This window comes from Somniosus microcephalus, chromosome 21, assembly GCF_052327205.1.
Source record: "Somniosus microcephalus isolate GS21.2 chromosome 21, FLI_Smic_1.0, whole genome shotgun sequence".
Classification (NCBI taxonomy): Eukaryota; Metazoa; Chordata; class Chondrichthyes; order Squaliformes; family Somniosidae; genus Somniosus; species Somniosus microcephalus.
Genome location: NC_141007.1, coordinates 53,856,438 through 54,088,825, shown reverse-complemented (window position 1 = coordinate 54,088,825; position 232,388 = coordinate 53,856,438). Strand labels below are relative to the sequence as shown.

The following is a 232,388-nucleotide window of genomic DNA, read 5'->3' as shown; positions in this document are numbered from 1 at the left end:
GGGGTGGCTAGTGAGATGGGGATGTGATACTGTAGATAGAGAGGGATAGGTGGAGGTGCAAGGTAAGTTGGAGTGAGTAAGGGTGTGCAGGAGTAGGGTAGGGAAGGCAGAGTGATGAGGATGTGATGAGTAGCACAGCAGGATGAGGTTGAGTGTGGCTTTGCAGTAACGTTTCATGATCTACTGAGATCATTGAAAGGCTTGTGCCACTGCAGCCTGGTCCTCCTGATGACATCCCTGCTTGTGTCCTCCTGTGCAACCAGGCTACATTGGTCTCCTGGGGAGGTGTCTTCCATTCATTGGAAGGGAAGAGAACCTCCCTGCCAGCTGTGTCTCCCTCCATAAGCATATGTAGGGAGTCATGGGAGAGCTTGGGTGCAGCCGTGCACCTTTGTGCAGTGATTGTCAGTGTTTGCAGCACCTCAATGCTGTAGAACACTGACAGCACAACTGTCAATTTGGACATGGCCCCTTTAAGGAAACCGGTTGATGACGTGTCAACAAATGATGTCATCAGACCTGCTTCCTTTTAATTGGCCGGGAACCTCGCAGGGTGGGCTTAACAAGCCCAATCAATGTAAAATCACTTGGCGAGTGTGGGCTGCAGTAGGCAGTGGGCTGGGACCACAACACCGACCCCGGCCGCCCCAGACCCGTCTCAGTCTTCGAAATCACGGCCATAGATTACATCAAGGTTACAAAACAGAAACAGGCCTATTGGCACAAACCAGTGACATTTACCCTCCATGGGAGCAAATAATTCTAACCACATCTACCCACCATCAGACTGATTTCTACTGCTCCCACCAGGCGGGAACGGGGCAGAAGTATTCCCGTATCACTTCAATGTCTTTTCCTTCATTCATCTATTCAATTTAATCTTGAATGATTAAGGACAGTCAAAGTGGTTTTGTGAAAGGGAGGTCATGTCTAACAAATCTAACAGAGTTCTTTGATAGAGTCATGGAGGCGTTGGATAGAAGAGACAAATTCATATAACCTACATGGATTTTCAGAAGACATTTAATAAGGTTCTGCATGATAGATTCCTAGCTGAAATTAAAATACACGATGACCGATTTTCATTTTGGTCAGGCACTGGGTGGACGGACCTGATGTCCTTAGTGAGAAGCCTGAGCCATTTTAATGGTCGGACCACATTTTAATATGTACAGCGAGCCTCAAGCACTGAACCATTCAGTTCCTATGCAGAGCTGAGCTGGAAGTAACAACTTAAAGGAGCAGAGGCATCGTGGGATGGGGTTGGGAAGATTTTTGTGGGTCCAGAAGTATTTTTGTTCCTCCTTGTCTCATAATAATCTTTTTAAAAACACACGTTTGCTGTTTTTCTGAGTGGCCGAGTACCAATGGGTGGAACGTGCACGGTGCCCCCTCTGCCCATTGGTGTCTTAAAATTGCATCGGGGTCCTACTGGCATCACAGGATCCTAATTTGAATACTGTAATGAGGCTCCTTTCTGAAACAGGCGGGCGCTTGGGGCTGCCCTTATGAAGACCCCAAACGAAATGGTGGCTGGCAGATTAGGAGCGGGAATGATTCAGCAAGTTCAGCCCCATGATTTTCAGAACACTTCTGCCCTGTTCCCACCTGGTGGGAGCAGTAAAAAATCAGTCCGATGGAATTGGACATCACCTCATGACTGGATAGGAACTTGGTTAGGTGATAGAGAGCAGATATAAAAAGGACATTCACTTATTGACCAAGAGTATACTATTCTCCGGCGATTGGTGGCATGCCCCAACTTTTTACCCAATATATAAATTAGGTGGGTTCAGGGATAAGGGGCATATATTCAAATTTACAGATGATACTCGCTAAGTGGTGCAGGGGCTGATAATGGAACTGCATTCTGAGCCTTACAGTGCATTGTAAAATGAGCAGAAAATTGCCAAAGGACATAGATAGATTAAGTAAGTAGATAGTAGTCTGGCAGATGCATTTTAATGTAACAAAGTTAGAGTACACTTTGGATGTAAGAATAGCAGATGGGAATACAGTCTAAATAGGGACGCAACTGGGGGACCTAGGGGTTTAGGTACATAAGTCATTAAAAGCTAGCTCACAGGTGCAAAAAGCAATCACTAAAGCTAACAGCTTAATGGGCTTCATCACAAGAGACATAAAATATGAAAGCAAGGAAAGCTTACTGCTGTTATACAAAGCACTGATCAGAACTCATTTTGAACGTTAGGTGTCCACCTCAGGAAGGATATACTGGCCTTGGAAGGAGTTAAGCCAACAACCTACCAGGATGATTCAAGTATTTGAACTAATGAAGGGACTTGGCAAGGTGAGACAAAACGGAAGCATTCTATATTATTTATTGGATTCTTTCTTGCTGACCAAAGCACACACTGTCGACTGTTTCTGCTTGCTGCAGAGAATATACATTATGGTGTGGTATGCCAAAGACCTTATTATGCATATGTAGATTATTCCTGTGGGACAATGGATAGTTAAATATGCCAATGTATGTTGAGTCCGGAGCCATTTGTATCAATTCTGTTCAGCAGTTTCCTTGCTATCTGGACACATGTTAATTTCTTGTAATCACAGGTTGATCAAAGGGTTGGAACGGATCAATAGGTTTCTCAGAAAGGGGGTCATCCATTCAATTCAAATATCCTATGCAATTGACATCCTGTGGATCTTTTAAACTAATAGGTTTAATTGACAGCTACAGCAGAGGTGAAAACTGAGTCAGATCCATGAGGTGACAGGGCTACAATTCTCTGTAGTCCCAGTGACAGACAGTTCTGTAGCCAGGAGGTTCCAACTGTCTCCACCTATATTTAGCCCACCAGTCAGTCTGAAGCTAGTCGTGCCAGGTTTAATCAGAATGCTCCATGGTAATGATCAGCCATGTAAGAAGTAAGCAACTGCATTTTAAGGATCCATTTTACGTTGAGGGTTTGCACAGGAGAAGAATCTTTGTTGTTTTGACATTTCAAGGAGCAGTTCGTTATTACTGTAAATATACTGGCTCCGACAATCCATGGGGTAATGCAACTCAGCATAATTACTGAGAGGAATCCGCCCTTGGCCTCCGCTGCTGACTCCAACAAAGTTCATGGAGTATGGGGGAATTTCCCATGATTTATATGCCTTTGCTGCGCTAAGGGCTCATCTACCACAACCAAAGAAGCCAAAAAGTCCAGCCAAAGAGTCTTGTATTGGGATGGGAGGGGGTGGGGGGGGGGGGGAGCAGGTTGGGTCAATACCCCAGAATAAGCATATAGGTGCTCCCATGGGCCCCTTACAAAGGGGACCTCTTTAAAAAGTAAAAAAATAAAGACAGATCTTCAATGTTCCATGACCTTGGCCTCATGGGCCAAATTACAAACTCATGTTTCTATGTTCCATGTCATTGAAACAGGGCCTCATGTTACAAACCTAATATATCTTAAAATAAATTTTCATTGTCTATAGCAATTAAGTTTTTTTATTACATTTTATGATTGAAAAGGACAGTAGTCTGAAGTATCACAATCATCAGTGTAAACCCCATTACGACAGAACAACAGGGGCCTTCATTGCAATGTATGATCTATATATAAGGATTACATTTTTACTGAAAAAGGAGCAAAACCATGGGAAATCAAAAAGGTTATGTTCAAGATTTTAACTTCACTGTCATTTTGCTGTTTTAACTTCCAAGGCTGTCATTTGGGATTAAATAAAATGTTCCAGAAAACCCACCAAAATCTGCTAGCTTTTAACTTTGGCTCATGACTAAATAATAAAAATAGTACAATTCGATTTATGTTAAAATTCCACAATGAATGGGTTTTTGGCACAGCCACAATCTCAGGACCTTAGCTTAGTCAGAAAGCTGTTGGGATTTCAGCAGGATAACAGACAGTGAAATAAAACAAAAAAGTGGATTATGCCATCAAGCTTTGCTATTTAAAGCCTGCTTCAGAATTATAATTTCTTAGAATAATAATCAAATTGTATGTTATTAGTGAGCTAAAAAGGAAAAGGGTGATTGCAAAAAATCTGAAATAAAAACAGTAAGTTCCAGAAGTCAACAACTGAAGGAGAAAGACAAGCCAACATTTTAGGTGCATTGTAAGCACTTTCTGCTTTTACTTGTGTCATTGGTATTCATTAATTGATTAAAAAGTACATTCATGTTTTTCTTTAGTGCTGCACTTTATGAATAAAGTGTCTTGACTGTGACCATAGTAAACTATCCCTCCTCATCCTTCTTGACTTGTCTGCAGCCTTTGACACGGTTGACCACACCATCCTCCTCCTACGCCTCTCCTCCGTCGTCCAGCTGGGTGGGACTGCCCTTGCCCAGTCGTAGCCAGAGAATCACTTGCAATGGCTTCTCTTCCCACTCCCGTACCGTTATCTCTGGAGTCCCCAAGCCCCTATCCTTGGCCCCCTCCTATTTCTCATCTGCAGGCTGCCCCTCGCCGACATCATCCGAAAACACATGAGGTTCCACATGTACGCTGATGATACCCAGCTCTACCTCACCACCACCTCTCTAGACTCCTCCACTGTCTCTGATTTGTCATACTGGGCTTGTCCGACATCTAGTACTGGATGAGCATAAATTTCCTCCAACTAAATATTGGGAAGACTGAAACCATTGTCTTTGGTCCCCGCCACATCTCTGTTCCCTAGCCATCGGCTCCATTCCTCTTCCTGGCAAATGTCTGAGGCTGAGCCAAACCATTTGCAACCTTGGTGTCATATTTGACTGCGAGATGAGTTCTGACCACATATCCGCTCCATCACCAAGACCGCCTACTTCCACCTCCGTAACATCGCCTGACTCCATCCCGCCTCAGCTCATCTGCTGCTGAAACCCTCATCCATGCCTTTGTTACCTCTAGACTTGACTATTCCAAAACTCTCCTGGCTAGCTTCCCATCCTCCACCCTACTTAAACTTCAGCTCATCCGAAACTCTGCTGCCCGTATCCTAACCCGCACCAAGTTCCGTTCACCTATTACCTCTCTGCTCGCTGACCTACAATGGCTCCCGGTCTGGCAACACCTCAATTTTAAAATCCTCATTCCTTGTTTTCAAATCCCTCCCTGGTCTCATCCCTCCCTATCTCCGTAACTTCCTCCAGCTCTACAACCCTTTGAGATCTCTGCGCTCCTCCAATTCTGGCCTCTTGCACTTCGCTGATTTGAATCGCTCCACCATTGGTGGCCGTGCCTTCAGCTGCTTAGGCCCTAAGCTCCGGAATTCCCTCCCTAAACATCGCTGCCTCTCTACCTCACTTTCCTCCTTTAAGACACTCCTTAAAACCTACCTCTTTGACCAAGCTTTTGGTCACCTGCCCTAATATCTCCTTTTGTAGCTCAGTATCAAATTTTGTTTAATAATGAAGTGCCTTGGGATGTTTTACTACGTTAAAGGTGCTACAAATCCAAGTTGTTGTTGAGGTACAGTACTTTGCTCCTTGACGAGGGAAAGGGACCATGTCTGTGTAGCAAACCAGTTGTGTTAAGTACAACATGTTAGGTCGGAATACAGCTGCAATTTTTTTAATGAAGGGAGCGGGCAAAGAGTTGAAATAACAGATTCTTTTTTGGTAGAGATAAGAATTAATTATAGGATATTACCAATCTGCTTTCATTTTAATGTCCTGATAAATGCAGCACATAATTCTGCTGCGTGGAGACCTGTTCCACTAATGTGCCGCTATGTCGCAGAAAGACATTCTACATCTGTGAACGAATGAAGGCAACAATGTTTTAAACACTTCCAAAGTTAAAAGGAACAGGTTACTCATCAGATTGCAGCTCCCCAGTGATTTGATTCTGGTACATTATGTGGTGCGATCTCTTCGTGGTTGACTAAAATAAATTATTTTTCTTGCAGCTCGAAGTGAGAGTTGTGTATCCTTTTTCTTTGGTGAAATGCAGCCCTTCTTATGACAAACACGTGGCTGAAACACATGAGGATTATGTGCCAGTCAGAATAAGTGACGTCTGGCCTCTCTGCCTGGAACTGGGGAAACATCAAACATCCAAGGTCCTTTCTTGGAAGCTCATTCAGTTCAAACTACTCCTCCCCCCCACCCCACCCCACTCCTGCCCAGGCATCGCAATCTCCCCCTTCCCACTGAGACCATCCCCACATGACACGGCCACTAGTACGCACCCTCCCCTGTGCCCAGGTCAAACTAGTCCCGAGAATTCAAGACAAGCCAAACCCCTTGACTCATATTGCTCCCAGTACAAGCAGTTATGTCAAGAAACCTGAATGTATCAGTGCACTCCTCCCACGAGTGCTGTACAATCAAAATGTCAATTTTCTTCATAAAATATAAATGTGAGTGGATGTTTCTGAAAATTCAATAAAAAATACAAATGCTTCATACCCTGGGAAGAGGGAAACTGTAGGTTAACAAACTAGCTGAAAAGACATTTATTGTTTTCATTCATGAGGGCAAGCTTTGCTTTAAAGATTCCAAAAAATGGTGACTTTCCATTTTACAGCATGCCGTGCTAAATAGTGAAATGCTTACCGGAGCACTATTTTGTATTTTAGAATAACAAAATGCTTTGGAAAATGTACAAATTTAGAAAGCTTTTTAAAAAAAATTGACATAAAGAGCAAATTTTCACTGTAGTGATAAAGATTATTTGAATAATAGTGACCTCCTTGGATCATAATCCTTAAGTTGGCCGTACAGTTTTTACATTCAGTCCCAGGTTGCCCATTTTCCATTTCCCAACCATTATGTCACTGCAGCCCAGTGTCCTTCTATTATCTTATCAATTTAACAGCTTACTAAATGAAATTCTTTTATAATGTTTGAACAGACAGGCCGGAATGAACGCCAAGTACTTTAGATTTAGCAGTTCCAGCATCATCTATTTTTTTGCTCTGTTGCAGGCAAGCAAACAAACAAGGATGGAGAATCCAGTAAGCACAGCAGCAGTTCAGGTCCTGGCTGCTTTATTAGTTGTGGATTTAGTAATACTAAATAGGGCTTCAGACAGGTTAATTAAAAAGCAACTTTAAAATAAACAGAACTTTGAAATCATTCATTGTGGGATCTTCGTCTATTCATCTTACGAAGGTCCTGCAGCTGTGTCCTTTATTTGATCAGCAACATAGGGGGGAATAGAAGCCTGTTCAGTATTGTTTTTCGTGTTACTTTATATAGAGGCTTGTTTCACAATCCCGGAGAAAATGGTTGCGGGATCATTGTGAGCAAGATCGCACGCACACAACTGGCATGACAAGCTGACCTTGCAGGATGCAGTGAGATCAGCTTACGTTTTAATAATTTACGTGCTTCCACCAGGGATAAAAATGTTGGAACCTTTTTGCAAAGCTCAAGAATGAAAGTTACAATTTTCTGACTTTGCGAAAGTTGTATGGGGAGCGGGGCCGGGGTGTGTGGAAACTGAGGGTGGTGTCAATTGGGCAGACACCACAGTAGGGAGACATGAAATAGAGTCTAGGAGCATAGGAACAGGAGTAGGCCATTTCCTTTGTCTGAAATCCCGCCTGCCCTCCCTTGTAGATGACCCTGGGGACTGAATCTAGGGTGTGGTGGTATTGTTCAGTGCACTTCTGTGCTTGCCCATAAATTTACCGCCCAATGAGTTTCAGTTGTATCAGTGGGGCTTCAGTAGTTATTATATTCAGGTGGGTGAGGTGTGTACCCCTTGCATGGTACCAAAGCTCCGGGAAGGCGGCGAACACCTCGAGTCTCTTCGCCGGGAGCAAGCGGAAGCCAAGCGCAGGCAGCGCAAGGAGTGCACGTCAACCCAAGCACCCCACCCACCCGTCCCTTCAACCACCGTCTGCCCCACCTGTGACAGAGACTGTAGGTCCCGCATTGGACTCATCAGTCACCTGAGAACTCATTTTTAATGTGGAAGCAAGTCATCCTCGGTTCCGAGGGGCTGCCTAAGAAGAAGAGAAGGCCAGAGCTATGTAGGGGATGTTGCTGATGCACTGGCCAGTCACTGTAAGAAGACTAAGATTTTTTTTTAAATCACCTAGTTTAGCCTAAGCGAATACATGATTTTCTCTGAGCTCTTATTTCCTAAATACCTCAACCCACATTGACTCCTTTGTTACCTCAGCAAGATATATCATCTGCCTGCAGTTAGAAAGGAGCCCAGGAATGTATTCATGTTCAGGTCCACGTGGAGCGCACTGAGGAGACCCTGGAGGGAATTTGTTATGTCTGCGTTGATTGTGTGCTTGGTGAAATTCTCAGTGTCGTGTGGCACCTTATGCCCCTAGGGCTGGAGCTTTGATCTGGACTAGTTTTTAAATATACACTTACATGTATATCAAATTACATATACACTAACTTACACACACACAAACTTACAAATACATTATAGTAAATATTGCCTTCAAAAATACCAATAATGTGCACCAACAAATCAATTAAGATGATTAGCTTTTTTTAAATTTAAATATCAGGATTGTTACAGTTCACAAAAGAGTAAAAGATTTTCCTGTGTTTATTTTAAAAGCCCACAGCCTGTTTAAATCTATCTTGAAACTTTTGGCCTTATTATCTTCCAACCATTAAAAAAAAATAATTGGCAACTGCACAACAGATGTTTTAAGCATTTCATTTCTACATGGGAGAGCTGTGGTAGGTAATGGTGGCCTTGGGGATGAAAATGCTGGCATCCCCGTGAAGGATTGTGGTGACGTTCTTGGAATAAAGAACGATGAGCTCAGGAAAGGTGACAGTTGTGTTGATGAGATAACAAATAATTTGAGGACAGGACTGCAGATGCCGATTTATGTTGCTTCTCATTTTATCATGCTTCTCAGACCCCCAGTATGGAGTGACACACATGACATGAGTCTAAAGGGGAAAGTGAGAATTAGGATTTTCTGTCAACACTGGTGTTCAAAAATAACACAGTAACATCTTTTAATAAATATTTACATTTTTTAGGAATTTACAGTCGTAAATTGTTACAGGAAACAACCATGCTCCAAGAAAGGCAACGAATCGTCCTATTGATTAATGGAGACAAACATTGCTGTTATGATCTTTAATGATGTGAATATTTTACATACTGAGGCACATTGAATTCTGCAGAATGACAAATTTCTATTACTGTAACCATTTCTGACACCACCACATAAAAGAATTAAGGTACAAGATATACAGTGGCCTGCCACATGATATGACAAATACCCTTCTTAGTGAGGCTGACCGGCTAACTCGTGTGACAAAGTCATGGTATGGTTATACTTAGCCTCATGATTGGAGATACTTATTATAACTCGGCCCCTATCACATATATATTTTATCCACACTTTTTGTTTGTGCCTTTTTTCCCCCTCCCACATGGCAGCTGTCTCTCACTCTGCCAGTGCAATTCACACTTCATCTAGAGCCATCTTTTGTTTCTTAACCTGTCCCATTACCATCTCCTCTTGCCTTGAATATCTCTTAATGCCTCTTTTCTTCTCCTGCCTTCCATCCTATCACAGACCTTCCCTTTTGTTCTTTCATCCCCTCCCCCCTTTCCCAGCCCCTAAACTTGCTTTAAAATCTGTTCCTTTTCCTGCTTGTTTCCAGTTCTGACGAAAGGTCTTAGACCTGAGATGTTAACTCTGTTTCTCTCTCCACGGATGCTGCCTGGCCTGCTGAGTTTCCCCAGTCTTTTCTGTTGTTATATCATATTATATGTTTGACTGCAATACATTCTACTTATAATTATTGTACAGCTTCACTAGACAAAGATCTTTTTTATAGTTTATCTGTGTGTATTCTAGAAAATTGGGAAAAGCTGATTAGTGAGGGCACTTTGTCATTGTGTTAAAGTACTTATTGAGTTTCTAACCACTCACCATTTTCCTGGGCTTTTCAGAAATTATTACCTGGGTCTCGGAAAGGCCTACCTTTGTAAGCAGAATATTGTAAAAAATAAAAAAAATTATACCATTTTTATGAAGACTGGGGCTTGTTTAGGAATTAAATCAATTAGAGTCAACACCGATTAAGCATTTTTATCTCAAGTCATTTCTACAGAAAGCTTTATCAAGTCTAAAAAACATTGAAATGTTTGATCCAGAGGTTCCCAAACTTTTTTTTTGCTGAATCCCCTTCACAGGATCCATGTCCCATGTACTCCCCCCTCTTTTGAAGAATAAGCGGATTGAACTTCTGGGAATGTAAAATGGGTGGTAACGGATCGGCTACCCGCTAAACGCTCGGGCGGGGTGTATAACGGACAACCGATCCGCTATTAACTGTTTTGCGCCCCCACCAAAGTTTAAAGTTCCATCCAGTATTTTTGCATTGAACAAGAGGATTTAATTTCCTCGGCTAACATAACATATACAGTAATAATGGTACCAGTGTCAAACTGGGGCCTGGTGAATGACCAGAAGATCAGTCAAGTCTCGGTTTGTGGGAAGACAATTATGGCACAATAAAATGGGCATTATTGGTGAAAATAACCCCATTCTGCAATAAAAATCATCAAGGCTTGGCTTAGAATTTAGGCCCTAGATTTAACTGTATCCGACACATTCACTAAGGTTAATTATTATCTTGCTCTGTGTGATATCTTGAGACACAGCATATATACACAACAGCATAACATGGCTTCTGGTAAGAACTGTACTGCATGTGGCTTTATTATTATATACAACAGTGGCTCTATTACACTGTGCACATTGAAACTTCACACTCGAGTCATACCGAGCACAAAGGAAGATGGATGTGGCTGTTGGAGGCCAATCATTTCAGCCCCAGGACATTGCTGCAGGAGTTCCTCAGGGCAGTGTCCTGGTACCATCTTCAGCTGCTTCATCAATGACCTTCCCTCCATCATAAGGTCAGAAGTGGGGATGTTCGCTGATGATTGCACATTGTTCGGTTCCATTCACAACTCCTCAGAAAATGAAGCAGTCTGTGCCTGCATGCAGCAAGACCTGGACAATATTCAGGCTTGGGCTGATAAGTGTCAAGTAACATTCACTCCACACAAGTGCCAAGCAACGACCAATTCCAACAAAAGAAAGTCTAACCACCTCCCTATAACATTCAATGGCATTATTGTCGAATCCCCCACCATCAGCATCCTGGGGGTCACCATTGACTGAAAACTTAACTGGACCAGCCACATAAATACTGTGGCTACAAGAGCAGGTCAGAGGCTAGGTATTCTGCAGCAAGTGACTCACCTCATGACTCACCAAAGCCTTTCCACCATCTACAAGGCACAAGTCAGGAGTGTGATGGAATACTCTCCACTTGCCTGGATGAGTGTAGCTCCAACAACACTCAAGAAGCTCGGCATCATCCAGGACAAAGCAGCCTGCTTGATTGGCACCCCATCCACCACCTTAAACATTCACTCCCTCCACCACCAGCACACCGTGGCTGCAGTGTGTACCATCTACAAGATGCACTGCAGCAACTCGCCAAGGCTGCTTTGACAGCACCTCCCAAACCCGTGACCTCTTCCACCTAGAAGGACAAGGGCAGCAGGCGCATGGGAACACCACCACCTCCAAGTTCCCCTCCAAGTCACACACCATCCTGACTTGGAAATATATCAACGTTTCTTCATTGTCATTGGGTCAAAATCTTGGAACTCCCTACCTAACAGCACTGTGGAAGTACCATCACCACACGGACTGCAGCGGTTCAAGAAGGCAGCTCACCACCACCTTGTCAAGGGCAACTAGGGATGGGCAATAAATGCTGGCCTTGCCAGCGATGCCCACATCCCGCGAATGAATAAAACAACCAGACCTTTCTTTTGCCGGTGCCTTGATTTATGACTTCTATCCCAGCCTTACTGCTGTCATCCTCTCCAGCAGGAGAGGTTTGTCCATTTGGCTCCTGGTTGTATGATCCCACAATCTCTCGATTGAGCCCAGCTCGCTTCCAGCTTGTCCCTGGTGACTGGTGCGATTGGAACACGAACCTTAATGACTGCACGTGGCTCCCACTGACATAGGGTAGCCAACCCTCCAGGATTGTCCTGGAGTCTCCAGGAATTAACGACTAATCTCCAGGACACTGCTGCGCACAATGGGAGAAAAATTATTAAAAACAATTGTGACTTTTTTATCATTTTCTTTGAACACTTTTGTATATTTGCTGTAAAGATATTGGAAATGGGAGGAAAAGTCTAGGGGGGGGAAATTGGGTTGCTTTGCGTCTCCCGTTAGCGCCCTAAGAGGGCTAACCGGTAGCGCCCTGCGGCACTGCGCCACCGCCAATGACGTCATCGGTGTGCACAGCGCCCCGCTCATGCCCCAGCTGCGATCTTCGGGAGCGCCCCCTGATTTACTGCCGAACGTTATGTCCGACAGGGTCAGGGGGCCTATCTGTTGCCTGGGAGGTGCAATTTAAAGGCGAGGTGCGGGGCGGCCATTTTTGTTGCTGGCCCCCTGCCAGCACCTGCCTGCGCTCCCATCCCCGGCCTCCTAACCCGCTCCCCCCTCCCCCGCGGAGTGCCGGCTGCGCTCCACGAGCCCCACTTCTCTTGAGTGCCGGTCTCTTTTGCCGGCACTCCTTTAAGAAGGGGAGGAAGGCCTGCAATACCGCGGCACGTAGCACCGCGATATTGACTCGCAGCGCCACAAGAGGGATGCAGTGCGCTTCCAGTAGTGCCCAGCTTCCCTCTTGGGGCACAACCACTCAAGTTCTGGCGCAGGGGCGCTAATTTTTCCTGGCGCTACTGATGTTAGCGCCCCAATTTTTAGCCCCAAGAATCTTCCAACCTGGTAACGAATGTCAGAATTTTCCAGGGGCGGGGCGTCAGTGAGCGGGATTGGTGGCGGGTTGGGTGGGAAAGTGTTTTTTTTCCACAGCGGGTCATGACCCCGCTGTCAACCCGCCGCCACGAGCCTTTCCCAATGTCAGGCCTGTCAGCGCTGAGCAGACCCGACAGGCAGCGGCGGGGGACCCAATTAATCTCATTAACATCTAGTTGACAGATCATTAACAGGCTTTTTTAACTTACCTTTTTACTTTAACTTCATGGCCACAGGAACCACGCTATTCGGGGACCACGGCTATCAACCTGAGGCAGGAGTTCAGTGGCCATTACTCCGGCTGATTACTTAACAGCTTCAAATGTACAGTAAAAGCTCCCACCTGACAGATCATCACTTTCCTCAGCCACATGCTGTTTCTCAGTCCATTTCCAACACAGATTCTGCAGGCTTTCCGTTCTCCATCCAGTATCACCTCATTGGAAAAACTCTCTCACCACTGACAGAATGCTTCTACTTCACCTGCTATCTACTCCATCAACATGGGTGCCCTTTATACTGTCTCATCTTGGTCCTCAGAATCTGACCATGATCAGCCCCAACACCAGCAGCACCTACAAGAACACCAGCCTTCTCCGCAATCACCTGATGCTGCACAGGACAGAGGGCATCAGCACCTGACCAAATTGCTGCCCGGGAGGCCAGGGATGGCCTCATCATGGCCAGATTTACTTCACTTGGTGCTGTACACCCTAGTTGCCACATGATGCGCCAGGTTGGCACCACCCCACAACAACACCATAAAGCATCCCTACAATGCCCAAGCCATTCCTTTCACACTCATCACCATTGCGGGGGGTATCGTTATGTGTTACCATTCACTGCAACTCACTAAACTACTTCCAATGGTGCACACAAATCTGTCCAAGACTGGAAATTGTTGAAAATAAAGATTTCAATGTTTGACAGCACATTAATAGAAACTTTACATAAACATTGGATAAAACTCCCAAGTGGCTACCCTTGTGTGTTGTTAGTTGGTATGATTGCACTAGGATGAGGGTGAGTGTGAGGAGTGACTAGTGAGATGGGGAAGTGATAATGTAGATAGAGAGGGATGGGCAGAGGTGCAAGGTAAGTTGGTGTGAGTAAGGATGTGCAGGAGTAGGGTGGGGAAGACAGAGTGATGGTGATGTGATGAGAGGCACAGCAGGATGAAGTTGAGTGTGCCTTTGTACTAACATTTCATGATCTACTGAGAGCATTGAAACGTTTGCGCTACTGCACCCAGGTCTTCCTGACCACAGGGCTTGTGCCCTCCTCTGCAATGTGCAACCAGGCTGTCTACATCTCTTGGGAGGTCTCTTCTGCCCATCGGAAGGGAAGAGAACCTCCCTGCATGCTGTGACTCCCTCCATAAGCATATGGAGGGAGTCATGGGAGAGCCTGGGTGCAGCCATGCACCTCGTGCAGTGCTTGTCAGTGTTTGCAGCACCTCAATGATGTAGAACACTGACAGCACAAATGTCAAGATAAACTTGGACATGGTCCCTTTAAGGAAACCAGCTGATGACGCACCATGAATGACATCACCAGACCCGATTCCTCTAATTGGCCCGGGAAACGTGCTGGGCAGGCTTAACAAGCCCTATCACTGGAAAGTCATTTCACAGAGCGGGACAGAGCCTGCAGCGGGGCCTTGACCCGCCACGGTAAGTAAAATTGCGGCCGAAGAGTCTGTTCGCTTTCCAATTGGCATGGGAAGACGGTGAGCCATGAGGATGGATGTGTCGGGCGACCAAGCACGGGAGTGTGGGGTGGGGCGGTTGGGAGCGGGTGGTCATCTAATGAAAACTCCAGGAATACATTGAACCAGAGTTGGACCCTACATTGGCAGCGTGCCCCCAGCTGCAAGAAAACAGCAACAAGGTTCACCCTTCACTGTGGGTACAGCTGTTTATTAAATGCACCCAATTTACATTTGTTCAGACCTGGTGTCCTCCTCGTGCCCCTCGATTACCTCGTCACGCCCCACAGTTTGGGAACCTCTGGTCTGATTATGTGACAGTTCCGTTTCAATTAGTACAACAATATCAAGCTTGGTGCAAAATAATTTTATCTCATGCTGAAGCAGGAACTCACGTAACAAAACTTGCAATAATCACATATGTTCCAGTCATGATCTGGAGAAACTGCATTTTAGTCTATTATTCTTTTTAAAAATGAGAGGAATATTCATGAATTTATTGACAATTGAACAGCTAAAATAAAAAAAAGCAAACATCTAAAAGTTGCAAATCTGACATAAAAGCAGCATCTGTGGAGAGAACAGAGTTGTTCACTTTGGCGGGGGGAGGGCTGGTAACTTCAGAAAACCCAGCCGTCGGCACCTGTCGGTGCGATGAGTCCTCCCGAGTCACCGGTGGCGCTGGGCTGGGAGGACCGTTGGTCGGAGGAGGGTCCATCTACCGTCGGCTCACTCCTCGTCAGTCGGGACTTCCTGGAGACGGGAGGTGGCAGGTTGGGGGAAGGGCGGAAAGTGGAGAAATTCGGGCGCATTAGAATAAACGGAAACTTTCTGGCGGCGGGTTAAAAGAAAGAGAGGGGAAAAGCCTCGCGGAATAAGAGGCGGAGGTGGGGGATCGCCGCAGAGGCGTCACCGAGTTGAGTCCTTTGCTCCTTGGGATAATAAGTTGGGGCAACATTTTTTCTTATTATTGAGTGCTTTTTTTTTGGAGGGGGGAGAGGCGGAGGAAGCAGGTCAGGATTGGAGCGGAGAGGAGAGGTGGGCCTGGAGCAGTCGGTGTGAGGGAGCCCGGGCTGTTTGTAAACACAAGCCCAGAGTTGAGGGGAAAGCCGACTTGGCTCCTGAGTTTGCACTGAGGATTCGCCACGTCACGGAAAGTGCCGCCGGCTCTTGGTGTCCCCAGCCGCTCCACTACCCATTGATTCTGCTTTTTCTTATTTGAATTTATTTTACATTGTTTTCCCCTTTCCTGCAGCCTTCTCACTTTTTTTCTAATGCAAGCAACTTTGATTTTCTTTCCCAGTTAATTTTGGTTTACCGCACATTTCATTTTGTGCTGTTGATTTTTTAATGATTCTTTTGATTTTCTTAACTGCATTTAGGGTTAGGGTCGCCTGCTAGCAACATTCCCTTTCAGTTATCTAGCTTTCTCCACCTTGCTTGACAGTAAATTTATTTATATATACAATAGGCTTGCGCTGTAGGACCACTTGTTACATTGCCGATTCTGTCCTAGGTGAGGTTTTTTTTGTGTCGGATACCATTATTTGCCTTGCATACCAGGAGATTTTTCTTTTTAAGTCACGACAGAATTTTTGAAAGTTGCAGTAACAAATTGAAACTAGCACAGTTAGTTTTCTGTTCCGAAATTGCAAACTGGAATTTAGAAAAACAATGTTTCACATTTAGTTTTCCAATATGGACAAGACTTGATAGGCAACTATTTCCCTTTTGACATTTACTGACGCTCATTACTGTTGATTCTGTCAACATCGGGAAAGAAGTAATCCACAGCGAGTCAGATCTTTTTCCAATTCTGAGATTCTGTGATACATTTTCCCAAAAAACTGATCAAACATGACTGCTTCAAACTGGGGCTTCATCATGAACGTAGTGAACAGTATTGTGGGAGTCAGTGTGCTCACCATGCCGTTCTGCTTTAAACAGGTGAGTGAAGATGTGCCAGGTTGCAAGTGTATCAGTTACTCTACTGCAGCATGTTATACCTTGAAGATCTTTTTACCAGTGTGAAAGTGCATCAGCTTTATTTTTTTAACTAAATATGGTGACAAATACATTTCAGCTTGCCTCACCGGTGGCATGTTGTGCCTTGAAAGGCAATGGTTTCAAGTCCCACTCCTGGGAGTTAAGCACATCTTCTACATTGATACTTCAGTGCAATACTGACTGAGTGATGCATTGTCGAGGGTACTGCGATTTGTTTGACTAAAGCCCCACCTGCCTGTTCAAGTGGGCGTAAAAGAATCTATGGCACTATCCAGACAAGAGCAGGGAATTCTTGTGTCCTGGCCAATATTTATTCCTCAACCATCACCACCAAAGCAGACTAACGGGTCCTTTATCTCATTTGCTGTTTGTGGGACCTTGCTGTGTGCAAATTGGTTGTTGCGTTTACTTCCAAAACCACTTCAAAAGTAATTGATTGGTTGTGAAGTGTTTTGCAATATTCTGAGGACATGAAAAGTGTTCTGTAAATACAAGTACATTCTTTCTAACTATCTTCCACTTTGCTCTTTGTCCCAGAATATGATCACTAATACTTGTGTGTGTGTGTGTGTGTGTGTGTGTATATAGTAACCACAAATAACTACTGTTGCTGGCACAAAGTTATGCACAGTAAAAACAGTTGTGCTGTGTATTCTTAAAAGTGAAAAACACACATGATCTTCTCTAGGAAGCTATCAAAATATGTTATAACAAAGGCGTTTCATACAGTTGATAGCTAATGAAGGACTCCCTGATTACGTTGTGATATATGAAATTATTCTAATAAATATTGATATTCACTTACGATAAGTGTGAAAGTTGGCTTGTTTTCAGTTGTGTAGAATATGTAATTAATGGTACCAGTTTGCAAAGCTAACAAGAAAACTTGTTGTTTCATGATTTATAATACTGTAACTTTATTACTAAAACATTTGTTGAATCTGTGGAATTGTTGAAATTACGCAATTGAAGTCCTAGTTCTTTCATTACGGATGGATCTCTTTATATTATGAAAGTAGGTAGTTTCTGCTTGTGAAAACAATATGGTTCTAATGACCAGAGATTTATGTCCCAGTGCTCACTGAACCTTGCGTTTCAACTGGGCCAAGTGGGAAGACCTGTGGATTAAAAAGTTGCCAGTCTATCCATTGTGCAGTGTGGTAAGAGGGTCACTCTGAATTAACATTACTCAGGCCTGCCCTTGCCTACTTCTTTGTGCCCAACTTAATAGCATTCTCATAAAACTGTGAGCTAATTGCCTGCTTGTTCTCATATCCAAGGATAGTAAGTGACCCCGGCATGAGGGGGAAGGGATGCATTTCAAAAATTAGTTAACTTTTTTTTATATTCGAGAATTATACCTGCAGTATTTTTGTTAAATATGTGTATATCCTGTAACAATTTAATGCACTCTACTTGGGTGTTATTACAAGGCAGCAAATGAATTGGGAGAATTAAGTAGTCAAAAACTGCAAGAGCAAAGGGTGAAGGTGAGATTGAGGGTGTGAATAAGTTCTATACTTAACTTGTCAAGTCACAGTGGAGCAGCAATCAGCAAAGCAAATAGAATTTGTGAATGTTATTAAATCAGCCGAGTTTAAGTCCGAGCATGTTTTGAAACTGTATAGCACTCCGATCAGACTGTAAGTTGAGTACTTTGCCCAGTTTTGGTAGCTGTACGACAAGCTCTGGAGGCAGTGCAGAGAAGGGCCACAAACCTAATCTCTTGTCAGGATTGGGGCAAGAGGAAAAATTGGAGCATTTTGGGCTCTTCAGCTTTGAAAGGAGGCAAGGGAGATGGAACTCTTAAAAGGGTATAAGATAGTAAACAGTATAGAAAAGGCAGACACACCAATAGGGCAAGGGGTTACTGGGTCAAACTGCACTGATGACATTCTTCTTCAGAGTGATCAACAAACAAATGGTCTTCTGGGTAAGAAAGTCAAGGCAAAAACCTTGGAGCACTTGAAAGACAATTCAGATACTGGAGGCGTAGGTTGTTCTACCTGGATCAACTGAGATGTGCTAAAAAGCCTTCCTCGTTCATATTTATCTCATGATCTTGAGCAGTTTAACGGTCTATTTAATTCACTTGGTAGCACTCTTTACTCTGAGTCAGATGGCTGTGGGTTCAAGCTCCACTCCACGATTTGATGACAAAATCTAGGCAAACAGTTCAGTGTAGTGCTGAGGGAGTGCAGCATTGTAGGAAGTGCTATCCTTCAAATGAGCTGTTTAACTGAGGCAAACCTCTGCCTGTTTCAGTGGTTCACTTGACTGTTAAAAGATCTCATGGCACTATTTGAAGAAGAGCAGGAAGTTCTCTGGTGTCCTGGCTGATATCCTCTCCTCCGCCAGCACCACATTCATTGGTTATTTCTCATTGCTTTTTGTGGGAGATTGCTGTGCACAAAAAAAGGGTCCCGTGTTCACATACGTAACACAGTGACTGCACTTCAAAGCAATTCATTGTGTGTGAAGTGCTTTGGGACATTTGAGAGGCACGATAAGGTGTTCTATAAATGCAAGTTCCTTCTTTACCTTAACCAGGAGATTAGCTTACAGCCTTACAAACACTCCTTGCTATCTGTAATAAAATTGAAAGTGTAGAGACTCGAAACAGCTTATCAAGGAAGGAATCTGAGGGTTCAATAGTTATAAATGGCTTCTTTCTCACATTTTGACATCATCTGAATCCCTGAATTAGATTGGAACCTTGAAGCTACCCCCTGGTATCATATTGTTTATCATAGATGCAGCTTCAATTTGATGCTTTATCTCCCCTTTTGTGCTGCCAGTGTGGCTGCAAGCTGTCAGTGTCCTGTGTGTCTTCATATGTGATGGCTATAATCACAGAGTGCATTAAAGATGTGATCCCACCAGCACAGATTTATCAAGAAATAATCCAAAGTTAATAATCAGAGAAATTCTGTGTGTAGTACGTATTGTTTTGAGAATAAAGGCTCTCTGGGAATATAATCAAGGCGTTCTAATAACATAAACTGCTCTCTCAGTTTATATGCTCAGATCATGTTACAGTCCACTATCTCACACAACCATCTTTTATATTCTTAATGGATACAGGTTTGTTGTCATTAGGGCTGTATCTTACCTGACAGCATTTTTTGTTTGTTACCACTGGTATATTGCAGACATTGTTGCTGTTGTCTTGCCATCTGGCTTCAGCTCACATGACAAAAAGAGGGCATTTTACTGAAAAATAATCCATGTTCTCGTGTCCCAAAAAAAGACAGTTCTACTGAAACGTGTCATAATAACATATTTTCTATTTTGTTATACATCGTCTATTTCAAAAGCAGCAATCTGATGCTCGATATTCAAAGGGATTGCATTTTGATTGTCCATAATCCTTTCTACCTACAGTTTCCGGTCGACTTTTAGCCCCATGTGCGGCACACATTTTCCCTATACAGACCATTTTAGTGACTGTTTTCAAGATATCTCCATTATAATTGTGGATAAGCAGAAAGGTCATTCGCACCAATGGTGACTTTTGTTTGTGTCCAGCTGGGTAAAGTTATATTGGTGTCAAAAATTGCTTGACGCATCATCGTGGCTTTTACAATTTTACTAGAGGGAGGGAGGGGAGTGGGGTGCAGGGTCATGACCATCCCCCGATTACTTGAGGCCAGCCGATCTTGTACGTCAGGACTCGGCCAAAACTGACTGCAAATAATTTTCCCCGCTTTTAAATTCCCGATTGCCGCACTGGAAGACGCCAGCATGGCTGTGCCGTGCCAAGTTGGCCGAATCTGGACTTCAACCTCCCTCACAACCCCCATCCTTTGACCTTAGCTTCTCCCCAGAATTTTCACAAATCTAAAAGCCAGCACGATGCTTAGTATAATTCACTTGCATTTGTAGCTGTGTAAGAACATTTGCAGGGGCTGATTTTTCCTGCACGCCTCCCACTTGCCCTTCCCAGCCAGGCCCAGGAGTGCAAACATAATTCAGTCCATTAACAAGGCCATGGGGCACCCTTGGCATAGGCCAGCAGCCTGGCTGTGCCAGGCCTGTAAAGCTCGGGCAGGAAATCTAGTGCAGATGCAGATCTGAGAGGCCTGCAGCTATGTTCCTGGGTGTTGGCCTTGAGGTATTGTGGTTGCTGCTGTAGAGTGCAAGACTTGGAAAATCCAGTGACTAAGTTCAAAAGCAAGTTAAAAATGTGGGCTGCTCTTTAGCTTGTTGGACTTACTCAGACTCGAGGGACTGTGTGACAGCTCCTGGGGCAAGCCCAACCCAGTATTTTGGGCTGCCCCTGCGCCTTGGTGTCCCATGGCTGCAGGTTCAGGGGGGGAAAAAACAGGTGGTCAGGAATGCCCTCTTCAGAATCTCTACGTTAGATCTGTGCCCATTGGAGGATTGTGCCGTGCACCAGCTTGCCAGGGAATCCCTGGCAAACATGGAGCTACATAAAGGGGTGGAGATGTGGTGTAACTTGTCTTCACTTTTTTTTTCACATTTGCACCCAAGGAATGGACATTCTCTGGGGGTAAAGGTCATGAATATCAGCCCCTTAGACTTTAAAGCTGCATTCATTTTTATTGTAGTAAATAAGGAATGACCAAAATAACTTAAATGGATTGTACAATTATCTTGATTTAAATGCATTTTTTTCAGGAGTTAAAATCAAAGTCTTGGTGAATTGAATTCAGTCATTTTTAATTCTCACATTCTAGTCTGAGGCTTATAATAGCTCCGTCAAATACTGATTCTGTTGGTTGACATTGTTTGGGTCTGGTTCAGAATTATTTCCGAACAAGGCGCACACCAGATAGTTTCACGACTGAATTATTGATGGGTACTTTAAAATTACTAATGCACATACTGTAGGATCAATTCTTTTGTGGTCCATAACCTTGCTGGTGCTTCTTCCAGATTACAATGGATATCTTATTTCCTGATTTTTTTTTTTTTTTTTTTACCCTGCAGTGTGGAATTGCATTGGGTATTGTCCTGCTCCTCTTCTGTTCCTGGATGACTCACCAGTCCTGTATGTTCCTGGTGAAAGCAGCGAATACCAGCAAGCGCAGGACATATCCGGGCCTTGGTAAGAAACTTTGCATTAGTGCAAATAAGAGATTTGGTTTTTAAATCTAGAAATTAAACCTTTGCATCACTGTACCACATGTACTAAAATACAGCAACTTCAAATACTGCTTCCTCTCCTGTATGTTGCCCAAGTGGTCATTTATCACCTGTGTGCCCAGAAACTGAGAACCAGCCGCCCATTTTACTACAAGCAGTATCATAGCTGAGCCCAATCTTATCTTCAGCTGATGCCCATTCACATGAACTTCAGGGATCACCGATACTGAACCACACTGAGATCAGCTGACTCAGTACAGGTTAATAACTGTGGGGGCAGGGCGGTAAGAAAGCTTCTGCAATTATTTCCATTTTACATTTCTATTCTGATAACCTTTTGAAAGTTAAGAAAACAGGAAACCTAACGCCTCGGGCTGTATTGTGCCTTTTACTAACCTGTTAATGAGTTCAAGTATTAGAATAGCCCCTCATTTGAATTCAACTGCTAGAAGATGTTATGTTTGTTCCTGATGGACGTTGGGTTGTTTGTGGTCCAAACTGTTGCACAGTACGCACCTCTATTGCATCATCCTTAATATTCCCTGCTCTAGTCCTATTTTTCCCTCTTCATTAACTATAAGCTCTCATCCCTGGTACGTTCTTCACAAAGGAGGACACAATTAACCTCCAAGAGATGCCGGGGAACATAGGGTCTGATGAAAGGGTGGAACTGAAAGAAATCAGTATTTGTAGGGAAATGGTGTTTGGGAAATTGATGGGACTGAAGGCCGATAAATCCCCAGGGCCTGATAATCTACATCCTAGGGTACTTAAGGAAGTGACCCTAGAAATAGTAGATGCATTGCTGATCATCTTCCAACATTCGATGGATTCTGGAACAGTACCCATGGATTGGAGGGTAGCTAATGTTACCCCACTATTCAAAAAAAGTGGTAGAGAGAAAACGGGGAATTGCAGACTGGTAAGCCTGACATCGGTAGTGGGGAAAATGCTAGAGTCCATTATAAAAGATGTAATAGCAGAGCACTTGGAAAACAGTGACAGGATCGAACAAAGTCAACATGGATTCACAAAAGGTAAATCATGCTTGACTAATCTGGAATTTTTTGAGGATGTAACTGGTAAAATAGATAAGGGAGAACCAGTGGATGTAGTGTATCTGGACTTTCAGAAGGCCTTCGATAAGGTCCCGCATAAGAGATTAGCGTGTAAAGTTAAGGCACATGGGATTGGGGACAAAGTATTGACTTGGATAGAGAACTGGTTGGCAGACAGAAAGCAAAGAGTTGGAATAAACGGGTCTTTTTCAGAATGGCAGGCAGTGACTAGTGGGGTACCGCAGGGATCGGTGCTAGGACCCCAGCTATTCACAATATATATAAATGATCTGGACAAGGGAACTAGATGTAATGTCTCCAGATTTGCAGACGACACAAAGCTGGGTGGGCGTGTGTGCTGTGAGGAGGATGTCGAGAAACTCCAGGATGATTTGGACAGGTTGGGTGATTGGGCAGAAGCATGGCAGTTGCAATATAACGTGGATAAATGTGAGGTTATCCACTTTGGTGGCAAAAACAGGAAGGCAGATTATTATCTAAATGGCAATAGATTGGGAGAAGGGGAAGTGCAACGAGACCTGGGTGTCCTTGTGCACCAGTCGCTGAAGGTAAGCATACAGGTGCAGCAGGCGGTTAAGGCGGCAAATGGTATGTTGGCCTTCGTAGCGAGAGGGTTTGAGTACAGGAACAAGGATGTCTTGCTGCAGTTGTACAGGGCCTTGGTGAGACCACACCTTGAGTATTGTGTGCAGTTTTGGTCACCTTATCTGAGGAAGGATGTTCTTGCCATGGAAGGAGTTCAGCGAAGATTTACCAGGCTGATACCTGGGATGGCAGGAATGACGTATGAGGAGAGATTGGGTCGATTGGACTTGTACTCGCTGGAGTTTAGAAGAATGAGAGGTGATCTCATTGAAACTTATAAAATTCTGACAGGACTGGACAGACTAGATGCAGGAAGGATGTTCCTGATGGTCAGGGAGTCCAGAACCAGGGGACACAGTCTAAGGATAAAGGGTAGGCCATTTAGGACAGAAATGAGGAGGAACTCTCTACCACAGAAGGCGGTGGAGGCCAGTTCATTAAATATATTCAAGAAGGAGTTGGATATATTTCTTAAGGCTAAAGGGATCAAGGGGTATGGGGAGAAAGCAGGGACCGGGCACTGAATTTGGATGATCAGCCATGATCGCATTGAATGGCGGAGCAGGCTCGAGGGGCCGAATGACCTACTCCTGCTCCTATCTTCTATGTTTCTATTTCTTGTTGCAACATAGATTTGTTTTCTCCACAGCTCCATATTCTTGCTATAATGAAGTGACCAAACTACATAGAATCACAGCTTGCATTTATTGGGCACTTTTAACACAATAAAATGTCCCAAGGCATTTCACATAGGAGAGTGCAGGGATGGAATTGAGGAGTTAGGAGAAATGAAAGAAGGCATGGTCAAAATTTTTTTGAAGAAGCTTTTAAAGGCAGGAAGAGAAGTAGCGAGGGAGCTTTGGAGAGGTGACCATGGAGCTGGGTGGAGACGATGTATTCAAGGACTTTGAAGAGGAAATGTGGTTTAGATATGGGATGGCCGTTGGAAAGGATGAAGAGTTGAATAATTGTTTGTGACAAAGGGGTGATGACAACTGTTTTGATCGGAGTGGGAAACAGTGCCTGTGTAAAGAGAGCCACTTACGATGGTGAGCACTGGGACAAGGAAAGGCCAGGAGTTGGAAAGGTGGGGTGGGGTGGGAAGTTGAGAGTGGGAGTTGGGTCTCGGGTAAGGACCGAGGAGCGGAAAATGGGGGAGAAGTTACAGAACAATTATCGTGTTGGTGCTGGGGTTAGCTGGTGATCAGAGATGGCCTCTTCAAAGATCAGAACCGCAGGGGTGGCAAAGCCATGGCAGGGTTGAGGACGTGATCTTGGAGAGTTTATGCGCAGGTTGAGATTAAGTGAGGGCGATAAGCAAAGCTAGAGAAGATGGGATGGGGGAAGTTCAGGTGAAATGACCATGGATGAGAAGTTGCTGCTTGCAGAGGTTAATGGAGGAGAATAGGAAATAGTTCTTGAAGAAATCACAATGGGGCTTGGGAAAACAGTAGTAAATGAGGACTTTAAAGGAACGGCAGGTGGGTGGAAATTGAATGCACTCCACTGTAACGTAGCCAATGGCTTGTACAGATTTTTCATCAGGTCATGTATATAAAACCCAAAATCCTGTTTGCCATTTTTATGACTTTTTCCACCTGCAACCATACTTCTAAAGATCAGTGTATATTCTTTAAGGGAAGGTAATTCCATAGGGCCATATCATCACGAATAGATATTTACCCATAGAGTTCTTCATATTGTAATAATTTCCTTTCAACTAACCACTTAGATTCTCTGTTGTTACACTCCATTGAGAATTTTACCATTTAGGTTATATTGCTGGTGATATTTGTGATGTTGACTGAACTGTCTGCTGTTGGCTTGTTCCTGATACTGCACCTTTTAATATAAAAATCATGCCACAGTAGGTGGCATCTCTTGCTAAGCATTGAGAGGACGTTAGAATTTTCAGCACAAAGTGTGGCCGATAGCCCGAGTTTCTCTCCTTCCCTGCTGTTTTTTTTGAAGTAGTAACTTCTGAATTCATGAATTGACCATTATGTCAGTCTGTTCCCGATGTAACCGGAAGTGTCATTGCAGCTGAATACAATATGTGAGAGTACTTTGCCAACATATTAAGTGTCCTGATATCATAAAGAAGCTATCACTCTTTTGTGTTACTGTACTCAAGGTGGCTGACTTGGCAATGAATTTTTACTGCAATTCTGCTGACTTGTGTCTAATACCTCATTCCAAATCATAATGGGTATTTCAATGTTTTGGAATTTATTAAAGCACTGTTCTTTGAAGGGAATTCCATGGGGAAGTACCATCGCTTATAGATATTTGTCCATAGAGTTCTTCATCTTGGTCTTGGAATAATAATTTTAAGTAAACACTTTATATAAAAAAAAAAAAAAAATTACTTGCGACCAGGAGCAACTATTATGGGTAAGTACCTGTTAGCGATTATGCATCCTTGTGGAATTACCTTCTCCCATTAAATGGTATTTAGTGCTTCAGTGTCTCATACCAAAATTTGACAATTTTAGAAAGCTGATGCTGACTCTAATACAAAATGTCGCAAAGCTTGATCCTGCACTTCAGGGATTTGTATATGTTTTAAAATTCTTTCACTTCTTCAGTCCTAATTACTCTTTGCGCATTTTATTCTGAAAAGTAATGAAAAATAAATTTAAATCTAATCCACATGCTTGGTACTGTTGTGCTTTCTAATCCGTTGCTTTTTAATTTTTAGCTTTCCATGCCTACGGAAAGGCAGGCAAAATGCTGGTTGAAACCAGGTAAGTTGAAATGTCACAATTCAAGATTATTTTTTAAACAGTGATACTCTTTCATTAAGCATACTTGCACCACAGTTAAAAGTTGTCAAAAATAAAATCTAGATAACATGTCATGCCACACTTTCCCAGCAGGAGTTGAATTTAACACTGAACCAAAGAGATGATCGTCACACCAGCCCTCTGCCTGCACTAATTTTCTCTTTAAATAAGGCCTGTTATTATTCCAGATCAGAACTGAGAACATCGCAAATATGGCTTATGTCATTGTGGGGCTCAAACCTATGATTACTGAAAACCTTGTAATTCTGAAATATTTGGACTATGCAGTTCATGATAGAGAAAAGGGACAAGGGGGTACAGATTTTTGCTATGGCCCTACCCCTCTGTATGTAAATGCTGATCAGTTCTTCTTGGTAAACTGTAACGTGGGGGACCTAATGCCATTGTGAGTTAGCTCACTGGCCTTTAACCTCTGGGATCTGGGTTAAAATTAAATTAAAGATTGATAGGATAAAAGACTTTCTGTTCAACAGCATGGATCCTATGTGAAATGAGTGAAGCCAGGCGCAGCCTTGTTCTTTGTGGGTATGGGCCCCCAACTCTAAGTAGGCATTACATTCAGGCCCTAAATTGGCACACTAATTTCAGAGATTATAAGGACTGTTGGCGTGGAAACTGTCACATTGGTTTGGTGCGGGGGGGGCTGTTGAGATTGGGGCTACTACAGCAAAGCATTGTGGAAGACTGGAGGGAGCTTTACTGCATTTAACTGTGCAGTAACTAACAAGGGAATGCTTGCTTTGACACTGCATGCCTGAATTGGGAAACTTCCATTTCCCACAGCTAACCTAATTTAAGACATCATTATTTTAATAAAAACTTGAACCTGCTTTCATCAGATTTTAAACATAGTTCATGAGTATTTTTCTCTCATTTGGTCAGACCTCTGGATCTTTTTCAAAAATGGGCATAGTTCAAACTGGCATTTTGCCCTGTAAGAAAGCGATGCCAGCTGAATGTCTGTCTTAAAATCACTTCTCACAGATCTTGAGCAGACTTTGTTGTATTTTCCTTCAATAAATGGACATATTCTATATGTCCTCATGGATGCTTGTATAAAAAATGTATTCTCCATAACTTGACAGCCTCCTGTTTGGAATGTCATCAAACTTGTTGAGTAATTTATTGTCATCATTCTGTGTGCTACTTTAAAAATGGACATACTGGAAACTTTCAGAACATTGGACCACTTCTTTCTAGTTCATTTTTGAAACCGTGTGTAATAACCAATAAATTACTGTAGATCTAGTTTGCTTTTTTGTAAGATGCTTAGTAAAAGATTAGTTTGTTCACTATTCTGGCTGAGGTCTTCAATAATCTTATTGTTTACAATCCTTCGTTTTAAGGACAGTTTAAGCTTTTTCCAGGATGTTCCCATTACGTTCCGGACTTCTTGAACTGATGTTTGACAGGAACTTAGGAAGATCCTCAAGTAGAATGCATGTAAAGAAGGTGGAGTCCTGTGGAATTAGTGTGCAGATTTTGGGTTGGATATGGAACTGGATGCATTCTCATAGACAGTAGTTATGAATGGTAGTGGTTCAGCATGCAAACTATTCAGTGATATTGAGGGGGGTAAGGATCTTAGATGAGGAAAATTGATTATAGCCCGAACTAGATGCGATTGGGGGAATGGGCTTGTATCTGGCATTTGTTTTTTAATATGGATAAAAGCAGAGTAATGCACTTGGAAACTCCAAGCATGTGTACATCATGCAGGGTATCATGCTCAAGACTGTTGAGTGGCAGAAGGACCTTGATGCTACAATGCATGAGTCATTGAAGCCCCATGACCAACGCCACAAGGCTATAGCAAAAGCAAATAGTGTTGGGATGTATTGTCAGGGCAATTAAATATAAAACAAGAAATATTATTCTTTCTCAGTTAAATGTCTTGGACAGGCTACATCTTGAAAGCTGTGTCCAATTTTGGTCCCTTCATGTTGTGATATATAGGCTCTGAAAAAGGTTCAGAGAAGAACCAGTAGATTGATTCCTAGTTAAGGTCTTTCAGTTGCCACGATTAAGTCTAGAGAGGCTCGAGCTCTTTATTCTAGAATAGCATAGACTTTGAAGAAATTCAATTAAAGTCTTCAAAATAATGAAAGGTTTATGCTCCGTCCAAGTGGATAGTCTATTTGAGCTAAATAGGTTAGGGAGGATCAGAGGATTTAAGTGTAAGTTACATAAGCATAGAATTAGGTTAGATGCTAGGAGGTACTTTGTGCAGAGAGATGCCAACCTCTGGAACAAGTGGTTAGAACGTGCAGTAAGTCCGGACTCTCTGGAAGCATTCAAAGCGGAGCTGGATCGGTTCAACAACAAACTTCTGTAGAGCCTTTAATGTAGAAAAACGTCCCAAGGCGCTTCACAAAAGCACAATCAGACAAAAATTGACATATTAGGAGTGGTGACTAAAAGCTTGATCAGAGTTAGGTTTCAAGTAGGGTCTTAAAGAAGGAGAGCGAGAGATTTAGGGAAGCGATTAGAGCCTAGATGGCTGAAGGCATAGCCGCCAATGATGTGGCGAAGGGAGTCCGGGATGCTCAAGATGTCAGAGTTGGAGGAACGCAGAGTTCCCGAAGGGTTGTAGGGCTGGAGGAAGTTCGAGATAGAGAGGGGCGACGTCATGAACATGAGGATGAGCATTTTAAATTGGAAGCTTTGGCGGACTGGAAGCCAATGTAGGTCAGGAGTGGTGAGTGAGCAGGACTTGGTGAAGGTTACGATGTGGGCAGCAGTGTTTTGGATGAACTCAAATTTATGGAGGGTGAAGGATGGGAGACTGGCCAGGAGAGCGTTGGAATAGTTCCTGAGAGTGGCTAACATAACTACATATAGAAGGTAGGTTGGTTATTACGGGATGTACTACCCAGTCACTGGTCTCCTGGAACTTGTTTAATTGCCATCGGGGGTTGGAGGGAATTTCCCAGAGTATTTTTCCTATGTTGGTCTATTTTTTTTTTACCTTTCCTGGTGAAGTACTGTGTAGAAGGTGCACCATGCCAATATAGGGCAGGCTTGATGGACAAGTTGGTCTGTACTACTTTTTCATACATTTGTATTAAAACCTGGAAGAAGTGTAAGCTGCCTGCTTTGCTAACAGCAGCAACCTGCATCTTATGCAGCATCTTTAAACTTAAAAATTGTCCCTAGGTGCTCCACAGAGGGGAAAGGAAAAAATAAATAAATGGAATAAAGAAATAGAATACAAAAGCGCATAGGATCTAACGAGCTCTGATCTTGGACTGATAAGGGTTAACACTTGTATCCTATTAGAACTCTGATCACATTACTCCAGAGGTCGTTTACAATTTAAACTGTAATATTTCAGTCTTGACATCTAATCCATGCAGCCGAATAATTGTAGAGCACTGTTCTTCACTAATTATAGACTTCCTTTCTTCAGTAATTAGGGTGTAATTGACTCAGGCTGAAAGGACAGGTCTCTACTGCTTGGCATCTTTTTTGCATCTTCAGTTGAAATGCAGCATTGTGAAATCTTCGAGGCTTCCAGAAAAGCTTAGTGTTTCAAATTGTGTTTTATAACTGCGTGTTAGGCTGCTGTTACACTGCCACATTTCCATTGATGCAAAGCAATATAACTTGAAAGTTAGATTGATGACTTGACATCTTAGTGTATTTTGCCCCGATAGATGAAATCGCCTCCAGTGGGTGACTTTACACTCCTCTGGCTTTGCACTGGTGTAATATAACCTGCTTCTAAAAAGGTCCAGACAGTCTAGAATGTTTCTGAACTGAAGCAGAGTCTTTTTGATGATGTAAGAGTGTGGCTGCTCTCACCTGCACCCTCAGAAGCTGATTTTCTTCTAGTTAGAGAACAAAGTTTTTCACGTGTGCAAATGGACATACACAGAGCTTGCACACGAGACCCAATGGTGGGCAGGCTGCAGTATAACTTTGGCCTGTAGGTCTGCATTGCAGTAGAGAGAAAGGATCTTGGCTCAGAAGATCAGGAAGTAGAATCAGTATGGGTGGAGATAAGGAATAACAAGGGGCAGAAAACACTGGTGGGAGTAGTATATAGGCTCCCTAACAGTAGCTATACCGTTAGACAGAATATTAATCAAGAAATAGTAGGAGCTTGCAACAAAGGTAATGCAATAATCGTGGGAACTTTTAATCTTCATATAGACTGGACAAATCAAATTGGCAAAGGTAGCCTGGAGGACGAGTTCATGGAATGCATTCGGGACAGTTTCCTACAACAAAACATCATGGAACCAACTAGGGAACAGGCTATTTTAGATCTTGTATTGTGTAAGAGACAGGGTTTATTAGCAATCTCATAGTAAAGGATCCTCTGGGGCAGAGTGATCATAATATGATAGAATTTCACGTTACTTTTGAAAGTGACTTGCCTAAGTCCAAAACTACAGTCTTAAACTTAAAGCCAATTACATAGGTATGAGGGGTGAGTTGGCTAAGGTAGATTGGAAAAATAGATTAAAAGGTATGGCGGTAGATAAGCAGTGGCTAGCATTTAAAGAAATATTTCATAATTCTCAACAAAAATACATTCCATTGAGAAAGAAAAACTCCACGGGAAAAGTGATCCAACCATGGCTAACTAAAGAAGTTAAGGATAGCATTAGATTGAAAGAAGAAGCTTGTATAAATGTTGCGAAGAATAGTAGTAAACCTGAGAATTGGGAGAGTTTCAGAAACCAGCAAAGGATGACCAAAAAATTGATAAGGGGAAAAAATAGAATGAGAGAAAACTAGCAAGAAATATAAAAGCAGATTGTAAGAGCTTCTACAAGTATGTAAAAGGTAAGAGTGTAGCAAAAGTAAACGTTGGTTCCTTAGAGGCTGAGACAGGAGAAATTATTATGGGGAATAAGGAAATGGCAGAAATGTTAAACAAATATTTTGTATCTGTCTTCACAGTAGATGACACAAAAAGCATATCAAAAATGGTGGGGAATCAAGGGTCTAATGAGGGTGAGGAACTTAACATAATTAATATAAGTAGAGAAAAAGTACTTGAGCAACTAATGGGACTAAAAGCTGACAAATCCCCTGGACCTGACGGCCTACATCCTAGGGTTCTAAAATAGGTGGCTGAAGAGATGGTGGATGCATTGATTTTGATCTTCCAAAATTCCCTAGATTCTGGAATGGTCCCAGCAGATTGGAAGGTCGCAAATGTAACACCGCTATTCAGGAAAGGAGGGAGAGAGAAAACAGGGAACTACAGGCCAGTTAGCCTGATATCAGTCGTCGGGGAAAATGCTGGAATCCATTGCTAAGGAAGTGGTATCAGGGCACTTAGAAAATCATAACGTGATTAGGCAGAGTCAACATGGTTTTATGAAAGGGAAATCGTGTTTGACAAATTTATTAGAGTTTTTTGAGGATGTAACTAGCAGTGTAGATAAAGGGGAACCAGTGGATGTAGTATGTTTGGATATCTAAAAAGCATTCGATAAGGTGCCACATAAAAGGCTATTACACAAGATTAGGGCTCATGGGGTTGAGGGTAATATAGTAGCATGGATAGAGGATTGGTTAATGGACAAAAAACAGAGTAGGGATAAATGGATCTTTTTCAGGTTGGCTGGCTGTAACTAGTGGGGTGCCACAAAGGATCAGTGTTGGGGCCTCAGTTATTTACAATCTATATTAATGACCTGGATGAAGGGATTGAGTGTAATGTATCCAAGCTTGCTGACGATACAAAGCTAGGTGGGACAGTAAGCTGTGAGGAGAACACAGAGTCTGCAAAGAGATATAGATAGACGATGTGAGTGGGCAGTAAGGTGACAGATGGAGTATAATGTAGGGAAATGTGAGGTTATTCACTTTGGTAAGAAGAATAGAAAAACAGAATATTTTTTAAATGGTGAGAAACTTTCAAATGTTGGTGCTCAGAGAGATTTGGGTGTCCTTATGCAAGAAACAGAAAGCTAGCATGCGGGTATAGCAAGCAATAAGGAAGGCAAATGGCATGTTGGCCTTTATTGCAAGGGGGTTGGAGTATAAGAGTAACAAAGTCTTGCTACAATTGTACAAGGCCTTGGTGAGACCACACCTGGAGTATTGTGCACAGTTTTGGTCTCTTTATCTAAGGAAGGATATACTTGCCTTGGAGGCGGTGCAACGAAGGTTCACTAGATTGATTCCTGGGATGAGAGGGCTGTCCTATAATGAGAGATTGTGTAGATTGGGCCTATACTCTCTGGAGTTTAGAAGAATGAGAGGTGATCTCATTGAAACATACAAGATTCTGAGGGGGATTGACAGGGTAGATGCTGAGAGGTTGTTTTCCCCCTGGCTGGAGTGTCTAGAACTAGGGGGCATAGTCTCAGGATAAGGGGTAGGCCATTTAAGACCGAGATGAGGAGGAATTTCTTCACTCAGATGGTTGTGAATCTTTGGAATTATCTGCCCCAGAGGGCTGTGAATGCTGAGTCTTTGAGTATATTCAAGGCTGAGATATAGATTTTTGAATTCTTGGGGAATCAAGGAGATATGGAGATCGGGCGGGAAAGTGGAGTTGAGGTCAATGATCAGCCATAATCTTATTGAATGGCAGAGCAGGCTCGAGGGGGCGTATGGCCTACTTCTCCTAATTCTTATGTTCCAATCTACATCATAAATTTAGACTACTGATTAATCACTGATAGTGTTTCTATGTAATTAGTATCTGTGTATTTCAGGATAATTTTTCCTTTTACAATAAGATTTGCCAGCTTACTTCCCAAAAAGGGCAGTGGTGAGGCTCGGGCAGTGGGTGAAAGTGACACAACAGATCGGACTGTACTATCTTACTCAACTTATGATTGCTGAAGACTCCAGACCATTCAGTATTCATGTGGATGTTCTTGAGGCTATTATATGGTATAAGGTCTGCTGTATGAATTTTCTATGTTGCAGCATCTGCAACTAAAATGCTGCCTAGCCAGTTTTGAATTCCCTGGCAGATGCACTATTATAACCACATGATTCGAGGGTACACCAGAGGTATACGAAAATTGCTGTATCATTTGTGGAGAGACTACTTTTGATTCAAATTGATGCCCTCAGCGGTGACATGATTGACCCTGTACTGTAAAGAAATTATTTCAGATCTCAAATTAATCATTAATCATTAAACATGAATTAATCAGCATACAAAGATGAGTTAAAATGTTAATTATAAAATCGTAACTCCCTGGTTGTGACCAATAACTGCTACCGAAATGTAAGTAGCCACCGAAATGCTGGTATAAATATTTTTATTTAGTCATTTTATCTTTGGCACTTTTCCTCTTTCTTTCTCTTCTCAATTCTGTTTTTTTTTTAGCTTGGCCTCATTCTCTTCACGGTCCTGGCCTGTTTTTTCTTGCCCACTGTTGCTTTTTCAGCAGCCTCACCTAGCCATATTTAACCCGCAATATCCATTAACCTTCCTACAGCTGTATCTTGTTCCCGTGAAACGTACTGTTTTGCACAAGAAAGCAGCATCACAAAAGATGGAACAATTTTATTAAATTATACCTCACTCCCATGATGTACGATGGAACTTGCTGAAAGCCAAACACTAGTCATTTGGATCCCTGTGGCTTATTTAATGGTAAAATGATGAGTCCTGTCAAGCACTTTCTATTTGTTCCATATATGTGTGTGTATTTTTCTTTGCATGTTGTTTAGGATCAGCCGTACTTGGCTGATAGGACATATAAAACAGCTGGGAAGGATTTAAACTAGGGAAGCAGGGGTGATGGAATAACTGTATGGAGTCATGTGGATATAGCAAGGAGGGCAAGAAATTAACTAAGATGTATTTACATGAATGTCAGGACCACTAGAAATAAAATGGCTCAGTTAAAGTGGTGGTAAATAGAGAGCTTATATAGATAATGTAGGAATTACTAAAACTTAACTGAAGGAAGGGAATGTGTGGGGAACAAATCCTCATCCTCTTCCTTGAGCTAAATTTCAAGGTGCTTTGGGAAGGATAGAGAAGGAAGTAAAGGGGTGAGGTGGCAGTGTTTATCGGGGAAGAATTATACATTATTGGAAGGAATGAAGTGGGAATTGGCATGGAGTGTCTGGATGGATCTGAAAGATAGAAAGTAGTGGTAGGAATATGTTACAGGCTACCACAGAATACTACTGAGGTGGACGTAGTACTCTGGGAGGTCATAAAAATGTTAATGGTGAGACCTCGGATGTAATGATAGGTTTTAATTTTCCCGACTGACATTGGGACAATCTGTATCCATGAAGGAGTTTATTGAAGTACTTGAAGAAGCTTCGCAAATAGCAGGTGATGGAACCCACAAGGAAGAAGGCAAAAGTGAATGTGCTCCTTTCTTCCTGCTAATCTTAAGACTGAAATAAGGACAGATTGTATAATAAAAACAATTAAGAAACTGGATTTCAGGAGAGCCGACTTTAGCAATGAAAGGCTGTATGAAAGGGAAGCTTAATAGAAGAACAGAAGCAGGCTGTTCAGTCTCTTAAGCCATCCATCCAATTAGATCATGGCTGATCTATATCCATTCACCCGCCTTTATTCTATATCCCTTGATACCCTTACCTAACAAAAATCTGTCGATCTCAGTCAGCGATACAATGGACGTGGGGCCTGTCAGTGATGCAGTGAACGTGGGCCCGTCAGTAATACAATGGACGTGGGGCCTGTCGGCGAGGCAGCGGACGTGGGGCCTGTCGGCGAGGCAGCGGACGTGGGGCCCGTCAGCGAGGCAGCGGACGTGGGGCCCGTCGGCGAGGCAATGGACGTGGGGCCCGTCGGCGAGGCAATGGACATGGGGCCCGTCGGCGAGGCAGTGGACGTGGGGCCCGTCTGTTCAGTATCCATTCTGTGTCCTTCTCATTGTTTGGTATTCAGAGTTGTATGTGAGGGATGCTTTAAGAACTGATGAATGGGAAGGTCTCTTTTTTAAAAGGGAAGTACGTGTCATGTGTGATGCGAGTCTTCCTACTCCTCTATGGGGAGTGACAGGGAAATTTTTTAAAGATTTAGTGTGGCTTGAAGTTAAGGCTTGTGTTTTAGGGTTTTGTGGCTTAACCTGAATTTTGAATTCATCTTTTAAAGGTAATTATGGGGTAGAAACTGAAAATCAGTAGGGTTAATTGTATACACGATCGATTGTATAGAAAAGATCCATCTCATTCTCCAACAAAGCCGAAGAAAAACACATTGCATTAGAGCAGAAGTACAATGGGATGGACCTGGCTTGCCATGGACTTTGTTTGTTGTTGGGATTATATGGAGGAGTTTTGTGACCGAGAGTAAGAGGGACAAACCTAAATAAAACAGAAGTATTTAGAAATTACTATTGTAATATTAGTGGATGAGCATTTGTGTATATATATTCGATCTGTCTGTATTAATGGAGACATTAACCTATTTAAAGTGGCATAGAAGAACAGATAAAGGATCATATTAAGCATTCATCTGCTTCTCTTCTGGAAGAGGTGACTCACGCTGTTGTATGGTTTGGGATTTTGTTGTGCGCTCTAATGAAACCTGTAGTCCTTTGATTACAAACATTTTGTTTTACACGTGTCCTGAAAAGCACTTTGTTCTTTGCAGTTGGTACTGGCAATCCTGAAATAACGACCTTGATGGTGGGTTTTGGCAGGCTATTCAGCAATGGGTGTATCGCAGCTGAATATAATCCAGTTCTCATCTGATGTCTGCACACGTGCACTTTCCTCCAAATGTTTCCGGATAGTGATCAGGAGAAGGAGCTAGTTGACATTTTTTCCCCCTGTATTTTGCCATTCTTCAGCTGAATGTATTGAGGCTTACTGAAGGTCCCTGCTGCCATTCCAGCTGAAATCCTCTAATGCACTGCAGATCAGAGATCAAACCTGTGATATCCCTGGTCTGTATGCTTTCATATAGGTGGTGCATCTATCTACTGAGCTACTACTGCAGTTTGCGGGGTGGGGTGAATTTTTATTGCAGAGTTATTAATTACGATTTGCTCTGTTTACTTTATCTAGCTTGATTGGCTTGATGTTGGGGACGTGCATTGCTTTTTACGTTGTTATCGCTGATTTAGGATCTAATTTCTTCGCTCAGTTGCTTGGACTTCAGGTAAGTGGGCTTTGCATATGGCGTACATTGACCAAAAAGGTTTAGTTTCAAGAGTAGCACACAAATGCACTGAGGCAATTGTACCTAATCAAGTAAATTATAGAACACTTTTAGTGATCCACTAGTTTCACTCAAACAGTGACTAATAGGAGCACTATCAATCTCGGGTAGAAACAAACTCCACTAGTTGGCTGAATAATATATGTAGTCTGTGATATGCAGAATTTAAAAGCAGTAAAATTTGATCTGTACTGCATCTCTATATTTTATTGCCATTTTGTTATCAACTCTTAAGTTGCTGCACTATAATTAAAGGATGCTAAACTCATGCATGCAAATGAGCCACCAGATTCCTTTGTGGCAGTATTTCCATTTTGGGGTTCAAGAGTCCAACAAAAGCTGAGCTTCACTCTTGAGTGCTTGTGAAGTCATTTGAGCCCCTCAACAGAATGACAGCTTTGTAGCCCACTCCTTGATTTCTATTGTATATTAACGTTCCTTTGAATTTTGTGACTGTAATAGTCTTCAGTGATGACCTTACAATGGCCTCTCATAGTCTTCAGTTATTATACTTTTGATGCTGCCTGTAACTGACATTATTATGTGCTTCCTTTAGCAAAACTGATGAATTATTTTTGTATAAAAAAAGACAGTGAAGAATAAAAAATTGCAATGTAATCTTGGGTTTCAAGTGACAACCATAAACCATTCAAAATTCACGTTGCTTGGTACTGACCTTATTTGAGCTCCCTGATTAAATTACAATATTATTACTCCAATGATTTATATTTTTGTGTATATTGCTTTTTTTTTACATCTTGTGATCTATTTACTAATGGGCTATACCTCGTTGTAAGAAATTCACTTGTGCTGTAACCTGTTGGTATGATGGGATTCTAACTTTTTTTTAGTTCTTTTTACCGCCATTTTTTGTTTTAGGTAACACAGGGATTCCGTGTGTTCTTGCTGTTTGCAGTCTCTGTATTTATAGTGCTGCCACTGAGTTTGCAGAGGAACATGATGGCCTCTATCCAGTCCTTCAGTGCCATGGCTTTAATATTCTACACTCTCTTCATGTTTGTAGTAAGTACCCTAATTTATGTTCAGCTGTCTAATTCTCCAAAGTCTTTTCATTTCTCACTTATCTCTGGTTGTAGCAATTCACTGAGCAGGTTTTCAACATAGCTGTAAATAGATCTTCCGATTAAGTCTCGTAGTAATTGGAGCTTCGAACTGTCAAAGGTAATGGCTGTGTACAGTTGATTCCTCGAAATAAAACCTATAAATATGTTGTATAAAGTGGGATAAGATTGAATTTGAAATTAATAAATGCATTTGTGTATTTAAAAATAGATTGCACATGTCTGCATACCAGTGCCATATAAGATTTTATTCTCAGAATAGTGCGCTGAACATTTATGCTGTTTTAATACCACTGTCTTTTCATTAAAGACCCAGTAAGAGTTAAGGGTTAACACACATTGGAAAGTAAAATTGGAACCAAATTGGTAACTATTAGCAAAGTACAGGAAACTTTCTGGTATCCGGCACTGATGGGACCGAGCTGGTGCCGGTCGATCAACATTGCCGGAAAAACGAGCGCTAATGTTAAAACATACGGAGCTTCTGAGCTCCGTCTGAAGCAACAAACCCTGTTGCTTAGCAACAGCTTCAGAACAGTCAGCGCAGCTTGCAAGCGTCTCTGTAGCTAAGCAACAGCTTTAGCTAGACGCTTGCAGAGCCAGGACTGGAGGGAAAAAAAGCAACGAAAAGTAAAAAAACTTAGCTGAACCGACTCCTGAATTTTGCCGGTGGATAGAGTATTCCAGATATTTAACCTCCGGTTAAAGGAAAGTTTCCTGTATAAGGTTGTCTTGATTATGATATTACTGTTGTGTTTGCAGAATAATCAACAACAAGTCAAAAAATAATAATTTTTGCAAGAACAAATTTAATGTCATGTAAAATTTAAGCTTTGCTCTTTTTAAAATCACTATTAAACTTTGGAAAAACAGATTGCAATGGAAAGGATTACTTAAATATTTCTGTAAGTAGCTGATGCGCTATCAATTACTCATAAAAGACTGAGAGTTAGAAGAGTAACTAAAGGCTTTTATTAACAACAGAATGGAGGTCTGCCTCGAGTGGTCAACCGGTCCAGGGTACAAAGGGCTGGGGAGCAGTCACCTTTATACTAGGACCTGTGGGAGGAGTCAGCCGAGGCATGTCCAGGCATGTACACAGTGGAATACAAACAGGACAAACGGGAATACAAACAGTGGTTTACCACATTAGCTAAAAATGATTTTTAAAAATCACTTAATTTATCCAAAGTTGCTCTATAGCCACTTAATCTCTCCCAAAAAGATGTTAGAAATTTGTAGCAAGGTTTAAATGAAACAAAAAGTAGAAAATGCTGGAAACACACAGCATCTATAAAAGAGAAAAGACAGCTTTGTGTTTTGGGTATGAGATTCTTCCTACTTTGTTTCAGATTTGCAGTTTTCTCTTTTTAATTTTGCTCCAGTTAATAGCATGCACAAAGCATGTAAATAAAACAGTGGCTTTAAATTTAGTTCAGTAAATATTTAATTTTAATATCTCAAAGTGCTGGAGCAGCATATTCGATTTAGTAACCACAAAACTTGTTGGATAATGTAGCTTTAAAGTGAATGTGTGTGAAACAATCTCCCTTTACAGCTGTAGTGTTGAAATGTGTAGATTCTGGAATAGAGACCGAGTTGAGGAACATGTGTTATGGTGGTTGCCACTGTGGAACCTTTGTGATGCTATACTATTAGACATAGTAATAGTGTTACATTGTAATAAACTTGGCCTTTATTGCAAGGGGGTTGAGTATAAGAGTAAGGAAGTCTTGCTACAATTGCACAGGGCCTTGGTGAGACCATACCTGGAGTACTGTGCACAGTTTTGGTATCCTTATCTAAGGAAGGATATACAGGAAACTTTTTTTTTATACGGGACCGGCGTGGTGCCGGTTGATCAAAATGTCCGGATTACAGAGAGGTATACTTACCAAGGTACGAGAGCCCCGTACACGGCCACAGGTGCAGGAGCCCAGGTTACACAGCACTTGTAGGAGTCCCTGTTACACGGCCACAGATCCAGGAGTCCCTGTTACATGGCCACAGGTGCAGGAACCCCGGTTACACGGTCACAGATCCAGGAACCCCGGTTACACGACCACTAATATATAGTAAAACTTACCTGAACCTACTCCTGAATTTTGCCGGTTAAGAGAGATTTCCGGATATTTAGGTGCTGGTAAAAAGAGAGTTTCCTGTACTTGCCTTGGAGGCGGTGCAACAAAGGTTCACTAGATTGATTCCTGGGATGAGAGGGCTGTCCTATGGTGAGAGATTGTGTAGAATGGGCCTATATTCTCTGGAGTTTAGAAGAATGAGAGGTGATCTCATTGAAACTTATAAAATTCTGACAGGACTGGACAGACTAGATGCAGGAAGGATGTTCCCGATGGTCGGGGAGTCCTGAACCAGGGGTCACAGTCTAAGGATAAGGGGTAAGCCATTTAGGACAGAAATGAGGAGGAATTTCTTCACCCAGAGAGTGGTGAACCTGTGGAATTCTCTACCACAGAAGGCAGTAGAGGCCAATACATTAAATATATTCAAGAAGGAGTTGGATATATTTCTTAAGGCTAAAGGGATCAAGGGGTATGGGGAGAAAGCAGGGATCGGGTACTGAATTTGGATGATCAGCCATGATCGCATTGAATGGCGGAGCAGGCTCGAGGGGCCGAATGGCCTACTCCTGCTCCTATCTTCTATGTTTCTATGAAACATACAAGATTCTGAAGGGGATTGACAGGGTAGATGCTGAGAGGTTGTTTCCCCTGGCTGGAGTGTCTAGAACTAGACAGTCTCAGGATAAGGGGTAGGCCATTTAAAACTGAGATGAGAAATTTTTTCACTCAAGAGGGTTGTGAATCTTTGGAATTCTCTGCCCCAGAGGGCTGTGAATGCTGAGTCTTTGAGTATATTCAAGGCTAAGATAGATAGATTTTTGGACTCTAGGGAAATCGAGGGATGCGGGAAAGTGGAGTTGCGGTCGACGATCAGCCATGATGTTATTGAATGGCGGAGCAGGCTCGAGGGGCCGTATGGCCTACTGCTGCTCTTATTTCGTATGTTCTTATAAGATGATCCTTCTCTTTTACTCCCATACCATTATTATCTGTGGGTGGTTATTTTGTATGATATTTAGCAGACAAGATCATGAGCTGCTTCAGTGTCCAATCTGGAACTGGTCATTTGTTGGAAGTTTCTCTGAAGTACAATGTTTACTGTTCTTTATTTTCAGTTTTTTAAAAATGCTGCAAATATTTCAATTTTAGAAGCAAAAATAAATGTACGTTTCTACACTAACTTTGGCTATGTAGCTTTTGAATGTATTTGTAAATCTGTTACTTTTTGAACAGGAAAAACAACTTGCCTGATAAATCATTTTAGGGGAATAATGAGTTTTTAAACCCCTTATTTATTTCAATTCCCTATTGAGCACGAAGCTTCATTTAGGTTAAGGTCATGCTAGAGGCTGTGATACAAGCAGGATGCAGCTGAGGAACAAGAGAGGTTAAGAAGTTGAGGGACACCAGTGAGGCAGGTCCAGAAGGAGTGACTAAACGCATTGAGAGTTCCAATGGAGGATGGGATGGCTGGCCATCACACAGGCAATAAGTAGATGTAAATTAAAAATATGATTTTGTGTAACTTTCCTTTTGATGCATTGGAAAGGTCCAACACTCTCAAACATACTGAAAGGGAGTACTATTTGAATAAGGCCAGCATACCATTAGAAAGGCAAATGGTTTGCTGTCCTTCATTACAAGAGGATTTGAGTACAGGAGTAAAGAAGTCTTACTCCAATTATATAGGGCCTTGGTGAGACCACACCTGGAGTACTGTGCACAATATAGGTCGCCTTACCTAAGGAAGGACATACTTGCCATAGAGGGAGTGCAACGAAGGTTCACAAGATTGATTCCTGGGATGGCGGGACTATCGTATGAGGAGAGATTGAGTAAACTAGGCCTGTTATTCTCTTGAATTCAGAAGAATGAGAGGGGATCTAATTGAAGCATACAAAATTATTACAGGGCTTGATAGGGTGGATGCTGGGAGAATGTTTCCCTTGGCTGGGGAGTCTAGAACCAGGGGCCACAGCCTCAGGATAAAGGGTAGGCCATTCAGGACTGAGATGAGAAGAAATTTCTGCACACACAGGGTGGTGAATCTTTGGAATTCTCTACCCAGAGGGCTGTGGAGACTCAGTCATTGGGTATATTCAAAACAGAAGCCGATAGATTTCTGACTAGTAAGGTCATCAAGGGATATGGCGATAGGGCCGGTGAATGGAGTTGAGGCAGAAGATCAGCCATGATCTCATTGAATGGTGGAGCAGGCTCGAAGGGCCAAATGACCTACTCCTGCTCCTATTTCTTATGTTCTTATTAAGGTGGTGTGATCCCAATCTGCACCATTCTTGCCCACCATCGAATGAGACAGTAAAGGAAAAGAGGGCAAGATTGAAAAGGAATACGTAATCTTGTAGAAGAAGGTGACAACTTACATGCTCATGTAAACTCTACAATTATGACCATCATTGCCAATCTCTGATCCACTGCCACTTGTTGCTGACGTTGGTTTGCTTTGCTGCTGACTTGCATGGATCATGGAGCTTCATCTACAAGGTCACTTCAAAGTAATGACAGAACTCTGGTGGAACAAACCATGTCCTTGCCATCTGATTCATCTAGATTAGTACAGTACACCAAGAAGGATCATTATTAGCCTCAGTGATTTGCAAGATCATAATTTATGGGCATCTGCATGGTGCAAACTGTAAAATGATTTCCTGAAAAATAACTGACCATGTAAGAGGGTTGCTACATTAATATTTAGAGTATAGATTCATTTAAAAAACATTAAAAACTGATTCGCACATCTGCTTCCCAATCGCTAACCCTGTGGATTACAAACAATTAAATTTAGAAAGTAAAAATCAATAACCTATGTTGTCCTTCGTTAACTGCAACAAGAAGAATAAAAGTTCTTTTTAAAAACAAAAATATAAGGTGGAAGCGGAACCATAGACGAGTAAATACAGCATTTTCAGGTATTCTGAATGCTGTAATTCCTTTGATATAAATGTTCATGAATGTAAAACTATCATTTTCAAGATGCAGTAGTAATATAATCTTTGTTTTGCTGAAGGAATTGGATTTGTGAATGGAAAGCCAAAAATGCTATATTTACTCTTTAGGGTGCCTTAAGGGTAATAACAATATACATTACCCAATTTAAAAAAAAAAAAAAAAAAATCCCCATCTCCTCATTTTCCTCTCCTCAAATTAGCCACTTATCTCTATAGTGTCTTTGTCAGTTGGGAGAGTGGGGTGTCTAGCCTGAGGACATCTCCAGAGCCCTGTGAAAGCTGCTAATTGGTGAATCTGCCAGCAAGTGCCCTGCGTGGTGCCGGCTGGAATTCTCCAGGCTAGTTTTTCCTCACTTGTGGTACCCCATACAACTTAGCCAAGACGACGAATCTCTGCTGCAGGGGAAGCTTGCGTGAGCATATCAATCAGTGCTGGATTTCAGACCAGGGTCTGCCTGCAAGTTAAGATATCTGCATTCTGCCTTTAAATTGTACCTGCTGTTGATCGCAGATGGCTAAGATATTCATATATGTGAATTTTGTATGATGAGAAAATAGCTGAATGACTATAGATATTTCTATTAGGGAATTATATTGGAAACTAGAGAAAGAAAGGTTTCTAAAATATTTCTGTAAAATTTAAAATATTTTCTTCGTCCGTTATCATTGCAAATTTGAGTATAAACAGAATAAGATCTCTCCGTTGTGGCAGAGGCCACAAAGGGACAACAACACAATGTGTACCCAATGCTGTTATATGTACCTAACACAATTCACCTTGTATAGCAATGCTGTGGTATGTACATGCTGGGTTGGGTTATTGGTGCAGGGCTCCTTTAAGAGTGTCGGGCCCTTTAAGAGTGTCGGGTTACGTGATGACTCATCAGCCCCTGCTTGTAACCCTGCACGGGGCTGAGGTTTTGCAGTCCATGTGGAGATGTGATAAAAGCAGGACACGTTTTGTCCTTTACCAAAAGAAAGTCTCAGCCTGTTGATTTCTGTCGATCCCAACACCGTCATGTTTTCTGTTCTGCCAGTTATTACAGCTGGCTGTATTGTCACTGTTCCATTCAGATCTTCCCACATAATGTTTTCTATGATGCCTGTCAATTCTGGCCTGTGTTGAGGGGTGGCTTTTGAAGTTAAAATACAACATACGGCCTCGTCCTCCAAAATCGCTGTATCGATCAGCAGTACACTCGATGCCTTCCAGTAATCAGTGACCACCTTGTGGATTTGGAGCCAGTCTCATTATAATGCATCAAATTATGATGCCCACAATGAGAAATGGAATACAGTTATGATATAAACATGTCCAACTAATAATTATTTGGGTTACGACTGCGTAAGGTCATAAGTGTTTTGTGTTTGTTTTATGGTTGTTTATTAGTTCGCAGCTTCAATGAATTTTCTTGGACGGACAATTTTTTTGAATTTTGAACTACATGATTAAAACCGTAGAATGCAATAAAGTAATTAACCGACTTTATAGTGCTCTGGTCAGACCATATTTTCAGTAATATGTCCAGTTCTGATCACCAAGACACAAAGGTTGGAGGCCGTGCAGAGACGAGCCATTAGGTTGATACTTATTCTAAAGTTCTGGGTTAGGAAATACTAGAAACTTTAAGTTTTTAGCCTCGAAAGGAGGCATCTGAGTGGTGATCTTATTGAGGTATATAAGATTGTAAACAGTATGGAAAAGATGCATCCATTACATTACTTTAAATTACATTTCAAGAGTATAATAAGTGGCCTTGGGTTCAAACTGTTGAAAGACAAATGTAGGATATGGTGAGAAAGCAGGGACAGGGTACTGAATTTGGATGATCAGCCATGATCACATTGAATGGCAGAGCAAGCTCGAGGGGCCGAATGGCCTACTCCTCCTATTTTTCTATGTAGGAACGATATCGGGAAGGTCTTCACATCAAAGATCAATCTGTGGAATGGGCTCCCAGATACATTAGTGGAGGTGAAAACCTTGGAATCATTCCAGAACATTAGACACTACAATGGTCTTCATGGCCTTTCTAGATGGATGAACTAAGATGGGCCAAATAGCCTTCCTCATTTGTAATTTTCTGGTAATCTTGTGATCATGGCGTTTATCACATGATTGGGTTTTGTTCTCAAGGCAAACACTTAGAATGGTGTGTTTATTGACTGTTAATCTTGGCGTTCTCCCTCACCACAGATTGTGCTGTCTTCCTTCAAACATGGCCTCTTTAGTGGCCAGTGGCTGAAACGAGTTAGTTACGTTCGCTGGGATGGCATCTTCCGGTGTATCCCTATCTATGGCATGTCTTTTGCCTGCCAGTCGTAAGTACTTTGGTTTCTCTTTCTAACAAATGCTTTGTGCTATTTTTTTTTGTTGCAGTAAGGGCATTTCATCCTTAAAGCTTACTTTGACCAGTTAATTTTTTGTGTTTCTGTTGGTGGAGGGAAGAATGTTGACCATGATACAGGAGAACTCCCTGCTCTTCATCAAATAGGACTAGAATTTCCACCTATCGATAAGAATGGGTGGACAATCTAGCCCAAAGTGTCGTGGGAACTTTACCACCCACCTGAAACGTGCATTTGTTCAATTGCTAGTCACACCAGTGCTATCTATCTTGTGATTTCAATTATGATTGTATAACATTGTGTTTCAGATGAATTTTAAGTGTTTTTCTCTTTCAGAAGTTACCTATCAATTTTTGGTTTTATATCATGGAGAGGGGTTGGGCTATGTATGTTTTTTTTTGTCTAGACAACTTAAATCCACAGTTGCAAACTTTGTTGCACTTCTGAATAAAACCTAGTTACTGGAGAATAAAGCTTCAATTTCCTGAAATGATTTTGCTGTATTTTCAAGATTGTGATTAAAAACAATCCAGATTGAGAAGACTGTTCAGACCATTGAAGCTTATCCCTCCAGTAAGTTTAACTTGTCCAGTTTAGCATCCAACTGCATTTTGAATTCCCCGAAGGCTTTTGTCTTTATTACATTGCCAGGCAGATTATTCAAACATTTGTTGTCCATTGGGCAAAGAAGTTCTTCCTAATATTTGTTTGAATGTTTCATTTCACTAATTTAAATTAAGTCTTTTTTTGTCAAACTTGCCTGACTTTGAAATAATATTCTATATTTACAATATGCTATTTTATATAAGTTGACTTTCTTCCCAAACTCTCGAGATTGAGCTCATCTTTTCCCATAGCTCAGCCCCTTTAGGGAACATTCTTGTTGCTCTTTTCTGCACCCTTATCAAGGCATGCGTGCCCTTTTTGTGGTGTAGTGACTGAAATTAAACACGGTACATAGTGTCGTTAGACCAGTGTATTGTTAAACATCAGTATAACCTCTGTAGACTCGCTGCCTACATAATTTGTGCGGTTCACTATAGTCTAGACATCCAAGTTATTTTTAATTTTGAGTTATTTTTCAGCTGATTTATTGTGCTATATAGAAATCCACCTGTGATATTCTTCAGCGATTTGCCTTGGTTTTTGGCTTGTAAGAACGTTAACTACGATGCTATACCAAGGTTTAAGAAAGACGAGAAGTATTAGTGGATTATTTATGGCTGTTTCTTGTTTTGCGCATTAGAGATATTACAGATTTCATTGTTTTGAGGGGAAGAATATGTTGCTCAGATTTACAGGTGAATTTTCACAATTTCCTCATAGCCAAGTGCTGCCCACATATGACAGTTTGGATGAACCATCTGTTAAACGAATGAGCACGATCTTCACATCGGCCCTGAATGTGGTTAATATGTTTTACATGACTGTAAGTCTCTGGTGGTTTATACTGCATGTAACTAGATGACTATGCAATAGCTTGTGAAAATTAATAGAAACAACTTGTATTAGGAATGAATTGCAGAACCTGTTATGTATTACAACAGTTCAGATTCATAAATGATGTGAGCAGTGGCAATGCTAGACTGTTAAAATTAGAAAAAAAGTTGTTGAATTAAATTTTAGTTATTCAGAACTTAGACAAGAGTGTGTCTAAATGTAGTGTTTCACTGGTATGACTAGAACAATGTGTTCAATAGATTTTCCTGATAAATATCACAGACCAAAAACTGAATAAAGATAACAATTTATTTAAGGTTTATTTAATGTCCTAGCACTTTAGATCTAATCATGTAAACTGTTCTTTCCACTTTGTACTTTCAATAGGTGAAATGATTAAAGGGCAATTTGGAAAAAAATAACTTATTCTTGTAGATATGGCCAGCCTAATGCATGAGTCTTCTTGATGATTAACTTTTTGTTTTTGAAGAAAATAAATTCTGATAGTTATATCATTAGTTTTGCTAGGGGAAAAAAAAAGCTTTTATTGCATCTTGGGAATGCGCTAAATTGGAAATTGGTACAGAATCGTAGGTTATAGCAGATTAATTACACGTACATACAGTCAGGCCAATTTGTGGCGTGCAAGTACAATCTCCGAACCAACAGACATCTACATGTGCATCTAATTTGTTCCCTAGCAATTTTTTAAACAATTTTTAAAATTTAGCATATAGTTTTTTTTAATGTGTATGTGAGCAGGTATCTGTTTTTAAAAAAAAAAAAGTAAATGTAGAATGATCCAATGGTCATATGACAGAATCACAAAAGCACAGAGAAATATTTTAAACATGCATAGTACGAGCTATATAAATATATTTAATTGCAACTTAAACCTAACCAAAAAAAACTTTGAAATTCTACACGGACTGAGATTATCTTGATATTTTCATATAACTGCTGTGTCACTAAAGCCTTGAGCAGCATTGTTGTTTTTCTTCATTCCTTTGAATTTTGAAGGCAACTTATATTTTTCAGTTCAGTAATAGTATATATAATGCATTTTCATAGTCATCCTTTACAATATTCAGTGCTGAAAATAAACAGCTGTTTTTGATGTTATACAAAAGAAAATTTGCAATTTTAAAAAGCCAGTGTGAATTAGTACTTCTAAGACGACAACATTTTACACTGCGTTGTTCAGATTGCAAACTTGTAAATGTGCATAATGATGGACATTAAATTTAATCGCCAAATATTAAGGTTAAAATAGCAGAGTTGTCAAGCCTATAATCTTATTATCCTACAGGTTGGTTCTTTTGGTTATATCAGTTACACTGATAACATTGCTGGGAATGTTATGATGAACTTTCCCTCCAACTTGGTCACAGAGATGATTCGTGTAGGGTTTATGATGTCCGTTGCTGTGGGGTTCCCCATGATGATTCTTCCTTGCAGACAAGCTCTGAACACCTTCCTCTTTGAGCAGTTGCAGGTAAATACACAGTATAAATGCAGCATGTTTGAAAAATGAGTTATTTGTACATAACACAAATGTGGGCTGTATGTATGTTTTTAAGCTACTTTTAGCCCACTGTTTCACATTGCAGTCTGCTCAAGTTTACTCCATAGCATTGGTGCTTTGGGCTACACCATTTAAGCTTATTTTTCGGTTTGTTCATAGCATTTAAAGAAATATTTCATAATTCTCAACAAAAATACATTCCACTGAGAAACAAAAACACCATGGGAAAAGTGATCCAACCGTGGCTAAAGAAGTTAAGGATAGCATTAGATTGAAAGAAGAAGCTTATAATGTTGCAAAGAATAATAGTAAGCCTGAGAGGATTGGGAGAGTTTCAGAAACCAGCAAAGGTTGACCAAAAAATTGATAAAAAGGGAAAAAATAGAATATTAGAGAAAACTAGCAAGAAATATAAAAGCAGATTGTAAGAGACAGGAGAAATTATTATGGGGAATAAGGAAATGGCTGAAACGTTAAACAAATATTTTGTATCTGTCTTCACAGTAAATGACACAAAAAGCTTACCAAAAATGGTGGGGAACCAAGGGTCTAATGAGGGTGAGGAACGTAACGTAATTAATATAAGTAGAGGAAAAAGTACTAGAGAAACTAATGGGACTAAAAGCCGACAAATCCGCTGGACTTGACGGCCTACATCCTAGGGTTCTAAAGGAGGTGGCTGAAGAGATGGTGGATGCATTAGTTTTGATCTTCCAAAATTCCCTAGATTCTAGAATGGCCCCAGTGGATTGGAAGGTCGCAAATGTAACACCGCTATTCAAGAAAGGAGGGAGAGAAAAAACAGGGAACTACAGGCCAGTTAGCCTGACATCAGTCGTCGGGAAATTGCTGGAATAAGGGCACTTAGAAAATTATAACATGATTAGGCAGAGTCAACGTGGTTTTATGAAAGGGAAAACGTGTTTAACAAATTTATTAGTTTTTTGTGGATGTAACTAGCAGGGTAGATAAAGCGGAACCAGTGGATGTAGTATATTTGGATTTCCAAAAGGCATTTGATAAGGTGCCACATAAAAGGTTATTACACAAGGTTGGGGTAATATAGTAGCATGGATAGAGGATTGGTTAACGGACAGAAAACAGAGAGTAGGGATAAATGGATTTGTTTCAGGTTGGCAGGCTGTAACTAGTGGGGTGCCGCAAGGATCAGTGTTGGGGCCTCAGTTATTTACAATTTCTATTAATGACCTAGATGAAGGGACCGAGTGTAATGTATCCAAGTTTGCTGACGATACAAAGCTAGGTGGGACAGTAAGCTGTGAGGAGAACACAAAGGGCTCGATTTTCCAAGACCCGAAGAGGCGGGTTTGGAGGCGGGAGTGGTGGGAAAATTGCAGAATTGGGGGGGGACAGGAACCCATCCCGCCTCCGTGCCAATGTCCCAGGAGGCGGGTACCTGACCTGTGCTGGGAGCTGCCTCCCTGAGGCGGGAAGGGGATTAGTGCCAATTAACTGCCTGTTAACAAGTAGTTAACGGGCAGTTTTTTGCCTAATCCCTATTTTTAGCCCTGAAGTGTGGGCTGTCCGACGGCTCTGACCCACGCCAAGTTAACGAGGCGGACCGTCGGTCTGCAACAATTAATGATCCCTGGCTAGCCAAGTGGATTGTCACATTATTCCACTAATTGGTATGAAGGCAGAATTTGGCCAAAAAATTAAACCTATATTAACCTATTAAAGCAGAAGTATTCTCCATGGGGAAGTGTTTAAAACATAATATTTTCCACATGTATACTAATATTTCTTTTTTTTTAAATGCCTATGTGTTGAACAAAAAATTACCAGCAGTGTGTCACACCATCCTATGGACTCAATCTTGTCACAGATGAGATCCTTTGCATATGTTAAGCTGATGTCAACCACAGACTCAGTCAGCAAGTATAATTCAGTCGCATCAACATTCTTGTTTCTAGATGCCAATCTAATAGGGCAACTATGAAAAAAATACTTTAGCGTTCAGTAGTTGGTGCAGGATAATGGTAGAATATTGCAGATGCGCTAACGATAATCTTCCAAAGCTCTCTAGATTCAGGAACCGTCCCTTTCGATTAGAAAATTGTGCATGTCACTCCGCTTTCCAAGAATGGTGAGAGAGGAAAACCAGGGAATTATAGGGCTTGATTTTAATAGCCCAGAGACGGCAGGCTTGGAGGCGGGTAGGCAAATCGGGGGGAAAAAAACGGCTTCAAACTACCAAGCCGCCTCCATCCCACCCCCATGCGATTTTCCTGAGTGTCGGATCAGCCGCTCCCAAACTAACCTGACTGGAACCGGTGGGACAGGTAGTTAAGGTAGTTAATAGCCTGTTAACTGCCTTGCTAATCCTATTTTTATAGTACAGGTAGACTATCCTTTATCCGAAAACCTTGGGACCAGCTGTGTTTCGGTTTTCGGAATTTTTTGGATTTCAGAAGGTTTTGACAATAAACACTGTTGCTTAGCAACAGCTTCAGAGACGCTTCCAAGGCAGGGCCCGAGTGTTTACAAGCTGTTGCTAAGCAACAGTGTTTATTGTCAAAACCTTCTGAAATCCAAAAAATTCCGAAAACCGAAACACAGCTGGTCCCAAGGTTTTCGGCTTGTAAACACTCGGGCCCTGCCTTGGAAGCGTCTCTGAAGCTGTTGCTAAGCTACAGAGACTTTCCGCAGCCTGACTGTTTTTAAAAAAAAAAAAAAAAATTAAAAAAATGCTAGGGGAAGAAAAAAAACCTAACAAAATGGCTGCTGATTTCTGCCGTTAGATCGAGGTTTCCGGCTCCCCCTGCTCCGTATCTGAATTCCTTGACTTAGCGGGGGTCTGGGGCTTGACTGCCGCCGCCAGCTGTGGGAAAGCCGGATATCGGCTGACTCCTACACTAAGCTGGCCCGCAAATCAGGTTGGGGGCGGTGGGGAGGAAGAAAAGACTATCAGACGGGCCGCTGCAGCTATCGGACGGGCCGTTGTATTGTTGGGTTCACTCTCCCGGTACCTCCTTCACACTGCCTGGCTCGGCCTGCAATCTCCTACCCAGGAGGGAACTCTGTGACCCTCTGTCCTGCTCACAGGGAAAGGCAGAGCTCCCGGACCACTCCTGTCATGTTTGGCGCCACTCGGGTCATGTCGTGCGCACGACTTACGCTCCACGAAAAAACTTTCGGTTTTTAGAGGTTTTCTGTTTTCGGAAGTGCAGATAAAGGATAGTCTACCTGTATGTGATTTTCCATTTTCGTGCTTCTGGCTCCTGTTTCCTGACTTGTCAGAAACAGGCCAGCTGCAAGGAGACGAGTTGATGGAGGACATGATTTGTAGTCATTGGTGCAGCACTTTAAAGGGCTCCTGTAACATGGCTGACATTCAAATGCAACAACTTTGTTGTTGGAGGTTTGGGATAAGATTTTGCAAACCTACTGACCTTGTGACTTCAAGCTGACAGCCATCTGCACTGTGACCTGATTGGAATAATTTCAGCCCACTTCGACTGTGCGCTTGCAAGCTTCTTGCCTCAAATGAAGTCTATAGCAACGGGATGGGAACCATTTACATCCTCTCATCCTGGTCATCAGATTCGGAGGAAGAGCAGCCGCGGCAGCATCACAACCAGCCACAACAGGAGTGCCAACCTCCCCCTCACCCACCTGATGATGCACAGAGCAGAGGGCCTCGGCACAGGGCTGCACCTCACTGCAGGAGATACCCCCCAACACGGGCAGGAGATACCCCCCAACACAGGGTTTACAGGCAGAGGATCAGCTTCCTCAGCATGACTGAGCAGCAGTGCCAAAGGAGGCTGAGACGTTCGAGAGAGGTAGTCCCTGACATCTGCGCAATGCTGCACCAACACCTGGAGCCCAGAGGAGCGTGTGGACACTTCTTACCAGTTGCTGTCAAAAGTCACCACCTCACTCAACTTCTTTGCTTCGGGCTCCTTCCAGGGATCAGCTGCAGACATCAATGGCATCTCCCAGTCGGCCGCACACACCTGCCTCACGCAGGTCACTGATGCCCTCTTTGCAAAGGCCCACAATTACATCCACTTCTCCACGGATGGCCCAAGTGTGACGGCGCGTGCGGTTGGCTTTGCCAATATGGCAGGCTTGCCAATGGTGCAGGGCGTCATAGACTGCACACATGTAGCCATTAGGACCCCTATCGCAACCCAGCTGTTTTTGTCAACCGCAAGGGATTCCATTCCCTGAATGTCCAGCTGGTGTGTAACCACAGGAAGATCATCCTGCATGTTTGCGTAAAGTACCCTGGCAGTTGCCATGACTCCTTCATCCTGCGCCAGTCTACTGTGCCTCAGCTCTTCCATCTGCCAAATCAACTTTCCGGATGGCTTCTTGGCGACAGGGGCTATTCCCTGGAAAAAGTGGCTTATGACATCGATGAACAGGCCATCAAACGATACTGAGGAGCGGTACAATGTGAGCCACATATCCATCAGCAGCATCATCGAGCAAACCATCGGCTTGCTCAAAATGCGCTTCCGATGCCTAGACAGATCTGGAGGAGCCTTGCAGTATGCACCAGCCAGGGTGTCCAGAATTGTCGTGGTCTGCTGTGCCCTGCACAACATCGCACAGCAGCGCGGCTTCGTGTTACCGGATGAACAAGTGGCTCAGCACACAGCCTCCTCGGAGGAAGAGGACAACGAGGAGGAGGATGGGGAGCAACGCCTTGTGGGGCCGGATGTGGCCAATCCAGCAGCAGGCGACCACATTGCTGGCCTTCAGGCAAGGGATGCACTCATCCATGCCAGATTCGCAAAAGTTTACGCTTCAGCCACAGGTGGTTGGCACATGGAGATGAATATAAGACTGGCATTCTCAAAAACCACAGGCATCATCTGTCCAATAAACGGTGGTTTGCACTCAGTGTCACCACCAACATTCTACATGGAAATCACCCTGAGCCCTCACTCTTGAACTTCCATTTCCCAGAACGCAGAGGCCACATTTTAGGTGATCTCAGCAGATCATTAAACCTTTTTCAACACTGAACCCATGTGCGTCTGCACACAGACCTCGAACTCACCTCCTCAGCAACTTGCAGCCAAGCTGCCTTGGTTTGCTGAGGAGGCCTCCTTCTTCCGTTTCCAGGGAAGAGGACCTCCTGACATCCTCTAACTCCCTCCACAAGAGCATGGAGGGAGCCCTCATTGAACCTGGGTGCAGCCTTAGTTATTGGGGCTGCCATTCCTGCTGCAGCCAGCACCTTTAAGCGAAAAAAGCATTAATATTACTAAGCCAATGATTGGAACACATCTGGCATATTTTTCATTTCTTAATCACATACTAAATTGATATATAAAAAAATTATAAATGTGTTTCTGGAATAATATGACCAGCAATTTCATTCAATAAATTGTGTTCAGACCAGCTGCTGTCAACTCCCCTTTCTAGATAATAGAGCACCAAGCCATCCCATTTACATTTTTTGCAAAGGGGACATGGCCCCTTTAAATTTTTACTCAAACGACACGTCATCAGACGTGAGAATCTGACATGCTCCAAGCAATTGACTGGAGGGACCCGCATGTCGGCCGTAACGAGGCTAATCGAGCAAAAACGTAACCGCTGGGCAGCGGCATCCAGGAGCGGGTCCGAAAGCTGCCGAGCAGCGGGCCCGCCCTCAACCCGCCTCCATTAATAAAATCGAGGCTAACTGGTCTATGGCCGAACGTCTGTTGTGGGGAAATTGCTAGAGTCTATAATTAAGGATAGGGTGACTGAACACCTCGAACATTTTCAGTTGATCAGAGAGAGCCAGCAGGGATTTGTGAAAGGGAGGTCTTGCCTGACAAACCTGACTGAATTTTTTGAGGAGGTAACTAAAGTAGTGGACAGGGGAATGTCTATGGATGTTACTTACATGGACTTCCAGAAGGCATTTGATAAAGTCCCACGTAAAAGATTGTTATCTAAGGTAGAAGCCCATGGACTTGAGGGCAAATTATTGACCTGGTTAGGAAATTGGCTGAGCGACAGGAGACAGAGAGTAGGGATAATGGGTAAGTACTCAAATTGGCAGGATGTGACTAGTGGTGTCCCGCAGGGATCGGTGTTGGGGCCTCAACTATTCACAATATTTATTAACGACTTAGATGATGGCATAGAAAGTCATATATCCAAATTTGCCAATGACACAAAGATAGGCGGCATTGTAGGCAGTGTAGATGAAAGCATAAAATTACAAAGGGGCCATTGATGGATTAAGGGAATGGGCAAAACTGTGGCAAATGGATTTCAATATGAGGTCATCCACTTTGGACCTAAAAAAGGGTAGAACAGAGTACTTTCTAAATGGTAAAAAACTAGAAACAGTGGATGTTGAAAGAGACTTGGGGGGTCCATGTACATAGATCATTAAAATGTCATGGACAGGTACAGAAAATAATCAAAAAGGCTAATGGAATGCTGGCCTTTATATCTAGAGGACTAGAATACAAGGGGGTAGAAGTTCTGCTGCAGCTATACAAAACCCTGGTTAGACCACACCTGGAGTACTGTGAGCAGTTCTGGGCACCATACCTTAGGAAGGATATATTGGCTTTGGAGTGCAGTGTAGGTTTACCAGAATGATACTCGGACTTCAAGGGTTAAGTTACGAGGAGAGATTACACAAGTTAGGGTTGTATTCCCTAGAATTTAGAAGGTTAAGGGGTGATCTGATTGAAATTTTCAGGATACAGGAAACTTTGTGCTATCCGGCACCCACGGGACCGAGCTACTGCCGTTGCCTCAAAACTTCCGGATAGACCAGCGTCAATGTTATCAGATAGGAGCTTTTCATCTCCGTATCTGACCACAAACACTGTTGCTCAGCAACAGCTTGTAAACACTCGGCCCAGTAGCTTGGAAGCGTCTCTGAAGCTGTTGCTAAGCTACAAAGACGCTTTCCAGAGCCTGCCTGTGAAAAGAATGCTCGGAAAAGAAAAAAAACCGAACCAAAACGGCTGCTGATTTCTGCCATTAGATCGAAGTTGCTGGACATTCAACCTCCGGATAGCACAAAGTTTCCTGTATTAAGGGGAACAGATAGGGTAGATAGAGAGAAACCATTTCCACTAGTTGGGGATTCTAGGACTAGGGGGCATAGTCTAAAAATTAGAACCAGACCTTTTCAGGAGTGAAATTAGGAAACACTTCTACACAAAGGGTGGTAGAAGTTTGGAAAGCTCTTCCACAAACAGCAATTGATGCTAGATCAATTAATTTTAAATCGGAGATTGAAAGCTTTTTGTTAACCAGAGGTGTTAAGGGCTATGGGCCAAATGCAGGTATATGGAGTTAGATCACAGATCAGCCATGATCTCATTGAATGGCGGAACAGGCTCGAAGGGCTGAATGGCCCACTGCTGTTCCTATGTTCCTAACATAATTTTCTTGCCAATCAGAAGTATTTTATTAATTAAGTGGAAAGAGGAGGTAATTTGCAATCTAAATACAGTAATGAGTTTTGAACTGCAAAGTGGAATTCTCATAATTCTATATCCACTTGGTAGCTATATTGTCATGATTCTCTAACTGCTGAATTTTTGTTTTGAAGCGTATAGACTAATCCACCAGCCTTTTTCCCCCCATTTGATTGCAGCAGAAAGATGGTACTTTTGCTGCAGGAGGATATATGCCACCTTTGCGGTTTAAGCTCATTACAGCTGGTATAGTGTTTGGCACCATGTTGGGTGGAATTCTGATTCCGAATGGTAAGATGTCTTCACTACAGCTCTACGTTTATTGAGTTTTACTTTGTTATTTGTGTGTGTAAAAAATATTGGCCCAGAAATTTGGGTCAGGGACTTCCCGCGGGTACAAGCCCCCGACCTGCACTTACCTTGCGCGCCGGCAGTTGAGCTCTGGGCTCCCGTGGAATTCCGCTCCGGGGCCTGGCCCAGCTACCGGCGCGCTGTGCTTGCGTGTCCCAGGGGCGCAGTTAGTGCGATGCGTCCCCTGGGATCACGTGAGCCGTGGACAGCCAATCAGAGGAGGGAAAAGCCCATTCATAACATTGACAGGAAGACCTGTCTAAACTTATGAATATACGGGCCCCAAATTAACAGTAAACCTTCAAATAAATTTTTTTTTAAATCGCACTTTTTAAATAAACTATAAATTACATTAAATAACTATTTTAAACAATAATTTAAATTTTTGAAAAAAATAATTTTATAAAAAAACGGGGCTAAAAATAAACTTATCTTGCTTTAAAGTATTTACAAATAATAAACCTGTGGAAAAAATGTTTAAATTTTAATTAATTGACCACTTACCTTTTTAAAATGCAGGCCTTGCGCCTGGTTTTTACATTTCTAAAATCTAAAGACTTACCCTCACGGAAAAACCTGTATTAAAAAAAAAACGTAAGTTCAAAGCGCACGCGCAGACTCCCGCGCGCATTTGACCTCTGAACCCCTTTGTTCAGAGGAACGGAAGTGCCGGTTTCCAGTGCATGCAAGAAACCGGCATTTCCATCGGGTCCATGCGTGAGTACCCCGTGCGTACTCACGCGTTGGGACCCGAATTTCTGGACCAATGTGCTTTAAAGAAGAAAAACCTAAGCTCTGATCACAGCTGGCACTTTCCCAGCCACCCCCCCTCCCCCCACTTTCCTGACAACTTGATAATGAAGAAAAATATTTAAAATAGCTGGCAAAGTAGTTTCAGTAGTTCCATCAGCAATGACTTCATTCCAGATATTGCTGCCAGACGATGGTAATTTTGCACCACCAGGATGCAGTAATGTGCAACTTTGTCTTTCACATTGTTTTGTTCTATAGTTACACATTTTGTGAGGGCTGAATGTTGCTGTATGGATTCTAGAAAGCATATGAATCATAAATCCGTATCGTCAGTTGAGTCTGATGCAGACATCTTTTCCAAGAGATTGCAAAGTGCTTAGCAGCAGGACTTGCAGCCTTTTTTAGGTGTTGTGGGTAAAGTTTCCTCATTTTAAGCTTTCGGTTTAAGGTGCCTTGATTTTGGTTGCTAATGAACCTTAAACTACGAGCTAGTGCCTAAAATTCTTGTTCATTTAACTTTCCAATGGTCGAAGTGTGCCCTTGGGCAAAATTATTTTAGATGGCTACTCCGACAAACTTATTACACTATGCATGGTGATACATGGTCAGTACTGATAGCTGATTTACAGCTGTATATATTGTGCCCTGTTAATAATATTAACAATTAAAACCTTTCTTTCCCCATTTTAAGCATAAATTTCAAAATGAGTGCAGTGATGTCCTATAGCCAGGTTGACTTCAGTAAAGTGAATGTGAAATAATACTGTTTGCAATAGTTTAAGTTCCTTGACATGGTTTGTCAACTACCTGTTCTCATGAACAGGTGACACTTCTCTATTAAAAGATTGCTAATGTAATTGAAAACAGTACCACAGCTCCTTCCTTACTGACATTGATGCACAGTTCTCCTATGTTCTTTATGTATCACTGTCTGATGGCTGAGGAACTTGTAAGATTGAGTAAGTATAGGAATCTGCCAGTCTCTAGCTCTGAGCTGACTGTGTAGGCAGACTTGTGATGGACAGGTGCGATGACAAAACTTACGTTTAAAGTGATGGTCATCCTACTGAGTGTGTGGCCAGTAAAATTTCCACCAAGGACTGGACCTAAATTTTGCTGCCCAGCACGATGCACTTTAGTGATTTCTGAGCAACTCTAACAAGAGAAAGCTGGATAAACTGATGGCACAAACTCTGGTGCCAAATGTTGATTGTGACCGATATTTGGCTTAATGACGATGGAGTTAGTGGAGAAACTGCAGGGTGTTTCTATGATCACATGTTCAATTAGTTACTGAAAGGACAACTGCATTAAAAATTAGAGACAGTTTTATGCTGGCTCTTAGTTTTGTATTTTTATTTATACCCTGATTTTGGACTCAATATTTATGCATAATTGTTTTCTGAACCTGACGCTCATTTGACTTCAAAACTAGTGTGATGCATCAGTTATTCATGTTTTGCGTACCCAATAATGGCATTGTTTTAAAGAGTTTTCCACTAGTTATTACCCTGAACAAAAATGTCTTGAAGATAACCCTTGCAGCAAACATTGCATGCAATTTTTCCAATGCTTCACATGTGCAAGCAGCCAGCTACCTCCATACTGAATACGCTAAGTGCCTTGTGACCACATCACAGTCCAGCAGATTTGTGTCATGTCGCATCCAGTAGTCTTGCTTGAGGGCATGTCCCCACAGCATAAAGCTATTATGTTGTCTCAGACTTTAATAAAAAGTTAAAAGAGAAGGATAGCTTTGGGAGTACTTTTTCAGTATAAAGTACTTTCACCCCCCCCCCCCCCCTTTCTTCTGCCCAATTTATCAAATATGATAAATCTTAAAAATATATAGTATGTATTGTAGAAGATATATTTCACTCACACCACAAAGCTGCTTTAATAACATAAGTTAAGGACACATCAGGGCCATAGTTGCTACGTTGGCAAACATCAGTACTACGGGTTTGAGTACACAGCCCCTTCCATAAGGTGATTCCTGGGTTTGTTGATGCAGCTGCTTCCTGATTCCTCTATAAACCTACGTGTCTGAGAGAAAAGGAGATCCAAAATGACAGTTCTCCAAATGGGTAGTGGAGATGGTTGGAGGATTGCATTTTATACCGAAATTAACCTTTTTTCCCCTCCTGCCATTTATCTCCTTGTTTGAAAATCGATCAATCTGCGGTCTAAACAAAATAAAATAAGGGGATTGCTAGTTTATGAAAAAAAAACTTCTATAGAAGGAATTCTGCTCCAGACATAACTTGGTGGCTATTTTTCAGTTATGAGATACTGACCCAATCAGATTTATCTTGCTGAAAGCTGTACACACTCCCGCATAGCATCAATGAATGATTGCTGTAATCCTGGCATATCTGTACATAAAGATTTCTGGAGTATTACAGTACTCGACACTAACTTCTACATCCACAGTAAACTTGTATAAAGGAGCATCAAATCCATCTCCCCACTTGAGTGGTGTGCTTATAATGAGAATATGCACACACTTTTGCTCCATCATCTTCAGCCCAGCGGCACGTGGTCACATTATGATGATGACTACCCTTCAATCTGGGGTTCTCTGCACCATGCAATGAAAGAAATCCCACCATCTCATACTACAGTTCAAATGATAGAGTATCTATCTATAATACTTAAAAGTCTTACATCTAACACATGTCCGGAACATCGTACCTCAAAAAGTCATGCTTTTATAGTGTAAAAAAAAATGGTGATTGGCTTAAATGTCTCATTGCCTAAATGCAAGACTTTTTTTTTAAAGTTCAATTTACGAGGCAATCAGCACTGAGCAATGACCACAAAATGAAGCAATCCAGTTCAATTAATTCTATCACACTGTTTGTGATTGGCATTTTCCTGCTTCGCTCAGATTCGTGTAGACCGTGTATATTGTAGAAATACCTGTTTTTAAAAAAAAAAAAAGAAAAAAGTTTCCCCTGCACGGGCCTGGGATTTATTTGGCTTTGGCCACTTTGTGTGTGTGTTGATTCTAAATTCATTGTGGGACTTAAAAATTTAAACAACTAAGAACTAATAAATCTAACCACAATCCATGTTAGATTTACAAAAAAGTGTGAGCAGCAGAAAAAATTCAGTCAAAAATAATACTACTTTTTTCCCCCAACATTTTACAGAGTCATTAAGTAAAAATTCTGAGCTAATGGTATGATTTGAGAGGAGCTTTTTGTGTGTGTGTGTGTGTGTGTTACTTAGTGTCCTTTTGTTTGTACTGGGGTAGGAAGGGAATATTTGAGGTACTTTGACACTGAGCATGGGTATTGTGACCAGAGTCAGGGAATAACCACTTGTTCAAGTTGCTGGCCATTTAGCAATCGGGGTTGGGGGGGGGGGGAGAAGCCCTCTCGTACAGTGCTACACTATTCAATTCAATTCAAATCGCTTTATTGGCATGACAAGGTACATCTTATGTTGCCAAAGCATCGAAAAACATTTATGGTTGAACACACAAACGCAGGTCTATCCATACAGTGTATAAACAGATATATCCCTGAGTGTATAAATATACATTCATATAATTTGTATATACTCTTTTCTTAGATTTAGTGGTTGTCCCTCTGTTTATGGCAAGCTGTAACATAGTGTGCTGCTAAGGTTACACAATTTCTCTGTTCCCCTAGTAGGTATGGGAGTTTTTGGTCGTCATTCAAATTTCTGAATTCAGGGCATACTTTTGTGAATTTTGGGTAGAAATTCTCCCTTATGCCCTGATATTTTCTACAAGCTGTGAGGAAGTGCATCTCTGTCTCCACCACTCCCTGACTGCAGTGAGAACATATCCTGTCCTCTCTTGGTAGCCGGGTCTGCCTGTGTCTGCCTTTTTCGATGGCCAGGCTATGTTCACTAAGTCTGTACATTGTCACGGTTTTTCTCAGTTTGCTATCCTTTACCATGGTCAGGTAATCAGCCATGTTGTATTGTCTGTTTAGGGCCAAGTCGCAATTGAGTTTGTTTTGGGTTTTTGTTGTTTCTGCCCAATATGACAGATATTTTTCCTTTTGCTTAGTGACGATTGTGTTGGGTCGAATTCTCTGTGTTACGATGTCACTGTCCTGGGGCTGGTTATTGTTAGTAGTAACTTCACTGAGTCCCAGGACTAGTTGACTGAGGGTCAACTAACAGCAGCTTCAGCAAGAACCAGAAAAAACACTGCGAAGTAAGGGAAATGGAAAAACTTCTAGAATTATGCAATTAGCTAGAAAAAGAAGGAAGGTTTTGGGGAAGGAGGGAAGAACAAAAAACATTTGCAATTAAATAAAATCCTAAAAGAACCAGAGGGGAGATGAGGAGAACTTTTTTTACACAGCAAATTGTAGTGATTTGGAATGCAGTGCCTGAAAGGGTGGTGGAAGCAGATTCCAACAGGGAATTGGATATCTACTTGAAAAGGAAAAACATGCAGGGCTATGGTGGAGTGAGACTAATTGCATAGCTCGTTTAAAGAGCCGGCACTGGCATGATGGGCCGGATGGTCACCTTCTGTGCTGTAAGGTTCTATGATTCTAAAATCCACTGTGGGACATAAAGCAATAAATGTAAACAACTGAGAATAAGACATTTTTGGGAGAGCAGGAAAAGAACGAACTTCCATTAATATGGAGCCTTTCATGTCCTCGGGACATCCCAAAGTGCTTCACAGCCAATTATGAAGTGTAGTCACTGTTGTAATGCAAGGAAACACAACAACCAATTTACTCTCAGCAAGGTCTCACAAACAGCAATATGAGATGACCAGCTAATCCATTTGTGATGTTGGTTCGGAGGGTGAATGTTGGCCAGGACCCTGGGGGAACTCCGCTGCTCCTTAAATGGGCTCTTTTATGTCCACCTGGCCAAGCAGACAGTCGGTTTAATGTCTCATTTGATAGATGGCACCTCCGACAGTGCAGCACTTCTTCAATACTGCACTGAAGTGTCAGCCTAGATTACATGCTCCTCTCTGGACAGGGGCTTGAACCCACACATTTCTAATTAAGACATGAGCGTGCCACTGAGCCAAGGCTGATGAGAACAAAGTTACTTGCACATTAAGCAACATTTGTAAAGTAGTAGGAAAATGATGTTGCAAAAATATTTCTCTCGGTATCGGAGGTGTAATATTTTTACCTTGTCCTGTTCTGTCATGAATATCTGCCATATTCAGGCTGCATTAAACCTTAGAAGCCACACCCCAGGCCCACTGATGGAAGAGACCTGTATAACTCACTCATGATGTTGCTTGTGAGTTATACAGCCTCCCTCACTTGCAGAATAAACATTGTATTGGACAACTTCCGTATATCCCATAACTTCTGAATATACAACCGCAAACTTCTGGCCATGAGTTCAAAGCTGTGATTCAATCACTTCACGGCACTGACAGTCACAAACTGCTGAGCCATTGTTCTTGTGGTTTATGATGCTGTTAGAACTATTTGTTACAGACTTCGACAACAACTTGCATTTATATAGTGTCTTTAATGTTTTTAAAAAAAAAAAAAAAAAAAAATTCCCAAGGCATTTCGCAGAGGTGTAGGGAAAAAATGGACGCCGAGCCAAAGAAAGATGCTTCCTTTCCTTGTTACAATAAAGTTACATAACAAACTTGTTAAAATGAGACAAAAAGTAGCTGCAAAACATTATGGAATTGAATGGAAAAGCTCAATCAGCAGAGAATGTGTTAAAAGGTCGGCAGTTTGTAACACAATCTTGTGGTTTTTTTAATACATCATATCCTCTTGATTATTACAGCCTGGGGGTTGTATTGATCATTCATTGGTCCAGCTATTTTCTTCGAATTTAGGAGCTGCTGAATTGTTGCCTGGCAATTCACTCCATGGTACTCATTATTCTGTGTTTGTTACTGGGAAGTCTATGAACAGACAAAAGATGAAGGACCGGAGCAGACCAGCTGGCCCATCCAGCCTGCCCTATACAGACATGATGCCCAAACCATCATCATTTACAACACCCACCAGTGAGAGGCAGAAAACGGGTACAAAACCCAAGGCAAATTTAGGGAGTAAAAAATCTGTCCAATTCCTTTCTGTCCGCCTTAAGCAATCATAACTAGTCCAGTGGAGCACATCGACCTTGATTTATACTGATTATTCCACCTAGCTATTGTACATCGTGATCTCTACACCAGCCAGGAACTGGTCCAGTTCTATTTTGAAGGTATGCAGTGAAACCACACGAGCTGGCAGCCAGTTCCATAGGTCCACTGTCCTCTGGGAAAAGAAGGATCTCCTGACATCTAACCTAGATTTACCCTTATGTAACTTAAATGCACGAGCCTGGTGCTTCCTGACCTATCTCATTGAAGCCATGGTGTGGAGATGCCGGTGTTGGACTGGGGTGGACAAATGTAAGAAGTCACACAACACCAGGTTATAGTCCAACAGTTTTATTTGAAATCACAAGCTTTCGGCGCGCTGCTCCTTCGTCAGGTGAAGTGGAGAGATGCCTAAAGACGCAGCTTATATAGTCAGAGAATAATGCCAGATGATTACAGGTAATCTTTCTAACTGCCATTTATCACACCTCGGCAGAGAGATAATCACAGCAATCAAAGGTGTGAATGGTGTCCAAACAGGTCAGTCAGGAAAACATTACATCAAAGAACAATGAGGTGGGGTCACAAGGGGTCAAATGTTGCAGATGCTGGGGTCTATGAAAAACAAAAAACAGGCCAAAAAACTTTTTTTTTTGCTGGAAATCACAGCAGGTCCGGCCGCATCTGTGTAGAGAGAACAAGCCAACAACGACTCGAGTCTGGGTGACCCTATGTCAGGTGGGGTTACATGTAGCGTGACATGAACCCAAGATCCCGGTTGAGGCCGTCCTCGTGAGTGCGGAACTTGGCTATCCGTTTCTGCTTGATGATTTTGCGTTGTCGTGTGTCTCGAAGGCCGCCTTGGAGAATGCTTGCCCGAAGATCGGAGGCTGAATGTCCTTGACTGCTGAAGTGTTCCCCAACTGGGAGGGAACACTCCTGCCTGGCGATTGTTACGCGGTGTCCGTTCATCCGTTGTCGCAGTGTCTGCATGGTCTCGCCGATGTACCATGCTCCGGGGCATCCTTTCCTGCAACGTATGAGGTAGACAACGTTGGCAGAGTCACATGAGAATGTACCATGTACCTGGTGGGTGGTGTCCTCACGTGTGATGATGGTATCTGTGATGATGATCTGGCGTGTCTTGCAGAGGTTGCCGTGGCAGGGTTGTGTGGTGTCGTGGTCGCTGTTCTCCTGAAAGCTGGGTAATTTGCTGCGAACGATGGCCTGTTTGAGGTTAGGCGGCTGTTTGAAGGCGATTAGTGGAGGCGTGGGGATGGCCTTAGCGAGGTGTTCGTCGTCATCGATGACATGTTGAAGGCTGCGAAGAACATGTTGTAGTTTCTCCACTCCGGTGAAGTACTGGGACGAGGAAGGGTACTCTGTTGGTTGTGTCCCGTGTTTGTCTTCTGAGGAGGTCTATGTGATTTTTTGCTGTGGCCCGTCGGAACTGTTGATCGACGAGTCGAGCGTCATATCCCGTTCTTATGAGGGCGTCTTTCAGCGTCTAAGTGTCCATCACGTTCCTCCTCGTCTGAGCAGATCCTGTGTATTCGCAGGGCTTGTCCATAGGGGATGGCATCTTTAACGTGGTTAGGGTGGAAGCTGGAGAAGTGGAGCATCCTGAGGTTGTCCGTGGGCTTGCGGTAGAGTGAAGTGCTGAGGTGTCCGTCTTTGATGGAGATTCGTGTGTCCAAGAATGAAACCGATTCTGAGGAGTAGTCCATGGTGAGTTTGATGGTGGGATGGAACTTGTTGATGTTATCGTGTAGTCTTTTCAGTGATTCTTCGCCGTGGGTCCATAGGAAGAAAATGTCGTCTATGTATCTGGTGTATAGCGTTGGTTGGAGGTCCTGTGCAGCGAAGAAGTCTTGCTCGAACTTGTGCATGAAGATGTTGGCGTATTGGGGTGTGAATTTGGTCCCCATGGCTGTTCCGTGTGTTTGGGTAAAGAACTGGTTCACAGATCACAGAAACCCCACAGTGCAGATAGAGGCCATTTCGGCCCATCGAGCCTGCACCGACACATATACCACCTGATCCCCGTAACCCCACGTATTTAATCCCCCTAACACTAAGGGTCAATTTATCATAGCCAATCAACCTAACCCGCACATCTTTGGACTGTGGGAGGAAACCGGAGCACCCGGAGGAAACCCACGCAAACACGGGGAGAATGTGCAAACTCCACACAGTCACCCGAGGCCGGATTCGAACCCGGGTCCCTGGCGCTGTGAGGCAACAGTGCTAACCACTATGCCACCGTGCTGCCTGTCGAAGGTGAAGACATTGTGGTCAAGGATGAAGCGGATGAGTTGTAGGATGGCGTCTGGAGATTGGCTGTTGTTGGTGTTGAGTACTGAGGCTGTCGCAGCGATGCTGTCATCGTGGGGGATACTGGTGTAGAGTGCCGAGACGTCCATCGTGGCGAGGAGTGTTCCTGGTTCAACTGGTCCGTGGGTGCTGAGTTTCTGCAAGAAGTCTGTAGTGTCGCGACAGAAGCTGGGGGTTCCCTGTACGATGGGTTTCAGGATGCCCTCGACGTATCCAGAGAGGTTCTCCTCACAGGGTTCCGTTGCCTGATACGATAGGGCGTCTGGGTGTGTTGGCTTTGTGTATCTTTGGGAGGCAGTAGAAGTCTCCCACACGGGGAGTACGTGGGATGAGAGCGCGTAGGATGCTTTGAAGGTCTGGATCGAAGGTCTTGATCAGCCTGTTGAGTTGGCGGGCAGTTAGAAAGATTACCTGTAATCATCTGGCATTCTCTGACTATAAGCTGTGTCTTTATGCATCTCTCCACTTCACCTGACGAAGGAGCAGCGCTCCGAAAGCTTGTGATTTCAAATAAAACTGTTGGACTATAACCTGGTGTTGTGACTTCTTACATTTATCTCATTGAAATAATGGCCCTGAAATTGCGGTCGAAGTCGTACCTCCAGAGTACACCTCTGACCAGTAAAACATTTCCGCACCTACCTGCTGTTCTCCAAGCTGTGGAGAGTTCCCATCTTGGGCCGCCATGCGAACGGCAGCGGAAAGACCCACTGATCCCAGGGACGCAGGCGGTTCAGAAGCGTCCCTGGGATCATGTGGGCCTGGTCCTCCAATGAGAAAGGAGGATTCCATTGCAGTCATTGAAAGAAAGACTTGCATTTATATAGCGCCTTTCAAGACCACTGGACATCTTAAAGCGCTTTACAACCAATGAAGTACTTTTGAAGTGGAGTTGTAATGTGGGAAATGCAGCAGCCAATTTGCACACAGCAAGGTCCCACAAACAGCAATGTGATAATGACCGGATAATCTGTTTTTGTTATGTTGGTTGAGGGATAAGTATTGGCCAGGACTATCCTCTTCGAAATAGTGTCACGGGATCTTTTACGTCCACCTGAGAGAGCAGACGGGGCCTCGGATAAACATCTCATCCAAAAGACGGCACCTCCGACAGTGCAGCACTGCACTGGAATGTCAGCCTAGCTTTGTGTTCAAGTCCCTGGAGTGGGACTTGAACCCACAACCGCCTGACTCGGGTGAGTGTGCTACCCACTGAGCCACAGCTGACACATTTTGGAACAGAATCCCCTAATGATATGCAATGGAATTCCCAAATAATTAAACAATCTAGACAATTCCAGTAAATATAAATGTTCTGAATTTCAATTTTATTCATAACTCCCTTCATTGCACCAAATACAATAAAAATTTAATTTTTTGAAAAATAATTTTAAATATTTTAATCCGGTCTAATATTTGCATAAACTAATTTTAATTCTGCATCATTTTAATGTTTAAACCTTTAATTTAAGATTCATAATACCTCCTATGCTGATGAAAGCAGGCCCTACGCCTGCTTTTACCAGCGGTAAGAGTTTTATGGGCAATTGCTGGGCCGCACGGTGGCATAGTGGTTAGCACTGTTGCCTCACAGCGCCAGAGACCCGGGTTCGAATCCGGCCTCGGGCGCCTGTCTGTGTGGAGTTTGCATATTCTCCCCGTGTTTGCGTGGGTTTTCTCCGGGTGCTCCGGTTTCCTCCCACAGTCCAAAGATGTGCGGGTTAGGTTGATTGGCTATGATAAATTGACCCTTAGTGTTAGGGGGATTAAATACGTGGGGTTACAGGGATAGGGTGGGATATGTGTTGGTGTAGGGGTTACGGGGATCGGGTGGGATATGTGTCGGTGCAGGCTCGATGGGCCGAAATGGCCTCTATCTGCACTGTGGGGTTTCTGTGATTCTGTGAAATAGCCCAACTCTGCGCCAGCGAAACTGATTTTACTTTCAGTTCGTATGATCTGTGATGGCGTACCTTGACAGATCGCAAGTTCCGGGTTTCGCGCATGTGCAATGCGGGGCTTTTCGGAAGGATTACGACGGCGTACGCTATCCTGTGGAAGACACCGTAATTTCAGGGCCAATCTATTCATATGAACACCAGTCTTCAATAATTCAGATACCTCTATTAGTGCCCCCAGCTCTTCCCCCCCCCCCCCCCCCCCACCCCCCTTCCCAGAGTCAATGCTTCGCTAAAGTAAATAGACCCAGCATTTTAAGTCTATCTGGGTAACCATGGTATTTTAAGCCAATAAGTGCAACTTTTCCCCTGCCTAAAGACTAGGAGAAACAAACATTTTAATCTCTCTTCTGGACAGGAGATGTTCCAATTCATGCCCATCAAAAAGCAGATGGCTGGAAACCTGCTATTATGGGTCTCATTGCCATGAAAAGAACAGTTTGCAGTGATTGCTTGTGACACTAATTTCTTGCGTCTGTTTGCTAAGAATGTAGTCTCATTGCTTAAAGAGCTTCCCCAGGATGATCATAACACTCTAGTTAGTCCCAAAGAATCACTGTGGTGCATTCATTTTTCACAGTGACTCACTGCAAAGTGCCCCAAAACCCTTAGAAATGATTCAGTGTGATGCTCTTATTTCTCCGAATTCACTGCAATATACCAATTTCTCATCGTACTGATGTTTTGGTTTCCACAGTTACTCCCATTTTTTTGCTTCTCAAATTCACTCCGCAGTTTACCACAGCAGTCGTGACATTCTTTCTCCGAAGGGCCCCTGTGATCTGCCTGTGTTGCCATAATGCTTTTGTCACTATTAACTTGATGCGATGCTGTCCTTTCTTGCAGCATCTACCCTGCAATGCCTGTGACTTAATGTAACAGCCTTGTTTTCTTGCAGAAATCCATCATGATACTAGTTTTTGCAACAGTACTTTTGTTTCTCCCAGAGGCTTGGTGCAATAATATAGATTCTCCCATCAACTTGCTGATCTTTTCTCTTGCTGCAGCTCTTATTTCTCAGTGATTTTCCATACCATTCTTATTCCTTGTAGAGATTTGCTGTGACAGTTGTTTCTCACAGGGATTCATTGCAGTGCATGAGATGCTCTTGTTTCACACGATGACCCATAAACATTGACTGTGACCTCAATAAATTCAAGACTTCATTAGGTTTTACCCAAACCTATAGGTGACTTCTTGGGAATTTAATTTGTCAAGTTCATGGCAGGAATTTTCAGTTTTTGTGAGCGTGTTTAGCAATGTAACCTAAATGTTACAGTAAATTTGCATTACTGCAAAATTGACCATTAAAAAATAGTGGAAATAGTAGGAATGGATTTTGTACTTGTAAAAGTATTACTAAGCACATTTTGTGCTCAGTCTCTGTTTTAGAGCGGTAATATGAGATGTCTATGTACTTACGATTTCTGCAACCTCTCAACAGCTTTGGGAGGGTTTTAAATTTTCATTTGTTTTGAGTTCATTACACTTTGTTGCAGATGCAGAATAATCTAAAAAAAAAATGAAAGAATGACAGTCATTTCCTGTTTGGTTTTTTTTCCTGACCTTTTGGGAGGAGCAGAGCATTGTGCCAATCTATAGATAAACTGGAAACCGTGATTTATAAGCACTTGCTAGTGTAAAAGAAATAGTTACCTAATGACCTTGGGAAGTGTCGTAGAAGAATTGCCTACATTTTTGTGGCTACTTACAGCAATTGATATTTGTGGATTTTAAGGGGCAGGACAGAATGCATCCATTGCCACCTCAGCAAAATGGTACATTGGCCCGGAATTTACGGTGAGTAATGACAGCGAACTATCAGCATTTGCCATCATTAGCCCTCTGAAACTGACCGCAACTTCAGGATGAAGCGCATGCGCATCAAACGTGTAAATCCTAAAGTTGTGGTCAGTCATTCACTGCTCTGACACTGGCTGCGCTGTGGACCAATATTCCCTCTTTTTTTGGTCATTCACATGCGTAAAACTTTATATTGAAAAATCCATTCCCGGGCTGCATGGGACTGGCAGAGAGTTGCGCGGCCGCATATCTTATAGGGAACGTTGCTGTGGACCCACCTCACCCCACCCTCTAGCCTCTTCTCCCCCCCCCCCGCCCCCCACCCCCCAGCAGGCAATCGGTGAAACTGAGGAAAACGTGGACTTTTCCACGGTAATATCGCTGTTAAATACCCCATTAAATGTTAAGCCATTTTGGAATTGGTGTAACTGGGGTTTTAACAGCGTATTTACTGGTAAACAAACATTCTGCCCCATTAAAAACTAATTTTTATATTTGTCGAGTGTCCAATGTCTCCATTATGATAACATTACAATTTTCTAAAAACTTAATTTAAAAAAAAAAAAAAAAAAAAAATTTGTTCTTGATATTTCAGCTTCTACCTTATCACCATGTAAAAGTCCCAATTTTTATTTCACTCACTAACATTTTTAAGAATTCTGGATAAAAGCAGCAGCTCATTTCCTGGTTTCTGGTCTGAGAATTCTTCAGTGTGATTGGCTGCTCAGGCAGCTTGTTGACGTCCCTGCAGCATCGCCATAGGGACCCCCTATTCACAGCGCTGCAATCAATTGAATGTCAAAAAAGGCAAACTTCTCACCACAGAGAGATCTCTATGGGCAGCTTTCTTTGGGGCCAGCACCGAGTGCCTTTTTGCCGCTGAAATTGCGGGCCAATGTGTATTACATAGTGCAATGCTGTTGTCCTTATAAAAATGAGTATTCCCTGACTTATACACAATGCTAGATCTGCTAATTTATTTTAAATAAGTTATATGGCCAAACTGAGAACCTCTTGCAAATTGTTGCAGCAATGCACAGAATTAGGACAGGTATACCTTATATTACCTGCCCGTGAGTAATTTTTAATGACATGTTTCCCAGCTCTGTTTAGCTGTTTTGTGGCATTAATATTGAATTTAAGTTTTATGTTCACACGGATAGGGCAAAATATTGAAGAAGCAGAAACATATACCTGTACCTGAATTAATCACAGTGCTGGCAGCTGCCTGCTGCGATGGTTTACAATCTGCACAACAGCAACAACTTGTATTTATATAGCACCTTTAACATAGTAAAACGTCCCAAGGCGCTTCACAGGAGTGTTAACAGACAAAAAATTGACACCAAGCTACATAAGAAATTAGGGCAGGTGACCAAAAGCTTGGTCAAAGAAGTAGATTTTAAGGAGCGTCTTAAAGGAGGAAAGCGAGGTAGAAAGGCGGAGAGGGTTAGGGAGTGAGTTCAAGAGCTTGGGCCTAGGCAACAGAAGGCACGGCCACCAATGGTTGAGCGATTTATAATCAGGGATGCTCAAGAGGGCAGAATTTGAGGAGCGCAGATATCTCGGGAGTGGGGTGGGGGGGGTGGGGCGTTGTGGGGCTGGAGGGATTTAGAGATAGGGAGGGGGCGCGGCCATGGAGGGATTTGAAAGCAAGGATGAGCATTTTAAAATCGAGGCGTTGCTTAACCGGGAGGCAGTGGTGGTCAGTGAGCACAGGGATGATGGGTGAACGGGACTTGGTGCGAGTTAGGTCACGGGCAGCGAGTTTAGGAAGAGCTCAAGTTTATGGAGGGTAGAATGTGGGAGGCCAACCAGGAGTGCGTTGGAATAGTCAAGTCTAGAGGTAGCAAAAGCATGGATGAATGTTTCAACAGCAGATGAGCTGAGGCAAGGGCGGAGATGGGCACTGTTACGGAGGTGGAAATAGGCGGTCTTAGTTATGCCACGGATATGTGGTCGGAAGCTCAATTCAAGGTCAACTATGATACCCTCAGACAGATGCTAGGGAGAGGATGGAGTTGGTGGCTGGGGAATGGAGTTTGTGGCGGGGACTGAAGATGATGGCTTCTGTCTTTCCAATATTTAATTGGAGAAAATTTCTGCTCATCCAGTACTGGATGTCGAACAAGCAATGTGTCAATTTTTAGAGGGTTTGAAACAGTGGGTTTGAATTCAACCATTACCCTTTGGAGTCCCAAAGATTAATCCTTGTCCCCACTTTTGCATGCTGCCCCTTGGTGGCATTATCTGCAGACATGAGATCAGCTTCCACACGTACTTCTATGGCACCTAGCTCTACCTCTCCACCATCTCTCTCAACCCTTCACTGTCTCTGCTATCAGATTGCTTGTCTGACAACCAGCCTTGGATAAAACCGCAATTTCCTCCAGTTAATAATTCGGAAGACGGAAGCCATCATTTTCGTCTCCTGTCACAAACTCTGTACAGGAAACTTTGTGTTATCCGGAGGCGAACCGTCCAGCAAGCTGGAGCCACCGGCAAAAATCAGGAGCCGTTTTTTATTCTTTTCGTTTCTTTGCTTTTTTTGAACCGTCAAGCTCTGCAAGGTCTGTAGCTAAGCAACAGCTTCAGCTAGAGACGCTTGCCGACTGTTAGAGGCTGTTGCTAAGCAACAGGGTTTGTTGATTCATACGGAGATGAAAATCTCCGTATGTTTCAACATTAGCTCTGGAGTGTCCGGCAGTTTTGAGGGAACGGCAGCAGCTCGGTCCCGTCGGTGCTGGATAGCACAAAGTTTCCTGTATACAGTATTTGCCAATGACTGCATACCCCTCCCCAGCCATTGTCTCAGACTGAAACAGACTGTTTGCAAGCTCTGCGTCCTATTCAACTGCGAGCTGACGTTCCAACCCCATAACCTCTCCATCACAAAAATGTACCATTTCCACTTCTGTAACATAGCCTGCCTCTGCCCCTACTTCAGCCTGTCTGCTGTTGAAACCCTCACCCATGCCTTTGTCACATCCAGACTTGACTATTCCAACGTTCTCTGGGCTGACCTCCTATCTTCCACCCTCCTGTAAACGTCAGCTTAACCAAATCCTGTTCTAACCAAGTCCTGCTCACCCATCACCCTGTCTTCACTGACCGATGCCTCCAATTTTTAAATTATCATCCCTGTGCTCATATCCCTTCATGTCCTCCCCCTTTCCTGTCTCCAGCCCTAAAACAGTAGTAGTAATCGTCACCGTCTGATGAAACTGTTTTCTCTCTCTGCTGACCATAAGGGTCCTACGTGAAATCAACTTGGGACAGTCTCTTGTCAGCTCCTGCTCGACACAATTCAGCACAGATCGACACTCATGCTGAAGAATGTTGTGAGGATGGATGGTATGGGAATTAGGTGTGTCACCTTTGTCTGAGTGGCGCTCTTCGAAAGTTGGGTTTTAAGGCACAAATTGGGTCAGTGTAGAAAGGGGTGCAATCTACATCTGGCTGTGCCGTACCTCACCACAGAATGCTTCAATGCTGACACGAACACTGAAAGTCCCATTACACCACTTCTCTTGATGAGGACAAAACTCTATCCAGCTTGAAGAAAAAAAAATACAGTTGCGAAAAGTTGCAATTCTGATGCCCCAACTCCAGATGACTAGCTTTTATAAACAAAATACACATAACTTGCAGAAGACAGAAATTGTATAATCAATATTCCTACAACTGAAGGAAGTTTTCTTTTGTGGGAGTGGAAGACTTCGATCTTTTTCATCACATCAAGTTGCATTGTAAAATATAATTATTTGATATGCCTACCTCAAATGTAGCACATTTACCCTACTGCATTTGGATTCATTTCTGTGGCCGCATAAGAGTTATTGTTATGCAGCTCTTCCTTAATGATATATACTTGGTGACATTTCCTGTTGTGCATGTGAAAGACAGTGGAAGTATATTGTATGAGTTATATTGATGGAGGGAATGGTTGGTGGAAGATGAATAACAATTTCAGGAAAGCCATTTAGTGGTATTGAATGCTCGGATTCATATTAACTTTCTGCCAGTTAAAGATGTCATTAGCAACAAACTAAGTAATTGATCGATTGCCTCATTCTTGGGCAAGCTGATATTAACATGGTAGAGTACTATGCAGATAACGGTGATATACTTCCCACTTGAAAGAACATTACTGATTTTGTCACTTTTGTTTAGCTTATTAGCAGGGCAATTTGCATGTATCAGTAGAAAGGAGAGAAGAACTAGGATTTGTGGGCTATGTGTGTGCTGGATCTTGCACAACAATATGCTCGCAGCTCAGGATATCAATTATTAATTTCAGTAATAGAATACAAAAGGGCAAGCCATATTTGTTATTGCAGTTGTACATTAGACCAAAAAGGATGATCCATTTTTATCTTCTAACACTTATTATCCCTTCTTTGTCAGTGGAAACGATCCTTGGATTGACTGGTGCCACCATGGGCAGTCTCATCTGCTTTATTTGCCCAGCACTTATCTACAGGAAAATCCAGAAGAATGGTTTCTCTTCACAGGTTAGTTTCCTAATCCATGAAAGAAATGGGAAGCCATTTTACTTCTGCCCTCTATCTTCCAATTAGAAAGATAACTGCTCCTGCCTCACTTTCAGATTCAGTTTTGTAAATCCCTACTTTCATTTCTTATGGTGGGTTGATGGAGGGGGGGGGGGGGCGGTCGTGTTAAAAACCCTAATACTATACTAGAGAGTATTGAGAGTTTTGCTGTACATTTATGCTGTTAAGTTTTCATTTTGACAGCTACTTTACTTGAGTTCTTTTGTGGAATATCATTCAAAAATGGGGTACATATACATTTATTTATTATACACCAGAACCTATCCCTTTCAAAATTCTGTAATTTGGGCAGTGCTAGAAAATTCAACTAAAGTACCTCACTTGCATTGTGAATAATACCAGAATGTTTTGCTCCATGTCTGAAATCCCACCCAGTTGACTCCCCATGCCTCCAGACTTCCATTCTTTGAGGCAGCAAGCAGTATTTCACTTCCTTTTTCAACTGTTCCTACAAAAGGTGCACTTTAAAATTTATATTTAGAATCCATTACCTCCAGTTCAAGTTAGTTTCTGGCAAGTAAAGGATTTTCATCATTGACTAGAAACCCAGTATTGTATACAGTAAATCACTAACTTCCCAATCTGATGAGGAAAATTTTGTTGCAGGATTGAGTCTGGGTACGATCTTTCTCAGTGGGGCAGCTAAGTCACTTTTTCATCCTATTCACTTAAGTGGAGAGTTCTGCAGTAGTGCAGCGTTCCCTTGTGGCAAAAGGGAAACGGAAGGTTTGTCCCTCCACTGCAAAAGTGCCCTACTGTTGGGTGATTGTGTAATAGCATTTCAACAGCCCATCGTTTGCCCTACTCTACCAGCTTGGCTGAAAGAGGCTATGTGAGGCTGAGCTACCTTTGCAGTGGGAGACGGGGAACACCTAGAGATAGAAGCAGTTTTAAATAGAAAAAGTGCCGTGCAATTTTATTATCAGTAGAGCTATGTAAATCCTATGTTAGTTGCCAAAGGCAATTCTATTCAAGAGGACAAAATGGCAGTGAAAGAAAACTGGTATTTTTATTCCATTTGCAATAACTTGAATTACATCAGTGTCACACTAGATTTGTACGTACATAATTTTTCTGGTTTAATTGTCCTTGGGCAAATGCAACCAGAAATTCTCTCTAAGCAGCTGTTTTGGTTGTCCTAAATGACACAGCTGCAGTGTGACGAGGACCGAATGTCACTTGCAGCTTTTAAAAATACATGCATGCATGCATTTTATCATGTGACAAAAAATATATATAGTCTTGTAACATTTAAATTGTCAAATGGAGTTGGAGAAAGAGAATGAACCACAGAAAGTTAATTTACTTTATAATTACCAAAATGTTTCTCCCCCCACCCCCTACCTTTTTGGGGTAGGGTTTGCAGTACTTAAAATTTAAGCTCAGTACTCTTGTAGATGCAGCAAACTATACAAGTGGAAATGATCAGATCAGCTGACTGCAACAGAAGTTGATGTGCAGTATCCAGTAACATTCTCCAGTTGTCCTCGACTGCTGGAAACCTTGCCCGATGGTGCTCATAGTTACTGTTGCAACTTTGCTTATTTTCTTTGTAAATCATGTCCTTCTCCACCTTTTTACTCTTGCATTTCTTTTGCATATGTAATATGGTATTGCAATGTATGTTTTACTTAACATGTTGCAAGGACTTGCTTAGTTTCTTATGGAATCAAAGTCACATGATATTTTGTTACCCTTTATTTTAATTCAGCCAAAACCTATTTAAAGATGTTGAAGGACTTGCTTTCATGATGGTTGTAGTGCAGCCTCACCAACCAACGAATAATAAAGGCACATTGTATTTTTTTAAAAATACCATATTAGTGTGTTGCTGTGGGAACACGTTTTATAAATGGAACAAAATAAGAAAAGGCTGTCTTTGATTTGGTCACTTAAACTTTGTAAGAACATAAGAAATAGGAGCTGGAGTAGGCCATTCGGCCCCTCGAGCCTGCTCTGCCATTCAACAAGATCATGGCTGATCATCTTCCTCATCTCCACTTTCCTGCACTATCCCCACATCCCTTGATCCCCATAATATTCAAAAATCTATCAATCTCTGTCTTGAATATACTCACCGACTGAGCCTCCATAGCCCTCTGGGGTAGAGAATACCAAAGATTCACCACCCTCTGAGTGAAGAAATGTCTCCTCATCTCAGTCCTAAATGGCCGACCCCTTATTCTGAGACTGTGACCCCTAGTTCTAGACTCCCCAGCCAGGGAAACATCCTCCCTGCATCTACCCTGTCAAGCCCTGTAAAAATTTTGTATGTTTCAATGAGATCACCTCTCATTCTTCTAAACCTCATAGGACAATCCCCCCATCCCAGGAACCAGTCTGGTGAACCTTTGTTGCACTCCCTCTATATGGCAAGTATATCCTTCCTTAGGTAAGGAGACCAAAACTGTACACAATACTCCAGATGTGGTCTCACCAGGGCCCTATATAATTGCAGTAAGATGTCTTTACTCAAATCCTCTTGTAATAAAGGCCAACAAACCATTTGCTTTCCTAATTGCTTGCTGTACCTGCATGTTAACTTTCTGTGATTCGTGTACAAGGACACCCAGGTCCCTCTGAACATCAACATTTTCCAATCTTTCTCCATTTTAAAAATACTCTGCTTTTCTATTTTTCCTACCAAAGTGGATAACTTCACATTTCTCCACATTATATTCCATTTACCATGCTCTTGCCCACTCACTTAGCCTGTCTAAATCCCCTTGAAGTCTCCTTGCATCCTCCTCACAACTTACATTCCCACCCAGCTTTGTATTATCAGCAAACTTGGATATATTACATTTGGTTTAAATTTATTTAGATTGTAAAGTTTCTAGTAAGCCAATTGGCTATGTTTCTTTAGTGGCTGGATCCTTGCTTAACACATTAGAAGTTTACATTAAAGACAATTTTTTGTTTTTCTAAGAATAGAATGATTTAACTGTCTTTGGTCAACAGGTTTGCAATGACAGATAACGCTGGAGAGTAGGACAGTCCACACAACTTGGGGCATTAGTCAGGAATTCCTTCTTGTAAACTAGCCAATTCCTGTATCCAAGGTGACGAGATGCAAATTCATTAAGGACTCTACTGTACCACTGTTTCTGAAATGATGCAGTCTTTCTAGAAGTGGACAGATTTGTATTCCACTGCCACCTTGGACTGGCTTCAACATATACTATTGCAAGCTCTTCAATCTGTTAACCGTGGGTCCCCAAATTGTTAGTAAGCTTATCCAGTGATTTAAATGAGGCAACAAACAAGGAAAGTCTAGGTTTAATCCTCAATCTGTGCGGAGTTAACTGATTTCAGGTAGGACAGAGGTCGCATTGCTACAGTTGGTGACAGTCCCCTTAGTTCAGAGAGGAGGAAGACTTGCCAGGTTTTCCGATCGGGATCCAGCGATCTCTGCTAGAAGTGTGCTTGTGGGGAAAGGAGTGGGTTTGGTTGTGATGTTCACACATTCAAATAGTTTGTCAACATCACTGCCAAGGTTCACACATCAACAGTGAGCACTTGGCAGTGTACCAGAGGTTGACCGGCACTTGTGGAACCACAGTGCAGCAAGGAGAGGAGGAGAGAAAATTGGAAGGAGAAGTAGGGAATACAGAAAGAAGGAACTTGCATTGAATGCATGTCCTCGAGAGTGTTTTATTTTTGAAGTGCAGTCACTGTTATGTAGGAAAACGTGATAGCTAACTTGCACACAGCAAGGTCCCACAAACAGCAAATAATGAATAAATTAATGTTTTTGGTGGTGTTGGTTGAGGGATAAAGTTTGGCCTGGACCCTGAGAGAATCTCCTGCTACTATTTAAATAATGCCATGGCGTCTTTTATATCCACCTGAACTGCCAGATGGCGTCTCGGTTTACTATGCATACAGTAGCCTAGAGGTCATGATGCTGGATTAGCAGCCCAGAGATCGTGAGTTGAAATTCAAGCCTATCAAGTTATGAAATTGAATTTGTGGACTAGCACCAGAAAGCTGCTGGATTGTTGTAAAAGCTCAACTGGCTCACTACTGTCATTCATGGCGGGAACTTGCCGCCCTGCTTGGTGTGGCGTACGCATGACTCCAGTCCCACACTCTGTGCTTAACTCTTAATGCTCTCGGGGAAACCAGGAATAAACAATAAATACTCCCTTGCTAATGTCACCCATATCCCAAGAACAAACATTTCAAAAAATAGTCTAATTCAAAAGACGGCACCTCAGAAAATGCAGCCTTCCCTTGGTACTGCACTGAAGTGTCAGTCCAAATTATGTGCTTACTTCCTGGAGTTGGCCTAAATTCAAAATCTAAATTGAAAGAGAGTGAGACCAACTGAACCAAGCTAAAAATTTAATACATGATAGGATGAATAAAATAACTTATTGGGGATAATTGTTTATTTCTCTGCTCACAAGAACAACTTGTATTTATATAGCGCCTTTAACGTAGTAAAACGTCCCATGGCGTTGCACAGGAGTATTTTAAGACAAAAAAATATTGACACATTGATCTACACAACGATAAATTAGGGCAGGTGACCAAAAGCTTGGTTAAAGAGAGAGGTTTTAAGGAGCATCTTAAAGGATGAAAGAGAGTTAGAGAGGCGGAGAGGTTTAGGCAGGAAATTCCAGAGCTTTTAGGGCCTAGGCAACAGAAGGCACGGCCACCAATGGTTGAGTGATTATAATCTGAGATCCTCGAGGGCAGAATTAGAGGAGCGCAGATATCTGGTGGTGGGGGGGGTGCGAACAGGACTCACAATTGTTCTTTCTGTTTAACATTGAAATGTATTATGTTTCAAACTCCTCAGGTCCTCTCTGCTAGTGTGGGTGCTCTCTCTGGCTTTCTAAACTGGTGCATTGACTTTCAAATCTTGAGCTAAAACAAGTATTTTTTTTAAACAAATTTTTTGAAATTATCATTCTTCTTCCTCACCTGGCCTGTATGGCTTTGTATTAAACAGAGTATGGTATGTATCTATGCTATCGTCGGGGGGGGGGGGGGGGTGGAATAATGGCAATGGATTCACTTTTTAATGGTGAATTATACTGCTCGCTATCTCCGTTCTTGGTACCTGTTGCCTGTCTAGCAAGGGCTCAAGTAAACCATGTCTGTTATCTAATAACCAGCGGGCGGGCTAGGGATGTGAAGAGAGGTAAGTAAGATCTCTTGGGGGTTGAGTTAGCTCCCAGTTAACCTGCTTGGTGATGACAAATTGGAAACAAGTTTATCCTCTGTAGCAACTTGGTAATTCAATACTTGAGCCAGACAGTTATACAGTATTGTAGAGCACTGTTGATGATTCAATAGGTTGTGTCAGTAATGTCACCTGGTGGGATTTGCCACTGGCGGCTTTTTCCTATTTGACCCTAGAAAGCCCTGTATCTTAATCCCCTAAAAGATGGGGCAGACAACTTGTTGGAAATTTACCAGTGCAGTGTGCTGGGAGCCTACATGGGTTTTGCTGGTTAAATTCTAGCAGTACCACTCATGTGCCAACTTGGAGGCCCTTCAGCTTTGGCCTGCATATAAGTATTCTGGATTTGGGCTAAGTGAGGCGTGTCCCTACAAGGAGAGCACTTGATCTGTAAAAAAACAAATGGAAGCTTGTACTTGTTTGGATTTCTCAGTTTGAAGACCCTTCTTGAGTATGGTGATGTGTTTTTGTGCATGCTACACCACACCATACGATGCATCGGGGAGCTGATGTTATCTGATACAGACAAATGATGGACCTTGACCAGTGGTCAGGATAACTTGATACTTGTAGACAGCTGAATCCTAGCAGCAGAGTTCTTCTTTTATTCCCTCCCTCACAAATCTCATTCTGGAATTGGATTTTTTGTGCATAAGGAAGAAATTATTTTGATGCAATGCTATAAAATGGGATGTATTCATACATAGACCATTCCTTTCACTCTCAATTTGTTTTTTCACTCGAAATCACTACTTTGTTAGTGACACCTTACTCATGCTACATTTACCTCGTAGTGAATGTTAAATTGAAATATTTATTACTTATCCCTGCTGCGACAATTGGTGTTGCAGTCGGTGCTGAGGATGAGATGCTTTTTGGATGTTGGTACAGTAGTGAGTACAGGATGCACCAACAAAATTCAGATAGTTTCACATCCAGGTCCAGTGTAAATGGGAAGGTTTAATGTATTTTAAAAGTGTTGGTTCCTAATACCCAAATATTAACATGTTTGCATTAATACCTCCTGTTTATTTTTATATACATGTCCTTTTTTTATTATGGAATTCATTTTGATACGATTATAAATACATTGTTCCACAGATCATTAGATTTATCAGCCGTTTCCACATATTTCTATTGACTTTGCTCATTAGGCTATCCCAATTGATAGGTGGATTTGAGTGACAAGCAACAGTAGGACTTTCAGAAATTTATAGCAATCTGCTTGGAAGCCAACTCTGTAACCATTAGCTACCAGACCAATCTTTTTAAAACTTCACTTGCTGTGATTTTTTTTAAAAGATGCTCTGATTGAAGAACGTATAGGCTTATTGGCAGTAAAAAAAAATTTGAAATCCAGGTTGGAATTTCATCTAACCTGCGCTTCTCAAAGGCCATTTATATTGTATTAATTCAATGTTGGGTGTGGCTGAACCAGGCTATTATATTTATGGGAATTTAAATTGCATTATATTTATGAAAATTGGCATTGCATACTACAATAAATTGAAAATATATCATGTTACAATTTATAAAGGGATTGTTAAAAGAAAACCCTGACTTTATGGCATATTATTTGCTGTGATTTTCTGTTTCCTGCCTTGAAAACCAGATGTTTCTCTTGGCTTAACGACTGCTGTATTTCTGCCAGAAAGCAGTCAACTGTTTTTGTGACAGCTGGGTTCCAGCATTTGCTTCGTTTTCTAACACGGAAGTGGCATCCATGCAGAAAACTGTTGCAAAATGCATTGACACATGTATTAAGTTGTTGCTTTGGGGGTAAACCAAACTGGTGGACTGTTGAATCCATATGTAAAATAATGAAATGTATGCCTTAAACTCACCCACAACTGCAATTTTAAATTATGGTGATTTTGTTCAAAGTGAATCCTCACAGCTAGAAAGATGCTATTTAAATCTAGCAATTATGGATCTTATTAAAACTGTAATGTTGGAAAGAAGTTAGGAATCTGTAACTCTTGCATATTGGGGAGGGGATCCCAGGGCTATAAACCAATCCAGTTAATCTGATAAACTGCAGAAGCAAAGAGCATGTATAGTAATTGATGGGTAGGATAGAGTTACTAGGCAGTAACATTATTGAAGGTTTCAGATAGCTCCCTAAGATTTAAGACCAAAGTTGGAGCATTTTGTGAATGTTATCTCTATTCCAAGATTGGTTGTTGACTGGTAACTTCCTTCCAGGCATTAGTTAGCTATTATAATATGAATTGTTTCCAACCACTTTTATTACAATTATGATTTATTGTTTGTGAGCACTTGTGCAAAATGTCCGCTTGAAGTTTGGTACTTTGGACTTGACTGCGATTAACCCCCCCCCCCCCCCCCCCCCCCAACACCTCCCGCAATCCAATAGGTTGCTGACAGATTGTCAAGTCTCACACTTGGATGAGGTATCTGAGGGATTGTAGCACAATATCACTGCAATAAATCAATATTTATCTGCAGGTGATTAGAAGCTAAAATGCTTAAAAAGTACAAAGCTCTCATAACTAGCTCTCACTCTGCCTATCTGTGTTGGTACTTTTTCATGTACTTCAAAAGTAATTGTGGAAAATACCATTATTTGTTTATCAAATAAATAAAACTCAATACCCTATTGATTGCTTTAATTTGTGTTTGAAGTATTCATAAACAAGTGCTTATAGCAGGGTCTGAACTGCCTTGTTGGTCTGCTTTATTGACTGTGACTATTTGGAACAGTTAGTTCACCTCTTGTCACCCTGGAACCAGTTTCGGAGCAACATCATTCTGTAACTCAATAGCAAAATACTGCGGACGCTGGAAATCTGAAATAACAACAGAAAATGCTGGAAATACTCAGCAGGCCAGGCAGCATCCGTGGAGAGAGAAACAGAGTTAACGTTTCAGGTCTGAAGGGTCCCAGACCTGAAACGTTAACTCTGGTTTTTCTCTCCACAGATGCTGCCTGGCCTGCTGAGTGTTTCCAGCATTGTCTGTTGTTATTTCATTCTGTAACTCCATAGCTGGGTCCTGATGACTCTCGAACTTAGCAATGTGATACTGGTTGTTGGAGGCCATCTTGCGTTACTTGGGTTTGACACAACGTGGGACAATGTCAAATTGGGTTTTAAAAACAGCTCCGAGGTCTGCTGGCCCAAGAGTTTGATTTAGAGCCAGGCAGTCAGAATGGTAACTGCAGTATAAATGCAGCCTTAGGTTAAAAAAAAAAAATCATGAAGCTCCTCTCTCTTGCCTTAATAAGCTGGCTGCATTTTGAACAAAAAAGTGTATTTCTGTGACTGAAAATGCCTGCTATTACATAGTTAAACAGTAATCATTGGTTATTGGATTGAACTATTGACCATTTTAAATAAAACAAAGTTTGTCTCTTTCAAATGCTTATGCAAGTTGGTGAATACTATGTACCTTTCTTGATATATTTGAATTTCTTTAGATTATTCTCTGGGTTGGTCTCATTATTCTGGTGATCAGCACACTTACTACTATGACTGCAACAAGTGACCAACCGATGACACCTGAAAAGCCGCCTCAGGACATGAACCATGAGAAGCTACAAAATGAGATGGACCTACAACAGAAAATCTCAGGTAAGTGTGTGAGTGGTTCTGAAGTGCTCAACCTCTTGTTATGCCTTAGTATTGAGAAGAGCGAACCATAATTTTATGGATGGGTGCTGCAGCATAGCAGACACAGAACTTGATTAAATGGAACAATATTTATTTGGATTAGAAATTTAAATGCACAATTACTGTATAATACTAAGATGTAAAGGAAAATTAGTGACAGCGATTCAATGATTACTTAAAATTATGCAGAACACGCCACCAACTGAATAGCTGAGAGAAGTGCCTGAAAGGCTCTTTCAGTTGAGTGTAACATTAATGGTGCGTGTGTATACTTTGTTGCTAAATTGAAGATTTTTTGAATAGCCAACGGTGATTCTTTAAACTTGTCCTTCATTCCACTCCCATCCTCACCTATGTATTTGACATAATAGCATGCAATCATGTGCATTAATGGTTAAATATCTAAGCACGCAGCTAATTATTGATACCCTGATCTTTGGGTGGGGAGAGAAGAAAGTCACCATATTTGGTGGGGGGGATGGTGTTGATGGTGAGGAAAGAGAATCTGAGCATCTGATTAATGTGTTCATGACATTGTACCAAAATGGTGGACCCAGTGAACTCTTGAAATAATTGAATTTATGTTTATTTTCCAGTAATTGATGCAGGTAAAGCACACTCCATTGAAATTACACAAATTATTATAGTATCAATTTCTGTCCTTCATTTTATCTTCCAGAATTAGTGACGGATTCCATTATTTTTAAATAGCATGCACTGAACAGTATTAGCCTAATTTAAACAAAATAATTTCAGAGATTTTGTAGAGCCATTCTCCCTAAACTATTCATTGGCAATTCCTGTCCTTGTCCACTATGACCTGAGATCTGTATATTTTCTAGTAATCTGTCCTTTGCAGACTTGTGTGACCTGACAGTACCCTACTTACAGTTTGTTTACAGGATTAAACATAATCTCACGGTATGCTACAACACTCACTATGGATTGGTGAATATTAAACACAGATTAAGTATTTTTAAAAATATTTATTCAGTTAATTTAGATGAAGCAAAATAAACATGAATACAAGAGAAAACCATAATGGGCTAGTTACTATTTGAAAGAATGCTTTAGGATATAAAAAGAAAATCTCTGATACTTCCGGGATTGGCATGTATGCTTTGCTTTGAATCATAAAGGAATGTATTTAATGTAACCCACACATAGTGTAGTGGAGTACTTTGACTTGATACCAGACCTTAGAAGATATTCTGGTACTTTTTTGGAGACTTGCTTTTAACCCCTTAATTATTTGAAGTCAGGTTTCCAGACTATCTTAATGATATTACATTCTTAAATACAATTGGCAAATGCTACATTTATAAATGTATGAATATAAACATATGCAAATAGGAAGCAATGTAAAATTCACATCCTTCAATCAGGAACATCTGTTTTTGTCTGCCAATTTTCACTCAATTCAAAAGTTTCAGATAAACTGGTCTATTGGTTAAGGTGGAACCAAACCTACATGATGGCTACACAATTAGTCCATTCTGATTACAGGAAACCTTGCTATTTACATTAATGTAGTGATTAGGAATTTAAATCCGTGAACCATTCTGAACTAGGATCTAAAGGCAATGTCTATTTCTTTAATCAAAAATGAAACTAAGGAAAATTTATGATAAGGCCTAGTAGACTATATTTTGCAGGCATCTGAATTTTCGGATGCTGGACATCTGAAATGAACAGCGTTTTATGTTTTTATTGTGGTATATTGACATTTATCATAGATAATAGATTTTGATTTGTATGAAACAAGAACATAATTGTACAAGTACTAGTAATTGTTGGTAGTTGCCCATAGCTTAGACAAGTGATATTGCTCATAGCTTATGCTCATGCTATGTCATGGTATAACATTCCGTGACAAATCTCAAGACTTTTATAACCTTCTGTGACCAGTGTGATTTACCCTGTAATTGGCATCATTTTTACAAATGTCAAAATTCTACATGATTTCATTGCAAATTCTTGTTTGATGTATTCAGATGGAAAAATTCGATCTGAAGTACCGTGTTACAATCTATATAAATTTGTCATTAATCTGTAAACTTATCCATATGGCATTCGGTGCACTCAGGCTAGCCAGTAAACAATTAGCATACCAGCTTTAAAAATATTCCCACGCAGTTTTAGCAAAGAGTATTTATAGATTAATGGATACACGAGGAGTGGTTCTGAGATACCAATGTCAGTGATAACACAGCAAGAGCACCTTGGATCACATTTTCATCCCTCAGTGGAGATTATTGCCTAGTAATCATTCTTCGGTTTTTGTTAATGGAGTGTGTGTGTTTGTGTGATATTTCATTGGTCCAGTTTTATTAAGATGACCAGCTGTTCTGTTTCTTTTTGGCAGAATCAGGTGAGATCAGTGGTAGGAAAGTTCCATGTACACTGAGCTTGTTCTAGCAACGATATTAACATTGCTGGTTTAGTGAGGGATATATATATATCTCTTCTGTAAAGTCCTAAATTTAATTACCTTCAGCAAACAGTGGAGAGGTTACATGGAGGTGATGAATGGCAGGGAAATTCCCTTGGAGCATATCTGCTCCAAAGCCGTGGCGTCAGTGACCTCACTATAAACTGATTGTAGGCTGGCTGTATTCTTACCCTGCTTCCCAGTCAAAATTAAGATTTCCCTTTGCCCCCTTTTTTATATTCTGCTCCAATAAAGAAGGAAAGCAGGCAATCTGTTTGCAGATTCTGCTAGTACTGCTCTTGAGCTAGCCTTTAGGTCCTACTTGAGTGGTGGGGATTGACTTGTACAGTTCTTCCTCTGGAGGTGAAACAGTGGCTAAATTCTTACAGTACTGAGTTTTTTGCCGCTAGTTCCAGTAAAGTGCTTTTAACTCTTAGGTAAAACGGTTGAAAGCAAAATGGTAACCAAACCAACATTATACAATGGATATTATATATTTATATGTATATTTCCATTGGCCGCAGATCACATTATGTAGTTTAGCTACCAGCATATTAGTACAATAATTACATATCCACTCAGGCTAATTTGTGTTCTTGCCCTGCTTTAAGCAATCTGTTGGGTTCTTTTAACCTTCGCTGCCCCAAAAATTTTCTCGATGCAATGCTACCAATTAAAATAAAAGGACTTAAAGAAAAAAAGTCACATGTCTACAGGAACCACCAACATTGGGGCTTGAGCAAAGACTCGGCCAATTCCAGAATCTTGATGACACTAATTTGAGTTTTTCAGAAAAGTCACATTTCAGACTTTCCTTCATCTGCCTTGTCTGTCGCCCCCAAATTGCAGTAACAGTTTAACCTGATAGAAGGTGTGTAATAATTCAATCGCTCGTGGATAATTAGGTTTTGAATATCCCATCGTAAAGTCATAGCATAAATTCTGGTGATATAATTGGGTAGTTCAGATCTAACCTTTTTTCTCCATTGTTGGGTTAATTACAGGGTGTGTTGAAAAATAATTTATTTTTAAGTCACTTGAATTTGTTTCTGAAATCTTCCAAAAACAGTTGACCATTATGATGTACAGTAATAACAAAAAATGCAATGTCTGGCAATCCTGTTGAAGTTCCAACAACCATTGCCAGTCAGTGGTGCTGGAATTTTCCAAGTTTGCTGGAGATCTTGCTTATTCAAAATTTGTTTGAAAGAATAGCAAGCTACAAGTTAGACCTAGGTCTAGGGCACCCCCTTCAGTGCAAGCCTGTCAGCAAGGTCTTTTTAAGCAGGTGTTATGTGACCCTGCCTTGACCTTCACCATCTGTGTCCTGTTTTTCCTGATGCAAAAATACTCCAATTCTGCATTCAAAAGAAGCAAACGTAAAACACGCATCCTGGGGATTATCCTAACACTGGGGCTGTCACAATAATTGATTACCAAATTAACCAGCCCTGATGAGACAAAATATTGATTATTTTTAGCATAATGATGGTAATGTTTAATGTGATAATTGTATGAGCTGTGGCAGTAATTGTCACTATGTTAATTGTGCCTAAATCCTTTCACGTGGCATATCCTGACTTTCTCGGAGGGAATCTCATTATGTTTTTCTTGTGGATGAGCAGAAGAGAGTGTGGTTTGAGTTGAGACTCATTTCAATAATGGGAATCTGCAATGTTTTCTTGTATTTAGTAGCTTTTATGCATTTTTCCCCTTCATAAAGTGCTAATAGGTAAGCAAAAAAGTGCTCTGGAACTTTATACTTAACTAAAAATATTTGCATATTATAAGAAGAATCAATCTGGTTTACATACAAGACTTGCACAATTTCTACAGTATAACAATTATCTGTTCTTGAGTACTACTAACCGATCTTACTCCCCTCATCTGTGAGTTTGCTCTTTCGCTACCAGCCTTTTTCCACTGTGTGCATAAATTCAGTACTATTTTGGTGTGGCAGACAGACATTAGCCTTGGCAGAATTCACTTACGAGTCCAGTGACCATGTTCCTGCCAATGCACAAGATTACCCTATATACACTATGGGTCGTCTTTAGAGCCAAAAGATAAAGGAGAAAAGAACTACTATACATACCAGCTGTCAATTAAGATCTTCACATTTTTGAAGCATGTAAAGGAGTGACTAATTAAACTTTAAGCTGCTGCAAAAGAATGAAATAGGAGTCACTTTCAGAGTGCTGTGTTCCATAGTTTTGATGGTCAAAAACAATTTTTAACCTGGCCTGCATTGCTCAATTCATGAGAACAGTCATCGTCAAACTTTATAAATTAAATGGTATTTATTCCATATATGGGTGTAACAGAATGTGCCCCGTTTAATCTTTTAACAGCTGTTAACTCCCTTCACCTGTGACCTAAACAAGTATTCCCTCAGCAACCACACTGCCACCAATGATGAGATACCTAAACTAAAATGTTTTCTGTAATGACAACCATAAGAGAACATGTGATTTTTATTCATTGCTTTGAAAAGGCATCATCCCTTCTGTTATATCATGACACCACTGTGTGCTGTGTCACCTTAATCCATAATTTCCATCTCGTATTTATATCTATACTCTGACCTTTCTACGTTTTTAAAAAAAAATGTAATTATTTCTGTGTATACCCATGCTATATAATTTGCCTGGGAGCTATTTGATGCAATTTATTGGGCAAACCCAACATCTTAAAATTCACTCCGATCCACCACCACTGGCCTGTGCTATCTTTATACGTCATATAATAGTTACCTATGATCAATGTTCTCAAATTATAATTATTGTACAGTATTTGAATGCTTGTTTGCATGACCTGTAAACCTTGAATATGATTGACTCACTGAAGAGCTGTCATGTGAAGAGATAATTCTCGATATGCAAAGTACTCTTTTTTGAAAAGGATGTAGTCCAAAAGACGATTGAAACAAATAATGAATATACTTTTTTGGCTTCAAGGTAAACTATTGATCCTTCATTCAGAGAAGTGTTGATTTTGCTCCGTTAGTAGCACTCTTCTGGGTCATAAGATTGTGGGTTTGAACTACACGTGAGTGCATAATCTAGACAGAGGCGCCTCCCCAGGGGACCAATGCAGCCTGATTGCACAGGAGGACACAAGCAGGGATGTCGTCAGGAGGACCAGGCTGCAGTGGCACAAGCCTTTCAATGATCTCAATAGATCATGAAACGTTACTGCAAAGCCACACTCGACCTCATCCTGCTGTGCTACTCATCACATCCCCATCACTCTGCCTTCCCTATCCTACTCCTGCACATCCTTACACCAACTTACTTTGCACCTCCACCCATCCCTCTCTATCTACATTATCACTTCCCCATCTCACTAGCCACCTCTCACACTCGAACCTCATCCTAGTGCAATCATACCAACTAACAACGCACAAGGGTATGCACTTGGGTGTTTTAGCCAATGTTCATGTAAGGTTTCTGTTAATGTGGTGTCAAACGTTGAAATCTTTATTTTCAACACTTTGCGTTCTTAGACAGATTTGTGTGCACTTTTGGAAGTGGCTTAGTGCGTTGCAGTGAATGGTGAGACATAACGGTACCCCCTGCAATGGTGATGAGTTTGAAAGGTATAGCTTGGGCATTGTAGGGATGCTTTATGATGTTGGTGCGGGGTGGTGCCAACCTGGCGCATCATGTGACAGCCAGGGTGTACAGCGTCAAGTCAAGTAGATCTGGCCACGGTGAGGCCATCCCTGGCCTCCCAGGCAGCAATGTGGTCGGGTGCTAATGCCCTCTGCCTTGTGCAGCATCAGGTGATTGCGGAGAAAGTTGTTGGTGGTGGTGTTGTTTGTGCTGCTGGTGTTGGGGCTGATCGTGGTGGGATTCTGAGGACCAAGGAGAGAGCGTATAAAGGGCACCCATGCTGATGGAATAGATGACAGAAGTGATCTGTCGGTGGCCCCGCTGTGAACCCACCGCTGCATGTCGGGTCTGCTCAGCGATGACAGACCCGACATCGGGGAAAGGTGCGTGGTGGCGGGTTCACAGCGGAGTCCCGACCCGCTGGGGAGGAAAAAACACTTTCCCACCTGACCCGCCACCGATCATGCCCGCTGAACCCCCAGCAAAATCCAGCCATGTGTAGCATTGTTGGAGGTACTCTCCTTCAAATGAAACATTAAACTGAAGCTGTGTCTTCTTGTTTTCTTGGCTCAAGTGGAGCATAAAAGTACATGGTACTATTCCAAACAGCGTGCTATCCTGGCTCTCTCACCAAAAACAGGTTAACCAATGTTTTATCATCTTGCTGTTTGTGAGATATGATGTGTGCAAAATGGTTGCTGCAGTTACTTGTATAAGACACTGCATTTCAAAGCAATTTATTGTAGTACTGTCAGATATTTCTGAAAAACGTGATGAGGTAATTATATAGATACAAATTGTCATTTGCTAAATGGCCTTGTATGCAGCAGTGCTCTTGTTGCGTTTTGGGATTTTTTATCTTTTTGGTTCCTTCACAGAGAATGTAGCACTGAATTATGTTTAAGGGTTGTGCATTAAAAAAGATACTGAGAAATGTATAAAATCTGACTCACTGCCCAAGTGTCTTTATGCTTGTATACGCTGAGTATTGACAGGATGGGGCCTCTGACTCCTTCCCCTTTCAGTGGTTTGCCAGTAGGCCTTGCAACCAAACCAGCTACCTCCTCTCCCAAGAGCATATTCTCAGCAGATAATTCCTGCTGGACTCACATGAATAGAATTATCCCCACCACAATAGGTATGGTTGTTTCAAAAGCAAAATATTGCAGATGCTGGAAATCTGAAATAAAAACAAAAATGCTGGAAATACTCAGCAGGTCAGGCAGCATCTGTGGAGAGAGAAACCGAGTTAACGTTTCCGGTCAGTGACCTTTCATCAGAACTGCCAGTTCTGACGAAAGATATGGTGGTTTTGTTAGTCCATTAGAAATGCTTAATAACCCTGATCATTGTAGACAACAATGAGAGTTGGTTCATTGACACATCACACTCCCTGCTGTTTGTGTTGCAAACCTGTGGTGTTTTTGTTAAACTTGTGCAAATGCACTATTTTAAAACACAACCCTTACACATAACCCAATCTGAAATTCTCTGAAGAAAACATTTGATCAAAAATCCCACTGTTTCTGCTCTGAATAGAACATGCACTCACCAACTTCTCTAATCAATAGTTTACACCCTTTAGCTGTGAGCTGTACCATTAGTACGTTGCCCTATTTCTCACCCCTTCCCATATCTCCCATCATCTTCTGAACACAATAGCTCTTGCATGTGTTTTGTTAAATGGGTATTTGGGCAGCCTTTCTGTACAATACCCAACTGACCATTCTTCTTTGCTAACCTAGACACTGGCCCAGAATTTGCCATTGTAATGATGGAGAAACTGTCAGCGCTCGCTGTCATTACTCTGTAAAACTGACAGCAACTTCTGGAGTCTGCACCTTGTGCTTTTAAATGCAGAGATCCTGAAGTTGCTGTCTGTGATACCCTGCTCCTCCACAGGGTGTGCTGTTGCAGTCCTCGCAGATGGAAATCAATTAAAATCACCGAATTGATGTGAACTTCTATTTTTTATGCTCTACTCTGGCTGTAAAACCCTTGAAAAAGTTAAGCCTTGGTGAATGAGGCGTAAGTGGGTTTTTAACAGCATACTAAGTCATAATTACTGCTGAATAACCTCTCTGGCCCCAAGAAACTAATTCTATATTTGTGGAATGTCAAATTTCTGGATTCCATGTTAAAAATTCCATAGATTTTTAAAATAATTTTTATTTCATTTTTTTTTTTAAAGCTTGTTTATGATATTTCAGCTTCTACCTTAACCCCATGTGTATGTCCCAATCTTTATTTTGCTTTCTGTAAAATTATAAAGAGTGAGTGATAAAACCTGCTTGTCACTTCCTGGTTTGCTGTCTGTGAGAATTCTTCATTGTGATTGACTGCTTAGCCTGCTTGATGACATCATTGTTGCTGGATTCCAGAGGTCCCCTATAGATGGTGCCAGAATCAAATTAACGTCGGGGAAAGGCGAGATCCACGCCACAGAACCCGCTAAAAGTTTGTGGGCGGCTTTCTTATAGGTCAGTGGCGAGCGCCATCACTTTTCCGCTGACTGCAAAACCTGGGCCATTGTGTTTCAGCTGGTTATTTAATTTTAGAGAGCATAGCAGCCAAGCTCCAATCTGTTCTCATTATATGTTTTGAGCAGAATTGGCAAAAGCCTAAATGGAGTTTCTTTTGACTTAGATTATGTATGCAGAACCAAAGGGAAAGAGAAGATACCTCGGAAGGGGGCAAGTCAACTCCCTGAACGATCTTATGGGTGTGGGGCGGGGTGTGGTCAATGAATAGCAATCAAGAATGAGAATCTTGGTTGATGTTTTCTTTTCATCCTTTCTCTATCCGAGGGGTGCTGAGGCTAATTGTAGCAGTCTAGCTGAAATGAGTTAACTCCGCATAGACTGAACATCAGACTTGAAAGCTTCTGGTCTCTGTGCCTTGGCGTTATACTGAGCGGTGTCTTTACTCAGCCTTAGGAGAGATGACTTACCACATTTCAATGCATCTTCTCTCCTTTTTCTTTGGGCTTGCACCATCCCAGACCAAAAGACTTGCTTTTAGGCTTTTCCCAATTCTGCTCAAAGCAGGCTACTAGTAACTACACCACAATGTCCTTGTATAATTTTCCTTTAACGCCTATGGGTAGTGTCTACCTTTAATTCAATTTTACACAGTGATGTGGTTGAAAATGGTAATGATCCAAAGATGTGCGGGTTAGGTTGATTTGGCTATGATAAATTGACCCTTAGTGTTAGGGGGTTAAATATGTGGGGTTACGGGGATAGGATGGGATATGTGTCGGTGCAGGCTCGATGGGCCGAAATGGCCTCTATCTGCACACTGGTGATTCTGTGTTATATGGTGGGGTCCCGTGTATTGGCACCACTGTCATCGTCGTCTGCTATGCCTAGCGCACTTGAGGCATCCCATTTATTCCACTGCTTTTACATCCGGCAGATCGTACTCTGGGTTGTTTCCGTAACACAGACTTTTCTTATGTGGACAGGTCACTAGCCTGTCTCTCAAATCCCTACCAGGAGAACTGGCTAGATGTGATGGGGTGGATTGTCATTCCTCCCATCAAATGCGAGTATCCTGCTGGATGTCAACCCAGTATTCAGAGACTAGAACTCTTGTCTTTACTTGCCACAGCTATCTGCAGTGGAGCTGAAACCCATAGCGTTCCAGCTTAGGCAGGAATGCTGCCACTGCGCCAAGGCTCACACCGACTGGCAACACTACCATAAAAAAGCGGAACTATGTTTAAAGCATTGGTAAGAATGCTGCCAGAGTTGAGAGTTTTTTTAAAAACTGGAATTTGATTAGAAGGCAGAATGCCTTTCATGTTTTTCAATGCACGGGAATGCTCTTTTTTACCCCCAAACCCACCCCATGGTCATTTAATAGTAAATAATGTGTAAATAGGATAAACCCATTGTACAGTAGTTTGGATGTATGAAAAGCTAGAAATAATTATCCAACACCATGGAAACATTTATTTCAAAATCTTGTGAATTCTCAATGTTGAACTATCAGTGGCGAATGACAGTCAAAGGAATTACATATTTTGATTAAAAAAATAAGGCACAAGATAGATGATCTAAAATGTTGAATTTCTGCCAAACATTGCCACTTAACAATAGTCTGATTTAATGATATTTGACAAGCATATCCCGAGCTGCATATTCCTTTTGTATAAGACTCCCTGCAAAATCTAGATAATTTGCTTCAAATCTCCTCAAAGTTCAACAGGTCAGAAAATACAAGAACTAGCTTTGCTTTCAGAAGATGTAGACATGTGATTGCTAAAGAAATTGTGCATGAATGACATTGTGCAGAACAAAAAGCTCTCGGTCCCATGGCTTGTTTTACACATTATATAAAACTGCTCTAATTTCCACTTATCTGAGCTATACCTGCAAAGCCACTGATGACTCATTATTTACACTGTTGGATTGTAGTTACAGCTATAATTGGGATGGGGGTAATGAAAGAAATTACAGTACGAAGGAGGCCATTTGCATGTACGGATACTAGCCCCATTTCCATGCCCCCCCTCTATACCCTTTTATATTGTTTCTTTCTTCAAATATTTACCCAGTTCCCTTTTAAGTGAAATTGATCTTTTGTCTCGATAGGTGAATGTAGCAAAGCATTCCATGTTCTAATAACCATCTACTGTATATGAAAAGAGAATTCTTCTGACTCCCCTTTTTTTGTACTACTGATGATCCTGAGCCTACACCCCCCTGTTACTGATTGATAACCAGTGGAAACAATCTTTCACTATCTACCCTCTTAAAATCTTTCATAGAAACATAGAAGATAGGAGCAGGAGTAGGCCATTCAGCCCTTCGAGCCTGCTCCGCCATTCAATGAGATCATGGCTGATCATCCAAATTTTGAAAACTTCAGTTAATTCCTCTCCTTACTTCTCTATACTCCAGTGAAAAAGACACCTTTTTGAAGCCTTTATTAATAATTCTAATCTCCAATTCCTGGTATTTTTTTTAGTAAGATATTCGCTGTACCCTTTCCGTAGCTCTCCTATCCTGCCCAAAACTACACACAATACTCCAAATGTAATCTAAATATTGTCTAGTACAAATCCAACATCACTTCCTTGATTTTATATTAAATGCTCCTATTAAAAATCCAGAATTCCATTTACCTTTTGTAGCCGTTTCTACTTGCACTGTGACCTTTTAAGGATCTATGTATCTACGCCCCTTGATCTCTCTACATGTCATTCTGTTAATCTGTCTTGCCATTTATGGTATACTTTTGCTATTTTTCACAAAATGTACTACTTTACATCTCTCTGCATTGATTTGATTCTGCCATTTATCTGACTACTACACTGACCTCCTGCAATCTCCTTTATTCTTTATAGTTTGCCATGCCCCTAGCTTCAGTATAATTCCTCTCATGGTTATATCCAATTTTTTTTTTATATAAATGAAAAACAAATGCCTAGATATACCAATACCAACATCCCACCAATAGTTGTTTAATTCTGCACTTTGTTTTCAGTCCATGCCATCTTTCTCCACACAGCTGTATTCTCTTTAATACTATGTACCTTAATTTTCATGTTCCTTATTAAATGCCTCCTGAAAATCCATTTGTAAATATCAACCACATTCCTTTTATCACTGATTGTCTGAAAGAAATCAGTTGAATTAGACAAGCCCTTTACAAATCCATGCTAACTGTCCCTGATTAGCTCAGGCCTTTCTAAATGTTCACTCATTTAATTTCATATTATGGATTTTAGAAGTTTTCCCACAACTGAAGTAAGACTAATTGGCTATAATTTCCTGACTTGCCCCTTCTGTCTTTTTTGAACAGGGATACATTTGCCACCATCCATTCCTTTTGGCACATTCCTGTTTCAAAGAAGTTCAGGACTCCCTTCCCAAACTCCTCCTACTCTGGATGCCTGCCATCTGGGCCTGGAGACTTGTAATCCCTTTTGCAATTTTTAATGTTATTTTCTTTTGAATATTTATCTCCATTAGTTGCTCTGTCATATACTCAGGTACTCCCTATAGTTCCACATTCTGCTGTAAGATCTGATGCAACATACTTATTAAACTCTCTGCCAATCCCTCACTTCATCTCTGTGATCCCACACCTTCCTTGATTTATCCTTTTATTTATGTTTTTATAAAAGCCATTACTATTTGTTTGCCTTTTTTTTCCATACTCCCTCTTAGCCTTCCTAATTTCCCCTTTTACTTTCAATCTATGCTGTTTATATTTCTCCTAGTTTTCTTCTGTATTATTCCCATTTTATTTATCATGCCTTTTTTTAAAAAAACTTTATTTTTGCTCTCTTTTCTATGCAACCCCAGCCTTTGATGCACCACCTTTACTACTTGTTAGAATGTAATTTAACCAGTACTTGTACCCATTTCCTATTGAAATATCTCCCACTGCTGGTCTGCTGTTAATCCGGATTTAGCTAATTGGCTAATTTCAACTCCAGCACCTTTATCTTGGAATCCTTTTTTTTACCCTTTTCAGTGTGAACCTAATGAGATTCTAGTCGTTATTTCACTCTTCAGGTAACTTACTTGTCCTGCTCAGGAACTAAAACGAGATCTAGCACTGCATCTTTTATTGTTGCACATAGAACATATTGATTAAGGAAACAGTCCTGGATGCATTCTTGGAATCATTCCCCATTTTAACTACAAACTTTTGTTTCATCCCAATCTATCTTAAGATAGTTGGAAGTCCCCCAATAATTACAACTTTGTTACCACTGCATTAAGTTGAAGATGTACTTGGTTACTTAAAAAGATGATAAATGTCACTTGAAATCTTTCACCGAGAAGTGTATTCTACTAAATTGTCACATGATCCTAAATATCACAGAGGGAAATATTAGTACATTTATCAGTGTCCTCTGTTACCAAGTCTACACTTCAAAACTGCTGGTCAGGTAGTTTAGGAAAAGATATTGGTTTACAAATTCCATTGATCAGGAGGATCAGCTCTGGTGAATAATATGAAGGAAAGACAATTTGCATTTACATAATACTTTGTGTTTAGGACGTCCCAAAATGCTTTACAACCAATGGATTTTTCTGAGTGTAGCTGCTGTGCTGTAGGTAAATGTGGCAGCCAAGTTGCACACAGCAAGTCCCCCATCAGCAAACAGACGAATGGCCAGAGATAATGGCCCAAAAACTGCTGTCAAAATAAGTGAGGTTAAAAACACTTGTTATTTAAGTGCAAATGCCACAGCAACTTCAGGTGAGGGCAGATGCATGATTAAATGCGGAAATTGAGAAGTTGCTGTTAGCTTTGCGAAAACTGCATCTCGCTGTTTGACTTGCCATTCAAATGCATTGAGTGGTGTGAAGTTCCTGTACTTGCAGTGATATGAAGTAAACCCATCACAGAAAGTTAAGTCATTTCACGTCTTAAATACCCTTTTAACAATATGATAAGTGTTAATTACTGCCAGTCAACCTCTCTGACACTGAAAATGAACTATTACAAGTGTGGAGTCTCATTCTTTCAGGTTTCAGTTGTTGGAGATTTCAAAAAATAAATTAAAATGTTTTGCTTTTTGTTAGATCCGTGTGTTAATGGAGACACGGAATGCAGGAGTTGATTTAACAAGTGTTTACTGAACAAAGTCTGGAGGTGAACTAACTACACAAGACGCTATACAGGCTTATATACCCGAGTGGTCACTACTGGTACTACAGTATACAGGGGCTTCAAAAACATAGTTCCTCTTAAAGGTACATACACTACAATTCCTCCCCTTTTAGATAAATAGTACATAACATTTTAAGTAATCATTAAATAACATTTTTACAAGAACAATAATACACATTTGCTGAAGTTAATCAATTACAAATTCAGTCTCTCTGGAGGCTTCCTGACTCGGTCCGGATAACGCCTCGGTGGTGTAGTAGGTTCTTTTGGCAAGGTCGATTCGGCTTCAGTGTCGGGTTCATCTGGTTCCAGTATCACTGGATCGGAGGTAGATACTATGGGTATCTCTGCTTCATCACTAGGCGTATAGAGTTGTGGTGTAGGTTGTCCTTTTTCGGATGACTCTATGATCTGGTCAGCATGGCGCCTTATTATGCTTTCTCCAATGTCCACGGTATACATCAGCGGTCCTAGTCGTGTGCAAATAGTTCCAGGCTGCCATTTCTCGGTACGGTAGTCCTGGGCCAAAACTGGTTGACCTATCTGGAAGGTTCTAGTGGCCTTTCATTCATGCTTTGAAATTGCCGGTTCTCTACGTCCCTTCTGACGTTTGGCTTGACCAAATCCAGCCGGCATCTTAGGCTTCTATTGAAAAACATCATGGCGGGGGTTTGGTTTGTAACCACATGTGTTGCATTCCTGTACGCAAACAAGAAGTTATCTACCTTATGTTGTAGATTTATGTCTTCATTACCCATGGCCTTTATGGCCTTCTTGAGGGTCTGGACAAACCTTTCAGCCAATCCATTGGTGGCGGGACGGTATGGGGCGGACGTGCAGTGCTTAACCCCATTGTTTTTTAAGAACTTCCTGAATTCTTCGGATACAAATTGCGGTCCATTATCAGAACAGATCTGTTCAGGCAGCCCATTCCTGGCGAATATGGTCCTTAATACTGTGATGGTTTTTTCCGTGGTGGTGGAGGACATCTTTATTACCTCCGGCCACTTGGAGTGTGCATCCACCGCGATTAAGAACATTGAGTCCATAAATGGACCAGCAAAGTCGATATGTACCCTTTGCCATGGAGATGAGGGCCACTCCCATGGATGTAGAGGGGCTTGTGGTGGGGCGTTTTGGACCTTCTGGCATCCTAGACAGCTCTTGGTCATTTCTTCGATGTCTCCATCGATACCTGGCCACCACACAAACGCTCTGGCTAGGTTCTTCATTTTCACTCCACCCAGATGCCCCTCGTGAAGCTCCTTTAGAACTTTATCCTGGAGTTTGGGTGGAATCACCACTCTGGATCCACACATCAAGGTTCCTCGGCAGACTGACAGCTGTTTTCTTTGCGAGAATGCTGGCAACAGTGGTTCGCCATGTGCTGGCCATCCCTTCACCGTTAAATCGTAGACTCCTGAGAGAGTCTGGTCATTTCGCGTTTCCTTTTCAATGGTAGAATTTGTCACCGGTAGACATTCCACTATGGTCGAGTGGAACATCTCCACTGTAGGCGCCTCTTCCACCGTTGGAAACGGTAGGCGCGATAACCCGTCAGCATTCCCATGCTGTTTTGTTCCTTTGTATTCTATGTCATATTGGTGTGCCCCTAGGAAAAGGGACCACCTCTGTAGCCTTTGCGCTGTCATAATGGGAACGCCCCTTTTTAGGGTTGAATATGGAGACGAGGGGTTGATGGTCAGTCAACGAGATGAAATTTTTGTCCGTGTAGGTAATGGTTGAATTTCTTCACCCCCCACACCAGGCTGAGTGCCTCCCTGTCGATCTGGGCATAGTTACGCTCAGCTGAGTTCAATGAGCGTGACGCAAAAGCTATCGGCTGCTCTGAGCCATCAGGGAATCTATGCAATAATACCGTTCCCACGCCGTAAGGGGATGCATCGCACGCCAGTCTGATTGGCAGTGATGGGTTGTAATGAGCCAACACTTCCCTGGACGTGATCAAGCCTTTGCATTTATGGAAGGCACGTTTACAGTCTTCGCTCCATTTCCAAACTACTCCCGTTTGTAGCAGTGCGTTAAGAGGGTGCAGAACCGTCGACAAGTTTGGTAAAAATTTATGATAGTAATTTACTAATCCCAGGAACGACCTTAATTGAGACATTTTCAGGCGCTGGGGCCTTTACGACCGCTTCAATTTTTTCAGGTGACTTATGCAACTCTTCTTCGTTAATGACATGGCCACAATATGATATTTGTTTCTGGAAAAATTCGCACTTGGGGCGATTTGCTCGTAGGCCCTGTTCTCTCAGCCTTGTGAGCACCTGCTCCAAGTTGGCAAGGTGCTCGTTGTCGTTTTCTCCTGTTACAAGAATGTCGTCTAGGTAGCATTGAGTCCCCGGAATCCCTTGCAGGACTTGCTCCATAGCTCTTTGCCAGATAGCCGGAGCTGATGCCACTCCGAAAACCAGTCGATTGTACTGGTACAGGCCTTTGTGTGTGTTTATCGTGAGATACTTTTTAGAGGCCTCCTCAACCTCCATCTGTAGATATGCCTGTGCTAAGTCAATTTTGGTGAAACGTTTCCCTCCGGATAGTGAGGCGAAAATATCTTCTATCCTCGGAAGAGGACACTGTACCGTGTGAAGAACCGGGTTTACAGTCACCTTGAAGTCCCCACAGATGCGAACTTTTCTCTGTTCTTCAGATTTATCATTATTCAACGCTTTCTTCATGACCGGGACGATGGGTGTTGCCCACTCGCTCCAATCTACCTTGGATAACACGCCTGCTTTTTCCAAATTCTCCAGCTCTGCCTCGACGGCTGGACGAATTGCGTATGGCACCGGCCTTGCCTTAAAAAACTTGGGAATTGCCGCATCTTCCACTTTTATTGAGGCGGTGGCGCCTTTCAGGGTTCCTAGTTCCTGTTGAAACACTTCTTTGGCGTTAGCCAAGATTTCTTTTAATCGTCCAGGTATGACGTCATCATCGTTTTTTTTCTTACTGGTCACCATCAGTGCCTGAATGGAGTGCCAGTCTAAACGTATCTTTCTGATCCATTCACGTCCCAACAACGGTGGACCACCATCTTGCAGAACGTATAAATACAACTTCTGTATTTCCTTGCCGTTGTATACAACAGGCACCCTTATTTTCCCTCTGGGGTATACTTTCTGCCCCGTATATGTCTTCAAGATAATGGATGTGTCTTTCAAAAGTATATGCGGAAATAGCCGCTCGTAATCCCGTCGACTTATGACGGTCAGAGCTGATCCTGTATCTAGCTCCATTTTGACTGGGGACCCCGCTATCGTGAGGGTAACCCAAATGGTCTGGTAATCTTCTTTGGCAATTACATTATGTAATTTGAGACAGCTTAGTCTCTTGTTTCCGGAGTCGCTATCGCTCTTCTGGTCTTCGGAGCTACTGTCCGTCATTTGTACCTTTCTGTACTTTTCCTTATTGCCCTTTTTACTGTCGGCGGATTTCTTTCCAGATCTGCATACACGTGCAATGTGTCCCATCTTTCCGCATTGCCTGCATGCTTTGTCCTTGAACCAGCAGTCCTTCTGGTCATGGGTGGATCTGCCGCAGCGATAACATCTCTCGAAACCCCGTGTCATTTCATGGGTGCCGAAGTCCTGTGGCTTTTGCTGTATCTCTTGCAGCTCCTCTTGCTGCTGCTTCGTATGATACAGCCACACGGAAAGCCTTGTCCAGTGTCAAATCTTTCTCGGAAAGTAGCCTTTTCTGTGTTCCTTCACTTAGGAGACCGCAGACGAATTTGTCTCGTAGAGAATCTGCCAGTCCTGCCCCGAATTGGCAGTGCTTTGACAGCTTTTGTAATTCGGTGAGGTAATCAGCGTTACTTTCATTCTTGGGCTGATTCCTCCTGAAGAATTTGAATCGTTCCGCTATCAGCAGCGGTGTTGGGTTTAAGTGCTCCTGTAAGGTATCAACAATCTCCTTAAAATTCTTGTCCATCGGTTTGGCTGGAGTGATTAAGTTTCGTAACTTGATCACTTGCGCCCATCAGATTTAGAAGTACCGATGCCTTTTTATCATCCGCTACTTCATTCGCCTTGCAATATACCTCCACTCTTTCCACATATGTGGTCCAATCTTCTATATCACTATCGAAAGCAGTAATATTGCCAGTCTTCGGCATCTTGAAATCTAAAATGGTGCTTCCCGCGCTTTTCTTTCCCCGCCGAGTTAAGATGGCGCCTCCCGCGCTTTGCTGCCGCTGCTGCCAACGCTGTTCTCTGCGGTTCCCGTTGCGACCTGCAGCTTTTTGCGGTATTTCTATTTTTTTTTTATATATCTCTTCAATAGTTTCTCCGTTACTTGGAGAACCGCTCCCGTCGTGGAGCGGACCCTGTGGGACTTTCCCCTCCCTCTGCTCGGTCCGAACGCCGACCTGCTTTGCAGCACCGGCCGCGCCCTGAGTGCTCCACCCTCTCTCTCTCTTTGATTCTGCTTCCTGACTCGCTGCCCGGCCCCGTTGCAGAGCCACCCGATCGAGCTCTAGCCCACCGCAGCCCAGGAAGGATCAGTGCACTACCTGCCACCAGCCCGTTTAGCTGGTGAAACCACAGTTTTTTTTTCTGGCTTCGACCTTCGTCTGAGGAATCGATCTCCTTGAGGTGCTGCCGAATTGCAGGTAAGTTCGTTTCTAACTCGTCGCCACTGTTAGATCCGTGTGTTAATGGAGAGACGGAATGCAGGAGTTGATTTAACAAGTGTTTACTGAACAAAGTCTGGAGGTGAACTAACTACACAAGACGGTATACAGGCTTATATACCCGAGTGGTCACTACTGGTACTACAGTATACAGGGGCTTCAAAAACATAGTTCCTCTTAAAGGTACATACACTACACTTTTAACTTTCTCTGTTTCTTTTTTACTCTCTCTTAATCCAATAATTCTTTCCCTCTCTTTATTTTGCTTTCTGTACCTGATTTGACATTGAATTCACCATTCTAACTTGCACTTTCTTGTTCAGACCTTGTGCTTTTCATTTCAGTCTTTCAATCTGATTGGCTAAGGAGATATACAGTTGTTTGCTGTGTTCACCCAGATCCCAGATGCTCTGTAGAGGGAGCCGCGCACTTCCATCTCGCACTTCCATCAACTTTCCCGTTTAATCTCCATGATGCTTTGCATGGCAGGGGCAAATCTAACTAACAGCGGTTGCGGTTCATTGACCAGTTACAGGCATTTTTTGGGCCATTATGTCTTTGGTATCGATAAGTATAATGATTTATCTTTTTTAAAAAAAAAGGATGATGCAGTGCACATGCCCTTTAATTGGCAGTAAGTACTTGAACTTCTATTTTGTTACAAGAGTTCCATCACCCTGTCTGTGTTCTGAGTTACTATAGATGAATACTTTTAAAATGTATTTGAGTAACAATTGGCAAAACTGAAAAAAAAATTAAGTGGTAAACAAATAAAATCCCAGTTGAATCAGCCTCAAGGGGATAAATAATAAAATGCACTTAATGGGAGTATTAATGGCAACACAGAGATGTTCTCTGTTCATTAGTGTGCAGCTACAGGAAGGCTAAATGCTGACTGGAAGTTTCGTAAAAAATTGAAATGCATCTTCAAGCCACATCCTTGAGGCTTTATTTTATAAAAAAAAAAAAAAAGCTGTAAGCATACTTAATATCTTGCATTTAATCGTGCCCTCCAAGGCAACCTTAACAGGCCAGTAGTTCCTATACCAAGGCTACAAACGCGTAACTGCCCCGAGGCTGTGTCCAGCATAAACTATCTGATCAAAGCATAACAATGCAGTAGACCTCTTTAATAGTGAAATCTTGTTTCCCAGAACAAAATTTTCTATGTTGGGATCTGACTGGCAGTTTGATGAAATGTAGAAAACGAGCTCGGTTCCAGTAAATAGATCAGGTTGGAATTCTTGCATTCTTTGTGTTGACTCGAGGTGGTCCAAAGAACTTCTGAACCAGAAACAGGTGCACGATGCCAACTTGTCGCATTTAACATGGAGGCACTGAATTTTTCAGTAAAATCTGTCTGTTTAAACTTTCTCCAGTTTCTTCACTTCCAGATTGGTCTATCGGCCTTTGCTTGCAAGGAAGAGATAGACAAATTGCATGCCCACTGCAAATGATTTTCCAGCTAACTCTTGTACATCTAGTGAAACTATGGATCTATATTGTAGCCTGTAGGTAAAAGAAATGCTGTAAAAACTAAATCCAAGCCACATTTCAAATGATAACTATATTTAAACTATTTATATCTATATAAAAGGAAGTGAAATAAAACTTTCAATTCAAATTCCATTTCATCAGCTAATTGTTAAATGTTTTCAGTTCTGCGTCCATTAATAAAATACAACTGAACTGTGTGACTCTGTGGAAACTGGGTAAAACTGATGGGATGGAAGGCTCTTCTCTCTGATAGCTGTAAAGATCCAAAGTAAAAGTTCCTAGTAAGTTTGGGTCCACAGCACAAAACAATATTTGATAGAACTAGACGATCTTAATTCAGACAAGCCGTAAGGATGCCTGGTGAGAAGTGGAAAAATTCACACTAGTACAGTAGTGGGTGCTTTTTTAGGTTGAGATTAAAGAGCATCATTGAGAGCTTGGGATACTCTCTCTCCGGTCAATCGTGTCCCATGAGTCAGTAATTTTTTTAAATTTTTTTTTATAAGTGTTTTCTATTGTATAAGCAATACACAATGGGAACAATGAAGAATGCGATGTTTATTCCACATGTGAGGAAGACCTTTTTAAAAAGTCTTCCCCACTGGTGGATTAAACTTGGCATGTCACTGTTCACCACTGTGCATCCTCTGTGTATTTCTTCAACCCTGTAGAGGAAAAATATTCAAATAGCCAAATGGCTACCAGCCAGAGTGAGCTATGCTATAATCAGATCTGTCCTAACATGAAATTGCAGCCATTGTGGATGTGGCCCTAGAATCTGGGAAACAGCTGCTTTCTGGTTAACAGCATGTGCACTATATACCAGCACAGCCTTTCCATCACCTGTGCCCCCTTAATCAATAAACATCTGTTTCCCATTCAGTTTACACAAGCTTGTTTTATTTTAACATGTGTTTTTACTTTGAACAACAAGTACCTTGTTTTTGCTTTGTGGATTGATTTTTAATTAATAAGTTGGCTCATGGGATTGGTCAATGTTTTTGTTAGTGAAGAATAAAAACAAAAGCAGCCATCATGCCCATAATCACTATTTGGCACTGCTTAATGGTAAATGAGGAGGGGAAAGAATTTCACCCCCACCCCCTTTTATAAAAAAAAATTGACTTCTGTTTTCATATTAGAAAGCACAGAAAGACTCATTACTACAATGCTTATGTGTGTGATTGAGATTGGAAACATACATTGCCAGGATAAAAGTTGGTGGTGTACAACTACAAAGCCTGTCTGGGACTACATTTGAGACTAATCTGACATCAGGAGCATTACTAAAAAACACATTACTGTTGGTGGAATGTTGTCTACAGTTTGTCTGCACGTGACATCACAGCAATACCATACAGACTTCATTATGGTGCGGCACAAGTTCAGTATCTTGGTTCACTCTCCTCTTGAAGCAGCCTAATTCCTGCTGTCGTGCCATCATGCCTACCAATTCAGTCGACTATTAACAACAGCTCTTTCTTTTATCAGCCCAATTAATCTGGGGAAATAATTAAATTCATAAAAGTAATTACCAGTGTAACTGGAACCTATTTAAGCAGAACATATTATTTGTTTTCATTGTGGGCGACATTACATGTGAATTACCTGAAAGAAAATTGAATACCAAGTCCGATTTAATTATTTCTTTATCCTCTAGATTATATTATGACACCCCTGTCTACAGTTGCTATGCTACAGTTGTTGCAGGCCCAACCAACTTAAAGCACATTTCCCCCCCATGGTGAGCTATCTGGTTGGGGGGGTGTGGGCAGATATCAGGATTTTTCCCCCCTATTGAATGAGGTGCTTTGTTACTGAGTCATGAAGTTTAATAGCTCAGCTGAGAACTGACAACACATGACAAGTGATAATTGAGGAAAAGATGAGCAAACTGTTTTGATTGAATTATTTCCTTTTAAAGGACAAGTCACATAGCATCAAACCTTTTGATTGTTTCCGTTCTACTTTCTCCTAACAATATTCATTTTGCAAAATTTGAATCGCAACTTTCTCCTCTTGTTGAAAGATAGACAATACACACACTTTTTTTTTAAAGCCAGGGCTATTTATGTGAGGATGAATTGTACACTGGCCCTTGGCAGCTCCATCTCTGTGAACGCATGGTTTGAAGTTGCCATTGCACCACAAGGCTGATTTGTTGAATGCCAAAACAAAGTTCTAACTGTAGTCTGGTGTGGGAAGAAGGAAGGTTGTCAGAATGTTATTGTGGATACTGCCTCTTTCCCTCTTGCTCCCCTTTCTCTCTTGCAGGCCCTGGCCCCCAACCCCTGTCAGTAAAAAAGAAATAGGCAGATTAAAGACAATTCATTCTTATCGGCACCCTTTGGATTTACTCAAGATTGAAGTCTCTGCATACTAATGATAAGCGTTGATGTGGGCTTCTGTGGAACCAACCCACTTGTTGATTTACTTGTGGGCAATAGTAATGCTAACTCCTGAAACAGTAGTTAGACGATTCTGGTTTAAAATATTCAGCCAAAAGCAGAATCCTGAAGTGTATGAAGACTAGAGTCACACAGATGGCTGGATAATTCTAACTCCTACAACAATTAAAATTGTGCAGAATTGATTTCTTAGTTCAAGCAAACCTGCACTTAATTCAGGCAAGGAAACTACTCCTGTTACTGTATTGTTTTATTTGTGCCATTTTGGAACTCCTTTTGTTCTTCACACTCCCCAGGATTTTCTTAATTGTTGCCTCCAGGCCATACTACAGTGCCTTGCTCACAGTTTTCTTTTCATATCCTAATCACTCTACAGTACTTTGGCTTCACTCTGGCATGTTTCATGTTTGTTGAAGGTATTCCACGTCAGTTTCTAGAATGCTTACTTCAAATACAACTACTGTTACATTTATTAATTGGATTTGTGCCAGAATTAAAGGCAGTCATATTTTGGTAGGTGTTCTGATTTATAACACTTGTCTGGTCTGGCAACTGTGACAATAAAAAGCATGTCTTTCGTTTCCATGTCACTAGCTGGCAGACTGGTACAGTTTCCCCATGAGATTGTCCAGTAACTGAAGATGTGGTGACTGATTCTCGGCCAATTATGGGAGTTTTATAGTGGTGATACTGCACTTCACGGCCTGCTATGTGTAATTGAAGTGGTAAGAACAGCTCTCTGTTCAATGACCAATGCTTGTTTGAAAAACTTTGTTTGGCAATTCCGTTCTTGTTAACTTGATTTGAGTATTTTCCAGTGATGAAGTTAAAAATCTGTATCTGTTTCATGTCCCACTGGTGAAAGGAGCAGTATGTGGAAATTAGATTGTCAAATATTAATGCTGCCTTAAAGTAAATAAAAGCTAAATGGCTCAGTAAGTTTATTCAGTGTATAGCTCGGAGCAGTAAGGTCCCAGATTCCGTCCCCAGTCTTTTCTGAATCAAGGTAGACATAGAGGAGCTACATCTATGGGTTAGGGTGCGTGCGTGCATAGAAATAACACGTCATTAGGGCAAGGGTATAGGACGGCATCTGGGACCACTAGAACTGTACGTCAGTTCTTTCCTGTCTTTTTTGTATGTTCATAAGTGGTCAATATATTCAGGAGGAGAGGGAAGAAAATTGGAATTCATCACTTCCCTCACGTTCTAGCATTGAGACAAAGCAAATGAATATTGTTCAGAATGAACCTATCCAGAAAGGCAACTGATAAGGGCTCCTTTGCTACTGTCAGTAGCGGAGTGTTTTCATTTGTGTTATGAAGGCGGGAATAGCCCATTTCTAATGGCATTTCTTTGCTTTCTCTTGCGGGTACACTGAGTCCGGGTATCAATATCTGGCTGCTGAATGGATGAGGGAAATATAGATGCATAGAATAAGCTAGGCTGGAAGTGGAACCAAGGTCGGCACTTCACGGGACATTAGAGGCATTTTTACTACATTCAAATTGGAGGTAGATATGTTGGATAAATCGGGTACGTAGAATTACTAGGAAAAGAAGAAAAGCCATTTTATCTTTTGCAAATACAGTACTAGATTTGAATACAGGTGGCTATGCTGTGTGGATAACATTGTAGTAGCTCAATGTGTCAGTTTAGCCCGTAGGGCAGTAGCAGCAGTTGTACTAGTGACAGAAATTAAGTACGTTACAGAACTACAACAGTAAAATATTAAATGAACCTGCACAATTTCTCAGAAATGGATTATGTTAAAACTGTCAATGGAGCAGTACATGGGAATGGGCAGGTGCGTGCTACAACTGAAACATTTGGTTCACAAAGTTGATTACATTGGCCGCTTCGGGTAATTTCCTCTCAAATGGCATAATCGTTGAGTAGCAGCCTTCATCGCTCCCTCCTGGTTCGATAAGGCCTCTCCATTCACTATTTAAAAACCTAGTTATTGTTTTCAATGAAAAAGCTCATCAAATGCTTGGAGATATTATTTGGAAGTTTACTTAAGTTGTCAACAACACTATCAAAATAAGTCTTTCCTAGCAATACGTATTGATTTTATAAAACATTTCAGGACGCATTTCATGAAGTTGAGAAGTAAAATTCCTAAATTGTACATTGGGAGAATTGAAATTTTAAAATGTAACACTTTTTTAATGAGGCATTCCTGAATTTACTGTGGACTATTAGAATTTGACAATGGAGCAAAACTCCTTTTTTTAGTTCAAAGACACTGGTGGGTTTGTGTTGACATCTGATATAGTTTCTTTTCCTTCTAAATTGAAAGTGGAAATGATAGGAACATTTTGATAGTGCAAGTAACCAACTGTGTGTAGCTTTGAATCTTCAATCGCTACAGTGAAAGGGTTGTGCGAAAAGCTGCATCAGTCATAGAAACATCGAAACATAGAAGATAGGAGCAGGAGTAGGCCATTCGGCCCTTCGAGCCTGCTCCGCCATTCAATGTGATCATGGCTGATCATCCAAATTCAGTACCCCGTCCCTGCTTTCTCCCCATACCCCTTGATCCCTTTAGCCTCAAGAAATATATCCAACTCTCTCTTGAATATATTTAATGAACTGGCCTCCACCGCCCTCTGTGGCAGAGAATTCCACAGGTTCACCACTCTCTGGGTGAAGAAATTCCTCCTCATTTCAGTCCTAAATGGCTTACCCCTTATCCTTAAACTGTGACCCCTGGTTCTGGACTCCCCGGCCATCAGAAACATCCTTCCTGCATCTAGTCTGTCCAGACCTGACACAATTTTATAGGTTTCGATGAGATCCCCTCTCAGTCTTCTAAACTCCAGTGAGTATAAGCCCAATCGACACAATCTCTCCTCATATGTCATTCCTGCCATCCCAGGTATCAGCCTGGTGAATCTTCGCTGCACTCCCTCCATGGCAAGAACGTCCTTCCTCAGGTAAGGTGACCAAAACTGCATACAATACTCAAGGTGCGGTCTCACCAAGGCCCTGTACAACTGTAGCAAGACATCCTTGTTCCTGTACTCGAACCCTCTTTTGAGTTTCATTCGTTCACCAGTTGATGTTATGCGATGCTAAGATGTTCCATTTCCAGAGACACAACAATGGCATAATCTGAAATACAAACAGAAAATGCTGGAAATACTCAGCAGGCCAGGCAGCATCTGTGGAGAGAGAAAGAGTTAACCTTTCAGGTCCGTGACCTTTCGTCAGAACAGGAAAATGTTACAAATGTAACAGGCTGTAAGCAGATACAGACGCAGGGAAAGGAGGGGTGGAGGGGAGAAAATTACAAAAGGGAAGGTCTATGATAGGGTGGAAGGCAGGAGTGATTAAATAGAATGAATGAAAGACTTGCATTTATATAGCGTCTTTCACGACCACCGGACATCCCAAAACGCTTTACAGCCAATGAAGTACCTTTTTTGAAGTGTAGCCGCTGTTGTAATGTAGGAAACGCAGCAGCCAATTTGCACACAACAAGCTCCCACAACAGGGATAAATATTAGCCAGGACACCAGGGATAATTCCCCTGCTATTGGGTGACCACTTTGCAGAACACCTCCGTTCAGCCTGTAAGCATGACCCTGAGCTTCCGGTTGCCTGTCACTTTAATTCTCTGCTCCACTCCCACTCTGATCTCTCCATCCTCGGCCTCTTGCACTGTTCCAGTGTAAGCTCGAGGAACAGCACCTCATCTTTCTATTAGGCACTTTACAGCCCTCTGAACTCGACATCGAGTTCAACAATTTCAGACTATAACCTCGGCCCCTCTTATTTTTTCTCTCTCTTCTCTCTCACATTGCAGCTGTTGATGATTTTGCCATTGCCATTTACACCTCATCTAAAGTCATCTTTTGTTTCTTAACTTGTCCCATTACCATCTCCTTTTGCCTTGCACCATCATCCCTTTTGTCTTTTAATCTCTTCTGCCTTCCAGCCTATCACAGACTTCCCCTTTGTTCTTTCCTCACCTCCTCCCTTGCCCTGCCCCTGCACTTGCTTAAAAATCTGTTACATCTCTAACTTTTTCCAGTTCTGACGAAGGGTCATCGACCTGAAACGTTAACTCTGTTTCTCTCTCCACAATGCTGCCTGACCTGCTGAGTGTTTCCAGCATTTTCTGTTGTTCCATCAGTTCTATTATAGGGAGAAAAACTGAAGTACGCAAATGGCAATTTTTACACTGAGGCGAGGGATACCCAGAGGGAGCTCAGCAACAGCAAGGCATGTCACTGCAACCTGTTTGGTGTGCTCTGATGTCCCTGGAGTCTGAGCTCTGCGCCCTCGTGCTTCTAGAATCTAACTTGGGTAGACATCTGGGCTCAGTGACGGCAAATCCACAGCAAGACTACACTTCACAAGGTTTTTCATACATGTTCTCAGTAATTCTGTGTGTTGTGCTCTATGCACTTTCACAAGGAGTTCCGCAGGGTTGGTTTACACCTACAGGATTGAAATGAAAGGAACAGGCTTAATGGGCATTTAGCAGTTAGCGGGAGTTGGTGATAGTTTGGCACTATCCATCGCAAGGGATAAATTGATACTCAGCCGGACTGCAACAGAAGGCACTCCGCAAAACTGCAGTAAATAGAAGGTATTACAAATATCTGAAAGACTGATATAACTTAGAATGTAGCCACACTCTCACCCCCAGACTCAGTGCTAGCACAGACCTGTTGTACTAAGAGCTATTGATGCAAGTCATACTTCAAAGTAAATTATAGGATAATTGATACCTGTGCAAGGCAATAACATGTTGAAGGGTTTACAATTACATAAACGGAGAGTGAAGAAAAAATTGCAATGTTGTCTATTTCTCCTTGTGGAGTTTTAAATTATTTGTCACAATTATTTAATATTCTCAGTAATTCTGTTACTGAATGGAAGCAAGTGTTACGCAAGGTGATGTAAATTATTCACAGTAGCGCAAGCAGAATTGTACATATCTGGTAATTTGTTTGGAAATGCATGTCTAATCTACTTGGTTAGATAATAAGAGCCATTAATAAAATTCAAAGTTATCCAGTACTTAGAAGTTCAGGTAAACTTGATCATCTGTTGATAATTGTCAGTTCATTATTAGTTGATGGGAGGCAGGAACACTTGGCAAAGTTATGGACAAATCTCTATACAATGTTGTTCTCCCTTGATTTGGACTGATCTATGAAGTCCCCTGACTGGTAACTTGCCTGAAACCAATAAAACTTCTGACTGAGAATAACTAAATTTGAATATGAATTAAATTTGCCTATTATTACTGGGCTTTGGCATGTTGATCGGCAACTTTTATTTATGTTTAAGAATGCTGTTGTAGCACTCTTGTGAATTGTATCTGTGTTGCATTTAGTTTGTCCAGAGCATCACAGCGAGGAAAAGTTTTACTCCGTATATGAAGAGAAAACAGTAGAAACCAATGGATGGATCTCTACTATTCAGGAAGCATTTTGCTCCAACTGATGAATAGGTTTGTGCTGATGAAGTAGGCCAGTCTAATTATACTTCCAGGAACATGTAATGAATTTATTTCACTGAACAAGTAACACATTTATTTTTAATAAATATCAGATTAATTTATTGAAAATATTGAAACACAAAACTGTCTGAATTTAAACTCCCTTACCCTTTTAGCAGGAGAGAAAATTTATAAAGGGGGAAATTTGCTGCCAGGTTGCATCGCTGCTAATGCGCCAGTCCCAGTTCGTGCAGGAATCTGCAGAGACAGTTAACACCCCAGAATACATTGTGCTCTATCTTTTTGCCTATGCCCTGAAGCATCGTACATGCACACAAAAGAGAGCGCGGAAAGTACTGTGGGGCAGATTTAAAAGCGCCCAAAACACGGAGCACCGCTTGAGTAACAGAAACACGGACCGAAACCTCGTTCAGAAAACGAGCAGTTGAAACTGACCCCAACAAAAATGAAACTACTGACCAGAAACAGAAAACCCATGGATGAGCCCTGGTGTCTTTTATAAGCCCTTTGAACCCATTCCTGGCATTAACCTGTGCATATGGAGAGGAGTATAACACATACATTTATTAGTAAAATGGTTAATGGTTTTTGCGGTGTTAGCCTATTGAAAGGATCGCCCACTTTTAGTTCAATTACTTGAGAGTATCATTCATTACACGAAGAATGTTCTATAATTATTGAACCACATTTTTCTAAGATGATTTCAGCATTCAAAATACAGACTTCTTTCATTTAGCACCTATAGAACTTCTGCTGGTTCATTGCTAATGCTAAATATTATAACACACAATTAAAGTAGAGAAAAAAAGGAAAAATAAATCATAGTACTGGTGGGAAGAAAACACTTTTGGATTTGGTGCAGAGACTTTAAAGAGGTTAAAAAACCTGAATATTTCTGGAGAATTAACTTTCACTTTATTTAGTAACCATCTTAATGGACAGGTTTTTTTTAGTAACTTGTATTCCTATCATTCCTGAAGATATTTAACTCTCTTTTATAGCCATGGCAAAGCATCCCTTGATTCAGCAGGTCTTGTTGATGGTGACGGGCATGATAGTTTATTATTGTATCCTTATCAGTAGGGTTCATGCCTGGAAAATGGGGTTCATGCCTGGAAAATGGAGTCAGACTGCAAGTGTTAGGGAATCTGCAGCTTCAAATCCCTCGACTCACCCAGATTTTGAAAAAATACGCAAGAGTGGGAGGAATGTCCTGTAATTATTAGTGATTTTTAAAAATTATACATAGAGATTAATTTAACATTGTTAACAGATTAATGGGCACAAGTGCAACTTTACTGTTGACAAAGCCCCCTTCCTAGGTGCTATTGCCGTTTTGAGTTTTCAAAGTCAGGCATTGATCACGAGCAATACTGGACCTTGTTGATGAATCTCAATGTTGGCATCAGAAGCATGTTCTTTTTGTCAGTGCCATTGTACTGGCCTCGCTAGATCTAGTTATCCAGCAAGTTAAACACTTATTCAAATAATTCCTCGTGAAGCCGGTTCGCTGTTTGAAGCTTTACTTGAACAAATTTGTGAAACTGTAAACAAAGACAAAGTATGTTTTGTACATAAACTGAGTACTATACATTCGATATTACATAAGATATAAACATATTTACAACAGTAGAATAGACTAATTGTATAACTAACTAACATTTGGACTGTACTTCTGTAAATATCAACTATTACTTCTCATAAACATAGTATTGTCAAAATACTACACTGACAAAGTTGCTATTATGCTAACAAACAAAGATACTCACAGATATTGCACCTGGCCTAACGAGATCAGATTACATTGGATTGAGGATCCCTCATGGAATTCTCCATTACTCAAGTCAGGTTCTTTCTGGGAAAACTCCTTCCTGGGTCAAACAGGAAGAAAGGTCAACTGACCTCTGCTGCATACAAACACTGCTAACACAATAACCACCACCAGAGGGTGCTATCTGCATGTATAATGTCCATAAGTCCAGAACACTCCCCATCTGGGGTCGTTAACGACTCCACATAGTCCGAACTCTACTTGTCACTGGAGTCCTCTGGCGACAAAAGAACCACCTCCGAGACAGTCCTTCGGTGTCGACGATAGGATGCAGCTTCCGTAGACTGCTGTGAGGGGGTAGGTTGCGTTCTGCTGCGCACAGTTCCAATCTGGGTATGGTGAGGTCTGGCTGGGGCGCCAACTTGCCTCTATCAAAGATGAAGCCGATTTTGCTTTGTCCTTCTTGAGTGGTGACCTTCAGATAAGCCACACTTGCAATGGCCTTAGCGGATGCGTCTGCAAAGACACAAAGCTCTTTGAATTGGGCATTTAAGGGCGAGAAAGACTTATAGCAGCGAGGTATTTGGATCTCCTGTAAGTCTTGGAGTGAGTCTCTCCATCTGTCCCACTCTGCTTGCATCTCTTCAGGGAGAGGCAAATCCCACTCTTTAGCGCGTGTGGCGAGTTCCCTGAGGAGCAGCCTGCCTTGTATGGTGACGGGGGCTAAGAAGCCGAGCGGGTCGTATAGGCTGTTGACTGTAGAGAGCACTCCTCTACGTGTGAAGGGTTTCTTGGCATCTAAGACTTGGAACGTGAACGTGTCTGTTGCTATGTTCCAAGACACTCCTAGGCTATGTTGTAGGGGGAGGTCATCAGTGAAGAGGTCTAGATCCTTGATGTCCTTAGCACGATCTTCAGGGGGGAATGCATCCATCACTGCTGGTCTGTTGGAGGCTATCTTGTGCAGCCTGAGGTTGGATAGTGCAAGTAGTTCCTGAGCTCGTCCGAGGGTACTGATGGCCTCTGCTTCGGTCGGGAATGACTTCAGTGCGTCATCAACATAGAGCTCTCGTTCGATTGAACCCTCTCACATCACTGCCAAAGTCGTCGTCGTCTTCCTTGGCAGCCCTCCTCAGTCCATATATGGCGACAGCAGGGGACGGGCTATTCCCGAAGACATGGACACACATTCTGTTGTCCACAATGTCTCTGATGGGGTCATTGTCCTGATACCACAGGAAGCAGAGGAAGCCTCTGTGGTCTTCTCTCACCACAAAGCAATGAAACATGTGCTGGATATCAGCAGTGATGGCGACGGGCTCTTTCCTGAATCTCGTGAGTACTCCCAAGAGGCTGTTGTTAAGATTGGGCCCCGTGAGGAGTACGTCGTTGAGAGAGACTCCCTGATATGGTGCACTGGAGTCAAACACCACGCGGATCTGTTCCGGCTTTTTGGGGTGATAGACTCCGAAGGAAGGGAGGTACCAACACTCTTGGCCTTCCTGGAGTGGAGGAGCTATCTCTGCATGATCGTTGACAAGCATTTTCTTTACAAATTCTAGGAAGTGTGCTTTCATCTTTGGCTTCTTCTCTAGTGTGCGACAGAGTGAGTTAAGACGATTATAGGCATACTCCCTGTTGTTTGGCAGCCGTCGTCTGGGGTTCTGGAAGGTTAAGGGTGCAACCCAGCTGTTCGAGCTGTCACGAGAGACCTCATTGTCCATAATCTGGAGGAACCTCATGTCGATCGATGGAGCAAGTTTGTGGTCGTTGGCGGTGCGACAGAAGACTGACTGACCCGGGTTCTCTCCAGTGAGCATCATCTGTGTGCTGTCTGTGGAGATCAGCGCTGGGGTTTTGAGGCTGAGCCGTATGACTGAACTTCTCTGTCACTCGGATCTGACTACTGCATGGGGTAAGGTAGCTTGGACGACCATTCTCCAAGATGGAAGTCTTGAGTGTGCTCACCTGAGATGGCTTGTGAGCGCCCTTGAGGCACACTTCTCCAACAACGACCCAGCCGAGGTCTAGCCTTTGGGCGTCATGTGGACTGTTGATCTGTTTCCTTATCTTATGTACCCTCAGGATGTCCCTTCCCAACAACAGAAGCATGCCTGCATCTGGCTCAAGAGGTGGGATCTCGTCTGCAATGCGTCTCGGATGACGGTGATGACGAGCTGCATTCGGAGTGGGAATCTCAGAACGGTTGTCGGGGACTTGATTACATTCGATGAGTGTAGGAAGGGGGAGGCTAATCTTCCCTTCGGCTGACTCAACAACGTAACCGCAAGCCCTCCTGCCGGCTGTCTCTGAAAGTCCAGCACACGTCTTCAGTGTGTAAGGCGACAGACTTCCTTTGACCTTGAAGATGTTGAAGAACCCGGATCTTGCTAGAGAACGATTGCTTTGTTCGTCTAGTATGGCATACATCTTCTCAGATTCTTGGCGATGTCCTACAGGGTACACATTAATGAGGCATATCTTGGAGCATGCTCTTGCGCTCACTCCTTCTCCACACACCTCGGTGCACCTGGATGTAATCTCCGGACCGGCAGCTCCCTCTCTTTCCCCGCCGTGCTCTGAGGCGGGAGGAGGCGACTCTGACTTCCAAGGAGCTGGGCCTGGGTGGAGTGCTGAAATGTGCCGATCACTTTCACATTCTGTGCATTTTGAATCTACCTTGCAGTTCTTGGCGAGATGGCTCGTGGAAGAGCAGCACTTGAAACATATAAAGTTCTCCTAAGATATTGTTTCCGATCTTCCAGGGACATCTCCCTGAAGCCTCTGCACTTCTTTAAAGGATGGGGCTTGTTGTGGATAGGGCATTGTTTGCTCATATCCTCAGGTTTCTTCTGAATCTTTGTGTTCCGTTGAGGACACTTGCATTTTGTGGACAGATATTAGTGTCTTTCCATGTCTGTCAAACTTTTCTCTTCTGGCAAGTGCTGGGTGGGAGAGAAGAGGTTGAAGCTGGGGTCGTTCCTGGCTTTGGCTTCTTTACGGATGAATTTGGCAAATGCAGAGAATGGTGGGAAGGCCACGTTGTGCTTTAGCTTGAACTTTGATCCAAACATTATCCACTTCTCCTGCAGGTTAGATGGAAGCTTCTCAACGATGGGACTTACCCCTCTGGAAGTGTCTAAGTACGATAGACCGGGTAGGTAGCCGTCCTGCTTTGTGGCTTCGAGTTCCGACAGCAGATCTCCAAGGTCGCGGAGCTTCTGGGGTTCTTTACTCGTCAACCTCGGAAAGTTCTCCAACCTGTCAGAGAGCCCTTTCAATGGCCTCAGGCGAGCTGTAGCTTTCTTCCAGCCTCGCCCAAGCCATCTTCAACCCTGCTGGCAGATGTCCCACATTGGCTGCTTTTATCCTGCATGCCTGTCCGGCGGACTCTGGGCCGAGCCATTTGATAAGGAGGCCGAGCTGTTCTCCTGCCGACAGGTCTAAGCCCGGGGCCTGTTCGGCTTGGGGTTCAGCTTGAAGACGGGCCTGTCTTACTTTTATTTCTATTTCACTGTTCGCATGCGCAGCTCTGGCTTGAGCTGCTACTAGCTTAGCCCGTGCTCTGGCGATGTCCACGCTTATTCTAGAACCACCTGATGACCGTGAACCAGCTTGCGATCTGAAGTAACCGGAGCTTATAGACCGATTTGTCACATTCTACAGTTTCGTCTGCCTGTTTAAGGTCTTCTCCTCGCTGCAAAGCATTTTCGTCATTATCTTCTGACATGTTGATGTGAGGTAGGTGTGGTCTACGAGGTTAAGGCTCACTGAGTTCCTGCTGCTCCACTCTTCACAGCTAGCCGTATTGCTATCTTTTCATTGTACTGGCCTCGCTAGACGTGCTCCTATCTAGTTATCCAGCAAGTTAAACACTTATATTCAAATAATTCCTCGTGAAGCCGTTTCGCTGTTTGAAGCTTTACTTGAACAAATTTGTGAAACTGTAAACAAAGACAAAGTATGTTTTGTACATAAACTGAGTACTATACATTCGATATTACATAAGATATAAACATTTACAACAGTAGAATAGACTAATTGTATAACTAACTAACATTTGGACTGTACTTCTGTAAATATCAACTATTCTCATAAACATAGTATTGTCAAAATACTACACTGACAAAGTTGCTAACAAACAAAGATACTCACAGATATTGCGCCTGGCCTAACATGAGATCAGATTACATTGGATTGAGGATCCCTCATGGAATTATCCATTACTCAAGTCAGGTTCTTTCTGGGAAAACTCCTTCCTGGGTCAAACAGGAAGAAAGGTCAACTGACCTCTGCTGCATACAAACACTGCTAACACAATAACCACCACCAGAGGGTGCTTTCTGCATGTAAAATGTCCATAATGTCCAGAACAGCCATCATATGTAATCTTACTTAGGATTTACAACAAAATTATGAAGGTTTGCAGTTGGACTAGTATATTATCCTATGGTGACATTGATACTGTTCACCTACAACTTTGCTACAGCTCCACAAGAGGTAGCTGTTCCACTTTTGGTCCTTATTCATACTATCGTGTTGTGTTACCCCAATAAGAGCCCTACTACCCCTTAACATTATCCAAAAGGGAGTTACTTTTCAGGTTTAAACTTCTTTATAGCTCTCTAAATATGTATGTTTTGCTATATCTACAAAGGTTATGCTGATATTTGCTAATGCTCTGTATTACAAAATGGAAATGTATGAAGCAAAAAATCATATAGAAGTTAGGTCTCTGATAAATATAAAGCTTTTTTATACAGAAGAATGCTACCCTGGTAGCTATTTTTTACGTCAGTAAGATTATTAATTTATGAGACCTGCAGACAAACAATATTGGAACAGCCCTCAAGTAAGTCGTGTGTGTGAGTGTAAACCACTGCTTCTGGAATTTGCTTAGCCTGTGAGAATTGGCTGATTGTAATTCCAGGGGAAAGCAAGTTTTATAGTCCAACACACTCAGCTTGTAAAACCTGACACCACTCATAAAGTCTTAAGTGCTACACTATTTTGCCAGCATTATACAAAACAACCTCCAGGGTGATTGTTAGATTACCATAATTATTGTGCATTCCAACTCCGATTGTTTCTTATAAGATGAATATAGCTCCTTGAAGATCATTTAAGCTCTAAGAATATGTTAATTCACATCCTCTTGCTTCCTTTAATTCTACATCCTGCTGCAGAAATGGCCAACTTGAGAGAAACTTGTACAGTCACAATACAGTTTACACATTTTTAAAGGATTAAAAAAAAAAGTTTAATATCCTTGATATCCTTGCATAACAACAGTGATGGGTTTAAGTGCCTAAAGCAAATTCTTTAAATAAAAAAGTGTAATTTACAATCTAAAATTTAAATTAAGTTTATTAAACCCTGCTGACATTTTCCACATTACTGTTGCGCAGTGTTTACAGTTGAGGATTCATTTGGTTTCTTGTAGTGGGCTACAAATTTCAGAAATAAGCCTGTGAGAATTGGCTGATTGTAATTCCAGGGAAACGCAAGTTTTATAGTCTAACTTTTTCATTGGAAGAATCTATGATTTTGTTTAAGAAATGTCAGATTTCTGTTACTGATACAAAATTTAAATGCACAAAAGTAATATGTAAAGCTGCACTAAGATCAGAGAGTTGCACAATAATTCTGTGTCTCAGTATGTCCTCGTTGCATGTTCTGTGTTGAATCCAGTAATCTGGGGATTTTAATCATCATTGAACTCTGATCAAGATTGCAGAACACCCAAGTATCAAAATCTTTCGCGAAAACCTTACTAAGAATGTAAATTGGTTTCAGTCCAGGTTTTGCAGCCAAGTAAACATGTTGGCCATTTTCTGGTTTAATACAAGAATATCTGTCCCATCACTTCCAGTATTGCCTGGAAACCGTGCTGTGACAGACATGCATGTCTCGATACCTTTAGTTTATAGCTTCTACTGTGCTTGTGTGGCGTACAGTCATTGGTACCTGCCTGACCTGAATTTGCCAGCAGAGAAGGTAATGCAAATTTTCATCTCGGGTGGTGGGGGGGGGGTACCTGGAGTAAACAACATTGGTGTTTCCCCAGATATCAGTATAAACATGGGCTGTTATTACACACCCAAATTTGTTTTCCCATTGAAGATAATAGGAGCACAGGCAGGGCAAGGAAAAACTTACCTTATTTGGACCAGAACACACATATAGCTGTTGAAGAGTTGGCATGTGTCACAAAGTAATTGCTGCTGCTATCTCCTAATTGACATCTACAGGCAGTGGTACTTGTTGAGATTAGAGCTTTAGAACAGAGCCTGCATGACAGATGTGAAAGGCACAGGCTGTAAGCCTATGAAAACACATGCCAAAATCAAGGGACACTGTTCCCCAGTATCATTTTAAATATAAAATAAATTGCGGGGAATATTAATTGGGGTTATGCAATAAACTATTGCACATTGGGTTGAAAAAAGATGTAAAATATGCAGAAGCTAAAAATGCACCAATTTTTCAACCATTGGGGCAATAGTGCACTTGTACCATCAATATTTATTATATATAGTCTACAAATTACTGTTTTTACTATATATAGAGAAAGCACTTTGTCCCTAGTACTTTCTGAAAATGATGTACATGGAAGCTACACCTCATTATTCAGAATGTGCAGGTTATTTTTCTGTAATTTTTCATCTCTGATGGTGTATACCTACTCTATTACATCACACCCAACATTCTTCATTACCAGTGGGTCCTTGTCTGGATTCAACTCACGTTGCCATAACACTGGCCATTTTCATGAATGAGGAAAAACTATCTTGTATATCTTGCAGATATGATCACGGTATAGTTTTGAATTTGTATGTATGCTGGGACATGACATTATTTCCATGTATTTTTGCACCTCTAATTGGATTTTACCATTTTTTTTTTACCATGCATTTGTTTCACTTAATTACTAACAGCTATGCACTGTTTTCAGTCCATCCTGATGAATCGTAAGACATTTTTAAAGAAAAGCAAGTATTCAAGAAAATAACTGGTAGTTTCTAGTAAATTCCATATACAAAATCCTTTGTTGATATTAATCTTTGAGGTGTAGCCACAAGGTTGTATTATAAGGCAAAATGAAGGGACTGCATACATTTTCAGAATTCATTCATAATGAGCTACTCTATACAATTCAGGTTGGGACCTCACACTATTTCTTTTGTCCTAAATTGTAACAGAAATCAACCACCTGTTGTTACTGATCAGTTCCTTGATGCTAAGTGGCAGACGTTTGCATACCTTGCTATTACTTGGCATCTGTGATTCCTGTGGTCTTTAAGCTGTTGCTGCCTTTGTAGTTCACTTTTAAGGAAACTATATATTTTCATGACCCTTACTAGAGATTCATTTTAACACCAAACATATGAAAATTGTCAGACAAGAAAAGGCCAGCTGGTCCACCCAGTGTGTCCCATACAGTTGTGATTCCTTGTACATCGCATCAAGAAGCGCCTTGCCCTCTAGGTGCCATGTGGCCTCCCAGGAAAGGCAAGAAAAAGATTTTTTTTTAATGCAAGGCCTATGGGGAGGGGGGGAAGCTGGAAAATTCCTCTAGGCAATCAAAACTAGTCCATGAGACCACATTCACCACGACTTTTATTATTTGCTACCTATCTCTTGTATGATGTGATCTTCATCTCGGCCAAGAACCGGCCCAGTTGTCACTTGAAGATGTGCAGTGAGTGCTGATTCACAGTATAAGTTGGCAACTTGTTCCATAGGTTTATTCTCTGTTCCCTCCCTTGCGTAATTTATACGCCTGCCCTGGTCCTTCCCAACCTATCTAATTGAAATAATTTGCCAACTTGCACATAATCTAGTCCTTTCATTATTTTATAGACTTCAATCAAATCACCCCTGAGTTTACATTCCTCTAAAATATATAGACCCAGCTCCCGGCTCTTTAAGCCAATCTAAATAGCTAAGGTGTTTTAAACTGGAAATCATTCTTGTGGCCCTCTTCTGAGCCTTTTCCAAAGCCTTAGTATCGCCCAGATGAAGTTTTGGAATCTTTGAGCATTTGTTCAGTAATAATTCCATAATTGTAGATTTTTTGCGACTTAAGTATATTTGCAGGATTATATATTTGTAACTATTACCTGGCATATTCTTGCAGTGTAACAAGCTTTTGTTGTATGTAAGATTAGAAATATAGTAATTGCTCTCAGCAGAAGCTTATTTTCTGACTGTGTTGCATCCAGTGTATAGAATGTGAGGGTTGGGGGAAGGGGAGCGCTTCAGCTACTCCGTCCAGCTTGATTTGAATGTAATTTATTGCTCCTCTCCCATTCACCTTCACTGGCTGCCGATCTATTTGTCTTGTTTTCAACTCCTGCTGTCGGGTTTAAAAACACTTATTCATGGGATGCAAGTTTGAAGCCCGGTGATAAGCAAGAGACTTGCCAGTTAGCCTTCTATTACATTGATGATGCTATCAATAGTTTTATTTAAATCAGATTCTGCTCTAGTCCTGTCAACATTTTTTTTTCTAGTATATGTTATATAAAGATGTCTCTAACATGTCACAAATCCATATTCAGGTTTGTTCTGCTAATTTACGCCATCAGTAGAATCTCATCTGAGGCAGCCTGTGATTTTTTTTTCCTGAGTGCACATGAATCAGATACAGGTCAGTAGGTCTGAATAACGTTAAACAGAATTCTGTAGAATCAGCTAGATTTAGTAGCTATTAAGAGTAACAAATTGCCACCTGGGTTTCATTGTTCTAACAAAGTTAGTACAATAGGAGCCTGTTGACCTCTTCACCAAACACAAATGTGTACAGGTTTGAACAGACTGCACTTTAGAAAGTGTTCATTCATATTTCTAATCTGTATATAATTTATAACGCATATTTCTTCAGTATCACAATTGGTTATTGAAAGAGTTACGGACAGCTTGTAAGGGGGAATAAACATTTACACAGAGCCCATTCTACAGTGTTTGTTTTATCCAGCTGTTCCTAATATTAAACTATGCTTTGCTTACCAGCCAGATGTTCTCATTATGAGGCTTTTACTCTGATTTTCGAGTGATATTTTCTTGGTATTACAGCATACGACTCTGAGTAACAACAGAGTTATAACAACTTGCAGCATGTAGGTTCCTTGCCACCGCACATACCATTCTAATTAGGTTGATAAAGTCTGGATTGTTAGTTCTACTATGTCATCAAGATGCGGGAGGTACAACACTTGAGCATCACTTGCTGATGGAACGCTCTGTTATAGTGTGGCGCTCGCTTATAGCAGATTATCTGAGCTTGGGTAACGGGCCTCCTGGAACTTGAACTCTTTACTGCCTGGTTGGAAGTCAAGCGCTGAGCCACTTGAGCTATCAGGCTACCCTTAATTAATACTTTATTAATTTAAAAAAGACACCATATTGATGAAGGAGTTAAACCCTTTAACAAACCTGTAGATTAAACGGCTCTTTTCAATATATCTTGGGCTATTCATACTGCATATACTTAGTAAAAATGTAAACAACATTCACAAAACCTTGCTACTTCTGAACTACTGATGCATGTAAGCTCTTTCGCTGAGTATAGGATTTGGGTTCAACTGATCCAGGGCTTAATTCGGGGGCAAACTTTACCTATACGTGGCCAGTGACCAACTTTGAAGCTAAATGAATCTGACTGGCTGTTTATGTTGACGCCTACATACTGTACCTTGAAAGGGCACAGCTAGGATATGCAGGATTTTGAGAAGGGTAAATGAGTACTGCCTCACTAAAACCAACACACTGGTGTCAAAGAAAAATTCAATATATGACAGCATCATCTCTGTAAAATTGTGAGAGTTGCCACATATACACTAGTGAAGTTAATCTGTGTCCTGGGGAGGGGAAAAATGATTTGTCTAAAACTACCTTTGGGAAACCTTGCCATGTATGTAGATTTGAGATGTGAGAGGAGCACCTACCCTCTGGGGAAAGTGCTGTTGGCAGAATGTGAGGGAAGCAGCTTGTTAAAACTGCATTTTGGAACGCTTAGGTGCATAGGCAATGTGGAGCAGTAATGGGAGTCTTCGGCATATTGAGTTGGAGGCAACCCCATACCATGTTTTCTTCAAGACTGCAGAAATCCATCTTTCATTATATAGTATATAAGAACAGCTTATCCATTCTTAGAAAGCTTTTATGTCCACAGATGTGCTATGAGGCTGCACCTCGGAGGAACCCACCATAGTGAAGGATTTTCTTGGTTCTAATCAGCCTTTCTGTTTTGTAATGCAGAAAGGGCTCTGGTTTTGTGTAGATTCCTGCCCTTTTTCAGTGTGGGGGCCTCGTTAGAATGTGTATGAAAGCCGTATATGTCATTCTGAATGTACGTCACTTGATGAAAAGGCCAAAGGTTGACTGGTCAGGAAGTTCCTCTTTGTGTGTGGCTGAGATTCAGAACAGTGTGTGGTTCATACTGTTTTAAGCTTTGTGCGCACTTAAGTTCCCTGAAATCTGTCCATGTTAATTCATTTGAAGACTTGGCATTTTAATTCTTTCTGTTAACACTTAACCCTTTGCATACTAAAAAAAATGTTTTAATTCAGAAAGCACATTAAAATTGCATTTATAAAAAAAAATTTCCACAATTTTTCTCCAGTAAATATTAGAAAGTAGTATAGCAGAACATGGCAAAAAAAATTACAACAGTGATGGTATATGGCTGGTTACTTTTCACAAGTTTGAATGGTCTTGTAAGTGTTGTTGGGAGTTATCACTGGTGTCCTGGCCAATATTTATCCCTCAATCAACATCACTAAAAACAGATTATCTGGTCATTATCACATTGCTGTTTGTGGGAGCTTGCTGTGCGCAAAATTGGCTGCCGTGTGTCCTACATTACTACAGTGACTACACTTAAAACAAAAAGTACTTTATTGGCTGTGAAGCGTTTGGGATGTCCCGAGGTCGTGAAAGTTGCTATATAAATGCAAGTTTTTTTTTGTTGGTACAGGGAGTTTCTGAAGGTTTTTTCCTGAATAAAAGTTACAATGGCTGAAGTTGCTGCGATTTGTGCGTTCTAGTTATTTTGATTCTCTTATTCCTCCTCCCCTTCCCCAAAAGAAACTCCTGCAACTTTATCATATCATTAGGGATCAGTCTATGAATATCTCCATGGATACTACAACACTCCTTCAATCAGATGAGCTAAGCAGTCTAGGAAGTAATCCCTTCCTGAGTGGGTTTCCCCTCCTTCCTCAGATGACCTAGCTAGAGTGGCGTACTAACTGAGGAACTTGAGACTGAGTAGAGTAACGACTGATATAAGCATGAGTTGAAAGTCCAGTGCTTCAGGTAATGGACTGACATTCTAATTATTTTATTTTTATCTTGGCTCTGTGGTAGCACTCTATTCTCTGAGTCAAGATTGTGGGTTCAAGCTTCACTCCAGGACTTGAGCGCATTATCTAGGCTGACACTTCATTGCTGTACTGAGGGAGTCCTGCATGGATGATCCGAGGCCCCCATCTCCGTTAAGGTGGACATAAAAGCACTACTTCTACATTCATCCTTCAACCAGCACGGTGGCATAGTGGTTAGCACTGTTGCCGCACAGCGCCAGGGACCCGGGTTCGAATCCGGCCCCGGGTGACTGTCTGTGTGGAGTTTGCACATTCTCCCCGTGTTTGCGTGGGTTTTCTCCGGGTGCTCCAGTTTCCTCCCACAGTCCAAAGATGTGCGGGTTAGGTTGATTGGCTATGATAAATTGACCCTTAGTGTTAGGGGGATTAAATACGTGGGGTTACGGGGATAGGGTGGGATATGTGTTGGTGTAGGGGTTACCGGGATCGGGTGGGATGTGTGTCAGTGCAGGCTCGATGGGCCGAAATGGCCTCTATCTGCACTGTGGGGTTTCTGTGATTTCTGTGAACATGACCACAACAGATGAACTAGACATTAATTTGCTATCTATGGGAGCTTGCTGTGTGCAAACTGGCTGCTGTGTTTGCCCACAAAACAGCCGCGACTACACTTGAAAAGTAATGAATTGGAGACACTTTGGTTCATCCAGAGGATGTGCAAGGCTTGTTGAGTAATTAACATAAATAACTTTTTAATCCTTTTTCCTTCGCGTTCAAATTTCAAAGTTTGCAGATGACACAACATTTGGAAGTGTAGTTAACAGTGAGGAGGATAGTAGCAGATTCAGGGGGACATAGACAGACTGGTGAAACAGGTAGACACATGGCAGATGAAATTTAACACAGAAGTGTGAAGTAATGCATTTTGGAAGGAAGAATGAGGAGAGGTAATATAAACTACCTGGTACTACTTTAAAGGGGATGCAGGAACAGAGACACCTGGGGGGTTCACATACACAAAACTTTGAAAGTAGCAGGACAAGTTGATTAAAGATTTAAGAGGTGCTCAAAATTATGAGGGGATTTGACAGAGTAACTAGGGAGAAACTTTTCACTGGAAGGAGGGTCGGTAACCAGAGGACGCAGATTTAAGATAATTGGCACAAGAATGAGGGAGGAATTTTTTTTATGCAGCAAGTTTTTATGATCTGGAATTCACTTTTTGAAAGGGTGGTGGAAGTAGATTCAATAGTAACTTTCAAAAGGGAATTGGATAAATAATTGAAATGCACACATTTGCAGGGCTATGGGGAAAGAGCAAGGGACTAGGACTAATTGGATAGCTCTTTCAAAGAACAGGCATGATGGGCCAAATGGCCACCTTCTGTGCTGTAGGATTCGGAGTTGCCTGCTCCTAGGCCTCTTGGTATGTATGTATGTATATAGGTTGCCTCTATTGGGGGAAGGGGGCAGGGTGCATGCACTGGTTCAGGGTGAATCCCGCTCTGTCCTTTCACCCCTGTTGGGAAGTATTTTGTCTCTACTCTATGCCTCCCCATGGTGGGGGTACAGTGGAAATTGGAAACTCGCCTTATGAATTGTAGGTGTGAACCCTAGTTCCTACAGCGGAATACTACAGCATTTTCCAAAAACTGCCGCAGTTTATGTTTTAAAAAAAATTGAAGATGCTGTGTCTTTGTGCAGGTGCTGCAACCTGGCAATTATCACCTTAAGTTCTGAATCGTGATTAAATTATCAGGAGAGTTCCCCAGCAGAAGCAAATCATTTTCACAAAGGCAATGAGGAAGATTAATGGGTGAAGACTGAAGTATTATTTAAATAAGGGACATAGATGAGAAATAATACTTTTTGGAATGCAATTGAGATTCCCTTGAAAGAAGTGATGTTTAAAAATATATATATAATTCAGTTTTTCTGCAGTTCTGATGACCCATTTGAACTTCACTGATACAACAGGACACCTGTTAAGTGTATTTATTGTTTACTACAGAAATAAACAGTGGATTTATAAGAAAGTGGTAGGCATTTTTATTACACCACAACAATCTGAACAGCTGGCCCGAAGTTAGATAAAAAATCTACTTAATACCAAATTAATCCTCCTTACAGTTACACAAAGTAAACTCTTTTAGCTCTTTGAAGACAGCACTATAATTTTCAAGCTAAATAAACTAAGTGCACTGTTTAAGGTTTCTTCAGACTAAATAGAGTTCTTCATATACTGCTATTTTATTGCTGTCTCTTAACAAAAAGGCCATAAAGGGTTACACAGAATCATTGGTAGCTGAAGTGAGTGAGTGCACTTATATATGAATACTTCAGGGTCTAAGCATTAGCCATTGTTTTTAATTCCAATGCATTACATTGGTAGAAATATCATTTTGAAGGTTATAGCATTCCAAGCAGTTCTGAAATGTAAAGTCAGTTTTTTTGGATTAGGAACTTTCAATTTTAAAATTTTCATTATTTTCCTTCTCCTCCTTTTGGTCTCCCCACATTTGCTTTATACCCTATCCAGGAGGTTGTGTACACGAAGTGCTCTCTGACTGGTCATCTTGCATTGGCTGCCTGACGGTGTTTTAAAAGTGGCTACGATTCCCTCTCTTTTTGCCCCATTCATTTTGGAGAAAATGTCCTGCTTTTACTTTGCGCCTTCCCCTGTGGCACATCTTGCAAGAGTATATAGAATCAGTTATGTATAGCACTGCTACTGCAATATGCTTTTCTCCCCAGACTTGGGACCAGAGATTTGTTATAAGGCTTTTTTTTGCCATCCATCAGTGTGTCCTTGGGCCAGTTGCTTGTGATTTCAAAACCCCAAGTCTTTTGGTATATCTGTGCCAAACTAAATCGAATGGCTTGTTTCATTACTGCTTATTGATCCTTTAGTGTAAAAAAATCCTTAATACTTCAGTGAAGTTGGTGACAATCGTCAGCATTATCTTTTTTTAGTATTACCTCTGACTTGACGGGTCTTTTTCGTGATGTTTACCAAATTCAATATACTAGGATGTGGTGCTGTACCTCAATTATATGGATTCTTTATTTAAAATGGGTTCCTGCAAAATTGAACATGGCCAATTACTTTTTTTAGTGTCTGCCTTTAATGGTTTTAAAAAACTTTGGATTTGTAATAAATTCAGTAAATAGATGCATGTCATAATCATGTGGGTTGCTTTTGAAAGCTGCATTAATCAAACATGAAAGTTAGGGATGATAATCCATACTAGATTTTGGCATAACTTTAATAACTCAGTAAAGTATTTAGAAGATACTTATTTCATTGTATGGCAACTATTGATAATTGGTTAGCAGCTGTGGCTGTTTTGTTCTGGTTTTCAGTATCTTTCTAATCTCAGTAGCCTTAACTTTGACTGATTTGCCTTTGGAAAGTTAAAAATATCATTGTGTCCAGTGCATCAAGCTCATTTTATACTACACCACGATTAATAGTGCGTTCACACTGCATTGCTGCAAAGAGGTTTGGGCATCCCATCAGTGTTAAATTTGTGTTACGCAAATTGGGTGTCGAGGCCCAAACTGACTTGGAAGTGAAGCGAGTCCAGGAAGTCTCATTCCACTTTGCTCCAGTGGGATCCTGACTCCAGATTCAGCTACATTTACACTAGAACTGTAGTGTAAATGCACACTAGTTGTTCCTTTTATTACACATGTCGGAATCACCAGTTTTGGAATGGGCATTGGTACTTAGTTTTATTTTTTCAAATTTGGCAAAAACTGAATCTTTCAACTTTCAGACTTGTTTACATTTTCTATTGTCTGCTGAAGTGTTAAAATCGTAAAATAGTAGAATAAGAGGAATGCAGAGAAACAAAAGTTAAGTTTCTTAAATGAAAGAATTATTTGAATTAATTTGTATTATTTAGATACAGAAATTGTCTGCATTCCTCCCCATGGATTAATTCATTAATGGCTGCTAACTTTTCCAAGCCTTCAGCATTGGAAATATTTGCCCTTTCAATGAGATTGGAACACTGTTCTCTAATCCCACACCAACACTGAATAATATAACTTTAATGCATGTTCTGTATTGGAACAGGGTGAAGGAGCTGTCAAAAGCACACGAGTCATTGCTGACAGCTTTAATCATGAGGTCGTTTGTTCGAGTATAGAAATACCTGTATATCATGCTATAGCTACTACTAAAATATTTGTTTAATTTGTTCTAAGATTGTAGTGATATGTGGCTGTTTAAAGACCTGTGCGATACTGCTTATGAAATTCAAATGGTCTCAGAAGGTAGGACTCTCGAGATAAATTCCCACTGATACTCAGTCAGATTGTTAGTTTTGTAATATGCCTGTCACTATAGTTTCATATTGTGCTTGTATCAATAATTCTGAAATTAAGGGTTTTGTCCTGCTTAAGATACGGGTGATCAATTATCTGAGAAACCTTTTTTTTAGAATAAATCAGCTCCTTCGTACACGTTTACACTTCTGGACAGGATTGACATGTTAGAAACTGGGCCCAGGATTTTAATTTCTAAATCTTTGGCGCTGTGTAGTTCAACTCGTGACACCACACCATTTATTTAAAAAATTCAACAAAAAAATCAGTGCAGTGTATAATTCTACTGGACTGACTATTCAAATAGAACATCTGCAGGAGTAATTTTCTAATTCCAGTATTAGAAAGTGGATTTGGATAGCAAAGACGTAACTGGCCAGTGCACAAGGTATGATGCAGGTTTGTGCCATGATTCCTCAAAAGTGATGCTCCTGTTTATGATTAAATCATCATGTCAGCAAAAGGAAATAGGCAGGAAAGTCATCTTCCTAGCATCTGGTTAAAGGATTGCATGTTCCTGCTAACAAGTGACTTTCTTGCAGAGCAGAACAACGTACAACAACATTAGAGATCATCATTTGCAGTATTTTGAGAATAAACTGGAAACACACAGGTCATAGGAGGGTCACAATAGATATGGTTTTGCTAATCCCATCCCTGGGAGGATATTGGACCCAAAATCTTGGCTGGATGTGCGAGGACAGACTTAGTAAATAGCAAAACTTGTCCCTGAAACCATCAGAAATGCAATGAACTCACTAGTTCACAGGAACATCACTTTTGAAGAATCATGGCACGAACCTTGTGCACTGGCCAATTAAGTCTTTGCTATCCAAATCCACTTTCTAATACTGGAATTAGAAAATTACTCCTGCAGATGTTCTATTTGAAGTCAGTCCAGTAGCATTATACACTGCACTGATTTTTTTTTTGGAATTTTTTTTAATAAATGGTGGTGTGTCATGATTTGAACTACACAGCGCCAAAGATTTAGAAATTAAAATCCTGGGCCCAGTTTCTAACATGTCAATCCTGTCCAGAAGTGTAAGCGTGTACGAAGGAGCTGATTTATTCTAAATAAATAAAAGTTTTTCAGATAATTGATCACCCATATCTTAAGCAGGACAAAACCCTTAATTTCAGAATTATTGATACAAGCACAATATGAAATTATAGTGACAGGCATATTACAAAACTAACAATCTGACTATCAGTGGGCATTTATCTCGAGAGTCCTACCTTCTGAGACCATTTGAATTTCATAAGCGGTATCACACAGGTTGTGCTATGGTCCATTAGCCTGGTTTGTACTACACGTGTGGTCTGTGATGCTTATGGGAGAATAAACCATCAGGAAATAGAAATTAATTTGTCTTCCAATCTGATTGGAAAAAAAATCTGATTGCCAACCAGTCAAAATAACATTGACAAAGAGGTTGTGTTTCAGAAAACAGGTTGGCATAAATGAGAACAGCATTTATTAACGGGTCTCATGAAGGACAGATATAGGCGCATAAAGCTACAATTTTTATCTAAAATAAGTTCTGTAGATTTGAACATCATCTAGTTCTGTTTTAAATATTCAGTAGTAGAAATTTAACTAAATATATTTGGCACATTTTCGGCTGCAAAGAACATTTGGTACTCCAATAGAGTTGAATATGACAACAAATTAGTCCCAGATGTTGTATTTCAGGTACAAGTTTCTGTGTTCCCATACTTGCAGTGGTGCACAATGCCACCTATTGATCATTTTAGGAACTGTTCTTTCTAAAAGCAATAGCCTTTCAGAGACTAAATCAAATTTTCTAGTTATTCATCTATAAAGTAAATATTATTTTGCAGTTTTGGAGAACACAGTTTCGTTTTAGAGTCAAGTGTGCCTTTCAGCCTCTATATTAATGATCCTGATTCTGTTGTACAGAATGTATTAATTTGAGCAGTCTCAGTCCTAGTGTCTTGATGTTTTAACACTGCTATGTCTGGACCTATCTGAGTTCAGCTCAATAGAGACTGCTAACTCAGCTCAGACAAGCTAACTGAAAGCAGGTGGTGCACAAATAGAACTTTACTATGACTGAACTAGTCACTTTGTAGAGATCAGGCATGCACACCTTCTAAAGCGAACATTGATTTGAGTTTGCAAAAATAGTCAAACAAACTTTCTAGTAATAATCTGAACATGAAATTTTAAAAAGTCAAGAGTTCTCTGGGGTCACTTTTATAGAAGCCAGTCTGAACAAGTTATACTTTGCAGAGTGCATTGAATATAATTATGCTGGTGCAGATAGAGGGAAAGTTGAATTGAGATATAATGTAAAAACAATACCAATTATTTAAGCATTGCCTAGATTTGTTCAATTCACCAGCTAAAAATACCTCCTTGCTAAATAAAGATCTCACACTAGTAAATTCTGTATTAATAGCTGTTTAAGTTGCTAGTAGAGTTCTTGTAAATAGAATAATGTCTTATTAACACAGATGTTGTGTTTTTAGCTCAAAACATCGTGCTTAAAGAAGCCGGTGACGATCGAGATCGTCCAAAGTTAGAGAAGGATGTCGTAGAACAACCTCAGATAAAGGTCCCAATAGATCCACCTGAAGGAAGGAATGACAAAGGCGAGGAAGTGCAGCTGGATCGTCCTGACCAAGGTACGGCAAGGTGTTGCTGTATGGGAATTCATTTTGATTGAATGGCAATTGAAAATTTGTTGTTTATAGACTCTGACAGCTTGGTCGTTTTACTCCTGACATCAGTACAAATTCTTATTTCCTCCATTTCTGTATTGAACAGCAAAGCAGCCTCTCTTTGTCCTTGCTCCCCTATCAATGTTGCGCGAGCTAGCACTTGGAGGTTTGCAAAAGTGGCCCAGGGATCATTTCCTCTCTGGTTTTCCCTTTTTATGTAGGGGAGTACCAAGCTTTAACGCAACGCTTATTCAGAGTTTTGGAGAGATTGCAGGTACAGATACACACCCCACTGTGCATTGGTGCTCAAATTTAAAAATTAGACGAGCTTAAAGATATTGCTTGAGAACAAGCTCATAACCCAGTGAAAGAAAGAAAATGTCTTGAATAAACCAAAGGTCCGCTTAATGTTGATTGACACTTAGTGAATCAGAAATGGGCCTTTTTAAAAAAAAAAAAGCCATTTAAATATTTTTAATGAGATAACGAATTGACAGTAGTGTAACTAGAAATGCAAATTGATGTCATTAGGTGAATCAATAACGAGCAAACCAGTAGATACCCACCAATGAGCAACTACCAAGCACATATGGAAGCAACAATTTGCATATGAGGAGCAAGGAAAGTTTATCAATGGAAGAAAGGAGAAAGTAAACTGATCAAATAGCTCAGTATATGTTTCAAAGTGTTACCAGCTGGTTATTTTTTCTTCAGCACAAAAGTATTTCAACTTAACCATAAAAAGTAACCAACAACTTTTGGAAATGCATTCAAGTTTTGTCCTGAGGCCTATCCACCATCTTACCGCAAATTTGGCTCCCAAGCCACTGGGCGGCTGGTTATTGATCCCTTGAGCAATATCACGGACTGGCCCGCTCGCTGGGTTGATCAACTCAAGATAGTCAGCTACATTAGCGAGACTTGCTCTGTGATGAGCATTACATAGAATAAGAGCGACTAGTCATCTTGCTTTCGAGTCCACTGCAACCGTTTTGGCTATGTGGAATTGATTGGCGCACTACAGCTTCATTTCGCATGAAAGAAAGCAGAAACGCTCCAACATAGTATAAACTTTTTCATAAATCATGATTGTACAGCCATGTAACTCATAACTTATATCTGCATTGTCTGTCCGATGGGAGTGGCATGACAAGAGGAACTGGAGAATGGTGAAAAACTTTCAAAATGGAAGTTAAAAAATTGCATTTTTTAACATAATTAAGTGGCAGTTGCCTAGGAAAAAAAAAAAAAAAATCCCAGGTGCTGTTATAGTTTGCAGAAGAAGACTATAGAATTTGCATCTAGCGTTTTTTTTCCCATCTTTATTTGCAGGGGTTGCTCATCCAGTGGGAGAGGCTCATCGACATGAACCACCTATCCCACATGATGAAGTCATTGTAGATGAAGGAAAGGATGGTGATGAATCAAATGAGAAGAACCTTCCAGCATTGAAAGCTGAGCAGGCAAATGATGATGGAAAACAAGAGATGAAAATCAATGTTAATGAACAGGAGGTGAAAGAATCAAAAGAGGAAGAGATGGTTAAGCCTGGATTAAAAGAACAGGGAAAAGAGATTGAAAACAATATCAACAATGCTGGAAATGCTCCAGAGATTGATTCCGAACCGAAGGAACAACCAGCCAAGATGGAACCCGAGGTGAATGTTCAAGGTGCAGTGCCTCAACCAGGAGTAGAATTGCATCCGCGAAAGTTGAAGGATAAACATGGCAAAGTTCCTGGAGAAGAAGATTCAGTGATTCATAATCCAGAAGGGATTGTAGAAAGCATGAAGAACAAAGAGCTTGAAAATGGTAAGCTGTATCTGGTTGGATCCAACTAAAACCTTGGTGAGTTGCTGCAGTAGATCCTGCAGATGGTACATACTGCAGCCACATTGCACCAGTGGTGGTGGTCAGGGTGGGGCTGGATATCGAATCGTGTGGCAGGGGCATTGATCAAGTGAGCTGCTTGGCCTTGGATGCTGCCGAGCTTCTTTTGTTGTGGCTGCACCCATTCAGGTGAGCATTCCATCACGCTCCTAACCTGAGCTTGGAGGAGTCGAGAGGTGAGCCACTCGTCACAGTGCACACAACCTCTGCTGCTTTAGCCACGATGTTAATATGGCTGGTCTAGTTCAGCTTCTGGTCAATGGTGACCCTCACCCCCACCCCCCCCCCCCCCCCCCGGATGTTGATGGTAGGGGACTTGGCAATGATCGTGCTTTTAACGACTACTCCTACCCCTTTCCCCTCCCCGCTATGGTCCAATTATTTCCCTGACATGTAACTCTGCTTGATCTGAATATTGCACTTAGTCTTAGCTCCCCCTTATGCAAAGCCATGGGAGATCGACTAGTATATGTAAAAAAAAATTGCATGCAGCCTGTCTGTTGGCCGTCGGTGCTCCTGTTTGGACAGTGTTAATCGAATTAATCCATTCATCTAATTATTTCCTGCAGAAATTAGACATTTCCTCGGAATGACGGCTGACGTTTTTTTTGGCTCGAAGTAGTAGTAGTATCAGTTGACCTGTTAGCAGAAATGGTTTTATATCTTAATTTGCTGACTTGAGCAAAGCTGTGCCCTTTAATAAAGCCTGATTAATCTCTCTGTGGTCAGGAGCAGAAACTGAAGTTGGGGGGAATACTTATTACAAATTAAGCAGCGTATGTACTGTGATAATGTGTTAAAAGGTTATAATAACAATGTCTGTACAATACTGTTCTCTACCATTTTAATGGTGCAAGGAGATTTTATATCTTTTTATAATATTTCTTGCATTAGGCACATATGTTGAGTCTGACATCTGTGTTGTGCCTATTGTATGTCTGTCAATTTTCATCCTCATTGGTTAAGTGGATCTTTAGTATTTCACCAGTCAAACTGCACAGAAACCTTCGCCGTAATTTCCATTTTTCCCTCGATCATATTCCACTGAAAAATTCTGCACCATCTCATTCTTCAAAAAAAAAAGTTCAGAATTACATTTCAGCAAAAGCAAGCTGAGAACAGGCAACCATGCCAGTTCCTCACGGGTAGGGAGACATCTTTGGCTCTGCTGGATGCCAGAGGAGGTGGTTGGTGTCGGCACTTAACAGATCCTTGTTATAGAACACCTATCCACTGAAATAAAAACCAAAAATGCTGGAAATACTCAGCAGGTCAGACAGCATCTGTGAAGAGAGAAACAGTTAACCTTTCATGTTGATGACCTTTTCGCCAGAACTGGAAAAAGTTAGAGATATAACAGGTTTTAAGCAAGTGCAGAGGCAGGGAAAGCAGGGAGGGGAGGAAAGAACAAAAGGGAAGGTCTATGATGGGGTGGAAGGCAGGAGAGATTAAATGACAAAAGGGATGATGGAGCAAGGCAAAAGGAGATGGTAATGGGACAAGTAAAGAAACTAGAGGAGGTGTAAATGGGAATGGCAGAATCATCAACAGCTGCCGTCCAAAAAAAATGGGGGCCGAGATTATGATCTGAAATTGTTGAACTCGATGTTGAGTCCAGAAAGCTGTCAAGTGCCTAATCGAAAGATGAGGTGCTGTTCCTTGAGCTTACCTTGAGCTTCATTGGAACAGTGTAGGAGGCAGAGGTCAGAGTGGAGTGGAAAATTAAAGTGTCAGGTGACCGGAAGCTCGGGATAACGCTTGTGGACTGAACGGAGGAGGTCACCCAATCTGCGTTTGGTCTCCCCAATGTAGAGGAGACCGCATTGTGAGCAATGAATACAGTATACTAAATTAAAAGAAGTACAAGTAAATCACTGTTTCACCTGGAAGGGGTGTTTGGGGCTCTGGACAGTGGAAGGGAGGAGGTAAAAGGGCAGGTGCTGCATCTCCTGAGCTTGCATGGGAAGGTGCCGGTGGAAGGGGAGGGGGTGTTGGGAGAAATAGAGGAGTGGACCAGGGTGTCGTGGAGGGAACAGTCCCTTCGGAATGCTGAAGGGGAGGGGAGGTGGGATCACGCTGGTGATGGCGGACATGGGCCAATAAAATGCCTATCCACTGACTCAATGTGAGCATCCACTGACTCATTGTGAGCACACCACAGGAGAGCCATTAATATTTATAGAGAAGAGCTGTCCACCAACACAAAATTAGGACTGCAGACAATTGGCTAAAATATGATGTACTACTAAATACATACCGGTTTTATATTGAGTTGCACGGCATTGAATTTATGAAGGACATTGAAGCCCCCTAGTGTCAGAAAATCGTTGCTGCAGTTGACTGAACAAAGCAAGGTAACATTTTTAACACTATAATTTTAGCCAAATTCATGTTCTAGTGCTGTATTAATTCAGATTTTTTTGACATTTGCAGATAATTAAGTTATACATCAAGAAGTTGATTTGATTATTTTTTTTCATCCTCCCCCACCATTAAGGTAACAAGAAAGATTTGTCCTCTCTGGAAAAAGCTGATGGAGCTGAAGTGCCACAGCCACATGTCCGTGATGAGAGGGACAGTGAAAATGCAATTTTAGAAGAAAAACAAGATGGAAATCCAGCAGAAGTAGCAGAGGGTGAGTTGTGACAGAATGTGGATTGCACTGTATCGCTCTTAAAGTTGGGAAGCTTTTGGTTTAAAGTAAAAACCATTTTAAGTAAGTAACCTGCATTTCATTGGCCCATGTCCTAAACATCTTAATATTTGTGACTGCACTGCCATCATTTTTTAAGGTATTGAAATACTTTGCTGTCTATTTGGTACAAGTACAATAAATGTTCTCATTTGTCCTCTGTATATTCTCTTCCCCCCCCCCCCCCCCCCCTATTTACCAGTTTCTGTAACTTTTTAAGTAGTTATCAATGGAACATCACTACTCCTCTTGTTATAACTGCTCTCATGACATCAAAAGGATAAATTTCTTTAGTTCATAGTTGCAAAAAAAATTGTGATGTTTGGAAAAAACTGGCCTGCAGCAATTTCGCTTGCACAATAAACAGAATACACAGTGCTGATCAATGCAGTATGTAGCTTTCCCCTTTATGAATCATAACTCAACAGATCAGAATAAGAAATGAAACTGAAAGCTTTACAGTTCCTATGTTGTACTCAGCAGAATTTGCATATTTAATTGAATTACTTCACCCGTTTGGGTCATTTATCTCTCCGCTTTAGCTCCCCAACCCCCTCCATATCATGTACCTTTTCCTGCTTAAGAGATGGGCAGGCAACTTGCAGCCAGAACAACACCTACAGTTTGCTTGCTGCAAAAATTACCATATGGGGAATCACAGGCATGACCCCACTTCTTACCACGGCTTGGCATGGTGTATTAGATACCCCGCCAGAATTAGCTGAGTGGCAAACATGTACTCCACCCTGAAATGTTGGTGAATTCCTCATCACTGTATTAATAGGCCTTGAATTAAATTTAAATCTTTACCACAACACACTGACATCGTGCCCCCCCAAATAAATCACTCAAATAAAAGTGCTGCTGCAGCATTCTCTAAAAGGGGGCTGGAATACAAAGGCAAGGAAGTTATTCTTCAGTTATATCGAGTTTTGGTCAGACCCCATCTGGAGTACTACATTCAGTTTTGGGCACCACACCTCAGGAAAGATATATTGGCCTTGGAGGGGATGCAGCACAGATTCACCAGAATGATACTGGGTCTTAGAAGGTTAAATTATGAGGACAGGTTGCATAAACTTGGCTTGTATTCCCCTTGAGTTTAGAAGATTGAGAGGTGATCTGATCACGGTGCTTAAAATGTTAAAAGGATCTGATAGGGTAGATGCAGAGAAACTATTTCCTCTGGTAGGGGAATCAAGAACAAGACGACAAAATCAGAGCTAGGCCATTTAGGAGCGAAATCAGGAAGCACTTTTCACACAATGGGTAACAAATTTGAAACTCTCTCTTCTCCTCCTCCCCCCCCCCCCCCCCCCCCAAAAAAAGGCTATGGATACTAGAACAATTGGAGCTTTCAAGACTGGGATAGATAGATTTTTGTTAGGTAAGGGCATCAAGAGATATTGAGCAAAGGCGGGTAAATAGAGTTGAGGTGCAGATCAGCCATGCTCTAATTGAATGGCGGAACAGGCACAAGGGGCTGAATGGCCTACTCCCGTTCCAGTGTACCTAAAACTTATCTAAATAACCTAACGTCTTACTAGAATTGTACAGTGCTTTGGTGAGACCACACCTGGAGTACTGTCCACAGTTTTGGTCTCCTCATCTGAGAAAGGACATACATAGCTTTAGAGGTGATGCAACAAAGGTTCACTAGATTGATTCCTATGATGAGAGATTGTGTAGAATGGGCCTATACTCTCTGGAGTTTAGAAGAATGAGAGGTGATCTCATTGAAACATGCAAGATTCTGAGGGGGATTCACAGGGTAGATGCTGAGAGGTTGTTTCCCCTGGCTGGAGAGTCTAGAACTAGGGGGCATAGTCTCAGGATAAGGGGTCGGCCATTTAAGACTGAGATGAGGAGGAACTTTTTCACTCGAGGGTTGTGAGTCTTTGGAATTCTCTGCCCCAAAGGGCTGTGGATGCTGAGTCATTGAGTATATTTAAGGCTGGGATAGATAGATTTTTGGACTCTAGGGGAATTGAGGGATATGGGGATCGGGCAGGAAAGTGGAGTTGAGGTCAAAGATCAGCCATGATCTTATTGAATGGCGGAGCAGGCTCAAAGGGCTGTATGGCCTACTTCTGCTCCTAATTCTTATGTTCTTTTGTAACAAATAATTGTGTGGGTTTAAAAGTGCAGAGCAAGAATTCATCTATCACTTTATTTAGATGAAAAATTGCTGATTTCATTTTTACTCTTTTTCTAATGTAGATGATGAAAAACATATGGACCATATAGTTCTACTGAATGTGATTAAAGAACAGCAGCAACAGCAGAAGCGACTGTTAGACCAACAGGAGAAACTGTTGGCCGTCATTCAGGAACAACACAAGGAGATCCACCAGCAGAGGATTGATGATGAGGACAAAGGACAGCAGGGTAAGAGCCATTATGAAGAACAGAATAAAACTAAGCAATGCTTTATCATACTGGGAAACGCTACATTAATGGATAGATTCATCCTGCATTCCTCAATCTGGATCACTTTTACTGATTTATTTAACATAAGGGACAAGATTGAGACAAGCCACTCAACTGTTTGCATTGACGTGGCATAACTGGCATTAAAGTAACTTAATGCTGCAAAGAGGGACTGAACATGGTAGATTCCTCTGCATTGGCAATCAAAAGTAAAATTTACATTATCTCCTACAAGTTGAATTTTTTACACCATTTTTTGATATATAGATAGATGCTGGAATATTTTATACAGTACTACAATATATTTCCCCTTTAAATAATCGGTCATTATTGTGTGACCTTTATGGAACAGACGTAAAGTGGGTATTAGAATCTGCAATATATTATTAGCCTGTGGGCATATGAAATGCTCACAATTGTGTATTGCCCATGTGAATTCAGTGACCTTTTTCTGTAAAAAGTGGGGGAAAAAAGGTAATCATTGTTAATAGTTGGTAAATTACAGGAAGTACATTGAACTAATAACTTTATTGCAATCAGTCTTATTTAAGTGACATCTTAAAATATATAGAGATTGTTTTCCAACGATATGCTAGCAAGAATATTTCTTCATTATTGCCCAGTCCTGTTGCATGATGTGATACACCATCAGTCCGTTATCACAACTCTTGTATTTCTCCTTCCCATCATGTGTCATAACTATCACATCAAAATTGCCATGGAGGGAAGTATTGGCATTTTATAACATTATGACTACTCCTAAGTATCTAAGTAACATAACCATATTATCTTTATCTATAAACAAGATATAGTTGAAACACAATCTTGTGGTACCTTCCAGCATTTTAACCTTTTTGATTATCTTACAACCTTGCAATACACTCCATCTTAGCTGTCGTGTATACTTGTCAAATGTTTGTATTTTCTTCCCTTGACGTAGTATGTGCTCTTGTGAAAATGCTGCATGATCACTTAGTGACATAATTTTAAGCAATAGTTAGGTAATGGATGTATCACCTATAATAATGGAACAATTGTATAAAAGAATACAAAAGCAAAATACTGCAGATGCTGGCAATCTGAAATAGAAACAGAAAATGCTGGAAATACTCAGCCGGTCAGGCAGCATCTGTGGAGAGAGAAACAGAGTTAACGTTTCAGGTCGATGACCTTCAAAGATTTCTCTTTTGTCGGTACAGAAAAGTCTCGTTTAAACGGCACCTAAATATCCGGAATTCTCTATTAACCCGCAAAATTCTCACGCCGAAAACACCTCAATAACCGGCAATGTTGCCGAGTCCGAGTCTCCCGCGGTGGCCGAGTTAGTCAGGTGGGGGTAGTTCTCCAAACTGCCACTACTCAGCTTCTTGGCGCTGTCGGAAGTCCGAACACCTCAAAACCCCTGTAACAGGAGTCTGACTCTCCCGCGCTGCCGGTAGTCTCTTCTGATCCGCCATTTTACAGGGGTACTGTGTGTTTCCCACACTGCTGGTAGTCATTGCATTGCATTACCCTCAACTGGCAGTACTGTACTTAATCAAGCATCTTCCACCATCCATTTAACACAACATTCTGTAGGTGAGTACCCAATTACTGTATACTGCACATTTCTTGATTTTTTTATTTTTCTTTGTTAAAAATAGCCTCGGTAGATAACCCTCTCCGCCATCCGGAAATTTTGATAAACCGGCAACACGCCAGTCCCGTTGGTGCCAGATAAAAAAGTTTCCTGTAGTTATTTCTATTAAACCAATGCAGTTTGCTGAATCTACATATTACAGGTAGACTATCCTTTATCCGAAAACCTTGGGACCAGCCGAGTTTCGGATAAAGGAGAATTTCGGATTTCGGAAGGTGGGTCGGCGGGGGTCGGCGGGGGGTCGTGCGCACGACTTACGCTGACGCTCAGCGTAAGTCAGTCGGGGCCGGCGGGGTCCGCGGGGGGGTCGGCGGTTGTCGGGGCTGGCGGGGTCGGCGGTTGTCGGGGTCGGCGGTTGTCGGGGCTGGCGGGGTCCGCGGGGGGGATCGGCGGTTGTCGGGGCCGGGGGGGTCGGCGGTTGTCGGGGCTGGCGAGGTCGGCGGTTGTCGGGGCTGGCGGGGTCCGCGGGGGGGTCGGCGGTTGGCGGGGTCAGCGGGGGGGATCGGCGGTTGTCTGGGCCGGCGGGGTCCGCGGGGGGGGTCGGCGGTTGTCGGGGTCCGCGGGGGGGTTGGCGGGGTCGGCGGGGGGTTGTGCGCACGACTTACCCTTTATCCGAACTTCCGAAACCGGAACCCTCTAAAAACCGAAGGTTTTTTCGTTCGTACGCACGACTTACGCTGAACGAAAAAACCTTTGGTTTTTAGAGGGTTTCGGTTTTCGGAAGTCCGGATAAAGGGTAGTCTACCTGTATCACTAAAAAGAGAAGGTATTAAATTTGAACTTAGTTTTTGGTAAAGTAACAAATTTTCTGAAGATGTAAGTGGGTTAGTAGATGACAAGAATGTTGGGGGTAATATTTATGTTTGGATATATTTGAAAGGATTCTTCAAAAGTGGCACAAAGTCTTACATGAGCCATCTATTACAGCTACCTACCAAAAAACTGAGTCTCGCAAAAGATGAACTAATTATTTGCTGCTTCCCTAGCCTGCTGCAGAAATCATCAGCCATTCCTCGCTATTTAAAGCTGCACCAGAAATTTCCAATCCCCTTCCCCCAGCGCAGTACTCTCATGTTATACAGGAGTTGCACTCGGCCAACATCAATCGGTATGCAGGAGCTAATCCCGTATTCATTGGAAGGGTCGTCGCTGGAGTAGATCAGTAGCCGGCAGTCCTGCCCTTGCAGCGCATCATTGGGGCAAATGCCTCATGGGATTTTGGGGCCAATATTTATTAATGACCTTGATGATAAATCATAATTGGGGTGTCTATAGTTTGCAGCTAAAGAAAAATTGACTAGGTGTATTGAAGTTTCATCCGATTTAAATGGATCTACAGCTTCACTTCCCGAGCAGATGAGTGTTCAGTAACATGCAGTATTAGTAGATGTAAGGTTATGTATACAGGTGCAAACTTTAATATGGCTACTCAGTGATGGATTTTACAAGTGGAGCAGATTGAACACTAGACTGTCTTTGAAAATCTCCACAATGTATGGCTGTGATTGCCAAGGCAAATGGAATATATACTTGTGTATAGTTAGGTTAATATAGTCCAAGAAAATAATGTTGATCTGTAATACATGAATGCTGTTGTTTGGAGTATTGCACCTAATTCTTGTCTCTGTGCCTTTGAAAAATTCCACAGGAAAACTACAAGGGTAATTAATGGGACTTAAATTGTTGAGCTGCGCAAAAACTTCTGGTGACATTTTGCTTTTTCCTTAGAAAAACAGGTTTGAGGGACATGATGTGAGTGTTTAAAGTTACGATGACGAGGATAGATGACGCGGCTATAAGGAAGTTGTTTGGAATAAACTAGGAGAAGATTTGGAGTTTAAGAAACTGAGCTAAATTTAAGTAAATTAATATTGAAAACTTGTGGAATAAACTGCCATCAAACACCATGAATACTGAATCTCTTGAGTGCGCCAACAGATAGCCAGGAATCTTGCAAGCTAAGAGCAGAGCTGGGGACGAAATAGGCATTTCTAAGTCTAAATGTAGAATCATATTGAGCTATGTTGGCCTTTTCTCAGGCCTTGGCTTTGTGTGTTCCTGTAAAATACTGGCATCACCTTTCCTTTTTTTTTTTTAAACTTCTGTAGACATTGAAAACCCTGTGAAAGAGAAGACAGATCAAGAAAGTGAAGACCAAGTGAAAAATGTTGACGCTATAAATGGGCAGCAGGCAGAGAAGCCTAATTTAATTAATGCTGATTCCCAGGGTGACTCTCCTAAACTTGGTCAGGATCTACTAGCAGCTAACCACAATAAGGATATTGTTGCACCTAAAGATATTTTGCAAGAAGCTTGGGGCAATGTCTTAGAAAACCAGGATCAAGTTCGTGATTCCAAACAGAATGCTGAAATTGGAGTCAATGTTGACGCTCCCAAAGTTGCACCACAGCCGAGAGACACATTTAAAGAAGTCATCCAAAAAAATGAGGCTGCAGACCTTCTCCCGAAAGGTAGAGGTGGTGAAAGGGTGGTGCCGCATTTTGATGCTGAAGTTCCAAAGGCTGTTCCACAAAATGGTATTCATGGTGCAGGAGCTAAATTTGCCCAAGAACATAGAGTTAGAAATCCAAATGTTCCCTTGGAGAGTGGGGTCAAAGTTGAAAGGGAAGGACCTGAAGCTGGGAATAGAAATCCAAATGTCCCAGATAATGGGGCTAGAGTTCCAAAGATTTCCGAAGGTCTCCATATTAAAGCAAAAGATGAAGTTCATGAGATTGAATCAGAAATTGAGACCAAACCTTTAAAAGATGAACAAGTAGAAAAACATGGGCATGATGAGAAGAACGAAAAAGAAGTGAAAGTCGGAGATGGGGGTATATTTCGGGAAAAGAATGACCAGCCAGGTGGACACATTGAAGACAGGAAGGAAAAGATCCACTGGCCTGTGAATGCCGGTAAAATTAACGCACATCAAGGAGAAAATCCTATTGACAGAGCACAGGAATTTGATGAAAGGAAAGCTGAGGAAGATCCAATGAAAAGTCAGAGAAAAGAAAAGGCTTTAGATGAAAGCATTGACCTTCAGCATCTGGACCCAAATGCACCGCCACAGCACAAGGAAAAGAATCCAAGCCAGAAGAATGGTGAACCATACAAAGACTTGAAACTTGATGGAGGCGGTGACCTTCGTAGAAGAAAGAGGGATCTAAGGTCAAGCATGGATGAAAGCTATCAAGACGACGATGGTAAACTGATCATCAGCCTTGATCCAGTGCCAAACTTTAAAACCGATAACCTCCGAAGTGCGTTGGAGAGCCAACTGAAACAGGGAGCAGGTGCATCATTCCAGATCGTTCAGAGCCGAAAGATAAAGCAAGTGACAGATACAGAAAACGATACGTGATTCAACTAATCCCCTTCCCATTCCATTTCCAGAGGAAGCCTATTTTGAGGTTCAAATAAAATGTCTCCTGGACAGTCGTAAGCTACCTTTGTGTCCTCTGTGCAGCTTATACAGTGTCACGTCTGCATTGCATTGTGTGAAAGAAGTCCACTTAAAGCAGATTAATTCAATAGGACTTCAAGAAGAATTTTAAAATAACAGACCAAGAGTTCAGAAAAAAAAGCAAACATTTATCAGAATTTAGTTAACTGCTGAAATAATGATTATCCAACAAGGAGGTTAGCCAATAACTGTACCTGCATAGCTCAGTATACTACTTGTACTGAAATGCTGATTGCCATAAGGCATTGCACAACCAGGAAATTCTAAAAGAAGTATCTGAATTACGGAAAACTTCCAAGTCCTGTCGTTCTGCGCATTTGTGACCTGAAGCCACCAAGGATGAATGAAAATGACTTTACTGTGCAACCTGTTGGGATTCTGACAGTTAAATGTACCATTGATTGTATGAAGTCCAGTTTCAAACCTTTGAAATGCAATTACTAGTGTCTTCTATTTCCTCTCAGGGACAACATGCTGTTTCAATGTAAGCAGTAGGCTTTTCTTGTTGTATGGATTTCTAAATGGGTATTCAGTAGGGCAGTTGATTGTATAGTTTAATAATTTAAAGATTTATGCAATTAATGCCTAATTTGTTTACACGTGTGCACGAGAAAGTTAACGTCTAAACTCCTAGATACACACTTTATAATGGGTGATGTTTCAAAATTTGATTTCAAACATTTCAACTTTCCCTGCTTAAAATAAACCAATTCAGAACATAATTTATGCTTTAAAATGTGGTCTGTTCTCTTAACTTACTACATTAATTCTAATTAAGTACATTGACTTACTGTATTATGGTTGCATCTTTAGTAATTTTGACACTCCGAAACCCTGATTTAAATTATTTGACAACACAATTTTTTGCACAGTAGCAATCTAAAATTACTTGTGTATTTTATGGAGGGTTAAAGGTGCAATATTTCATTGTGCCCTTTACCTAACCTTTGTGTGCTGCATATTCCTAAGCAAAGCTATATAGGTCAGCTATAAGGCCACAAAATGGAAACTAGTTGAGACCAGTATACACTTAAATGAATAAACTAGAATAAGGCATAAGAACATAAGGCCCTGTACACTGGTTTTATCCTCAAGTTACATTTGTAAAATACATTTCTATGTATATTTTTATGAAGAATTACCTTTAAAAAAAAACTTACCATTATGTAATTGACCTCCCAGTCTGGCTGCTATTTTTATTAGAGTTCGAAAACTTGGATTCTCAAATTTGACTGAACATGAGATTCCATCACCCCTCAGCTATTCAATAAAAATGTGTACCGGTCAACGGTCAGTGAGAGAACATCATGTGTCCACACCCACATCACAGACGGCGAGCAGATACCAAGTGCTTTTTTTGGTGGGGGTTGGGGAGGTAAATTTATATAATATATACTGGATTGTATCTTAAAACATGAATGAGTGTAAGTCTGCGGGAATACTTCACTGGTATTTACTTAGTTGGACTGTTCAAATAATTCTATGTTTCTGGTGCAACCAAGTTGTTCCCATTTAGAGGCTTCTCTCAGATGTAAATTTTTAGTGTTATATTTAAAAACAAATCTAATGTTCAAAGCCAAATTATATAAACTCTGCACACTTGTAAATAATATTGAAGCATATAGCATGATGGGTTCTCCGTAGGGCTTGGAACAGGCAGTAGTTTTTCAATTTCTGAACCTCCTTTTTTAGAATATCAATTTTATTTATGGAAATTGATCAGGACAGAGAACCAGGTTATCGTAAATGCCCGAATTATTGTGGCCTAAATATAGTCACTATTTTTGCAAATATTTTTAGGCCACTAACATCTTCCGATGACTATCAACTTTCCAGTACATCACCAAATCACAAACATGACCGTTAGCTGAATTTTTCTTGAAATATATTTACGTCCTATTCATATTTAAACTTCTAGTAGCTGGTATCTGTTCACTACCAGTGCTATAAGGGATAAAAAGTTAAAATCATCCATGCACCAATTGCTGTGGCTTTCTCTATCTCATTTTAAATGTAATTTAAGTTGGTGCATGTATTTTCTGTATTTATGTTCTAGCAACATTACAAAACTGTAGAACATCCAAATGTTATCGTCTTCAGTTAGTGTTCCAGTTAGTTTACTTTGATTAAAAAATATATATATTCTGCACCATCTCAACAAAGAGAATGGGTCTGTACTCGGACCCTGACTCGCGCTGCTTAAGCTACCTGTTGGGAGATGAGCAGAAAATGTATTCATTGTCTTACCCTCTGAGTTCCTTGTTTCCTATAGATAAGTGCCTGAGTTCCACTTGGTGCCTTCTCTCCAGGTCCAGCCAAGTTTGTGAACTCGCCCTATGGGGAGTGTAAACTATACTTCCTACTGCAGGTTTCAGTAAGTACATTTTTACTGAAGACATTTAAATCTGATTCCCAAATGGTGCCTGGTATAAGTGATCAAAATGTCTCCGATTACATATCACCTTTTCTACCCTTTTCACTTTTTAAATGTTTTATTCCCTTCAAAATGCTGTACAGGGTTAAACAATAATGAAGACATCGATAAGGTAAAAACATTGAAGGACAAAACTTAAGGTTAATCTTCCAGTTGTTTAACTGCACCTGAATTTGGTAGTTTAGATAAGAGTGCATTTTTCCCACTCCTCTTAAAAGATAATTACACTTTCATCCAACCATGTCTTTTTTTTTAGAATTGCTTAGAATTTCTTGAAAACATTCCCCTACTGCTTGTAGTTAGGTCTCGTGTGAAATCACAACATAATTTCGGTACCATTTGAAGTAGTATCCCTCAGTCAAGGTGATTCATCCTAATTCAGGATTACCCTTCAACTAGTCATCCTTCAGGTTTCAAGAGGTGAATGAAGTTAAGTCCAAGAACCTACAAAATGAAACTAGATGATGGTGAAGGTGGACTAAGCCATTGACAGTTTAAGCCAGGAAAACAGTTCTGATGAGATCAATCTAAAATAACATTCCAAATGAATGAGCTACAATTGGAAAATGAAATGGAACATATCTTGCAGATACACTGTGTATTCTGTCCTCCTATTGTAAATGGTTGGTTTAACAATAAAGTGCAATTAATAAAAACATTTGGTATAGATTTTTATTTATTGTATTTCATGGAAATGTTACAGCAGGGTGAAGACAGTCTGGTAGCAAAAAATCCTAGTAAAGGATCCCCTTGGAATAAGTGACCATAATATGGTTGAATTCCAAATTCAGTTTGAGGGTGAGAGGGTTGGATCTCAAACCAGTGTACTAAGCTTAAATAAAGGAGACTATGAAGGTATGAGAGTAGAATTGACTAAAGTGGACTGGGAAAACAGATTAAAGTGTAAGACGGTACAAGAGCAGTGGTCTACATTCAAGGAGATATTTTACATCTTTCAAGATAAATATATTCCACTGAGGAAAAAGGGGAGTAAAAGAAAAGACAGCCATCCGTGGCTTAGTAAAGTAATAAAGGATAGTATTCGACTGAAAACAACGGCATATAAATTAGCCAAATCTAGTGGGAGGATAGAAGATTGGGAAGCATTTAAAAGCCAGCAAAGAATAACTAAAAGATTAATTAAGAAAGGGAAGATAGATTATGAAAGTAAACTAGCAAAAAATATAAAAAACAGATAGCAAGAGTTTCTACAGCTATATAAAAAGAAAAAGAGTAACTAAAGTGAACATTGGTCCCTTAGAGGATGGGACTGGGAAACTAGTGGTGGGGAACATGGAGATGGCAAAGACGCTGAACAAATATTTTGTATCAGTCTTTACAGTAGAGGACACTAAAAATATCCCAACACTGGACAAACAGGGGGCAATGGGGGGGGGGGGGGAGGAGCTAAACACGATTAAAATCACTAAGGAGATGGTACTCAGTAAAATAATGGGACTTAAGGCAGATAAATCCCCCGGACCTGATGGCCTACATCCTAGGGTCTTGAGAGAACTAGCAGTAGGGATTGTGGATGCATTGGTGATCATTTTCCAGAACTCCCTGGACTCGGGAAAGGTCCCGGCAGATTGGAAAACTGCTAATGTAACACCCTTATTTAAGAAGGGAAGTAGACAAAAAGCTGGAAACTATAGACCAGTTAGCCTAACATCTGTGGTTGGCAAAATGTTGGAGTCCATTATTAAGGAAACAGTAACAGAGCATTTGGATAAACATAATTTAATAGGACAGAGTCAGCATGGTTTTACGAAGGGGAAGTCATGTTTGACAAATTTGCTCGAATTCTTTGAGGATGTAACATACAGGGTGGATAAAGGGGAACCAGTGGATGTAGTGTATTTGGACTTCCAAAAGGCATTTGACAAGGTTCCACACCAAAGATTACTGATCAAGATAAAAAATCACGAGATTGGGGGTAATATACTGGCATGGGTGGAAGATTGGCTATCTAACAGAAAACAAAGAGTTGGGATAAATGGTTCGTTCTCGGGCTGGCAATCAGTAACTAGTGGTGTTCCGCAGGGGTCAGTGCTGGGACCCCAACTCTTTACAATCTATATTAACGATTTGGAGGAAGGGACTGAGTGCAACATATCCAAGTTTGCTGACGATACAAAGATGGGAGGGAAAGCAGTGAGTGAGGAGGACATAAAAAACCTGCAAAAGGACATAGACAGGCTAAGTGAGCGGGCAGAGATTTGGCAGATGCAATATAATGTTGGAAAGTGTGAGGTTATGCACTTTGGCAGAAAAAATCAAAGAGCAAGTTATTATCTAAATGGAGAGAAACTGCAAAGTGCTACAGTACAAAGGGATCTGGGGGTCCTGGTGCATGAAACACAAAAAGTTAGTATGCAGGTGCAGCAGGTAATCAGGAAGGCCAATGGAATCTTGGCTTTTATTGCAAGGGGGATGGAGTATAAAAACAGGGAAGTCTTGCTGCAGTTATACAGGGTATTGGTGAGGCCACACCTGGAATACTGCGTGCAGTTTTGGTTTCCATATTTAAGAAAAGATATACTTGCTCTCGAGGCGGTTCAGAGAAGGTTCACTTGGTTGATTCCAGAGATGAGGGGGTTGACTTATGAGGAAAGGTTGAGTAGGTTGGGACTCTACTCATTGGAGTTCAGAAGAATGAGAGGCGATCTTATCGAAACATATAAGATTGTGAGGGGGCTTGATCGGGTGGATGCGGTGAGGATATTTCCACTGATGGGTGTGATTAGAACTAGGGGGCATAATCTAAGAATAAGGGGCTGCCCTTTCAAAACTGAGATGAGGAGAAACTTCTTCACTCGGTAGTAAATCTATGGAATTTGCTACCTCAGAGAGCTGTGGAAGCTGCAATATTAAATAAATTTAAAATGGAGATAGACATTTTCCTAGCAGATAAGGGAATTGGGGGTTACGGGGAGAGGGCAGGGAAGTGGACGTGAGTCTAGATTCAGATCAGCCATGATCCTATTGAATGGCGGAACAGGCCCGAGGGGCCGTATGGCCTACTCCTGCTCCTATTTCTTATGTTCTTATGTAAGTTCAGTCTCATCACCAGAAGAACTCTAATTCACTCAACAATTTTCATTTAATTAATCTGTAGTATAAGAATAACATAAGCAGCCAACTATGTGAAACAATCCATATCTTATTCATGGTGTTGATCATAACTCTCACAGTTGTTACTTAGAGTTGCTCATGGGATATAAATCCTAGCCCATGCATTTTTATCCACATATTCCATGATTAAACATCACTGAAAATGTTAACGATTTGATAGTCGTGTTTCCTGAACAATCTGTATTGACGACCCCCACATCCTAGAATGAATTAAAAACCAAACCTCATTTTGGACATTAAGAATTTCAGTTGCTGAGGGGGAAAAATGGCAGACAATTTTCTTTCCAAAAAGCATTTTGAAAAAAGTGATTTGATTTGCTCACCTTTCTTGGTAAGTTCTCCAAACTGATCATCAAGATTGGTTATTTTCGTAAATCATTAGTAATTTCTCATTAGCAGTTTCTAGCCACTTTTGATTCATACATTCCCTACCTCCTCCGTTCTGATTTGCTGCTGTTCTACTTTGAGTGAATCAACCACAAAATTGTTACAGGAAGTAAGTGACACCTACAGGAAGTTCATGGAATGTACAAGATTTTTAATATCTATATGAGAGAGAACTTGCATTTATATAGGGCCTTTTACAACCAAATTAAGCCAATTAGCCAATTAAGTACTTTTGAAGTGTCGTCACTATTGTAATGCAGGAAACATAGCAGTGAGTGTCGTGGGATCTTTTACGTCCACCTGAAGGGGCAGATGAGGTCTCTATCAGAGGTGCTGTCTTTCAGATGAGACGTTAAACCGAGGCCCCGTCTGCTCTCTCCGGTGGACATAAAATATCCCCTGGCACTATTTCGCAGGGGAGTTATCCCCGGTGTCCTGGCCAATATTTATCCCTCAACCAACATCTCTAAAACAGATTATCTGATCATGATCACGTTGCTGTTTGTGGGAGCTTGCTGTGCGCAAATTGGCTGCTGCATTTCCTACATTACAACAGTGACTACACTTCAAAAGTACTTCATTGGCTGTAAAGTGCTTTGGGATGTCCTGAGTTTGTGAAAGGCGCGATATAAATGCAAGTAAGCAAGCTAATCAGATGGGACACTGATTTTAACATCTCATGCAACAACAAAAAAAGCACCTCCAACAATGCAGCACCCTTCAATACCCCAGTGACGTGCCAGCCTAGATTATGTACTGAATTCCTGGAGTGAGGAGACAGTTGTCTAAGTGAATGAATCTTTATTTTTTTCAAATTAGCATCTTGGACCTATCAAATGTTAACTAATCTTGAGAGCCTCAACAATCTGTGAATGAAATATCCATGGTACAGCACTATTATTTAAGCCAAAAGCATAAAGAACTCATTTGCATTGGCAGAGATTGGAGAGGCTCATTAAAGAGGGTCTGTTCACTGTTTTCTCAATGCGTATTTGAAAATTGTTCAGAATTCAGTCTTTGAAACTGGCAGTAGAAGAAAGTTTATATCACACTAGCAGATCTTCCATGGCTGGGAGCCCACCAAAAATATCTGAATGATCCGGAGGACAAAATCATATTAACTCAAAGAATACACTTTTATGACAGGCCCATTATTATAAGATATAATGCACAATGTATTATTCTGCTGCTAAAGAGGCAGCAGACTTTCTAGCTGTACTGAGGTTAAAAATGGCAACTCAGAAAGCGTGTCTCCGCAGTCTTGGGGATAATAATGAACACTATCAAAACTCACCAGCACCAACATATCTGCAAGAGGAGATTGAGGAGGTAGAATTTCTGCAGGGCTAACATTGTCCAGAAAATGGAACTGCAGGCAAGCTCAGAAGAGGCTTATTAATAGGAAATTGCAGAGTCACGCAAGCTTTTGTGACTGAAAAATGTGACAAAGGACTGAACATAACAAATAGGAGCAGGAGTAGGCCATTCGGCCCCTCGAGCCTGCTCCGCCATTCAATAATATCATGGCTGAACTGATTTTGGCCTTAACTCCACTTTTCTGTCTATTCCCCATGACCCTCGACTCCCCTGTAGTTCAAAAATCAGTCTTATCTCAGCCTTGAATATATTCAATAACTCAGCCTCCACAGCTCGCTGGGATAGAGAATTCCAAAGATTCACGACCTTCTGAGAAAAAATTCCTCCTCGTCTCCGTCTTAAATGGGCGACCCCTAGTTCTAGATTCCCCCACGAGGGGAAACATCCTCTCAGCATCTACCCTGTCAAGCCCCCTCAAAATCTTATGTTTCAATAAGATCACCTCTCATTCTTCTAAACTCCAATGAGTATAGGCTCAACCTTGCCTCATAAGATAACCCCTTCATCCCGGGAATCAACCTAGTGAACCTTCTCTGAACTGCCTCCAATGCAAGAATATCCCTCCTTAAATAAGGAGACCAAAACTGCACGCAGTACTCTAGGTGTGGTCTCACCAACGCCCTGTACAGTTGTAGCAAGACTTCCCTACTTTTATACTCCATCCCCCTTGCAATAAATGCCAGCCTTCCTAATTACAGGAAACTTTGTGATATCCGGGACCGAGCTGTTGCCGTCCCACCAAAACTGCCGGACAAACCAGCGCTAATGTTAAAACATACGGAAGTTTTTGAGCTCCGTGTCCAGCAACAGCTTCTAAACAGTCGGCCGTAGCTTGCAAGCGTCTCTGTAGCTAAGCAACAGCTTTAGCTAGACCTTGCAGAGCCTGACTAGTGGAAAAAAAAGCAACGAAAAGAAAAAAACTTACTGAACGGGGGGCACGGTGGCATAGTGGTTAGCACTGTTGCCTCACAGCGCCAGGGACCCGGGTTCAAATCTGGCCTCGGGCGACTGTCTGTGTGGAGTTTGCACATTCTCCCCGTGTCTGCGTGGGTTTCCTTCGGGTGCTCCGGTTTCCTCCCACAGTCCAAAGATGTGCAGGTTAGGTTGATTTGGCTATGATAAATTGACCCTTAGTGTTAGGGGATTAAATACGTGGGGTTACGGGGATAGGGTGGGATATGTGTCGGTGCAGGCTCGATGGGCCGAAATGGCCTCTATCTGCACTGTAGATTCTGTGATTCTGTGAACCGACTCCTGAATTTTGCCAGTGGCTTGAGCATTTCAGACAGTTAACCTCTGGATAAACCAAAGTTTCCTGTACTTGCTGTACCCGAATGCTAACTTTTTGTGTTTCATGTACAAGAACACCAAGATCCCTCTGTACCGCAGCATTCTGTAGTCTCCATTTAAATAATATTATGCTTTTCTATTCTTAGAATCATAGAAAGTTACAGCACGGAAGGAGGCCATTTCGGCCCATTGTGTCCGTGCCGGCCGACAGAGCTATCCAGCCTAATCTCACTTTTCAGCTCTTGGTCCATAGCCCTGTAGGTTACGGCACTTCAAGTGCACATCCAAGCACTTTTTAAAATGTGGTGAGGGTTCCTGCCTCTACCACCCTTTCAGGCAGTGAGTTCCAGACCCCCGCCACCCTCTGGGTGAAGAAATTTCCCCTCAAATTCTCTCTAAACCTCCTACCAATTACTTTAAATCTATGCCCCCCTAGTTATTGATCTCTCTGCTAAGGAAAATAGGTCCTTCCTATCCACTCTATCTAGGCCCATCATAATTTTATACACCTCAATAAGGTCTCCCTTCAGCCTCCTCTGGTCCAAAGAAAACAACCCAGCCTAACCAATCTTTCCTCATAGCTAAAATTTTCCAGTCCTGGCAACATCCTCGTAAATCTCCTCTGTACCCTCTCTAGTGCAATCACATCTTTCCTGTAATGTGGTGACCAGAACTGCACGCAGTACTCTAGCTGTGGCCTAACTAGTGTTTTGTACAGTTCAAGCATAACCTCCCTGCTTTTGTATTCTGTGCCTCGGCTAATAAAAGCAAGTATTCCGTATGCCGCCTTAACCACCTTATCTACTTGGCCTGCTACCTTCAGAGATCTGTGGACCTGCACTCCAAGGTTCCTTTGTTCCTCTACACTTCTCAGTGTCCTACCATTTAATGTGTATTCCCTTGCCTTGTTAGCCCTCCCCAAATGCATTAACTCACACTTCTCCAGATTGAATTCCATTTGCCACTGTTCTGCCCACCTGACCAGTTCATTGATATCTTCCTGCAATCTACAGCTTTCTTCTTCAGTATCAACCACACAGCCGATTTTAGTATCATTTGCAAACTTCTTAATTATACCCCCTACATTCAAGTCTAAATCATTGATATATACCACAAAAAGCAAGGGACCTAGTACTGAGCCCTGCGGAACCCCACTAGAAACAGCCTTCCAGTCACAAAAACACCCAACAATCATTACCCTTTGCTTCCTGCCTCTGAGCCAATTTTGGATCCAACTTGCCGCTTTGCCCTGGATCCCATGGGCTTTTACATTCGTGACCAGTCTGCCATGTGGGACCTTATCAAAAGCCTTGCTAAAATCCATATACACTACATCAAACACACTACCCTCATCAACCCTCCTTGCTACCTCCTCAAAAAATTCAATCAAATTTGTCAGACACAACCTTCCCTTAACAAATCCATGATGACTGTCCTTGATTAATCCATGTCTTTATAAATGAAGATTTATCCTGTCCCTCAGAACTTTTTCCCAATAATTTTCACACCACCGAGGTTAGGCTGACTGGCTTGTAATTATTTGGTCTAGCCCTTTCTCCCTTTTTAAACAAAGGTACAACGTTAGCAGTCCTCCGGCACCACACCTGTAGCCAGAGAGGATTGGAAAATGATGGTCAGAGCCTCTGCTATTTCCTCTTTTGCTTCTCTTAACAGCCTGGGATATATTTCATCCAGGCCTGGGGATTTATCCACTTTCAAAGCTGCTAAGCCCCTTAATACTTCCTCTCTCACTGTTTATTTCATCTAATATTTCGCACTCCTGCCTGATTGCAATGTCTGCATCGCCCCTCTCTTTTGTGAAAACAGACACATTGGCCTAGAAATTCGGTGGGCTGCGCCACCAGTTAGCGCCCAAAGAGAGCACTTAGTGGGTTTAGCGCCACTGGCCATGCCTCCCGCTAAATTTAGCGGGGCGCTAATGGCGGCGTTAGCCTGTAGCACTGCGCCGCCACCGATGACGTCATCGGTGTGCGCAGTGCCCCGCTACCGCCCCGATTGCGATATTTGGTAGCGCCCCCCCGCTGTAACGCCGGTCGCAATCTGCGACCGGTTCAGGGGGGCCTACCTGCGGCGGTAGAGGCGCAAATTAAAGGAGGTGTGGGACGGCCATTTTTGTTGGCTGCCTGCCAGCACCTCTCCGCGCTGCCGTCCCCGGCCTCCTGAGCGCCCCCCCCCCCCCCCCCCCCCCCGGGTAGTGCCGGCTGTGTCCCAAGAGCCTGGCACTTCTCCTCGGTGCCGGTCTCTTTTGCCAGCACTCGCGATCTCTGCTCGCGCTGCAGCAGGCCCCTCCCCTTTAAGAAGGGGAGGAAGGCCAGCAGTACCGCAGCGCGCCGTGGCGCTGCGATTTTCAGTTGCAGCGCCCCAAGAGGGATGCGGGGCGTCTCGAGCAGCGCTGCGCTTCCGTTTGGGGCGCTCAAACTGAATATCGGGCTGGCGCTCGCGGCTCCTTCCGGGGCGGTATTTCCGGCGCCCAAGCGAGACTGGTCTCTAATCGGCCCTACTCTTTCTTCAGTTATCCTCTTGCTCTTAATGTATTTATAAAACATCTTTGGGTTTTCCTTGATTTTACTTGCCAACATTTTTTCATGCTCTCTTTGCTTTCCTAATTTCCTTTTTAATTGCGCCCCTGCAATTTCTATACTCCTCTCGAGTTTCTGCAGTATTGAGCCCTCGGTATCTGTCATAGGCCTCCCTTTTTTTCTGTATCCTACCCTGTATGTCCCTTGATATCCAGGGGGCTCTAGATTTGTTAGTCCCACCCTTTTTCTTTAAGGGAACATACTTGCTCTGAACCCTCAGGAAATCCTCCTTGAATGCCTCCCACTGCTCTGACACTGATTTACCTTCAGCTCAGCTTAGCAAAATTGGCGCTTCCCCAATTGAGAACTTTTATTCCTGGTCTATCTTTGTCCTTTTCCATAACTACCCTTCCTACCAAAGTGAATAACCTCACATTTTCCCACATTATACTCCATCTGCCAAATTTTTGCCCACTCACTTAACCTATCTTTATAAGAACATAAGAAATAGGAGCAGGAATAGGCCCTTCGAGCCTGCTCCGCTATTCAATGAGATCATGGCTGATCTTCTGCCTCAACTCCATTCACCGGCCCTATCGCCTTATCCATTGATGCCTTTACTAGTCAGAAATCTATCGACTTCTGTTTTGAATATACCCAATGACTGAGCCTCCACAGCCCTCGAGGGTAGAGAATTCCAAAGATTCACCACTCTGTGTGAAGAAATGTCTTCTCATCTCAGTCCTGAATGGCCTACCTTTATCCTGAGGCTGTGGCCCCTGGTTCTAGACTCCACAGCCAAGGGAAACATTCTCCCAGCATCCACCCTATCAAGCCCTGTAATCATTTTGTATGCTTCAATGAGATCCCCCCTCATTCTTCTGAATTCAAGAGAATACAGGCCTAGTTTACTCAAATCTCTTCTCATACGACAGTCCTGCCATCCCAGGAATCAATCTTGTGAACCTTCATAGAAACATAGGAGCAGGAGTAGGCCATTCAGCCCCTCGAGCCTCTTCCGCCATTTAATGAGATCATGGCTGATCATCCAAATTCAGTACCCTGTCCCTGCTTTCTCCCCATATCCCTTAAGAAATATATCTAACTCCTTCTTTAATATATTTAATGAATTGGCCTCATCTCAGTCCTAAATGGCTTACCCCTTATCCTTAGACTGTGACCCCTGGTTCTGCACTCCCGCACCATCGGGAACATCCTTCCTGCATCTCGTCTGTCTAGTCCTGTTAGAATTTTATAAGTTTCAATGAGATCCCCTCTCATTCTTCTAAACTCTAGCGAATATAAGCCTAATCGACCCAATCTCTCCTCATACGTCATTCCTGCCATCCCAGATATCAGTCTGGTGAATCTTCGCTGCACTCTCTCCATGACAAGAACATCCTTCCTCAGATAAGGCGACCAAAGCTGCACACAATACTCAAGGTGTGGTCTCACCAAGGCCCCGTACAACTGCAGCAAGACATCCTTGCTCCTGTACTCGAATCCTCTCGCTATGAAGGCCAACATACCATTTGCCGCCTTAACCGCCTGCTGCACCTGCATGCTTATCTTCGTTGCACTCCCTCTAGGGCAAGTATATCCTTCCTTAGGTAAGGAGACCAAAATTGTACACACTACTCCAGGTGTGGTCTCACCAAGGCCCTATATAATTGGAGTAAGACTTCTTTACTCCTGTACTCAAATCCTCTTGTAATGAAGGCCAGCATACCATTTGTTTTCCTAATAGCTTGCTGCACCTGCACATTCACTTTCAGTGACTCATGTATAAGGACACCCAGGTCCCTTTGAGCATTCACCAATCCTTCACCATTTAGGAAATACTCTGCCTTTCTGTTTTTTCTACCAAAGTGGATAACTTCACATTTATCCACATTATAATCCATCTGCCATGTTCTCGCCCACTCACTGAGCCCGTCGCGATCCCCTTGAAGCCTCTTCACGTCCTCTTCGCAACTGACACTGCCACCTAGCTTTGTATCATCAGCAAATTTGGAAATGTTACATGTAGTTCCCTCATCCAAATCATTGCTATAGATTGTGAATAGTTGGGGCCCAATCACTGATCCTTGCGGTACCCCACTAGTCACAGCCTGCCATCCTGAAAAAGACCCATTTATCCCTAATCTTTGTTTTCTGTCTGTTAACCAATTCTCAATCCATGCTAGTATATTACCCCCAATTCCATGTGCCCTAATTTTGTTCACCAACCTCTTGTGTGGGATCTTATCGAAGACCTGAAAATCCAGATATGACACATCTACTGGTTCCTCTTTGATGATGTGCCAAATAACTGCCTGAATCCATGAGGTTAAAGCTTAAAACTAAAGGCTTTTATTAAGTAAGAACATGGCATCAAGTTAACACAGGGCAACCATCATTCATCACCGACCCAGCCCTTGGTAGAACATTCCAGAAGAGGGGTGGGGCTAGGCTAGGGAGGAGCATTAGTGGTTACACCGGTGGAACATTCCAGACATTAACAAGTACAACAACAACAACAATACAAATGCCAGAACACAGAGTTATTTCATCACATTCACCCCCTGCTATAGATTCAGTCTGTCAGGAGGTCTGATAATCCTCTGGGAATGACGTAACTCTTGCTGAGGCTCCTCCCGGAGTACTAACTCCGGTTCATTCGAATTCCCAGAATCATCAGTATTTTCCACACTGAGGGTTTGTGTCTCTGAAGGTCCAATACCACGATTGAAAACTCTACTCTGAGTCGAACTCTTTTCGAGCTCCAGCAGGTGCAAGATCTTTAATAGAGACCGTATCCTCTCGCCCATCCAGATATTGAATATACGCATACTGGGGATTAGCATAGAGGAGTTGTACTTCCTCCACCAGTGGATCAGTCTTGTGGCCTCTCACATGTCTGCGCAACCACACAGGGCCCGTGGTCGTCAACCATGTGGGTAACGATACTCCATTAGTAGCTTTTCTTGGAAAACTAAACATCCTTTCATGAGGGGTGGCATTCGTCGCTGTACACAAAAGAGACCTTATGGAATGCAGCACGTCTGGCAGGACATCCTGCCAGCGAGAGGTCGGCAGGCCTCGCGACTTCAGAGACAGTACGATAGCCTTCCACACTGTCGCATTTTCTTTCTCGACCTGCCCATTACCACGAGGGTGAAAGCTGGTAGTTCTACTCGTTGCAATCCCTTTCGATAACAAAAACTGTCGCAATTCTTCGCTCATAAAGGAAGAACCCCTATCACTATGTATATAGTTAGGCATGCCAAACAAGGAAAACAGTTGGCGGAGGCATTTAATTACAACAGCACTAGTCACATCCGGACAGGGGATAACAAAAGGGAACCGAGAGTACTCGTCTATAATATTAAGAAAATAAACATTACGGTCGCTCGTTGGAAGGGGACCTTTAAAATCGAGACTCAAACGCTCAAATGGTCGAGTTGCTTTAATAAGATGAGCTGGCTCGGACGGCTTATAGAAGTGGGGTTTGCATTCAGCACAAACACGACAGGTTCTGGTCATTGTCCGGACCTCCTCAATAGAGTAGGGTAGATTGTGGGACTTAATGAAGTGGTTCATTCTGGTAACCCCAGGGTGGCAGAGTGCGTCGTGGAGACTTTGAAGCTTATCTATACCTAGACTAGCACATACTCCTCGTGACAAAGCATCCGATGGCTCATTAAATACTCCAGGCCTGTCATATGTTGACAGTTCTATTCGCCATCTTAAAATCTTATCATTTTTGATCTTGCCTCTCTGCTTAGTGTTGAACATAAAGGCCACGGATCGCTGGTCAGTAATGAGCGTAAAACATTGGCCAGCGAGATAATGTCTCCAATACCTGACTGCTTCGATAATCGCCTGTGCCTCCTTTTCCACTGAAGAATGTCGAACTTCTGGTCCTTGCAATGTACGAGAGAAGAAAGCTACTGGTCTACCAGCTTGGTTAAGAGTTGCTGCCAACGCAAAATCAGATGCATCACTTTCCACTTGAAAAGGGATCTTCTCATCCACGGCACATACCACTGCCTTCTCAATGTCCCGTTTGATATTAAGGAAAGCCTCCTGAGCTTCCGCCGATAGCGGAAAAGATGTCGACTTAATAAGAGGTCGGACTTTATCTGAGTAGTTAGCCACCCACTGGGCATAGTACGAGAAGAATCCCAGACACCTTCTTAAAGCTTTTACAGTGTGAGGTAAAGGTAATTCCTTAAGTGGGCGTAATCTTTCAGGATCTGGCCCGATTACCCCATTCTCCACAACGCAACCAAGAATACACAAACGTGTAGTATTGAAGGTACACTTGTTTTCGTTGTAGGTCAGGTTGAACCTCTTTGCAGTCTCTAGGAACTTCGCGAGATTTTGATCATGCTCCCGTTGGTCGCGCCCACAGATAGTAACATTGTCCAGGTACGGGAATGTTGCTTCCAACGCATATTCATCCACCATACGATCCATCTCCCGTTGGAAGACGGATACCCCATTCGTCACTCCAAAGGGCACCCTAAGGAATTGGTACAGGCGCCCATTAGCTTCGAAGGCCGTATAAGGTCGGTCTTCTATTTTAATGGGGAGTTGATGGTAGGCAGACTTTAAATCAATGGTGGAGAACACGCGGTACTGAGCTATCTGGTTCACCATCTCAGAAATATGAGGCAAAGGATAGGTGTCTAATTGGGTATACAAGTTTATAGTCTGGCTATAATCGACCACAAGTCTTTTCTTTTCATTAGTTTTAACCACCACCACCTGGGCACGCCACGGGCTATTACTGTGTTCGATGATTCCCTCCCGTTGAAGCCTTTCCACTTCCTCTTTTATAAATGTTTTACCTTCTGAACTATACCGTCGACTCTTAGTTGCTATAGGTCTACAATTAGGAGCAAGGTTCGCGAACAAAGAAGGCAGACTTTTAAAGTAGAAAGGCCGCAGGCTGTGAGTGGAGGCTGAGATCCACCATACTTAAGGGTAACGCTCTCATGCTGACACTGGAAGTCCAAGCCTAAAATTAAGTTCACACACAACTGAGGTAATATGAGGAGTTTAAAGTCCTTATACTCCGTATCCTTAACGGTCAATGTGACTTTACAATATCCAGTTACCTCCGAAGTAAGGGACTTGGACACCATCACTATTTCACTTCGAGTAGGATACACCTTCAATGAACAGGAGTTAACAAGGTTGGGGTGTATAAAACTTTCAGTACTGCCACAGTCTATCAAACACCCAGTCGGACGACCATTAATCTTGATGTCCATCATAGATTTCGACAAGGAACACGGTATGGTCTGGTCAACCGTAGCCAAGGCTAGAGTAACACGATGGGCAGCAGCAGAGAAGACATCGGGTACAGGATTACCCTTACACACTTTACTAAAATGTCCCCGTTTCTTACATTTAAAACAGGTAGCCTCTCTGGCTGGGCATCTTTGCCTGGGGTGTTTAGATTGGCCACAAAAATAACACTTAGACCCATGGGGTACAGCCACAACAATAGGGTTAAGTGGAGGCTCCATTGGTGTTATGGATGCCTCCATACTCGGAACACACGAGGCTGAGAGAGACGCATGGGCTGATGCATACACTTCTAAATTCTTCTGGTCTATATCTAACGATCGAGCAGTAGCGACGACTGTTTTTAAAACTAACGAGTCGTTCTCGAGGAGTCTCTGTCTAATATAATTAGATCGGAGGCCAGATATGAAAGAATCGCGCATGGCTTCTTCCTGATACACTATGGCAATCCTTAGCCAAAGCCTTAAGGTCCTGCAGGAAATCGTCCAGAGATTCCTCGGGTAATTGCCTGCGAGTAGACAAAAGATACCTGGCGTATACTTCGTTAACCGACTTAAGGTACTGGGCCTTAAGGGCTGCGAGGGCCTCTTCATATGTAGTAATATCTTCAATTATTGAGTAAGTTTGGTGACTTACCAAGTTGGTTAGAAGACCCAACTTGTTAACCGTCGAATTGACCGATGCGATGAAGTGTTCAAAACATCGAAGCCAGTGCGTAAATTTCTTCGACGCGTCTGCCGAATGGGGATCGATATCCAGACGCTCTGGTTTCAAAAATCGATCCATCTTCCAAAAGTTGTTACTTAATAAAATTGATGTGCCAAATAACTGCCTGAATCCATGAGGTTAAAGCTTAAAACTAAAGGCTTTTATTAAGTAAGAACATGGCATCAAGTTAACACAGGGCAACCATCATTCATCCCCGACCTAGCCCTTGGTAGAACATTCCAGAAGAGGGGCGGGGCTAGGGAGGAGCATTAGTGGTTACACCGGTGGAACATTCCAGACATTAACAAGTACAACAACAACAACACAAATGCCAGAACACAGAGTTATTTCATCACACCCACTAGTCACAGCCTGCCATCCTGAAAAAGACCCATTTATCCCTACTCTTTGTTTTCTGTCTGTTAACCAATTCTCAATCCATGCTAGTATATTACCCCCAATTCCATGTGCCCTAATTTTGTTCACCAACCTCTTATGTGGGATCTTATCGAAGACCTGAAAATCCAGATATGACACATCTACTGGTTCCCCTTTGTCTACTCCACTAGTTACATCCTCAAAGAACTCTAGTAGGTTTGTCAAACAGGATTCCCCTTTCATAAATCCATGTTGACTATGCCCAATCTTACTATTAGTTTCTAACTGCCCAGTTATTGCATCCTTTATACAGGAAACTTTCGATTTACCGGCACCTAAATAAATGGAAATCTCGGTTAACCGGCAAAATTCAGGAGTAGGTTCAGGTAAGTTTTATTACTTGCCTTCCTCGATCTGTTGCTGTGCAAGGGTGTGGCTGCAGCTGTTGCTAAGCTACAGATACGCTTGGAACTTGTGGCCATTGTTCTGAACCTGCAACAGGGTTTGTTGCTTTATACGGAGCTCTCAGCTCCGTATCTTTTACTATAGCTTTTGGTGCCGGATAAAAAAAAGTTTCCTGTAATAGATTCCAGCATTTTCCCAACTACTGAGGCTAACGGGTCTGTAGTTCCCCGTTTTCTCTCTCCCTCCTTTCTTAAATAGCCGGGTTACATTTGCTATCCTCCAATCTGCAGGAACCATTCCAGAATCTATAGAATTTTGGAAGATGATAACCAATGCGTTCACTATCCCAATGGTCACCTCTTTCAAAACCCTAGGATGTAAGTCATCCGGTCCTTGGGATTTAGCGAATTTTAGTCCCATTAATTTTGCTAGTACTGTTTTTTTACTAATAATAATTTCTTTAAGTTCCTCATTCTCACCACACCCTTGGTTTTCTCGTATTTCTGGGAGGTTTTGTGTGTCTTCCTCCGTGAAGACAGAAACAAAGTATTTATTTAATTTTTCTGCCATTTCCTCATTCCCCATTATAAATTCTCCCGTTTCTGACTGTAAAGGACCTACATTTACCTTCGCCAGTCTTTTCCTTTTCACATACCTATAGAAGCTTTTACAATCCGTTTTTATATTTTTCACTAATTTGTGCTCATATTCTATTTTCCCTTTCTTTATCAATTTCTTGGTCCCCCTTTGCTGATCTCTAAAAAGATCCCAATCCTCAGGCTGACCGCTTTTTCTGGCAACTTTATAAGCTGCATTTGACTTAATACTAGCTTTAATTTCTTTTGTTAGCCATGGTTGGATCACTTTTCCTTTTGGGTTTTTATGCCCTAGAGGAATATATGTTTGTTGCAAATTATGCATTATTTCCTTGAATGAAAGCCATTGTATGTTCACCTTCATACCTTTTAGTGTAGTCTCCCAATCTACCATGGCCAACTTGTCCCTCATACCCTTGTAGTTTCCTCTGTTTAGATTGAAGACATTAGAAACACAGAAGATAGGAGCAGGAGTAGGCCATTCGGCCCCTCGAGCCTGCTCTGCCATTCAATGAGATCATGGCTGATCAGCCAAAGTCAGTACCCTGTCCCTGCTTTCTCCCCATATCCCTTGATCCCTTTTGCCTTAAGAAATATATCTAACTTCTTCTTGAATATATTTAATGACTTGGCCTCAACTGCCTTTTGATGTAGAGAATTCCACAGGTTCACCACTCTCTGGGTGAAGAAATTCCTCCTCATCTCTGTCTTAATGGCTTACCCCTTATCTTTAGACTGTTACCCCTGGTTCTGGACTCCCCCGCCATCGGGAACATCCTTCCTGCATCTAGTCTGTCCAGTCCTGTCAGAATTTTATAAGTTTCAATGAGATCCCCTCTCATTCTTCTGAACTCCAGCGAATATAAGCCCAATCGACCCAATCTCTCCTCATACATCATTCCTGCCATCCCAGGTATCAGTCTGGTGAATCTTCGCTGCACTCCCTCCATGGCAAGAACATCCTTCCTCAGGTAAGGCGACCAAAACTGCACACAATACTCAAGGTGTGGTCTCACCAAGGCCCTGTACAACTGCAGCAAGACATCCTTGTTCCTGTACTCAAACCCTCTCGCTACAAAGGCCAACATACCATTTACCTTCTTAACCGCCTGCTGCACCTGCATGCTTACCTTCAGCGACTGGTGCACAAGGACACCCAGGTCTCGTTGCACTTCCCCTTCTCCCAATCTATTGCCATTTAGATAATAATCTGCCTTCCTGTTTTTGCCACCAAAGTGGATAACCTCGCATTTATCCACATTATACTGCATCTGCACAATCACCCAACCTGTCCCAATCATACTGGAGTTTTTCAGCATCCTCCTCGCAGCACACATGCCCACCCAGCTTTGTGTCGTCTGCAAACTTGGAGATATTACATCTAGTTCCCTCGTCTAGATCATTAATATATATTGTGAATAGCTGGGGTCCTAGCACCGATCCCTGCGGTACCCCACTAGTCACTGCCTGCCATTCGGAAAAAGACCCGTTTATTCCAACTCTTTGCTTCCCGTTCTCTATCCAAATCAGTACCTTACCCCCAATCCCATGTGCTTTAATTTTACACGTGGTACCTTATCGAAAGCCTTCTGAAAGTCCAAATACACCACATCCACTGGTTCTCCCTTATCTATTACATCCTCAAAAAATTCCAGTAGATTAGTCAAGCACGATTTACCTTTTGTAAATCTATGTTGACTTTGTCTGATCCTGTCACTGTTTTCCAAGTGCTCTGCTATTACATCTTTTATAATGCACTCTAGCATTTTCCCCACTACCGATGTCAGGCTTACCGGTCTATAATTCCCCATTTTCTCTCTACCACCTTTTTTAAATAGTGGGGTTACATTAGCTACCCTCCAATCCATGGGAACTGTGCCAGAGTCTATAGAATTTTGGAAGATGACCAGCAATGCATCTACTATTTCTAGGGCCATTTCCTTAAGTACCCTAGGATGTAGATTATCAGGCCCTGGGGACTTATCGGCCTTCAATCCCGTCAATTTCCCGAACACCATTTCCCTACAAATACTGATTTCATTCAATTCCTCCCTCTCATTAGACCCTATGTTCCCCGACATCTCTGGGAGGTTATTTGTGTCCTCCTTTGTGAAGACAGAACCAAAGTATGTATTTAATTGGTCTGCCATTTCTTTGTTCCTCATTATAAATTCCCCTGATTCTGACTGCAAGGGACCTACGCTTGACTTCACCAATCTTTTTCTCTTCACATATCTATAGAAGCTTTTACAGTCAGTTTTTATGTTCCCTGTACGCTTACTCTCATACTCTATTTTCCCCCTCTTAATTAATCCTTTTGTCCTCCTTTGCTGAATCCTAAACTGCTCCCAATCCTCAGGTTTGCTGCTTTTTCTGGCCAATTTATATGTCCTCTCCTTGGATCTTATGCTATCCCTAATTTCCCTTGTTAGCCACGGTTGCGCCACCTTTTTTGTTTTATTTTTATGCCAGACAGGGATGAACAAATTCTGTCGTTCATCCATGTGATGTTTGAATGTTTGCCATTGCCAATCCACCGTCGACCCTTTAAGTAGCGTTCCCCAATCCATCCTTCCATCCTAGCCAACTCGCGCCTCATACCATTGTAGTTTCCTTTATTTGAATTCAGGACCCAAGTCTCTGAGCCAACTTCTTCACTCTCCATCTTAATGAAGAATTCTATCATATTATGATCGCTCCTCCCCAAGGGGCCTCGCACAACAAGCTTGCTAATCAATCCTTTCTCATTACATAATACCCAGTCTAAGATGGCCTGATCTCTAGTTGGTTCCTCGACATATTGGTCCAGGAAACCATCCCGTATACACTCCAAGAATTCCTCCTCCACAGTATTGTTACTAATTTGGTTAGCCCAATCTATATGTAGATTAAAGTCACCCATGATAACTGCTGTGCCCTTATTGCACGCATCTCTAATTTCCTGTTTAATGCCATCCCCAACCTCTGCATTACTGTTTGGGGGTCTGTATACAACTCCCACTAACGTTTTCTGCCCCTTGGTATTTCTCAGCTCTACCCATACAGATTCCACATCATGAGAGCTAATATCCTTCCTTACTATTGTGTTAACCTCCTCTTTAACCAGCAATGCTACCCCACCTCGTTTTCCTTTTTGCCTGTCCTTCCTGAATATTGAATACCCCTGGATGTTGAATTCCCAGCCTTGGTCACCCTGGAGCCATGTCTCCGTAATCCCAATTATATCATATCCGTTTACATCTATTTGCGCAGCTAATTCATCCACCTTATTACGAATGTTCCTCGCATTAAGACACAAAGCCTTCAGGCTTGTTTTTTTAACACCCTTAGTCCTTTTAGAATTATTATTTACTGTGGCATGTTTGATTTACACACTTGATTTCTCTGCCTTCCACTTGTGCTTTTCTCCTTCCTGTCTTTTGCTTCTATCCTTGCTTCCCTTTCCTCTGTCTCCCTGCACAGGTTCCCAGCCCCCTGCCGTTTTAGTTTAAACCCTCCCCAACAGCACTAGCAAACACTCCCCCTAGGACATCGGTCCTGGTCCTGCCCAGGTGCAAACCATCCAGTTTGTACTTAGTTTCAGATTGGACTACATCACTCTCAAACTTAATGTAAAATTAAATCATATTATGGTCACTTCTCCCTAAAGGCCCCTTTACCATAAGATTATTGATTAGCCCTTTCTCATTACACAGTACCAGATCCAGAATAATCTGTTCCCTGGTTGGTTCCTCCACATACTGATCCAGGAAACCATCTTGCATGCATTCCAAGAATTTGTCCTCCACACCATTAGTGGTAATTTGATTTGCCCAGTCAACATGTAGATTAAAGTCCCCTATGATTACCGTATTGCCCTTGTTACATGCACTTCTAATTTCTTGATTGACACTGTGCCCTGCATTACCACCACTGTTTGGTGGCCTATACACAGCTCCCACCAATGTTTTCTGCCTTTTGCTGTTTCTTAGCTCCACCCAAACTGATTCCAGTTCTACATCACGATCTGCCGAGCCAAGATCTTTTATCTCTACTGTACCGATCTCATCCCTTATTAACAGTGCTACGCCACCTCCTTTTTCTTTTTGTCTGTCCTTCCTAAATGTTGAGTACCCTGGAACATTCAGTTCCCAGCTTTGGTTATCCTGCAACCTTGTCTCTGCAATGGCAATTACATCATACCCATTTACTTTTATTTGTGCCATTAATTCATCCACCTTGTTGCGAATGCTACGTGCATTTAGATAAGGTGCCTTCAACTTTGCCTGTTTAATATTTTTCTGCACTTTGACCCTCTTTACTGTTGGCCTTTGTTTCTGCTCCCTACTAGTTTTGCTGACTACTTTTCTAACTTTCACTTACAGCTTTGTTTCTCTCCGTTCTGGGCCCACACTTAGGTTCCCAACCCCCTGACAAACTAGTTTAAATCCTTCCCAACAGCACTAGCAAACCCCCCCTGTGAGGATATTGGTCCCGGTTCTGCGGAGGTGTAACCCGTCCAGCTTGTACAGGTCCCAATGCCTCAAATATCCCTTTGCAGACTCTTTGTGTCCTCCTCACAACTTGCTTTCCCACCTATCTTTGTATCGTCAGTAAATTTGGCTACAGTACACTCGGTCCCTTCATCCAAGTCATTAATATAGATTGTAAATAGTTGAGGCCCCAGCACCGATCCCTGCGGCACCCCACTAGTTACAGTTTGCCAACCTGAAAATGGCCCATTTATCCCAATTCTATTTTCTGTTAGTTAGCCAAACCTCTATCCATGCTAATATATTACCCCCAACACCATGAGCTCTTATCTTGTGCAGTAACCTTTTATGCGGTACCTTAGTGAATGCCTTTTGGAAATCCAAATACACTACATCTACTGGTTCCCCTTTATCCACCTTGCGCATTACATCCTCAAAGAACTCTAATAAATTTGTCAAACACAATTTCCCTTCATAAAACCATGTTGACTCTGCTTGATTGTATTATGATTTTCTAAATGTCCTGCTACTACTTCCTTAATAATGGATTCCAGCATTTTCCCAATGACAGATGTTAGGCTAACTGGCCTATAGTTTCCTGCTTTCTGTCTCCCTCCTTTCTTGAATGGGGGCATTACATTTGCGGTTTTCCAATCAACTGGGACCTTTCCAGAGTCTAGGGAATTTTGGAAGATTACAACCAATGCATCCACTTCTTTGGATGCAGGCCATCAGGTCCAGGGGACTGGTCAGCCTTTAGTTCCATTAGTTTGCCTAGTACTTTTTCTCTAGCGAAAGTGATTGTTTTAAGTTCCTCCCTCCCCTTTGCCCCTTGATTTTCCACTATTATTGGGATACTTTTAGTGTCTTCTACTGTGAAGACAGATACAAAATATTTGTTCAAAGTCTCTTCCATTTCCTTGTTTCCCATTATTAATTCCCCAGTCTCATCCTCTAAGGGACCAATGTTTACTTTAGCTACTCTCTTCCTTTTTATATACTTGTAAAAGCTCTTACTGTTTTTATATTTCTTGCTAGTTTACTCTCAATCTATTTTCTCCCTCTTTTATTTTTTTAGTCATCCTTTGCAAGTTTCTAAAAATTTCCCAATCTTCTGGCCTACCATTAATCTGCCCTCTCTAAAGCCTTCACATCCTTCCTAAAGTGCGTTGCCCAGAATTGGACATAATACTCCATTTGTGGCTGAACTAGTGTTTTATAAAGGTTCATCATAACTTCCATGCTTTTGTACTCTATGCCTCTATTTATGAAACCCAGGATCCCATATGCATTTTTAACCGCTTTCTCAACCTGTCCTGCCACCTTCAACAATTTGTGCACATGTACCCCCAGGTCTCTCTGCTCCTGTACCCCCTTTAGAATTGAACCCTTTAATTTATATTGCCTCTCCTCGTTCTTCCTACCAAAATGTATCACTTTTCTGCATTAATGTTGGAGGAACTGATCATACCCTCACTTCTTTGAAATATGAGCAAAATGATAGAGTAACATGCCGACCTGGTACAGAAAGATTTGCATCCAATGTCACGGGATTGTTTAACAGCTGTGTACTTTTAAATGGTAGAACCATCAGACGTACATTCAAAACTAGAGCAATTTTTTTTGAAACTATGTGCGATGTTGCTAATTCTCATATGGAAAGTTAAAATCTTTTGAGAAAATGTACAAATCAAAAACAAAAGTAAAATGTATTATTGTAGAAAGAGAATATGGTTTAGAGACTGAAATTCAATGCTGGGTGAAATGTTAGATCTGGGTAAAATGGATGCCATTGAGCTGGAACACTGTCCTTTCATCTCTGGGAACTGGGTTTTACTCCAAATTACAGTAATTGGATAAAAGCCTCTTCTGAAGCTTTAAAGCTAGGATGGGACAGCTTTGAAGAAAGTTTATGTTCTATCTAACTGCTGCTGGACTTGATTTAGGAATGCATGGTGATACTAGGTGAAAAAAGTTTATTAAAAAAATGCCCTAATCCCTCTATTTGAGCATACAAATATCAGGTTTTCAAACTGCAATAAACATAGAATGGCAGAAATATATGAAATGAGAATGTCAAAACACCAAGAAAACTTCACCACTAAGACATTCAGCAGAGAAAACTTAATGTGGGGTGGATGTTATAATCTTATCACAAGCTCAGTTACTACCAACATTTCCCTTGTCTGAAGAATTTGGCAAAACTGAATTCTCTGAACTATAATTATATGGATTTTATTTTCAGATGTCTACACTTTGTTTCACAGTGGCTACCCAGACCAATGCTTTATTTTCTTTTGACTCACCGATCCTTTGCATTCCACTGGTAGATCTGGGCATTCACTCACTATGAGGTTTAGCTCAGTAGCAGACACAATGGCACCAGTACTAAAAATTCAATGAACTGGAGAAGGATAGTTGAAAAAAACAGGGCTTTAGTGTGCGCGCTTTTTAAAAAAAACCAGTTTTCACCATGATGCCAGTGCACTAACTACTGTGCTTCAAAGTTCCATGTTTCAGCTTTACCTCACATCAAAAAGTATGAAAAACAATATTGTACGGGAGAAGAGGACTTCTCCCAACTCCATTCTGACCTCACCACTACTTTCCCTTAGTCCAATGTTTGCTAATATTGCGAACAGCTCCCTTTCCTCAGGTATTGCTCCTCTGTCCTTCAAGATTGCCATCACTATTCCACTCCTTGAAAAAAAACACCCTTGACACACAAAAGTCCTGCTTTTTCAACCATTCCTCCCCACTCCACTGACTTTTTTGTACTGGTGCCAGTGTTTCCCTTGACCCTTCTGTCCTGATTAAATCTTATTCTACCTTTAACCTCCCTTTCCTAAGGCCTGAGCATGTTGTTACCTCTCTGCCTTACTACTCCTCTCCCCAGCTTCAAAGCCTCTTCTTCAACCTTGCCTTTCATCACCCCTCCTAATTCTTCTACTATTGGTTCAGCATCTGGTCTGTCTCTCTGAAGCACGTTGGGACATTTACTATGTTAAAAATCACAATATAAAGATGCTGCCCCTGAAATTCCCACGGTTTGATAGGATGTAAACCCGATCTAATTTGGAATTTTGGACTTAGTGAAGATACGCTGGTTTTCCACCACCATTAAGTTCTGCCAAGAATTCGACCACCGGACGTCTCAAAGCGCTTTACAGTCAATGAAGTACTTTTGGAGTGTATTCACTGTTATAATGTGGGAAACGCGGCAGCTAATTTGCACACAGCAAGCTCCTACAAACAGCAATGTGATAATGACCAAATAATGTTTTTGTTGTTGGTTGAGGAATAAATATTGGCCAGGACACCAGGGATAACTCCCCTACTCTTCTTTGAAATAGTGCCATTGGTTCTTTGACATCCACCTGAGATGGCAGACGGGACCTCGGTTTAACATCTCATCCGAAAGACGGCACCTCCGACAGTGCAGCACTCCCTCAGCACTGCATTGAGTGTCAGCCTCACTTTATGTGCTCAAGTCCCTGGAGTGGGACTTGAACCCACAACCTCAGAGGCGAGGGTGCTACCAGCTGAGTCACAGCTGACACTTAAGATAAGTCCCCCTACCTAAGGTACAGCTATGCAAATGATGCGTTTAGACTAGGATGACGTTCTCTTATCCCAAGAGCCAGGGTCTGACATTTCTTAAGCCTCCACTCAGGTACATCTTCTCCACTTCTACTACCTCATCCTCTGGCTTCCTTGTATGTTGTGAATCACCCTATGTCAATTCCTTATCTATATGTATCACCCAGTTAGTTTATCTTCGATAGCTCCACCCCCTACAGCATTAGCTGAGTAAGTTCCCAGGATTTGCTTTACCTCCTCCTGCTGTTGTCCCTCCTATTGCCTTTCCCTCTCAGAAATTACATAGGATTACAAGGGATATACAGCACAGAAACAGGCCATTCGGCCCAACCAGTCTATGCCGGCATTTATGTTTCACTCGAGCCTCCTCCTGTCTTTCCTCATCTAACTCTTATCAGCATAACCCTCTATTCCCTTCTCCCTCATATGCTTGTTTAACCGCCCCTTAAATGCATCTATACTATTCGCCTCAACCACTCCCTGTGGTAGCGAGTTCCACATTCTCACCACTCCCTGGGTAAAGAAGTTTCTTCTGAATTCCCTATTTGATTTCTTGGTGACTATCTTATATTGATGGCCTCTGGTTTTGCTCTTCCCCACAAGTGGAAACATTCTCTCCGTATCTACTCTCTCAAAATCTTTCATAATTTTAAAGACCTCTATTAGGTCACCCCTCAGCCTTCTCTTTTCAAAACAGACCCAGCCTGTTCATCCTTTCCTGATAGGTATACCCTCACATTTCTGGTATCATTCTTGTAAATCGTCTCTCCAGATTGTGCACAATCTTTTCCTATATAACTGCAGAATGATTATTATTGTCAGTCACAGAATGTGGCATTTGACAACTATTTGAGAATTCTCATCACTTCTCTTATGGAATTCCCACAGAATTAGTGAGGCTTCACTAGGCACGTGAGCACTGTAGGATGCTGTATATCAAAGAGGGTGGGGGGGGGGTCTCAAACTCGATTTACACGGTGGGCCCGATTTGACATCCTGGCACTTGGTGTGGGTCACATTCAGTAAAAGTTATTTGGACACACTGGGGTAGAGATTAGTATACATTCTACCTGTTTTTTTTGTATTTTCAGAGTTTTCTGACCAGCCTGGTTGTGGCCTATATGTACAGTATATGAATGAACAAAAATTGAATAAGAAAAGATGGTATTTACAAGTAAGCTCATATGCAGAGGGATATTCTGCAATAAGGGGTATATTTGTTGCAGCATTTACTCTGGGTGCTTTAAGCAGGTTGTGGAGATGCAGATAATAATCAAATAAATGCTATTTTCATGAAATGTCCTCAAAACGTACTTGAACTCAGTGTTTTACAAGATGGAACATATATTATTTAATTAGACAAAGTATCACAAAATTTACAATGCAGGAAGCTAAGCCCAACAGTAATTTGCCAACTAGATATACTAAGTCTCCATCTATTTAATGCCCGTACATATTATTCTAAAAAATGGTGGTAATTGAGATGGCACTGCCAAAAACAGAAAATTAGAAACTGTGCTCGGAAATCTCAAGTCATACCAGTGCAAAAGTAGTACTTGGGGTTTAGGATCAGGCACATCGTATCTGTCCGAAGTAATGCCTGGTCTGTAAATACTGGATGCAAAGTGGTAAAAGGTTTAATTTTCCGACATCTTTCACAAAGATTAAAAATGCACCAAGCCAAGAAAATTAAAAAGATTGTGGTGTGTTGAGTTCATTCTACTCTTCACCATGCTTGATCGTGATACTCCTGTTACAGGATGTAGATGCTCAGATTTACTGGATAACAGGCTGTTTGGAGGTTCTTTTTGTGCTGTGTTCTGTAGGCTTCTTTTCAGAAATCAACACTTGCTTTTTACCTTGCTTTCTTGGCCTGTGAGGAAACAAGTAAAAATGTTACACAAAAGAACTAGTAAGATATTAAAGGAGGGTGGGTCCAGTGCAGTGTTACACAGTGTGAAAAGCATCATATTGAAAGAAGACGGGTTTGCATCCATCAGACTTCCCAGTCTCAGGCAGGCTGTCAGGGGAAGCAGTGAGTACAATCAAGATGAATGTTACAGGGTGGAAAAGGAGAGAGGAGTCAGAGGCCAGGTTACCCAGATTGCTGTTAGTGGTAGGCTTAAGGGTAAAACTGTCAAAAAGTCCAGTGAGCATGTAGGTACTCCAATCTCTCAAGTGGGAAACAGTGACTTTTTCAAAATTGTTTTGTTGCAATGATTGTTTCCGAGTCTGAGCATTAGCATTAGTGGTGCTTTTTCCAAAAAAAAATTGAAGATTGACAAAATACAAATAAACGTTATAAGCCATTTATGCTTCTGCAGTTGACGCACACAATTTTTCCAGTACAAAGAAAGATCAGAAGAATTGTGACTATTACACAGGTTGAAGGATTTCTTAACTCAGAATACATTCTGTATCAGTTACTGAGTATTCTACTTATACCATAGATTTAACAAAAATGATGGGTGGAAACAATTACTTGTGCGCAGAATACTTTATTATGCCTTTGTTGTTCTACAAGACAGCAATTTGCCTCACGCAGTCTATTTGACTAGCAGAGATAGAAAATCCAGTATTTGGGGTTTAAGTTAAATAACTGCAGCTGATACAGCCCTGTGATGACAATTATAATACATCTGGAACTGATGTTGAAAGGACACTTTTAAATTTGGGCACTATTCACTCAAAACTAAACATTTTAGTAGATTTATGACCAACATTGTATTCACAGCTACTTAGTTTTATCAAAATTTGGTAAAAAAGCCAACAGTGAAGAAAAGTGTTATTTCTAGTTATAATTAACAATTTAGTTGGAACTTTAATTTATTTTTTAATTTTGGAAGCACCCAAAGACAATGTACTGGCTAGAAAAGTGTAAGAATGTAGTTACAATGATCTTTAAATGTACCACTGTTGTTTACGTTAGTCATTTATAATTCAGTTTGCAATTGTGAATAATATTTAAGACTATTTCAGCTGTGGAAAATATATACTATAATAATACTGCACATTTTCAGACTGATATGCAGGCGAAATGTTGCTGCACTTCTCATTTTTCTTTCTCTGCCAGTAAAAACTTACATTTAATGTGAAGCAGTTCTTAAGTGCCTGAAACTCTTTTACACACATGTCCTTTCCGAGGTCCTGGCTTCCTTGGGTATTTGTAGCCACACACCTTCCATATGCTGAAGCCTTCAAATCAAAAGAGGGAGATGGAATAAGCAAGTATACTATAGAAGATAAGCAATCACACTGGGAGGAAGAGTGCTATTAATGCGACTGTCCAAAAATAAAAACAGAAAATACTGAACATACACAGGTCAGTCAGAAACATAGAAGATAGGAGCAGGAGTAGGCCATTCGGCCCCTCGAGCCTGCTCCGCCATTCAATGCGATCACGGCTGATCATCCAAATTCAGTACCCGGTCCCTGCCTTCTCCCCATACCCCTTGCTCCCTTTAGCCTTAAGAAATATATCCAACTCCTTGAATATATTTAATGAATTGGCCTCTACTGCCTTCTGTGGTAGAGAATTCCACAGGTTCACCACTCTCTGGGTGCAGAAATTCCTCCTCATTTCTGTCCTAAATGGCTTACCCCTTATCCTTAGACTGTGACCCCTGGTTCTGGACTCCCTGACCATCAGGAACATCCTTCCTGCATCTAGTCTGTCCAGTCCTGTTAGAATTTTATAAGTTTCAATGAGATCCCCTCTCATTCTTCTAAACTCCAGCGAGTATAAGCCCAATCGACCCAATCTCTCCTCATACGTCATTCCTGCCATCCCAGGTATCAGCCTGGTGAATCTTCGCTGAACTCCTTCCATGGCAAGAACATCTTCCCTCAGATAAGGCGACCAAAACTGCACACAATACTCAAGATGTGGTCTCACCAAGGCCCTGTACAACTGCAGCAAGACATCCTTGTTCCTGTACTCAAACCCTCTCGCTACGAAGGCCAACATACCATTTGCCTTCTTAACCGCCCGCTGCACCTGCATGCTTACCTTCAGCGACTGGTGGACAAGGACACCCAGGTCTCATTGCACTTCCCCTTCTCCCAATCTATTGCCATTCAGATAATAATCCACCTTCCTGTTTTTGCCACCAAAGTGGATAACCTCACATTTATCCACGTTATATTGCAACTGCCATGCTTCTGCCCAATCACCCAACCTGTCCAAATCATCCTGGAGTTTCTCGGCATCCTCCTCACAGCACACACGCCCACCCAGCTTTGTGTCATCTGCAAACTTGGAGATATTACATCTAGTTCCCTTGTCTAGATCATTAATATATATTGTGAATAGCTGGGGTCCAAGGACCGATCCCTGCGGTACCCCACTAGTCACTGCCTGCCACTCGGAAAAAGACCCGTTTATTCCAACTCTCTGCTTTCTGTCTGCCAACCAGTTCTCTATCCAAGTTCTTGCCCCCAATCCCATGTGCCTTAACTTTACACGCTAATCTCTTATGCGGGACCTTATCGAAAGCCTTCTGAAAGTCCAAATACACCACATCCACTGGTTCTCCCTTATCTATTTTACCAGTTACATCCTCAAAAAATTCCAGTAGATTAGTCAAGCACGATTTACCTTTTGTAAATCCATGTTGACTTTGTCCGATCCTGTCACTGTTTTCTAAGTGCTCTGCTATTACATCTTTTATAATGGACTCTAGCATTTTCCCCACTACCGATGTCAGGCTTACCGGTCTGTAATTCCCCGTTTTCTCTCTACCACCTTTTTTGAATAGTGGGGTAACATTAGCTACCCTCCAATCCATGGGTACTGTTCCAGATTCCATCGAATGTTGGAAGATGATCAGCAATGCATCTACTATTTCTAGGGCCACTTCCTTAAGTACCCTAGGATGTAGATTATCAGGCCCTGGGGATTTATCGGCCTTCAATCCCGTCAATTTCCCTAACACCGTTTCCCTACAAATACTGATTTCTTTCAGTTCCTCCCTTTCATCAGACCCTATGTTCCCTGACATCTCTGGGAGGTTATTTGTGCCCTCCTTTGTGAGCTGTAAAGAGTAATGACAGGGTTAACGTTTTAGGTACAAGACCCTTCCTTAGAATTGAAAAGTAATCAAGTAGTAGGGTGAAAGAAAGAAGAAAACAGAAGGCGGCAATAGCAGATACACTAATCACAGAGAGGAAATTAACAGGTTGAATGCCTGCAGTCAGCTTAATAAAATAATAATTATGGTGAAGCAGTAAAAAGACAGACGAAAAACAAAATGTAAGTAGCTAAGATGGTGAAAAGCACTGGAGAAACCTGTGCAAGTAAAAAGGCAAGATGATGATTAAAATAAAAGATGCAGGAGGCCTGAAATGAGAACAGGAAATGTTGGAAACACAAAGTAGGTTCACCAGTCTCAGCAAGAGAGCTAAGTTTTGAAATTAATAAATTCAGACCAGACTGCTGCCCAGAATAACATATCATTTCTTAAGCTTTGCTGACAACATTGTACAACATGCAGCAGCTTTTATTTACTGGAATCGTTTTTTTTGTTAATTTTTGCCACTCCAGCACTTCAATCACGAGATTCCCCTAAGCATCTATCTTTGGCCCCTTCCTTACCAGCTCCTCCGCCTCATCACCTGCAGACTCAGGGCCAGCTTCCAAATATATGGCGATGACACCCAGCTCTCCAGCCCGTGACCACCTCTATGCTGTCAGACTGCCTATTTGATGTTGGTTTGTGAATGAGTCACACTTTGCTCCAACTGAACATTGGGGAAGACAGGAGCCATCATTTTCATCCCCTCCATAAACTCACCAATGACTTCATCACCCTACCAGGCCACTGATTCAGACTAAACCAGACCGTGTAAAACCACGGGGTCCTGTTCAATCCAGATCGGAGCTTCAAACACCACATCTTATCCATCACCAACATCACCGATTTCCACCTCAACAATGGTACCTGCTCTGGCATTACCTTAGCCCGCTGCCACTGAAATCCTTATCCACATTTTTGATTACCCCAATGCCCTCCTTTTTGAGCTCCCATCAATTTAAACTGGTTGTATGCTGCCCAGGTCACCGGCGTTATTGGACGTAGTGGCGCCTGCGGATTGGGGTGGTTGATTCGCAATGACTTGCTTTTAATGAAGAGCACAGTTTAGTGAAATTCTGGGCATGCCTAGGCCTGGATTTCTCACTTCAGCACTCCTGCCAGGGAGCACACATCAGGAAATTCCACCCCTCCCTCATCCTGTAAATGTGCTCTTTGTTCAGGCCAGGCCTGTGTGGGTCCAGAATTTTGTCATGGGGGTGTTGCTCTGTCTGATGATGCTTTGGACCTGACCAGTTCACACAGATGCTGCACTTTATATCTGTTCCAAGTTCTATTCCCCCTTCCCAACAGTTATGGTCAGAAAATCACGGGTTGGGGGTGCGCAATTTCTCAATGTATGCTTCCTCCATGTGCCAGGTGTGCTGATGTGGAAAGTCCCAGCTCTACTATGAGGATATTCTCGAATTGCATTACCGTCTAAATTGTTGCTTCAAAAAACTTCTTCCAAGTTCTTCGTTGGTGTTTGATTTTATTTTATTTTGTGTCCCATGAAATGAGGAAAAGAGTAGATTCATTATCAGTGTTACAGACTCAGATCAGTATGGAACCTTTAACTGTCTGCTCACTATCCATCATCATTCTTTAACCTCCCACCTACCCTCCACCACACTGACTGGGACCTTCCTCACTAACCCATATCAGCCTTTTCTATCAACTATAGTCAGCCTTGTCTCAGTTGTTAGCACTTACCTCTGAGTCAGAAGCCCCACTCCAGAGATTTGAGCACATAATCTAGGCTGACACGCCAATGCAGTACTGAGGGAGTGCTACACTGTTGGATGTGCCGTCTTTTGAATGAGATGTTAAACCAAAGCCTTGTTGGCCCTCTCAAGTGGACGTTAACGATCCCATGGCACTACAGGTAGACTATCCTTTATCCGAAAACCTCGGGACCAGCCGTGTTTCAGTTTTCGGATTTCGGAAGGTGGGTCGGCGTCGGCGGGGGTCCGCGGGGGGGTCGGCGTCGGTCCACGGGGGGGGGGGTCGGCGGGGGTCCGCAGTCGTGGCTTGTCCGTCGCTGCTAGCCTGGAATGCAATGAAGTTCCGCATTTCCACCAACAGGTCGTCGTGCTCGGTTGGAACAGGGGCCGGCACCGCCGCGGGCTCAGAGCTCTCGTTGCTTTCGAGCCTTTGGAAGAGAGTCAGGTGGTTCCGCGGGGGGGTCGGCGGGGGGTCGTGCGCACGACTTACGCTGACCCTCTGCTCAGCGTAAGTCGGCGGGGGTCGGGGTCGGCGGGGGTCCGCGGGGGTCGGGGTTGGCCGTGCGCCACTCTGGTCATGTCGTGCGCACGACTTACGCTGAACGAAAAAACCTTCGGGTTTTTAGAGGGTTTCGGTTTTCGGAAGTTCGGATAAAAGGTAGTCTACCTGTATTAGAAGAAAAGGAAAGGGAATTCTCCTGGTGTCCTGGCTCAACCAATACCTAAAAACCCCCAGATAATCCAGTCAGTTATTTCATTTTTGTTTGAGGGACCTTGCTGTGTGCAAACTAGCTGCCGAGTTTCCTACATTACAACAGTGACTACACTTCAAAAAGTACTTAATTGGCTGTAAAGCACTTTGTGACATCTTGAAACACACTGAATGCAAGTTATTTCTTTAAAAAGGTAGTTGCAGCCGCCACTACCTGTATCCTGTTACACCTTGAATTCCACTACACCACCTGCCATTACTTCCACCTTGCTGACCTACAGTGGCTCCCTTTCCCCCCCCCACACATATAAAACAAGCTCCCTTTATTTAACCCCCTCCAGTTTTATAACCTCCCACACCTATCAGTGCTCTGACGCTGGCCTTATGTGCATTGTCCGCTCCCCAACTCCACCTTTAGTCGCAAAACTTTCAGTCACCTCAGCCCTACTATGTAGAACTCCCTCCCTATCTTCACTTCTCTCTCCCAGTGCAGTGCTGAGGGAGTGCTGCACTGTCAGAGGTGCCATCTTTCAGATGAGACATTAAACCGAGGCCCCATCTGCTCTCTCAGGTGGATGTAAAAGATCCTATGACACTATTTTGAAGAAGAGCAGGGGAGTTATCCCTAGTGTCCGGGCCAATATTTATCCCTCATTCAACATCACAAAAACAGATTATCTGGGCATTGTCACATTGTTGTGTGTGGGAGCTTGCTGTGCACAAATTGGCTGCCGCGTTTCCCACATTACAACAGAGACTACACTTCAAAAAGTACTTCATTGGCTGTAAAGTGCTTTGGGACGTCCTGAGGTCGTGAAAGGCGCGATAGAAATGTAAGTCTTTCTTTCTTTGTCAAACGTCTTGGGACATTTTTACATCTATGAACACAAGTGTTGTTAACTCTTGAGTAAAAGAGTTGCCGACATTGTACAATTCCGGTTTAGTGCTCTGACATTCTGAAAGACAATTAAAATAAAATATGAACCCACTTCTTCAGCACATGCTGCCATGAACTGTGGGAAGCTCCTGAGCCGTTTCCTGGTGCGGATCCAGACCTCCTTCGCGGACATGGCCCTAAAAGCCAGAGCGGCGTCTATTGACCAACCGTCCCACACAGGGCGCGGCCATCTTGTCTCCACCGCCGGCCGCGGCGCAATGACGAACTTCCTGCGCGGCGCAGGGCCCGCCCCTCCGCCGGCTGGTGATTGGCGGACAGACGTCAGGACGGGGGGCCAGAGCCGCCGCTGATTGGGCTGCCGCCTTGCCAGTCAGAGCTTGACAGGCCGCTGAGGCGATGGCAACGGTGGGGGCGAAGCTCGGCTTCTTACAGAGAGTGAGTGACGTTTGGCAGCGAGTTACCGCCGCATTTGGGGCGGAGGGTTGGTTTTTTATGATGGGTGGGGGTGGGTTGGGTTTTACATCAATTATATTGTACACGAAAGGCTGTTTTCAGAGGGCCAGGGAAGCGCTTGAGTTTGACACCTGTCAGTGTGCACTGGAAACTGCTGGGAGACGCCTGGCTCCTGTTTCCAGGGCCCGGCAGACAAGGTGCAAGTGTGCAGAGTCTCTGGGTCACCTCTACACTCTGCATTATCAGGCACTGGCTGGATAAAACTTAGCTGTGACTTGGTTAAAGTATTTTCAAGCATGTTTTGTCAGTGTAGCAGTGCTATTTTATATATGTGTGTGTGTTTGTGTATTTAAAAAGTGTTAAATGTGAGAAGTCACACAACACCAGGTTATAGTCCAACAGCTTTATTTGAAATCACAAGCTTGTGATTTCAAATAAAGCTGTTGGACTATAACCTGGTGTTGTGTGACTTCTCACATTTGTCCACCCCAGTCCAACACCGGCATCTCCACATCATGCTTAAAAAGTGTTAGTGCGATTTATATTTATTATTATTAAAACTTGCTAACCTACTGGTGTATGGCTTTTTTATTATACCATACATGTGTGGGTGTTTGGGGATTATTTCTTTGCTCAAACTTTGGTTGTTTTCAAGAGTCGCAAACGGACAGCTGCAAGTTATTTTTTGATCTATTGGTGTCATCGTGTTGCAACATTTGGCAAATAGTGAAAAAACGTTTGGCCAACTGTTTAAACCCGCCCCCCCCCCCCCCCCCCCCCAATAATGGCGATACGCCAGGTATGCCAGTAAGAGAAAAAAAATGGATAACGTTTCTGGTAGAGATACTTTCAAAAATGTTAACTTTTTCTTTTATCTTAATTGAAGTTTTAGTTTTTTTTGTCGACTCTCTCCTGCAGATAATGCAGTAGCTGACCAAATTTAGTGCTGTGGATCCTGATCAAGTCTCATTGGGGTTAGATGTGATTATTGCAGGAGTTCAGTATGGTGGTGTTGGCTCTGGATGTAACATTTCTACCAATAAAAATGTTTTTTTTCCCTCCCTTTCTGTCTATCTGATTGTCCTGCACCTGGCTGTGTGCCTTTTATTAATCTGTTTGGCCTGTGCCTATCATATAACCTATATTGTATTCCAGTGATTTGACTGGTCCATGGAAATCACTAGAGCATGTTTACATTACTTGTTATTGCCAGCTGGTTGGCCTGTGTGGAGAATGTGATCCTCAAGGAGGAGGAATTCATCAGATTTCTTTTCTTCCAATAGTAGCAACTCCTTTTATCCCAGTACCCCACCTTGACTTCCCTGGCCTGTGGCTGCAGGTGTCTGTGTGGGTGGTCTTGAGCTGCTCGTCTCAAATCTCTGTAGCCTACTCGTTTAATTTCAGATATCTGGGGGAGCTCTTAATAAGCAAAGAACTTGGGCTGCCTTCGCTGTCCACTCACACCCAGCTGGCTAGATCCCACTTCCCCCAGTCTAGGTTCCCATTTGATTTGTCCCCTTCCCAGCAGTGATTCCGTATCCTGGCTAATCAAGTAAGTCTGCCTTGTGTGCACCAATGCTAACCCAAGCTCTCCTCTTTCCTTTTTGCCCCCACGACCTCCCCCCCCCCCCCCCCCCCCGAGTTTCAGGACCTTGAGCAGTTAAAATGTTGGGAGGTGGGCTGGAACTGGACTGGGGTTCAGCGGGTCTGAGCTTCTGAATGCAACGTTGTGTGAATTCCACTGCTACTTCTAAACTTATTTCACTTGGGTCTAAGTCAAGGATATACATGCCACCCTAGAAAAAACTGACTTGATCGCTTCAAAAAAGTAAACCACTCAAGAATAGTCCTGATAGTAAGTCTATCACTTGTAAAAACAACATAGGCTTGTAATGAGCTATAGATGTACCCAAAATTCTTTCACTTCTATTGGAGGGAAAAAAACTTAAGTAGATGAAAGCCTGATGTCAAATGTTGAAGGCACAAAAGTGGTGGTGCATTTCTAAGGAGGAGATACATTAGAAGTGATGCATTCTAATTAATTTTAAGCACTTTTACGCTTCCCAATGATGGATTTTATTATAAAAAAAACCAAAGTGGCATTTGGATTTTCAACAGATCTGCAGACCATCACTTCCCAAACATTACTTCAACTGTCACTCTCCACTTCCAACTAACTCCCTGCCTCAGTTCACAGAGACACTATACACCCTCTAGATCAGCTCACAGAGACACTGTGCCCTATCAAACTCCACACACTTTCACAGAGACTCTCTTTCCTCTTCTCACCCTGCCAGTTCATAATAGTCCTCTCTCATCCCTTCAGTTCAACCTGGCATTTTTCTCCCTCTCCCCCCACCAATCAACCACCCAGTAAAAACTGATATTCTTTTTCCTGCCCCTCATTCATGCTGACATCATTCTGCCCCCCCCCCCCCCCCCATTCAAACTGGCACTTTTATCCTCCATTTCAAGTTGGCAATCATTCTGCCTTCCAACTGGTTAAGCTCTTGCTAATTATTTTCTTTCTCCCCACCCTTGATTAATGCTGGCATTCTTCTTCCCACATCCAAAAATGCCACTTCACCCTTTCCCACCCAAACATCACTGCCAGGTTTTGCACCTTCCGTTTCACCTTCATTGACATCCTCTTCACTGCTATCCATCCCTTCCTTGCCCCCTTCTCTCTCCTCTTCCACCCCCCCTTCCTGTCGGCACATCTTCTACCTGAGTCCAACTGCAACGTGATTCCGACCATGGAATAATGTGGGTGAGGACTTTTTTTCATGAGAATTGTTGCCTACAATATACAAGGCCCAAAATCCCTCCTATTAGTGACAGGACTTGAGTAGAAGCTGACATGTGGACCTGGCCCCAAATGCTGTCTGTCAGCATGAAACAGTGGTTGGTGTGTTTACAGAACAAAACACTGAAGCAGAAATCATCCAATGATTAATTGCAAAAAAAAACATTTTCTTTCCGCCATTTACATAAGTTATTAAATGGAGGTCTTATTTGGCTGCTCAGGTGGCTGTAAAATATCCCATGGCACTATTTGAATAAGAGTGAGGAGTTGTTCTGGTGTCCTGCCCAACATTCGTTCCTTGCCCAACATTTGTTCCTTAACCAACACCACCAAAAAAAAATTAACTCATTATTTACTTTGTTTGGTGTTTCTAGAGTCATAATGGCACAGAAGGAGGCCATTCGGCCCATCAAGTCCATGCCGGCTTTCTGTAGAGCAATCCAGTCAGTCCCATTCCCCCGCTCTGTCCCTGTAACCCTGCAAGTTTATTTCCCTCAAGTGCCTATCAATTTCCTTTTGAAATCACTTATCGTCTCCGCTTCCACCACCCTCGTCGGCAGCGAGTTCCAGGTCCTCACCACTCGCTGCGTAAAAAAGTTCTTCCTCACTTCCCCCCCTGTATCTCTTGCTCAAAACCTTAAATCTGTGTCCCCTAGTCCTTGTACCATCAGCTAATGGGAACAGCCTTTCTCTATCTACCTTATCCAAACCCGTCATAATCTTGTACACCTCTATCAAATCTCACCTCAACCTCCTTTACTCCAAGGAGAACAACTCCAGCTTCTCCAACCTAACCTTGTAACTGAAATCCTTCATCCCTGGACCCATTCTGGTAAATCTCCTCTGCACCCTCTCAATGACCTTCACATCCTTCCTAAAGTGTGGTGACCAGAACTGGATGCAATACTCTAGTTGTGGCCTAACCAGAGCTTTCTAAAGGTTGAGCATAACTTCCCTGCTTTTGTACTCAATACCTCTATTTATGAAGCCCAAAATCCCATATGCTTTGCTAACTACTCTCTCAATATGTCCTGCCACCTTCAAAGATCTATGCACATGAACCCCCGGGTCCCTCTGTCCCTGCACACTCTTTAGAACTGTGCCATTAAGTCTATATTTCCTCTCCCTATCCCTTCTGCCAAATTACATCACCTCACACTTCTCTGTATTAAATTCCATCTGCCACATGTCTGCCCATTCTTCCAGCCTATCTATGTCCTGTTGTAGTCGATTGGTATCCTCCTCACTGTTTGCCACACCTCCAAGTTTGGTATCATCTGCAGATTTTTAAATTTTACTCTGTATTCCAATATCCAAGTCATTTATATATATCAAAAAAAGCAGTGGTCCTAGCACTGACCCTGGGAACACCACTGTCTACCATCCCCCGTCTGAAAAACAACCGCGACTCACTGTTTTCTGTCCTTAAGCCAATTTCTTGTCCAAGCTGACACTGACCCTCCTATTCCATGAGCCTCAATTTTGTTAACCAGCCTTTTATGTGGTACTTTGTCAAATGCTTTCTTAAAATCCATACAGACAACATCCACTGCATTCCCTTCATCAACCTTCTCTGTTACTTCATCAAAACATTCAATTCGATTAGTCAAACACCATCTGCCTTTTACAAATCCGTGCTGGCTCTTCATAATTAACTTAAACCTCTCCAAGCGCCTGTTAATTTTTTCCCTGATTATTGTTTCTAAAACCTTACCCACCACTGATGTTAAACTGACCAGCCTGTAGTTACTAGGATTGTCCTTACACCCTTTCATGAACAAGGGTGTCACATTTGCCACTTTCCAATCCTCTGGCACCTCCCCCGTATCTAGGGAAGATTCGAAGATTATGGCAAGCCCTTCTGCTATCTCCACCCCCCACTTCCCTTAGCAACCTGGAATGCAAGCCATCCAGGCCAGGCAACTTAGCCACTCTAAGCTTTTCCAGCCTTTCCAGTACATCCTGCCTATCAATTTTCACTCTATCCATTACCTCTACCATCTCTGCTTTTATCGATATTTTGTCACCATTCTCTTCCTTAGTAAACACTGATACAAAGTACTCATTGGCCCAGAAATTCGGGTTGGGGGCTTCCCACGGGTGCAAGCCCCCGATCTGCATTTACCTTGCGCGCCGGCCGTTGAGCTGTGGGCCCCCGTGGAATTCCGATCCGGGGCCTGGTCCAGCTGCCGGCGCGCAGTGCTTGCGTATCCCAGGGGCGCAGTTAGTTCGATGCGACCCCTGGGATCACGTGGGCCATGGGCAGCCAATCAGAGCAGGGAATGCTCCATTCATAAGTCTGACAGGAAGTGCTGTCAAGACTTATAAATACTACGGCCCCAAAATAGCACTAAACCTTCAAATAAATTTTTTTTAAATCACATTTTTTAAATAAACTATAAATTACATGAAATAACTATTTTAAACAATAATTTAAATTTTTGAAAAAAATAATTTTATTTTCTAACGGGGTTAAAAATCAACTTACCTTGCTTTAAAGTATTTAAAAATAATAAACCTGTGGAAAAAATGTTTTAACTCTAATTAATTCACCACTTACCTTGTAAAAAGCAGGCCTTACGCCTGCTTTTTATATTTCTAAATTCTGCAGGCTTACCCTCCCGGGAAAACCTGTAAAAAAAAAAAAACCAGAAGTTCGATGCGCACGCGCAGCCTCCCCCGCGCACGTGTTCGACCTCTGAACCTCTTCGTTCAGAGGAACGGAAGTGCCGGTTTCCCACGCATGCGCAGTGCATGCAGGAAACCGACACTTCCATCGGGCGTACAGGTGAGTACCCCGTGCGTACTCACCCGTGGAGACCTGAATTTCTGGGCCATTACGTATTCTGGCCTTGCCGTATAACCTGTTCAGAAAAAGACACCATTCTATGAAAGACTTCTGGCCTTATTAAAACATGACAAACTGGGTCTGGAAATCTAGAAACCTAACGATGAAAAAGCTGTGGTAGCATTCTGGCTAAAGAGATAAGATAGTTGTTGACACTGAATCAATAACCTTATTGAAACAGAAGGTTAAAGGCTCCTGACAGTCTGAACCTTTGGGAACAAAACAATAGTTCACCCTGGTTAAGGTGTTCTAATTCACACTTCGTAAAGAAGCACAAACATCTGCCTTCGTAAAAATGACATCAAGTAAAAAACGCACCTGCTGTTACACCGTTTTTTATGGTAAACTTAGAACACCTAGAGGAGAGGCACGAGGAGGTGACTAAGAATTGCAGAAGTCAGCAGAAAAATGACTAGAGATAATTAGCTTACATCAGCAGAAAACCTTAAAGAAAATACCACTGGAAAAGGGTATAAATATTGAACTCTCAAATAGGATAGTAGATTCGCTGTAAAGGGGCAAAGCAATTCTTAGGCTTCAGAGGCGGCTCTGTAAGTCTACAACTCTTTGTACCTCGGGAATCAAAGTTACTGTATTTGATTTTGGTGGATATCCTGTACAAAACTTTAAGAACTGTAAAACTGTAGCGAAGTTAAGATTTGAGAGTAAGGATCTCTGATAATAAGATTGTAAAGCTTTCTCTTTTTGGAACTGTTAATGTTGCGATTGACTCACCAACTGTAAATTACATGTCGGTTCTTTAATAAACCTATATATTTTTAGAATTGTCTCACATAAGACTTCTGTATCAAACTCGCAAACTCAATCTCTGTACACTCTTTGGTGAGGAGTTGCAGAATTCTGGGGGAGTTTTCTGGACCCTCATAATATCCGGAATGTTACAGTCTAGCTAAACTTATTAAAAGTGCTATCTGGAGGACGGTAACATTTTCAGGTTGTTCCTTTCCTTTCGGGAGAGATAGTCCGGACCTTTAGACCCAATTAAGCGTCTTTAGGATTCGGCTACCTCAAACTTTAGTTGAAAGTGAACGTCTGAGGAATACGCCTGATCCGGGGTAGCCCTAAAGGGGCTAGGACTAGTAATTATCCCTTCAGTGCCTCTAAGCATATATCACCTTCTTTGTCCCTAATAGGCCCCACCCCGCCTCTTACTACCCGCTTACTGTTTATATGCCGGTAGAAGATTTTTGGGTTCCCTTTTATGTTAACTGCCATTCTATTCTCATATTCTCTCTTTGCCAATCTTATTTTCATCTTCACTTCCCCTCTCAACTTATTGTATTTGGCCTGGTTTTCACTTTACAACAGAATAGCAGAGGGGAAGGTGGGAAGAATGGAAAATCTGGCAAAGCAGAGAAGGCTTCAGTGGCCCAGATGAATAGTGAAAGAAATTGACTGCTGCGTTTGTCTACATAACAACAGTGACTACAGTTCAAAAGTAATTCATTGGTTGTGAAGCACTTTGGGACATGACACGGATGTGCTAAGATGATACAGAAATGCAAATTCTTTTATTTCCCCTGTGCTAGCACCAGGATGGCAAATAAATAATACTGTAGTAGGTGAACTTGCCACACTGTGATAATGTCTGGTCCATTGCATTACACTGCTTGAAGGTGATACCCTTATATATTAACAGACATTCATTTAACTCTATGTAACACAAGTCCTAAAACTTTTTGCACTTTAAAGATGGTTTAAACTAAGCCTGTGATTATATTGCACTGTTGGTCTGAAAAGTGCAGCTGGCAACACCTGCGTGTTATTGCTTGCTAGTGGATCACATTCTGCCGACTGGGAGTAAGCTCTGCACATGTGTGCTAGTACTCCTGCACAGAGATCCGCTCCCCAGCTGGTACATTTTTCATGTTTTAGAGCGTGGCGTTTGTTTCTGAAAGCATTATGAAAAAGACTCTGCAGCAAATTACTAAATTTATAATCTGCTCTCAGCCCTTTTTATGATCCTGGATCCACACCACATTTAAGAAAAAACTTGCACTTATCAAGTACTTTTCACATCCTCAGCACTCACAGCCATAGAAGTACTTTGGAATGGAATGCAGGGAAATCTGGAAATAAAAAACTGGCATCAGTAAAAAGTGACCATGAAGCTATCGGATTGTCATAAAAACCCATCTGGTTCACTAATGTCCTTTAGGGGAAGGGAACCTGCCGTCCTTACCTGGTCTGGCCTATATGTGACTCCAGTCCCACGCCAACATGGTTGACTGTTAACTTCCCTCTGAAGTGGCCGAGCAAGACACTCAGTTATATCAAACCCCTTCAGGGGAACTAGGGAATAAATGCCGGCCTTGTCAGTGACACCACTTCCCGAGAATGAATAATAACATAAAACACGGCAGATAATTTGTACACAGTAAAGTTTCAACAGCAATGAAATAATTGACCAGATAATCTGTTTTACTAGTGATGTTTGAGGGATAGAAACATAGAAGATAGGAGCAGGAGTAGGCCATTTGGCCCCTCGAGCCTGCTCCGCCATTCAATGAGATCATGGCTGATCATCCAAATTCAGTACCCTGTCTCTGCTTTCTCCCCATATCCCTTGATCCCTTTAGTCTTAAGAAATATATCTAACTCCTTCTTGAATATATTTAATGAATTGGCCTCTACTGCCTTCTGTGGTAGAGAATTCCACAGGTTCACCACTCTCTGGGTGAAGAAATTCCTCCTTATCTCAGTCCTAAATGGCTTACCCCTTATCTTTAGACTGTGACCCTTGGTTCTGGACTCCCCGACCATCGGGAACATCCTTCCTGCATCTAGTCTGTCTAGTCCTGTTAGAATTTTATAAGTTTCAATGAGATCCCCTCTCATTCTTCTAAACTCCAACGAGTATAAGCCCAATCGACCCAATCTCTCCTCATACGTCATTCCTGCCATCCCAGGTATCAGCCTGGTGAATCTTCGCTGCACTCCCTCCATGGCAAGAACGTCCTTCCTCAGGTAAGGCGACCAAAACTGCACACAATACTCAAGGTGTGGTCTCACCAAGGCCCTGTACAACTGCAGCAAGACATCCTTGTTCCTGTACTCAAACCCTCTCACTACGAAGGCCAACATACCATTTGCCTTCTTAACCGCCTGCTGCACCTGCATGCTTACCTTCAGTGACTGGTGCACAAGGACACCCAGGTCTCATTGCACTTCCCCTTCTCCCAATCTAATGCCATTCAGATAAATGTTGGCCAGGACACTGGGTAAACTCCTCTGCCCTTCAAATAGTGCCATGGATCTTTTTACATCCACCTGAGAGGACAGACAGAGCCTCGGGTTCAACCTCATCTGAAAGATGCAACCTCCAACAATGTGCACTTTCTCAGTACTGCGCTGGACTGTCAGCCTACATTATACAGTAGGCTGCAGTCTCTGGTGTGGGACTTGGGGTCCTCACAGTTCTTGGCTTTATTGTGTTATGGTTCTCGAATTACTTTTGCCACTTTCGTATTGATGTCAAAGCAGAAGTGTAACTGCCCTTGAATTTACGGCTCCCATTTGGCTGTTAGGCCAAAAAGTTCTTTGTTTTAACTTGTTTCTCAGCATCATAGGGAGGTGTGATATTTCTAATTGGTCTGAAAGGCTCCATCCATACCATGTTCATTTACACAGTGAGCAATCCAGAAAGCACAGTCGAATTATTATATTTTATTTAAAACTTATTTCTGGCCTAAGGTATATTGAAATATTTACATTAAAATCTGAGATTACTTCACACTGGAGGTTCATAGAAATATGTGTACATTAAAGAATTGCAAATGATATGAATTACTCCATAAGTGGTTAGCAATATGTGAAGGTGACTGACCTAACTTTTAATAATGAAGTTTTCTTCATTATTCTAGAATTAAATTTAGCAAACCTCTTCACTCATTCTTTTTGGTGCCTTTAATTTCAATTTCAATTTTATTTCAATTTTATTTCTCACATAACTAAATACAAGAAGTGAAATCTAGTCAGTGAAATGCTTTTTTCTTGATGAGCCGAGCGCACCAAGCAGCAAGAACACTTAGCTGCCTGGTACGCACGGAGCCCGCAAGGACGGCAGCCATCTTCATCGGCGCCATCACAAAAAAACACATACCGACATATACACGCATACATACTTTAAATATAAATAAAGCAGACGTAAAATAAATAAAAGATATAAAAAAAGACAGCACATAAAATGAACAAGCAATAATGTAAAAAATGTAATTACTACAGTAATTACATTGATATTTCTACCCAGGCTTCTAGAATAATCTCTGGCTACAGGGTGGCCGCCCTGGGAGAGCATCGTGAGGAACTCACAACTTATAATTAAATAAATTTAATTAATTAATTAATTTAATTAAATAAATAAAGTGCTCCCTCGGTCTCTCTCAATGTTTCCCCTCGGTCTCTCTCGATGTTTCCCTTTGGTCTCTCTCGATGTTTCCCCTCGGTCTCTCTCGATGTTTCCCTTTGGTCTCTCTCGATGTTTCCCCTCGGTCTCTCTCGATGTTTCCCCTTTAATTATGGTGTATGGCCTGCTATCTTTTTAGGGTTTGTTCTCCCCTCTGAAATGCAGCAACTCGTTCTCACCAAACAGTAATGAATACTAGTTTGGGACTTTAGAAGTTCAAGTTTTCTTGTTTGTCCAAATGTTGCTGTTCCTGAATTTTGGGCACCATTACCTCACTCCTATCAAGGCTGAAACCCTTGCCTATGCTTTCCTGATGGCCACGCTTGACTTCTCCAAGACTTCCCTCACTGGTCTCCCCAGGCTCTACCATACAGTTAAACTACATAATCTCCAACTTGTGCAAAATTCTGCCACCAGAATCCTGTCCTATGCTAAGTTTCAATTGCCCATCAACCTTCTCCTTGCCATTCTCCACTGTCTTCCCAACCCCCAACCCATTATTTTCATGAATCCTCGTCCTCATTCACAAATCCACCTATGGTCTCACTGCACCTTATGTCTGTAATCTTGTTCAGAACTACATCCCAGGTCACGCCCTCTGCTGTTCCAACATTAGCCTCCTGTGTATCCTCCCTTCATCTGCTCACTGTCAGTGGCAAAACCTTCTACTGTCATGCTCCTACTCTCTGGAACTCTTTCCTCAAACCCTTTGACCTTGCTACCTCTGCCACCTTCAAAAGCCTCATCACTTTAACCACATCTTTGGTCATCTCCCTAACTAGTCTGCTATTGGTCAACACCTATTTCTTCTCTGTGAAAAGCTTGAGACGTTCACTACATTAAAAGTGCTTTCTATATGCAATTTGCCATTAGTAGTAGTGACACAAAATCTACCCTAGAAATTGGCCATGGATCCCATTTAGGGTGACTAGGAAAACCATTACACTGCATCATTATTGTGCTTCATTTTAGTGGCCAGGCTGAGAACAAGGAACAAAGATGTCTTGCTGCAGTTGTACAGGGCCTTGGTGAGACCACACCTTGAGTATTGTGTGCAGTTTTGGTCACCTTATCTGAGGAAGGATGTTCTTGCCATGGAGGGAGTGCAGTGAAGATTCACCAGACTGATACCTGGGATGGCAGGAATGACGTATGAGGAGAGATTGGGTCGATTGGGCTTATACTCGCTGGAGTTTAGAAGAATGAGAGGGGATCTCATTGAAACTTATAAAATTCTGACAGGACTGGACAGACTAGATGCAGGAAGGATGTTCCCGATGGTCGGGGAGTCCAGAACCAGGGGTCACAGTCTAAGGATAAAGGGTAGGCCATTTAGGACAGAGATGAGGAGGAATTTCTTCACCCAGAGAGTGGTGAACCTGTGGAATTCTCTACCACAGAAGGCAGTAGAGGCCAATTCATTAAATATATTCAAAAAGGAGTTGGATATATTTCTTAAGGCTAAAGGGATCAAGGGATATGGGGAGAAGGCAGGGACAGGGTACTGAATTTGGATGATCAGCCATGATCTCATTGAATGGCGGAGCAGGCTCGAGGGGCCGAATGGCCTACTCCTGCTCCTATCTTCTATGTTTCCATGAACCGATTATGGGTCATGAACTCCTGACATCCTACTGGGGAGTTCAGTGATAATGTTTCAGCTGAGGACTACAATGGGATACCACCATTATATAGAGCCCCAAATGAAAGGAGTAGCTGAGTAACGTTACATGTTTGTGTACTGACACTTTTAGTTGTGGTATAAGCTGTGGACAATGGTATAGACAGTTTATCCCATTTGTAAGATGTTTTATAACTTGCCCATGACTTTGATCATTTGTAGATTATTAGGTCTTCTATCTCGTAGAGTAAGTAAACTGTGTGTGACACAGTTCATCAACAGGTGTCCTTCATGTAGCTGTATTTGTGCATAACTGGTTGCTGCATCTAAGCTCCTTTACCTCTTATTTTCACTGTGTTTCTTTCCAGCTTCCTATGTTGATGAAAGCAACCTCAGATGATGAAGTACCATGTCCTGGGTATCTGTTTGAAGAGATTGCCAGTATCCTTACGTGGTGCATACAGGATTTCCTCTGCGTTTAACTGCCCAATGTGCAGTTGGAGAAATAAAAATGAATCCTAGCAACAAATTATTTTTGGTTCTGGTAAATTGCAAAAGGTAATCAAGTTTTTACACATTGGGGAAACGACAGGAATGGGTCTGATTTTGAATGGATTCCTTCTAACGTCCTCAAATGTGCCATCACCTCCCAGCTCCATACCCATCTCTCCCAAAATTATGTATTCAAATCCTTCCAGTCTGGCTTCTACCCATGCCCTGGTCAACAACATCCTCTGTGACTGTGACCACGATGTATTCTTTATTGTCCACCTTGATCTTTTTGCAAGATTTGATACAATTGAACACGTTGTTCCTCTCACCACCTCTCCATCACCCAGCTCCATGGCATTGATCCTCCACAGTTCCATTTCCACCTATCCAGATACAGCCCCTGCATCTCTAACAATGGCTTGTCTTTCCTTCTCGATATCATAACCTCTGGAGTCATCAAAGGATCTATCTTTGCCCCCCCCCCCCCCCCGCTCATTTGAATGTTACCCCTTGTTCTGCAGGTATGGTTTCTATTACGTCCGTGAATGATTGAGACACGGACAGCAGGAGTTGAACAAAACAGGTCTTTACTGATGGAAGTCAATAGTGAAACTGAAAACAACAGAGGCTCACTAGCGCCTTTTATACAGGGGTGGTCACTGCCGGTACTGCAGTCTGAGACCAGTTATTCTCTTAAAGGTACATACACAACAATTCCTCCCCTTTTAGATAAACAGTACATAACATTCATTTAACAACTAAATGATAACTAATTACAATCACAATTACGGTTGCTAGATACATTGGTTAAGTTTAAGCAATTATAAGTTCAGTCTTTGAGGAGGCTTCCTGATTCTGTCTGGATAACGCTTCTTTGGGGTATCAGGTTCTTCTGGCAATGTTGAGTCGGGATCAATGTCGTTGTTTGGTTCATCTGCTTCCAATATTACCGGTTCTGCGGTAGCTGCAATTGGAACGTCGATTTCATTACCAGGTGTATCAGATCGTGGTGTGGAGTTGACGTTTTCCAGTGACTCTAGAATCTGGTCAGCATGGCGTCTTACAATGCTCTCCCCAACGTCCACGGTATACATGAGAGGTCCTTGCCGTGTACAAATCGTTCCTGGCTGCCATTTCTCAGTGCGGTAGTCCCGGGCCAAAACTGGTTGACCTATCTTAAAACTCCTGGTCGGCCTTTCATTCATATTCTGAAACTGCCTGTTCTCCACATCTCTTCGGACGTTTGGCTTAACCAAATCCAAGCGGCATCGTAGTCTTCGATTGAAGAACATCATGGCTGGCGTTTGGTTGGTAACCGCATGTGTCGCATTCCGGTAGGCAAACAAGAAGTTGTCCACCTTGTGTTGTAGGGGTATATCTTCATTACACATTGCCTTGATAGCCTTCTTGAATGTTTGGACAAACCTCTCGGCCAATCCATTAGTGGCTGGATGATATGGGGCAGATGTGTAATGCTTAACACCATTGTTCTTTAAGAACCTCCGGAACTCTTCAGACACAAACTGTGGTCCATTGTCAGAGCAAATCTGTTCAGGCAGCCCATTCCTGGCGAATATGGTTCGTAAAACTGTGATAGTTTTTTCCGTGGTGGTTGAGGACATTTTTATTACCTCTGGCCACTTTGAATGTGCATCCACCGCAATTAAAAACATCGAGTCCATGAAGGGACCAGCAAAATCAATGTGCACCCTTTGCCATGGAGATGAGGGCCACTCCCATGGATGCAGAGGAGCTTGTGGTGGGGCGTTTTGGACCTTCTGGCATCCTGCACAGCTCTTGGTCATCTCTTCGATTTCTCTATCGATTCCCGGCCACCACACAAACGCTCTGGCTAAGTTCTTCATTTTTACCCCACCCAGATGACCCTCATGAAGCTCATTGAGCACTCTATCCGTCAACTTAGGTGGAATTACTACTCTGGATCCACACATCAAGGTTCCTCTGCACACTGACAGCTGTTCTCTTCTCGGCGAGAATGCTGGCAGCAGTGGTTCGCCATGTGCTGGCCATCCCTTCACCGTTAAATCATAGACCCGTGATAGTGTCGGGTCATTCCGTGTTTCCTTTTCTATGTTTGCATTCGTCACAGGGAGACATTCGACTATGGTCGAGTGGAATAACTCCATTGGATTCACTGCAAGGTCTTCTTCTTCCACCGTCGGCAACGGTAGGCGTGACAATCCATCAGCATTTCCATGCTGTTTAGTTCCTTTGTACTCGATGTCATATTGGTGTGCCCCTAGGAAAAGGGACCACCTCTGCAGCCGTTGTGCTGTCATTATCGGTACGCCCTTCCAAGGGTTGAAAATGGAGACAAGAGGTTGATGATCAGTTAGTAGAGTAAATTTTTGACCGTGCAGGTAGTGATTGAACTTCTTCACCCCCCACACTAGGCTGAGGGCCTCTCTGTCAATCTGGGCGTAGTTACGCTCGGCAGAAGTTAACGAGCGTGACGCAAAAGCTATCGGCCTCTCTAAACCATCAAGGAATTTATGTGACAGTACCGCCCCAATGCCGTAGGGAGACGCATCACACGCCAGTCTGATCGGCAGTGCTGGGTTGTAGTGAGCCAATACTTCCCTTGAAGTGATTAAGTCCTTACTCTTCTGAAAGGCCCGCTTACAATCATCGCCCCATTTCCATGCTACCCCCGTTCGTAGCAGAGCGTTCAGTGGGTGCAGAATTGTCGACAAATTCGGCAAAAACTTATGGTAGTAATTCACCAATCCGAGGAATGACCGCAGTTGCGACACAGTTTCAGGCGCTGGGGCCTTAACAACCGCTTCAATTTTGTCAGGGGACTTATGTAACCCCTCTTCATCAATCACGTGGCCACAATACGATATCTGTTTCTTAAAAAATTCGCACTTGGGGCGGTTGGCTCGCAGCCCATGTTCCCGTAGCCTAGTGAGCACCTGTTCTAGGTTGTTAAGGTGTTCACTGTCATCTTCACCTGTCACAAGGATGTCGTCCAAGTAACACTGAGTCCCCGGAATCCCTTGCAGGGCTTGTTCCATCGCTCTTTGCCATATCGCCGGAGCCGATGCTACTCCGAATACCAATCGATGATACTGGTAAAGACCTTTGTGAGTGTTTACCGTGAGATACTTCCTAGAGGACTCTTCAACCTCCATCTGCAAATATGCTTGTGCTAGGTCAATTTTTGTAAAACGCTTCCCTCCAGACATTGAGGCGAAGATGTCTTCTATCCTTGGAAGAGGATATTGTACTGTGTGAAGGACTGGGTTCACCGTCACCTTGAAATCCCCACAGATGCGAATCTTCCTTGGCTCCCCGGACTTATTGCTTAACGTTTTCTTCATGACAGGAACGATGGGTGTCGCCCACTCGCTCCAGTCGACCTTAGACAACACGCCTGCCTTCTCCAGATTCTCCAGCTCTGCCTCGACGGCTAGGCGAATTGCATATGGTACCGGTCTTGCTTTGAAAAACTTGGGAACTGCATTCTCTTCTATTTTTATCGAGGCGGTTACGCCTTTAAGCGTGCCCAGTTCTTGTTGAAATACCTCTTTGGCGTTAGCTAAGATTGTTGACAATCGTCCAGGAGTGACGTCTTCATCTTTTTTACCGTCCACTGTCATTGAATGAATGGAGTGCCAATCTAAGTTTATCTTCCTGATCCATTCCCGTCCCAATAACGGTGGTCCACCATTTGGCAGTATGTAGAGATACAATTTCTGTATTTTCTTGCCATTGTATTCGACAGGCACCCTTATTTTTCCTCTGGGGTATACTTTTTGCCCCGTATACGTCGTCAAGACGATGGATGTCTCTCTCAAGGGTATGTGTGAAAATAGCCGCTCGTAGTCTCGTCGATTCATGACGGTTAGCGCTGATCCTGTATCCAATTCCATTTTAACTTGGGACCCTGCTATCGTGAGGGTGACCCAAATGGTTCGGTGATCCTCTTTTGCGATTACATTGTGAAGTTTGAGACAGCTTAGTCTCCTGTTCCCGGATTCACTATCGCTCATCTGGTCTTCGGAACTACTGTCCGTCATCTTTTGTACTTTCTTGTACGGTTCCTTAGTAGCCTTTTTGTTGTCACTGGTCTTCTTCCCAGACCTGCAAACTCGTGCAATGTGTCCCATCTTCCCACATTGCCTGCATATTTTGTCTTTGGACCAGCAGTCCTCCTGGTCATGGTTAGTTCTGCCGCAGCGATAACATTTTGCAAATCCCCGTGTCATTTCGTGGGTGCCGTATTCCTGTGGTTTTTGTTGAATTTCTGCAGCTCCCCTGGCTGCTGCTTCATACGATACTGCCACGCTGAAAGCCTTATCTAGCGTCAGCTCTTTCTCTGAGAGTAACTTCTTCTGTGTTCCTTCACTCAGGAGTCCACAGACAAATTTGTCCCGTAGGGTATCTGCCAGTCCTGCTCCGAACTGGCAGTGCTTTGATAGCTTGCGTAGTTCCGTAAGGTACTCAGCGTTGCTCTCATCTTTATGCTGAGTTCTCCTGTGGAATTTAAATCTTTCTGCTATCAACAGCGGTGCAGGGTTTAGGTGTTCCTGTAGGACAGCAACAATTTCGTTAAAACTCTTCGCCTTCGGTTTGGCTGGAGTAATCAGGTCCCGCAATAGGCCGTACGTTCTAGCGCCCATTAAGTTTAGCAATATCGATGCCTTTTTCTCCTCCGCTATTGCATTTGCCTCGAAATATACCTCGACTCTTTCCACATATGTGGTCCAGTCCTCTATTGTATTATCAAAAGCAGTGATACAGCCAGTCTTCGGCATCTTGCAAATCTAAAATGGCGCCTCCCGCGCTTTGCCTTCTTCCCCGATTTAACAAAATGGCGCCTCCAGCGCTTTGCCTTCTTCCCCGCTGATTAAGATGGCGCCTCCCGCGCTTTGCCTTCTTCCCCGCTCTTGTTAGCGCTGCTTTCCGCGGTTCCCGCTGCAACCTGCAGCTCCTCGCGGTTTCTTGCGCGTTTAATATTTCTTTTTTTTATTATTTTCCCGTCGTGGAGCAACCCTGTGGGACTCTTGCCTCCCTCTTCGCGGGTCTATACTCAGCCCGGCTTCGTAGCACCGGCCGTGCCCTGTGTGCTCCACCCTCTCTCTCTCTTCCCGGCAACGCTGCTCGGCCCCGTTGCAAACCACCCGCTCGAGTTCGCGACCGCCGCAGCCCAGGAAGGATCAGTGCACTACCTGCCACCAGCCCGATTAGCTGAAGCACCGTCGACAGGAACCAGGCCCTGCTTCCGACAGCTTCTCCAGCAATCTTCAACTCCGCAAACAGAGGGGCGGATGCCCACGGTCGACGCCCGTTTCTACTGCCTCTTTCTTTCTTTTCTTTCTGGCCTCGACCTCTGCTCACTTCGCTGTAGGAATGGATCCCAGGAGGTGGTGCAGACTGTAGGTAGGTTCGTATCTGCTCGTCGTCAGTATTACGTCCGTGAATGACTGAGACACGGACAGCAGGAGTTGAACAAAACAGGTCTTTACTGATGGAAGTCAATAGTGAAACTGAAAACAACAGAGGCTCACTAGCGCCTTTTATACAGGGGTGGTCACTGCCGGTACTGCAGTCTGAGACCAGTTATTCTCTTAAAGGTACATACACAACAGTTTCAGTTTTTATTTATGTTGATATACGGCTCTACACCTGCATCAATTTCCTCAAACCTAAAATCACCTCTGCATTGCCAGACTGCTTGTTCCACATCAAGTCTTGGATGAGTCGCAACTTCCTATTGAGAAGAATGAAGACATTGTTTTCGAACCCTACCACAATCTCTGCCCCGTTGACGCTAATTCCATCCTGTTCCTTGGCCTCTTGCTCTGGCTGAACAAAGCTATTCAAAGCCTTTTTGTCCTATTCAACCCTGAGCTGTGGTTCATAACCCACATCTCCATTACCAAGATCACTTATTTCCATCTCCACAACCTTGCTCATTTCACCCCCCTGCCTCAACCCTTCCACCAATGAATTCCTTCATAATGATTGAAATCCTTACCTATGTTTTTGTCACTTTTTGAAACCTGTTTATTCTAATACTCTCCTTGCTGGCCTTACTAAACACTACGCTCTGCCCACCCATCACTTTTGTTCTCACGGACCTTCACTGGCTCCCTGTCACCAACACATTAAATTTTTTCAATTCCCTCCATGGCCTTACTCCACCCTACCTCTGAAACCGCCTCCAGATTTACTTACCTTCTCGCACTCTTCAGTCTTCTGACACTGACCCCTTGTGCATCTTTCCTCCCTTTGCTCCATCATTGATGGCAGTGCTTTCAGCTGCCTAGGCCCTGCCCTCTGGAACTCCTTCCCTAACCCTACCCTTTACTTTTCCTTTAAAACCTTTTCAAAGCTCGTCTTTTTGCACAAGCCTTTAACCACCCCTCTTAAATTACCTCTTCTGGCTTGATATTCCTGTTCTTCTTACTCCTTTGTAAAGTGCCTTGGCGTCATTTCCATAACTGAGTGGAACTACAGAAATTTCTCACGAGTCTGTGGGAACTTTTCAGTGCCTACTGGAGTACCTGCTGGAGCGATTACAGAACAACTCCTGTCATGTCAAACTGAAGGTAGGTGACACTCCTTTTGACTTGACATATTCTTTGCCCAGTATAGATCCAGCATGATTGCAACGTTCTTAGTTCTGTAAAAAGCAGGAAAATAAGTCTGATCATCTCCATATCAATTAATTTATTTAAAAAAAAGACTACTGGTGACTAGTAATGTAGCACAATTGTATACCAACATCATGTGACATTCAATAGGATGGCGGTGGGGGGTGCGTATGATGGTCTCCCCAGAGATTTCCGTCATAGTGAGTTTCTGATCTCAGCCAGAACACTGGAGGAGCATTTGCACACAGAAGGTTGGAAAACTGAGGGTGAATCAAGTGGTGGAGAAAATAGCTTACAAATTGGGAGGAAATCATTTTAAAATGGACTGATCATTGTTTGCTTTCTAAGACAGTCATTTTGTGTTTCACTCTGAAACCTATAACTTGTTTTTTTTTTGTTAGTTGTATTTTCTACATATCTGGTAAGGAATAATCTATTGAAAGTTCTTTTGGGGTAATTTTAACTTTTGCTGATGGTGTAAAATGGGCAATATCGAATCAGCCACCCATTATACACACCCCACCCAATTTTCTTTTCTATTGTCTTCAATGGAAAGGATAACCGTATAAAGGCTGGCCGATCCGATATTGCTCATTTTACACCATTGCCAATTTCACCAATTCATTAAATATATTCACCAATTCATTAAATATATTCAAGAAGGAGTTAGATATATTTCTTAAGGCTAAAGGGATCAAGGGCTATGGGGGAGAAGGCAGGGACAGGGTCCTAAGTTTGGATGATCAGCCATGATCTCATTGAATGGCGGAGCAGGCTCGAGGGGCCAAATGGCCTACTCCTGCTCCTATCTTCTATGTTTGCCAAAAGTTAAAATTGCTCCCAAAATTTGTCCTTGGGAATTTCTGGAATGAAGATAATTAACTTAAATCGGCAAGAAGTGTTTGAAACACAAATCCTGTCCTGCCCATGCAAGAAGTGTTTGCCACTGTGCAGAGAGTTCCAGACAACACTAAAAGACTATGCAATATACCAAAGTCATTTATTTATTTTGCACCAAAGTAGTCTGCAATGAACAGGTTTTAATATCAAAGGCAAATGAAACCTCATTGTAAGTTTTATAAATAACTTGTTACAAGTACTATTTTACAAAGTCAAGCCTCTGTATCGTGGGGTGATTGATTTCTTCCAATGAAAACTAGCAGCCCAGTTAGAAAGAAGCTATCTCTCCAAGTGCAGTGCTAAGAGTCAGTGAATGGGGACACACAAGGCAAGACCCTGCCCAAACCCAAGGCAGTCTAGGGTTAAGTCAGCTTCTGATTACATTCCTTTCTAAGGGGACACCATTGCAATCATTGCTGCAAAAGGAATAATAAAAACTTCAACAAGGTTTAAAAATACTGAACAGAATTATGGCGAGACAGTTTTCCATTTAAAACAAGTTCCATTAACCCAAAGATTATTTAGAAAAAACCTTCCTCATTTTGTTTCCCCTTTTAAGACTGCTTCAGTGGTTTTTACTGGTAATTTTTTAAATAACACTTTGCCTCTGTTCTGAATGACATTCACAATTTTCTCTGCCAACAGTTTTAGTGAGGGAATGTGTGTAAGTGTTTCTCACGTTTGTAGTCTGTTATTTTTGTATCTATAACTGTTCAGTTTTGGTGGCTGTCATTAAACTAGGGGTAGGAACAATTTAGCAAAGTCTTCTGGTTTTAAGCAAAATGATGTTGGATACAGGATGTTACTAAGTGGTTTTATTGAGTTTATCTCATTTTCTTTGTTTGTCATGATGGGGAGTATCTCTGCTAATAGATATTTTTTGTCTCTTATATAGTGACTGTATTGGGAAACCATCTAGCCTACCCTTCCAAACCACCCATCAGTTTCCTTACCCAAATCCCAGGACTAATAACCCTGTATCTTCTTTCCTAATAGGAATTAATTCAGAACATTAAAAAAAAACTTTCCTTGGTTTTCTCTTCCATAAAACCCTTGTAACATATTTCACAATTCTATCACCATTTTACTTAAAAAGAAATGTTGCCTAAATTTCCTATTTTTTTGACTCCCTTAATTTTATACTGTGCCCTCTCATCCTCGAATCCTGTGTCCAATTAAAGAACTTTCTTGGATCCAATTCTCCTTACCTATGTAAATCTTAAAGACTTCTATCAAGTCCGCTCCACCTCTTCTCCAGAGAGTTAATTATCTGTGTAGACAATCTATCGGCAAGACTCTGCCCTCTAAGCTCATCCTTGTAGTCCTTCTTCTGAACTCCCTGCAGTAATTCTACTTCTGATCGATAGTATGGAAATCAAAATGGAACACAGTAACCAAGGTGTGGCCTCACCAAGGCCAGATACAACTTCAACATCACCTCATTAGACTTATATGTGAACACTGAACTGATGGTTCTAACGACCTATCTACGAAAACGCCCATATCTCTTTGCTGCTATGTTATCTGAACATATTGCCACTTAATACGTAATCCACATTCTCATTTCTTCTGCCTGATTTTATTTATCTGTTGATTTTAAATTGTACAATATGCTCAACTTGTTTGTTCTTAAGCCAACGAATACAAACTTGCTTGTCCCAGGATATTACACTCTTTGGGCAAGTAGACAATGGAGTGAGGAATATTTCATTTATATGCCCTATCTCACCTCTTCCCTTTCCCTCCTGAATAGTATAGAATAGTATGTCTTAAATGGATACTTCAATCTAAAAATCTAGTAAATCACTTATAACATGACATAATTGCAGCAACTGGGTTTGAGGTTTACAAAAGGTGTAAATTTTAGTTCCATTTTATAATAAAGCACTGCCAATAAAAATAGCAGACCTAGTTGAGAATAAAAAAGGGTTATACACATTTTGTGAAACAAAGAAAATATACAGACAATTGCCAATAAAAGCAAAGCTAAATGGGATTCTTGATTTCCAACAGACTCTCTGGAATTTCATTCCTTGGTTACCTGACAAATACAATTGAGGAGCAGCTGGTAAATGAACCAATTGTAAAAGTCTTGCCTTATTTCAATCCCTAAACAATGCTATGAAATATAAAGGAAAAGGTCTGTAAGGACTCAAATATAGTGCACCACCTGTCTGAGAAGTGTCATAATTTGCCTGCTTGCATAAAATTCAGACGGGGTGTTAATCCATGAATATAAAGGTTATATTCTAGCTGGCTTTAGTCAACTTCAGTTACATGGAGAAAAATAGACAAAAGGTGCCATTGTGCTGTGTCAGACACTGCGCTGGCTTATATTCAGAGTGCAGTAAACCTGTGTCAGACACTACACTGGCTTATATTCAGAGCGCAGTAAACCTGTGTCAGACACTGCACTGGCTTATATTCAGAGTGCAGTAAACCTGTGTCAGACACTGCACTGGCTTATATTCAGAGTGCAGTAAACCTGTGTCAGACACTGCACTGGCTTATATTCAGAGTGCAGTAAACCTGTGTCAGACACTGCACTGGCTTATATTCAGAGTGCAGTAAACCTGTGTCAGACACTGCACTGGCTTATATTCAGAGTGCAGTAAACCTGTGTCAGACACTGCGCTGGCTTATATTCAGAGTGCAGTAAACCTGTGTCAGACACTGCACTGGCTTATATTCAGAGCGCAGTAAACCTGTGTCAGACACTGCACTGGCTTATATTCAGAGCGCAGTAAACCTGTGTCAGACACTGCACTGGCTTATATTCAGAGTGCAGTAAACCTGTGTCAGACACTGCACTGGCTTATATTCAGAGCGCAGTAAACCTGTGTCAGACACTGCACTGGCTTATATTCAGAGTGCAGTAAACCTGTCTGCTCCATCTTTGTGCTCATTGATAGGTTCTCAAGATATTACGGCATGTATGTAGTCATGGTTCACCTCAGTTTACTCTGGAGCTTCGGAGGAATGCTACCCTTATTCAGGAGGTAACAGGTAGGAATTAAAAATAAACTGGTAAGCTGTTACAACATAACTCCCATTGTATTGTCTGTAACAAAACAGAGAACAGTACCTTCAACTTTGGTACGTAAAACAGGTGGTAGCAGATCAGCCGCCTATTATACAACCCGCCAAATTTTCAAGCAACATCGGGCAGAGTGTATAATGGGCGGCCAACCTGCTTTCGCCTGTTTCACAACCCCACCAAATTTGAAAGTTCCACCCAACATTTCCAATTTAAATTTCTAAAAACTGAATGTAAGCTATGATGATTGCCTATTTTGTACTTGTCACCACACATTCATCTTCCCATGCAGTAAATGCAGGGAAACCTGTAAATAATAACCTTCTCGTTTGGGAGGTCAGTAACGACCAGTACAATTTGCTGTCAGTTATTTTCTCTGGATTATTGAAAAGATGATTTTTATCTCATTGAGGTAACTTGCCTTCCAGCAGCCTCTCCTAATAGGAAGGACGACCCAGGCTGTAAAGTCTTCATACTAGATTGATTGGAATTAATTCTGTGGTGGGATAAGATGGACCAAGTTATTTAATTTATTTGACAATTGAAATATTTTGCTATAGTGAACTACTTAGTGACCAGTTGTGAGGTACATAATTGGACTGGAACGTACTGCCATCTAATTGGGAAGGTAGTCCTGGAACTAGTTTTTTTTAAGTGTTAATTATACTAAAGTACAGAGTGAGCTGTGAAATTTCCAATATCACTGGCTGTTCCTGCCATATGAAAAGCTACACTTTGAGATTTTTCATTCAGTTCTGCCTCATCTTGACACAAGACTTCATCTATCATTGTCTTCAGAAGACCACCATGGCACACAGTACCAGACATTAGAGCACAGTAACCAGTTGTAAATGGAAAAATAATATAGTACTATATAGGCAGTAAATTAAAAGTGGGGTATAACTGAAAGATTTAACTCAGTCTTGTGAGTTTTTATGTTTGCGCAAACCACGCTAATTTTGTTTCATCAGAACCCCTCAAGCATCTTTCAGCCTTATCTTACAGATCAAGTCAACTCTTTTACCATATGCACTAGTCTACTTTATAAATTAGTCAACGTAGGCCTCTTTTGTTTAAATTGAATGCAGTTGTCAGAAAGATCTCTACCAGATCTCTGACACCAAGCTTTGAGAGATGTTTGAGCACAGCCTGGGGTGAAACTCTCCTCCCTGTGGGACAGCAGCTGGTCTGAGCTTGGCATCTTCTCAAAGCTCAGATCACGAGCTTGGAGCATGTACAGTGGAGTATGTTGGTACTCAGTGCACTACAACACTGAGTTGGCATACTTTTGATTTTTTATTACATTAAATAAGATGGATCCAATCAATTTTCTCCTGTTAAAATCTAACTTCCTAGCAGCAGTTCTGACACAGGCAGTGAAAGCACATGAGGCTGAATAAGACCACTTATCTTTTATGAATCTTACAATGGTGCTCAGTTTGTCAGAACCCTTCTCTTGACCAACTACAATTTAATACAACAAAACCTGTCTGGCAGCCACCTTGGGATATCTGTAGGTGGTTCTGCCAATATATGAATCACTGATACATTGTTCAGGTTGACAGTTGCAGACAAGTGGCCTTTGATTTAGCAGCTGGGATGCTCCCAGTGCTGAAAGTTGCCAGGTTATTGTGTATCCTTGTGTTCTATCACACTTAACTTCTGTTATGTAAAAATTTAAAGAAAAATCAATGTTGCTTTTACATTTGTAAAAGGAGCCTCACATAATGAACCTAATACAGTTAAACTGTGTTATGTGTCATTTATTCAGCTCCCAGGATTTACGACTAAAAAAATGTGATTTTGCTGCAGTTATTCTAAGAGTGAAATGTACGAAATAAACGATTTTAAAGTACGTTTATGTCTGAGAAAAATTGGGTCTGTGAGATTATGTTTTAATAGGTGCAAAACTGTTCAGCGATTGTTTAGCTCTTAGTGCTGATGAGCAGCGTACCCGATATGCTATGCAAATGTCTGCTGAAAAATCAAACCTTTTCCAACTATCAGTTGTCCAATTAAAATGATTAACTGCAATTAGAAGTGGAAAAGGGGGTCAACGAAAGGTTTTTTTTTCCACAGGCAAAAGTTGTAACTTCACAGAAAATGAAATATTTCCAGATTTCAGCAGTCAAATTAATTTAATGTCCGGCTGAGTGAAGATATTCCATAGAAATCACCATCAAGGCTTCCTTTAGCATTGCTAAAAATGCAAAGAAGATTTAGATTTATCTTGTGTCTTCAGAGATGCCTCAGGGAGTGGCACATTCCCACTCCATGAAATTTTGGTGTCCTTGCTTTAGCATTATACTGATTTTGTAATTTGTGCAATAGAACACAGATTATTACACCATGAAACATGCCTGTCTTCATTTCACAGCTTTGATAAATTCGATCTTTGAATAACAATGATTTGTGCATGAGGTCATAATTACATCAGTTGTGACTGCTTCATTGTGGTACAAAGCAGCTCAACTATATTGCCAGATTAAACAAGGAGCCCAAAATGTCTTGTAAAAAAATATGTAAAAAGACATTTATATCATCGTCACATTAGGGCTTGCAGCAACCAATAGTGCTATATCGAGTGAGACCATGACTGTCAAAGGATGCCAGGAGAAATCATGTAGCATAAGAGGAGAATGTGGAAGGATTTAAAAAAAGTTAAATCCATTGCGATTAGTTAGAGAGGAACCTTGGGAGGATACAGAGAGTACAGCCTAGAAAGGGGGATTTTAAACACGTCATTATCAAAAGACAAGCTGAAGAGAAGAATAGGCAAGCAAAACTATATTTAAAAAAGCTGAAATCAGTAGATGTGAACCTTGAAGATAAACTCGTAGGTAATAGATCAGACAAAGGAATGAAAAGTCATGTAAAGAACTGGAATAATGTGAGCGGTTTAACGTCTAAAATTCCACTGTTGTATACTAGTACCTGACTGCTTAACAAGTTGCCTGAAATTCCTCTCTCCACTATTCCGGAGGAGGCATTAACCCATTTATTTCAGATTAACTCTACTGCTAAACTGGCAGATTAAAACAATTCTAGACAGATGCTTCAAGTGTTGGCACACTATTATCCCACAGTGTCATTTCAAAGCCTTAGTGAATACGAATGAAGGATTAAAGAAAGTACTGAGTAAAATTAGCCAACAGATTGGTATTGGGTAAAACTAAAGCAATTATCCAACAGATAGATATTGGGTTAAACTAAAGCATAGGACAAGGCAGCTAAATGCCAGGAGTAATGATAATCAAAATCTTACTCGGATAATTTTTTGCAACACACAAAGGCATTAAACAAAATAAACTTTCAGAAGAGAATCAAAATAATGAAAAGATCAAAAAAGATATTTAGCTTTGAGAAATGAAGAAGGAAAACCTCAATAAGTGGGAAACCCTGCCTATATTACAGTACATTGATATTTTAACAAAAAATAGAAAAGTCAAAGGAAAGGTATTGCCAGACTGAAATTTCTTAAGTGCGATAATGTGTCTATTTATTGTTTTTTTTTCTTCTTCCATATGGCTGTCAGAGAATATTTGAGTAAGAATTCCAATTAAAAACTTTCAATAAGGATTACTTATTTTGTTACTAATAGAAACTTTCCTCCTATTCTTAACATTGTGAAAGATATTCTGCCATTGTATTGAAATTTTACCTTTACAGTCAGATCTTACTAAAGAGACAGGCTCAGAATAGCCTCCTGCATTTGTTTTAAGTGATGATTTGAGTATCTTGGTGCTCAAGCTTATTTCAGGCTTCCATTTTACAACCCTGCACAGCAATACCCTTTTCCTTATCTGGCTGTGTTCATTGTAGGTTTTTTCATATATCTAAAATTAGTTCTTTATTAAATATCATGCTAATTTATGTGTCTAATTTTTTAATTGTGTTATGAGTTGAAACACAAAAGAAAAGTGTAATAGAGTGGTTATTTTGGTCACGATAGCTCACTTATCACTGTTGTCATTTAAATGTTTTTTCTCATTCTTGGAATAAATTTTATGCCTCTGACTGTTCTCTATTGTGTAGCTTCTAATTATTAATTAGATTGTTTTTTCCTGCTAGTTTTTAGTGGGCCTCCAGATCTGCTTCACGGAAATGCCCTATACCAGAGAGTGCGAACAACTGCAGAGGTATTTACATTCTTAAGGCTAGGATCAATGTAGTTTACCAGTCATTTAAAGGCTTTCAAATGACTAGTGTTTGAAATTTATAGAATATCAGTTCTGTGGATGCTGATTAATCTAATTTAAGTGCATGTTTTGAAAGATGCTCAGCAAAGGGGTCATGGAGTCCCTGAGCCCAGTGATTAATGTCTCCTTTTCTCTTGGCAGGATTTAGCAAATTTGTTATTCTCGGATGCTTTGCCATATCAAGCTTCTTGCACTTTGTCACCTTCCAAATCACAGCCACAGACAGGTAAAGCTTGTTGTTCATAACTTTGGTAAGATTTGAAATGTCCCAAATAATTTTGTAATTCATCCTTCAGATTCATATATTGAAATAATGCTCTCTCAGTATCTCCAGGCAGCTAATTGTGGAATATTAATGGTAGCCATCTTGCCGAAGTCCACAGTCTAAATGCTTTGTAGCACCAGCAGGGGGAATTAGTTATTCTGAGGCAAGGGGTCTTATGGGACATCTAGATATGTATAATTTTAGAAATAAATTAGCCTCTTTTTTGTCAATTTGCAGCAATATCCGCAAAAATAATTTTTCTAAATAGCCGCAATATTTTTACAGATAAAGGTTAGGAAAAGATGTCTGTTGTCTTCAAAGAGGTTTGCTTTCTTTTGTTCTTGGGGAAACTGGCTTAGTTAATTAGGTTAATGTACTAAATGTAAATGTCAAGTTGCTGTGTTTTGATGTATTGGGACTCAGTAAATTGGTCCCAGCCATTGAATTCCAAATTGGGGATTGTTTATGTGAATTTCATCATTTTAGAACTGCACAGATTCAGTTGTGGTTTAGTTTTGTTTCCATGTTAAAACACTGACTAACTCACAACTGTAAAAGTACTGTGGAATATCCAAAAGCTAGGAAATGTTATTCCGTTGTACTTTTGTTACGTAATATCTTTCAAGTTAGGGAATTTTTTTCAAAGAAATTAAACTGACAAAAGCAGGGTCCACCTGTAGATTCTTTTGTTGTTGCTGGATTCTGAAGGTTGTTCAGACAAAAGAGCTCCTTGAGCCAGTGGCTCATGCATTTCCTGTGAAACTCCCTACCTGAGGGATACAACTTGAGAAAGCATTCTGTTACCAACAGGCACAAGAAGGCTGGACTATTGTCTCAGGACTTTTTTCCCCCCAAGAGACTGTTCTAATGTGGAGAAAAGCTGGTGAGAGTTGTAATGAGCTGTACGTTACAAAACCCAGTTGTCTTTTTCTGTAACATTAGAGACTGGAAGAACGGAGACTAAAAGAGACAGAAAGAATTAGAATGGGAGACAAGCAGAGAGATCGTTACAGAAAGAAAGCAAGACATACATTTTATTTTCCTTTTTGTTTATGAGCAAGACCATAAGAAATCTACCAGTGTTATTTTATATTTTATCTTAAACACTGGAGATTATGGAATTCCAGACAACTGGTTACACTTTATGTATTTGTTTATACAGGGCAAATCTGGCATGATTTCAGAATGAAAGATCTCAGACCAAACCAAATCAGAAACTTAACAGTTTCCAAATTTGTTTCATTCTAATTCATTCACTCATCCTAATTTAAACTGAATGTCGGAGTTTAGATGTTGGTGCTTAAACTTTAAATTGTTTAGAGTCATATGGCCTAGAAATTGGGTATAGCCCCGCTTGAGGCGTTAGAACTGGCGCTGCGCAAAGTTTATAGCCAGACGAAACTTATCGCCGCCTGGCACGATATTGGGTTGCATCGCCCCCAAAGGGGATTGAGGCGCGAATTCAGATGTTGCACGGGCCTCCTAAGGCGCAAAACTTCCGGCGCTACCCAATATCGGCGCGGACGGGCGCAGCACAGGTGATCTCAATTACCGATAACCACGAGACTTCCAGGCGCCGGCCGGCTCTTAAAGGAGTGGGTCAGTCAGCCTCAGCTTCCACACACAACGCCCTGTAGGCCTCAGAATCAGCGCTCGCCCTTCTCTGGCGCAAAAAACTTGGTCAGGATGGAGAAGGTGAGACAGAGAGCAGAGCGCTTCAGCACTGAGGCTCTGGACCAGTTGGTGTCCGCAGTGGAGCGCCGTCGAGATGTTCTGTATCCTGACAATGGCAGGAGGCCGAATCAAAAGGAGTACCGCCGAACTTGGAGGGATGTTTGTCAGAGGGTCAACTCCAGCAGCATGGCGACCAGGAGCCCTGTTCAATGCAGGAAGAAATTCAACGACCTCACTCGGGTCATTAGGGTGAGTGTTGTTTATGCAAACTTCTGATTCCCTCCATCTGCACCTGACTTCGCGCACCCTGTTGCCATGATGCCCCAATGGCCATCTGGCAGCAAGCACCCATGGCCCTTTCTGGGCACACACATGGACATTTGACTCAAGGCATCATGTAAGGGCTCTTGCACCATGGGGGGCATGAGATGATCTCTCAAGGCATCATGTAAGGGCTCTTGCACCATGGGGGGCATGAGATGATCTCTCAAGACATCATGTAAGGGCTCTTGCACCATGGGGGGCATGAGATGATCTCTCAAGACATCATGTAAGGGCTCTTGCACCATGGAGGGCATGAGATGATCACTCAGGGCATCATGTAACAGAACTTCCCCTTCTTTCCCCTGCAGTCCAAGCTGGCGACGATCCGCAAGGACCAGCGTCGAACCGGTGGCAGACCTCCACAAGTGGTCACTCTCACGGATCTCGAGGAGAGAGTGCACCAGATTCTTGGAGGACGTCTGAGTGGTCCTGTTACCACTGCAGCTGCCGACCCCATTGTCGACAGCGAGGGTAAGGCTCTCACCTTTTTCAGCTGTCTCCTTCCACTTGGTCCCCCCGCCAGCATGCTTTCTCACTGTGGAGCTATGTCAGAGCCTTGCCGCAATCTGGCATGCCTTGCCGCCAACCTGTCCTTTTGCTAAAGCCACTCTTCCACCTCCCTGCTTTCAGATGCTGCATCACCAACTCAGGATCTGCGCCCTGAAGCTGCCAGTACCAGTGCCTCCGGAGGCGAGGATCAGGAGGAAGCCGGAGCATCCGTTCCAACCTCAGGGGTGCCTACACATCTGCAGACTGGGGATAGTAGTTCCCTGGAGGGGAGGGGGGGTGCTCTGATGATGAGCCAGTTGCCGGAACAAGCGGCCTGCAGCAACGCGAGGGGGGTAGGCAAGTTCGGCCACCGGCTCCCCGGAGGGCAAGGCAGGGAGTGATGACTGCTGCACAGAGTGCAGAGGAGGTGCGTAGCCTGGCTGAAATGAGCACCCAGGCCCGGCTCAGGCACACTGAGCTGATGGCTGCAGTGGGGAGGATGCCTCAGTCGATAGAAACACTGGCAAAGAGTGTGTTGGACTTTGGAGCAGCAATGGAGAGGACTGTCCAGGGCTTCGGGGCAGCAATGGAGAGGACTGTCCAGGGCTTCGAGGCTGCTATGGAAAGGACTGTTCAGACCTTCAGACAAGCCCTGGAAAGGTCTGTCCAGGGCTTGTCCGAGGCAGTGGAACGGACTGCTCCGGCCTTGTCCGAAGCAATGGAAAGAACTGTCCAGGGCTTCTCCGAAGCACTGGCACCTGCCACACAGGTCCTCACTGCTGCCACGCAGTCACTTGCTGGCCTCGTCCACACCCAGATTGAGGCAACGCGAACTCTCACTGCAGCCACCCTATCTGCACCAGCTAGGATCACCCCGGGCCCTTCCAGTACCATACAAGGCCAGGAATCAGTGGAGCAGTCGATTGTGGCGGATGAGCCGAACCGGTCCCCTCAGAGAGCCAGTGTGTCGTCCGACCATGGTGCAGGTGTCCTCTCTCGGCAGGTGACCATTGCTCATGCCACCGCTGGTACGTCTGCAGTGCAGCTGCCACCACCTGCAGGGCACACTGCTTCCAGCCATGCTCAGATCAAGCAGCCTGCGTCCGCACCCTCCAAGACCAGAGGTCGTCCAGGCCGTCCCTCAGGGGCTTCTGCGCTTCCACACAGTCAGCAGGCGTCCCCCAGCCTTGACCCCGCCACTGGGGTTCAATTACGTAGGAGCAGCAGGGAGGGAAGGGGCCGACCGCGAAAGAGAAGTCACTCTCCATCAAGGGGCCAGCAGTAGAGGGAGGTGCTGAGACGTTTCTTTGGCCAAATTCAAGGACTGCCTCACCTGTTGTGATTGTTGGAAATGGTTTGTTTAGTTTTGCGGCTTTGCCGAAAAGTTAACTGTTATTTTGTTAGTTATGGTTTCTGTTGACATGACGTTGTTATGCTGGAAGGAAGGACTTTTTTGACAATAAAGAAAAGTTTTAATTTGCAATGGTACACATTACTATTTACAGTCATGCTGGCCTTCAGAGGCTTTGAAAGATCTGAAGTGCGCAGGACGAATCTCACCCATCATTCCGCCAGAGGGGCCTCGAACCGAGTCCTGATGAGCCTCTGACGGATGGCCCTTCCACTTTCAGGAGCCGTCCCTGTTAAGTCTGTGAATTATTTAGTTAATTAAGACACAGACTAATGAGTAACAATAAAAACAGGTCTTTACTGGTTGGAGGTAGGGACTATACTGAATACAAGATTACTGCACAGTGCTTATATACCGGTGTGTTCACCCCCGGTATTACGTGTACAGCAGCCTGAGAAAGTAGTACATCTCTTAAGGTGGAACAGGCTTAAGCTCTCTTAAGGTGGAACAGGTTACATACACAACACTCCTCCCTTCTTAGCTTTATAGTCATCCCCCCATTTAACATAACGTAATAACATATATACATATATAACTTCATGTTTAACGTAACATATCACAGATTCAGTCTCTGCGGAAAACAGTTCACAGATTCAATCTCTGTGGTGTAGTCGGTTCACGTTACTCATTCAATAGTCCTTTCATGGATTTAACAGCTTGAACTTCCGAACTGATTTGGCTCCGTTCGGAGGGACCACGTGTGTGATCTGGTAGAGGTGATAATGGTTCAGATGGGTCATCTTCTGTTTTTACTTTTCCTTTTCTGCTTCTTGGAGACTCTCTGGGCTCCATTGTCGGCTGCCACAGCTGCCAGCTGCATGCGCAGTTCCTCCTTCTCTTCCTCCTGTTTCCGTCGTAGAGCCAGCTTCTCCCGATGTTCCGTAGACTTTTGGTGCTCCTCCATGATTTCTGCACTTTGGGAGTCGAAGTTACAAGCTGGGCAGGACAGGACATCGTAATATTCGGTGTCGTCCACCAGGTCATGGTAATATTCGGTGTCGTCCTGAGCTAGACCAGTGAGAGGGTCGTCTATTTCCTCCATACCCAGCTGGACGTTAGCCAGCTCTTGTTCCAAATCCAGACATCTTTCCTGAAGAGACTTCTTCATGTGTACCTCTGCATCCAGCTTTTTCTGGGCTTTCAGCGAGTCGTTTACTAGTGACCTCATTTGTGATTTTAATACTTCAACTTCCTTTGGAGATTGATTGATCGGACTATGCAATCCCTCTACCGGAGCAGCTGTTTCAGCGGTCTGTTGTTCTACATTGACGTGAGTCAGCGTACTTTTGGCATCCAATGGCTGCTCTGTTGCAGTCGTTTCAGTCTGTGTCGTCACATCAGCCATCTCAATGACTTTTGAGAGCTCCGAACCCTTTTCCTTTGAAGATCGCAGCTCGTGTTCAAGTTTTTCCCATTTCAGAGTCTTGTCCCTCAGCATATGAAGGAGTTGGCTGACCGTTAACTCTTCTGACACCAGATTATGGCACGCACCTTCAGAACCTGAATCAGCTTTGATTCGTTCGGCCTCCTCGCGCAGATGGTTGGTGTGCTCCTGCTCCATTTTCTCCATCAGTTGCTTCTGTTGCCTTTCCAGATTCTCCCACTCTGTAACAAAGAACTTTTTTATTTCATTCATCTCTTGCTCAAAACGGCGAATCATTTGTTCTAATTGCTGTTGTAGTTTGAAATGGAGTTGAGTTCGAGCCCAGTGTCCCTCAAAAATGTGCATATCAGTAGACTTGACAGACTCAGAATTCTCTGTTAAACTATGTTGTTGTTGCTCAGTGGAATTCTGTGCTGAAACTTTGTCTTTTGCACATGGGTTGGTCTTACCATCATCAGTTCTAGAGTCTGGGCTGATTATCTGCACCGAGTTCTCACTCTTTATGGCTTTTAGCGAATGCCAGTCCATATTTATGTTTCTAAACCACTCCCGGCCTAGTAGTGGTGGACCTCCCTCCGGTAGCACATATAAGTCCATTATTTGACTTCCTTCGCCCTTGTTGGCCACTGCAACCTTTATTGTCCCGATGGGGTACACTCTCTGCCCCGTGTAGGTTGTCAATATAATCTCCGTACCCTGTAGGGGAATATGTTGGAATAACCTTCTGTAATCTTTCTTATTCATGACCGACAATGCCGATCCAGTGTCCAATTCCATTTTTACTTGGACTCCTTCTATCTGAAGAGTAACCCAAATTGTCTGGAGGTCTGCACCCTTACCAACGTTGAGTACCCTTAAGCTAGCCAGTTCAATACTCCTTAAGCCAGCCAGTTCATTACTGCTAGCGTCTGAATCGGACTCCTGTTCGGCCACCTTGTGTACTTTTGCGTATTTCCCTTGCGGTGACTTCTTGTTGCTGGTCTTCTTCCCTGACCTGCATACTCTAGCTATATGTCCAAGCTTACCACATGTTCTGCATTCTTGGTTTTTAAACCAACACTGGTTCTGATCATGCGTTGTCTTTCCACAATGATAACATTTAACAGAACTCACACCCAATTTGTGTGCACTGAGCTCCGGTGACCGTAGCTGCATTACTGCCGTGCCTCTCGCTGCGGCTTTGTGTGCTGCTGCCATAGTGACTGCCTTCTCAAGCGTCAGCTCATTCTCCTCGAGCAGTCGCTTTTGTGTATCCTGTTTAAATAAACCACACACAAATTTGTCTCGTAGTGCATCTGTCAGTCCCGTTCCAAACTGGCAATATTTCACTAATTTACGCAATTCCAGCAAATATTCAGCATTGCTTTCATGCTGTAGCTGCCTTCTGTCGTAAAATTTAAATCGTTCTGCTAGCATCAGCGGCATGGGGTTTAGATGATCTTTCAGGACAGTAACAATCTCATCGAACGTCTTATCCGCCGGTTCATCTGGTGATAACAGGTGTTTCAATTGCCCGTATGTCTTCGCACCCATTAAATTTAATAATGTTAGAGCTTTATCTTGGTCACGAATTTTATTGGCCTTACAATAATTTTTTACTCTTTCAACATATATGGCCCAATCTTCGAGGTCACTATCAAAGGTGCTAATATTCCCGTGTTTAGGCATTGTAGATTTGCAATTTCTCAGATTTTATTTTCTTTACTTGTTATCAAAGATGGCGGCTTGCCGTCGTCCTCCGCCCACAAAATGGCGGTTTTCCCGCGCTTGGCGGTCTTCACCCGTCCCCCGACGCTGTCTGTAAGCCCGAGTGCGGCCCTTATCTTTTATGCGATCGCTGATCGCGAAGCGGCTCCCGACCGAAGCGGCTCTCGGCCCTTATCTGGAGTGCGATCGCTGGCTTGAAACGCCTCCCGCTCGAAGCGGCTCTCGCGCCCTTATCGCAGATGCGATCGATTTGAAAGCGGCCCGGCCCTTATCTGCCGATCGCTATCGCCCTGTACCTCTGTCTTCCCCAGCCCTGTCTTCTACTCCGGTTCACAAGCTGATGGAGGCTTCAGGGTCCTAATGCCTGTCGCTTCCAGTGGGGTGGTGAGTGGTGAGGTTTGAAACCTCTCTTCAACCGCCGTGGAATAACTGCTGCAGGGTAAGAACCTGACTCGTCGCCAGTGTTAAGTCTGTGAATTATTTAGTTAATTAAGACACAGACTAATGAGTAACAATAAAAACAGGTCTTTACTGGTTGGAGGTAGGGACTATACTGAATACAAGATTACTGCACAGTGCTTATATACCGGTGTGTTCACCCCCGGTATTACGTCTACAGCAGCCTGAGAAAGTAGTACATCTCTTAAGGTGGAACAGGCTTAAGCTCTCTTAAGGTGGAACAGGTTACATACACAACAGTCCCATCTTCCTCCTCCTCCTCCTCCTCCTCATCCGCATGCTCCTCCTCCTCCTCCTTGTCCGCCTGCTCGTCCTCCTCCTCCTCGTCCACCTGCTCTGCTGGACCTTGAGGGACAGTTGGCATTGGCTGGGTGCGTCGAATCGCCAAGTTGTGGAGCATGCAGCAGACGACGACGATGTGACCCACTTGCTCCGGCGAGTACTGCAGGGCTCCCCCCAAATGGTCTAGACAGCGGAAACGCTGTTTGAGCACACCAATAGTGTGCTCCACAATGTTCCTGGTCGCCTGATGGCTGCTGTTGTACAGCTCTTCTGCTGGGGTGGCGGCCAAACGGAGTGGTGTCATGAGCCATGGGCAGTGAGGATAGCCCTTGTCCCCAAGAAGCCAGCCTCGTGGGCGAGCCGGCCCCTCAAAAAGGTCACAAACTGAGGTCTGCCGCAGGATGAAGGCATCGTGGCTGCTCCCTGGGAATTGGGCGTTGACTGCCATGATCATTTGGCGGTGGTCACAGACCAGCTGCACATTGAGGAAGTGGAACCCCTTGCAGTTGCGGAAGTCCTCAGCATTCAGTAATGCCGCCCGCAAAGCCACGTGTGTGCAATCAATCGCCCCCTGCACCATGGGGAAGTCCGCAATGACAGCGAAGCCCTGCGCGCGCTCCGCCTGCTTCTCCAGGATCAGAGGGAAGGTGATGAATTGACGCCTTCTTCTATAAAGGGCAGCTGTCACTTGCCGGATGCAACAATGGACTGCAAACTGAGAGATATTCGCAATGTCCCCAGTGGCTGACTGAAAGGATCTGCTGGCATAGAAATTGAGGGCAACAGTCACTTTAACGGCCACCGACAGAGAGGTCCTGCACCGTAGACGCGGCTGCAGATCCTCAGCAAGCAGGTGGCACAGCTCAGTTACAACCTCCTTACCGAATCGGAGCCTTCGCACACACTGCTCCTCCGACATGTCAAGGTATGACACCTGCTGCCTGAATACCTTCGCAGCGTACCCTCGGATTGGCCGACCTCCATTGCCCCATCTCCTTCTGGCCAATCCCGGCCCTCTCTCCCGCCGTCTCTCTGCCCCTTCACAGTGTCCGGCCATGAGGACGTGGCCCTCCAAAGCAGCTCCCATTCCAATGCCAGTCGGTCAAAACGCTGTTAGGTTTAGCGCTCCAACTGCTCCGGACAGGTCTGAAGGTCCCAAGTATTCTAAGGCTAAATTCAAAAAAATCTGCCCCACAGTAGCTCACCAACTCTCTCCAGCAACGATCACAATGAACAGGCCAAGTGGCTGCAGCTTTTATACTAGCGCTGTCCCCTTTAAATAGCGCCCCCCGACTCCGCGAAGGGCCTGGTAACGTTCCATCGAACTGTCACTAATAGCGCTAGGCGCAAAGGTTCCGGGCGCCACCGAATATCCGGTCAGGGGCGCCTAAAAGGCGTTGCACACTGAAATGACGTCATGATCTGCCTGCGCACACGGGCGCGCGCTAACACTTAGCGCAGGCGTTAAATGTATAGTCAATATGGGAGGTGTCGCTATCTTCATTGCGCCCGCCCGAACATTGGGTAACGCCCCAATTCTCAGGCTCTTTAGGCGCTAATCGCTGGCACAACCAACTGAATTTCTAGGCCATAGAGTCATAGGCCTAGAAATTGGGTTGTGGCGCAAAAGTCGGCTGAGCGCAGGATTTAGCGCAGCGATCGGAGTGATACCGATCACCAGAAATTCAGTTTCAGTGCCCCTCGAGGGAGACGGGGCGAGGCTCGAGGCGCTCCACGTCCCTCTTAGGGCGCTGAAACTGATTATCGCAGCGCAATATGCCGCAGCGCCACATGCTGCGGCACGGCACGCTGCGGTACTGCAGGCCTTCCTCCCCCTGTTAAGGGGGAGGTGCCTGCAACAGCGCGATCCCCGATCGCGAGTGCCGGCAAATGAGCCGGCACCAAGGAGAAGTGCCGGGCTCTCGGGAAACAGCCGGCAATGCCGCGGGGGGGGGGGGGCGGTTAGGAGGCCGGGGATGGAGGTGCTGGCAGGCGGCCGCCGAAAAAGCGGCCGCCCCGCACCTCCACCTTTACTTGCGCTGCTGCCGGCACAGTAAGGCCCCGTGAACCGGGCGCGGGTAGCGAGCGGCGCAACTGCGGCGTTCGCTACCAAATATCGCAAACGGGGCACGAATGGGGCGCTGCGCACACCGATGACGTCATCGGTGGTGGCGCAGCGCAAATGCCTAACGCCACCATTAGCGCCCCTACTGAATATCGCTGGAGACGCAGCCAGTGGCGCTACAGCCACTGACTGCCTCTTTAGGCGCTAACAGGTGGCGCTACTCACCCAATTTCTCCCCCATAGAGTTATACAGCGCAGAAAGAGGCCCTTCGGCCCATCGCGTCCGCGCTGGCCATCAAGCCCTGTCTAATCGAATCCCATTTTCCAGCATTTGGTCCGTAGCCTTGTATGCTATGGCATTTCAAGTGCTCATCCAAATGCTTCTTGAATGTTGTGAGGGTTCCTGCCTCTACCACCCTTTCAGGCAGTGAGTTCCAGATTCCAACCACCCTCTGGGTGAAAAAGTTTTTCCTCAAATCCCCTCTAAAGCTCCTGCCCCTTACCTTGAATCTATGCCCCCTTGTTATTGACCCCTCTACTAAGGGGAAAAGTTCCTTTCTATCTACCCTATCTATGCCCCTCATAATTTTGTATACCTCAATCAGGTCCCCCCTCAGCCTTCTCTGCTCCAAGGAAAACAACCCCAGCCTGTCCAGTCTTTCTTCATAGCTGAAGCGCTCCAGCCCAGGTAACATCCTGGTAAATCTCCTCTGCACCCTCTCCAAAGCAATCACATCCTTCCTATAGTGTGGCGACCAGAACTGCACACAGTACTCCAGCTGTGGCCTTACCAGCGTTTTGTACAGCTCCATCATAACCTCCCTGTTCTTATATTCTATGCCTCAGCTAATTCTTTTAATTGTTTAAATTGTACCTACCCGTGTAAACTGAGTTGAATTAGATAATTAAAGTCAATAAGATTTGAAAAAGAATTCTGTCTTACCTTGCTATTATGTAAGATTCCAACCTTGTGGAATAGCAAAGCTTATCACAGACGAGATGTGCTGGAGCAATATCTGTAGCTATCTGGAATACCAATATCAATTAATACTAAACTTAATTCTCTTACTGGGTGCTTTTTGCCAGTTTTTTTGCCATGCATTGTTGTAGATCAGTACATAATTTAAAAAAAATTACTACTATATGCTCTCCGCCTTCACCTTCTCCCCCTCGTCCCTGCATTCTTACTGTATTGAAATCAACACATTACAGTCTCTCCTACTTTATCTTGTCTTTTCTTAGGACCTCAAATCTCCCTCAGTCTTTCCTACCTTCTACAATCTACAAACTTTCAAAAGCCACCGTTGGTACCCTCCAACCGCTGCTTCTTGAGTTATATTGCCGCCTTTATTGTTCTTTTGAATCTTATTGAAACTGTGCACTCTGGTAATAGATCATTCACCTAGTTTTCTCAATATTAAAAAAGATGTTGGGAATGGTTCGAAGCAGATTTTCATCTTCTATTGGCCAATCCAAAGATTTAACTTGGGGTTCATTTTCAATGTTTCATTGGTATTGAATCAAAACTATTATGATTCTATTTCTTGTGTTTCCTATTTGTGATAGTTTAATGGATTGCTTCTCAAATGTTGGTATTGCAGAGGGAAAAGCATCTGATGATTAAGCTGATAACTGAAATTGCCTAACCTCTGTTTCTTTAAAGGAGACAATTTCCGAAATGTTCGGTAGTGTTTGGTTCCTAACAATGATTAGATAAAGCAAATGTTTAGCTCATCATTCGTGCATTCCAAGTAAAAGACTTACTTGAGTTAAAACTGATTTAATTTTAAGATACTGTAAGATCAAATGCTAGCTCATTACTGCAAATGAGTATACATTTATAACTAGAATGCAATGCAAAGATTATTGGAATTAATTTGGAAGATAAGTTATGATGGTTTTTTTTTATAGGAATGGGTTCAAGCCCTTCATCTGGCTCCACAATGCAAGGCTTTGGGTACACAGCAGGAAAAATACATTCAGGTAATTGCAGAAACAGATCTATGCTATAGAGCATCCACTCTTGTCTGAAGAAAGAAATACAGTCAGCGATTCAATCATGAATTGTGTATTCTCTTGTCTAGATTAGGAAAACCTGGCACAGGCTCCATTTGTTGATTTTCCAGACATTAGGTGATAACTGGAGTGACGCCCAGCTTGGTTTACTTCAGCCGCAGTTGATTAGGGTACCACAGATTGTGCTGCTGCACACATAATCTACTTGTATCTTCTCATTTGGATATTTTGCCCAGCCTGCACCTATCCGTTTTGACATCTATTTTAGAAATGTTTAATCTCTGCCATATAATTGTTGTTATTGTCTGCAAAATTCTATTATGGACTTTCACTTTTATTTGAAGTGACCGTCAGCAGCAATCTGGTAGAGCGGTCGCCTGCCCTTTATAGAACTAGCATGATTTTCATTCCATCCAGGCGGCGAAGATGAAAATGTACCCCCGTATTTCTTTTCCAATGTTTGTCATTGCAGTTCAAATTAAACAGGTATCAAGTAATTTATCATAAGTAGCAGTATCAGCATTTCTTAAAAACCTTCAAGTTTGATTCCTACAGCGGCCTCTTATTTAAAACTACCTAACACAGTTTGGCTGAATTTCAAGTTTTCACCTGACTGCCTGACAGACTCTGTCAAAATTCTGTCTACAAGAGAGAAGAGGGAAATTGTCCTTTTTTGTCATGGTACAACTATATTTCCTAACAAATGGTGACAGACAATATTGGTGTTCCTGTATCCGCAGCATAACTAAGACAGCCTATTTCCACCTCCGTAACATCGCCTGTCTCCGCCCTTGCCTCAGCTCATCCGCTTCTGAAACCCTCATCCATGCCTTTGTTACCTCTAGACTTGACTATTCCAACGCACTCCTGGCTGGTCTCCCACATTCTACCCTACGTAAACTTGAGGTCATCCAAAACTCGGCTGCCCGTGTCCTAACTCGCACCAAGTCCCGTTCACCCATCACCCCTGTGCTCGCTGACCTACATTGGCTCCTGGTTAAGCAACGCCTCGATTTCAAAATTCTCATCCTTATTTTCAAATGCCTCCATGGCCTCGCCCCCTCCCTATCTCTGTAATCTCCTTCAGCCCCACATCGCCCCGAGATATCTGCACTCCTCTAATTCTGCCCTCTTGAGCATCTCTGATTATAATCGCTCAACCATTGGTGGCCGTGCCTTCAGCTGCCGAGGCCCTAAGCTCTGGAATTCCCTGCCTAAACCTCTCCGCCTCGCTACCCCTCTCTCCTCCTTTAAGACGCTCCTTAAAACCTACCTCTTTGACCAAGCTTTTGGTCATCTGCCCTAATTTCTCCTTATGTGGTTCAATGTCAAATTTTTTGTCTTATAATACAGGTACTCCTGTGAAGCACCTTGGGACGTTTTACTACACTAAAGGCGCTATATAAATATAAGTTGTTGTTGTATAGTGATCACAATGTCATATTAGTCCAGGAATGATGCATAAAAGGGAATAGCACTTTAAAAAATATGGTTGATCTGGTATATTTTAGCATCTCTATTGCCCTTGTATTGTTTAATATGGGAGTAGCTAGTATGTGTCCTGTATGATAAGAGCTATAAAGCTACAAGTGTCTGACTGAACTTTATTTACGTGCAGTTTTTGTTTATAGTAACCTCTCCTATTAAAGGAATTTGTTTGTGTCACTAGTTAGTCTACCACTAATAAAGACAAATTATGAACATTAACTACATTTTAACTATAAAAGATGAAGGGTGAGGTTTTTTGTTAAACCAGACCAGGCACCTTGAACCTGGGAAAAACAGCTTTGTAGCTGTGTGATTGGCACATTGATCATTCTCCATGTTAACACTGGTTATGAAATCAGATGTGAAAAGGAGCCTATCATATTTGACCATGGTCTACTTACAGATAACCTTGAATTGTGCTGGGCTGGATAGGCGTATTATATATTAAGTATATATACATTTAATAAATTAGCAGAAACCTTTGGTTGAAATTAGGGTAAGTACGCATTTTGAGAAGAAAAGTCTTTTATCAGCAGTATAAATTTGGAAAAACAAGCCATTTGACATTATTTGTGTCTTTCTTAGATCCAATTGGAATGATACCAGATGTTGCAGGATGAAGTTCCACAAATAAAAGATCTGTTTTGCACTAGTCTTAACAGTGTTCTCAGCAGCATGTTCTTTAATTAAATAATGTCTCTCTGATGTACTGGTCCCAGGGATGGATGACAGTACAAAGATAAATATTTCCCTATGCACAAATTGGGGACAGACCAAAAAGTTGCTTCATGTATCTAGGTTTACATCTAACGAGAATGGCTATACCAGTAGAATACCATATACTACCAGTCTATAAATTAGAATATAGTAAAAATGTGCTTTTCTAACATTTGCATCCACACTGTACTTGTCTCAGCCTGTTGCCAGTGCAGTACCTGTGGTTATTACCAAGTCTGGCTGCTAAACCGTAGTCAGCAATTAAAAATAATGTTTACATTTTTATCAGGTTCTGCCAGTGATGTAATTCTTAATAAGATACAGAAAGCAGCAGAAGCTGTAGCGAATGCTGTACTTCCTCAAGAATGCCCCAAAAATTGTGGAAACCATTACCATGGTGAGGGCTACCAGCCAGTCTTGTCAGGCTGCTCTGAAGCAAAAGAAGTGAAACTGGTTCCTAAAAGTCCTGTTGCTATACACAGTGCAAAAGGTAAGTTGGTCTTCAGGAGTTAGAGTGGTTTCATTTATACATGAACTCTCACATTTGAGCAATCCACTGCTGGACAAATGCACCTTTAAAGGACTATGAGGTAATTGCCTCTCTGTTTCTCATTCTCTCCCCATGGCACAAGCTAACTAGAATTTCTTAACCTAAAAATGAAGTATTTTATTTTTTTCGCTGCATTTGATGAAACTAAAGTGGTAGGTTGTCTTTAAAGACACAGGTAAACAGCAAACACAAAAGTACTTTGGAAAACTGAAGAAAATGACACACAGGAGAGCAACTATGTTTGCTCGGGTTTTATCTTGCCTTTGGTAGCATTATGATTTCTCTTCCTTTACAGTGGCTCATCATCAACCTGGTCTGCCAGGGGGAGGCTGGGAAGAAAGTGACAGTGGGCACAGTTCCCAGAATTCCTCACAGACCAATTATATCTCAGATGGCAGCAATAGTAAAGCAGGTACAGACAGCCAATCAGGGGGCAGCAGAGAGAGCGGAGACTTGATGGAAAGGTAAAAAGATATGAAAATTTAACAGACTACTAATGAGCTAGTTTAGTGCCAGACTATCGTGAAGTTAATACAAGTACAAACTTGTGCATTTGAAGTGGAGCTTAACTTCTGATCACAGTGCAACAACAAATATGTTTGAAAGCATTGAAAAAAGGTACCAATTAGGTGTGTGGGAACATAAAAGTTTGCTGAAAGAGTTTCTTGTTGCACTGAGGATTTTGTATAGTGAATTGGGGTTCTGCTTTATTCTGGTATTTGTGTGAAAATTCTTAACATGTTTCAGCTCATTGCCTTTAATCAGTGTCTGACTGGGTTTCCACATAGTATTGTGAATTAGAACAAGCAGAAGCTCAATACAGTGTGTGTGTGTAGAACTCTTAAAATTCCCATAGTTGGAACAACTTCATGTTTAGTAGTGGTAATTTGTCTAAATTTTGTGTGTTGGTGAGCTGTTAATTATACATATATACATTAAAAAGTTCAATTGGTCTTCCTAACAAGTTCAGTTTTTAAGTCGTAACTTGATTTTAAAGTGGTTAAAATGCTATTATGAGCACATCCTTTGCTAACTTCTGACTTAGTTACAATTGCTTTTAACACTGAGGACAGTGAATGTTTTGGTAACCGTAACTAAAATTTACGCTTGTAATGTTTCAAAGATTGGGGCACGGTGGCATAGTGGTTAGCACTGTTGCCTCACAGCGCCAGGGACCCGGGTTCAAATCTGGCCTCGGGCGACTGTCTGTGTGGAGTTTGCACATTCTCCCTGTGTCTGCGTGGGTTTCCTCCGGGTGCTCTGGTTTCCTCCCACAGTCCAAAGATGTGCAGGTTAGGTTGATTTGGCTATGATAAATTGACCCTTAGTGTTAGGGGATTAAATACGTGGGGTTACGGGGATAGGGTGGGATATGTGTCGGTGCAGGCTCGATGGGCCGAAATGGCCTCTATCTGCACTGTAGATTCTGTGATTCTGTGATTTAAACTGCATTATGACACTGATAGCTGTCTTTGATTCCTGGTCAATAGAGTCGAATCAATAAACCTGAATGACTGCATGCAGGAAATAACTTTGGTGAACAACCTGACCCAAGGGTCAAAAGTATTTCTGACGAGAGATGAAATGCAGCACTTTATCAAAGAGTGAGTATGATTCTATTAATGAGCCATTTGATAAAATCACTTCAGTGAATTTCTGAGATAGGTAAGCACCAGCAGACTTTAACATTTCTGACAAGCACTTTAATGGATTATTGGTTGAAAACTGTAATGTCCATAAGTTTAAAACCCAGGAATATAGTCCTTTACTAATTGGAATTTTTAAATAATACAGTTTTAATAAGACATTTTGATTATCATCAATCATTTTCTTAAAGGAATTCCCTGGAGTAAGGCCATAGTGAGGCCGGTCCTCAAAAAGAAACCAAATAAAATACTCTCTGGGTAATGTGGCCCTCAACATGGCTTCCCAAAGTTGGCATCCTGGAGAGAGTCAACTGTGCTGAAGTATTTCATTTTAGATTCACATTGTAGTTGCATTCCCCTCTGCCACAATATTGTTAGACCAATGATACTTGCAAAACTGTGGAATCTCTTAATTAGGCAATGCAAATAGTTTGGTCTTAAGTGACCAGATACTTCTGAGGAATTAATCAAATCAATTATGACCTGATGAATGGCTGTTTACAGACAAAGTCTTAAACAAACAAATGTACAGGAAACTTTCGTTTAACCGGAGGTTAAATGTCGGGAAAGCTCTATCCACCGGCAAAATTTAGGAGTCGGTTCAGATAGGTTTTTTAACTTCTCGTTGCTTTTTTTCTCCAGTCGTGGCTCTGCAAGGTCTAGCTGAAGCTGTTGCTTAGCTACAGAGACGCTTGCAAGCTACGCCGACTGTTTTGAAGCTGTTGCTAAGCAACAGGGTTTGTTGCTTCACATGGAGCTCAGAAGCTCCGTATGTTTTAACATTAGCGCTGGCTTCTCCGGCAGTTTTGATGGAACGGCAACAGCTCGGTCCCGTCAGTGCCGGATACCAGAAAGTTTCCTGTACATATGAAAATGACAACCAGAAACAGATCAGCTGGTCCATCAAACCTGTCCCATACTGTCCTGGTGCAACCTATGCACACCATGATCCCCATCTGCCGTTCCCCTCCCCACCCCCTTATCAGTCAACCATTCAATCTCCTGGAGGAGGCAAAAGACCAGAGAAAAAATCCTAGATTAATTTAGGGGGGAAAAACTCAAGGACGTTCCTCTCCAATCCCTAAAGTTGATTAAACAAGTTCCAGGAGACTATAGTGACTCAGAAACACATCCCCCCTATCCGACCTACCTTCCAAACAGAGTGATGTCGGTCACAATCAGGAACTCTTCCAGCAACCTTTTAGCAAATACACAGTCACTGCACTAGCTGGCAACTTGTTCCATAGATCAGCTACTAGCTGTGAAAAGAAATCTCTCTCGACATGCAACCTAGATCTATGCTTATGTAACTTATACTCATGTACCCAGGACCTCCCGAACCTATCTAACTTAAATAGCATATCCACATGGACCAAATCTAATCCTTTCATTATTCTAAAGTAAAATGTTCTAGCTCTCGAAGCCTATCGTGGTCACTAAAGGCTTTTAAACTAGGTATCAATCTAGTGGCCCTCTGAACCTTTTCCAGGGCCTCTGTATCACCTGCCATGTGAGGGGACCTATATTGAACACAGGTAGCATGCTCTTTTTGAATATAAAATTTTGTTCCAGTCAGCTTTGTGTGAATTATATTACACTCAGGCCTTCATGTCAATACAAAGGGATTTTTAATAGACACAATAACAACCATGGCTTCCATTAAAAAAAATCCCATCATCTAGGCCTAACTACACATTTGTTGAAAAATATACAATGGATGCATCTCGTTCTGTCACAGTGTGTTTGCTGCTGCTGGGAAAAGATGTGAATAATTGGGAGGTAATGGATTGTACATCACTTTTGCTAATAAAAACATTACTACTTGTTGAGAAAATGTAACCAAAGATGCTGAATTTAGAAGATGCCTTTCAACATTAACCAACTTAACTATTGAACAGTTTTAAACTTCATTCTGGGAAACCATTTAGTTCTTGTAAAATTCATTTTGCTATAATTCAGTATTTTTTTCCTTACCAAATTCAGGTGTGGATTACTCAACTGTGAAGTGGTTGTGGAGCTTCTCAATGAGAAACTAAAGGACCCCTCCGACACGGTCAACATGGTATTTTCTGTGAAAGTTTTAATTTAATTTTCTGTTAGCAGAGGTTTAATCGCAGCTCATTATACGCGAAGCATTTTTGAAATGTTTCTGAAAATAGAAATAAGGCTCGAGATGAATGCAAGTCTTTCTTTTCCTTTTCAGGCTTGCAAATCAAAAATCAGTGCACCTGTCAGGCTGATAATTTAACACCCTCTGAATGTTCCCTGGGACTTAACACTCAGTACTGAATATTTCCAGTTCTGTAAAAATTGTATTAGTGAGGTAGTACAGTGCCAACATAGTCTATTTCCAGCTACTAAACCCCCCCAAAAACATAAATATCCTACAGTGTATATAGATAGAATAATAGATGGTCAGGATTAATCTACAGAGAGAAGTTGCTTTTGGTCACATATATGGAAGAGGAGTAAAAGGATATTCCAGAATCAATTAAAAAGTATTTCCTAGGTTTGAACAGGGACTCGAGGCCAATAGATAACAGTAAATCTCTCCCTGGTGGTGTGGAGTGCCAAGATTTCATTCGCACGAGCAAAGGGACAATCGCGACTGCTTTGCAGCTGCAGTGCTTTGAGTTATTAGTTTTCCATGCGCTTAAAAGAACCACGGTCACCACTAACTCATGAGAGGCTCCTATGAAGGTTGTAGTTCTTCCTGAACATAGTTATTGTTTAGACTGAGGTTGGTAGACTTGGATCTTCACAGACATCTTGGATTCCTCAACTCATGTTTATTTAAAAACCTCAGTAGTTTGTTCACAAGCAACAAGTAGCAGATGTGCAGCCTTTAATAGTTGAGTCTATATGCTGTGTTTGGAGGAACTTGTTTTGCCCTTTTTTTTAATATATTGTTTTTGGTGATTTTTTTTCCCTGTAGAGGTCAATGAGCATTCTCTCCACCCTCATGTGCGCTGATCTGTTATCACATGACCAGATATTTGCAATTACCCACAAGTGCTTGCAGCAGTTGAGTGAGGGTGGACCAGGCCCTGTGACCAATCGAGCCACCAAGGTAAGTTATTCGTCAAAATCATCACTTTTTCTGCAGTTAACAAAATGTTTTCTTTCAAAACTTTGTGCGTTTATAAACAAAACCCCAGGGACCTTATTGTAAAAATAATTGCTATAAATCTGTAATCTTGAGAATCGGTTGAATGATTTCAAATATAATAATGTTCATTTTCTAGCCTACTCTTAGTTTGTAATGCAGTACGCACATCAATTAATGCTGGAGGTAATGACTCCATGTTATTCGTATTTCATTTCCAAAGACTGTACTTTATATTTACTTATTTACTCAATATTGGCTTCTCTTAATGTCTAGCCTCTTGTTCCTCGTCCCCCACAGCTAACTATAGTTGAGTCTCGTGTATCTTCAGTAATGCCCCTTCAGCCAATCAGAATTCAGTGTCCAACAACAATTTTATAAATCATGTTGTTTTTGACAACTGAAATCTGATTTTCAGTTTAATAAATGTAAATCTTGATTTTCAGCTGTGATTATCACAGTACTGCTCTCAAGACATAATCTATGCTGGCACTTCAGTGCAGTATGAGTGAGTGCTGCACTGTGGGATGAGATGTCTGCTTGTCCTGGTGGTTCAGATAGATGTGGCACTATTTGAGAAAGAACAGGAAATTCTCCCGGCGCCGTGGCTAACATTCCTCCTTCAACCAACCCAACCAAAAGCAGATTGACTGATTATTCAATAAATTTGCTATTTATGGGACCCTGCTGTGTGCGATTGCCTCCATGTTTGCTTACATAACAGTGACTACACTTCAAAACGAATTCATTGGTTGTGAAGTGCTTTGATGTCATGCGGACTTTCAACAGTGCAATATAAATGTGAGTTCTTCCTTAGTGGTGGTTGGAGTATGCCCGGGGTGGGGTGGGGAATTTTCCTCTTCGGGGAGGAGTACCGCCAGGGGTGGGAAATCCCGGCACTGCACACCAGAAGAGGTAGCGAAGGACCATAAAAGGGCAGAGGTGGCCCGAAGATGCCTGCACAGCTCCCACTGAATGCCACCTGCAAATAAGTGCCAGGCCTGAATTGAGGGAGACGTGGCTGCTACTAGCCTCTCTCCCTCCACTGGGAGAACTCTGATCCTTTATCATTGCTCTGGGAAACGGCACGGTGTGGAGGATGGGAGGGAAATCCATCAGGGACTGTGCCCCCACTCCCACCGCCAGGTACATGCAGTGGGTGGAAAAGGAATGACCGGCAGGGTGAGGACAGGTTGGGTGGGATCATGGAGGAGAATTCAGCCCGTGTCTTTTATTTTCTGATGGAACTACAGTTTTAAATGTCAGATCCCTTAGATGTTTGAGCCAGAGCAACAATAGTATTGCTACAATTGGCCTTGGAATTCCTTGGATAGAATGGCGAAACTGGCCAAGGTTCCTGCTCTGGGACACAATCCTCTGCTAGAATCATAGGTTTGGATGTTGGGTGAGGACAGGATCGGGTCCAGCTAAGACACCCCTGTGGTTGGAAAGCTGTGAAATTCTGTTGGGGTTCCTCTGGTCTCCTGCCATAACTCTGGCAGAACCCCTTCAGGGAGACCTGGTTACAGCAGATCTGTACCATTCCCGGGAGCTTCCTCAATGCCCTGTAAGGGGTGGACCTTCCATCAGCCTTTTACAAAGCAAATGATGGGATGGGATGGGATCCCTAAGCTGGGAGTTCCTGCTCCTGCTGCACGGTTGGGACCCGGTGTTTGTGTAGCGGCCGGTTCGGTGAGTGGGTGGAGGTGATCCGACCTGCACAAGGGCATTTTTGGGACCAACTGGTGGTGTCCAGGCTAGACGAAACTTTGCTGAGGGGGCTGATAGGAACATTGTCATGGGGGTGCCTAGGCAAACCCATGCCAGAGTCTCTGTGGGCATGGGGCAGGTGGGCACCACAGGTGTGCCTGGAGTGTTGCTGGCATCTACTGCCCCCTGCTAATGAGGTGCCCTCCTGCTGACCCTGCCCTTTCTGGTGGGGTCATCACTGGAGTACACTGTCGGGCATAACCGCCAGAATGCCAATCCAGAAAACTTTGGGGCTTCACTGTCCAACTTCACACATTAACAACTTGGGTAAGGTAACAGAGGACAAGACGTGCCCATAGAACTGTACCCCAGCGAGGAGAAGGGTAGTTAAGGAGAAACAATTAAGGGGAAAGAAAAAAGTCCAAATGTTTTTTAATGGGATAAAGCCTGCCAGTGTGGGGGTGGGTGGGCAGAAAATCCCGGCAGTGCGCATCAGAAGAGGTGCCAAGGTACAGCCAGGAAAAGACACAGCTAACATTAACATTTTGTTCATTTTTTTAAAAGATTCTGAGGCAGTTTCAGGCTTTGAATGGGAGTAAGCCAATAACTCAGGGTTCAACATCGGAAATTACTCTGTCTACTTCCAGTGACACCTTGCCATGTAATGCTGAAACACCTTTAATGGACTTCACTTCAGGGCTAAAAGGGAAAACGTTGATTCAACCATTGCAATTTCGCCCTGGGTCAGAGAAGACTTTACCAATAGAGAAGAACCAGGGATCGTCATTATGTTTACCTCCGCTATCACAAGGAACCGCAGTCTCCCAGGGAAACCAGGAGCCAGTATTCCCATCTCTTTCAGCATCCAAAGTTAAAGTTCAACACACAGAAAAAGTGACTGACATTTCATCCTGTACAGTGGATACTGAAAAAAGTGACCCAAGCTCGGAAACACAACCTGTAAACCCAAGCACATTCCCTTCTACAACTGAGCAAAATTTCCATTGTGAGCAACATAACCGAATAACTGAAGAACCCAAGCTACAGCCCGTGCAGTGCCAGAGCACAGCTGAGGACACAACAGATAGTAAACTCTCTCTCTTTGCCAACATGGTCCTTGTGCCACATGAAGCTCCTGCTCCATTTCTGAAGCCCTGTCTTAACCGAGGATCATCCGGAGAAATGCACACATTAGCAGAACAGAATAAAATATGCAGCACTACTGAGGTGAAGATTCTGCACAGTAACCTCGGACAGACTGACTCCGAATGTAACCAACCATCTGTATTTTCATTTCTTAATACATCCTCTTCTTCACACAGCGTCTGAGTTGCTGTGCCAACTCAACCATAAACCAAAGTGAAGCCAGTATTTCACTTTCACACACAAGCTATTTTAGTTTCTATTCTTGCCCAAACACAAACGTAAACAGAACTACGCCTTAACTGCTTATCAAAATCCTGATTTCAGAATCCGGTATTTGTATACTGTGATGTCAGAGACACAGAACACTAACAAGCAGCCAACTTGAGAACAAAACTGGTTGCTTAAGATGAGTCACTATTGAATCTAAATGATGAATTTTGTGCCTTCAAACCAACCACAATGACAATTTTAAATGTGACTGTGTTTAAGGTGGCTGTTTAACATTCAATTTGTTTGTAAAACCATATTTAATTGCAGGTCATACATTCTTCCACAGCATACTTTAGGAACAATATGTTTGTGGTATGCAAATTGCTATTTTATATCAATGAAATTGGAAAGAATTTAATAGATATATATTTAGTTTCACATCACATCATATAACAACCAAAGCATGCTTTGAAAGAATATATGATAATAAAAGCTATAAAACAAAAACAGTACAAGTGCAGGGTTCAGTTATTTAATTTTGCTGCCAACTTATCGTTTTGCCAAGTGCTGTGATCATGTTGGTTAGCTGCTTAATCCAGGTGTGTGAAAATGAAAAAAAATCTCAATTCTGAAGACTGCTTATAACAGGTGTCTGCCTAATCAAGTTGACAAAAAAATGGTTTCACTGTATGACAAATGCTGCTGATTAATAAAAGTGTACCGTTTTTAATGTTGAATTGAAGGTTGCTGGATCCTACTTTCCTGTTTCACAGCTGTTGTACTCTATGCCGGACCACATTCTGTGCCAGTGAGATGTCACAGCCAAAGATAAAAAATTAATTGTCTTGAATGGTAAAACTCTGAATCTGAGTTTTTGCCGAATGCATGAGGGAACGAACGCTAATACAGTATGTTGCTAATGTTTGCCATTTCGGAGCTGCTGACCACATCTTGCCTTTGAGGGGAAGTTTTTCCTTTTTGGACTTGACATTTGATTTGAGTGACATAAGCCTGCCAATGTGTTAGAAGCTAATACAGTATTGTCTTTACAGTCAGTTCCTTTTTTATTTTCAAACAATTTTATATGTGCTTAGATCAACAGCAGCTCTACTACATCTTTGATATATCAAAATGATACAAGGTACTTCACGAAGGTGGGTGGGTGGGGGGAGAAACAGACACTGAGCAGAAGTTACAAAAGTCTGGGGAGGTGACCAAATATCTTGTGGAGGCTTTTTGACAGTGGGGAGAGGTAAGGCAAGGCAGAGGGGTTGGGGAGAAAATTCAGTGCTGAACTAAATTGTTGTGATACCTCATTTCTTCCACTGTGTGCTGCTAGTTCATTTATGTAATGTGTGAATTAATGCATCAGTTATGTAGCTTGCTGAAACTCTGCTACCCGTTTCCTAACTCGCACCAAGTCCTGTACTCGCTGACCTACACTGGCTTCCAGTTCACCAATGCCTCGAATTTAAAATCCTCATCCTCATCCTCGTGTTCAAATCCCTCCACGGCTTCGTCCTTCCCTATCTCTATAACCTTCTCCAGCCCTACAAACCTCCTAGAACTCTGCGTTTCTCCAATTCTGGCCTCTTGCGCATCCCCAAATTCGTTCGCCTCACCATTGGCAGTTGTACCTTCAGCTGTCTAGGCCCTAAGCTCTGGAATTTCCTCCCTAAACCTCTCCCCTTTAAGACGTGCCTTAAAACCTACCTCTTTGACCAAGCTGTTTTAATATCTCCTTATTTGGCTCTGTCAATTTTTCTCTGATTACACTCCTGTGAAGCGTCTTGGAACATTTTACAATGGTAAAGGCGCTATATAAATGCAAGCTGTTGTTGCATCTGCCAATGATACTGGGGCGGAGCAACGGGAAGATGCACAGTAGCCTGAAGTCAGAAGATCCAAGGCTATGAGCTTTAATGTAAGGAGGTTGTAGATGTTGGGTTTGGTGAACGGGTTTGTGAACAAGGACAATTATTTTCAAATCAGTGCATTTGGGAGCCAGTGGAGGATGGGGATGATGGAGGAGCAGGACTTCGTCAGGGCTAGGATGAGGGCATTAGAGTTTTTGATGAGTTGGGAGTTTGTATAGGGTGGGACTGAATGAGCTGGTGAGTAAAATGTTGGAAAGGTTAAGCCTGGAGGTGACGTTGATGAGTTTTGATGTTACTGAGGTTGAAGTAGGAATGGACACGGGTGATGTTAAGACAGAAATATGTGGTTTTGATAATGAGAATATGAAGTGGGATTTGAAGCTCAGTTTGGAGTGAATGGAGGAATCAATGTTGGGCTTTAAGGAGGGGTTGATGATGGTAGTTTTGAAAGGAGATTCATGTCTGTGAAAAAAGATGTCACTACGCTTTGGGCACACAAAAGGCAGTTGAATAGTCAGGAAAGATAGTTGAATGGTCAGGAGCTGGGTTGTAAGGGGTGTATCTCATGGAGATGAATGATGAGGACTCATGGGAGACATGGAAGTGAAGGTACAGCATTTTGTAGGGTTGGAGTTTGGGTAGAAGGTGGGATGGAGCGGGCAGGATAGCTGGTGTGTGAGCAGGAGGATTAGGTAGCCAAGCCAATAGTCCCAATTTTGGAGATGAAGAATCAATGAGTTTCTCATACCTTACTTTGGAGGTGAGGATAGAGGGAGCAGGGGAAGGTCACTGAAGGAGTAGTTTATGGTGGAGGATTTGAGAGGGAAAGGCATTATTATTGGCGGTGGATTAGACATCAAGTTCAGTTGTGTGCCATGCATGCTCAAGCCTGCAGCCCTTGGATTTAAGGTGGCAGTTACATCAAGGAAGCAGTGGAGGCGAGCTTATGAGGGATCTGTTGAATCAAAGACTGGCCCTTAAACCAAGCACACATTTTACATTTCTAAAAACTTACCCAATTTGATAAAGTTGCTTGTTTCTGATAAAGGATCAAATGCGGACCTGTTATAGTGCTGTGATGCATATATCCATAGTAATATCTGTGCACACTAATCTTGTAGTCCTACATATCTGCATCCCACTCCTGACACAGCCCAAATCTCAATCTATCAACAAGCCAATCAGGAATACATAAAAAGTTACTCCAGAAATTTACAGTATGTGTCCCTGCCATACTGGGCCAAATGTAAAGCTCCATTGTACCTGTATCAAAAGTTTGAGAATGGCAGTGGTGGGGTGGTAAGATGCACTGGAGCTTGAGAGTCAATTTTGACATCAGTCTTCTCCATCACTTTTTAAAAATATATCTTTTCAGTAGCTTTTTGAAAAAAAATTGCTTCGAACATCTCATTTGATTTATTTTTTGCTATTCTTTCACCATTTCTCTCCCACTTTGTCACTTATCTGTACTACTGTTGATCTTTGCTGTTCCCAACAATACTGTCCATACATCTTTTCTGCCAGTTACTGGTGTTAAAATGCAGCATCATTCCTTCTCATTATCCACTAAGAGAAAACAGGAATGCTATTTGGAGAACAGGCTAACCCAATCTTCGTAGCATCAGTGAGATTATAGTGGGATTATATGGTGTTAAAGCTTTATCACTTAGACACTGCGTTGGGGATAGTCCCATATAAGGTTTTTCTTGCTGAGCTGAAATAATATTGAATTCCAGCATTGGCAACTATCAGCCAAGGACAAATCAAAAATCAGCTAGGCTGATAAATTTACCTGCCACCCCCAAAGCCTCTAATTAAGTACTGCTCTCATGATTTTTGGGGTTACTGCAAGCCAGACATTAGCTTCAGAAAACAAATTCACTTGACTCGTGGTCCTGTTCACAATTTATCTCCGGTTTTCTCAAATTTCACCACTCCTCATCTGCATTGTGCAGATATAGCCGTATACCCATTGTAGATACAATTTTATTTCACACATTTTTTCTTCCCTGTAGTATTACGCTTTGCATTACAGCTTTATTGCTAGTTCATTTCAAAGGAAGCTACTTATCAATCGAGCATTAATTTTTTTGAGTGTTTAGATAATTTTTTTCTGCTTGTTACTCAAAATATCAAGAGCTCTAATATCCTGCAGCTTCTGTCTTCCTTTTCACCATGTGATGTTTGTGCAGGTCACGGTGAAGGATAGGACATTTTCTGACTTTCTGTAGTCAGTTGGAATCAAATGTAGCACCGAGAAGTCGGTCCACATCAATAACGTGCCTTAAATCCAACTTCACAAGAGTACCTCTTACTGCACCAGCAAGATTTCCATTTTCCAAACCAGCTATCTGCATTGCCTACGTGTAACTTAAGTTAGTGTCAATCTTTTGGTCAACTGTGAATGGCAACTGTATTAATATGAATCAAACTGCTTCCTTACAACCAAAGAATGCAGTCTCAGGCTGGACTGCATTCAAACCCATATCCAGAGATGAGGACAATGCACTAAGATCCCTAAGCTCTCAATTTAATTTCCAAACATGTCAACATTAGTATTTATATAATTTTCATACCCAAGTTATGCCTGTAATTCTTCAACCCATCTGCCATCACACCTCAGCTTTCAGACCTTTTAATTGAGCCCTTGGGCCAGCTACCAGGATGCACAAAGCACCACTTGGTAACATTCGCCAATCTGATTTTCTTTTCCTTCCTCCTGTAAGAGAACCACCACCTTGGTTTAGTGCCACTCTGGTCCATATCAGTAACTGAGCAGAGTTAACCATTTTCCTCCATGACATCAAAGCCAAATTTTTGATATTAGAAAAGCACATTTTAATCTCCCTAGCCTCAAAGTGCTTTGGCTAACAATTGATTAAATTATATTCATATGTAGCTAGAAGACTACTGCATCCTGTCGGGACTCAAACTGGCCAAATGGCCTCCTGTAACCATTCTATGAAAAAGGATATTGAAGTAAGCATCATAATCACTTCGCTACCAGTCTGAATTATGTTTCCAAAAAGTGCAGAACCAAAGCATCTCAAAGCTAAACATGTTGAAAAAGGACAACATCATAAAACTGATGGTGCTTTCAATAACTCTGAAATCAAAGACTGAGTCATCAGAAATTTAGGTAAAATAAATTTTATTTCAAAATTGTTGAAAGCAAGAAATGGATTTCTCTGAAAAAGAAACTTGATCTTCTGCAAGAAACAGGTGCATTTTGGCTTTGACAATATGCTCGAGATCTTGAACAGCCATGATCTTTGCTACAGCTTAAATGTCATAGTTATTTTCAATTCAACACTGAATTTGAACTCTAAACTGTGCAAACCCACTTATTGGTATGTTGGTTGAGGGCAAACAAATAAAATAAAATCCCCAAACTATCCCCACTGCTTCAAAATTGGCTGATATTCAAGAATCATAAAGTGGCTGGTGTAAACAAACCAGGTTAAATCGCAATGTTTCTGCCTCCCTATCCACCAGGAACTATTGTCAACCGTTGCAAATTCCACGTTTGAGGCTCCAAATGCACAGTATTCATTATACAGCCAGCTTCCTCTTCACCTGTGGCCCTCCACAGACATACTGTTCTACTGAGCTCCATTGATGGCCTACCTAATTATGTAATGTTGACAGAGCTAGGATTAAGTGCCATGCCCCACTTTTTCTGCTTTACAACAAAAAGCAAGGAAATGCAATTGGGGCAAGATTAAACCATTTTAAATACAGCAA

The 232,388-nt window shown here is 42.3% G+C and overlaps 3 protein-coding genes across 7 annotated transcripts; 2 read left to right on the top strand and 1 right to left on the bottom strand.

Moving 5' to 3' along the window:
- The first annotated feature begins 15,227 nt into the window (after window positions 1–15,227).
- slc38a10 (solute carrier family 38 member 10) lies at window positions 15,228–144,780 on the top strand. Its single transcript, XM_085963643.1, has 16 exons — window positions 15,228–16,420; window positions 21,434–21,551; window positions 25,955–26,000; window positions 36,045–36,138; window positions 37,078–37,221; window positions 44,531–44,655; window positions 46,009–46,111; window positions 47,432–47,617; window positions 55,242–55,353; window positions 72,742–72,848; window positions 81,542–81,695; window positions 129,382–129,537; window positions 130,906–131,385; window positions 133,961–134,098; window positions 136,376–136,543; window positions 140,333–144,780. Exons 1-16 carry the CDS (start codon window positions 16,331–16,333, stop codon window positions 141,586–141,588), a joined length of 3,477 nt encoding a protein of 1,158 aa, XP_085819769.1. The 5' UTR covers window positions 15,228–16,330; the 3' UTR covers window positions 141,589–144,780.
- A 25,151-nt stretch (window positions 144,781–169,931) lies between these two features.
- ndufaf8 (NADH:ubiquinone oxidoreductase complex assembly factor 8) lies at window positions 169,932–176,969 on the bottom strand. Its single transcript, XM_085963641.1, has 3 exons — window positions 176,805–176,969; window positions 171,395–171,505; window positions 169,932–170,183 (listed from the first exon to the last, which is right to left on the bottom strand). The coding sequence occupies exons 1-3, from the start codon at window positions 176,883–176,885 to the stop codon at window positions 170,166–170,168; spliced, it is 210 nt and encodes a 69-aa protein (XP_085819767.1). The 5' UTR covers window positions 176,886–176,969; the 3' UTR covers window positions 169,932–170,165.
- Window positions 176,970–177,041: 72 nt separating this feature from the next.
- tepsin (TEPSIN adaptor related protein complex 4 accessory protein) lies at window positions 177,042–227,504 on the top strand. 5 transcript variants are annotated; one of them, XM_085963631.1, is made up of 13 exons: window positions 177,042–177,148; window positions 189,236–189,308; window positions 195,846–195,937; window positions 199,795–199,888; window positions 203,991–204,058; window positions 204,260–204,344; window positions 216,090–216,161; window positions 218,689–218,889; window positions 219,245–219,413; window positions 220,440–220,553; window positions 222,579–222,657; window positions 223,531–223,665; window positions 225,976–227,504. In XM_085963631.1, exons 1-13 carry the CDS (start codon window positions 177,110–177,112, stop codon window positions 226,738–226,740), a joined length of 1,986 nt encoding a protein of 661 aa, XP_085819757.1. In that variant the 5' UTR covers window positions 177,042–177,109; the 3' UTR covers window positions 226,741–227,504. The 5 variants fall into 5 exon arrangements, with proteins under 5 accessions (XP_085819757.1, XP_085819756.1, XP_085819758.1 ...); XM_085963630.1 differs by having other exon boundaries at window positions 222,579–222,666; XM_085963632.1 differs by lacking the exon at window positions 218,689–218,889 and having other exon boundaries at window positions 222,579–222,666.
- The last annotated feature ends 4,884 nt before the right edge of the window (window positions 227,505–232,388 follow it).

Coding starts and splice junctions, on each gene's coding strand:
- slc38a10 (XM_085963643.1), top strand. CDS start 16,331: ATGACTGCTTCAAACTGGGGCTTCATCATGAACGTAGTGAACAGTATT. Junction 37,222..44,530: donor ACACTCTCTTCATGTTTGTA/GTAAGTACCCTA, acceptor CCCTCACCACAG/ATTGTGCTGTCTTCCTTCAA. Junction 134,099..136,375: donor TCCAGCAGAAGTAGCAGAGG/GTGAGTTGTGAC, acceptor TTTCTAATGTAG/ATGATGAAAAACATATGGAC.
- ndufaf8 (XM_085963641.1), bottom strand. CDS start 176,885: ATGTCCGCGAAGGAGGTCTGGATCCGCACCAGGAAACGGCTCAGGAGC. Junction 171,506..176,804: donor TGGCAGCATGTGCTGAAGAA/GTGGGTTCATAT, acceptor TTTGATTTGAAG/GCTTCAGCATATGGAAGGTG.
- tepsin (XM_085963630.1), top strand. CDS start 177,110: ATGGCAACGGTGGGGGCGAAGCTCGGCTTCTTACAGAGA. Junction 216,162..218,688: donor AGCAGGAAAAATACATTCAG/GTAATTGCAGAA, acceptor CATTTTTATCAG/GTTCTGCCAGTGATGTAATT. Junction 218,890..219,244: donor TGCTATACACAGTGCAAAAG/GTAAGTTGGTCT, acceptor CTTCCTTTACAG/TGGCTCATCATCAACCTGGT.